The 277,386-nt window shown below is 33.7% G+C and overlaps 18 protein-coding genes and 2 long non-coding RNA genes across 59 annotated transcripts; 10 read left to right on the top strand and 10 right to left on the bottom strand.

Annotated features, from left to right (window-relative positions):
- Nucleotides 1–11,282: 11,282 nt before the first annotated feature.
- Nucleotides 11,283–15,754, top strand: LOC123707377 (methionine aminopeptidase 2). The gene is made up of 8 exons (XM_045657386.1): nucleotides 11,283–11,522; nucleotides 11,736–11,930; nucleotides 12,217–12,377; nucleotides 12,764–12,938; nucleotides 13,386–13,594; nucleotides 13,831–13,921; nucleotides 14,238–14,412; nucleotides 14,695–15,754. Exons 1-8 carry the CDS (start codon nucleotides 11,384–11,386, stop codon nucleotides 14,945–14,947), a joined length of 1,398 nt encoding a protein of 465 aa, XP_045513342.1. The 5' UTR covers nucleotides 11,283–11,383; the 3' UTR covers nucleotides 14,948–15,754.
- Nucleotides 15,755–16,837: 1,083 nt separating this feature from the next.
- Nucleotides 16,838–22,103, bottom strand: LOC123707822 (uncharacterized protein YJR142W). Its single transcript, XM_045658173.1, has 7 exons — nucleotides 21,834–22,103; nucleotides 21,668–21,765; nucleotides 21,430–21,570; nucleotides 21,050–21,227; nucleotides 20,639–20,774; nucleotides 19,886–20,115; nucleotides 16,838–18,852 (listed from the first exon to the last, which is right to left on the bottom strand). Exons 1-7 carry the CDS (start codon nucleotides 21,916–21,918, stop codon nucleotides 18,740–18,742), a joined length of 981 nt encoding a protein of 326 aa, XP_045514129.1. The 5' UTR covers nucleotides 21,919–22,103; the 3' UTR covers nucleotides 16,838–18,739.
- A 410-nt stretch (nucleotides 22,104–22,513) lies between these two features.
- LOC123707820 (BRISC and BRCA1-A complex member 2-like) lies at nucleotides 22,514–24,718 on the top strand. Of its 4 annotated transcripts, none has more exons than XM_045658169.1 (7): nucleotides 22,514–22,644; nucleotides 22,731–23,029; nucleotides 23,101–23,276; nucleotides 23,497–23,619; nucleotides 23,696–23,759; nucleotides 23,931–24,084; nucleotides 24,505–24,718. In XM_045658169.1, exons 1-7 carry the CDS (start codon nucleotides 22,560–22,562, stop codon nucleotides 24,702–24,704), a joined length of 1,101 nt encoding a protein of 366 aa, XP_045514125.1. In that variant the 5' UTR covers nucleotides 22,514–22,559; the 3' UTR covers nucleotides 24,705–24,718. The 4 variants fall into 4 exon arrangements, with proteins under 4 accessions (XP_045514125.1, XP_045514126.1, XP_045514128.1 ...); XM_045658170.1 differs by having other exon boundaries at nucleotides 24,520–24,718; XM_045658172.1 differs by lacking the exon at nucleotides 23,931–24,084 and having other exon boundaries at nucleotides 24,520–24,718.
- A 162-nt stretch (nucleotides 24,719–24,880) lies between these two features.
- LOC123707823 (holocytochrome c-type synthase) lies at nucleotides 24,881–27,316 on the bottom strand. Of its 4 annotated transcripts, none has more exons than XM_045658178.1 (5): nucleotides 27,069–27,316; nucleotides 26,699–26,915; nucleotides 26,227–26,463; nucleotides 26,022–26,146; nucleotides 24,881–25,889 (listed from the first exon to the last, which is right to left on the bottom strand). In XM_045658178.1, exons 2-5 carry the CDS (start codon nucleotides 26,867–26,869, stop codon nucleotides 25,694–25,696), a joined length of 729 nt encoding a protein of 242 aa, XP_045514134.1. In that variant the 5' UTR covers nucleotides 26,870–26,915; nucleotides 27,069–27,316; the 3' UTR covers nucleotides 24,881–25,693. The 4 variants fall into 4 exon arrangements, with proteins under 4 accessions (XP_045514134.1, XP_045514131.1, XP_045514132.1 ...); XM_045658175.1 differs by having other exon boundaries at nucleotides 24,881–25,931; nucleotides 27,069–27,175; XM_045658176.1 differs by having other exon boundaries at nucleotides 24,881–25,931; nucleotides 27,001–27,111.
- A 142-nt stretch (nucleotides 27,317–27,458) lies between these two features.
- LOC123707824 (39S ribosomal protein L55, mitochondrial) lies at nucleotides 27,459–28,306 on the bottom strand. Its single transcript, XM_045658179.1, has 3 exons — nucleotides 28,202–28,306; nucleotides 27,912–28,112; nucleotides 27,459–27,673 (listed from the first exon to the last, which is right to left on the bottom strand). Exons 2-3 carry the CDS (start codon nucleotides 28,104–28,106, stop codon nucleotides 27,527–27,529), a joined length of 342 nt encoding a protein of 113 aa, XP_045514135.1. The 5' UTR covers nucleotides 28,107–28,112; nucleotides 28,202–28,306; the 3' UTR covers nucleotides 27,459–27,526.
- A 1,421-nt stretch (nucleotides 28,307–29,727) lies between these two features.
- LOC123707044 (choline transporter-like 1) lies at nucleotides 29,728–38,813 on the top strand. 3 transcript variants are annotated; one of them, XM_045656806.1, is made up of 12 exons: nucleotides 29,728–30,341; nucleotides 30,413–30,947; nucleotides 31,097–31,269; nucleotides 31,337–31,396; nucleotides 31,712–31,879; nucleotides 32,005–32,140; nucleotides 33,838–33,985; nucleotides 34,504–34,644; nucleotides 35,740–35,902; nucleotides 35,997–36,218; nucleotides 36,928–37,074; nucleotides 37,820–38,813. In XM_045656806.1, exons 1-11 carry the CDS (start codon nucleotides 30,237–30,239, stop codon nucleotides 37,069–37,071), a joined length of 1,995 nt encoding a protein of 664 aa, XP_045512762.1. In that variant the 5' UTR covers nucleotides 29,728–30,236; the 3' UTR covers nucleotides 37,072–37,074; nucleotides 37,820–38,813. The 3 variants fall into 3 exon arrangements, with proteins under 3 accessions (XP_045512762.1, XP_045512764.1, XP_045512763.1); XM_045656808.1 differs by having other exon boundaries at nucleotides 33,850–33,985; XM_045656807.1 differs by having other exon boundaries at nucleotides 29,729–30,341; nucleotides 36,928–37,064.
- A 55-nt stretch (nucleotides 38,814–38,868) lies between these two features.
- On the bottom strand, nucleotides 38,869–41,411 carry LOC123707657 (ribosome biogenesis protein BRX1 homolog). The gene is made up of 5 exons (XM_045657916.1): nucleotides 41,197–41,411; nucleotides 40,818–41,094; nucleotides 39,693–39,976; nucleotides 39,242–39,479; nucleotides 38,869–39,106 (listed from the first exon to the last, which is right to left on the bottom strand). The coding sequence occupies exons 1-5, from the start codon at nucleotides 41,317–41,319 to the stop codon at nucleotides 38,895–38,897; spliced, it is 1,134 nt and encodes a 377-aa protein (XP_045513872.1). The 5' UTR covers nucleotides 41,320–41,411; the 3' UTR covers nucleotides 38,869–38,894.
- Nucleotides 41,412–41,938: 527 nt separating this feature from the next.
- Nucleotides 41,939–48,965, top strand: LOC123707363 (D-2-hydroxyglutarate dehydrogenase, mitochondrial). Of its 2 annotated transcripts, none has more exons than XM_045657366.1 (9): nucleotides 41,939–42,201; nucleotides 42,725–42,872; nucleotides 43,540–43,737; nucleotides 44,620–44,813; nucleotides 45,267–45,435; nucleotides 46,220–46,349; nucleotides 47,037–47,193; nucleotides 47,859–48,024; nucleotides 48,620–48,965. In XM_045657366.1, exons 1-9 carry the CDS (start codon nucleotides 42,100–42,102, stop codon nucleotides 48,838–48,840), a joined length of 1,485 nt encoding a protein of 494 aa, XP_045513322.1. In that variant the 5' UTR covers nucleotides 41,939–42,099; the 3' UTR covers nucleotides 48,841–48,965. The 2 variants fall into 2 exon arrangements, with proteins under 2 accessions (XP_045513322.1, XP_045513321.1); XM_045657365.1 differs by having other exon boundaries at nucleotides 41,940–42,201; nucleotides 48,584–48,965.
- Nucleotides 48,966–51,143: 2,178 nt separating this feature from the next.
- Nucleotides 51,144–63,915, bottom strand: LOC123706726 (polyadenylate-binding protein-interacting protein 1). Of its 2 annotated transcripts, none has more exons than XM_045656098.1 (8): nucleotides 63,643–63,915; nucleotides 63,157–63,371; nucleotides 62,624–62,776; nucleotides 61,150–61,368; nucleotides 58,818–58,922; nucleotides 55,829–56,006; nucleotides 53,782–53,905; nucleotides 51,144–52,997 (listed from the first exon to the last, which is right to left on the bottom strand). In XM_045656098.1, exons 1-8 carry the CDS (start codon nucleotides 63,752–63,754, stop codon nucleotides 52,898–52,900), a joined length of 1,206 nt encoding a protein of 401 aa, XP_045512054.1. In that variant the 5' UTR covers nucleotides 63,755–63,915; the 3' UTR covers nucleotides 51,144–52,897. The 2 variants fall into 2 exon arrangements, with proteins under 2 accessions (XP_045512054.1, XP_045512053.1); XM_045656097.1 differs by having other exon boundaries at nucleotides 63,157–63,374.
- Nucleotides 63,916–64,338: 423 nt separating this feature from the next.
- LOC123706727 (iron-sulfur cluster assembly 1 homolog, mitochondrial) lies at nucleotides 64,339–65,354 on the bottom strand. 3 transcript variants are annotated; one of them, XM_045656100.1, is made up of 3 exons: nucleotides 65,228–65,354; nucleotides 64,741–65,032; nucleotides 64,339–64,649 (listed from the first exon to the last, which is right to left on the bottom strand). In XM_045656100.1, exons 2-3 carry the CDS (start codon nucleotides 65,030–65,032, stop codon nucleotides 64,546–64,548), a joined length of 396 nt encoding a protein of 131 aa, XP_045512056.1. In that variant the 5' UTR covers nucleotides 65,228–65,354; the 3' UTR covers nucleotides 64,339–64,545. The 3 variants fall into 3 exon arrangements, with proteins under 3 accessions (XP_045512056.1, XP_045512058.1, XP_045512057.1); XM_045656102.1 differs by having other exon boundaries at nucleotides 65,153–65,238; XM_045656101.1 differs by having other exon boundaries at nucleotides 65,133–65,237.
- Nucleotides 65,355–65,666: 312 nt separating this feature from the next.
- LOC123707278 (translocation protein SEC63 homolog) lies at nucleotides 65,667–81,949 on the top strand. Its single transcript, XM_045657184.1, has 12 exons — nucleotides 65,667–65,900; nucleotides 66,123–66,454; nucleotides 66,769–66,939; nucleotides 68,238–68,444; nucleotides 70,860–71,088; nucleotides 72,301–72,594; nucleotides 73,320–73,446; nucleotides 74,088–74,305; nucleotides 75,518–75,717; nucleotides 77,045–77,210; nucleotides 77,614–77,735; nucleotides 81,815–81,949. The coding sequence occupies exons 1-12, from the start codon at nucleotides 65,777–65,779 to the stop codon at nucleotides 81,863–81,865; spliced, it is 2,241 nt and encodes a 746-aa protein (XP_045513140.1). The 5' UTR covers nucleotides 65,667–65,776; the 3' UTR covers nucleotides 81,866–81,949.
- A 1,241-nt stretch (nucleotides 81,950–83,190) lies between these two features.
- On the top strand, nucleotides 83,191–130,810 carry LOC123707002 (PDZ and LIM domain protein Zasp). Of its 11 annotated transcripts, none has more exons than XM_045656737.1 (17): nucleotides 83,191–83,381; nucleotides 97,889–97,993; nucleotides 113,993–114,144; nucleotides 116,111–116,285; nucleotides 117,000–117,130; nucleotides 117,240–117,331; nucleotides 117,498–117,639; nucleotides 118,665–118,853; nucleotides 119,678–119,768; nucleotides 121,733–121,898; nucleotides 122,256–122,279; nucleotides 122,524–122,703; nucleotides 124,174–125,146; nucleotides 126,912–127,098; nucleotides 127,453–127,573; nucleotides 128,813–128,928; nucleotides 129,935–130,810. In XM_045656737.1, the coding sequence occupies exons 2-17, from the start codon at nucleotides 97,889–97,891 to the stop codon at nucleotides 130,010–130,012; spliced, it is 2,922 nt and encodes a 973-aa protein (XP_045512693.1). In that variant the 5' UTR covers nucleotides 83,191–83,381; the 3' UTR covers nucleotides 130,013–130,810. The 11 variants fall into 11 exon arrangements, with proteins under 11 accessions (XP_045512693.1, XP_045512689.1, XP_045512695.1 ...); XM_045656733.1 differs by lacking the exon at nucleotides 117,498–117,639 and adding an exon at nucleotides 117,831–118,164; XM_045656739.1 differs by lacking the exon at nucleotides 117,498–117,639 and adding an exon at nucleotides 117,831–118,164 and having other exon boundaries at nucleotides 125,008–125,146.
- Nucleotides 130,811–134,141: 3,331 nt separating this feature from the next.
- On the bottom strand, nucleotides 134,142–134,857 carry LOC123707244. Its single transcript, XR_006753468.1, has 2 exons — nucleotides 134,501–134,857; nucleotides 134,142–134,276 (listed from the first exon to the last, which is right to left on the bottom strand). It is a non-coding gene; the product is annotated as an uncharacterized LOC123707244 (long non-coding RNA).
- An 843-nt stretch (nucleotides 134,858–135,700) lies between these two features.
- LOC123707335 (nucleolar protein dao-5) lies at nucleotides 135,701–140,470 on the top strand. Of its 3 annotated transcripts, none has more exons than XM_045657322.1 (7): nucleotides 135,701–135,925; nucleotides 136,211–136,317; nucleotides 136,793–136,853; nucleotides 137,420–138,646; nucleotides 138,728–138,826; nucleotides 139,304–139,759; nucleotides 139,941–140,078. In XM_045657322.1, the coding sequence occupies exons 1-6, from the start codon at nucleotides 135,818–135,820 to the stop codon at nucleotides 139,757–139,759; spliced, it is 2,058 nt and encodes a 685-aa protein (XP_045513278.1). In that variant the 5' UTR covers nucleotides 135,701–135,817; the 3' UTR covers nucleotides 139,941–140,078. The 3 variants fall into 3 exon arrangements, with proteins under 3 accessions (XP_045513278.1, XP_045513279.1, XP_045513276.1); XM_045657323.1 differs by lacking the exon at nucleotides 139,304–139,759 and adding an exon at nucleotides 139,017–139,145 and having other exon boundaries at nucleotides 135,702–135,925; nucleotides 136,778–136,853; nucleotides 139,941–140,470; XM_045657320.1 differs by having other exon boundaries at nucleotides 135,702–135,925; nucleotides 136,778–136,853.
- Nucleotides 140,471–141,544: 1,074 nt separating this feature from the next.
- LOC123706706 (E3 ubiquitin-protein ligase MARCHF8-like) lies at nucleotides 141,545–164,030 on the top strand. 2 transcript variants are annotated; one of them, XM_045656068.1, is made up of 8 exons: nucleotides 141,545–142,054; nucleotides 142,683–142,804; nucleotides 147,764–147,908; nucleotides 149,121–149,241; nucleotides 157,634–157,855; nucleotides 158,171–158,285; nucleotides 159,659–159,850; nucleotides 162,036–164,030. In XM_045656068.1, the coding sequence occupies exons 1-7, from the start codon at nucleotides 141,853–141,855 to the stop codon at nucleotides 159,809–159,811; spliced, it is 1,080 nt and encodes a 359-aa protein (XP_045512024.1). In that variant the 5' UTR covers nucleotides 141,545–141,852; the 3' UTR covers nucleotides 159,812–159,850; nucleotides 162,036–164,030. The 2 variants fall into 2 exon arrangements, with proteins under 2 accessions (XP_045512024.1, XP_045512023.1); XM_045656067.1 differs by lacking the exon at nucleotides 162,036–164,030 and having other exon boundaries at nucleotides 159,659–160,309.
- A 346-nt stretch (nucleotides 164,031–164,376) lies between these two features.
- LOC123706704 (PDZ and LIM domain protein 3) lies at nucleotides 164,377–188,246 on the bottom strand. Of its 7 annotated transcripts, none has more exons than XM_045656060.1 (12): nucleotides 188,091–188,246; nucleotides 187,768–187,859; nucleotides 179,314–179,462; nucleotides 177,525–177,605; nucleotides 177,065–177,142; nucleotides 176,198–176,372; nucleotides 169,560–169,706; nucleotides 168,200–168,247; nucleotides 167,743–167,831; nucleotides 166,545–166,665; nucleotides 165,505–165,561; nucleotides 164,377–164,820 (listed from the first exon to the last, which is right to left on the bottom strand). In XM_045656060.1, the coding sequence occupies exons 2-12, from the start codon at nucleotides 187,855–187,857 to the stop codon at nucleotides 164,734–164,736; spliced, it is 1,122 nt and encodes a 373-aa protein (XP_045512016.1). In that variant the 5' UTR covers nucleotides 187,858–187,859; nucleotides 188,091–188,246; the 3' UTR covers nucleotides 164,377–164,733. The 7 variants fall into 7 exon arrangements, with proteins under 7 accessions (XP_045512016.1, XP_045512017.1, XP_045512015.1 ...); XM_045656061.1 differs by having other exon boundaries at nucleotides 187,768–187,869; nucleotides 188,091–188,218; XM_045656059.1 differs by lacking the exons at nucleotides 187,768–187,859; nucleotides 188,091–188,246 and adding an exon at nucleotides 185,322–185,485.
- Nucleotides 188,247–192,900: 4,654 nt separating this feature from the next.
- Nucleotides 192,901–206,362, bottom strand: LOC123707083 (calcium uptake protein 1 homolog, mitochondrial-like). 4 transcript variants are annotated; one of them, XM_045656866.1, is made up of 11 exons: nucleotides 205,947–206,362; nucleotides 205,484–205,616; nucleotides 204,571–204,730; nucleotides 204,412–204,449; nucleotides 203,967–203,978; nucleotides 203,523–203,637; nucleotides 199,897–200,057; nucleotides 198,634–198,769; nucleotides 198,005–198,110; nucleotides 194,964–195,181; nucleotides 192,901–194,418 (listed from the first exon to the last, which is right to left on the bottom strand). In XM_045656866.1, exons 1-11 carry the CDS (start codon nucleotides 206,165–206,167, stop codon nucleotides 194,264–194,266), a joined length of 1,455 nt encoding a protein of 484 aa, XP_045512822.1. In that variant the 5' UTR covers nucleotides 206,168–206,362; the 3' UTR covers nucleotides 192,901–194,263. The 4 variants fall into 4 exon arrangements, with proteins under 4 accessions (XP_045512822.1, XP_045512821.1, XP_045512824.1 ...); XM_045656865.1 differs by lacking the exon at nucleotides 204,571–204,730 and adding an exon at nucleotides 205,219–205,378; XM_045656868.1 differs by lacking the exon at nucleotides 203,967–203,978.
- LOC123707084 (carbohydrate sulfotransferase 11-like) lies at nucleotides 201,313–203,148 on the top strand. Its single transcript, XM_045656869.1, has 3 exons — nucleotides 201,313–201,576; nucleotides 201,913–202,159; nucleotides 202,367–203,148. Exons 1-3 carry the CDS (start codon nucleotides 201,382–201,384, stop codon nucleotides 203,047–203,049), a joined length of 1,125 nt encoding a protein of 374 aa, XP_045512825.1. The 5' UTR covers nucleotides 201,313–201,381; the 3' UTR covers nucleotides 203,050–203,148.
- A 283-nt stretch (nucleotides 206,363–206,645) lies between the features above and the next one.
- Nucleotides 206,646–238,626, top strand: LOC123707522 (2-oxoglutarate dehydrogenase-like, mitochondrial). Of its 6 annotated transcripts, none has more exons than XM_045657622.1 (23): nucleotides 206,646–206,944; nucleotides 207,765–207,877; nucleotides 208,470–208,604; nucleotides 212,147–212,297; nucleotides 213,475–213,542; nucleotides 214,988–215,105; nucleotides 218,996–219,074; nucleotides 220,473–220,649; nucleotides 222,333–222,481; nucleotides 222,572–222,657; nucleotides 223,199–223,378; nucleotides 224,316–224,496; nucleotides 225,186–225,404; nucleotides 227,607–227,800; nucleotides 228,505–228,758; nucleotides 229,379–229,491; nucleotides 230,826–231,013; nucleotides 231,399–231,492; nucleotides 232,711–232,903; nucleotides 233,948–234,085; nucleotides 234,722–234,886; nucleotides 235,554–235,649; nucleotides 237,532–238,626. In XM_045657622.1, the coding sequence occupies exons 2-23, from the start codon at nucleotides 207,791–207,793 to the stop codon at nucleotides 237,629–237,631; spliced, it is 3,165 nt and encodes a 1,054-aa protein (XP_045513578.1). In that variant the 5' UTR covers nucleotides 206,646–206,944; nucleotides 207,765–207,790; the 3' UTR covers nucleotides 237,632–238,626. The 6 variants fall into 6 exon arrangements, with proteins under 6 accessions (XP_045513578.1, XP_045513576.1, XP_045513579.1 ...); XM_045657620.1 differs by lacking the exon at nucleotides 214,988–215,105 and adding an exon at nucleotides 216,944–217,076; XM_045657623.1 differs by lacking the exon at nucleotides 214,988–215,105 and adding an exon at nucleotides 218,363–218,465.
- Nucleotides 238,627–239,461: 835 nt separating this feature from the next.
- LOC123707422 lies at nucleotides 239,462–245,230 on the bottom strand. Its single transcript, XR_006753496.1, has 2 exons — nucleotides 245,136–245,230; nucleotides 239,462–239,683 (listed from the first exon to the last, which is right to left on the bottom strand). It is a non-coding gene; the product is annotated as an uncharacterized LOC123707422 (long non-coding RNA).
- Nucleotides 245,231–277,386: the final 32,156 nt, after the last annotated feature.

The raw sequence follows: 277,386 nt of genomic DNA on the forward strand, positions 1-277,386 counted from the left end.
CAGTTCACGGAATTTAAACCTTCCGTGCCGAGTTCATGTTTATTTTTAAATAAACTTAGGTCAGTACATACCAAGTTCTGCAATATAAATAGACATGAGAATACTTACCGGTTTAATAGTTTTCCTTTTTCAGTACATTTCACATATTTAAAAGCTTTTTATCCTACTTAAAACGACAGTTTTATATCACAGTTTATTTCTTTTTAAGAGTTAATATTGTTCGATATCCGCTTGGGTAAGGTATTTTCTTTTAAAAATTATCGGCGTCATGACGAAGTCCATAGGTGACCTAGGATGTCATGAACAAATTCTGGAGATACAAACAACTACTGAAGGCAGTGATACCAATATACATACATAAAGAAGAAAGTCTTTCTTACGGCAGTAAATCATGGATATATGACTCAAACACAAACAAATAAATAACAACTTGTCAACGAGGAATGGAACCTCCTGTAGTACATTTGAAACTAAAGTAAGTACAGATATAGGAAATAAAACAAAAGTTACCGATGCATTGCTAAAAACTTAAGTGGAAATCGGCAGTCTACATGCTCGTATGGACAAAGAGGGTAACAAGGTGGAAAAATCCACCAGGGAAAAGAATGAGATGTTGCACGAGCTTAGAGAAGTTAGTTGAGAGAAGATACTCAAGATAGCGAGAGAAGGAGCCAGTTAGAGGAGGTCTATACTCTTAAGAGATCCATAAGAAAAATTATTTCTGTATATAGGTGTGTGTATCTTTTTGTAAAAATATATGAATGTTTCAAGAAATAAATGAGGAATATCATTATTATTGTCAGACATCTTTAATTAATAAAATAGTGTTATAAATGCACTACACTACGTTCCATTCCTTGTTGACAAGTTAACATATTTGAATACATTTCTCTAATTTCTTCTATTGCCCTTTACTTTGCTACCGCCACCATTTCATAATTCACATAAAATAAATCATTTAATATTTATATGCTTACAATTTAGAATCTACTTGATAATTTGAAGCTTCGTAGACTTCAGCCACCTATATACCATAATTGTCATCTGGATTCCAAACCATCGCCAAGCGTCTGGACATCGCTCGAGATGATCCAGAAAATGTATCGCAATCAAACTGCTAACATAATGCTAAAACATATGTAACTGGACCAATCGTCTCATAATTTTAATTACATTTTAGTGTTATTAACGGGTCTTTGTCTTTCATCTTATATTTTTAGCGTAAGCGATTACTTGATATGTACATTCTTTGTTTAATTTTCTTTGGTGACAATGTAGCAATAGTTGAACGTGACAATGTAGCAATACTTATCTTTAGATTATAGTTTTGCTTTTAAAAAAACAGTACACTTTACAGTGTAGTATAACTAATTAAGCAACGTAGAAATAACATTATTTGTATCTAAAACTAAAAACCTTTAAAAAATATAATTTAGTAGCTAAAATATATTATTAAAAGGAGTCCCGTTCGGCAAGGTTCTGAAGATACTGGCAGCGTTCCCCCTTTGAATAGCTAGACTAATTCTTTGTCCAAAGCCAGCTCTTCGGTCTTCTGTGATGTCGACTGACCTTAAAAAGACGCCATGGACCAAGGATATGCACCGAATGGGACAAAATCATATTCGGATTATAGTTTTGTTTGTTTTACTTGCTACAACCTCTAAATATCGTAAACACCTGAATGTGTCAAATACTGAACAGTGATGCTCTAATAAAGTCCTTACGAGATAACTTCGCCTTATAATTATTATTTTTAAATGAATACGTTATCTCTTTACTGCTACAAAAACGTAGTTAATTAGATAATGACTTCCTTTTATAATAGTCAGTAAAAGCTATTAATTTACGCACTAAATATGTTGCAACTGTTGTATCGCAACATTAATAATTACATGGAACCACTTACAAATATCGCGTGCAAATTTGCATCCTACGGGTAAACATCAAATATAGCATTATTATAATATCCAGTACCTACGCCGTTAAGAATAATACAACGAGACCACAAGTATTTATGAGTCTTGGTCTCAGTTGAGTATCTCAGTCACTCCCATAAAAAATAAATCAGTACTAATTTTCAAGGGCCTCAGATTTCTGTATCTGCTTCATGATCATTTGTCAATCTAATAGGCACGTAGGTAATCAGCCCCCTGTGCCTGATACACTGCCGACTTTTTGGGTCTAAGGCCAGCTGCTCACGATGATTTCCTTCACCATTCCAGCGAATGTTAAAAGCGCATATAGAAATAAAATCCATTGGTGCACAGAGATCGTACTCACGCTGAAGCCACTAGGCCGACACTACTCTGCTCAGTAACTGTCATAGAAATCACAATTCCAATGACTAGTTTTCGATCCACGTGATGGGATCACGTGCGACATCAGCACTACGTGGTATATTGTGGGAACTTCATCGAAATTCTATACAAAATCATCAGGGTATGTATTGGTATTGTAAATTACAAAGCAAGATTTCTGCAACTGTCTCACAGAGTTTTCTTTATGACATGACGTTTTCGAATATCCTGCCAATCGCATTTGTCCATCAAACCTAGTTCGTTAATGACAAAGACAAGTTTAACTATAACTCTGTTTTGCTGTTGCTATTGACGGAGTAATTGTAATAACTATATTTAATGAGCAATTAGAAAGATGTTATAGTGGTAAAATAATAGATAATTTATTACGCTTGAAGTAAAATTTTCATATATAATATGCATAATCACGATAACATTGAAATGCAGATATATTGTGGAGGCATGACATTATAGATGTTTAATATGCTTTTCTGTTGTCTATGATCATGTAGTCACTGGTATTCAAACAACACTTATTCTTTGAAGTTCTCCAGATATTTCGGCGATCGTTAAATGTCTTAAAAATATACTCCATACGTTGTTTAGAAAGGTGATTTATTAATTCTAAATATACACGCGCAATTTATGTTTGCTTTTAAGACTGTATAATAACGCCATTGAGCAAATAACAAGAATCTGTATTTATATTTACAGATAAGATATATAATTATAGTTGAAAGGTTTGATTCAAAGGCATTATGAAATTGAGATCCAAACAAATTTCGTAAGTGATGAGATACGCAGACCAGAAAGTTTATTTCCAAAACTTTCTCAATTGAATAAAGTAATAGTAAGCTTATTACACATAAATGATTGATTATAAGTAGCAAAGTATACTTGCCCCTTGCCTCATTAAACTGTATTATATATATACCTAATAATAAAAAAAGATATATCTATATAATAAATATTTTTAAGGCATAGGAAATAAAGAGCTTTATAGGCTGAGTGGCGTGAGTGTGTGCCTTCAACCCTAAGGTCGTGCTATCAAACCCCAGCTATGTAATGGGCTCGTTCTCATTATCTGTGCTTCATTAACACTAGCTGGTACGGTGAGGAAAAACAGCATGAGAATCGGTATGACTTAGACCTAAAAAACGACGGCGTGTGTCAGACACTGAAGTCTGATTCTCACTCGTCTATTAAGAAAATACTCTAGAAACAGATATAGATATCTGAGGCCTTGTCATAGGCTGAATATGTTTTCATTTCGTCATCTATTGATGGTGTTGTTATATACTCAACAAGACGTAAAGTATTCTCTGTAATCCTGCATGAAATCCTTTATCAAATTAATTATAAACACAGAACCAAAATGAACTAAGTTTATATATTATTATATTGATCAAAATTAATTAATTAATAAGACTAAACGTTGAATATGTAATACAAACCAACACTCACACATTGATTACTTTATAAACAAACAAATAAGTAGCAATATAAAAGGGAATTAAGACTGTCAGATCCTCTGCAAATACATATAAGAGGTAGGTTTCAATATATTGGAATACGAGGTATAGTTTGTAAAGTGGCCATTCGACAGCGGAACTCCACACAATTTCCTTAAGTCGGCTCATTCCATTTGTCGAGCTTGGTTGCTTATGAATTATGCTATCTACTTGTTCTCACTTATAACTCATGTTGTAAATCTGTATTATGTATTAATATTATTATTAGAGCTTTATCAATCCATACAAAAATGTTATTATACGTTGTTAGAATTTAAGTTATTTAAATTCTTACAACTTATACAAAAAAAAATTTTTTTGCGGAGTATATTGTTGATTGATTGATTGTGGAGAATACTAGAGTATTGTATGGCCCTTTTTAGGGTTAAATCCTTCTCCAATTTTTTTTATTTCCCTTTCTTATTTCCTGTGGTCGCTTTCCCGACCGATTTTCGATTAATACATTCAAACAGTGGAATTTGGAGTTGTTAATTAGGAATTCATGGTTACTTAGAGTAGAGAATTAACTAACCGAAAAGTAAGAGAAGATTGATAAAGGTCTTTCACTATACGTTATTAACAATTCGTATTTCGTAATGGATTTTTTATAATTATATATTTATTATTATTGTTGTCAGAAAAAGTACGTTCTGAAGTAAGTAGACTTGGGCACCATGGCCTCCATTGACAAAGAGGGCAGGTCGTTATTCTCGCAACGCCACGCTCAATGACATTATACGTCGCTATCTTGCCTCCGTCAATGTTCCAGGCATTTTGGAGCCATCTCAATTATAAGTATTTCTTCTCACAATCATTCTCTTTGGAGTGAACTCTTAGGCCGTGAAGTTAATAAATAAATTATTTTTAAAAGTTAGTTAATTATTTTTATAATTACTATCTAGGTTAAGAAAATTGTAAATTCTGTAACTGATTGTTAATTAATGTAACTGATAAAATAAATAATTTTGGTGGAAATATAAACTGAACACAGTTTAACAATTCGACGTCGAATAGATTTAAAACTTTATACAAAGACCAATGATTTAGATAACTTTAAATTATAATTATTGTATTGCGTGTTTTATACGCAAACACCCCATACAAACATCGACGCTACATGCAAGAATCCTATTCTCGACAATTTTCATCCAAATACAGTCTAAGTAGGTGTACTAATTAATATAATTTATTACTATGCATAATTAATTACTATTTGGTTTATAAAAAAACGCTACAACCTTTTCAGGTCTGGGCCTCAGGTTTCGGTATCTGTTTCATGATTATTTGTTAATCTAATAGGCAAGCAGGTGATCAGCCTTCTATGCCTGACGCACGCGGATCTAAGGCAAGGAAACCGTTCCTCACGATGTATTCCTTCACCGTTCGAGCGAATTTTAAATGCGCACATAGAAAGAACCTACGACCTCAAGTTTTACAAAGTGATTTTTAATTAAAATTTATTTTTGTGAAATATCAATGAACAACAACTGAAAACCAATAAACCTATTTGTTTCTTTTATAAAGTAGAGTTAGTAACATTAAAAATCTCTAGGAAATTAATTGGTCAATAAAACATGTAGCGCAAACCGTGAATTCCTGTAATTCTCGAAATCTGATATAAAAATAACAACATGTTCAAGAAACCCTATACCATTGTTATTCGTCCATTTCCGTTATTTACGTAGGGGTTTATTTCTGTCAATCTAAAAAATATTTGGATTTATGTCATGCCTTTTATATTAACTTTGTTTTTCTATTTAATGAACCTTTTGTGAATAATTTTATATACCAAGGTATTATTTTCGTTGCATTAAATAAAGAAAAAAAATTAATTGATAAACGTTATCTAACAACAGATAACATAATCATATCACTATTAATACACTTACCAAAAAACTTTAAATGTAGACCATACTAAGAGGGCTTTCGACAGAACTAAATCGAGTCAACCACTGAAGTCTCTCGATATAACTTGAAATTTTATACACTATTCGAATCACTTAACCAAACATTCACAGTAGAAGTATGTAGCGGATACTAACCAGTAACTACGATATAGTAACAATAGCTTTGTTATTGTAAATTATAGGAGGTCACGCTACGAGTTCGTAGTTAGGTTCAACGTAGACCTGCTACGAAGCTACACATCCGTACTTCAAGACGCGACGGGAGCGACTGGCGCGGAAAATCGCGTGAAAATTCAACACCTCGTAGACAGAGGATATAGTTGTCTGATAGCTTTTTATTTGTTGAAAGAAATTTCCTCTAAGACATTAATGTTCTGTAAATTTTATTTTACTGACTAATTGAATTTATTTCAATGATAGTTTCTACATATATATATTCGTAACAGGAGCAAAGGGGCAGGAAACTGACCTGATGTTAAGTGATACCGCCGCCCATGGATACACGTTGCCAGAAGGCTCACAAGTGTGTTGCCCTAAGTCGAATTGGTTGAATATTTTATGATATTTATCTTAAAATTGTATAGTTTATTCAATAAATATTTTTTATTGATACATTCATTGAAATTTTGCATTATAGTAATGTCTTTTGTTACACGTTACACGGCTTTTACACGTTAAGAAAACACTTTTTAAACGTATTGTGCGTGGTCACGGTAATACGCTGTAAAGCACGCGGAACGTCGGAAAAAATTTAAATTTAAAATTATGTAAATAATTATGAGTTTATAATAATAATAATACATAACTTCAATCCGTTTAAAAAGTGCTTTCTTAATTTTGCATTATTAAAAAAAATTAAATATCGTTTCATTCATGTCTTTTATTGGGTTTTCCATAAAGCTTTAGTAAATCGATAGCCCTAGGGAGAACGATATGTAAGATTGCGTGATAAAGCAAGCGTGTCCGTGCGATGCGGTCATGGTTCAGACATCTTTTATACACAACCACAGAATGAATATAATAGGTTGGGGGATATAGATAATATAGAATATAATTATTTTTAGAATGAGTGTTGCCCCTAATAACCAATTTACATACAACGGTATTAAAACCAAAATAGCCTCTTAGTAACTTAGTATATATTAAGTCTGTTACATATGAATGTTCCAGTGACGATACAACCCCATAAGGGGTCTCAAAGCATCTGTGCTTTTACCTATTATAAGGCATGCGTAATACATATTTTTTTACGTCATACCCATGCACGACCTAAACACCTACAGGGGAAATTGTAACTTCGCCCATGGAAGGAAACTGCAATGATGTACGGAGTTTGATCGGTCATCGTTCGAATCACAATTCGGTATACCACAAGGTCATCCGCTGTTTTATAATAGATATTATATTTTCATTATAATACATTGCTAAAATAAAAATAAACGGCTCAAATTTAAATTGTTCCTTCAATCTTGATTTTGTTTCATTTGGACAAGAAACGTTTGGGTAATGCACAGGCGCTAATTAAAGAGTTAAGTTAGTGCCTGGTAGACAGTACCGGTGATCTCAGGTACTTTCCTCGCTCAACTTAATGCTGACAGCACTAAAGGTACATTGCCACAGGGACCAAACTTTTTAAATTTGTTTCTATTTTCTATTTATTCATTTTTAATTATTATTATTACTATGCATGTGAAGAATATTGTGAATAATGTATATTTGTGTGTTGGAAATAATTAAATAACTAACTACATACAGAAATCAAAAACCAACAATATCTACGCTCAATGACACAGCACATTAGATGAATATTAACTGATCTACAGATAATATTTGTATCAAAGACAATAGATATAATGTACCGAAGTATGTTACCATGTAACATAAACTAACCATCACAATTCCTTTTATGCAATAAACTAAAAGTTTTACTACATTTCGAGTGTAATCAATTAGTATCCGGCCGTAACCTCGCAATAAGCCGAGATAAAAGCTGAGCTTTGTTACTAAATTCCTACAGAATCCGTTTACATTGTATAAAATGTAACGGACTATAGAAATCTTTGTATAAACATAATGCCCATCACGTTATGATTTTTATTAGCCGTGAAATTATATCTCATATCAATTTGTGTATCAAGCTCAAGCAAGGTGCTCCTACAATTAAAGTATATTTAATAAATATATATTCTTTGATATTAGAACCAATAATATCTATAACAAGCATCGCTTGTAAACTCAGCCACAACTCAGAACTCAATGCACAAACAATTTTTTTTTTCAGTGGCGCCTGGCGAGCCAAATTGGAGAGTGCGTGCGGTACATCCAAAAGTTGAGACTTCCGCCTCAGCTGTAACCCGTAGACCCAGTCTCTGCATAACATCCAGATTATGGGCCCGACCTAAGTAGAAGTATCCTAAATAAGTACACTGACAAAGACAAACTCTCTTTTGTGGCGTAGCTGGTCATAACCCATTATAATGTCAGATAATTCATCATCATCCAGCATATTTCGCTATCTCAATTTATTTAGTGTTTCTTGCGTCCAACTTCGATTGTTTTGAGGTCCTTGCCAACTCCATCCCGCCAAGGCAACGTCAGTCTATCGGGTTTTTTCTTGCCACCAGGCTCTGAGTTTAGTTACAACCTGGGGTTCTGATGTCCGGTTCAGTGTACACGTCTCAAGCACATGAGCCTTTTGCATTTTATAAATTGGACGATGTCAGCGTCAGTTAATTATTATATCTTAAATGGCGATATTCAAGTTATCAATAAAAATATTGAAGTTACAACAGGATACAAAAAAAACGGGAACCATTCTGCATTTGATCTATGACTTTGTAGTCATTTCTTAAACCAAGTAAATTAGTTTGAACTTAATTTTAGTATTATTATATGATAGTCAATACAGTATCAGGCTAATAAGAAAGTTGTGAAATGAAATATTATTATTTGTTTTACTTATTCTATATAATATTCTAATTTCGATCATAGTAGGAGTCGTATGTTTACAATAACAATTAATCGGGCTTTCTCATATTAAATTGTATTGAGGCAACGATGAATTTACCTAGCTAGCAAAGCATTTGTTCAATAAAGTAAAAAAAATATTCAATAGTTGACTGGATGACTGGATTCAATCAGTTTCAAGTGCTTTTTCTGCAACTTACAGACGTGATTTAAACCGTTTCAAGAGAGGCTGTGTTACACACCAGATAATTAGAATGTACATAAAATTACATTTGTTTTCAGGAGGCTGAAACGTTTTCCAGGCTGTATGTTTTAGAATTGTGATAAGGATAGAGCACTCAGTACCTATCCAGCCCAGAAAGTGCTCGAATGTCGTTCACGATTATTCCCAGGGATATATTCCTAGCAGACCGAAAGACCGACCAGTGAATTCAGTTTTCAGTGCGATTCCGAGACATTAAGATCGTAGAGATATACATGCGAATAGTGAGGACAAGTGACCAAGTACTGTGAACGCGTTCAGCGCGCGTTAGTTAAAGTGAACAGTGATAGTGTTTTATACGTGTTTTAGTCCGTGGTATTTGTGTATTTTTAGTGCAGTTAAATTCCCTGTTGATTGATTAATAATAAACCCTTAATTTGATATATCCAAATTTCAAACTCAAAAAAATACTTATATATAGCGCTATATCATAGAAAAACACGTAGCTTACCGGAATAGTTCAAATTGAAAGATACGTTTGCTTAGAATAATCAAATGACATACATAAAGTTTTATTTACAACTGAAATAGGATTTGTCGATAAGAACGTGATACTTTAGATTATAAACTCCAATAGGGATTCAAATTCAAAATCTTTTTTTATTTTTATAAAATAGGGGGCAAACGGGCAGGAGGCTCACCTGATGTTAAGTGATACCGCCGCCCATGGACACTCTCAATGCCAGAGGGCTCGCGAGTGCGTTGCCGGCCTTTTAAGAATTTGTACGCTCTTTTCTTGAAGGACCCCAAGTCGAATTGGTTCGGAAATACTTCAGTGGGCAGCTGGTTTCACATAGCGGTGGCCCGGAGTGAAGTACCGTCTCGCCTTGCTGAGCACATCAAGCTTTTTGGAGGCTAATTCATATAGGTAACACAATGTACACTTATGAACGGCAAAAACAGAAATGTATATGAAATGGTTCTAATTTTACATTAACTGCCAGTTCTCAAATCAAGTGCGTAGAACGGAAGAGAAGAACTGGCAATAAACTCTCTGTCACTCTTAAAAGGAAAAACAAAATCGCCAAGGTTTTAGTTTTAACCTGCAATCATAATATCACGCTCCTGTGTAAGGGTTTAGAAAAATCGTTTCGAAAATTAGCTTTCGAGTGGCAAATCAAACGACATGATTGCGCACGGGCCTCTGTAGCCTGTATAAAACTAGAGAAAGTGTGTGCTTAGAGCACAAAGCACGTAGCACGCCAACAAGGTCAGGTTGTTTCAATGATCGCGTCTTTCGGCATTACAAAGGGCTATAAAAAATTATTTAAAGAAGAAAGGAAAACTTTATTATACACAATATACAGGATATTTAGATACAGTAAAGTGCACTGACCCCACACTAGGATTCTCTGTGTTGTGGGCGACTATTTGAAAGAAACAGAAAAACAATTTGTTAAAAAAATTTAGTTCCAAAACGAATATAAAGTCTTGGTCTATATTATGTAATAATGTAATATTAAAAAAATGAGAATTCGTCTTGTATTATTATTATTAGGCATGCATCGATACGCCATTTTGACGATACTCTTATAGAAATATCACCGATACCGATACCAGCGCTTATTGAATTAAAATTAAATTAAAGTAAAATTTATCAAGGTTGGTTAAAGTTTTAAATTTTAATTTAAAAATATAAACAGCCACAAACATTGAATAAAATTAAAGGTTTAGTTATTTAAATTAAGAATTAAGATTAATAATATAAATAACTGTTAATAATTAAAATTAACATTGAATTTTTTTTTGTAATTCTGTATTTTATTTAATTTAATACTAGCAGTCGCGATAGCAGTTTAAACTTTAAAGCTAACTAAAGTGTCAAGCGAAATGGAATACACGGGGCAAAGCGGGTGAGAGGGGCATAGATAGTCCGTGCCTCGTTCGCAACGAACTAGATCAAACACGAAGTATCGGCGATATATCGGTGCAAGGATCGGTATCGGATGCATCCTTAATTATTATATATAAAGCAACCACAAGGCAGCATAGGTGTATTTCACTTACAAAGTAAAACTATCAATCATATTCACAGATTCACTTGCGTTCACGTGCTCTACAAGCTCTCCAAAAATATCCATTAAAAATATTATAATTTATTGCTATTTAGAGTGCAAAAAATCTTGTCTAAGTTAACAATCTTTATTATATTATAATGCGTTAAAAGACTAATCCTTGTGTGCCGTACTCAGTATTACAATAATTGAAACACTAAAGAGGAGCGCTCAGCATTATTTCATTGTTATATTTATTGTTCCCCGTTTTTAAATAGTAATTTCAAAATTTTCTGAGCTGGTAATAATTTATGACAATTGACTCAACTAAAAGCACGAGTTTGAAACTTCAAGTAAAAAAAATCAAAAATGCACAACGCATGTGAGCTGTGAATTGTGATAAGTGATTATTATTGCTAGATTAAGTTTCTAAAATTGTAGAATCATGGCTTGCGTTAAAACTATAGAAGAAACTGAACAAGTGTTAGATAACGAGGAGGAAGAGGAAGTTGACGGTGTAGAGGAATCTGATACCAAGGACCCCGCTAAAAAAAAGAAAAAGAAAAAAAAGAAGAAGAAGACAGGTTAGGTTACAAATTTAAGTATATTACATTCAATAGAATAACAAATTCTTATTGATGCTTAAATCTTCACAAGTTGTAGTCCGAGGCTTATCGTGTAGTAGCATTTGGTTAAAACGTAATTTATGTTTACGATGATGATTTCGAGTTAATTTCAGGAACATATAAACGTATTTGGTGATTCGATATGTTTTATACATTAACTAATGCTTTCAGCTCAACCTACTGATGTAACTGGAGAAAATGGTACTGAAATAGTGTCAGAAAAAAACAATGTGGCGCCGGTTGAAAACAATGCTGGTGAAGGTGAAGACAAAAAGAAGAAAAAGAAAAATAAGAACAAAAATAAAAGTGGCATTAAGTCACAAACTAACCCACCTACAATTCCTATTGCTGAGCTCTTCCCTGACGGTAAGGTTTAATTATATTTAAAATAAAACTAGTACTTTTTTGCATGATAAACAAAATATGAAAAACGGTGCATTAAGAAACTGTAATGAGTGGTACAAAGTAACATTGAGGATGTTTCAAACTTATTGCAAATTTTGAAGTGTATTAAAAATTTTGTATCTCTATTTTTTATATTTTAAACACTGGAATGGGTAGGAAGTAAAGTTTTAAATAAATATATTACACTCCCTAGTCTGTCTTGTTTTAAACAAACTTAGGTGGTTTAAGTATTATTTATTTAACTTAGGAAACTTCCCTGAGGGCCAGATAATGGACCATGGTCCTGCTGAAGGTATCGATGAGAGAACTGCTAAAGAAAGATTCTCAAGTGAAGAGAAGAGAGCATTGGATAGGATGCATCAAGATATCTATCAAGAGATAAGACATGCTGCTGAAGCACATAGGCAGGTTTGTGCAACAAATAAAAATAAGTAATGATCACTTTAATTTGGGTTGATATTTTAAGTATTCCTTTCAGACAAAAGTTCATTTTCTCTAACTACCTCATGTGACTTCCTTTAAAATGATTTAAAACTATTGTTTTATACTATTGTATAATCTATACCAGCTAACTTATAAAAAGTGAATGTCCTGTGAAGATGTGTGATTCTTCATTTTAATTCTTCTTCTTTCAATGTTATATAATAAAAATAAATAATCAGCTTACTACTTATACTTATTAATGCATAATCTGAAAGTTTCATACATGATCTTAAAATAACAATTTTAAATATTAACAAATCGATGTTTTTCTGAAACAAACAGTCATCTTACTATTTACTTAAATATTGTAGACTCGCAAGCACATGCGTGAATGGATTAAACCAGGTATGACTATGATTGAAATATGTGAAGAGTTGGAATCATCTGCCCGACGTCTGATTGGTGAAGATGGATTGAAAGCAGGGCTGGCTTTCCCTACTGGTTGTAGCCGTAATCACTGTGCTGCTCATTACACTCCTAACACTGGTAAGAATGTATATTCAATTTAAATATTTATTCAAATAAATTTGCATATGTATATTATAAATGTTAGTTGTATTGTAAAACATTGAAACATTAAAACAATACACATATAAGTATATATTTTCTATATCCTTTATATTTTATCTTATTCTACAATCTCCGCACCATTGATCCTCAAGCTTCATTAATTATTGTAGAAATATGAGGTTCATCCAATGTTATAATAATAGAACAACTAAAATTTAAAGTAACCTCGCTATCACCTATCCACATTAAAGTAACTTTCTGTTGTAATAATTTAATAAATGTTAAGTTAAATTAAGTTGACTTATTGCTTTGCATCTGTTTAATAAATAATTTTTCCTTGTAGTATCTGGAGGTCCATTATTAAGTGTTAATAAACTTAAGGTAGGAAAATGATAGTGTTTTATGTATGTATTTGTAATTCAGGTGACACCACAGTATTAGAATATGATGATGTCGTCAAGATAGATTTTGGTACACACATCAATGGACGTATCATTGATTGTGCTTTCACGCTCCACTTCAACCCGCGTTATGATCCTTTGGTGAAGGGTGTTCAAGAAGCAACAGAGGCTGGTATTAAGGCTTCCGGGGTTGATGTCCGGTTGTGTGATGTTGGTGCTGCAGTACAAGAGGTAAATAAGTCACTTATTGTCAGAATCAAACCTTTAAATTATTTATTTGTTTCCATAAAAAATATTTTATACTCTTACTTTCATTTTTAATTTTCTCACAATTAGTTCTCAATATATTGTAAAATAGCAGTTTTATATAACTAAATCAGATTTGAAAATATTGCCTTGATTGGATATGTTTAATATGTCTGAAATGTTCCTTAATCCATATATCATGTAATTGAATTTTTGTTCAGGTCATGGAGTCCCATGAAGTGGAAATAGATGGACAGATTTACCAGGTGAAGCCAATCCGGAACCTCAATGGTCACTCTATTGGACCATACCGTAAGCCTTCTTCGATTAATTTTTTTTCCCGTTTTTTTTCTTAACTCGCTTTGCTCATGTATGTAATTTATAATAAAATAGTCTTAGTAAATATTGTTTTTCTTAAAGTGTGATGGTTAGAACACACCAGTACTAACGGAGTATTGATGCCTATCTACCCCTTAGTGATGTCAAGGGCAGTTATTTACAGTTATATACAGCCCATTTTGGACAAACAGTTACTTTTTTTTCCTATGTATTTCCTAATTGTACTTAAGTATTTGCTCTCAAAGTAGTCTTTCTACCAGATACATTCTATATTAATTAACTTTTTTAGGCATTCATGCGGGTAAAACAGTCCCAATAGTAAAGGGTGGGGAAACAACGCGTATGGAGGAAAACGAGTTCTACGCGATCGAGACGTTTGGCTCCACGGGCCGTGGTCAAGTACACGATGACATGGACTGTTCACATTATATGAAGAACTTTGACCAGCAATATGTGCCTTTACGGTATGTAAATTTTTTTTACACAAAATTTCACCTGTTTAGATTTTACTTTGCCAAATTACAGTGTTGACTGCTAATATAATTTTTTTAACTTCACATACTATAAGACTAATTAAAGATAATAATGTTTATTTCGATAAGGGACACAAGTTAGAATATCTAAATCATTCAAAACATTAGTAACCTAAAGTACGTTTATGTAGAATAAATTATTAGACGAAATTTGAATAATATTTTGACGTGATGGTGTTATGCTATTTATTTTTATTACAATTAAATTTTCAGCCTTCAATCATCGAAACAGCTACTGAACTTGATAAACAAGAATTTCAGTACATTAGCGTTCTGCAAACGGTGGCTAGAACGCGCAGGGGCCACTCGCTATGCTATGGCTCTGAAGGACTTGTGCGATAAGGGCGTAGTAGACGCCTATCCGCCCCTTTGTGACATAAAGGGCTGTTACACAGCCCAGTTTGAGCATACAATTCTTTTAAGACCAACTTGCAAGGAAGTTGTATCACGTGGAGACGATTATTAGATTCGTATTTTTAAATGTTCCAATTAAATGAACAAATCGTAAATGTTTGTCTTATTTTAGATTTTCTATGAACACCGCGTATTTTCAAACGTCAAATCGAGTTTCAAAACGTAATTTGTTTTCTTATGGCTTTACATAGTTTTGGGGTAATAATTTGTTGAGAACTGTCAAAAATGTCTAGCAATGTCATTTTAACGTTTTTAAATACTCCAAGCGTCTCGCGTGTTGAGAATGCAAAATGTGAAACTTTAAAAATGACATCCATTGAAACGAGATTTGAGCGGTTTTTTTTTTAAGTTTATTCAAATAAACTTAAACTACTTAATAACTTTTATATTTGTCGAATAACATTGCTTTTGTGTGCTTATATAAGAATTAAAATAGATATAATTCATCACAGTGTCATTTTGTAACGTCTCGAATACATATTGGGAAAAATAACTAATTTGTACGTTTTTGTAAACAATTTTACATTAAATGTTCTTCCTACAAACTTTTTCCATTACATTTGGCATTCTTTTTTCAAAAAAAATATTCTAAAATATTACTAAGCCCAAGGCTTACTTTTATATTCATTAAAAAATCAACCAATTGCATTCTTGAACTGAAGTACTCTGTCTTTTTCTGTCAAATGTTGTTCACGCTGCGATAAGGAGATGAGTATTTTCGTTGAATGATGCGACTTCGATTAGACTGTTTTTTTTGAATAAAGTTACTTTAGTATCAACTTATAGCTACTTAATATGTATGGGTTTATAGGTTTGAATGATATCTATAAAAACTAACCTTAATTAAAGTTATGTATTTTATATTGTGTTTTATTGAATATCCTTTGAAATCTTGAAGTGTGAAGGCATCTATGTAATTCATTTTTAGTCCAAAACATTTATAATATACATTAAGAACCTAGAAAAGGGATCTCTCAGAAAACATACTTGTGCAATGTTCCAACTAAAATCAATTGTTTACATTTAACTCTAGCGTCGGAATAAACTCGTATTAGAAATTACCTATTAGTATTGTCTTTGGTTAACATAGCTTTAACACATTGAAAGAATACAATTTTTTAACAGGATTAAAGCTATTTGTATTAGTTTAAACTTATAATTATTTTACATAATTTTAAAATGTGTCGACGTTTCGCGTGCTTTACAGCGTGCGTGGTCACGGTGATTACCTATTAAATTACGGGAGTAAAAGGACTTGAAATCGGATGTTGAATTTGATTATTTAAAAATTATTTTTAATCATGCATACGAGACATTTTCAATAATGTCATCACGTTAAAAGATATTTGCATTTAGTCTCTGAATTATTAATGGAACCTATTTTAACCGACTTCAAAAAAAACAGGTTATCAGTTTACCTGTAAGTGATATTGGAAATGGATCATTAATTTTAGCTAAATTTTGTAAGTTTTGTGACAAATTTCTCAAAACTAATATTAGGTATATTTGTCGCAGTAAAGTAGTTAAATCCGAGAGTTAATTGAATCTCTAGACAGTTAATAAAATGTCGATGTTGTTGTTATAGTGTTAATCAACACACTGGCTTTCGGTGAGACAGATAGTTAAACGATTTCGACGCTGCTTTATTTAAATCAAAATGCTTGATTAAATATCGACAATTGATTAACTGTCTAGAGATTCAATTAACTCTCGGATTTAACTACTTTACTGCGACATATATACCAACACAGGAAGTCAAGTTATGCCAAATCTGGTTCACTTGTTTTTGACAATATCCACGCATTTCTGAAGTGGACACGTAGAATAAGGTCAGTTTTATTGTTTTAATTACTTTAATTATTAAAGTGTTAAATACTCAATCATAATGAAATAAATTACAACCCACATAACCTCAATGTACATCGAAAAATAAAACGCAATATCGACTTATAATTTATTATCCACTTTTAGGAAAGCATACCCTAAAAATCTCAAATGTAAACGATTAACATGTAAAATTGGTAAAAAGTCTCGCCAATAACAATGGTTAATTGTAGAAATGTAAAAAACTGTAAGGCGCGACTTTGTACATTTTCTATCTGAAACTACACTGTCGACTTTATTTACGCGGACGGCAAAAAATAATTCGAAAAATTACACTCAGCGAATGAAATGTTCATCGTCCTATAAAGCGACTATTTGTAATCACGTGTATTTTATCGAATATTTTTTGCTCGTGATATCAGTATAACAGTAACGTCTACAACTAGGCTTAATACAATGGTTTTTAAACTCTTTACCCGCGTCGTGGCATGTCATCTCGATTGATACGTAAATTTTACCTTTGCCTAAATTTTAAAATATATTTGAAATAATACAAAATTGTTTTCTCATTTGAAAATAATTATTACTAAAATGTATGGTTCATTCATATGACAATTCTATTTTGACACATTATACGCTATTAAAGACAATTAACATTTCGAAACAATTTCCTTTTACTACGCCATATTAAATTAAACTATTTTTATTACTACATACCTCTTGTAACTAGACTTTGAAATATTTTAGGCGTACTAGGAATTTTATAAATCCAAAAATACAATTCAAAATTTTATAAACAAGTTTGAATACAATATGAAAACAATAAAAAATGTTTCGGTCTTTGAACATTTTACTGACTAGAGTTACATGCTCGCTATTGAATACACTAAAATAATACAATCTTCAATACAATTTAATTAGCAAATAATATACAGCATAAATCTAGGTTGCTTCTAATATTATATTTCAATTAACATACTCATTTTACAATCGCGATTCAAAGGACTTAACGTCAAATGTACTTTCACGTCAAATTTTGTTTGCTAAGTTTGCATCATGAAATCAATCCTAGTCCTACATATTTTTGTAATTAGAAATTCCAATCGCACACGTCCTATAAATTACCAACTAATATCGCTTATACCAAATCGGTAAAGTATCACAGAAATTAAATGTCCCTAGCTAAACTATCAAAACTATATTTCAATTCGGTTGCTCGATCTTACCTGTCACTGTGTGAACTGTAAACGAAATGAGTGATCATGTCGCTTGATTGTGATTGGTCTAGCTGTCATTGGTCCGTAGCGTGTTTTAACCAATTAAAAGCAATAGACATGAACAGATGTTTCATTATTTAAATGTGCATTCTAACCTCTTCCAGATGTCTTTTAACGATATTTTCAAATGGAATATATTTAGAGTCATTAGGCTCCAAAATTAGAATATAGATCTTATTGTATATGTCATGATCAAGCAAACAAATGGAAATAATCTAATGTATGTCAAAAATGTTTAACTGAACATATTAAGCATTAGTTAACCTACGAAAATGGATCAGACAAAAAACAAAATTATACAAAAAAAATCAAAGACCAAGCTATCTGTAGAAATATGACTAATTGAAGGCAAATCTATGAAAAAAATTATATATGCCAAGCAAACTGTAAAAACCCAGATTATAACTTTTTAGAATTAAGATCTTTTTAAAAACTGCATTTTCGTCATAGTGCAAACTTGTTCTAAATTATATCAAGTGGAAACTTTATCAGAAAGATAAGATTCCGCAAAATACAAAAAAGCCGATAAAACATGGAAGACGAAATAATCAGAGATAAAACGGATACGCCAAACATGAAGCCCATGTTACAAACTGTGACAAAACCCAAATCTAGTTTTGGAATCATCAAAATAATGTCTTTTGTATGTCTGCGTCATTTGATGATTCACAATACTACATCTCGATTTTTTACATCTCAGATATTATCAAAATGGGCCTGTAATACCAATTTTTGTACTAAATTTAGCGTTGTAGAGTTTCTCCATCTCCATTGGTCACAATGTCCGTTTGAGGCCATTTGTAGATTGTTTGCAAGGGGACGTGGAGTAACTCGATGATATGCCGATAATTAGGTTCTTAAAAAATCATAAATATATATATATATATAATGTGTCCAAAGAAAGTGAAATAACACCGAAATTACATTTTTTATACATAAGCAAAGAAAATTTGAACTTAATCCAGGAATTGAGGAAACCATGTTTCAAATTTTGTTATCGTTTAGTGTACTCACTGATAATATTTCGTAATGTTGTTTTATAAAGATAGTTTATGTCAAATATGCCTTCAGAAATAAATGTTATAATTTAAAAAGTCAAAAAGACCGAACAAAACTACGTAAATCACCATTTCTAATGTGTAATTTAATGACACATTTCGGAGTGACAGAGACCGATTACAAATACAGTGTGTGAGAACCAGACAACGTGCCGCTCGCTACGGACCCCATCGCGTGAATGTTTACGCATAATTTATAACTCTCGGCGCGTATGTTGCCCTAGACAAGAGGCTCTGACCGACTTATACAAGCTAAAGAAATAATTGAAGAACAAGACTTATCCATTGAAATGATCCAATTTTCAAGCTATTAGTGCAGAACAAGCTATTAGAACATCATTCAGGCAGCTAGTTGAACAGCGCTGTTTAGTAAAGAGACTAGGCTGTTAATTAAACAGCTAATAAAGCTAGCCGGCTGCGACATATACATTAAAGATGTCATGATTAATAACATAAAAATAACAATTACCTTTCCCATTGTAAGAAATAATGTATTCAATTAAAACTGCTTTAAACATTATTATTAAATATTGTCTAATAACAATAATCATCATTTATAACAAAATATGGTTGTCACAAAATTTATCTGATGCTAGTTCCCACACTACCACTGCCCTTGTTCTACAAACTGTATTTATTATTAATTAAATTGATGTTCTGGTCTGTTAAAAAGGTTTATGTCCAATGTATTAAGAAATCTACTTCTATGGATTTTAATTTTTAAATGCATTAATATGTACCTTGCACAGCGATAGATCAAAATGCATGTATTGACAGAGATTAAAAAAAATTGGCAATTATAAAATCTTCTAGAAACAAAATTGAACATACCATTTTCAGGGTTGATAAATCCCCGTCTAATGAGAAAGTCCAACAACACAGGTGCACTAGTTGTTTTGAACTGAGTTGTTAAAGCCCTTTGTACACATTCTTCAGCTGTTAACAATTCAAAGGTTTCAACCTCCCCATCAGCATTTTCAGGCTTAAAGTCTTGTGGAAGTTCCAGGTCATATACATACTCTGTGTTTGGAAACAACCCTCTCTCACTCTCAAAGTAAAAGCTGAAATATTTTATTGTTTTTATTAAGCTCACTCACCTTACCCCACACTCAAATAAATGTACAATGTAATTTGAATTCGAAAAAGTGTATTGTGTCATATGTATGGCTTCAAAACAGCCTGACCAATTTAATAAAGTTGTTTATGTATATTGCATAGGTATGAGTATTGATTGCATTATACCTTTAGGTGTTTACAAAACAATATACTTTTCCTACCTAGAATGTGTACTGGATAACTAAGTATACATTGCTGTAATGGCATACAATCTTTTACATAGAAATGTAAAAGATTTAAAACACATTTAACTTTATTTCATTAATTGGTGTTTGATACCCAAGAGTTAAGGCCACATGCAGACACTCACTTTCACACAGCATTAAATATAACATTGTTAAGTGGATATTAAATATTGTTTTTTTTTTAATTAGCACTCCCTGATCCAGCAATTATGCACATTCATTAAAAATATTACGACCATAAGAATGAATTGACACATAATTCAAGATAACATTATCAACATACCTGACACAACCAGCTGGAACTAGTTTTTTTGCTAAATCACCAACTACTGATGCTTCTTCAGCAACTTCCTTGATAGCAGTCTCCATTATACCATAACCAACTGCTAATCCACCACTCACAAAGCAGTCCCATTTGCCTACACAAATAGTCCTTACATATAAACAAGCTCAAAATGTAATTTAGATATTATTATTATGAGGTAGAAGATTTTTGATATTTTTTAATTTACCAAATTTATAGACTAATTTGAATTCAAATAAAATATAGTAGATGGAGCTTAATTGAATTTTATAATAATAAACTAAAATTCCACTACAATAATTTCCCATTGCACTTATGGAAAATTATTTAATATAATAATAATCTCCTGATTCATTCTTAGAAATATTGTGTCTAATTAAAAAGATATACCTGGCCAAGTTTGTTTGGTAAAACTTCGCTGTTGAAGCCAAATACATAGTCCTTTTATGGGGTGGAAAAGGTATCCATTTATGCTAACACCATAATTCCTAATGCCAAAAAGACATATGGCGCTTCTGTCCATCTCCATAAGACTTTCATGATAGAATGGAGTGCTCACTTCAAAACACTGAGGACAACAAAAACTTAATTGTTAGAAATAGAACAGAGAAAGAAACCTAGAGAGATTTTAATAGATGCATCACATGAAAAAGTTAATTTCAACATTTATTTTAATTAAAAAAGATGAAGGCTTTATTTGGATTAAAAAATAAGAACTCTCTCTCTCTCACACACTATTTTGGTAGCATTAATAAAAAAAATATTCTAACCTCATCTCTCCAACCCTTGAGAGCACATATTTCATCTTCCTTCTTTAAAGATTGTAACACCGCCGCAATTCTTGACGATCGTTCTTTATAATCCCTAAATGCCGGGTTTAATTCTACATACTTTCCAGTAACTCGAAAAACCTTTAATGTAACATAACACTACATACAATGAGCAAATGCTTAAAAGGTATATCTTTGCACTTTCTGTAGCGTATTTTTTTAATTTAGAATGAATTACCTCAGGAAATCTCTCCAAATGTTTTAATATATCAGGACGAATCAATCCAACTTGATGACCACCCACTAAGAATGGTTTACAAGTACCTTGATGTAGACCTATATCAAATAAAAATTAATTAATAAACTGGTGACAAAATCTTCTTAAGTTATAAAATAATACAAACCCGCTAAATAAAAACAATTAAACTTTCTTGCTAATTTTGCTATCTCAGAAATATTGCTAGCGATTGTAGAATTCATGTCTTTCATATTATTCTGTGAACCTTAGAATAATGATTATAATGTACTATTAAAAAATCTAATATTTGTTGATTGTCTCTAAAGTCTAGTTAGTGATATTTAATTTGTGATTTTAATGAATATTCTATTTATTTTGAAAGACTAAGTGAAAAAGTAATTATAAAGCTTCAACACAGTTTCAACTTTCAACTAGTGATATGAAAATTGACATAAGGATAGGCACAGATCTGGATATTTTAAATTATCTCCATTTTCCATAGTTATTGCGTATCGACGTTTATTTTGCGTATCAAGATTATAGTTCACTGGTTTACTTATCTGTGATATAGCAAGACTTGACTCACGAATCACTTAGTTGAATAATTCTACGAAAGACTAGGCGGTATGGTCGAAAGCCTACAGCCTACGCCTTGGTCAAAAAGAAAAAAAAAAAAACTTCAGTCTTCAAATAAATTCTTGTTCTTTAATTAAAGTACGAACCATATTTTTTTATTAAACGGCTTTATTGTCTTCTCATACTAGACAAATAACTGTATATATAAATTAAAATCATCATTCATCAGTTCAATGTTGTAGTCTAATATGATTTTAACGTCTAAGTTACTGTAAATTATAAATTTTTATAATTCTTTATTATTATATAAATTATAATGTCAGACAATTTTAGCATCTTAAGCGATATCTCGCCTGTTTTTCGACCATATATTCAAAGTATTTATCAGGATTTAAAGCTTGGTACCTATGTTTTACAATCAATGAATGAAACTGTCTTTCACAATTTATTAACTAGTAGATGTATCTAATGTAGAAATGCTTTTCAGGACTATGTAAGACAAAAATTGATTTAGAGAGAATATCTGGAGGTACAGATTCAGTTGAAACACAGCTTCGTTTAGTGCTACCTTATTGTTCAAAGAAATTAAAGTGGGAGGTTATATTTGATTCCTCAACTCCATGGTTTGCCCCAGATTTTAGGTTTGATGATGATAATTTTCTCTCAAATGCTGATGAAGAATTTTTAAATAAGGAGGTTCCAAGTCTTTGTCAATGGAATTCAAGTGACCCAAAAGCTTTATGTGGAGTTATATCTGAACTTATTAATTTGTATAAAATTTACCAGGTATGTTTGCTGTAGTAATTCTTCATTACTAAAATTTGATTCTCTTTATTACTTTTTCTTATATACAACAGGTTAGGAAGCTAAATGAAGATGATAGTTCTCGAGCAGCTTTTGAATACAGTGCTTTACTAGGCAATGCATTAACTACTGAAGAAGATGTGGAAGTATGGGTGGGTGCACACATTGTAGAGTTTCTAATCAAACTAAAAATTAATACAACAAAGTTACCTGAATTATTCAATGAAAGGTTGGTTGACCTTATTTAATGTTCAATGTTATTACACTATTATAAATATTATTTCTGCATTTATTATTAAGTATTTCTAATAAAAATCAATGTTGTGAACTTGGATTAACTGCTATACAACTCCTGTATGTTAAAAATTAGTTGCAATTGAAATACTAAGTCTTGACTCTAAATCTGACCTTTCATTATTTTAAATGAATAATTACTCTAAAATTTTCAGTCTAGACATAAATCCTGGTATAGATACAGCACTACTACTAGTAAGATATCCAAATTCTACAAATGCGGAGCTGATTCTTTCACCCTTTCTGTCTAAAGTTCTTGGAAACATTACATTACCCCTGTAAGTATTATAATAAATATATTTTTATATATATAGTTTAAAATTATTTACTATATAATTTCCAACATATTTTTAGGATGCATCAAAGTGGTGTGCTTATGGATTATGTACCAATGGTCACCAATCTTTTAAATAATAAGGTAATTTGATGTTATTTATTTCAGTACCTGTGCATTTGCTCATAATAAACAAAATGTTTTGTGAGAAAGAAAAATACATTGTAAATTTAGACATTATATCACACTAGGCAATCCTATGAGATGAAATAATCGAGAGAACACAATTTAAAATATTATTTTACAATTATACAGATTCAGGATATAATAAACAATGACAGAGTTAAACGTGAATTGTTAGCTCAATTAATAATTAAGTATGAAGGTGCAATATTAGAGCATGATGGGACAAGTGCGGCATTGCTGTTTCAAACAAATGATTTTCATTGGATACTGCAGATTGATATTGGTATTTTATTTTTATTTTATTTTATTAGATAAGCATAGATAATAATAATATAACTATGCTAACTTATTGTCCAGAAATGTGTCAAAGTAATTAAAACTCACCTAGTTCATCAATGGGTTTATAACATAAATTAAGCAGTATAGGTTAATATAGAATTCCAGTAACACCAATAATCTTTTATGAGCTTACATTGTTAATCACAAAACATTATTTTCAAAAAACAAAACCACTTAAATAGGTGGTACAAAACAAAGGTCAGTTGACCGAGAGGACCAGCTTGTATTCAACTCTCATGCTTACTGAACATGTTTTTAATCTTAACATGGGAGTGCCTGTGAACTGAAGCTAGTTCATACTATATTTCTTCCATATTTCTCAACATTGGAGATATTTTTGGAAAAATATGGTTATTATTTACAGATGCAAATTTTCCAGAAAAGCCTCCAGTTTTAACACTCCGCTCTGTATATCACAGCTCTAAGGGAAAGCCAAAATTTAAAGTGTTGTCAAATTGTCCACACAATAACTTTGAAGCATATATTGAACAGCAAGTTGAAATATTTAAGAATGAATGTAAGGGAGTAACTGCAAGCCATTCTGTTCTTAATATTGATAATTAAATTTATGATATTTATGCTTTATTTAAATCCTTGAATAATAAAAGCCACAACATGTTTATGACTATTTTTAAGTTTTGGAAAATATATATTACACTACAAATTACATAGCTATATATAATACTACGTAACCATGCAAGGTAAAGTAGCACTAAAAACCATTGAATAAAACAACAATCAAACCTTTACATTTTATTTATGGAAACATTTAACACTTTCCGAAATTAATTTAGTGTAACTCTCTCTAAGGTGAACCTACAAAATCACTACCTAACTTTCGGTTTATGAATTAAATACACTATGAAGGACATAAAAATGTTGTAATTAGTAGGCTAATTTTAGCAATAATTGTGGCATTTAAATTTTAGACAAATGTGCTCAATATAATCTTACTGATCAAGACATGTCAACTAGTTGATAATGGTAATGTAGTTTTTTGTCATCAAATTATTTAAGACTTAATTTTTTTAAAGGTAGGTAAAGTGTTAGAGAAGCAATAAATTACAATAAAAAATCACAAAGAGTCACTGCAGTGACAATTTTGTCGAATGAACAACTCCACATTTTATAACTTTTACCAGTTAACAATGATTATTAACCCCTTTTAGTGCCATAGATTTCAAAAATATATGGTAAAAAATGTGCATTTTTATATATAATTTATGTGAAAAAAATCATCATTTCTCTTATTATACACCAATATTCATAATTTTTCTACATTCACTTCAGAAGATATAAAAATACAGAAATTGAATACTATATGTTTACTGTTAAAAGGAGCATTATTGAGATGCTGACATTTTTCAAAACTAGTGAGAGAAGCTCAATGGCGGTCCTTGGCTCTAAAAGAGTTAATGTGTTGGGAAGAACATAATACTTTAAGCTAATAATTGTTAATTAGATGGAATTTAATTAAGTCCCAAACATATAATGCATAACAATTTTAGGTACTCAAATGCCTATTCTAATTAGTATAGTAACACTTATCAGATTCAATTAGTTAATTTAGGATTTTCTTTATTTCCCAAAAACTCAAAGCGGTATCTCATGTATGTAACCTTCATCCTATCCCACACATTCTCAAAAGAATCCATTGCTGGCCTCACATCTAACAGGGCAAACTGATACTTATTGTCTACTTCTCCACCATCATAATAATCAATAATGTATCGTACATCTTTTCCACACCTGTCGACAATCCAATCATGGCGATCAAAAGGCAATTCGTAGCTGTAAAAAATTACAATGACTTTCATATCTATCATAGATATAACTATAATCAATATTTTACTGCCATGAATGAAAAGTATAATAACTTACCCTAACAGTGACCTCATTTGGGCTCTAGGGCTATACTGAGTGGCTTTACCACCAAAACTCTTAAGTCGAGGATGCCCACACTCTTTAGCATGTAATGCTTCCCATTTTAAGACTTCTTGCCAAGCCTAAAACCAAAATGTGTTAATTAATGAACAATTATGATGAATTTCAAACAAAAATATTGCATTATTAATATTTTTATTACTTGCTCATTGTTGGCATTGTGTATTTTAATTATGTCATCCATATCTTTTGGTTTTATGTCTTCATCTTTCCAGCGCCAACCTTTTCGTAGCATTGCATTCCAAAACATCTGTTGACTGGGATATACCCAAAATTCTGTTGACCCATCAGGCATGGCACGAGGAATAGTTGATACTTGTCTTTGAGTTGGAAGTTGAAATGGTTGGTCAGGAGCAGGCTGTTGGTTTGCTGGTGGCATCTTTAATACAACAAAATAAAAAATTTGACGATCAAAATGTGTAAAGTTAGGTAATTGTGTGTATTGTTGGCAATGTTTTAAATTCTCATTGAAGTAATATGCATGCAAAGCATATTTTTACCATTTTTGTTAGAGATTCAATGAATTTTATAACTACATTCTACACCACCATATCTTAATTCTAGTATATATAAAATTGTGTAATGTGATGTAACTACATCTACATGAAACATACCATGTTATATGGATTAATGCTGTTATCATGTTGAACAGGACATTCCGATGGCCGTGCATCTGTGCTTTTTGGTTTTTCCGCCTTATTATGCATAGGGCATTCAGGTGGTGGATTTCCATTTTGAACGGGAGATGATATGTTTACAGCTTCTGCCGATACTTTATTTCCCATTTTGAATATACCTTACGTAAGGTTACAAGGTTAGCTGAACATATTTCTGAAATAAATAATTATTTTCTCCTTATTGTTGTATGTAATACTTTAAATTACCAAATAAGATATTATATATTTGATAAATATACTTGCTATAAACACTTTTCAAATTATCACGTCTAAGTAGTTTAAAATTTTAAGGGATAAGTATACTCACTATACTGTATAGACGACTAGGCGCCTGAAATATGGATAGAGAATAGACATTATACAATAGAAAAGCAAGCAAAAGCATAGAATAAAAATTCTTTGACAGTCTTCTTTTAAAATTATAACTGGTACCACAGACTAAATATAGCACCCAGCACTGTCAGCCGTCAGGCTATATTATTTCAATCGTATTTTCCTGCCTCGTACTAATGTTTTGAGGTTAATAATTATCAAATTAATTAGATCTGAAGCCCTATAAGCCATGAAACATCTTCATCTAAGTAAAGTTAATAAAAATAGACCAACATCTTTAATGATTTTGCGAAAAACCAATTTACTAAATGGTTGAATTTTTAAGTTTTTGTTTCAGTTAAGGTTCTTTTTAATTTTAGAAACGAACAGTAATACCTCTTTATTTTAAAATCTAAACACTAAATGCATACTAGTTACTTTTACATCTGTAATTTACTTCTTTTTTAAGTATTTTAAATACTTTTTAGCATTAAAATTATCTTCAATAGTTTCAGCTATTTTCACTTTTTTCTTTGGTTTCCTTCGGTCTAATCTGATCTTCTTTTCCTCATCTGATAATAATGATAAATCTAAGGGTAACTGAAAAAAAACATATATAAGTTTAAGATTAGCCACTTCCTTATTTCTTTTGAAAAACTCAGTTGGAGTAAAATAACATATTGATGATTTAATAATAGATGTACACGAAAGTCTTATGTCTTACAAATTATTAATAGCTAATGAATCTGTATTGACTTGTAAAATTATTCATGAATGATATATTAATGTGTCTTCCTCATGACCCAGTGAGAAGGTTATAAAAATACTGATTACTTACTTTAATGATTTTTCGAGGTTCATTATATCTGATATTAATAGATGCTCCATTGGGTAGTACAACTTTGGTAGGGTACATTCTAGTATATATTTCTCGGTGTATTTTAGTTACACTTGCAACATTATTGTTCAAATATCTTTTGCAGCATTGTTGAAAGAGTAACGATTTACTATTTGCAAAATAATTCATAAACATTGTGCACTGAAAAAACAGTATCGGAAATGATTACTTTGTAGATATATTACTTATATTTAAAAACAAAGTGTATTAATTACGCAAGACGGAAATACCTATTTTAGAAATTTGTTGTATTTCAACTTGGTTGATAAACTATTTATTTTTAGATTTCATGTGCAAAAATCTTTAGCCAGACAGGCACAGGATAGGAAGTAGCATTTCTACCACAGATCTCTACTTCTTCTAATATTGCAGTGACACATAAAAAATTAATGTATGCTGTCATAAGTCTGTGGTCCCCCGCCAGCCATTACAGATTGAGTATTCTAGTAGTAATAAGTAGTTTGTTATGAGTAAAAAAAATAGCATATGTAATTAACCAATATTTACTATATTTTTGTTATGTAAAAAGTATATTTTTATTTACTAAAATAAGCGGTGTTCGACCTAAAAAACATACAATTTTTTTATTCAGAGTTGTATTGAATAATCGTGATCAGCGGATACAGCGATGACTGTCTGAAGAGTGGATGGAAACAGAATCATGGATTCAGTATCACTAGCCGTAGATATAATTATTCGGTCCATCTCTTCAGCCATAAGGCCGATATTGCTTAAATATTCCTCCTCTAAATGTTCGACATATGTGCACTGATCTATCCGATCTTCCGCCGTAATAGACTCGAAGGCCTCATCAGTTAGTTTCATCATGTTATATATTTTTTCAAGACCAGACAACATTGCCGACCTGTCAAATTATTATTTTAATTATATTATTAATTATTATTTTTTCAGGGTCGGGTGTGCTTTCGAGTCAACTAACGCCTTATAACTAGTACTAGGTCTTCTCTAATTATCACCCTACTAAAAAACTACAATACTACCTAAGTTGAAATACATACTTTAAATAAAAACATACTTATTACATCTTATTCTGCAGACATTTGAAAAGTTAAAAGGACTGGAGTTAAACAATTTTAAAAAATGTCGGTTATTATTTTCTTGTTTTTTTTTTAAATCATAATTGGGAATATTTTCGATTGTTGGAAAATCTTAGGGAACTAAGTTGTAAAAGAAAAATATTTTTTTGTTTCGGGACAAATAAAAGAACTACTACATTACACATACATATTTAAAATGAAAGCTTATTTTTTCCTATGCGACGATTAAAAGATTGTTTAAAATATACATTATAGTAATTAATCTAATAAGACTGAAAAGCAAAAGCAAAGTTACGATTTACGATTGTTTCATAATTACGGACGACACAGTAACCGCACATTACGACGGCACATTTTACGAATGTTTAGAACGTAATAGCCTATTACCACTCTTTTCGGGGGCCTTGTTGAAACAGGGATATATTATTACCACTCTTTATTTGTTTTAAAATTTCACAATCACTTTTATGATTATTTGATAGAATTAAAATCTAGGCTAAAACTATATTAGTGGCGGTTGCGATAAATTTCAGGTGAAGTAAAATTACATTAACGAGTATTTTTAACATTGTGCTCAAAATAATTTCCGTAGAATAAAGACAACGTCGTGTCTTTTATAGTAAACTGTCGGCAAAAATTCTGATAAAACTTACAGTACATACCCAAGGAAGTCAGAGTGAAAAAGATTAAAACAGTCGTAATAGTGTTTTACAACTGGCCCGGGGGCTAACCCGAGGGCAGTCGTTGTAAATAATAATTTAAACAAAATAAATTAACCTTTTTTTTTGTGTGAAGTATTTTATTAGTTCAAAGCGATTTGAAAATATACGCTATATTGCCGTTGAGTCAACTCCAGAGGGCGTAAAATTAAGTTTAGCTACTAATTTTACTCGAGAGTGATCTCACTCCTCTACTATTTTATTATAATCTTTGATGTTTTTGTGCTCTTCGTCTCTTCGCCACTCATGATCACAATAGTGTAATTTATATAAATCCTTTTATACAACTTAAACAAAATAATTTATTGATTGATAAAAAGAAGATTATTTTATAGACATAAACAGTGATGCTTAACTAGATTAAGAGCCCCGCCTATAATTATTTGTGTTGGCGTATGGCTAGCGAGAATCTTTTAGTTTAAACTTAAAAGTTTATTCCGACAAACTATTATCGTATATGCACCACTGTCCATAAATTTAGATTACTAATGGGGTGTGCTCAAAGTGAAATAGCTCCTCAAAATGAACAACCAAAAAAGGGTTGCACTGATGTATTATGGCTTGTTATTTATGTAATTTTTTGGATACTAATGGTAAGAATTGTTATTGATCTTAGGAACATTTAAAAATATTTGTTATGATTTATAATTTAATTTTTTTTTAGATTATTGTTGCTGCAATTGCCTTTGTGTATGGAAATCCACAACGCCTTATAAATGGTTATGATTCATTTGGAAATACCTGTGGAGTGGCAAATAATAAGAAATTAATAAATTTTCCACTTGCGGGCATAAGCACAGTTGATAAGCCTTACTTGTTTTTTATGGATATCAAAGAGTTGCGGAAATCTCTTAAGATTTGTGTTAAGAAATGTCCAAGCAAGAAGATGGAAACTTTTACAGATATACAAACTTTTTACAAAGAAACTGGGTCAAGTTTGTGTAGATATGATATTAATTTGAACACAACAACTAATAACCACGGTTTAAACAATTACATAGGCCCTTGCCCTGTGTTACCAGTTTATGAATCATTTCCACTTCTTAACCGATGTTTTCCAAAGACAGCTAAAGAAGTAGCTCAAAAGGTTTTTACAGATTTTTATGACTTACTCAATAGTTGGGACACAATTGAGCAAATGCTGTCTGATTTATACAATTCTTGGAAAGAAATGATAATTTGTGTTATTATAGCTTTTAGTAAGTATTAACATTTTTAAATTAAATATTATAGACTGCCTGTCTGTTTTAATACGAGAAAACATGTTTTTATTGTATTAAGTTAACAATGAATTAATTTTTTTAAGTATATTCAGTAAACTTTTTAAACATAATATATTTTATTTCAGTATTCTCCTTAATAATGGTCTCAATACTGCATTTATTAGCGACACTGGTTTCTTGGATATTTATGATTGTTGTGTCTGTAGTAAGCGTAGCAGGGACAGTATTACTGTGGTACACCTATCATGAGCTTAGAACAAAACAGAGAGATTTCTCTGATAGTTCTGCATTTTTGGCGGTAAGGCTTTTCAGAACATGTGTTATTTTAAGGGTTAATTTATTTCTAAAGTTTTGTTGTTTTATAGGAATCTTTCAAGAATGAAAAGGCATTTCTATGGTACTCAATTATTGCAACAATTATAACAGTGAGTATATTTAAAGATATTTGAATTTTTGCAAAGAATTTAATTAAAATCTAAGTTTTTGACTTAAGAATTCTAGAAATTAATATAATTTCCTAATCTTTTTATATATAATAACTTACATTTACAGCCAGACTGAGTCTTGTTGACTTAAGACATCAGACTTATATTACTCACAGATAATATGTTAGTTATAGTATAACATATTGTTTCATTTATTTTTAGACAACAATGGTCATAGGCTCAACCAAACTATGTACAATAAGTTATGAGGCACAAGATGAATTCAGCTTGAAATTATGAACTCATTTATTATAGGTGATCCTGTTGCTTCTTGTTTGGGTGATGCGGTCTCGAGTATCATTTCTAGCAGCCCTGTTTAAGGAGACTGCTCACTGTCTTGGGTCCATACCAGCGCTCTTCCTTCAACCAATTATTACATTTTTCTTCCTTGTGCTGTTTTTTACATTTTGGTCATTAGTTGTTGTGAGTATAGTTTATTTAATTTGCCGTGTGGTATGAAAAGGGTGGCTGAATTTGCTATTATAAAAAAATGTTGAATAATCTATACTACTAAATGTAAAAATTATGATGTAGGTATATGTTTATAGGTGTGTCTAGCTACAGCAAATTATCCAGGGATTCCATACAAAACAAACTTCTTCATTAATGGCTCCATCTTGCCAGATCAAATTGACAATGCAGCTGTGCAGGCGCAGACATATAATGAGAGTGCTAAATTGAAAAGTAAGAAATTTTATTATTTTATTAATTATTTTGTGAAATGAGAATATTTATTTTTTATTTAAATTGTGTTTTAGGTTTATTTATGAATTTCCAAAAAAATATCCGCTTTTAAATAAATCTCGAATGCAAGCGTTACTTTTAGTTTCGGTTAAAATCGGTTATACCTTAACCTAGAAACTATATAAAATGTTAACAATGTATCTTTTGTTAGTCATAAAAACATTGTAACAGTTGACTCATTTACACAGAAGGTATTAAGTATTACGTCACCCCGATTATTAAAACCAACGCAGATTTGTCAGTTTTTAATAATATAAAAATAATTTATAAATGCGGAAAGACAACTGTCATGGCATTTACGCGAATTAATGTAATTAATTGATACGCGTCATTTTATTTATGCACAGAAATAATGTAATTTTAATGTCATATTAAGCATCAAGATAGACTATAATGACGTCAGTATTGCCAACTCCTACAGACTGGCAAGACCAAATGCCCTTAAATATCTATTAAAACCTCTAAAGTTTTTGTTGTATACTCGATTTGAGAGATAATTTCGAAATGTGCATCTAATATACATTCATGTAGTATAAAATATCAATTTTGGATTTTTTTTAATATTGTACCTCCAAAAACCCTTAGACATCTTTTCCCCTTACATTAGGAGGGGCCAAAACCCCCAAGTTGGCACTGGTTGCCAACGCATAGGTAGGTACACTGCACATTCCTTCCGCATAGACTATAAATCTAAACATGTAACTTCCGAGAATGAGAATGGTGATTCCAAGCACTATGGATATTGAATTGGTTAGAAATTGCATGATTAAATGACAAACATTTGCTGGGGATCGCAGTTATGTGCCCATTCCCGTCTATAATAATCATTAATTTCAAATATCGGGGTTTAAAGAGTAATAGAGCCGTCACAGAACAAGGAGAAGGATTAGTTATAACATTTGTTTTTGTTTGTTAATAACATGATAATGTTAAGTATTTAAATATAAAATGCATCGATTTATTACTCTTTATTAAAAGTGCTATTTTCTAAGACAAATCCCAATGCCTTGTAATATTTATTTTTTATAGGTGAAGTAGCTGCTACCCCGATCATTACTTAAAGTTTATTTTTAATATTTTTTCGTGTTTGTGGTAATCCGTTATTAGACAAAAGTAGCAGTAACAATGTACTACATGAACATTGAAAGTATATTTGACTTTTATAAAACTCGCTTGTATTGACACAGTGTTATATGACCTATGTACAAATTTATGTCGGAGCAATCGTGCTGGTATTAGCTGCCATTGTAATTATAATTTAATAACATCAAAGTCATATAAGTCCATAACCAATAGATGTAGATCTATTATAATTTGTAGAAATTAACAGACTATATGATTATTCGCTGACTAAAAAAATACGACCCAATTCCCATATTTCTAAGTAAATTGACCTTATTACAACTCGTGTCTAAAGTACATAATATGTTGTTAAATGATATCACCGCTGTGTTCAGACTTTGACATATTAAGCCGCCTTCGCCACGATCGTTGTTTTTGAGAATGTAAACAAACAGATTGAAAGCAACCTTATTTATCAAGGAATGTAGTATATTATTAAATGCTGCCACATATTAGACTTTCAATTATATTAAATCTGTTATCTGTTTCATTTACGTATATTTTGTTTATATTAGGCTATATTCTAGATCCAATAGAGTTCAATCCAATGTGGGTGAAGAGTATGTGGTGGATGTGCCTGATTTGCCTTGTATGGGGGAGCGAGTTCATTCTCGGCTGTCAACAGATGACCATCGCTGGTGCTGTCTCGCATTGGTATTTTAGGTAAGGTTTATTTAGGATGCTCTTCGGAAGTAATTACACTATATCGGCAAAATATTTTCTTTACATTCATAGCTAGTTTCAGTTCGAATTTGAGATAGGTCGCTTAATTCTTCGTTATAACTTTGTCTATGGATTCATCAGGATTATTGAAATTGAATTATAATTATCGCAAATTAAAAAAAAATTGCATTGAATACCACCATTATGGAACCCATCGACTTAAGGTCCTTCAAGAATACGTCCCAAATGAAAGGCCGGTAACTGGCGAGGCTTTAGGCAATGAGTGTCCATGGGTGGTGGTATGACTTAACATCAGGTGAGTTTTCTGCCCTTTTGCCCCCTGTAATATTAAGAAGAAAATACTTTCAATGAATACGCGTGCGAAAGTTCTAATTTCTCCTATATAATTTCTCACTATTTCATAGATCGTATTGAATCAATTGCCTTCCTCCCAGAAATCTACGGCCCTGATCGCGAGGTATTGGTCAGAAATATCTCATACTGTATTTGTTTTCCAGAGGTACGAACACGCACCCTTCACCAGTGATGTATTCGATTGGAAAGCTTTTAAAATATCACTTGGGTTCTGTGGCAAAGGGGTCGTTCCTGATTACATTGTTCAAGATACCGCGCTTGATTCTCACCTATTTACACGCTAAGTATGATTTTTTAAATGTTTATATAAGATTCACAAACTCGCGATCTTAAAATCGTCTTAAGCAACAGTCCGTTTTACAGACAGATTTTTAGATATCCGGCTTTTCTGGAGACGTTTACTATAAATAATTATTTATGTTAGAATGTACGTGGATATTGTAATAAAAATAATATTTAGTAAATACAATGAATTCTGAGACTAACCAAGAAGAAAAATTGTGAAAAAGTAGCAGTAGTAGGTAATAAAGGGACACATTCCACATTCCAACATATTCTAACTGTTTTTAATGAATAAACAAAGCAAACGAGAAGCAAACAACAAATTTAAATGTATTTACCGAGATATATATGACTGTAGTGTTTCTATCTTGGAAATGAATACAGTAGGATCCCGTTGTCGATGTATTTTCCTAAAACCGTTTTTTTTAACGATCCAAAAACTTGAAGTAATGTAAAGTATAAAGTCATTTAGTTGAATTTTGAAACAACACAATTGAAACATGACAGAAAACTAATTATGGACTTGACAATAAATTTCACATTGAGAAATCTCCGTGTTATATCGGGGACGAAAATCGCGTTATAAGAATACGTGATGAGACGTGTGACTCGAGAAGAATTCTTATATTATAATAGTAGTTTATGCAACTGTCATATAATAGAGGGTATTAAAACATGGGTGTAGTTTTTTTGACAAAAGAACCTAATTATATGCAGTTGCATACACTACTTTATTTAATCTCATGTCTATAGGTAGCTACATTAAATAAAATGCAATATAAAAGAAACAAATTATTATTATTAACCCGACCAAGGAGGTTTCAATTCAATTTCAGTACACATTATCTGTCGTGAGCGCGTTGCGCGCGCAACACGCTGGTTCTGCGTCAATAGACCAATAACCGACTTTTTCCATTTTGGCTCTATTTCGTACATACGAATTTGAACTACACTCATGTTTTAATACCCTCTATTATATGACAGTTGCTTAAAATACTATTACGCTCTATGTAAATAAGACTGTTATTTAATACTTTTTATTTTCAAAATGATAATAAGAGTTGGTTCTTATAAACCGACGTTTAATAATATTTTAGATTATCTTCGAGAGCGGAAAAGGGTTCGGATTGTGCGAAATGTGGACTGAAATGCGGTATTTGTTGCTTCTATTGTTTGGAGAAATTTATTCGCTATTTGAACCACAATGCCTATACAATTATTAGTATTGAGAGATGTCATTTCTGTAAAGCGGCTGCTAAGGTGAGTTTGTTGTTTATGGGAATTAAAAAAAAAACTTTACTGTCCATAAATTTCCAAAAAAATCTTTACTAATATATATAATGTAAAATTGTAGGCTTTCAGTACAATAGTAAACAATGCACTCCAAGTAGCGACAATAAACAGTGTGGGTGATTTCATATTATTCCTGGGAAAGTGCATCGTGACCGCATTGACTGGAATCATTGGGCTGTTGCTACTCAAAAGGAATTCGGATTTGCATTTCTTCGCTGTTCCCACTTTGGTTATTTGCATTTTTTCATTCTTCATAGCACACTGCATTTTGTCGCTGTATGAGGTAAGTTCGTATAATAGAAAATAATATTTAAAAAATGAAGTGTTATTGAAAGTAATATCGTGGATTAAAATCATTATATAATATAATAACATAAATAATAATGATTTATTAGGAAATTAATAATAATAATATTGTTTTTGATACAATAGGTAACTGTTATGTTAATAACAAAATGGTCACAGATTAGTTGAATAGACGATGATGATAGCTTGTGTGTGAATAATCCTATCACTGTCTTGAAGTTTAATTTCGTCGATGACTGTTTTCTTTTTTCCCCTTTCTTGGCCTGCACGGTTTGTGCGTCAGCCATGTAAAAAAGTTAGGAAGGGTGTTATTAGATTTATTTCAATGGTTTGGAAATTGGATCGGAATTTGAAAAGGATCAGATAAATTAGGTATATAATAAGTACATAAATGATTATAAACGATGACTGTTTAAGTTCGAAATAAAGTAAATGTTTAATTTCAAAATGACAATTTACAAATTGACAGTTAATATAGTGACAAGCATGGTACGTCGAAAGGAATGGTGCGATGCCATCTTGTCTAGAGATTAGAGAAGCGTTTTGGCGGGTTGTTGAAATTATGAATGATTGATTTGAATTATCAAAATAACAATATTATTATTATATATATTCACTAATAATCTAAAATGGTTATTAAAATATTTTCAAATAGCGTATTGTGTAAATATCTAGTTTCATTACAGATGGTAGTGGATTCTCTATTCCTCTGCGTGTGCGAAGACCGAAACATGAACGGCGATGACGGGAGATGGAAGAATTCTAGACTCGCAGAGTTGGGGGGACACAAGGCTGATACTGCCGAAATGGAGGATTTACAAAAGTACTGATTTGTGAGTTTATGCATGATTACTAACAAATACTAACACATAATTATTTGGTTTGGAGCGTACTTTCACCATATTGGCAAAATGCTTCTTTATTCTGCTCGTATTTTGGAATATATTAACATAATGCTAACAGTGGACTGAAAATTTACATCATCGCTCATAAAATCAGTTGCAAGGTTAATCAAATTAATGTCTTCTCTTTCTCTCTCTCTTTTTCTTTGTGTTTACGCTGCGATGAAAAGTACTTATAACCAAAATCGAAAACAAACTTTTTCATGATCGATCTTTGTGTTATTAAAAAAAATGTGTGCGTGTACTAGTGTACACACTGTAAGAAATGAAACTTGTTTATGACCTTATTTTTCGAAAAATGATATGCAACTTTACAAAAATTGGTTATATAAAGTTTAACAAAAGGCTTTTATTATCATAGACATCAATAGAAATAATACAATTATTTCATTTTACATTATTACTACTAAGATTATTACAGAATTTCATTAATCGTAATAGAATTACTACCGTTATTATTCTATATTATTCATTGTTATCTTTATTGTATATTTTTGTTATTAATAGCTTCGAGGTAAAGACATGAAAACGTGTATCGTAAAAAAGTGACGGTAAATTTTTTTCCAACGCCGATAAAGAAGTTTCACTTCAAAAATAACCCACTAACAATATCTAGTATAACAGTTTACAGCTCAATTAGCTCTTTGGTATTAAAAAACCATTTTTATTGTTTCAGGTAAATTTATGCAACTTGATATTGAGCAGTTAATTAAAAAAAGTTATTTAGTCGCCATCTAAACGTGCCTTACACTGCTTTATCAATACTAAACGTCATCTCCAGTTTTAACACCAATATTGCAGACAAAAAATCTGATATTATTAAATGTGTCTGACAAATGCGAGTTAGTTTATAAGCTAAACTTGTCTTTGAATTCAAAGCTAGCAGATAGTCTTCACGTTTACTCACAAAGTGACACAGAGTCGGTGCCACTCTTCCATGGCTGCTTGTTTGTAGAGTAAGCGTGTATATTTTTTTAATCAACCAACCAACGTTTACTTATTTCAGAGAAAAGCTTTCAAAAACGAAAAAAAAACTGAATCTCAATCTGAATTTCAATATAAATCATACAAGACTTTAATAGAAATGTAATTTTAACATAAAATTATTTTTTATCCATATTTTATAAAAAATGCATAATCAAGTTTTAGTACAAACGAATATTTTTATTTTTTTACTCTTTTACGTAGTTTTTAATTTATACGTAAGTTATTAATTAAATCTTCCAAGTACAGAAGTGACTTAGATTGTAGTTTTTTATTCCAAGTAATTTTTAATCTATTTTGTAAGTGAATGTCGTGTTTGGGAGTCACGCTTTTTGCACTGAGAGGTTGATCAACCGTCCATTATTTTGACAATTTGCTCTAATCTAAATCTATAATTTCTTTATTGCTATCATGAAGACTTTAATTCACAAAAAACGCTTAGGTTTTATGCATATTTTTTTATTATTATGTAATAAGTTTTAATCAAATGAATCATTCAGCATAATAATGTATTTTGATAATTTTTATATTTTCTACTCATTTTTATTGATTATTTTAATTTTTTTGATGTTCTTAAGAACAATGGCTATATATTTTAGCAATCTAATTTTTAGTATTATTAATTTTAATGTTATAATGTAAGTTTTACCTCGAGAGCACATTTCTTCCATGCATTTTTATATGTAAAAGTTGTTTGACATTTTTGAACTGTTTCCTAATTATAATAAAACAATGGAGTGTAAAATGTCTTTTATTTTTACCTAAACTTATTTTTTAGGTTTAACAGGTTTTTTCTTAAATTGCTTCCTTTTCTTTATCTGGTCAGATATTTTTTTACTTTTGGCCTTTAGTTGTTTGCGTCGAATTGCCATGTCTGGTTTAGTTTTGGGTTTCTTCAATTTCATGGATAAAGGTTTTTTAGGTGATTCATCATTTTCTTTTTCCACATCATCTTTCATTTCTGCATCTTGGGTTTCCTCTGAAATAACATATTATTATAATAACAAGTTTAGACATATGACATACATCATTAACATAAATTTCATTCATTACTTGGCAGTTAATGAAAAAGTTTAACAGATATTTACGATAAAAAACATTTATAAGAGATTACCTTTTACAACCACATGTTCTGCCTTTTTCAATGGATCACCTTTGAAGAAGGCCGCATCTTCAATATCTGGATATCCAGTTTCTGGTTTTGTTGCTTCATGAAGAACTTTCTGTTCAATTCGCTTTTCATATTTGTTGCCAGCTTTTTTAGCAAATGCTTGTCTCAATTTAGCTGGACTTATATATTTAGGATTTTCCCAAAGTGTAGCACCACCAAAAGAGCCAGAGAATATCTTTACCTAAAAATTTAGCAAAATTCATAATTCCTGTCACAATTTCATAAACAACTCACATATTAAATAGTCTGTCCAAGTAAGAATATATTAAAATGTGTTTTTTAAACTTGATGGGACATTTAACAAATGTATTTTGGCAAAATGTTCCTTTTCAATAATAGTTTCATTCTGTGAATGATACATATAAATTTTATCCGGCAATTTGGTCATACTTACAGGATTTAAAACGAATCTAGGTCCAATTTCTGCTAATGCACCATCCTCAGACAATATTTGATAATTTCTGAACCAGATTCTATTATCGAGTATCATGAAGGTATAGACATGGTCAAAGAATGGCTGACTCTTTGGATGATGTTTTGGTACACCAAATATTTGAATTAGTAATTCTTTTAATAGAGAATAATGTGGGTCCTTAGTGAACTGGGGATCAAATGATAATAGGGGCCTTGATCCTCTTAGACAATTACCAGTCATTTTTAGTTCTCCCATTGTGTAAACTGCAAGAAATTATTCACTTAACAGAATAGAGTGCAGTAGGCAAATGTTTAAGTAATAAAGTTATAAAACTATATTTAATTAACTATAAAATTATGTTTTAGCCTTTAGAGAGAGTAATACTCTCACTAGTCAATTTTTATTAGCATGTCTGGGCCTCGCATTTCATTTATCTGTTTCATGATCATCTACTAGGCATGTAGGTGATCAGCCTTCTGTGCCTGACACACACCGTCAACTTTATCTGAGGCAAGCCGGCTTCCCCACAATGTTTTGCTTCACCATTCAAGCTAATGTTAAATTCCCACATAAAATGAAAGTTCATTGGTGCAAACCCAGTGGGGATGAGAGTTGTAAGCTGAAGCCACTAGGCCAATAGGTCATCAATTAATTTAAAAGATAATATTTTGTAAAAAGGGCTGTTATTGATTACTTTTGAAATCTCAATTTATGGAAAATCAACAGCCAAGAGTTATTACTAAATATATAGAAGTTTATAATTAGTGTAAGAATTGATTGAGAATTAAAATATGGCATATTTCAACTCAGAATGTTTGGTTCAGTAGTCATTATTATTCTTCAAGAAATGTCATTGTAACAGGAATTGTCATGTGTATGTAACATGTACTGTAACAATTTCAAATTTGCATTTGTTAGAAGACTTCCTAACTAATTATTAATAACTATTATGTGAGTATCAAACATAATGCACATGTCATTATGCACGAGAACAAATACCATAGGGTCTATTAGCTATCTTTTGAGTTTCCGAGGAAACCCAGTAGAGGTGTTGCTCTAAGTCTTAGTAATAGATTGATATAAAAACATATAAGATTAACTTACTATTTTCAACTAAAAACTTAACACTGGGTCCATTGGGAATGTTAGACATCCAAAGATACAAATCTCTCATTTTTCTTCCTTCAAACAATATACATTTGTTGCAATTTTTCATTTCACTGATTTCATTAACCACATATAAGTTTTTGCTCCTTTCCATTTTGGATTCTGTTTTATGGTGAGGCATTAGTTTCTTTAAATCTTCCATTAAATGACGATGTCTGTGATTAATGCCACGCGCAGCAAATACCAAGATTCGTTGCCTGTTAATCCATTTAATCTTAAATGAAGAAACATAATATCAGATGAGTTGTACAGTAATTTCATATGACTAATTCATCAATAAAGATCCTTAATACCGGTCAATTTGTTTTAAACTAACCTGTTTAGGCGTAGGGTCATCAGACATTCGTACCGGTGGTAACACCACCATGTTATCATCCTTTTTGGGGTCTTGTAACTGAGGCACCTTTGGTTTGTTTTTCTTTACCTTAATTTTACCCATATTTTTTATTTTATACACGAGATTCGAAAAATAATAACCTCTTAACACGTGAAATGGACGTGAAGTGATTTGAAAACAAAATAATCAAATGACAATTTAAAATCACTTCCGAAATATAAATGTCAATTCTCACATCACTAATACTCTATTATCTATAGAGTTAGTATGCAAGAGAAAATGAACTTACCATATTTGCTATAGTAATGTGGTTGTATTTTAATATATTATGTTATTTGATTTTGTTCGTCATTGTTATTTCAGTTTGTTAACAAATTTCAATTATCATCATTTTGAAAATATAATATTCCGCGGGTACTTATACACGCTATTCTAGGGAGACGGTTGTATTATCTAATTACTGATACGTCTGTGGGCTAGTATCGGACTAGCAGTAAAAGAAATAAAATAATAGTTACTAGTTACTGTGTGTGCTAAATGTCGCACGGTCGTCGAGTTTATCAAAATTGTTAATGGTAATTTGAAATTATTGCATATTAGTTAGAACAAAGATCTCCAGATAGCGCTAGTGTGCAACAATGTCAAGTGTTGACTCTATATCCTATACATATGTAATCTATGACGTTATAGAGTACATAATACATATATGTATAGGATATAATAAAATTCATACCGACGGAGACCAGCGTAATGCGCATTGCGAAATTGTGTCAGAACATAGAAACATGTTATTATAGAAGTGTTCTAGATTTTTAACTTGATCAGATTTATATTTTGTTTGGTTATTTTTATATTTTTTTTAATCCACCTAATGTTAACGCGATGATTCGATCTATATCTGATCTGGTTGTTATTAATTTGTGTAAAATTAACAAAGTTAATTACGCTAAATACTCTACTAGTGCACTACCTCGCTTATCTTCGGTAAGCTAACGATTCTCTTTTTTACTTTATTTTCTTATCACAATATCTTTGAGTTTGGTGTGCGACGTGAATAAGGTCAACTATTCTGCTATTTCTGATATACTGTTACATTTGATTAATATTTCTCTTTTTGTGGAAATTATAATATCTACTATCTTCGAGTATCAGCATCTAATCACATCGTTTTCAGCCAACTTTCCAGCGACTCTAACTGACTTTTAACTTTCGTTTAATATATTTTACTAGTTATTTAATAATCTCGTGTTGTGTCGTCGTAAAAGACGTGGATTCAATACCGGCAAACAATGTTTTGTTTTCCCTTGCAATATAGGACTTAAAGACGTGTGTACAACGGAACCAAATGTCTTGGTTTACACCGCAAGAAATATTACAAGTTGCTTAGCTATGTATCTTTTTAGAAATTTACACAAAGTGTTCAAATAGAAACAGAACGCTATAATTTGTATATATAAATGTAATTATCATCAATATAATTTAGCTACATTTTATTGATAATTTTCAGGAAAAATACAATATTAAACGAAAGAATTACGGTGCTATCGAAGCACCAGATATAAATTATTTCAAATCTTTACTTAGTAATGATCGTGTTTTGACTGAGGAGTCTGACGTATTACCGTTCAACATTGATTGGATAAAAAATTGTCGAGGTAAGCTTGTAAAATACGGGAACAACCAGCTAAGTAATATGCATAAAAGAGTCCATGACCATTACATCGTGTCATCCCATGAACGTGTTTAAAGTCTCATAAGAAGAGTAGCTGTATGGACTGTGGAATAATCACGACGCGTGCCACGTAGGGAGGGTTAAGAATTAATTTCTTCGTAAATGAATCCGGTAGTCAACGCTGTTTATGACATGCGGATAATACATGGGTATGCCTTGATACGCTAAAACGACGAAATTTGGGGTTCGAAAATTTACTAAACTTATTTGGATTTCGAATTTCTGTTTTCAAAATTTCCTTACTGTGTTTCATTAACCATTTCCTAATAATTTACCCTATTTATAAACCTATAATTAAAGTTTCTAAAGTGTATGATTAATTTTATTAATATTAAAAATTATGATAATATAATATTAATGAACTGAATTCTATCATGATAAAGGCCATAAGAATATTAGACAGGCTAATGGGCATGACACCCTCTACATTTTATCCAAGTCCTCAAGTCCAGTCCACATTTAAAAAAAACCCATCCTGATATGTACTTAAATTGTTTTATTAGATACCTGAATTTGTATATATGTTATAATAAGATTTATTTTATAGACTCAACGTTGTTTATATTAAAACAGTATACTATTTTTTGTAGGCCAGTCGAAAGTCGTACTAAAACCAAAAACAACAGAGGAAGTTTCACAAATTCTGTCTTACTGCAATGACAGGAAGTTAGCTGTGTGTCCCCAAGGCGGGAACACGGGCCTCGTGGGAGGCTCTGTGCCCGTTTTTGATGAAATTATTTTAAATCTCAGCTCTATGAACAAAATCATAAGTTTAGATGAAATATCCGGTAAGAAAAATACAAAAAACATGAACACTTAACAGTAAATATTTTTTTGTAGACAAGTATTAATATTGAATTTCTATCGTGATGGAAAATAAATTTTTCTTTGTAAGAAGTGGTCTGATAAGCTAATATTTTGCATTTAACGGAAAGGTAATTGTGGTCACAAGACCCTCCTAGACTCTGGACTGGGTCTTCTTTATCACAATTTTTTTACTGTGATAGTGGATAAAAACAATGATTATTTTACATAAAAACGTACATATACGTTCTTATTTGTGGCGTCATTGTATATATATATACTAGCGGACACACAGACGTTGCCCTGCATGATATTTCAAGCGATTAGGATTTTAAACAAAGTATGAGATACTCAATGCAGCGCCATCTGCCAGTCTGATTTGAGAATCTATACCATCTAGAGTGCCACCCAAAACGCATACAAAAAATCATTCAAATCGGTCCAGCCATTAAAGAGGAGTTCAGTGACATACACACGTACAGTATAGTATTATTTATACATTATACATATGTATAAATAATACTAAGGTTTGTTGTAACCTGCAGTCAGAAATACACCAACACGCGTTTCATTCCTTCTGACTCGCTATATAATAGACAATAAAAAATTGCCTGAATATATATTGAAATATACTTTACCATAAACACGATAATTTTCGATATAGAAAGCCCGGTTATTTCAAAAAGCAAGATGATCAGCCCTCTGGAACTACACGCCGTCGACAGTTTCAGTCTAAGGCATTCCGGTTTCCTCACGATATTTTCCTTTACCACGAGCGAGTGTTAAATGGAAAGGAAGTCCATCAGTTCATAACCGGGGATTTCGGGGATGAGAGCTGCTACTCTATTCGAAATTAATGCTTCTAGGTGCACTTGTATGTGAAGCCGGGTGTATCTTAGAGAATCTAGACAATTATGTTCGTGACCGCAATTTAGTAATGCCACTCGACCTTGGAGCCAAGGGGTCATGTCATATCGGGGGAAATGTGAGCACAAACGCTGGTGGCTTACGATTGTTGAGATATGGGAATCTACATGGTTCCATACTGGGAATCGAAGCTGTACGTTGTTTTAGGTATTTTTTATGATAGCTCATGTCAACGTGAAATCGTAGAATACTTAAGATTTAGAAATTTAATAGTCTTTTTCATATTAAATTATGCTTTAGCGTTATTATTGTTATACAAATAAAGCAATTGCACCAATTTTACTTTTGGATCTCTAAGAGTGTTTTTCCTCATACTACAGTTAAAGCAATTTTGAAAAAAAAACACGTATATTTTATACGAAAAAAGTTTTTTTTATATATATAGTAGTAACAGGCAGTAGAACTGCTGATACCGGCGCCCATGGAGACTCACATTGGAAGAAAGCCCACAAGTTCGTTACCGGAAGCTACTAATAACAACGTAGTATTTTTTCTTTAACTTTACTTTAAATAAATCTTTTTGATATACATAAAAAGCCTATATTGCGGTGTGTTTTGTGTGTATAACTGAATATATTCACTTCAGGTAAAAGCAGATGGTACAGTAATAGATTGTCTACGGACCCTGAAGAAAGATAACACGGGGTACCACTTGAAGCACCTATTCATAGGTTCTGAAGGCACTCTTGGTGTGGTCACGAAGGTAGCTGTTCACTGCCCAGCGGTACCTAAGGCCGTATCCCTTGGATACTTTGGTAAGTTTATATATTTTACATTGGTGATACAATATATACATTAAATTTCGCTCCGTTAACGTAACTCGTTTTTGGTTGAGATTTAAAGTTATGTCGCCACAGAGTAAAAATTAGCGCTAGGCTGAGAGAGAAAGAAACACGGCAATAATAACTCGATACACATATTTGCGTCTCCCTCACACCCATGTCACGCATCACCCGACCTTACAAAGTTACAAGTTACGAAAAATGTAGTATTAAAAATGTTCATTTTTTTTCTTTTTCGATCTAGAAAGTTTTAAATGCGCACATGGAAGAGTCCATTGGTTCACAGTGGTGCACGCTCGGTGCAACACATTTTCAAGGCTATTTTATAGACTGTGACGTTAGCCCTTGCCTCTACAATCCAACAATTTTATTGAATTTCATTGAATTGGGTGAAATAGGGTGAAAAGAGAGAATAGGGAAATATATTTTGTGGAATTTCGCTCTTTTCACTCATATAAAGTGTAAGCAGACGTGATTACTTTGGGGGCGCACTAGCTGTTTTACTCTAGAATATGGAAGTTTGCTACTCGTCATCGGCAAATTGTTGCAGACATTTGTTGTTGACGTTGTTGACAGATTGTTGTTGTTGTTGTTCTATCTGTATCAAAAAACGGTCATGCATGCTTTTTAATTCTTATGAAGTAACAAAAAACAATTTGGTTCCCAAATGCCGCCCCAAACATCTTCCGGCCTTGGCTCCAGCCTACTCAGCCTGCTGGTAAATCCACTGTGCACCCTCAAATTTCTATGTATTCAGGTGTCAACTCCTTTGAAGATGTATTGGAGTTATATAAAAGCGCAAAGGAATCCCTTGGTGAGATATTGTCTGCGTTCGAAATGGCGGACAACGAGGCAATCAGTTCGACTGTGGAAAATTGTAAAGTTTCGTAAGTACTAAGCATATTTAAATAATTGTTAAATATATTATGTCGTAGGTATTTATCTGTTATGTGATAGTATTATCAGCATGACGACGTAAATATTGTCGTATTGTATGCAGGAGTTTATCGGCTTTAAACGAATGATATAATATTTTTAGCTTCCATTTCTTTTAGATGTAAAAATGTTTTTAAATTATTCTATTTTTTGTACATAGTAATACGTTTTTATAGACATTTATTCATTGACTCTAGACTTGACATTTCTGTTGATTCTGTAATTTCTAATAGCGATAATAAGTTTTAATTCGTTTCCGATAATGTTCAAAAAGGCCTACTGTATTTAACTGTCACTTTACGAACTCTTCAATAAGTCAAGTTAGTTTTTTGTCATTCCAGCATCGCAACCCCACTAACCCTAATTTTGTGTTAGTTATAAGATCACGTTTTAAACAATTAAAGCTAGTTGACACCCAGCTTCAAACAAAGTGTTTCATTGAAATATATTTGAACATATCCATACAACAACCGCCACCGAACATAACTCACGCTTAGAGTAACTATTTGTGTAGTTTGTTGGTTGGATTCCAATATTAATATAAACTATAGAAACATGCGTTTAAAGTACCCTCTAAGACGCCCCTAGACATCTTGATTCTCTCTTAACCATAATATTCCATGCTTTTTTTATTCCAGGAATCCTTTAGAAGATTACCCATTCTATGTGCTTATAGAAACAAGTGGTAGTGATGAAAATCATGATGACGAGAAATTGAATCGATTTTTATCTAAAGAAATGGAAAGCGGTAAAATTGTAGACGGGACTATTACTTCGGAACCCGCGAAAATGAAGGTAGGTACAAAAGTGGTTACTAAAAAATATATTAGGTATTCAAATCTACTTAATCACTAGATCATATATAGACTTAGATCACTTTAATTTAGTAAAAATGTTCTATTTACAAAAGTTTATTTATTTGATAAAACATACGGTATAAATTGTACATAGAAGAAAGCGCTGACTCCAAGTGAGAGTGGAATCGCAATTACGAGTGATACGTTAACCAAATTTTGATTAAAGTAAATTAACGAATGAAATATCAACGTGTCTATTGTCATTATTTCTTTTTTAATCAAAGTTACGGCCAGTATTGGCGTTGAAAAAAAAGAAATTCGTTTATGATGGTCACGCATTTCTATTTTTTTCACTTAGAAAAAACAAATAATGACAATTGACACGTCCTTTTTTAATTGTATTTTAAATAAGATCTCGTCTGCGTATCATTTAGAAGAAACTGTGATTCCATCCTTAGAGTGGTTCACTTCGCCATTATTTGTCCACAGGGGCTTGTTTTTGTTTTTTAAAGCGGCCTCTTGACATTCTGTATTGTCATTTCATATTTTTTAAAGTAATTAAAAATTGTAAGTTGCTCGATAATCAACGATATATATAATTTATAAATGCAAGATTTTTATTAACGTAAATATATAATCTAACTGACATAACAAATGTTTTAGAATATATGGAACATTAGAGAAAGCATACCTGGCGCGGGTTTACTTGATGGTTACGTGTTCAAATACGACATTTCTATCCCGCTAAAGAACTACTACGATATCGTGTTATTACTGCGCAAGCGCATGGGTAATAAGATCACGCGAGTGTACGGCTATGGGCACATTGGTATGTGGTTTGATGCAAACTATTTATATATATACTAGCAGAATTATATATAGACGTCCTGTACACACGTCTAAATACACAAAAATTCTCTAAATTTGAAAACACACCAAAATTTTACGAAAACCGGTCCAGCTGTTTAGACGGAGTTTAATTACATACACACGCGTAGATAGTGGATACATAGATGAAGATAATCCGCAAAAACATTAAAAGTTGTCACAGTTCGCAGTGTTGGCCCCTAAGGTCGTAGGTTCGTTCCCCGGCTATGCACTAATGGACTTTATTTCTATGTGCGCATTTAACATTTGCTCGAACGGTGAAGGAAATCATCGTGAGGAAACCGGCTTGCATTAGACCGAAAACGTCGACGGCCTGTCAGGCACAGGAGGCTATTATTTATAACAAATTTTCATGAACAGATACAGAAATCTGAGGCCTAGACCTAAAAAAAATTGTAGTGCCACTGGTTTTTTTCTGAAGTCTTTACCTGAGTATGAATATTTAATATAATTCTTAACGACGACGACGAATTTTATTTGGAAATCTAGTAACGTTTTAGGTGATGGCAACATTCATATAAATGTCTCAACTCCAGAATATTCAAAAGAAATCTGTGACATGCTGGAACCCTACATATTCGAGGAAGTAGCCAAGGTCAAGGGATCTATTAGTGCTGAACATGGTGTTGGTTTCCGTAAACCACAATTTATACATTACAGCAAAGATGAAACGGCATTGCAACTTATGAGGGAATTAAAGCAATGTATGGATCCTAATGGCATTCTTAACCCGTATAAGGTGTTGCCAGATAACTAAATTCGAGTCATTTAATAAAACTCGTGTTTTTTTGTATACGTAATAAAATCTTTTCTAATTGTTTTGTATGTAAAAATTGTTACACGTTCATTGTTGTGTTTTGGTAATAAATCACAAAATCCTTTTTTAAATTGAAGTTTTATTTTTAAATTGAACAGGGGACAACGGGCAGGAGGCACCTCTGATGTTAAGTGATACCGTCGCCCATGGACACTCAATGCCGGAGGGCTCACGAGTGCATTGCCGGCGTTTTCAGATTTGGTACGCATATTCTAGAAGGACTTTAAGTCGAATTGGTTCGGAAATACTTCAGTGGGAAACTGGTTCCACATAGTGGTTGTGAGTGGCCAAGATTACCTTAAAAAAGGCTCAGTTCTGAAACGATGGTCGTTGGTGGAATTCCGTATTCTGCCTCGACGTCCGATGAAACGTAGCAGGTATTAATCCGAACAATTCCTCTGAACATTCTCCATGGTAATTGCCAAAGATGATGCAGAAGTGCACTAAAATCAGTCGAGGTGTCACCAATGTGGAGGCAGCTGTGCGCCACCTAAAGGGAAGACCCTCGTCTAGCTATCTAAGAATATACTGGCTAAGAAAAGTGTCAGTACTAAGACGAAATGAACAAGATTCATAGTAACACGTCATCGTATTGAGATTAGCCCCGTATTGTATAAAAGGGAACTGTATTGCCCACGTCAGTATAAAAAGTATTTTAATGGCCTTAATGTTTTTAACAATTTTAATTGTAGAGCTATTTTCCATTTTGCTTTAATAACAACAATATGTCTGACAAATATTTTAAGCAAAAGTTAGTGTGTAATAATTGTCACTTATGATAAACTACAGTCAAAAAAATATGTGCTTGTACTAGTGTACTTATTTTTCGAAAAATGATCTACTATATGCAACTTTACAGAAATTGGTTATAAAGTTTAACAAAAGGCTTTTATTATTATAGAAATGCATACAAATAATACAATTATTTCATTTTACCTTATTACTACTAAGATTATCACAGAATTTCATTAATTATCGTTATTATATATTTTTGTTATTAATGGCTCCGACTCTCTTTTTTTTCCAACGCCGATAAAGAAGTTTCACTTCTAAAATTGTAGTATTAATATTAGGTCCTTACATATGAAATTGGCGTTTTGTATGGGAGGAACAAATGCACTTGCACTTTTGCCATCTCATTGATCCCTTTACTAAAAAAAACCAGTCGGACGGGAATCAATAAAATCTGTGAAGGCGATTTGGACTGCCCCATCAGAGTTAAATTTTTTCCCTTGCAAGAAGTTGTCCAGATTTCGAAAAAAATGGTAATCTGTTGGAGCAAGGTCTGAGGAGTACGGAGGATGTCTTAGACATTCCAATTAAAGCTCTTCTAATTTGGTAGCCGTCTGTTGTGCAGTGTGTGGTCTAGCGTTGTCGTGAAGTAGCAGTGGCGTGGAGCGATTGACCAGCCTAGATTGTTTAGCCGCTAGCTTTTCCATCATGGTTTGCAATTGCTGACAAAAGACATCAGCCGTAATAGTCTGGCCAGATTTGAGAAAACTGCAATGAACAATACTGGCACTAGTCCACCAAACGCTTACAAGTAACTTTTTTGGGGTTAATTTTCGCTTGAGGCAGGATTTGGCTGGCTGGCCAGGATCCAACCATTGCGCTGAGCGCCTCCGATTATCGTAAACAATCCATTTTTCATCACAGGTTTAAAATACCTTCATTATTGTGCCGGTTCAGTAATGTAACGCAGCAGTCGACGCGCGTTTGCCGGTTTGCTTCAGTCAATTCGTGAGGTACCCACCTTTCAAGCTTTTTAATATTCCCAATTTGCTTCAAGTGAATTAAAACAGTTTTATCACTAACACCGCAGCCTGCAGCTAACTCGGACGTGGTTTGCGATGGATCCGCTTCCACAATAGCCTTCAATACTTCATTATCAACTTGGGCCGTCCACGGGGCTTGTTCTGCAGGTCGAAATTTCCAGAACGAAAACGTTGGAACCAAAACAAACTCGTACTCGTAAATAATGCGATACTTTAAGTTATCCATTTTGTAAAATGAGTGACGCAAACAGAAAAAAACAAATGAATGACGGTTATCGAAGCACAAATACATGAGTAAATAGCTGTACAAATTTGAATTTGGAATTCCTTACCAAAGAGGAGAACATCGTGATTAAAGTGGCCAGTACGAAATACGCCAATTTCATATGTAAGGACCTAATATTAACTCCATATAATATAGTTATCAACTTTTTCCTCCCAATAGTGTATTTTGAAATAAAACATCAATTATTTAAATGACTTTTATTAAAATATCCATTTATTCTTATAACATTCATAATATCACTGCAACACAAATACAATGGAATATTATAAACATCTGCCTAATTGTTTAAAATAAATTATGTGTATCATAATTGTAAATGTTTTCACGGAAGGGTACGTGAGAAAATGCCATTAATTATAAAGAGTTAGAAGTGCAGAATGTTTGGGAACCAAACCGTGAATCATTCGTTATTTAAATAGAAGATAAACACAAGTCTACTGTCAAAACTGACGGAAATTTCACTAACCACACATGAAATTAGAACGAGAAATATAAGAGGGTATTTGTATTTTTTTGGTTTCGTCCCAAAAATTCTGCACTTTATCAGGCATAGACGGGCTGACTATATTATACAAAAATATTTCATAATACCAATTCCATCTAACCCAGAAATGAACAATCACACTCCTAAATAGAAATGCTGTAGAAGCTTTTTAATGCGATATGACAGCGCAAATTTCATTTAATATTGTTAAGTGTGCTACCGCATAATGTATTTAAATAGATTTTATTTGCACACGTTCGTTGATATTATCATAGATTATGCCACGGGTCTAGTGTGAGCAGTTCTTCACCCAACACTTCTTTCAATAAATGTTCATTTTTATAAAATATCTAAGGTCTATGAATTTCCATAGATTATGAATCTGGTCACTTGCGAGCAGGAAGTTTGACTTTTCCCAATTTTCTAACATTTCGTACAATATTTGTGTGAAATATTTAACTGTGGATGATAACAATTTTTTCCCATTATGCATAAATTAAGCCATTTATATATTTCTTATCAAGTAGATAAGATATTTTTTCTCACGAATTACGGAATGGCACGATTCTCGACTTTGTATATTTAAAATTTTCATTGGTGGATTAAAAAAAAAACAGTACTAACAGACGTACAGCAGATACTGTAAAGTATTTAATAAACAACTTTCGACTGAAAAGTTTCATTTTTATTACTGGCAACTCTGAAAGCACTCTCATATTGTTCGAATTTTAAAAATGCATTCGTAAAATCGGCTCTAAGCAGTGATTCAATTGTCAGACAAAATAAATGGAACAATAATGAGATCACTAAATAATTTTACGACGAAATGTAAACAAGCCAACACAAAAACCATGACATTTGTCAAATTATCGATTTTATTATTGCTAATTCATTAAAATCATTACTAAAGTTTAAATTTGCGCTAAAGATACTTGTTTACATTTAGTCACTTCAAAAAACGTAAAACAAATTAAAATTACAACAGTCAAACGAACTCTCCGGATCACCAAAACTAAATTATGGTCAGTTTAAAAGCATTAACATGCAGTTAACAACTTTAACGGTCTATTATGCATATAAAAAAATCCGTTAAAATTGTTTTAGTAAGGCAATGTATATATCGCATATAAGTTTCGTAGTCTCTGCCCAAAAGTGTATTACATTTTAAAAACACAATTCGATTTTCAAATGTGGTGAAGCTGTCAACATCAAATGCCACCGATTGACAAATCTCAAAACGGAGTCAAATGTCATAGAAGGTGACGTTTGACGTCTACACTGTTTAAAATATTCAATACACTTCCGTACAAAGGTACAATAAGCCTACTTTATTGCTATTGTATTTGCCGTTGCTATGTGCTATGACAGCGAAATATTTTTTGTGACTTTTTAGGAATTTTGTATTTTTTTGTCGATTTAATCTATGGTCTGATCCGGTTAAGCGTGTGTCGGTTATCGCTTAATCTGGTTCGAGTGCTTAAGAAACTCAAGGAAGCCTTCACGCATTTCTGCGTCCATTCCAGTGCCCCAACCGTCACCATCTAATTCCTCACTGAAATAAAAATATTTTTTGTATAATTCCTATCTATCTTTTAAATTACCAGATTTTTGATAATGCAATGAAGGCGTAGTATAAATATAGATTACTATGTGAAAATCAAATGACTAAACACTATATAAGGGAGCGTTCAAGTATTACGTCACGCAATTTTTGGAGATTCTTGACAGAAAACGTTTCGTGACGACCCCCAGTGAATATTTATACCTAAAACTTACCATTATGTGATTTAAAGTACGGGAAGGTCGAAAATAATATTAACAATAAACCGTAATTCAATCTCCAACCCGCGTCGTAACATTTTACAAGAGGGGACCCCCCCCCCCCAAATTAAATTTGTTACGTAATACTTGAACTCTCCCTAAGACAAAGATCATAAAGTAGATGGTTAAACAACAGCAGCGTGCGGATATGTTGACGGCCTTCAATAATAATCTATGGCTCGCATATTTTGTCACAAATAATAAATTATTCGTAGTGATAAAATAACTTATCATTATGTTATGACGTTATCAAATTAACATTCATTAAACGTTTCACGCAAATAATCATTAATAGACTAACAATTTTCTTTGCGTTAGCACGTGATTTTCTGGTTATATATGCATTTTTGGAGTACCACTGTGTCTATTGAAGTTATCGGTTAATCCCAAACAATTCTATTTAGGACCTTACAGAAGACCAGATATATTTTAAAAGGACCGGCAACGCATTCTTGTCTGCCTGTAAGTGTCCGTGGGTAAGCTTCCAGTTTCGTTACACATCAAATTATACTCACAGTATGTCTTCCTCCAATGCCGCCGTCTTGTTGTTGGGCAGGTTGTTCTGCATGAAGGCGCATTCCTCCGGCGTCAGGGTGTACCCATCAGCCAGATAACCGCCTTCCTGAGTCATTAAGCCGTCTGAAACAAAGTCTTTTTAACAGGGTGTATACATATATTCTAATTTATAACATTTTTTTTCTCACAGTGGTTGCCTGGAAGAGATCGCTCGAAAGCGATAAGGCCGCCATTTGCCCCCCTTTTCATTTAATTATGTTGAATTTTTTTATTGCATAAATATATTACATAGAAACTAGAGACTCATTTTGATTGGCTCCTAATTTATTTACATTTAAAATTATGAATTTGTTACTTCATAAGTATTGGTTTTCGATTTATGTCAATATTTATAATTAAATTTCAGTTAAACGCGATTACAACTCGGGCGTGGACTGCGATATTGAGGGCTACTCCATTGTAAGACCCTTGGTCACGGCATCACACGCGCGCGGCTGGACCGATTTCGCTAAATCAAAAAAAAAAATTGCGCGGAACAGAAAATTTAAGAACACTTTTGTTACGATAGCAATTTATTTTTCAGTGCATAGGCGCCTTTACAATTCAAACATTTTTCACGTCACAACCTTATGGCGTTTGATATAACATTGACAGATTGCGTGCTGCAAATATCGTCAAAGAGGATGTAAGAAAAATGAATATCGTTTAAAACAAATGCTTCGATCGGAGTTATTATATTGATAGAATACATATAAAATAATTACAGTCGCTAATTGTTTGTGGCATTCATCTTGAAACTCCTTATTTTTCACATGGCAGTTATATGTCGGAATACCAACAAAATTACAAAACAAAATATACGCGATAATGAAAACAAAGAGGGAATATTATATATCACAAGGCATTTGAATAATAAACACCTTGTTTCTGAAATATTTATTTTGTTTATTATACCAATTCGAAATTAATATTCATAGTTAAGTACAGGACAACGTCTGTCGGGTCCGCTAGTATATAAATATTATATTGTCCTCATTTTAATGTGTGATGTTTAAGAGCATTAATATTTGAATAAGCGGGAAGGCCTTGTTTGGCAGCAACAATTTAGTTTTTTCTATGAAATATTAATTGTCGTTAAACTTCAGTTTTCTTTTATTTGCTTTCTTTTTGTCTATCTACTTATGTTTACTATATGTACTTATGTTTTCTGTTCCATATATTTTGTTTATCAATTTAATCTTTTAGGCTTTGTGTATTGTCTACGTATTTTCTTTTATAATAATGGATATGTCTTATCTGTAAGATTACTAATAAATAAATAAAACCGTGTGGAATATTAATTGAAATCATCCCGAAAGAAAAAGAAACATACATAATTATTAGACTTGCAACGAATATTTGGTTACTATTCGGTATACGGCCTATTCGGCTGCTTTTATTATATTCGGCCGAATACCGAATATCTACATATTATTCGGCCAAATACCGAATACTTAAATAATATATTCTGTCATAAAGAAATAATTGGTAAAATGAAAAATTAAAATTGTTTGATTACGTATAAATTCATATTTTCATATCTGTTATAATCATTTAAGTAGTCATAGGTACATAAAACAGGTACATAATTTAATCATTTTGTGTATTAAACAAGTTAAGATTTTTTCTATGCATTTGAATTATTTTCATAAATTTAGAAGGGGAAAGTAATGGTGCGGAAAGACTAACTTTTCTGCATTTTTAGGAAGTAGTTTACATCTGTTTTTCTCGTAAACCATCCCAGCTTTAGAGAAAAGGCGCTCTGAATAAACACTACTTCCTGTCGCCGACAAATAACTTAATCAATCAACAAATTCAATTTTCCTTTCTTGCCACCATGTATACGGATTGTCATGACGTGATATATTACTAATATTTAAGAAAACATCCATAAGTTTTTGGCGCTAAAATCCAGCCGAATACTTTTACCTAATATTCGGCTATTGGGTCAGGGGCCTCGCCGAATATACTATTCGTTGCAAGTCTAATAATTATATAAATACTCACTTAGTCTCCTACGTGGATCTTCTAGAGGCGGTGTTGGATCATTTTCCGCCAATCCCCACCGAGTAGCGCGCAAAGCGAGCACGCCTCGTACACTGGGCAATTGCGCGCGTCGCTTCAAACGCTCGAAGGCCGCGTTAATTCCCCCTGGACAATCCGCGTCCAGGGCTATGCCTGATAACTGATATATAAATATGGATCAGACATGAGAACAAAATAAATGTGTGCGTGTACTAGTGTACACACGTAAGAAGTGAAACTTCTTTATGACCCTATTTTTTCGAAAATTGATCTACTTTATGCAACTTTACAGAAATTGGTTAAATAAAGTTAAATGCTTTTATTATAATAGACATGTATACAAATAATACAATTATTACATTTAACCTTATTACTACTAAGATTATTCATTAATTGTAATAGATTTATTACTATCATCGTTATCGTTATTAATGGCTTCGAATCTCTTCGCATCAGATGAAAGAAAAAGATGGCACGTAACGGAAAAATGTGACAGTAAATTTCTTTCCAACGCCGATTTTTGAAGTTTCACTTCAAAAATTTATAACAACGCACGCGTATATGTTAATAATGCTAGTTTATTTCCAATCTTTACAAGTGTTGAAAATACAATTTAGATTTGATATATAATTTTTTTTTCAAATATTTCTATTCGTGGCTTTCTTTCTCCATTCGATTCTTCTATCCATCTTATTTAGGTCGCCCTCTTCTTCTTATCCTTGCTCCTTTCCATATCAATTGTCTTTAAAACCACCTTTTATCTCTTACTGTATGCTCCTCCCATTGCCATTTCTGTTTTAGGATATAATAAGGCATCTAAAACTTTTGTTTTTCGTCTTATTTTTTTACTTTTCACTTTATTCTTCTTATGTTTAGTACGTACTTCTTTCAATTTATACAATCGCGCGTATATGTAATCAACTCATAAATAATAAAAATTATATAATTTTATATTATCACGCCTTTTTGGCGTAGGCAGAGACTACGGCTCTGTACTTGCTACAGTTCTAACACACCTTTCTTGCTTCATCCACTCTCATACCCTTCACCATGTATGCTCGTCAGTTATGGGCTTAACTTGTCCCTTCTCTAGTACCTCCTGGATTTGGTCCAGCTATGTAGAGCCTACCCAACACAATTTTAACATCCACGGATGCCTAATTGTTGACCGCATCTCATGTATCCACTCTACATGGCCAAACCACCTAACCAACTTTCACAAGATTAATGACATGACCAGAAATAACACAAAATATAACTATTGACGACATATTAAAGCCTATCAACAACGTATAGGCGATATAAATCATTTTATATAAATTATAGAATTTCGGATTGTGATTTGATACACAAATAGGTGAGCTATTTTTGTATGCATTTAGACTAAATGACCACCTTAGCTTATACACCACAAAAGCTTATATATACTATAACACGAAGGTAACATTTGGTTAATAGTGATAATATAGATGCGACGAAATTACGCTATTGAACGATTAAAATTATAATCATAATGCCAAATTTATTTTGATCTTATCTCGCAGGTCTGTTATCATGCCTAACCGACATGTCTTAGTAAACAAACCCATACAATGCTTAACATAGTTTTATAAAGTATAATAATGGAATTAGCATTTAAAAATATAAAAAACTTTTCTTTCAAATTGACGCTGTGAAGAGCGAAATCGGATCGGATCTAATAGATAAGTATACCTATTAGATTGACAAATAATCATGAAACATCAAATCTGAGACCAAGACCTAAACTTTTAACGTTTAAATTATTTTCAAGATTAATTAATTTCTCGTGAATTGCATTGATACATTGCTTGATGTATCAACGTTTTATTTTAGAAAAACAGGCCATATTAATAACAATGTAAGAATTGTAAAAGTTTTCAAAAATCAATATAACTTTTATTTTGGACAATTTAAAAATACAAAATGTGGTTTACATAAAAAAAAAACTGGACAATCATGATCCCCTGTATACAATTTTCGTAATAAGGCTATAAGTAAAGTTTAAAAAGCATTTTAACCGGTATCGAGTCGGTCAAAGATTAAACTTTCTCAATATAGAAGCAACAATATCCAATGAATAATTCATAATAATAAGGCATTGAACTGTAAGCTAACTAAATTCAATTGATATCATATCAAACACATTCCTAGTAGTAAAACAGGTTAGATTATAAGGTCTTTTAATGCAATGTATACCAGAAATAGTTGAATGATATTTTTTAAAATTGCACAAGTGACCAAACAATATATAGAATATACTATATCCAGTAGGAGGAGGCCTATAATATAGGTTCTATAAAGGCCGCTTTCTATACTCAGTCTAATTTTTACTACAAGAGATTGATATTTCAACCCATTTCTCATAATTCGACAGATCCAATTTTGACATTTATAAGTTTGCGAAAATCTGGAATAATTTTAGATTCTAGATCTAGTATAGAAAGCGGCCGCAGTGATGGCCAAGAGGCTTCAGTGTACTACTCTCATCCCGGAAGTCGTAGGTTGAATCCCCGGCTGGATCCCGGATGGGAATGGACTTTCATCTATGTGCACAATTAACATTCGATCGAACGGTGAAGGAAAACATCGTGAGGAAACAGCCTTGCCTCAAACGCAAAAAGTCGACGTCGTCTGTTATGCAGAGAAGGCTGATCAACTACTTGTCTATTAGATTGACAAAGGATCATCAAACAGATACCGACATTTGAGGCCCAGACCTAGAAAGGTTGTAGCGCCACTGTTTCAATTAAAGAGATCCTTAGAAAAAAATTCATCATATTTGTAATGTATTAAATGACGCTTAATGATTATAATAGTATATACCATTTATTATTCGTACATATACAGTTATCAGGCTCATCTGATAAATACATAATCATCAATCAAGCCAAAGATGGAATACATAATATATACAAAAGGGTTAAAAAAAACATAGCTATATATTAAATACCTTCAATAACTGGCACACAGCTTTGATATTCGTCTCTTTGTCCGTGTCCAAAAGATGTAACAACACCTTACAGAGACTTTCACCTAACGTCTTAATTCGTCCACCCTGGAAATAAATATGGTTAAGTAGGGGGTTGTCAATGTAGTCCTAAGAGTGATCTGCTGAACTGAGTGTTAAAGATTTACCGACCCCTATATCTTTAAAAAAACCTGTAAAAATTTCAATAAACTCGAAACTCGCCAGACAATTATTAATGTTATATCTTATGTGAAATTATGAAATAATCGTGTTCAACAAGGATTTTACGATTTTTTAAAAATGTGTTGAAACATTGTTTGAGATAGATCTGTTTAGCATTTTTAGTAAGGTTTTGGTATGTTAGGGATTGATGGGGTATATGATCTTGCGAATATATTATTTGAGTTTCACTATTCTAGGGGCCGTTCAAGTATTACGTAAGCAATATATAAGGAGGAGAAAGAGTTGATTTTCGATTGGTGTTTACGTCAACATCTTTTTTACACATTGTCTATGCATGAAAACGAAATGCATTTTCGAGGATTCCTACACAAAATCAATACGTTTATGTACTATTATTTTTCAGAGCTTTGCTTACTTTTGCTGACAAGAGGGGGGGGGGGTATATTTCTGTAAATCTGCTCACGTAATACTGTTACAGCATTCGTTAACAAAAGATTTTCCTATGTATGGGCAATTCAGTCATGTTAAGTTTTCGACTTTCTACAGATTAAAGAGATTTAAGTTTGCCCCTAGTGGTACAGGTGACCCCAGAGCTGATGCTTTCCTCGCCAATACGTATCGCAACACAGCGAGGAAACGCAGCCAGCATAAAGGTACACTGCCACACAGCCAAACTTTTTAAATGAATTTTAATTTTCTATTTATCAATTATTATTACGTTAAGAATAACGATAATTATTTTAATTTAAACATATTATTAAACCCTATACAACTTGCGCATATTATAACTAATAAGCCATATAAACTTTACCTATTTTTACACAATGTAAAAAAAAACAAAATGCGTACAAAACCCTCTCGTACTCTTGCTATTGGAAAAATGCCATGTCTTATTATAGTTACAGAATGCTTCATGCTTTATGGCAATTTTTCAATTATATTTAGTGTCATACGCTACTAGAATAATTGTTATTGTTAATTAATTTAAACTAAAAATATTTATAGAAAAAAAGAGTATATAAAATTTGAATCGTAGGAACGAAATACATTTCACTTGTTTATTTGACCAAAACAAGAAAATGTTCACGCCAAGTCTCGAACCATTCCACAGGTTGTATTGTAACTTTTTTCAAATGTTCTTGGTGTAATTTCTCGCAGTCGTTCAATCAACAGCCTAGTCTCTTAACTAAAGAGCTCTTATTGCGGCCTGAAAGACATTTAGCCATTTGATCAAACAGCTAGGCAAATGATTTGGATCGATGACGTTAATGCTCACCTAGCCTGTTGACTGTTAATTTACATTTGGTTCCACTTTCTGCCACTCTCGATACGAAACTTTTCAAACTGTCAATATGGCGTCGGCAAACCACAACTTTGATGGTGTTTTACAAAGTTTAATGTACAACAACAAGTACAGCGGAAAAGTGTAGTACAATAATAATGTGCATTTAGTTGTGACTGACAAGCAATGTAATTATTAAAGAAATATTTTAAATGTCAGATGTTACAACTCTTTTGTTTCTGGATACGGTCACTCTATCGTACGAATGGCCTAAACTAGCCAGTTTATTACATGTTGTTACGAACTCTACGGCTATCAGGCCGTTAGTTAAATGGCGCTATTTGGTTAAAAAGTTAGGCTGTTAATTGAAGTTGTTGTTGAAGTTGGCTTATTAAGCTACTGGCCTACCCATAGAGTCATGAAAAAACTGATTAGTTTCAATTACGTTATATATTGCCTAGACACCATAGAGTATGTAAAACTAAAAACGATACGATTGTAGGCTCCACCATCACGTTAACAGCATTTCCAACACACGCTGACGCAACATGATCACGTCCGTATCCGTTTGACAACACAAATAACATCATATTTTTCAGCCTCTTTATACATTTTGAAGGATTTTGTTCTTCTCAATATTAAATTGCAGTCATAGTGTGAAATTCGAAATATTTGGATATTTTAAATCATTATTACAACACTTAATTCATTTATTGACATTACAACCTAACACCAGGTATTTCAATTTAGTAAGTAAGTTTTATGCTAAGGGATTTCCTAATCAGATCATATCTCCAAAAATTAGTTGAGAAAAGAAATATATAAAACTAATTAGCACGAAATGCTTACCTGACTATCTTCCAGCTGTGTATAAATCTCGGCCAGGAACATGGCGAATCCCCGCATGTTCTCCTCCGAGGTTTCCACTCCGCTGATAATCTTGTTCTCTTCTGTGGAACAGCGCTCGAGAAGGCATGCTCGGAAGGTCGATTCCTCTGGTGTAGCAACCGAATCGTACATTGAACATAGTCGAGCGCCGTTGTAACGGAAGTTCGACTCGGCGATTGACTGTTAATAGAATATTAATTATGACGATATAACCGACTTCAATGGAGGAGGTATGCGACTGTTAGAATTAGCTTATGATCTATCTAGGTTTCCATGTGTGGCTACATTTAACATTACAAAAAATAAATTAATGGCGCTACAACCTTTTAGGTCTGGGCCTCAGATTTCTCTATGTGTTTCATGATCGTTTGTGAATTATATAGGTAAATAGGTGGTCAGCCTTCTGTGCCTGACACACACCGTCGACTTTTTGGGTCTAAGGCAAGCCGGTTTCCTCACGATGTTTTCCTTCACCGTTCGAGCTAATGTTAAATGCGCACATAGAAGGAAAATCCATTGTTGCACAGCCGGGGATCGAACTTACGACCTCAGGGATGAGAGTCGCACGCTGAAGCCACTAGGCCAACACTGCTCTTAACATTTAACATTAAGCCTCTTAAGACGATTTTAACAACTGGTTTTATCACAAGTATTGTCGAGTGACAACACACATTTGAGGAAACATTCTTTAAAGTGAAAACCTCTCAATTACCAACATTAATTTCTCTCAAAGTGATTAGTGACTCAAATCGGCTGGCAGCCTTACTAATATTAAAACAAAATGGACAGTTACTTGAATTCAATACAAATAGATCAGCATATAAAGCCACTAGTGTAACTACCATAATAATATTTTGAACAGACAACTACAAATCTTGAATTACTTACAGTATACTTATAATAAAAAATTATATTAAAGAGAATGATGCTGAAATTTGTTTTGGCCTATTACATTTCGGTTAAGTAAAATCAAGTTAATATTATTAGCTCCAAGTAAATGTTGTGAAGATCTTCATATATTAATCACATTTAAAATGTATGTAGGGTTTAAAAAATTGTAAGCACAATTTTTTTGACAACTCTAACACTATATTTCCAATTTTAGGAGGTACACACTATTTTTTTTTACCCTGAACATTTAATGTCTGTGATGTGTTTGAATTAAAAGTAGCATTTTTTTGACGAATTGTATAACTCTTTAAATTAACCATGGCCATGGGCACATATGTCTGGACTTATTGGTAATTTTTATGGCCTTAAAAGTGCTTATCAATATAAATAAATTTTTGTTTTACCAAAATTTTTGTGTGAATCTATTTGTATACCACATATGTTACTTACAAAGTTATGAGAAGATGGTCTTAAAATCTTTCGATTTTTAACTTTAACCATGTTAATGGTTTCAAAGATTTAACAAACATTACCAGAATATTACCTGATTCACAATAGCTTCAACAAGGGCCCTTGTGTAAGCAGCATTATGTAATGTGGACGCAAACATGTCCACTATGGAGCCGCAGAGAATGTCAAATTTACCAGGGTCAAATGTTATCTCACACATTACGGTGATTAGGTAACCAATGTGCTCCTAGAAATAATGTTATTATAAACAAAATGTATTTTATATATTACAAAGTCTGTATACTCATAAGCTGGATCTTATTTGTGTAATGTGGCAATTAATAAGACAGTAGTTTGCAATCTTATATGAATTAAGTTTTACTCAACACTACTGTATTTACTATGCAAATTAATCAAGTACAATTAATATAATCCTACCTAAGAAGGAAATTTTCTACATAATCATTTTCATACTGCCTCTATTTGAAATAATGATACAGGCTTTCATCAAAATTGTAGACCTATAGAATTTTTTTAAAGTCAAAGCGTTCACAGAGACATTTCTGAATAAGACATCAATAAACTGTTGCAATCATTGGCAAAACTTAGGAATGGTGTTAAACATACCCTTAAGTCCATATTCTCTGCTTCATCTAAATATTGCGACATTTCATTCAAGTTGTATGGGTTCTGGTCTTGTGCTTGGCGGAGTCGATTCTGCACTGAAAACTTTTGCACTCTATACTGGCTATCATCTGGTGTGTAGCTTGCAGGTGCTTGGGGTACATAGTTTGGAGGATACCATTCCTTTGCCTCTGCAGATAGAGTTGATTTCGGAGCTTCTACTGGAACGCAATACATAGTGCTTATTGGATTTTATGTTAATTCAGATAAGTACTAACCTAAAATCTTGTTGGTTGGTGATTACTACAAAAATAGTAATCAAAATGACTGGCCACACAACCGGCCGCTTTCTGTCATGCCATGTCTACGTCATCGTAATGAAAATCATCAAGACACTTTCACCTAAGTTTTGAATAAAGTTAACGAACGAAGCGCGTAATCAGGACTCAAGAGAAAGTTTGACCTCTTTTTATAACACAAATTATGTACCTTTTGTTTCATCAGGTACAGCTTTAGGACGACGCAACTCCTTTGGAGGATTATCGGGTTGCTGCCAACCGCGACCTCTTCCCCTCGAACCGACATCCTGGTTTAAGCTCATTTCCAACTATATTCGCGATTTTGATATTTTAACTGATTCGTTGGTAAAAAATTGCACAAATATGCCATAAAATATGGCAATTTGGTCACTCGCTTCAATGAATTCGTTCGACACGTAAACAAAGGCAAACACTTCGTTCAGAGTGGCACCTCCATTTGTGAATTGTGTAAGTGGAATGAAAAATCTTATTTGTCTTTGAAAGAGCGAGATAGTCTATTATTAGTACGTCACGTTTCAATACACGCAATTTTTGATCACAAAAAAGTTATTTATTATATATTACTGTAAATAAGTTTATTTTCTCAAATAGTTAATGTTTTATTATATAATGGACTATAATAACAATAAGAAATGAATAATAATATTATATTTGGTAGAGTATTCATATGATATTAACAGCAATAGTTGGTGGGTTTTAAGCAGAATTTTCTAATTTGTTCTGGTATTGTTCAAACAAATAATATTATTTTTATTTTTGACCAGTTTGTATAAATCTTTATGATTTTATGATTACCATTGTTATTTAAACTAAAATTATTAGTGGTGTGATAACTTTATTTGCAGATAACAAGAATAATCTCAAATGATTAAATAATTTAATAAATTGAACCAGCAATAATTTTTCTTTTATACTATAATTAATAAAAATTAAAATACTAACTATATATACATAGTACTATTTCCTCATTGCAATTATAAAACAAAATTTAGCAAGAGGTAACAGAAAGTAATCTTAGCTAAATTTATTACAGAACTAGTTAAACTGTCTATCATCACAAAAAAATCTAATTTTATATACTAAAAGATTCTCCACAACCGCAGGTGCCTTTGATATTTGGATTATTGAATACAAACTCTGACGATAATTTGTCTTCCACAAAATCCATTTCAGTACCTGAAACAACAAACAACAAAATTAATGTTAAAGTTTTAGTTTTTGAAATTGTGTCAATTTATAAATATTAAAAATGATAAGTATTACAAACCTAATAAAGTCAACTGTGCCTTTCTATCAATTATAATAGTCACCCCATCCTGCTTTACTTCTTCATCAAGCTTGCCCTTTTCTTTAGCATAATCTAATGTGTATGATAATCCATTGCAACCTCTTTGACGTACTCCTACTTTTAATCCTATGAAACCCTTCGCATCTTCTTTTGCCATAATTTCTCTTACTTTCTGAACAGCTGACTGAGTTAGGACTAGAGCAGCTCGTGAAGGTAGAACGCGTTTCTTTACAGCTCTGACCGTTGCACTTGCTATTGTTTTAGTGGCCATCTATAAGCAGTAATAATAACTCGTTTAAAATAGGAAAACCATATAATTTGTATATTAAGAATTAATAAGGTTTTACAACATTGGAACATTATCACATTACATTACAGTCTCAATATGTACCCTTGTAAATGCTATATTGAGGAAATGCTCAAATGCTGCACTGTCTTGACAAGTAATAATATTATGCAACTTCACCTTATTTTTCTGTAAATGTTTATTCAAATTTCAAAACACAAAATACAAGTTGACATTTTAAAAATTTAGAAATCAAATCGCAATCAAGTCGAAGTTAAATTTGACAACTTGTCATTGAAGTTGGTTCGTCGATTGAGAAAAGACTAAAGAGTATTAGAGCAAGAAAATACATGAAGAAGCAATTTTAGTTTAAAGCGTCAAATACTTATTTGTGTCTTTCTTCTCACGTTCCATGCACTTGATGAAAGACAAACGTTTTTGTTGAACTAAATACTATATATATACTGGAAATTTAATTTTATGAGCATATATTTTATTATTGAATTGTATTATTCGATCTTATAAAGCAGTCTGTCGTAGTCTAAAAGACTAGTAACTAAATATATAGTATTGTCAGTACGGGACATTTAAAAAAAAATTAAATGACACGTCAGTTTCGCTGCTTATGACACTTAATGCATGTTGTGTGATGTCAGCTGAATTTTTAAGTTTTAAAGTAATATAATAATGTACATAAATTGTAAATTGTGTTATAATATTTAATTAATAATGGGAGGACAAAAATTCGAATACGATGAGAGTGGATCTACATTCTTTTATTTTGTTTTATCATTTCTTGCATTAATTTTGGTTCCGGCGACATTTTATTACTGGCCAAGGAAACGAAAAGAAGGTAAATTCGTCTATCAACACGATGTTTTTACTCGAGAATTTAGTTTTTGCTTAAGCTTTGTAGTTAAGATAATTTCTTTCGTTCTTTGTAATAAGATTTTCAGTCATCAGTAACAAGAAATGCCTAGGCCTTCGAATGTACTGTTATATTGCAATAAATTTGGTTGTACCTACATGTCATCACATTTTTATCATACTATTAAGATACATTTTGGTTTCACAGATCCAGCAAAATTAGCTGAACAATGTCAATGTCCAAGTTGCCTTAAGAAAAGGATAATTATAGAACAATCACAACCATACAAAAACTTCAAAAATTTCCTTATCATATTGGCTATAGTATCAGGATGGGTTCTTTTAGGATTTCTTACAGTCAAAGTTTCTCAATTTGATTATGAAATGTCCAATTTTGATCCATATGATATTTTGGGTTTGCCGCCGGGTGCCACTCAAGCTGAAATTAAGAAATCCTATCGTAAACAGTCTCTTATATTGCACCCTGACAAAGAAACAGGAGATGAAAAAGCATTTATGAGGTTAACAAAGGCCTATCAAGTAAGTATTCTACGTTTCTACCATTGTTGATTTGTGTATACCTCCCCACATTTAATGAATTAATTTAAATACCTTTAGAAGTGAGAAAAAAATTAATATAAATTTTTTTTAACATTAATAATTCCTTAATATCTTCATAGCTTTAATTGATAAGTTATACTGATAACCTAGTATACAATTTGCATTTATTATCAAAATGTTTCTTTTGTAGTTAAATAATAAAAAAAGTAACTAAATTAATTTGCATGATATAATAAACTTAATATTTATATGATATAACATGTTACAATTCAAATTTTTTATGAATTTTTAAGGCATTAACAGATGACGAAGCTAGAAGAAATTGGGAGAAATATGGTAACCCTGATGGGCCAGGTGCAATGAGTTTTGGCATAGCCCTGCCGAGTTGGATAGTAGAAAAGGAAAATAGTGTGTGGGTGCTTGGCCTATATGCACTTGTTTTTATGGTGGCTCTTCCCACTGTTGTAAGTTTTATTTTTGAATAATTATATTTATAATAATGTGAACATGAATCAGCACACTGTTGTTTGTTGTTGCAACAATATAAAAATGTTCATGAAAAACTCATCAATCAGTTGAAACCGTAGGATTTAATTTGTTTTTAAGTAATTGACTTAATGTCCCCTAGATGGGGCAATGTTTATAGTGAGTCTCCATCATGTTTGGTCTTGATCCTTGTATTTACCCTGGCTGCAAGTCTTTCCGGCTCTATTTGCCTCACCTTCAACTGTACGACGCCAGGTTTTCCAGGGAAAGCGATGGTTCTGCTATACTTGCGGGTTCCAATCTAGGGTATAATTGGAATCCCTTCAGAGTTTATGGCCTATCCATTTCTACTTGATTGCGTCGTTTGATCTGCTGTCTATTGGAGTTTCCAAGCTGTCCAGAATACGGCGAAGAGAGCGGTTCACGAAGACTTGGAGTCAGTGCGAGATGTCTTTAGTGAGATTTCACACCTATAGAGCAGCAGCAAATTTGACCAGATCAGAATATTTAAATCTTGATTCGACGCGTCAACATCCGTGAGTGCCATACAGTTGTTTGAAGGTTGGTCAGACCTTGGCAATGCGTGAAGTAATGTCTTCTTATGTTTGTCCAGTTTCAGACACGATGCCCCCGCTTAAACTTGCTTATCTCGGTAGATCAAGCCAATAATGGCTTAGTTCGGTTGATGTCCTAAATTTACTATACATGATAAATGTATTAAAGTAATATTCATATTCTTTCTAAACTGGCTCCTTAAAGTACAAATCCTCACTTAGAATTGCTACGACAAACTTTTGCACTCTTCTATAACACCTATTTAATAGTGTACTGAATAAGCTCAAATTAGTAATAAGGCCGGCCGTTGCTTAATAACTTATGTAACCTGATTTTTATATGTCTTTGTACAAAAGCAGTTGGCCTATTGGCTTCAGCGTGCGATTCTCATCTCTGAGGTTGTAGGTTCGATCCCTGGACCAATGTACTTTCTTTATAGTATGTGCGCATTTAACATTCGCTCGAACGCTGAAGGAAAACATCGTGAGGAAATCGGCTTGCCTTAGACCCAAAAAGTCGACGGCGTGTGTCAGTCACAGGAGGCTGATCACCTTGTTGCCTATTAGATTGAAAAATGATCATGAAACAGATTCAGAAATCTGAGGCCCAGATTTAAAGAGGTTGTAGTTGTTTTTGTTTTTTGTATTTTTTTGTATTTGTATAGCAAAGTATAAATGAATAAATTAAAAAATAGTTAATATAACCAAATTTTAAATTGCAGGTGGGTACTTGGTGGTATCGCTCCATACGTTACTCTGGTGAACAAGTGTTGCTAGATACAACTCAGATGTATTTCTTTTTCTGTCATAAAACTCCGTCAATGCCATTGAAAAGGGCCCTTATGATACTTGCAGCTTCATGTGAGTTTGATAAACGGCATAACTCAGAAATAATTGAGAGAATAACAGATAATGAAGAAGTGCCCAGTGTAAGTATTTGTAGACTATAAGTTTTAATGTTAATGATATTCCAATATTTTTAAGCCTTTTGAAACTTATTATTATTTTACAAAATTTTAAATAAATACAGATAATACAACTTTCTCTACAGTTGTGATACTTTTTGACATTCAACACCTTTTGTCTTCAGTCACCGTGACCACGCACGCTTTAACGCGCGCGAAATGTCGGGAAAAAATTATAATTATGTAAAATAATTATAAGTTTATAATAATACATAACTTCAATCCGTTAAATAAGTGTTTTCGTTAAATGTGTAAAAGTTATGTTAGTAAAAGACAATACTATATTTCAATATACTAGGGTCATAAATTATAACCTTGGTCTAAGTGTAGTTTTATGGCTGTGCAATGTTTTATGGTATTTAACATTGCCTGTATTTTAATTGATGGCATATGTGATCTCATCACATAAAAAATTTACACACTATTGAAATTATTATTTTTTGATTTAAAAAAAACGTAATCCATATAAGTAATCCCTCATTAAATGTAAATCAATCAATAAAGCTTTTTATAAAATTTGAAATGATGCTAATCCTTGGGATTGATTTGCTCCAGTTCAAACGATTTGTATGACTCGAAACTTAGCGATTAAAAAGAGTGGCGGAAAGTTTCTTGCCAGTTCTTCTTGCCCGCTCTACGCCCTTGACTTGTGAACTGGTAGTAAATGTAAATTTACAATTAATTTAACTTCTTTTCTAACGTTCATAAGTGTACTTATTTACCTATATGAATAAAGTTTGAGTTAAGTAAACGATGTTATTATCATGTAAAAATCCAGTGAAATATTGCAACTGTTAACTTTGTAATTGATGGTGTCTGTGGCATTATTTCAGTAGACACTAATCATAATATCAAATAATTATCTGCCATATGAAAGCTAACTTGAAACTTTGAGTTTCTTTAATAATGTAATAAACCTGCACTTATATCAGCAAGCAAACCTTTTTACTTCAGAGTAAAAAGGTCTTCTATGTTACATATTAACTACAATTAAAAAAAATGTTTATTATGGAATATAAGATACAGGTATCACTTATTTTACGTCATTAAATTTGAATCAGTAGACATCCATACTCATCGGAAAAGAAGACAGAGGGTGTTAGAATTACTAACTTTAGATAGTCTAGTACGGGGAAATTGCAGCCTGCGTTTGTTCCGAGTATTAACATTAAGCGTATGTCCTATTCTAGTAACCTTATCACTATTTTTGTATATATACATAATATTTTCATAAATATATTGCGAGGAAAAGGTAAGTATATTAATTTCTTTGAATTTATCTCTCAGAGTTTTCCTACATTTTTAATTAAAGATTGCACGAATATCCCTCTTCTGCAGGATGAAAATATTTTCGACAACAGCAGCATGACCCCATAATAATAGGCCATAAGTCATTAAGCTGTGAAAGTTACTAAAATAAACAAGTCTAGCTGTATCGACATCAGTTAGTGAGCAAATCTTTTAAACCGCGTAAGCTCCATTAACTAAGTCTCTTCGCCAATCCGTTAATATGAGGGGAGCACTGAAGTTTTGAATCCAAGGTGGTTCTAAGTATTTAAAGTAGATATAGGCATATCGTAATGTCAACTGATGTCTCACTGTAGAGACAATTAGTATTTAAAAAGTGGGAACTACGCAAGGCAAAACCAAATATTTCAAGCATATTGTTAATTATATACACTTATGATAGTTAATATTTAAATAAGAGATGTATACACATACTACCAGTTGCCAAATTAAGGGTATGGAGCAGGCAATCTCTGCTACTCTTTTTAAAAGTAAAGTGGATTTCGCGTATAACGACGATCTATTGACCACTTTAATTTCGTAGTTATATCCGGAAGTCGTTACAGGCAGTTTAGATAAATACACGTCAATGTGTTTAGTTTATATTAATTTATTATTGAAAACACAGTTGTATACAGTTATTCACTGGTACATTTAAAAATAACTCAGAATATCACTTTGAAACTGTCCCATAAATGTAACTCCGAAACGTATACGCTTACCTACCTACTTAGCTGATATCTATAAACCAAAGGTAAAGGTCTCCACAGTTGATGACCATCTGTGTGAATGTAAACAAAAGATAAGAAATGTTTGTAAAGTAAATAAATGTTTGTGTCTTTGGCGGCTGACTGCGGTCGCAATATCTAAGAATTCGAATGGGATTTCTACGAATTTGTTACAAATGATGCATTAAAAACATGCGCTACACCCGAACTCGGCGTTACAACCAAAGTCGCTATAGCCACATGAATTTTGTACTAAAGTATACTTTAAATTTATGGGACTTAGATTTAGCAGCTTTATAGCCAAATAGTCGCTACAACCAAGTTCGTAATGAATGAAATCCACTAAATATAATATTCTTTTTAGTTACTACGGGATCTGCCAAACCTGGGCGAGAAGAACAAAGAGCAACCATTATGTAGACCATACAGTATTAAAGCTAGGGCTCTACTCCACGCACATTTGTCACGTATGAAGTTACCAGAGGACACATTGGAGGTGGATAGACGGTATATAGTATCACGGTGCCCGGATCTCATTGTTGAGATGGTCAACTGCGTAAACCAGCTCATTGCGTTGGCTTATGCTAGACGAAGTAAGTTTATTTTGTGCAATTATTACTAACCTTACCTGTACAGACATTCTCACTAAGATAGACCAACATAAATGGAGATGAGCTCCCATGAGCTATGTAGCTAAATATTGACAGAATGGTACCCTAGAGACGGAAAACGAAGAAGAGGCCGTCAACGCATAAGATGGGAGGACGAACTAATACTAACAGTAGGCTACAGCTGGAGAAGAGTCGCAAAGTATAGAGAACAGTGGAAAGGGTTAGAGGAGGCCTTTGCCAAGAGACACACAGACCTCCGAGATATACTGTAGTGAAATTTTTTATTTTTATTTTTAATTAAAATCCCAGACCATAAACAATCACTTATCGATAAAATAGTGTTTAACAATCATACTTTATAGATTTGACTGTAATATAATAATGTAAAATATGAACGCAGGTTCGAGATATGGCAATCTCTCCAATAAAATATCACAGAGTTTCGGAATATAAAGGCTATATTATTATTATAACGTTACCTATACACGAGATGATACGATTTTTGTCACTAAATACATATGGTTTAGTAATAGAAATTTATGTTCAATGATAATTTTTAATTTTAATTAAAATCCCAGACCATAAACAATCACTTATCGATAAAATAGTGTTTAACAATCATACTTTATAGATTTGACTGTAATATAATAATGTAAAATATGAACGCAGGTTCGAGATTTGTTGCCTCCTATCAAATTCATATATATTAAATTTTTATACAATTTTATAGAAGTTTGCTAAAATAGCGCGTTTAATTGTTAATTGTTCGTTAACAATGATTTATCCTGTCTTTTTTATGTAATATGAGACAACCTGATATATACATATATCAGGTATCACTACCCATAGACACTCACATTGCCAGAAGGCTGTTACAAGAGAATTGTTATATACATTACTAGAACGCGGAACCCTATAACGAGTTTTCGTATAACACGATTTCCATCCACAATATAACGTGTTGATTTCTCAAGTTTGTCTAAGTTCATAATCAGTTTTCCATAACTTTTTAATTGTGTTGTTATAAAATTAAACTAAATGACTTTATTAAATTCGTGTTCGTAGTTTTTGAATATTTAAAAAAAACAGTTTCCGATAACACTCCTACAACGCGTTAGAACCGGATCGCGTTATAGGGATTATCGTTACATCGATTAAAGTTTTATATAGACTTAAAATATTTAAATATTTCAGTACCTCGTCTCCCAACAATAGAAACCATAGAAAATTGTATGAAACTATCACCTATGATTGTACAAGGACTCTGGGAGTACAAGTCTCCATTATTACAACTGCCATACATAACCGAGGAACATTTAAAATACTTTACAAACAGAAAAAAACATATTAAATCACTTCTTCAATTAGCACAATTACCAGGAGATGAGAGACGACAGCTGTTAAGGTTTCTGAATGATGAACAATACGAGGATCTAGTTAAAGTGCTAGGAAATATGCCGTACATACATTTCCAGGTCAATACTGAAGGTAGGTTCAGAATCCATTTTATTTTAATGTTATTAAATGTTTTTTTTTTAAATGTTTTGTCGAAGAAAAGGAGAGTGGTTGAGACCGATTGAGAGAGAGTGAGAAAGGGAGATCGAGAAAAAATACACGCTATTGGTTGATGTATTCGTTTAGTAGTTGCATATTAGAACTTTAGATGGCGATTCTGTCGCATAACGTCTTGTGCAGTAAACGCAGATTTTTATTTATTTTTATTATCATTGGTACGTATACAGTGTGTGTATAGATATACAAATACGTGGAGTGATCATATACTGATACATGATCATCTATTTTGGCTTTTACCTTACTAATAACTAATTAACAAAGAATTTTACCTTACTAATAACTAATTAACACTTCTTACATGTGTACTTTGTACGCACGCACTTTTTTAATTAGAAGTTGTACTTATAACCATTAATATAATGAAGTTTCACATGGTCCGATTGTCAGCAGTCAAGTTTTAAAATCCTAGATTTAGATGCCTATTAATAAAATCCGCCTGACATTAATTAAAAAAAAATATCTTTCTTCAGTCATTTTAGTAATATCAGTAAAAATAAAAACTAATGAGTTTATTATATTATAATATTATTTATTTACGCCTTTTTTTCCTGACGTGGTAGACACAGAGCCTAGGACCACGTGGACCTGTATGCTGTTTATGTATGTAAAGTATTTAATATGTAAATGAATGATTTCAGTGATTGATGACGAGAACTCTACAGTGGTAACAGCGGGTGCGATTGTCACGGTCACAGTACTATTACAGAGAACGAATATGAAAGAACTATTTGGTGATAGCAGTATCAGAGAGAAAAATAAGATAAAGTAAGCTTTTTTTTATTTACCCTCAAGTGATTGTGATTTGTTTAATTGTATTTAAACTAATGACAGCATTGTTGGCCTATTTGCGTACGACTCTCATGCTTAAGGTCGTAGGTTTGATCCCCGGCTGATTGAAATTTATGGCAGAAGAGAGACCGTGTCGATCACGTATTTCGTTTACCAATGATTACTGATTTATCAATTGACGTTTGTGTCCGGCGCTGTGTACGATGCGCAAACTTTCCCCCACTCCCATTGTTTACTGCTCAAGAAGTTTGCCGGTATCTGTAATTGGCTAAATCGTAAGAATTACGTGCCAAGAGTATTGCCAGATGCAAGAACTTCTTTCAGATTTTTTTATTTTTTTCACACACTCAACGCTAGAGGGCTCGCTGCCGGCATTTCATTTCATAGCAGCCATATGTTTAGTAATTATATAGTTTAAAGCATCCCATTGACTCAGTAACCGTACAATATTTCATCTCTTACGGTCAAATTATTTTTACGCTGTGATGAAAAGAGAGATGAGTATTTTATTAAGACTGATTTTTTGTAAGTGAGACAGTCTCTAAATTAGAAATAATATTGTCTTTTAAGCGGGAAAAATATTTGTTTTTAACAATTAATGAATTTCTATAAATCAGGGAAGAAGAAGAAAATGTGGAAGGTGAAGATAAAGAAAAGGATAAGGAGAAGAATGACAAGAAAGATGTGTTCAAGCGGCCGGTTTGGATGAAACAAGGCAAGAAAATGCAGAAGAAAAGCAAAAAAGTCGTCAAACAAGTTAAGGCAGCGCCACCTACGCCTCCACCACCTGATGTTAAGAAGAAAGAAAAAGAACCAAAGAAGAAGGATGATGATGGTAGAACATTATGTTTATATATCTAATTCTAATATATGTGTGTATAGAATAATAAATGTCAGTAGTGCCACGTACTACTTACATATACGTACGTGGCCGGTTAGAGAGTCGCTGTCAGGGATATTACTATTGCCAGTAAATATAAAAATTACCCAATATATGGGGAATAATTTGAAGTCATGCAGGCTCACTTAATAATTTATTTAAGGGTCTTAATAAAACAGAAGATATTTTAGTATCCAGGAAACACAATTCTAGGCTTAAATAAATGTGACATAAACTTAGAAACAACTGATATTATAGGTTTTTTTACCTTTACTATTAATATAATATCTTTTAAGATACTTAGCAATCGGAACCGTTAATTTAAACTTTGCAAATAATGCAAGGAAAAATAGAAATACATTTTAGTTAATAAATAGTAAAATTAAATTAATATTGTACGCACACAGAAATTACAGAAAATAAAAAAAATTCAGCGTGACATTTCAAAATGGCGACGGTAGTACCAATTTCAGCGCCGGCCAAGAAAAGTATGTGTCACTGTATATATATTGGTTATCAAATATATATGCGAGCGTTCAGAAATATATCTTCTTATTAAGGAAAATATATACATCAAATGAACAAATTTTAGTCCACAGTTCTAAAGTAATACTATTTCTGTAGGAAAACTATATTCAAATTTAAAACAAATCGTTTAAAATGTTTAAATATGTTATGGCCGTATGTCGGATGATACGGATTTTTTTATAATTTCCTATATTCTGTACTAAAAGAATAGTTAGTATGAGAATATGCTTTTCTATGGATATAATTTAAAGTCATCAATTTAATAATAACGTTTCGTTTACGAATTTATTAAATATAGAACCTGGTGTGGATATGATTTTCTCTGTTTTCTTGAGAAAAAGTTAAAAGTTTGCGTATAGATAATACATCTGGTACACAGACAGGCGAGAAATAGATTACCTAATTAAAAAAAAAAACGTTACTAACCATCTTTTAATATATTCCTACTTAAAAAGTCGATTTACCAATTTTGTGTCCATTTTTTATTTCAAAAAGGTCTGATGTCGAGCCTTTTTATGGTTTAGAATGTTTATTCCTGCTACTACGACTATTAACAGTTACAAAATATATAAAAAAAGTATAAAAAATACAAATAAACACCAATGAATAATATAAGTAAATATTTTAAACGTATTTCAGGTGATGAATCAGATGCGAACAGTTCCGATGAGTCGGGCTCGCATAGCGACGCGTCGGCGAACGAATCGCGCGATAAGTCGTCCCCGGAAGATGATGATGATGACCAGTGGGAGAAGTTCCAGAAGAGACTGCAGAAGAGGGAAAGACTCGAGGGGAGATCTAAGAGTTCCCATCCTGTACACTGCCCTTACTTCCCATTGGTAAGTGTTGTCAAAGATATTGTTGTTGGGCAGACATATTTCTACGTTTTGTGTTATATGAAATTTATATTTATACTACAGTCAAAATTTGTTATAGCATCGAAGGGACTACCCATATTTGGTCGTAAAAACCTATAGTCGTAACTGCCGATGACGTTGTTATTAAGTATCTAATACAATAGAGTTCAGCCTTTGATTTAGGTCAATATAACCGGTATGTTGTTCTAAACGATGTCGTCGTAAACGCCGTCGTTGTTTAAATCAGAGAGTTAATTGAACCTCCAGACAGTTAATTAAAGATCGATATTCAATCAAGTCGCTAAAGTTCCTTCAGACAAGTGAGTGAACGAAACGTTTAACGAGTTTCCTAAACGTTCCTAGGCAATAAGACTAACATAACCTAACCTAACCATTTACAATACAGCTCTCAGTTCGCACGGTTCAGCACGATCACACCGAAATAACAATAACAAATGAAATAATCATGGCGGAGTCTTGTTTTACATTGTTAATCAACATGCTGGCTTTCGGTTAGACAGATAGTTAAACCTTTTCGACGCTGCTTTATTTAAATCAAAATGCTAGCGACTTGATTGAATATCGACATTTAATTAACTGTCTAGAGATTCAATTAACTCTCTGGTTTAACTACTTTACTGCAATATATATATATTTCGGCGAAATATCACTCCGTAGATATTGACATCGTCATGTGTGTAAAGTTTGAGCACAAAAGACACGAATAATTATCGTACAGTATTTTATTTAGATTGATTCCTTTTAACACTATAAATAACAATTTAGCTTAAAATATAAAGTGGGTTCAAGGCACCGATCTTGCTTTTAATGAAAATCTACACAACCACAAATGACATATACCCAACTCGGTCCAACGTCTCGTCAGCAATATACTCCACTGACATCAGGACTGTCCTGCGTTCCCTGAACGCACTATCCAAAGCCAAGAAGGCATTTGCTCTGCTCTGATTGGTCGTAATAATATTTGTACGAATTTTTGTAAGGTTTTCAATACTAAAAACTCAAGATAGTTCTATGTGATCGTACAAAACCTCGCTCTATTCTCGCGGAATTTTTTTATGTATTAAAATTAATTTAATATATTCTAAAAATATATACTATGTAACTATATATATGTATTATTAATAGGACAAAAGGAAACTTTATACCAAAAAAGCTTTCTTTTTCCTTTTGACCAAAATTACCCGAATCCGTAAAATAACTTTAGGACAAAGAACTGCCAAAATTAATAAAATCTTCCTGGCAGATAGTTTTCTTTAAATGTAATAATTTAAAATCATATTGACAGGAGAAACAAGAGTTCTGGTGGTGTTATATTTGCGATCGCAAATCTCACACGCTCCTAACGGCGCCGGCGCATGTGACAGCGCTCGTCGACTCGCACGAACTTCAGCTGAGATTTACAGCGCCCCGTTGGCCTGGTGTCTACACGCTGGCTTGCTGTCTTAGATCCGGTATGTTTTAAGTATTTTTAATAAAAGTATATAGGGATAACAAATCCCAGAATTTTTATGTTTTGCAAGTATTTTTATAATTTTATCTATATTAGACCTTGTAACGTATAGGAGTATAGAGAAGATATATTTCTGTTTTATTTTCCTCTTTCTAGACGAGTTTATAAGTCTGGAACTTCCAAAACGTTTTACTGGGAATCGAACCTAGAATCTCTTTTTATGTGACGCGGAAAATTGGCAGGAGGCTCATCTGATCTGATTCCGCCGCACATAGATACATTGCCAGAAAGCTCGCAAGTGTATTGTCGTCCTTTTAAGAATTGGTACGCTCTTTTCTTAAAGGACCCTAAGTAGAATTTGTGGTTTAAAGTGTATAAATGGGTAAAAATGTATTGTTTTTTAGATTCATACATCGGTATGGATCAGCAGCAGGATATGAAACTGGATGTGAAGGAGGCAGCAGCAGTTCCAGCTGAACATCCACAGTGGGACCTCACTGACTCCGACTCGGATCATAATGACCAGGTATATTCTTTTATTATTTAATTTTATATCCAGTATTTTTCACTTACTGATTTGAAACTGGTGAAGTTGAGTTGGGTAGGGCTTGTCGGACATACCTGAACCAACTCCAGGAGGTACTTGAAGCGACAGGTCAAAGTACCCATAACCAATGCATGGTAAACGTCATGAAAGTTGATGAAGAGAGAGAATGTTAGGACCGTAGCAAGTGGATATCCGTGGTCCCTGCCCACTTCGGGAGAAGGTCTTGAATATATAATATATAACTAAAAACTTAAATGAGTCAAACAACGACGGGAATGTATAATAATAGTAAAATATAAAACAGCAAAGTTGTATTGGTAATCTTTGAAATGGTCGCGTGACACGGGATTGTTCATCAAGAATCTGTAAGCAACACAACACACAAAAGAAATTTCCTATGTATGAGATGTATAGTAGTTGTTGTATAGTACTTGCACGACTTGTTTTTAAAGGCCGGCAACGCACCCACTAAAAATGATTGTCTGTGGGCTGCAATCGTTGCCCTTTTTGGGCGTCCCGTATGCTCGTTTGCCCCCGGGGCAAAAAATAAATTAATAACATTGAAAGAAAACAATTTATTTTTACCGGATTATAGCTATTTGTATTACTATAAACTATTCCGTGTCACCATGACTACGGACGTGAAACGTCGGAAAAAATAAATTTAAAATTATGTAAATAATTATAAGTTTATAATAATAAAAATAACTTTAATCCGGTTAAAAAAATTGTTTTCTTTCAATGTATAAAAGCTATTTTAACCAAAGACAATACTAAATTAATAACAGTTAAACCTGGATAAGGGCCGAGCCAAAGGGACCGAGATCGCTTTTCCCTTATAGAGGTTCCTCGCTAATCCGAGTTTCTACCTTACAGAGTTAAGGAAGGGATCTGTCTTACTTGTAGAGGTCTATAAAAATACGGCAAATATGACGTAATTATACATATGGTATAACATAAATATTTAATCATCATAAGAGCTGTTACATTGCATTCATTCGTTACATAGCAATAAATATTTCATAATTTCCCTTATTTTCTATTGGTGTACGCGAGTGCTTAATATAGAGTAAAACTGAAATCCTCTATAAAGCACTGCGACGACCCAGAAACCGTACAGTACTATTAGTTTCCGATAGGTGGTGCTTATTTATATTAGGGTTATGTCGTGGCCTTGACAGTTATGTTCGTCAAGACAGAATACAAAATACCATCTGTATTACCATCGAAGTTCCACAACTGAGCGTTTTTTAAGGCAGTTTTTCTACCACTATTTGGATCCAGCTGCCCACTGAAGTATTTCCGAACCAATTCGACTTAGGGTCCTTCAAGAAAAGAGCGTACCAATTCTCAAAATGTATCACATAATATCAGATGAGCCTCCTGCCCGTTTGCCCCCTGATATATATATTTTTTTATTATTTCTCATTTTGGAAGACGTTATCTCACTTTTACATTATTTTAAGCAAGTTTAGTTGTTATATTTGTCAGTGTTCCAAACACATTTTATTCATATTCCAATAAAAATTTTTTTATTATAATTTGAGTTCTTCTTTCATTAAGTTTCTTCTTCTCTTGAAAAGTCCTAACCGATACGTCGACAGTTGCCTCCACACCACTATCCTCTGCTTGTGTCAGTGCATTAGGGATGTTGAGACCCATAATTATCTTATTTGGTCAGAACAACGGGCAGGCGATCTATCTACCCCTACTTCTCCTGCCATCACTTCAACCTACCATCACCAGGTTGTCGAGACTGCTCGGTTCTCTCCTGGCAATTTGGCCAAAGTGGCACCCGTTTGTAAATAATAGTCGACAGTCACAAGATTGATCCCAGATGACCACAAGGTGATCTTAAGTTGTTTGATAAAGGATTTATTGGTTCCAGACCAGGACTCTGTTTCGTACGAAAATATGGAAAATACCGAAGTTCTGATGAGTCGCTCTTGCTCTTCAAAATTTTAGTAACATATACTATATTTAGTTCCAAATAATAAGTAATGCCTTGTCGTCGTTATTAAATACTAACGTGTAAAGTTGCGTGACAATCAGATACCGCGAACCGTGACTCTCATCTGTCAGAATTCATTTTTGACGACGGGAGACAGACTTAGCGCTAAGCTTCAGAACCACGGCATTTTGATTGGGGCGTTTAATCGCCCAATATTTTTATTTCGATTCAAGGGGAAACTATTTTACACGTGTCTCTTAAAGTACTGTACGTTTTGATTTTGCAAGTAAAGTCCCTTCAAATTGTGTCTTCACATTCACTTTCATACAATAAAATCTTAATGGACGATCGTTAGCGGTCATTGAAAGTAAATTATCAGGAATTTGCTAAATCATTGCGTTTACATAACTTTAATAGCGTTTAAATTCAGATCGCAATAAACTCGGTTTAATAGCCTGCATTGAAGCCCTGCATTTGGGTTCAATGCATTTCGTTAATCGGCTTAAATAAGGGCGAGATATGTTTAAGAAGTCTAAATAATATTCATGAGTAATTTCGTTTCTCTCGAATAATACTATGTGCGCTTTTAACATTCGTGCTTACAGTGAAGGAAAACATCGCGAGAAAACCGGCAAACTTTTTTAATGGCGGGCCACGAAGTTGAAGAAATTCTACGGGAAGGCTAGAATTTAAAAAAAATGCATTGTTGTTAAGCTTTTAATTATAATAACAATACAAATAGAATCTACTTTTTCTTCTCGACTGTCAAAACGTAATTATAACGGGCCACATATTATCCATGCTGATCTTCGGGCCGGATTAAATACTTTTGCGGGCCGTACTTTGCCCATCACTGCTTTAGACCATTCTTTAGGACGTAGGGCTCGCGACCCACAGGGGCCAATTTCATTGTTAAGGGGGGGCAATTCAAAAATACCTTCGACGTTTTTCATTTCATGTTTTGAGAAGTTACATACTGTTTCGTTAACAATTTCCTAGACTTCCAAAAAACCATTCGCTCGAACGCTGAAGGAAAACATCGTAAGAAAACCAGCTTGCTAAACCCAGAAAGTCGATGGCGTGTGTCAGGCACAGAAGGCTGATCACCTGCTTTCCTATAAGATTGAAAAATTATCATGAAACAGAATTCTTAGGTCTAGACCTAAAAAGGTTGTAGCGCCACTTATTTATTGACATATAAATATGTGTCTGTAGTAGGTTCAAAGGTGTCAACGTATCATTGAACAACACGTGAAGCCAATCGCGGTTACATTATTTCGTCATGTTTATTTTGGCATAAAAAACAATTGTTAAAAATGGGATGTCAATGCCCTCATTAAGCATCTTAACGGTAGCGGCCGGTAATTTATTTTCTCAAAGATGCGGAAAGGACAATGCTTTAAAAGTTCACGTGTATTGATTAAATATTTGTTTCTTTAATGGTTTAGTACAGCGTAGCTACATAAAGTGTTGAGTACTTAAAGAATGGATAATATTTTCGTACATGATTCTATGGGTTAGTCAAAATCACGTCTTAAACCGGGATCGGAACGAAATCCCATATGACATGAGACCAATGCCGGTTCTTTGGAAGTTTTTTTTATAGAACAGGGACAAACGGACCGAAGGCTCACCTGATGTTAAGTGATACCCATGAACACACTCAAAGCCAGGGTCGCGAGTGCGTTGCCGGCCTTTTAAGAATCGCTATGCTCTTTTCTTGAAGCACCCTAAGTCGAATTGGTTCGGTAGCAAAAACTAGCTTAAAAAACGCTCAGTTGTGGACGTAGGTGGATATGTTAACATTATGGTATATTTAGAGCAGTGTTTGCATAGTGGCTTCAGCGTGCGACTTTCGTCCCTAAGGTCGTAGATTCGAGCCCCGGCTGTGTCCACCAATGGACTTTCTTTCTATGTGCGCATTTAACATAAGCTCGAACGGTGAAGGACGACATCGTGAGGAAACCGGCTTGCTGAACACCTACTTGCCTATAAGATTAGCAAACGATCATGATACAGATACATAAATCTGAGGCCCAGACCTAAAAAGGTTGTAGCGCCATTGATGTCTTTTTAAATGTATTTTTCATGATAATGTTTGTTACAGGGGGACAATGAAAGTGAGTTTACTACTGACGATGAAGTGGAGGAAGAGTAAATTACATATATATTTAATTTTTATAGAGTTTTTAATGTACGTATTGTATGGTTTGAGAGAATGAATATAGTATCTTTTATATTATAAGGATTTTATTATGGACATGCATTTAATAAAATACAAGTAATTTCTTTATTTTTCTCATTTATTAACTGAAAATTTTGACTCAAGGACAGCCCAAACTACGAAAACATTTAACAGCTGAAAATCTTTCACTCTAACAAAAGTACTGTTTCGTTCGTCACTCTCTTTCAAATTGTGTTTACGATGTAATGAGAAGAGACAGCTCAGTCAGTTAAATTTTACAATTAATTTCATGTGTTCGTTACCAAGGGATATATGTTTCAAGGCGGTAGGACAACTGATTGTATGCCTTAATGGGCATACACAAAAAAAACTGCCTCCATGTTATATAACACTGATTTTTATGTATTTATATCTAAAATTATCGATTATGTCATCAATAAAAATCGGTATATGTTCCTGGTAAACACTTTTAATTTAAGTTAAAAGTTAAATTTATATTAGTACTAATATTTTGAAAGCTTGCGTGAGCTTTAAGCTTCACAAGTAGCAAGGGAATCGTCCTCGGGGCTGGTGGTTGGTATTAAATACCTAAGTTTTACAACTAATCTTTTTAGTACATTTAGAGTAAAAGACAATTAGTTTCCTTTTATAATAATTTGTTTCGATAATTCTATGTACTTTTATTGTATCTGTGAGCAGCTTTTTTAAGCAGATATTTTGATAATTTGCTTATTTTATGGTATAACGAATATTCCAAAATGCCTGCTGTAAAAACAGTGAAGGAAAGGATATTTTTTTTTAAATTACGCCTTGTTGCAACGATGCACGGTGTTCATAGTAGGTATTATACAGAAGATGCTCGCCGTAAGGCTTAACTTACAGTATAAAAAAGCGCTTTATGCGCTGACTACGCGGCGATGTTGATTGATTATCAAAACATGTAATTCAATGTCTTACTTGAATAGAAGATAGGATCTCTCTCAACCACCAATAAAGTGAAATAATGTAGCGTATGAATGTATGAGTTTTCAAGTATATAAGTAAAAATCCAGATTCATACTTCTATTTTGCGACTGCATTTTCTAAATACTGACCAGAATTACTGTCTTTTTAAAATTTAGATCAAACTAAGAAAACTTTAATTTGTTAACGAGTGAAGTGAAGGTGACATATTTGGTCCGATTTCACAATAATACATATATTTTTTGTTGCGTTATCTGGCAAATAAGCAATAAATAAGGTACTTTCTGAAGCGCTGCTATCGCTGCGTGGGTTCAATCTAGTCTGTGGTAGGTTGCCGCGCAGTCGACACTCGCGCGCCGAATCTCGCAACAACCCCACGACCGAACGACCGACACACGCTCCCGGTGTCGTATTACACTCTAAATATATCTCGCGAGCGCGAACGCCTATTAGGAAACGCGCCGTGTTTTGAACCAGTGATTGACAGTGCCGAGTAAAGAATTTGCTGATCAAGGAATCTGCCAATGTAAGTATTATCTCGCTTAAACAGCTGTTTCACAGTTTATAATTTGGGTGGTCGAGATGAGTAATCTGAGACCGTTGTGTATTTTGAATATCAAATAAAGTTTTGTTTATCAGTGATTTTTAGTTGTTTGATTAGAGCGCATTAATTTTCGGTAATATTTGGATTACGAATATCATTTTGATGCATATACAAATATCATAATATTCTAATTTCGGTAACCTGGTCTTAGTGCATTGCATAAGATCATGTTTTGTCCGAGTTGCGGACAATGAGTCAGAAAATTGTGTGGTTTACTGATTTGCGATAGTTCGTGCTGGCACCCACAATATGAAGCTAATTGGAAATTACGAAATGTAATTAGAAATATTACAATAATAATTAATATAGTTATTAATGTAACTAATAGATAAGTCGATTACATCGTGTACCAACTTGTATGAATATTGATTAGTCAAGTTTATGTTTGCCAAAGGTAAAAACATCTTGCTACAAATATGTATGTAGTTATCGTAACATATGACCTAGAACTAGTTATTTTGCAATATCGAATTAGTTGGTCGTACATATCTTATATCAAGGTTTATTGTGTAGTAGCTTCGGTCCGCGTCTCGTCTGCGTGGAATTTAGAATTAGGTTGCCGAAATTTTCATAAAATGTGACAAAATCAGTATAAAGGATGGAATGATTCTGTAATAGATGATGATATTAATATATCCCTAATGGGAAATGCAAAGGACTTTAGTCCATACAGCCAGCATTCTGTAAAAGCATTTACATGACATATTTTTTTATGATTATGATCGAAAAGTGCACTGGATTCTTTAATCTTTGTTTATGTACTATTTTAAATTGGTATGTCAAATTGAGAGCTGCCTTATAATCGCTGACATGTCGTATTATATTACCACAGGGTTATACGTACACTACGAAGTAAGTACGTATAAGCTGTAAGATATTTTAATACCAGACAATATTTAAGAAAAAAAACATATTTAGTTTCGGTAACTTTTTAGATTTTTGACGTTTCTGACAGTAGAAGGGGTTTTCTTTCTACATTATACAGACATTAGTCTCTATAATTATAGTGTTATTGTCTATGCTGATCAGGATTTATGCTGGCTTCACGGTTTGAATATAGCCTCCAGTTACGATTGGTGATATCCCGAAGCGGGCATGGTTGCGATGAATCGAACTACGGACTGATAAAGGCCGGTTATACGAGTCCCAGAGTGCAATGGCCCAAACTAAAGGGAATTTTAAAACGTTCACTTGTCCCTTTGATCTTGCATTTTGTTGCACTATGGATGTTCCAATAAACAGCTTAAGACGTCTTAACTTAATATGACGAGCGTGAAGTTTCTTATTGATGTAGATTCCATTCTAAACTAGTTACAGTGCAAAAATATTAATAGAAAAAAAAGAATTGCTAATTTAAATTTTATTCTAATACGAGAAGAATATGTGTCGTGTATTTTTTTGCTTTGCACTTTTCTATTTTGTCTAGATGTACTAAACCTAGGTCATCGCTGTTATGGTTACGATAAATGTATACATTGCAGGTATATCTACGCTGTAGTCATCACGATAATAACAACTTGATGACATTAATTAGTCCTTTGTCATAATATTTAAACAAAGGACCATACGGAAATGGGAAATGCAAATTGATGATACTCGTTTGTATATAATATATACCGGGTTCCTTAGAAAATCTCATATCTATATGGTAATTACCTCACAGAAATGTTACTGCGCAGTTATTTTAATGTGCCATCACATTATGCATTTTCTATAGTGCATTCTTATCGGAGTGTTAACTTTGGAATATGATAATGAACTCTATGTTTAAAGTACCACTTAGATATGTGAGTCGAAAAGTGCGAAGTCACAAACAAATCAAAGAGTCGAAGATGAAATCATTGACGATTCGAGCAATCATTAAACCGGTCGTTAACCTAAATTTTAATGTGCATTTATGGAAATCAAATGTGATCTTTTAATTACTTATATCTATTAAACTATTTTGAAAAAATGTAGAAAGTTATTTATTGACATATTAAATATATGTTGGTAACAATATATTCCGTATTTATTTCACCTACTTCATGTCTAATTGTTAAAGGTTTCAGGGACAGGGACTATCATTTTACAAATGTTAAAATTGACAGTGACATTTAGAGTCAATTTTGTTTATGACACTTCTAAACGTTATTCTACAATGATGATCTGAAGTGGCTATTTAAATAAAGTTTTTTTTTCTTTTTTTGATTATTTAGACAATTTCTATCTTATGTGACTCATAGACTTAAATATATGGATATTGAATAAATAGAGATTGTTTATCAGGTATGTAAACGTGATTTCTACTTAAGGAATAGTTGCCGCGTGCGTTAGATCAAAGGCTTCTAAGAATTAATAAATAGCTCGTTTGATAACAAAAATCTCTTAGAATTCTTAACTTAATTTTCCTGTTTGTTTTGTTGGATGTTTTGTTGATGGTTCATCTTGATTGATTAATAATAGCAGTTGTAGTTTATTCGCGCCATTTTCGTGAACACAGATAATAATAATTAAAAATAGCCCCAAGTGTTCTCTACTGGTGAAAGAATTTCCAGAATTTCAGTGTTATGTAATTACTTTTATTTATTTATTTACAAAAGCTTGCCAACGCTTGGCAGTCAGATGCATTGGTACATAAAGAATAATAAAATACAAGCTTTAAACTAAAGAAAAATTGATTTCAAAGTCAGAAAGCAACTACGCGTGTCCAGACCTAGCTCGATTATCAGAATGCTCAATCTGGATATTGGTGAGTTATGGCCAAAATTCGTTCTTCAAAAGGAGGGACAATGGCATACATACCCACATTAGATACTCTAGAGACCCCAGGCAGTACACGAAATTTAAATTTATTTAAAATCTTGGGACAATCAACCTGATTCCGTAATAACTTAAACGCAAACGATATATCAATTAATTTTCTACAATTCTTCAATGACAACATCTTTAACTGGTTTCGTATGTTAGCATAAAACATATAGTATGTTATAAAAAACTCACATTATTTTTTCAACACTTTTACACCCTAAATTAAATTACATCATTTTATACTTAACATTGCAATTATTTATAAAAAAATAATATAACATTGTTATCTTACTTCATAAAAACAAAGTCCAATAAATTCTATAAATTTTTTATCTTACTTCCAAAAAAACCTCCTTCGTCGTCCTGGCGACCCAAAATGTGTCTTAGCGAACACAAATTCAATTTTTTAAATATTTTCGCATCAACTTTTTTATGTTTTTAATATTAAAATGTAAGAGAACTTATGCGTTAATAATACTTGTAAAAAGATTAATTAAATACAACTAAAAATTGAAACCATTTACAATTTATTAAAATTAGTATATTTTACCTTGTGACCTTGTTTCCTTATTTAGACGTCCATTTGATCCACTTTAATATTATTGAACATAGTCCACAATTTAGATGTCCATACAAAAATAAATTGCAATGTCGCGTTTTGTGTAGCATTGGCTTGAAAGTTTCACCTTAAGGTGTCTCGCGAGTCTAACAAAGGGAGCGGTTTTTATTTATTTTTCGTCTCCAGGAGCAGATGACTCACAGGTCGCTTGGTCAGAGTTTATTTGGATTAGTCATAACTGTATTAGAGGCTATATGTATAATAAATATCCTTTACTGCTTGATAGCGTTTGAACAAAGGATGGCTTTTTTATAGATAACACTAATATGTGGTCTGTTTATTTTATATGGTATTTTTTTATTTTCTAACCTTGAGCTTTATTTTTAACACTGAGGTCGTAGGTTCGATCCTCGGCTGTGGACCAATGAACTTTCTTTCTACGTATTTAACATTCACTCAAACGGCGAAGAAAACATCGCGTGGAAACCGGCTTGTCTTAAACCCGAAAAATCAACGGCGTATGTGATCACCTACTTGCCTATTAGATTGTCCAATTGGTTAATTATTATAATCAGTCGCATAAATCTGAGGCCCAAACCTAAAAGGGTTGTAGCGCCACTGATTTGTTTATGGAAAATAAATAATCATGCCTTAAATATATTTTATCTTTATACCGTTATTTGTTAACGTATTGTACAATTTGTTAGATGCGAAACTTATTTAAATAGAACGCTTGAATAAGCAAATCACCATTCATAAACATGCCAATGAGGCATCGGGATCAATAGCGAACATCCGTTTTGCTCATTCTTAGGTCACAACGTCGGGAACGATGTACGTTAATAAAAACCGTGTGTTATAGCTGAAAGTATAAAAATCTGTTTTTACTATGACAGAAATACAGTATTTGAACAAACTTATAAAGCCCTTGCCAATTCTAAATCCCCCATATGTGTTAAGATATACAACTCGTATATTTCGAATTCTTTAAAATATTAACATTTAATTTTGTATCCATTAATGTACTTCATTGACTTATGTTTTCTGTTTCGTATATTTTATTTATCAATGTCTATCTATCTAATAATCTGTTTTGACTTTGTATATTGTCTGAGTGTTTTCTTTTATAATATGGATATGTATAGCTGTAAGATTACTTATAAATAAATCAATTAAAATATTTAAATTTTAGGGACTCGATGAAAAATATTTATTTTTGATAGTCCATTAATCAATCAAGGTTACAACTACAACTCCAATGCAGGTGACAGCTAAAATTAAATATTGAATGTGGATTTATTTATAATACAAGATAATAATATCATCATCAGATATTTGAAACAAAATAAAAACCGAGATCGCTTAATTATTACAAATTACAATTATACAGCGACGCTATATAGGTCTGCCGCAGATATAAATCTTGTATATTTTCCATACCCAGTTTTGTGGTAATTTGAGTCTAATAGACAAGTAGACTCTGTGCCTGATACACCCTTTTTTGCGTCTAAGGCTCGCCGGTTTTCTCACGATGTTTTCCTTCAGCGAGTGTTAAATGCGCACAAAGAAAGTCCATTAGTGCATAACCGGGGATCGGACCAACGACTTAATTAAAACAGATAAACACTTATATATTTTGCATGGTGTCAGGAATGTGGATGAAGCATGGTATGTCAGGGCCGTAGCAAGTGGAGATCCGTGATCTCATCCTTCGGGAAAAAAGCGTGAAGATATAATTAAATTTGTGTAAGAAATTCTTAATTAACTGTCAGTTCTGTCGTTATCGTATACACTATCTATTTTTTATATATTATATACAACTTTACGAATGACATAAGGATACGTGAACTTATTTTAAAATTATATAAAATGTTAATTTTGATTGATTTTTAGACTCACTAATTCCTTGTTGTTTTTAAAAATCAATAGAGCTCTACAACCTTCTTAGGTCAGCGCCTCATTTCTGTATCTCTTTTATGATAATTTGTGCCTGATACACGCCGTTGGAGCGAATGTTAAATGCTTACGTAGAAAGAAAGTCAATTGGTGCAAAGCCAGGTATCGAACCTACGATCTTAAGGATGAGAGTCGCACGCTGAAGACATTAGTATATATTACGTATGTTGCTGGAACAATGACATCACTGTATACAAGGAAAATATTTTCAGTGTTTCAGAAACATTATATAAGTGTAATGGCTGTACACCAATAACTTTTCTTCGCATGCGCGCATATTACAAATATACTTAAAACAGAAAACACCAATAAAACACAAAAGAGTTCTACCTTGGTGTCTGAAGGAAAACCACATAACAAATTTTAAATTCCTTATAAACTAAAGAGTTAACACTTGTCCTTACCAAACGAAGAGAACGCGATAATAACGACATGTATTACCAAAAATCGACGACATTCGTTAAGCACAGAAGGCTGATCTACCTACTGGTACCTCAAAGCAGGATGCGGCTAGGTTATATAGACTTGTAGCGATACTTGACTATTATTACTACTTATGTAGGTTACTAAAAACTGTGGAGAAGGTAAAGTCAAAGACTAATGCGTTTCGTTTGTTTTTGATTGGTCAACGAGGACCAATGACCAATCAAACGCAATGCGCTGTCTTTTGTTTCACACAAACGCAGACTTCAGCAATACATATGATTATAATTTACGAGACTCTGAGATGTTAGCGTCGGTATGACGCTTAATAATCATGAATATCATCTGTAAATAAATGTCTTAAGCAATGATTTTAAACTATTACAAGAAAATTTAAATTTTACATAAGAACAAGTTTAGGAATTCAAATTATGATTTTGTGGATTTTTTGGTTTGTTGCCAACGTTCTCTTGTTGCTAACCGATGTTCAAAACCTACGCATGTGTAAAATTTTATAAAAGTAAATAAAACCCGCCATTTTGTGAAAGTCTAGTCAAATGTTCTGTTAAACTTTGTGTCCTATATATTTCATATTCATACGTTTAGTAGTTTTTTAGTTTGACGTACATAAATACGCGGCCCGGAAACTTAATTTCGTAATGTACTAGCCGTACGGTTACCGCAGTAATTTAGTAGTAAGCACGATATTCTATAGCTAAAAGCTTTCTTCGACTTTAGAAGCAAAGTTATATTTTAATTAGACATGGTATCACGGACTTGTATAGATGATGTCTTCTATAAAACTGTAGTACATCACTTTGCATTGTTGTCAATAGTTTCCGCGGCGTATAGATACTGGCAAACATCTTGAACAAATGTCCTTGGCTGCGCAGAAGCGATTTTTAGGTATCACTTCTTCGGTGGAGCGCGGCGGTGGGAGAGTGACGTGTCGACGGCGTGATTGGTAAATCAGGCGACGTTTGTGTCCCGCGCTGTGTACGATGCGCAAACTTTCCCCCACTCCCTTGTTTAATGCTCAAGAAGTTTGCCGGTATCTGTATTTTTTATTGTTTGGATTGGGTTGCACTATCGTAACAGAACTTTAAAAAAATATTCTAAAGCTTTAAGTTCATCGGGGTCAAAAAACATTAAAATATATCCCATTTTAGTGTAGATAAGGTTCATAACTAAACCTTTATATGTTATCGTTCATACGTGTATTTCATTTAAATTATAACACAGCTTAATATAATTCTTTCAACAACCTACTCGTCTTAAGGGTAAAGAATTTTTCACAAAAATTCCGTTAATACATTTAATGTTCTGACGTAGTTACATAGACGAAACCGTGTTCATTCACTAGTTGTCCAAAATAAACTCATTCACAAGACATTTCTCGTGGATTTGTTTGTTGAATGAATTTAGATCAAGTCGCGTTGTTACGATTTTATTACGTGTATATATTTATATAACTGGTTTTTCTCTCTGGTTTTTCTTGACGCTTAGGCCATGATCACGGACACTGGGGCTCGGATTTCTGTATCTGTTTCGTGATCATTTGTCAATCTAATAGGCAAGTAGATGACTAGCCTGTGGCTGACACACGCCGTTGATTTTTTGGGTTTAAGGCAAGCCGGTTTCCTCACGTTGTTTTCCTTCACCGTTTGAGCGAATGTTAAATGCGCACATAGTAAGACCATTGCTGCCGGGGAACGAACTTCAGGGATGAGAGTCGCACGCTGAAGTCACTCTTAACGTGTCTTCATTCTGCTTCGAATTACAAAACTTGTACGAGTTAATAAACAAAATATCCTTTGCGTTAAAAAGTTTATATTTGCGACTGAAATTTTGCTTATCAGTTTGTTTACTTAATCGATAAAAATCCCAGTTATCGCATAACGATAAATAATATTTAGATTTGTTGCTTTACGCATCAAATGGATGTCGGCCAAACGTTTCCCAACTGCCCTATTTAATATCAAGGCTTTTGCATTGAATTTCGTGGGTTATTGACATTTCAATTACCTAACGCTTAGCTAATACTGAAAATTCACGGAATGTCTGTATGTGGCGGACGCTGGGAAGTGCCAAGTGTACGTCGACGCCCACGGGTACAGAAATATCACGAGGTCGTGATAATGTTCGCTGTGAAAATATATTAACTGGCTAGGATACGTTTTTTACGAAATCCGCACCAAAAATTCCCGAATTTAAAGTATCTATTACTCGTGATATGCGACTCCTATATATGTCTAGAAATATCTACTACTTAATATACTACTACTACTTAAAGGCAGGAGGCTCATCTGTAGATTTGGTTAGGAAATAATATGATTATTATTATTATTTTTTTGACGTTCATAAGTGTACATTGTGTTACCTATATGAATAAATGATTTTGACTTGACTTGATAGTGGGAAACTGGTTCGACATCCACCACTTTGTTATACTATAATCTAAGTACTAATTAATAACATAAGAGAGTGACAATTACGAAATAATAAAGAAGTGGCGGAGAGTTTATTGCCAGTTCTTCTCGTCCGTTTTACGCCCTGGATTTTGAAAAACTGGCAGCAAATGTAAAATTAGAAGGATTTAATATGTATTTCTTTATTGACTTTCATAAGTGTACACTGTGTTAACTAAATGAATAAATGATTTTGAATTTGTTTAAAAACAAACATTCTACATTTATTATTAATTAGGTTAATAAATTAGTAAAATCGTTAAATAAATAATATTTAGCGAAATTTTTTGAATTGTTCGTTCATCAAATCAAATTTCGTCAAACATATATGTATATATTACTCAAATCTATTTCGTAAATATATATATTTCTTGTTACCTTGCGATAAACACAGTGTAATTTTGATGGCGCCATGTCGCCAGTATCTTTGAATGCAGCTGACGCCAGATTGCGACACCTCGGCCGGACTCTGGCATTCAATATAATGCGTCTCATACGCAACCATTCTCTAGTGAAAGCAATTCCGTTTGTCTCAAAATCATTTTAATACCAGAGACAATAGAACGACCTCAGAAGGCCACAGCTGGACAAATAAACACGTCACGCAATCAAAGGAGAAGCAATGACATCAGCTCTAAAGCAGCAAGGCGAGGAATCTTTATTCTTTTTTTTATATAATTAGGGGGCAAATGGCAGGCTCATCTGATGTCAAGTAATACTATGGACACCCAATGCCAGGCTCGCGAGTGCATGGCGATATTTCAAGAATTGGTACCATCTTTTCTGGAAGGAATACGAATTCCTTTGGAAATACTTCAGCCCATTGAAGTATTTTTTAGAAGCCGATAGAAGGGTGATTCATTGAAGAAGTGCATCATCCAGACTCAGGGTATGATAGTATGAAATGACAGAAATAATATGTATTCTTTCACCTTCAGAACATAAACTCCCTGAACATAGCTATTTTTTTTTATTAAAAAGGGCCAGAGATAGAAGGTATACGATAATCAAATAAAGATAGATAGTAGATAAGAAATACTACTATGTACTTTGAACTACTAATGTATTACACATATTATCATCCCTTCTTTGCCTCTCCATTACTGGAGGTTGGCCGTCAGTCTCGTGAAGCGAGTCTTGTCCTGTGACAGATTCAGCAACTCTTACGCTCGTATCCGTCCACTCTCTAACGTTCCGAAACCCAAACTTTGCCCTTCTGTTGCCTCTCCATTACTGGAGGTTATCCACCAGTCTCGTGAAGCGTGTCTTGTCCTGAGCCAGATGCAACAACTCTTACGCTGGTACCCGTCGACGTTACAAAGCCATGATTTTTAGCTGGTCACGCCGCCAAAATTATCAAATCTTCTATATATGTTATCCCCAGGTGCATTTCTCGATATACTGGTTGGTTAAATCTGGAACTGCCTACTCGTTTGACGTTTGCCAAAAAATCTATTTTTAATAAAGCATTCACTTTGAAATGTTTTGCCAATGTCACAGTCATAAAACAATTGAATTTATTGCAGAAGTACCGAATGGCCAATATATTGAAAAGCTTAGTTATTTATAAATATATATATGTGTGTGTAAAAGCCCTTTAACTTGTATTTGTATTACGTTGTATTTAATGTCTTACGGCGTGCGACTCATCCTTGAGGTCGTAGTTTCGATCTCCAGCTGTGTACCAATGGACTTTCTATGTGCGCATTTAACATTCGCTCGAACGGTGAAGGAAAACGTCTTGCCAAGACCCAAAAAGTCGACAGCGTGTGTCAGGCAGAGGAGGCTGATCAGCTACATGGCTATTAGATCTGGGCCTCAGATTTCTGTATAAGTGTCATTCATTTGTTGTATTCCATTTTATGTCTTATATATAAAAAAATATTTTTACGAAATTTTTGTATGTATAAAAATACCTATCATCATTTATTCATATAGGTCGTTGAGTATAAATACTGTTATTTTATTTATTCAAGGAGACGTCTCTCACCGGGGAAAAAATACTTTTGACTTTTATTAATTTATCTAGTCACAATGACAATCTACGAATAAAAACCCGTTGTTCCTACATTCAGTTCTCTATATTGTATCAAACGATTAAATATTCGTTATTTAAATTTCGTATCTGCGTACGCACCGACTCATATGTGACGTCATCAAATGACTAACAAACCGGTAAACAGCCGATATGTGGACATCGATGGTTCACGGAAGTTATGAATCCAAGAAATCACAACTCATCGGTTTCGGTACATTTCGTCACTACTTGACCCGAGGGCCGTTCCTGTACTTTCGCTGTGAGAGGAGGTTAGATTTTTAATATTTATTGTATGTTACCGTTCAGTGGTAAGTGGATAAAAAATAGAACACAAGAACAGAGTGTCTTCCCCTTAATGGAGACTAGAAGTGTTTTTCGACACCTTCCTAAATATCCTTTTTGAGTAAATTAGGTTAGATATAAATTACTTATTAGTCTTAAGTTAGGCTCTCAATTTAACGATCTACGTTACGTTAAATTGCCTCAGTGCAGACAATATATTTAAAAAATGTTAACGTTCGTCTTCGATATTCTATATATCTTATTGTCTTTGGTTAAAACGGGAGATTTGAATGTGTTTGTACGAAGAAGACTTATACACGGCTAAAGATTACAGCACAGTATTTACCGATAGTAAAGTTATATATTAATTTTTGTTTGTTATTTTTTTAATTGTTTATTAATGATTATTGGTCTTGGTTTCGCTGGTCATGTCCGCGTGCTGTAGGGACGACACAGCTTATCATATTTTTATACTACGTTAAATTGTTTGATGTATCCTGTATGTGCTAATGCTAAATTATAATGAATAGACTTCGCCTTGATATATTTTTACATAGACTAATTTTAAAGTAGCTACATACCAACATATAGAACATTAGCTACCTTGCGTTACAAATGACATAAATTTTTTAACAGTTTTTTAGGTTTTTCCGTGTAAAAAAGTAAGGTCCGTCTTTGGGTTTTGCGCTTAGTAATATATTAGTTAGCGAGTCATCAAGTATGATGACGGACTAACGAAGAAAATTGAGCAAAATTTCCATTCGAACACTTAAAGAGGTAACAAACGTAAATAATAGCGGAAAGCATTTTCTATTTACTTTAGTATAGGTAAATAGATAAGATGACATAGTTAATGCGCTGTAATATAGTTTACATTCCTAAGATAAAATGGCGGTCAATCACGAGCGAAGGTCGGAAAACAATAGTATATAACAATAGAGATAGGAAAATGGCGCTAAAACCTAGAAAATCACTTAGGGCCTAATATTAGTCTGTCCCAACGGAAAAGTAATATAAACAACAAGTTTCTATATGTTTTTGTCTCTAATATTATGACGCCCTGAATCTAAGGCCAAAAACAAAGGCAGAAAAAAGGGCCCTCTTCGTTTGCTCCATCTCATAAAAAAGGTATAGTAGTCCTGTGGGTTTATTATAGAATAACAAAATGTGAACACAAATGCTACAATAATGTATGTGCAGTTTTTCATTATTTTGGATTATAAGTCGCGATTTTAAACATATAAGTCCTCATGATTGTAATCTATGGGTTCAAATTCAAATTATCTATGGTTAAAAGAAATTAATTGCCCGCGTTCTTTTTTCAAATGTCAATGTCGCAGAATTTTCTATACACTAACGAACGCGTGTCAAATGAACGCAGCGCGATACACATCTATTATAACATTATTTCATTGCAGTGAAAAGAAATTTATTTATAACCTTGTTACTTTTATTATATGTCCTTTATAGCCTTTTGTGACGACTGAATATCTCATTAGTGCGAAACTTGAACTAGAACTTATTTTTATTGTATTGATGGAGATGTCGACTGAAGAGTGCCACGACCTTTTGATTTGCAGTGTAGGCCTAGGAATGTACTATCAGACGTTTTTACTTTTATAGCGGCCAGTGTTAGCAAAAAGTTTTCTCTGAAGCGGTTATATATAAATTTTGTTGTATAGTTATTAAGTAATCTAAAAATAATCGTAAAATATCTAGTGTTCCATTTAATTGTGTTTTAAGATACTTTATTTTTATACATTAATGAAGTCTTATTTATTAACTTATTATTTTAACTACAATTTCATAGATACTATTGTGAATTAAGTTGGTTTACGTTCTTTATGAAAGATAATTTTTATAACTCCTATTTTAAAATCGAAACAAATAATAAGAAATACAGTTAGTATAACGACTTTATTATAAAAAAAATGCAACAATTAAAAGCACTATTCGTGATTGATGGTGAAAAATGCACTTGATTCCCGACGCTTGCGCAACCTGTACTGCGTCCTGTTTTTCGTATGCTAATTATGTTCCCGGGTTCGTCTTAGATAATGTATGTAGGGTAATATTCCTGTAAGCTATTGAAAAAGATTGTGATTACAAAAATATACATTAATCATTAATTATAATGTTGCCAATAATTGTCGAGGTACATAGTAATAATAATAATTAAAAAATGATAAATAGAAAATTGAAACAAATTTGAAAGAGTTTGGTCCCTGTGCCTGCGTTTCTTTCGGCAGCATTTCTTCGATGCATTGCGATACTTATTCGTTGAGCGACGAAAGCACCAGCTCTGGGGTCACCTGTATCTACCAGACGCCAACTTAAATCTTTAATTAGTGTACTTCAGGCCCAAGACTCCAAAGAAAACATAATCAAAGCTGGAGAAAAGACTAATTTATTTCCAACATATACAGTATCTACTATGTAATTTTTTTATTTGAAAAATAAATGTATTGTTATTTATTAATAATTTTAACCACGATGATAATAACATATAATTTTAATGATTTATTTATTGTAAAATACTGAAAACAATGAAATAAAAATTCGGTTGCATATTACATATAAGATTTATAATTTATAAAGGTAATCGTAAGTTTTTTGTTGTTATATGTATAATAAGTTCATGTATATATATAAATATATTGACGTTTATAGTTTTAAGAAAATACACCGCAATACAATACAACACACATACGTATATCTCACTTTTATACACATATATTTGAGGCGTTTAATTTCCGCCTGGAAAAGCGGAATTAGCGGATATTATGTCATTCCTAGCTTGGAGTTAAATAATATCCCGTCAAATATTGCGTGTCCCACTTTTCCAATACGCCATTAACAAAAGATCCACTTATCATTGGAGAAATCATCAAAAACTGATAAATGATTAGCTTATTGTTTACTCCCTGCGTAAAACGAAAGTTTGCCTTTCTCTAATATCTTTTGACTTAGATATTCCGCGAGATAAAATAGATCGCATTGGCCGAACAGTGAAGCGGTCAGCGAAGCTACGTCTGAGTGAAAATAAATCTTCAATTGGGTCAATCAAATGCCACGCCCGCGGGAAATATTAACTTTTTAATTGCAGCAAAATTTCCTACCGCTGTAGCGTATCTTATGCGATTGTATTAGGTCAAAGCAATGGCCTCATTCAAAATCTGAATCTAATGTTCGTGTATGTAATCATAAACGATTGGACTAATTTTAATGTTTTTTTTTGTGTTTAAGACGTGTATCGTCTGTCTTGTCTCCTAGTGTTTAAATATAATTTAAATTATTATCAACAGTGCTCTAGTCTCTTAAAAATGTTTATGGAAGATAATTGTGCCTGGCAATACAATTACAAAACTTGTGGTATGAGTTGTAACAACGCAGAAACAGAGAGGGAGAGAGAGACGAAGATGGGAGCCATTTTCGTAAATTCACACACATCCATTAATATCATGCACACTTTTGATTATGTATGTTATTTTTCTAATACTGTATATTTTAAGTATAAGTTTATGTTTCTTGCCCCGAAGAAGAGTCTGATTATCTAAGAATATCCTAGTGGGACCAGCGTATGAATGCAACAAAAGAATATGGTACAGCCCGATTTCGCGTAATTCGGCAAGTTTTTGCAGCATCATTAATAATCGTTATTTTAATTAATTTACACAAAATCATAATGAATTGTATACCTGAACCTTCCCAGAGAATCACACTATATATTGGTCCAAAAATAGGCCACGAGAATTCATTTTATGAAGATTATTCTATTATAAACACGCGTAAATTCATGTAAATGTATTTTAATTTACTTGCGTCGCAATAGGAACTGATTTTCCTCACCTCACTTGAGTTATATGAAAATTATTAATACATGTATAAGGATAAATATATTGTTTTATTCCAGATGGCACAGTTAATCACTGTGCGACTGAACAAGTCGGAACAACAACCACTCGGCTTCAGGCTGCAAGGCGGGAAGGACTTTGGCACACCGCTCGTTGTTCAGAAGGTAGGTTTTTATATAGACGACATATATTTTAAAACTGTTAAACTTCATTTTACCTAACTTCATATAGAGCAGTCTTGGCCTAGTTCAGTGTACTTGGGTAGAATGCCTGGCGAACCCCTCGGGTCCATCTTAAGGGCGTGTGAAGGGCTGAGGTGTTTTTAGTGGATGGGGTCTCGCTACCCCTTTGAATAGCAGAGGGATTTGAGTGTAGACCCAGCCCCACAGTCCCAGCGTCAAGCTATCACGATATCATTGGCGCGGGCCTGCATTAAATAAAAAAGAAGGGCAACTGGCGGCCTTATCGCTTTCCAGCGATAAGGCCTACAGTCAGTACAGCTCTAGGCAACCAATATGAGAATAAAATAAATAATAAAAAAATAATGCAAGCGCAAGAGGTGTATACATAAGACAGACAAAACGAATGAATCCAAACAAAGCAACTGATACATATGTAAGTAGCGATCAGGACAATATTAAAAAATATTATAATAAAATTATTATATTTATTAATATATTATTTTTCAGACATTCTTAATTTTAGTAGAACTTTTTTGTTGCCATATATAAACATTCTATTTAGTCCATATTGGATCGAGACTTAAGTAGTCTATTTACTAATGTAGACACTAAGTAGGCGGGACAAATATTTGGTTATTCGGTAAATGGTAATTCAAACAAGTTCTGTTGCTTGTCTAAACACAATGAAAGTGTTTGACAATACTTTACAAATTTTTAATCTGTAATTCATATATGGGATATTTTTGAAGTGAAACTTCTTTATCGGCGTTGGAAAAAAAATTACCGTCACATTTTTCCGAAATTTTAAATCTGTAATTCATATATGGGATATTTTTGAAGTGAAACTTCTTTATCGGCGTTGGAAAAAAAAATACCGTCACATTTTTCCGTTACGAGCCATGTTTTACTTGACCCTACCACAGTTGATTCGAAGAGATTTGAGTGTAGGCCCAGCCATTAATAACAAAAATAAATAATAACGATAACAGTGATAGTAATAATTCTATTACAATTAATGAAATTCTGTAATAATCTTAGTTGTAATAAGGTAAAATGAAATAATTGTATTATTTGTATTCATGTCTATGATTAAAAAAGCCTTTTGTTAAACTTTATCTAATTTAACTTTAACCAATTTCAATTGTCATATATAGATGCCTTCATATGTGTGCTTCATAGCTCTCTAGTAGTCTTTTTGGTCTATTTAAAAAAAACGTATTAAGTTTTGACATAAATATTTTTTTATTTATATTGATAAGTATTCTAATACTATGGACAACGCAAAAGTTGTGCGGATTATATAGAAGGTCAATCAACTATTAAGAATAATAAATAATAGACGCGGGTCTGGGCTTTCTTTCAACGTTACCGCCCAGCAAGCAAACGATTCCATACACCATAGCCAATAGATCGATGTCCGTCTAGACAGACTATAAAAAGAATTGTAGATGTATGCACCATGAAACAAGCAGAAAATCAATACGCGCTAGATTCTATTATTAATAATTAGTCATATACACTGACAACAGGAAAAGAAATAGAGAAAGAGAATTATAATTCGTTATTAATAATACCTATACTAACTATAGCGTACTTTTTTTTAATGTAAATAATACCTCCGTTACTCAGAGATAATGTACTTAACCAAACCATTTGGAGTGTACTAAATTTATAAGCCGGAAACGTATTCGCGAGCCGTCTGCATTGTTAGGGTTTATCGCGGATTTGACACCAGGCCTCTGCCTGTTTGATCCTATTCTATATTACAAAAATGTATTTTATTTATTCGTTACAAATATACAAATCTTTCCTATTTATAATATTATTCACCGAACCATTATTAGTGTACCGAATCTCAAGGCCGGCAACGCACTCGCGAGCCGTGCGCATAGTTAGTGTTCATGGCGGTTTTAACATCAAGCCTCTGCCGTTTCATGCGTTTGTTCTATATTTGTAAAAGTTTTATATTATTCGTTTCAATATAATAATAATAGCCTTTCAATTCAAATACTTTTACACTTGAACACGGTTTTTTGACAAAGACCTCCCCCAAATCCGGCCATTCCTATCTGCTCTGTGCCACACTCCATTGTGCTGCTTTCTTAATTTGGTATATCTACCATTTATCTTCTACTTTTTCGTATATGTTGTGGCACCAGTTTAATACTTTCTTGCTCCAATTTTCTGTTCCTCTTGCCATGTACCCCGCCCATTTCTATCCTTTTTATCCCGAAACAATACATTGTATATATCTAGAAATATATTTTACACTATTGTATTCATTCCAAATGTATACAAAGATTAACATAGTAATATTAACGACCCGTTACGCGCGATAGCAAACAATTGTTTTTTGTTTGTTAAAGACAAACGGTTGTTTTACATTTGTCACGTTTTATCAATTTCCAGTTAGTATTTAAGTGGGTGATTAGTTATAAGGAGCTTTTACCTCTTATTAACTGTTAAATGACCTCGATACCACCATCACATTATTCAATATTAGTAATTTAAATTGGAACATTCATTCTTTTTTAAATCCACTAAGACACAAAAGACGACGAAATTTAAACCTCCTTGGTACTGGTCACATATTTCTGTATTTGTTTTCTTTATAACCTTCCTTAATAGGCTTTAAGCCTAGATCAGCCTTGTGAACACACTTCATTATTTCAGGATGTTTTGGCCGTATGTGTATTAAATAGAAAAAATATTGATAAACAAAAAACAAACACTTAGTTCCTTAGGCATTCTTTCGTATTAAAAGTAAAGCTTTACGCCCAAACGCGTCAAACACGTAGTTTTCCATACTAATTTTTAAACATATAAACCAAAAAGAACATCAGTTACATAAGAAATACAAAAGGGAATAATTTAGTAGAGTCCTTCAAGAAAAGAGCGTACCAATTCTTAAAAGGCAACGAGTGAGCCTTCTGGGAATGTGAATGCTATGTATTTCACTTAACAGGAGAGCCTCCATTCGCCCCCTTTTATATGAAAAAAAAATTAAACTTAAAAGTGTAATATTTATACTTTTTAATTATTTGTAACATATACCGTAGATATCCTTATGATGTTAACTTTTATAAATAAATAAAATAAATCAATGGCGCTAAAACCTTTTTAGGTCGGGGCCGGATTTCTGTATCTGTTTCATGATCATATTTTAATCGAATAGGCAAGTAGGTGATCAGCCTTCTATGTCTGACGCACGCTGACTTTTTGGATCTAAGGCAAGCCGGTCTCCTCACAATGTTTACCTTCACCGTTCGAGCTAATGTTAAATGCGCACAAAGAAAGAAAATCCATTGGTGCACAGCCGGGGATCGAACCTACGACCTCAGGGATTAGAGTCACACGCTGAAGCCACTAGGCCAGCGTGTGACAGCCACAACTTTAAGAAATAAATACTATTACATTTGGAATACATCACATTATTTGCCTCCGAACCTAGATAATAATTAACTTAGGTAGACGTGACAGACATTAATAAATCGTAGTCCAATTAAATTCATATTGCTCGGTCAGCTAATAAATTGTTTATCGTCTATCTTATTTCATTAGTAACGGCCTATTTGGCTCATGGCAACTAGATCTTACTTGTTTGTATACGACGGTTATTAAGATAAATATTTGCGTGTTCATAGCATAGGTGTAATATAAATCAATGTACTCGCCTATACGTGTTGTAATATTTTATGATCTCTACAGAGATGTGCCAAATGGCTTTGGCTGGAAGTCGTAATATTAATCCCTAAATCCTTTCGTATATTGTGTACCTTTTTATATATTATGTATTCCATCTTTGGCTATATCATTAGTATAATTTCGCTACACGTTCCTTGAATCCGAAACCGTTGGATATTTCTATGTACCCAATAAAAAACTCGAATGAAAGACGAATTATTGAAAAGTTTAACGATGTATTTGGCCATGTTTGTTGTACGGACCTGGGCATTGACAGAACAACTGGGAAATAGAATAATTTTTCATAACACTATGGAAAGAAGTACAACAAGAGTAAAAAGTAAAGACAAAATTAAGCGATATTAAAAAACAAGATTTAAACAGTGAGAATCTAAAGTGGAGATGGATGGGATGGTTGAGAGAAAACAAGCAATCGAACAGAATCGGTACGGAGTGGTACAATGGGAAACGTAAGAGAGGAAGAAAAGAAGATGAGAGGACGGTACGAACTGCCAAAGATGAAATACATAATATATTCAAACATTTACGAACCGTATGTGCAATGTGCTCGTGATGCAGGATTTTTGCCGCGCACCACTGCTATGTGGAACCAGCTGCCCACTGAAGTATTTCCGAACCAATTCGACTTAGGGTCCTTCAAGAAAAGAGCGTACCAATTATTAAAAGGCCGGCAACGCACTCGCGATCCTTCTGGCATTGAGAGTGACCATTTTCCCCGTTTTAAAAAAAAAGGTGATTTAGCGCTATTCATAATACTCTTTAACCATATTCCGCGATAGCTTAGATATTAGGGACTAAATTTTATATTACTTTAGAAACATTAAATTTATTTAGAATGTAAGCAGCCGTAAATTATTATTATTTTATTTAAATGATAAAAAAAAGTTTTGGGCACTTCTCACTAAACTAATGCGTGACTAACTGAGTTAGGTTAACGGAACAATAGCTTTATAAACCAATGTAAATGATAAATAAGTTCATGAGAATGAAAATAAATTACTTTCTTATCACGATCTGTCTTCCCACACCCACGATTATGAGGATTCAGAAAAATGTATTACCATAATACACGAATAGTGATTTATAGATGTGATGTATTGATTTAATAGTGTAAATAAGAGTATTAGCATATATTTTAAAAGCGATTCGGAGTTTTTGTAACATTATGAGTAGTGAGTTTGCGTGCGACAACTGAGCGTGTTTTAAGGCAGTTTTTGGCGCCACTATGTGGAACCAGCTGCTCATTGGTATTTCCGAATTCAAGAAAAAAGCCAGCAACACACTCGCGATCCGCCCCATTTGCCCCTTGTTCTTTAAAAAATTTCGTGTCATAAAATCGAATACTATCTATTAGAAAAGTAACGCGTGGCAAAGCCCTCTGGTATTGAAATTGTCCATGGGCGGCGGTATCACTTTACATCTGGTGAGCCTCCTGCCCGTTTGCAGGTTCCCAGGTGTTCTATAAAAAAAATTTTTTTTCAATCAATTTCAATTTAAATAAAAATATATAAAAAATGTCCCGGACACCGGTAGACATAGTGGCCAGATGTTATCATTAGTACCATTTATAAATCAAACATATAACGTTTACAGCTTATCGGGACCTAATTCTTAGAAATCACAAATCATTTATGTCGATCGCAATGTTAAGAATGTTTGAATCGTCATGATGAGCACAAACGGTACTTAAAAACATTTCGCTTAACCTGTGATCGTTATGAACTTCGTACATATGTGTTGTATTTTATTTATTATATGCAAGTGTGGTATCTCGGACACGCGAACATATTATCAAAACATTATAAAACATTAAGAAATGAACCTTAGTTTAAGTTATTCACTAGTATTTGAAAATTAAGTAAATATATTATTAGCCATAATTTTTGTAAAGATTCATGCATTTCGCACTCTCTTGTGAACTGTATTGTAAGAAAAAAAATAACACGCACAGAAGACAACAAAGCTGAAATAGGTTTTTTTATGTAATAGGAATAGAAGGCTCGCAAGTGCGTTGCCGGCTTTTCAAGAAATGGTACGGTCTTTTCTTGAAGGACCCTAAGTCAAATTGGTTCAGAAATACTTCAGTGGGCAGCTGGTGGTTACATAGCGGCAAAACTTTTATCTTTTTTAGAATTTATCTATATTTTTTCCTTTCGTTTGTATTTGAACATTTTTGTATATCTTTAGCTTTATATTATCTGGAGGATTACGAAATAGATATGACATATTTTACCTTAAATAAAAAAATTGAATCGTGTCACGCACTTAAGGTTGATCAAGGTCTTGCCTTATGTAAATACTAATTTTAATTATAATTATTTTTGAAGTTAGTTATCAAAAATCAAAGGTTCCATTGTGTGCCTTTGGGCAACTAGTATTATCCAGATGGTTTAATTCTAGACTTTCCTACTAATTATCTCTGCTTCCGTACAATTTTAAATATTTTGTTTATGGGTCATCGCCCTCCTAATTCCCGGATCTGCTAATCAATGCAAAAACGCTTTGTTAGCTAAAAGGCTAAATGGAACATTGGTGTCTGATGTATTGTTCAGATAAATATACGTGGGCGATGGCAAAAAATTGCGAAAGATTTAATCCTGCGTAAACATCATATCAATTAATCGATCAGATTCGATTGATTTTAAAGATTTTATTGTTTTAGTGATTTTTACAGAGGCATTTATGATTTAGTTTCCTCTTTGTTGTCTGCATCTTGTACAGGCCTTCCTACGTAACATTTTGGTCTTAGGTCAGCATAATATAACTTATTAGCCGTAATTATTGTATAGAAATTGTAATTACACTATTTTGTGGACTTTACTTAGAAGATAAAAAGGTTGGGAAAAATGGCTAAGATTAGGAAACTTCTTTGCAATTAGTAGTAGTTCTTTGCAAATATTACAAGTAATACGTAAGACTTGTGTTTTCTGAATATTTTTACGCGCAAAAGTATATAATTTTGCGCGTACAAATATTTCCTGTACTTTTAATTCGGATAATGGAATAACCCGTGATTACACATTATCAATATGTTTATATTTACATAATATCATTTAAATACATACAAGTGATAAAGCACGAATATTATAACAATGACGCATAGACAATCTTGTACACACTTAAATTAGGAAGTGTGTAATTGATAAAGAACGTAATAAATAAGTTTCATAAAAGTATTATGCGAAAATCATACGCACAAATTTCGGCTGGAGCTGGAGACCATAAATATCCACCAACTCCACCAACACGAGAATGTCGAGGCTATTCAACTCCTTGACACTACGGGCCTAGTGAGAAGACTGAAAGGAATTGGTTTGGCCATTTGAATTAGTGTTAGTGAACGTTAGTATTATGAGCTAAACAAAAAATAAAATCAATGGCGCTACAACCTTTTTAGGTCTGGGCCTCAGATTTCTGTATCTGATCATTTGTTAATCGAATAGGCAAGTAGATGATAGGCCTTCTGTGCCTGACGCACACCGTCAACTTTTTGGGTCTAAGGCAAGCCGATTTCTTCACGAATTTTTCCTTCACCGTTCGAGCTAATGTTAAATGCGCACTTAGAAAGGAAATCCATTGGTGCATAGTCGGGGATCGAACCTACAACCTCAGGGATGAGAGTCGCATGCTGAAGCCAATAGGCCAACACAGCTCTATGCTAAACAATGAGTGAAAAAATAGAACACAAGAACATAATATTGTTACGAGCTAGGGGATCGGATAGAAAATGCCGTAGATTTCTTCAAGGGTTTATTTCTTGAAAAATCAATGAGGAATTTATGAGCACAAATTAATTGCAGAAATGCACTTATAACACACAAAAACACAGTCACTAATCACTTCACTTATGCACACTTCACACAGTACTTTATCACTTGTATTCACTTTATCGCTTCGGTGTTTCTCTCTTGTTATCGCATTCCAAACTAAAGGCGACTAGTCGCGTTTCGGCTCGCTTATATATCCCTGGGAATAATTCTAAATAATATTCGAGAACTTTCTAGGCGGGCTTGCTACTGAGTAGCGATTGCACAATTCTAAAACGTCCGCACTCTTTGTCTCTTTCGCACGTTGCTCCGTCCTTGTCGTACGGCGTTCTAGAGTGCTCAGTCTAGTTTCGAGAAAGTTCTGATCTTCTCTCTCTCTCTCTCTCTCGTATCATTTCGTCCTTGTCTCACACCTAGAAAGTTCGGTCTAGAATATTCCTTCATCAAAGGGGTATACCTAGGCCTGAAAACGCCTAAAAACGGGTCTCCTGAAAACTGCACCAATCGACTACACATGTTCTGAAACTGACTGAAAAAAGGTTTCAGCTTCCTGAAAACTAGGGTAACATTATGAAAATTACAATTTTCTAATATGTGATTGACCCTCTCCTGAAACGGTCAGAAATCATATTACAGCCTGCTGAAAAGTTCTCTAACTAGTGGAAAAATCTAGAAACATGCAGTCTACCCGTCTTCGTAACAATATCTTCCATTTAATAGAGAATAAAAGTAAGTATTAATGGACACTTTCTTGAGTTAAAAATCCTTTTAAGTAAATTAGGTGATACTTAAATTACATATTAGTCTTACGTTATGTTAGATCGTAATGTTTCATGATGTCTTAGTGAAGACATATCTACAAAAAATTTAAAAAGTCGGCTAGCGGGCTTTAATTAATGAATGAAACATTTTTGTCCACGTATTCGTTGTTTTATTTCTTACAATCTCATAATAAAGAACATTATTTTATCTCTTAAGTCTGTGAACATGTTTTTGGTGAATATTTTACTCAATTTTTATTCCGCTCCATAGACGGCTATATCTTACCTAATAAGGTAGATATGAAGTTCATACATGGCGTATTGTGTTATTAATACTGTAGATGTAATCATTTTCACTTAAAAGGAGAAACAGTTACTATGTATGTATAGTAAATCGCATAGTTAAAAATTTGTCCATTTCTGTACTATAAAGAAAAACACACACACAACAATACATACGATTAAAATATTTACAAAAGGACTATTTCTTGTCAGTATCACTGCTCGTTGGTGACTTACGAAAATTGTATTTTACGTGATTTAACTTGCTTGGACAAAATCAAGGTTCAAGCAGCGGTTTATAAGGTATCTCCTAGACAGATGTGCCAATGCCACTTAACATCAGGTGGGATTGTGGCCTAACGTCTGTCCAGCTCTGTATAACTTCGAAAGTTTTAATATTATTTTCTGAAACAATAACGACCAAATAAGGTAACTAAATACACACTATAATTTACGTTGAATAAGGTAACAGACCGGAAGTCAGGGATTTAAAAGGTTAAAGGAAAAACCCACTGTGTACAGTAATTACTAATTACCATTCATGTATAAACGAATTGTGGATTATTGTTATATTGTTTCTGTCTAATAGTTCTATTTAGGTACATTTTGAAACATATTTAAATAATCATTATATTTGCCGTATTCTACCTACTAATAATATTAATTAAAATGTATAAATAGAAAATTTAATTTAAAAAGTTGGATCACTGTGGCAGTGTACCTATCGGCAGCTCATATTCGCTGTATTGCGATAAATATCCGTTGAGCGAGAAAAGCACCTTAAATCTTTAATTAGCGCCTATTTCTATATTAACTTTTATTTATTTATTTGCATTAGCTATAAATAAACACAAAGCGCGAAAAATACGCAAATTCTAATGGTTTGATATGTTAGTTTTTTTTAATAACGAGGCAAACGTGCTGCAGGATCATCTGATGTTGAGCAATTAAAGAGAAAAATAATAACGATTTTTCTTACAAGTAAATTTACAAAACTAGACTTTATATGAATTAAAATCTAGCCTATACGATAATTATGGTTTATAAGTAATATTATGTTGGCTTTATTTTCTACAATAACAGTTTCAGTGTTCTGTTTTGACACCATGCTCGTGTGTCCGAGATGTACTTGCACTTTTATTCACTACACTAGTTTAACTAGCTCAAAAGGTCTACTCTTAGGCGTCTTGTTCCTGTTGTAGCAAGAAGTTAGTAAGTAACGTCGTGAATAGTTGACGTATACATAATACACAGAGTTCATTTAATTACTTAAGTTATATATTAAATTAAGTTCTAACGGATTAATTGGCTTGCGCTGTAGATCTATTATTTGCATGAGATGTGTGCCGCCATGGGAGGTCTGTAATGACTAGCTGAGACACTTTTTATACGAACGACATTATTTAAGTACTACCAATATAAAGTACTCAAATCGGACATGTCTTATAGACAGAGAACCCAGATCATATTATGTACTCCAATTCCCATAGCTCAATAGACGATCAGCACGACCGGAGTATCGTGGCTCCAGGTCAGATTAGAACCAATTTGACTTGGGTCTTTCAAGAAGAGAGCCTACCAATTCTAAAAAGGCCGGCAACACATTCACGAGCCCTCTGGTTTTTTGCCACCTGTTCTATAACATCGAGATATTGTTAAAAATAATTATTTGTATTGGGCAATACTTTATCTAGTACAGTCCCTAGAAAAATACTCGATAGATTGAATAAAATCAAATAATACAAAACCTCCGTAATTTGAAGTTAAGGAATAATATCTTGCTCGCCTGTTGGCGATAATTTAGTGTCGATGTTGATGTTCGATGACATCATGACAACGATAGACTGAATTCACTGACTTAAAAACAGACTTACGTACGTTCTTTTCGAAATATAAAGTTGTGAATAATTTTATTTTATCGTTATACATAATACTATATCGTTCCATTGATGAATGATAGTGAATAAAACATAGACAAAATAGAGAACACTTACTACAAGAAAAACAACTAAGGTAACAGATGTTACAATAGAAATAAATAAACTAAACATACATGGCAAGTGGGACAAACAAATGGATCAAATAAACTGGTGCCAATGAACGAAAAAGACGAAGACAACTGAGAAGGTGGATAGACCAAGTTAAAGAAATAGCATTTGGTACATAGCAGAGAGGAATGGCAGGATTTGGAGGAGGCCTGTCTTAAAGGGCATACATATACCTAAAAGAAGACTGAAATAGAAACGTGTTTAAATAAAAGAGTATCCTAACCTATAAATTTAAAGGCAATTATTATTATTATTTCATTTTGATCAACAACAACATTGACGCCAACTTCGTCCAATTCATAAAGTGCAACAACGAATGACGAACAACGTAACCTTACTGAACTCACAACCCGGTGGCAAGAGGAAACCCGGTAGACCGAAGCTGCGTTGGTGGGATGGAGTTGTGAAGGACCTCGAAACATGGATAGATTGCGATGGCGAAGTGTACTTGAGGAGGCTAAGGCCCACGAGGGGCTGTATAACTATTGATGATGATGATGATTATTTATTTGTGTCCCCCCAGCCCTCGTATTTAGACGCTTGTTATTTTGAACTCTTGGTAATGAGCTTTATATCTGGTATCTTGAGTTTCAAGTTATCGACGGTAGGCTCTATATTCATTAATAACGGTCGAACATTAACGATCGACTCTTTAATAAAAGTTACGGGTTACTTAAGCTGCATTACAGATTTTAAAGTTAAAAAGGTTTCTTGAATAAAATTAAAATTATTTAGTAGACTCGATATTTAGATTAATTATAATAGGCGACTTAATACGGCAGATTGTGTTAAATCTATGATTTTATATTTACAATAATGCTTATACATATTTATACTTATCAATTATAATAATTATTGTTTAACGACAATGGTGTCATCGCGTGACAGTTAGTAATTGTTTTTGAATAATTATAACTAACACGATTCGTTGGGAGAAATGAAAAACTTATGAAGCTGAACTGAAAGTATTCTTGTGACCCTGATACTATGCGATTCTCATCCATGAGGTCGTATTTCTTTCTTTTTCGAGCGTTAAATGCGAGCATAGACACAAAGTCCATTGGTAAACAGTTGCACGCTAAAACTGCGTGAAAATAAATAATGCGTTGTAAATTTTAGGGTAAATAAAAACCCCCATTAAACGGTCCAGATAGGTTTATTCCCAGAAAGTTAAAAAAAAGTTAAGCGCATACTCTTAATTATGGTCTAAATGTTCAAATATTTTAAAGTATAAAATATTGTACTGTAAAAGTTACAGAAGAATTTACATTACCAAGAACTTTAACGCCAGTAACTTTACAATTTAAATTCCATCAGAACCTGTCTATAGAACAGCTGTTTAATTTTGTAAGAAAAATGACGCGTGCGCAGACGCTATTAAAAGTAAACAATAAAAATATAAGTGACCTCGCCCGACGGGACTGCATTAATCTCCAGTTCTTGTATTTCTACCTTATACGGCCTGCGCGTGCGCTAAGGGCATTGCCATAGAATAACATATGAAATATAACCCAAGATCAAACTAAAAAGGTCTGCAAGGACAAACAAATAATTTTAGCCATGAAATAACAAGATTTATTACATTGGTTCGTCTAATGTCTTTAAACGGTTTCTTCAAATGACATTGAAGTATTTTGGCCTTTTAAACAGGTAGAGTGTGTATGTACTTTTCAAAAGTCCTTTAACCCCTAGATTCACAGTGAGTCTCTATCGCGTTCAGTCTTGGTGCTCTTATTTCATCTCGCTCCAAGTCGGCTTACGGCTTTCTTTGCCTCATCTGCAACTGTACGGCGTCAGGTTTGCCTAGGCTACACTTCCGCTTATCTTGCGGGTTCCCATCAATAGCCGGGTTGGGGATATAATTGAAATATAGTTGGATTGTATATAACACGCGGAAATCGGAAGGATTCGGAGTCACAAAAATAGATGTAGAAAAGTGTATTTATAGGGATCATAACATATATATAATGGGCATGTATATGCTATGTTTATAGAACACATTGATCCTTTGGTGATGTCATATAGGTGTATATTTCTATGAAAAGTTAAAATAAAATAAAGCTGTAAAATACAAAGCAAGGACAAACTTATTGAAAGCATTTAAATCTGTTATTAATTGTACGAAGCGTAAACGTTATCAAGATCACGACTCGTGTGAGTCATCGAAGAATCTGTTCGCTCGCCTAGGTCATTTCAATGATTTTTAACCTGAGAAACATGACCAAAATGTAATTAAATTCTCTCAAACATGTTAGTAACTGTATGAATGCTTTAAGATTTAGCTGGAGTCCATGTAAATATATGCGGAAATTTCGTACCAGCCGTAGTTTTTGCAGCAAAATGTATGCAGCTGGGAATCTATTTATATACTCAAAAATCAATGTCGTGGTCAAATCAGGCGTGAACTCCGATAAGAGACAATTTCCACTTCATCATCATTTTTTTATATATACATGTGTCTTTACTACGACATCATGGAACATTACGATATAGCCTAACTTAAGACTAATAAGTAATTTAAGTCTAACCTAATTTACTAAAAAGGATTGTTATCATAAGTGTCCAATAACACTACTTATAGTCTCTATTAAAGGGAAGACACTCTGATCTTGTGTTAAATTTTTTTTATTCACTGTTTAGCACTTAATATTAAAGTACACTTACACTAATTCACTACTTCAAATGGTTTTGTCCTTTTCAATCTTCTCACTAGGCCCGTGGTGTTAAGGAGTTGAATAGCCTCAACATTCACGTGATGGTGGAGCCTATGTTCGTGTGCTCCAGCAGTCTATCATCATTTAAGTTTATATTATTTAAAAATGTTTTGCAAGGCTTAATAAATTATATCAAAGGATTTGTGTTAACATGAACAAGAGAGGGAATGGCAAGCTAGTGAAATATAAGGTTTTTTATTATCAAAATTACCTTTAACTTTATCGTAATCATTATAAAGATTATAAATTTAAGTGACTTAAGACACGTTTATTAATAAGTTATGTGGACAATAAGAAAAAGCTGGTCAACGCAATGACCTCAATTGGGGAGGGGAAAGAATAAAAGTATGACGCGTATGCCTTTAACTTGAGTTCGCCATTTTGTGTTCGTTTCGTTGTGTTCTGTGATAGTAAATAAAAAAGTGAGAGTGTCCCAAAACCCGTTTAATGCGAAGCCTTAAGGTTTAAGTGCTTAATTCTTATTAGGTTTGCGTTTTAATTGTCCGTGTAATTTTATACTTATTCGTTTAGGAAACAGGTGTTGTTTGCTAATAAGAATTTCGCAGTTGAAGTCCCTTCTGTAAGTAAATTGTACATAAACAGTTGTGTCTAGTATACATATATTTCTATAAATTCACGACGTTCACCGTTTAAGAACTTCAGGCAATTGTTACTAGGTACCCAATATGCAAATGCTGAGAATTTATGTTAATATATATTTTATATGCAAATATTTCCTGTTTTTTTTTTTTAGTTTTTTTCATCCCAATCAATGTAAAATTCAAATGAATTTAAATTTCTGTGTTTTTTACAGTAGGTTACGGCTGCAATAAAATGTTATATTGATTTTCCACACATATGCAAACAAATATGCAGTATTTACAATATTATTAACCTACATAGTATTTCCGTGTTATCAACTGTATTCTGCGCAGAATATTACCAACTAAAGAGTTTTTAACTAAACAGATTATTGGACTGTAGTAAAAATCTTCTAGAATACATTTTCTTTAAAGATATTACAAAAATCATAAAATTTAAAGTCTGGACAAACTGTGATCGCACGTGCATTAAGCAGACGGTTAATGTGACGTCATAGTCGTTTCCTTCCGCCCCTCCCCACATTCCAGACTTCGATGCATTCCTGGCAAAAAATACTTGTTTAGCCTAGAATACAAGACCGGTCCGGTAACCTAGACTTGGGCAAAGGTTTAATTTTAAACTGATTACGCTTACCTCCGTAATATCAGGTAATATTTTTGACTGGAACACTGGTTTTATATACTGTAAACATGAAAACTTATTACGACGCATATTTCTATCTTAAACAATATTATTATTAACGTTACGTTATTAATAATGCCATATTATTTATTACAATGCCCATAGCGCTGTTTCGACTATGGAAAAGATTTTTATTATTCTCAATTCTACTTATTTATGTTCCTTTACTTATGTGAATCAAGTTTACACTTTACAGTTTGTATTGTATTGCTGAGCATTAACTAATATTTTGATAACACGAATACATAACTACAAATAAAATTAAATAAATCAGTGGAGCTACAACCTTAGGTCTGCGCCTCAGATTTCGGAATCAGTTACATGTCAATCTAATAGGCAAGTAGGTGATCAGCCTCCTGATACACATCAGGAGGCTGATCCCCTACTTCTTACTGCCGTCGACTTTTTTTGTTTAAGGCAAGCCGGTTTCTCACGATGTTGTCCTTCGCTGCTCAAGCGAATGTTAAGTGCGCACATAAAAATAAAGTCCATTGGTGCACAGCCAGGGATCGAACCTACGACCCCAGGGCTGAGAGTCATACCCTGAGGCCACTAGGCCAACACTGCCCAGTAACTAATAGCTCAATCCATTCATTCAACACTCCACCTGTATGTACAAAACTAACCAACCTTAAATTTTCTCACTAAGGGATTCTTTAAGAAATAAAATATCTTTGAATTGAAATCTAATAGTGAAGTCGCTATGTAAAAGAAAAGTCTTGTTTTCTTATAAGAATGCGGTGTTTACACATAGCTATTTCTAACGAAACCGAGGTTAGTTTTTGTGTAACCTTGATTCATCAATATTTAAGGTGTAGGTAATGATTGTATGTAGTAATAATACGGAATGTATTCTAGATATGGTTTCTACTTTCGGAAGCCGTGTCAAGACTCTTTGGGACATCTTTTTATTTCATAATTTCCACTTACGAATCCTCTTACACTTATAAATACGTCTCAAACATCGGTGATGAACACTATCAAAAATAAACCTTTTTTTTCTTTGGAAGTAAATTAAGAATTATATGTGCATACGTATGCAGAAATACTAGTAAATACCAATAACAGTTTCTCATAGGCCTGTATGCCTGCATTTTTAAATGTCAATCGTATTAACTTACATACATAATCCAGTGGCGCCACAAGCCTTTTAGTTTTAGCTTGACATCGCGTTTCTTTGTATAGACAAGTAGTTCAGTCTTCTGTCAGACTCATGTTCATCTTTGGGTCTTAGACATGTCGGTTTCCTCACGATTTCTATTTTATAGCCATTGGATACGCAAATAGAAATAAAGATTAGTGCAAAGCCGTGGTTCGATGTACGTCCTCAGGATTGATAGTCAAGAGGTTTCTATTTTATTATTGAACAACTCAACCCCCTTGCTCTTCAAAAACTTATCTAAAATCCGTCCGTTTTCAGGTGAATGGTGGCAGCGCAGCTGAAAGGGCGGGTTTGCAAGCCGGTGACGCGCTAATACGAGTGAATAATACTGAAGTGTATACGTTGCGACACCAAGAGGCGCAAGATACCATCCGGGCAGCGGGGGCTGCTCTTGAACTAACCGTGCAGCGGTAAGTGGTAGAAGTAAGAGACTCACCTGATGTTAGGGCTCGCAAGTGCGTTGCCATCCGTTTAGGAATTGGGACGCTATTTTCTGGAAGGACCATAAGTCGTACTGATTGGGTAATACTTGGGCAGCTGATTACACGTAGTGGTGATTCACGAAAAAACTTTTTCTAACAATTAATTGGACAATATATGTTTCAAATGACTATACATAAAAATAGCCTGTATTTGAATACTACATAATCAGGATTACATTAAATCCATATCGTTATGTATGACAATAGTACACGACCTCCTAATTCTAACATTTGTCTCTCATCCTCGCCATCATTTTTAAAACCTTCCCTGCTGCCCCTTTTAATCCATCTTCCCAGGTATCTGGTGGGAGGTCCTCTCTTTTTTCTCCCCACTGGGCCATTCCATATAAGGGTCTTTTTGGCCCTTCTGTCATCTTAAAGTGGGCAATATTACTGGCCAATTTCCATTTGTATGTTAAGCCAAAATTGACTATGACGGAGGAATAATAAAAACATAGAAACATACTGAAATTTAATCTGTCAATCTCAAAAGGCTATTGTGGTTTTGCCATCTTCCGTACACAAGACGTTCAGCTTCCGCCGATGCATTAATAATATTATTATTGTCATTCAAGATGCATTCAAGTTTATTTACTTCGATGTCTTATATGGTAGTCAGCCGCTTATCTACATTATGCAAGCCATTTGCGTAATGTCTTGAAAAGGCTTCGAAACAACAAATATAGAAATACAATAGGACACTTTTTTACGATTTTTAACTTAGAACTAAAGAATAAACGTGTTTTTTTAAATAGCCTTTATTTGAGTACTAAACTACACTTAGTCCATGTCGTTTAAGTTTTACTCTAGTACCTGACCTCCGACGGACTGAAGGGCTCCTCCAAATTCTTCACTTGTCTCTATTCCTCACGACAATTTTCCAATTCTGCCTCGCTATCCCTTTCATTATCGGACATCAAGGCAAAATACAAAATACCATCCGTATGACCTCGACGTCCGTCCTTCCACAACTGAGCGTTTTCTAAGGCAGTTTTTGCCACGCACCACCACTATGTGGAACCAGCTGCCCACTGAAGTATTTCCGAAGCAATTCGACTTAGGGTCCTTCAAGAAAAGAGCGTACCAATTCTTGAAAGGCCGGCAACGCACTTGCGAGCCTTCTGGCAATGTGAGGGTCCATGGCCGGCGGTATCGCTTAACATCAGGTGAGCCTCTTGCCCGTTTGCCTGCTATTACATTAAAATTCCATCTTCTCTTCTTGACCCATCTGCCATCACAAATGCGGGAAATGTGACCGGCCCATTTCTACTTTGAATCTTTTGTGTATGTTACGTCTTGTATGTTAGTACGGCTTTGTATCACACCGCTTTTATCTTCGTCTTCAAGTTTTAATCGAAAAATCGAACGCTTCATTGCCTTTGGCATCCATATGACAGACATGGAAGTATGTACGTGGCCATGACTGTTCGTTTTATACAAGGCGTGTTGGTAGGAGGAAAAAATCATGGCTTTATAACGTTAGGGAGTGGATAGTTGCGAGTGGAATGGTTACTCCATCTAGCATAGGACAAGACACGCTTCACGAGACTGACGGCAAAGCTCCAGAAATCGAGAGAAGTGAGTAACCAAAAGAAGAAGAAATATTGCTATACGGTATAAGGCGGCCGAGTCCTGCGGTTTTATCCGCATGAGTGCGGTATAGCATCCTTCGATGAACGGAATTTTTCAATTTTAATTCCTGAGATTCCACCAAACAAACTCTTAATAATATTGGTATAGATTTAGGTGATATTCTCCCTATGAAGAGGACTACTTAACGTTCATAAAATGTCCTAAAGGGACAGCCTATTTCTTGGAGTTACTTAATTTGTCATAACAATAAAAAATTTGATAAAGAAGAGAATTTTAACAACCTAAAATTAATTAATTCCAGTGGCGGTGGAACCTGGAGGCCATCAGTGACTCCCACAGGCAGTCTTCCAAGACCTGGCTCCAGGCCTCTTGGTACATCTCCGGCTCCCGTCACCAACACTTCACTGAAGGCGACACCTCAAGCGTCACGGGCGTTTGGTTCTGGCCACAACAGTGTTGCTAAACCATTTGGTTACGTAAGTATTGCATGCATTTTTCCAAATTATTATTATTATAAATTTTATTAATATAAAGAAATAGGTCCCCACAATAGGGGGAGTAACTAGATAACAAATATTCCGTAGCACATGGTACATTTTTAAAACAGTGTTTTTAAGAAATAAAAACTAGTTTTAGTGTTACAACTAATCAAACCAAGTCGAATAAGACATTTAGTATGCGTGATTGTGTGAGTGTGTGAATGGGTGTGTGTGTATGTATTTAAGAGTGTAGCTGAGACTTGTAGATACGATAGCTAAATAAGCTAGCATAATTTTTATGTAATTTGTGAGATTGTATCTGGATACTTTAATTACCTCAGACTCCATGGACTGGGAGATTTTATTATAAACAAAGAATCGTTGGCCAAACACAGTCATTAATTGAAATATTTTGTTAGTATTTTTTTCTCAGTTATACCGGAAACTTACAGGGATAAAGAAAGGCAGGCATTAAATTTATAAACTTTAGGGAACCTTTTTGTTTACAACTCTCAAATAAAGGCCGACAACGCACTTGCAAGTCTAAAATTATCAAGTATAAAAGTCTTCGGTTTTGTCTTATGTTAAAAATCTCTTATCCTAGTTGCTTCTATTTATTGCGCGAACAAAATTGGACGAAATTAATGCTATGGTCAAACACCGACTAGCTTAAGCGAAGGGAAAATTATTGGACATGTTCATAAATTCCAGATGAACGGTACGGATTCTATGAAGGGTATCGTGAACAAGCAGTACAATACGCCTGTCAACATGTACAGTGACAAGACCATCGCTGAGACGCTCTCTGCGCAAACTGAAGTTCTTGCAGGCGGAGTCCTAGGGTACGTATTCCGGGGCTATCTCAACGGCTGTTGAAGTGATTGATAGCATTTATAAATACTAAAAAAAAATCGTCTAAGATCAGTAGTACGTATTGATTTTTTATTGCAGAGTGAATTTTAAGAAGAACGAAAAAACATACGATTCTGAGAAGAGCGCAGTTTTCAAAGTGTTACAAGAGGAGCAAAATGATCCGGAACCAGGTAAATCTTTAGTCTAACTCACTTGATGTTTAAAGATTAATTATATAAAAAAAATCCTCCTAAAATCATAATTGTATGTGCCATTGGTAAATCTCATTTCCTGTTTATCTATCTACCCTCTTAATTACTTTCAAAATTGTTGATCTTGGTAATTGTCTAAATAAAGCCGAAGCGCCATCCGCTCCGACAACGCCAGTGAGCGGTCTGAGGCATGTCCCGGCGCCGGTCGCCAAACCCGAGGTACCTGTTAACACGGGAGGACTTCCCGTAGGACAGAATATCTGTGAAGATTGCGAGCGCCTCATTACGTAAGTCGAACGTCACGTTCGACACGGTTGCAAACGGCTATTTTGGCATTTCAAATCAAATTTCATTTCGATTAGGCACATCCCACCCGAATTTAACACGATCGATGGAGCGGAACTAATCCTTTCTTGCATGAAATGTCAGTCATGTAGCAGTAATGTTTAGTTAATAATGATATTGAGGGCTTCGGCAGAGCCGCCACATACTTTTTACTCGCGGGCAAGCGTGACGCGTGCCGCGGCACCGAGCGCTCGATCACTTCATTCGCATTCGCGCACCCAAAGTGCGCCCCCACCCCATCTACCAAAGCCTCAAAGTCGTCGGGTGCAATCCTTGTCCCGCGAGGGACAGTCCTCCGACCGGCTCGTGCCGGAAGCGCCTCACCGGCCAAGCATCCCGGTGGGCTGCCACCAAGTGTTACCGGACGGCCGGATCGCTCTCGGAGTGCCGGCTCACCCTCAGCCGTCGAACCACTCGCCGGTCGTCAGCGACACGCCATTTTGCTCCGACTGTGACAGCCACATCGTGTAAGATAAGCTCGAAATGCCTGATTTTGCAACCGTGTCGTAAATGTAGTAGTCTAGTTAACACGCGCATATATATGTGCACATGATAATTTTAATGTTAGCGGTATACAAATGATACTGTCGCTGAACACTGTATATTTTGATGTTACGATATGTAAACAGTATATCGTTCATGACAAGTCACAAATAACCCATTGTTCATAATAGCGCACACTATCATATCATCTACGTAATCAGTCATTTGGCATGTTGTCAATAGGTCAGCGTTGTATCTAGATTTAATTTGCCTTGTAGAATAAAGCACGTAGTACAAGAAAGCATGTCATATTCGTATACATAAGTGTCGAATTCATTAGGGTACATAACATCAAATAAACGCTAATACAATCAATCTCGACAAATAGCTCTTCAAATATCAATGAATCAATACCACGCCAAACGATAGAAAATATTCTTCTCATACATCGATAAACTCAAAGTCAAAATAACTCACTCCACAGTGGTGTATTCGTGCGCATAAAGGACAAGAACTTGCACGTCGAGTGTTTCAAATGCTCGACATGTGGATCGTCGCTAAAGAACCAGGGTTATTACAACCTGAATGGCAAACTCTACTGCGACATTCACGCCAAACTCGTGGCTCGCCAAAACCCACCAGCCCCGAACTTGGAGCCGGTTACCGTAGCACCGTAAGTATTCTAGGTTATCTCTTCTCCGAAAGGAGAAAAGATGCCGTAAGCTAGATGTCATGCTCACTTTCTAGACACATTTTAGTTATTTACTTTACGTTACTTCTTCCCTTCATAGTCGCTTACCTCAATACCAGAGATTTGTTTCATTATCGGACGTCGAGGCAGAATTTCGTCGACAAATTACGACGCCCATCTTTCCAGAACTGAACAAGGCAGTTCTCGCGGCGTATCACCACTATGTGGAACCAGTAGCTCACTGAAGTATTTCCGAACCAATCCGATCTACGGTCTTTTAAGGAAAAAGCGTACTAAAGGCTGGCAACGCACACAAGCCCTCTGGCATTGAGAGTTTCCATGGGCGGTATCACTTAGCATCAGATGAGCCTCCTGCCCGTTTGCCTCCTGTTCTATAAGTAACAATATTGCTGTGGAATATGTGGATTGCAGGAAACATTCAGTATCTCTTCAAATATATTTATTGTAATAAAGCTCTGAAAGAGGTCCATTATCGATTTTCGCTTTTAGTCGAAGAGTAATTAACCACAACAGACCAGCGGCGCTACAACCGTTTAAGTCTGGGCCTTACTGTTTCATGATCAATGTTTTCTATTGAGGTGCACAGCTAGGGATCGAACCACGACCTTCAGGAATGAGAGTCGCACGTTGAAGCCAACACGGTTCCTGCTGTCACTGAAGAGTAATTGAGAATGCAATTATGAAAATATCTTTCTAGTACAGATTTCTATGGATCACTTATGTATTAAACTACAGACTATATATAATGTAGTTTGTCGATTTTCTATATATATTTGGTTTAACAGTGGCGGACGCATCCCAACAAACCCGTACACAACGCCATTGCCTCCGCTCTCCACGGGCAACTACACCAATGGGTCTTCATCATTATTTAGCGTAAGTAACAGACAATATTTATTAATTCTTATTTATAGGTATTGTGGTTATATACGCGAACCCAAAGGCGGTCGTGACCCACCCTGAGGCAGGCCTTTTATATGTATACAAATAAATCTTTTTAACAGAACATTATAAACAGCAAAGACATTATTCATAAACTAGGTGCGAGATCTAGAGACTAGCGGGACTATTCTTTTTGGGCGGCCCCCAAAAAGAATAGTTATCGGACCCATTTTAGTGGGTGCGTTGTTGGCCTTTAAAGAAAATTTAATGATTTGGCAATAAATATAGCCTAAATTAGCATTAACTAGTAGATAGAATTCATGGGAAAATATTTTTTTAATGTATAAAGTTTTAAATAAGAACACCATTTATTCATGTAACTTACTTATGAAAGTCAGAAATGCCAGCTCTCAAATGAAAGCCGTAAAACGGACGAAACTGACAACACTCTCCGTCATATTTTTAAATCGCCAAGGTTTTTTTTTACAAAATGTTTACCTAAACTTAGATATAGTTACGTTACTATCAAAACATTGGTTGTGAATAATTGTTTATTAATAGAGTATTATTTGGACTCTAAAGTCCATCGCTATTTCGATTGATAATTATAATATTTATTAATAGGGTCTATAACGTCAGAATGGTGACACTTTTGGCAACGATATGCGACCGTATCGAGAATTTCACCTTGATATCGAGTTTAAAATAATATGTGATTGATGAAGCTGGTAGTTATTGGACAACTAGCGAGTGATAAACAAGGAGAATGGCGCTGTTTCAAGTAATTACTTATATTGACTTCATTCAATTTATGCCTATGATGTGTCATTTACATTGAACTTTGTGATAGAACAGAATATTCGGGAAAACCGTTCATCTTCTTCTTCGTATTCATAGAAAGTCGTGCCTGTTTTGAAAAGCTATAACCGATAGGTCGACTCAGCTTGTCTCAGTACATTAGTTGCATCCCATGTTGAGTCCCATAATTGTCTTAATTTGATCAGACCAACCTGTATCGTCCCCGGATTCTTCTACTATTACCAGTTTGTCGAGACTGTTCGGTTCTCTCCTGGCAATATGTTCTAAGTAAGCACCCGTTTGTAAATTGTAGTTGACAGTCTTATGATCTACGGTGATCATTAGTTGGTTGAGAATGGATTTATTGGTCCTTCTCTAATACATCTCCAATGCCTCTATCTTTTATCCGCACGAATTGAGTAGGACTCTGACAAGCCTGGTGTTAGTATTCGACACATCTGTTTTGCCATATTCTTATCAGTTTTCTCATTTCTGCTATAGTCATCTGTGTTCGCCTACGGATTTCTCCGTCACACAATGTTCTCATAAACTATAACGTTGAAGATTTAATTTTGCTGTTATAATGCAGCTTTATGATTTTAAGTAATTAATAAGGAAAACGCATGAAAATAGTCCAAGTGACAAAATAAATCTTAGCCATCTTTGAACATTTATCATTGATCAACGATAAAGTTTAACTGTAATTATTAATTTGGCCTAAATAGTTATGTTTAGTCACTTTATATGTAGGTAAAAATATTCTCGTTTATTTGTTTTTATATACAATAAAGTTTATAAAAGAGAGTGTGACTTTATGAGTTAAAATCTAGCTTATACAATAATTATGGCTAATAAGAAATATTATGTTGACTTAATTTTCTACAATATATATCATAAATTAAGGAAATGTTCACAACAGTCTTATTGCTCTATAATGTCTTGACACAATGTTCGTGTCTCCTAGATACCGCACTTACATTCACTAAACTAGTTTAAATAACTCATAAGGTTTAGTTCTCGTTCGGCGTCTCATTTCTGTTGTATCAATAAGTTGGAGTGCCTCAGCATTCACATGGCTATGTAGCCTGTTTGAGTGAGCTACGGCAAACTATTAATATCTATTAATATTTTTTTATAATCCTTATTTTATTATATTTCAGCCGTCAAGTAACCTGTCTGGTCCGAAGCCATTCGGTTCATCAATCGGGTCGGCATATTCGCCATCTCTTTCCCCCCGATCGGCCCCGATGTCTCCCGCGCGTCCCGTGGTTGCGCCCGCGCATACGCCGGCGCCGGCCGCACCACTCTCTGCTCCCTTCGCACCGAGTAAGAGAGTCACATTTGCTGCATAGACTAAATTATAAAGCTAAATATTTAAGTTCATATCCAGTGTTGCGCGTTTATTTTTGATATTGATATAATTTACAAAACATTGTAAGAAAAATATATTTTGTTAAAATTGCCTTAATCGCGGATTCGATAATTTGCTGGATTATTATTTACGTTGCTTATATATTTTAGGTGTATACATAATTGTAACAGCTTCGTCGTTAAAATATACTACAGATTATTTTCTTAAACATGTAAATTAAGTCGCTCTTGTAGCTGTGTTATAGTAATAAAGAAGTTTATTTATTTCACATCATGTATCAGTTGTTCTAAATTTCAATGTATCTTTGACAGAGGCACCTGTTTCATTATATAAAGGTAATTTATATATAGGCAATAAATCACAGCACAGCTTCATTCAGCTACAAGCAGTGTAAATATTATTTCGGAATGCGCTAAGCTGTATTGGTATAAATATCATAAAATTCACAGACTCGTAATTAAAGCAGTAACAGATCATCTTTTAATTTAATTTAATCTATATTCAGTTAATTAATATATTTCGTTATTTTTTTGTCCCTCCCTCCATTTCTAACATTTGTTTCCGATAACACGCTAACAGACAAAAACGTTAAAAGCATTGTGTGGCCCCCACCGAACCCCCCAGAAGACGATACACCTTTACAAACTTCTTCAGAATATGCTCCCAGTGATCCTACTGGAGATCCTGCTTCTTTTACAACAGGCACATTGTTAAAGAAAGCTACTGAATCTAAAGTAGAGAAAGATCAAATTGTATCAGGTGACCAATTTCTATCAACATCACAAGAAACTGCATTTTCTTCTTCTGTCTCATTTTCATCCGCTTCAATGTCTACCGCCACAGCAGATTCATCATTTACCAAATCATCTGTCCAAAGTGAACAATCACAAGTAGCGAAAGAAGTTTCTACGTGCACCGTTCAATCATTTTCGGAACAAGCGTCATCTGAAGGACGGACCTACATGACATATCAGACCCAACCATCGGAATTTCAATCAATTAGCACCAATGAAACCAAACTCATGGAAAAGTCAACGCATGAAACGAAGGGATACAGTTCAAATGAGATATCGACTATCAAGGCATTCCCATCAAACATGGATGCAGCAGTCCATTCTAGCAATTCATATTCCAACGAGACCGAACCACAAATTTCACAAAACAGAGGGCAATTCAATTTTAACAACACTGAAACACAGCATACTTTAACAAACCCCGGCGATAACATATCACATACAAAACCGCAGAACATATCTACATCAAGTCACGGAAATCAAGGTAAGAGTGGTACGTTGCAATCTACAGGCAATACTTCGAAAGTATCGCAAAATGATACGTTTTCTGAAAGTTTTCATACTCCTAAACCAGGTCCAGTAAAGCCTTCTATGTCTAGCCCTACCAATAAAAAAACTAAAACAGCAACTTCAACCTCTGAAAAGAAGTCCGATATATCCCCGATGGTGGAGGCTCTGACCACTATGCCTGATAGACCTTTTACGCCTGTTAGTAATATATGTAAAGTCGACAATACTTTGTTAAATGATACTGATGTTACTTCTTCTCTTTCTATGTATGATAGTAATACGAGAGATTTTCATTCAATTTCTTCCCAACAATTTCTTCCACAATCAGGTCATAATGATTTCGAAACGAAAGATATAGAACATTTTAATACAAGTACGAATAATACTTGTAACAATTTGCAGACAAGTTCTCAAGTTTCTGCTTTTCGACCTGTTGGTCAATATTCATCACAGCAATTGAATTTTACGTCTGTAAATGATAGAAGCATTAACACTCAATCTATGTCATCCAATTCACAATCTGCTACAACTTGTGTATCATCTGGCTCAACGCACACAACCCAAAGCTATTTTGAACAATTAGACCAAAAACAATCCTCATTAGCTACCACAGTCTCATTAAAACAATCGTCACTTCCAAGTGATATACCAGGAAATAAAACCAATATTATAAGCAAGCCTCAATTAAAACAGGATGTACCTTACTCTCCAAATGCTTTCGGCGTTTCCCAAGAAACGTTTATTCCTGTAGTCAATCCCGCAAACAGAAATACGTCTCAACAAAATAACTCCCCTACTATTGTAGCTCCTGCGCCATTACACCCCTTGAAAAGAGAACAAGATATTAAGATGTTAGTTAGCGAATCGCCCCAAACATTTAAAAGTAAGATCAAACCTATTTCTATGGTTTCTCAACCTGTTTCAGATAAAAATACCATAAGAACATCACCACCTCGAAGTCGACCTTCGACTCCAAGCCTTATAAATAAACCTGCACCAATAATACCTCGGTATCAGATGAACTTAGTTACTATGGAACATTTTGCACCAGAAAGTCATACATATCAGCCGCCTGGAGGAGAAGGCAGTCGTACACCTACTCCTAAGCCAAGATCGCGAACACCGGCTCAAGGGCCTTCTTCCAAAGCTCAAGCCCCTCGTATTAAAGATTATTCTCAAACTAATTTCAGCCATAGTGAAACTTTCTCACACCAACTACCATCTACTTTTCAAAGAGATCTTTACCAAGTTCAGTCACAACCAAGGTTTTATGAAAATAAGCCTCCATTGGTTCAGGAAGAAAATCGATCAACCTTTGAAAGACAGTCTGAAAATTATAACAAAGGAGACATGTCCATTAAGCAGGATACTATGATGAATCAAAATTATGGACAGAGACAGATGGAGTCACAGAATGTGGCAGAATATGGACATACGACGGTGCAGACCACTAGAAAAACCTTTGAAGAATACGAAAGCGCTCAATCTGCTAAAATGATAGAAATAAAAAAAGGTGGCTTCGCGTCTTCTGATTCATCTCAACCAATAGAGGCTTTTGATCGTCCATCTGCTATTAACTTTAAGCAATCGTTACCTTCACCTGCCATGAGTTTTTCGCCTTCTACACAAAATTTCTCCTCTAATATTACTAATGAAAATGTGGATACCACTAGACAAACTCATACAAGTACGTTTGAAATGAGTCCTTCAATTTCTGGTGCTAACCGAGGTCCAGTGTGTGATCCTACCCCATCAACAGGTTCCAGTGTAGGGGCTGCCGCTCGTGGCAAAACTTTTGGCGTGTCATCGGCTCCAAAAAGGGGGAGAGGAGTTTTGAACAAAGCTGTGCTACCAGGATCTCGCGTTCCTCTTTGCGGTTCATGCAACGGAAATGTTAGGTGACTAAGTGTTGAAGCGTGTGAAACTGTTACTGCCAGCTGCATGTAGAGTAGGATTTACTTTAGTGTTAAATTAATTAGATTTAAGAGCATGCTATACCTAGATGCTAAGAAACTTTTCTTCTATAATGAATTTAATTTTATTGAAATTATATAAGAAAAGTTAATAAACTTAACAAGCTTTTAGTGTGTGTTGTTTTCATAGATGTTTTGTTTTTTCTAACAGTTAATGAAACACAAAACACATCAAGTCCTCACAAAATGGAATTTAAAAGTCCAGCTGAAGAGCGCCTGATAAGAAAAATGGCCAAAATGGCATTAAATGGATATGAAATTGGCATACAAAGAAAAATAAAGCCCGCCGATCACATTCAATCAATGGCTGATCGAATACAAGATACAATTGTAACAAAACATCCTCTTAATAATTCTGACAATTTAACTTCTGGTGAAAGCAGTCGAGACAACACACTTACACGACCTTCAAAGAAAGTGCTAGAAAGGGGATTTAAGCATGAAATCAGTCCAGTACATAACAATTTGTCCGCCAAGTTCATGAATAACAGTGATGATGCTCCTATTCCACCACCACTTCCGACCACACCTATTCCAATATTTCATAATCATAACTCTACAATAATCGATGATCCAATTATAAAACCGACTTTTAATCACTCTGAAAAAATTCAAAATGGTAACGGATATTTAAGTGCCGATGAAAATAAACAGAACAAAATGGAAAATAACTCCATTAAAACTTTAAAACAGAAGACTGGATTTAATAAATCATATGAGAGCACACCCAATTACGAAAACAATAAGAATGACACAAGACTTGATAATACGTATTCTAATACAATGTCGAAAAGGAAATTATTTGAAAGAAGCGATGCTATCAACGATACATTTAGTTCTCTAGATTACAATACAATAAACAAAGGCTCCGATGCCAACAAAATTTCAGAAAGAAACGGCTCTTCAAATTTGATAACTAATAAAAATAACATCAACAAGCCGTTGGGTAATGTAGAGAACGGAAAAGATTTTATAAAAAATCAGGGAGGCAGACAGACAGACAATACACGAATACTTAACAATAGCTTGCATGATAATTCACTGTACACTTATTCTAAATCCCCTAAAAACGAAAATAACCATAAGAATGTACACGAAACAAACGGACACGAGCACCTAGATTCCAATACTACCAAAAACGATACAGAAGAAGTCGTTGTTAGAAGACGTGAAAAGAAAAACATTAAGAAAGACGATGGCAGGAGGGACTCTCATATAATCGCGAGGCCTTTAAGTAAAATGACTTCAGTGGATGTTTCTGATGGACAATACATATGCCATGTATGTGACAAAGCCATAACAAGGTAGGTTACCTAACATACTCAGATTAATAAACCGATTTACCAGCGACCAAATATGTGATTGAATCATTGATTTTGAATTTCTCTTCCCATTTCTTTTTAAAGTTTTTCTAACAAATTTAGAAACAATCGCGATAATTATAAATTACTTATAAAATTACACCTACCATACGCACTTTTATTGCTCAATTACATATTTGTTGTGAAACATCAGCCTCTCTATCTAATAAAGTATTCTGTGATACGATAATAACTTGTGTGCATAATTTAGCATGGTTTTTGTGGCATGTGCTACAATTTGCAGTAACATAAACATTAAATAAATTATTCTATATTGAACAACTGAGAATTTTTAATCATTAAGTAACACTAAATGATATTTTTATCAGGGGCCCATTCATAACGGCCTTGGGTCGCATCTGGTGTCCCGAACACTTCATCTGCGTGAACGCGACATGTCGCCGTCCCTTGCAGGACATTGGGTTTGTCGAAGAAAACGGTCAATTATACTGCGAGTTCTGTTTCGAACAATATATAGCCCCGGCTTGCGACAAGTGCCACGCTAAGATTAAGGAGGTAAGTGAATTTTAAAATTGTTTTGAAATAAGCTCGAAGAACGAGCTCTTCGTAATATTACATCCACATCTGGGTTATACAATATATATATATTCTGATGCTGAAATTTATAAAGCTTATTTAACTTTTCACTCAGTAAGAACTGGGTACGTGTTTTTGTGATTGATCAACGTTTCTATTTATAACATATTTCTGTATGATCCAGGTGTGTCTATGATAGACTAATCAATTCCTTCTGGCTTTTTCAGTCCATGAGTAGTGGTGTCACCTAAAACAATCTCTGTAGTGATATCACTAATGTTATTTTCTCTTATTATATTATTTAGAGTGTTTATAATTCCTATTGATTTTCAGGATTGCCTCAATGCTATTGGAAAACATTTCCATCCCGAGTGCTTCAGCTGTGTGTACTGCGGGAAGCTTTTCGGGAACAATCCATTCTTCTTAGAAGACGGTTTACCTTACTGTGAGGCAGGCAAGTGGTCAAGAGAATAATGCTCTTTAGTTTCGCGAGTATTACACATATTAAATCTAGTTTAACTGTTATTTAAATTATATAATAAGTGCCTGTATATATCCGTTTGGAAAGGATTTAATTTTGTTATAATCAGTGTAACTTTACAGATATTTTATTTAATTTATCTATAATTAATAGAACAGTAACAGTGTTGGTTTCAACGTGGGACTCTCATCCTTGAGGTCGTAGGTTCGATCCCCGGCTTAGCAGTAATTAACTTTCTTTCTAGTCCGCATGTAACATTCGCTCGATCGGTGGAGGGAAACATCGTAAGGAAACCGCCTTTCCTTAGACACACGTGTGCCAAGTATAAAAGACCAACCACATGCCTATTAGATTGACAAATGCTCATGAAATAGAAATCTGAGGCGAAGACCTAAAAAAGTTGTACTTAGGTACTTCATACTTATCTTTCAATATAATATAGACGTTCAGAAAGACAACGTGGCTGTTATGGAAACTATATATATAACACTAACTATATGATCCTCATTTACAACGCGTCAATTCATTTATTCACAAAAAACTATATTAAGTATAGTAATCTTGATACTGTCTACGACCTGCACGACCTCAAATCCGACGTTTGCCTTTTCGCACTGACTCCAGTTATTTCCAAAAAACTTGGCGCCCAGAGACGCGGACACGCTATGTAATTCGTAGCAATTAAAAAGTCTCGTGGCTTCTAAAGCAAACTATTTCTATATATTTAGTTTTTGATTAAATATTTTATTTACCGTTAATTCCCGATAAAGATATCTGAGAAGACATTTATTTAAATGCATTCAAGTTGGCAAAAAAAGTATAACTGACTGTTCTGAATGAACTATAACCTGAATTATTAATTCTGAAAGAATACCTTAATATTTTGCGTATTCGATAATGTAGTTTAAAGTGCGATGTTCTTAGTATTCTGTTTTATTATAATTCATGAACTGTTATTACGTACTGTTTTTAACTTATTTTAGAATAGGTTTGTTATTGTATAATTTTTTATTGTTACTTGTTATTTTATTTTGCGCCACCCGCGTCCCTAATAATAATTTATCTTATTTGTTTATAATGTAACATTGGAGACAGCAAGATACAAACAAATATTTGATGAAAACATTGGCGAAAGCAATAAAAACGAAATGCCAATTCACGATAATAATTACATTAGTAGAGGCTGTATCTAATATTATTTGTTATTTATAGACTGGAATGAGTTGTTCACGACGAAATGTTTCGCGTGCGGTTTCCCAGTGGAGGCCGGCGACAGGTGGGTGGAGGCGCTCAACAATAACTACCACAGTCAGTGCTTCAACTGCACGGTGCGTATGATGAGAGGAAAACACGACACTTACAATATATTTAAACCAAAAATTTATGGCAATTGTGAAACATCGATGTTTTAAAAGCAAAAGTTACGGTGAAATTGTTTAAATCTCTTCTGAACATTGGTTAAGCCTTCCAAACAGTGGTAACTACAGAACACATATAGAAATGTTTAAAACAGAGTAATTTTAATTTAAAAAAAAGAAACTGATTATTTTAAAATAATGTGTGTTTTGCATTATGTAAGATTTTAAAATACACTTTTTAAAGTTACGGCCAAATTGTTCTGGAAACTGGATCCTAATAGTAGTACGTAACAACAAAACGAAATTTTGAAAACAGACTTTTTCATTTCCTTAATAAAAATACTTTTTTTAATAATGTCTGCTGTGTTCTATTGATATTGCCATATCTGTTACACCGATATGCCACTCGCCGTTCTTAAGATGTTTCACAAACATATAATAGTCAAAACAATTTCCAACCTACACAATCCCCCTTTGTGATACCATGAATGTTCTGTGTCCGCGACATTGTGTTAATCATTTGTTAACAGAACACTATCCGATAGGTTGAAGTAGGTATTCACACACAACCTCGTCATACGCTGCCATTCAGTGCTATGTCCCCAGGAACTAATCGTGTGTTATATTAAATATACGAGCCTTTAGTGAGTAACAAAGGATCTTGTCTAAAGGCTCACTATTAACATTGTTTTGTAAAAATCTCACACCTTCTAAAGAGTTTAGAAGGAAGTAGACGTACCTAGTAGATATGAGTGTGATGCCTGGGATTGCTAGTGTATGTAGATGACCTGTACATATTTGTTTTGTGACAGTACAACGTTTTGGCTATTATATGTATTGTAGCATAATTATGTATTTTATGTTTGGTTGAAATGTTTATATCTCCAGAAATTAACACAGAATCCCAACAAGATATATCTAAAATTAACTAATGTATGTAGTTATGTGTGCCTTAACTCAGTTTTATTTGTTAAAGGTGTGCAAAAAGAATCTCGAAGGACAGAGTTTCTTCGCCAGGGGAGGAAGACCTTTCTGCAGGGTTCACGCCCGCTAGAAGCCCACCAAAAATTGTATACAACTCCGACACTGTTTATTCAACCGTCACTTTTCGCCCTGTCTCTGTGTCTCCATCTGTTACTCCTTTCGGTCCACCACAACGCACCAGGAAATTGGAAACGCCCCTCCACTTCGATGGAGAGCTGTTTTCCGACATAAGGAGTACTGAGGGGAAGTTACTCAGCAAAGTAACTATAGACCACATACAAAGCTCTACGAAACACGACGTTACAGATTCACCTAATGTGTCTGAAGGCTTTGGACTCAACGGTAAAGCGTTTGTCGACGATATTGTCAAAACAGAAACCATAACCAATGAAGACGTCATCAAAGTTAAATTCACACCGGTTCAGCCGGAAATGGATTCACTCACAACACAATTTATAAAAAGATCGGTCACTCCTGTCAATTATCTGAAAAATGATTTTGACGACCTTACCAGTTATAAAATTGTAAATTCATTATGTAAGGAACAGTTACTTCAACGGAACGGAGCGATTGACAAACTCGAGGATATGAGAATTGAGCGGGAACACAGTCCATTAGCCAATAACTTGATTTCGGAGAAGCTAATCAAAATAGACAGTTACTTACAAGAAAGTTTGAATAGATGTTCCGAAGCTAAAGACACAGTCCCTCACGAGGCGACAACAGAGACAGATGTGATTAAAGATGTAATGGAGACACAAAAGGATGACATCTTAATAGACAATCAAGTTAAATTCAGCGAGACTAATCCTAAATACGACGCCGAAGACTCAAGTAAATCTCTCCAAACTCCTAAAGAAAATAAAAAGTCTAAAAACAGTGTCGATAAAAAGAAGTTAGGAGTATTAGGCACTATATACAAATTGCCAATGCATTATCATGCGGCAATCATATGTTTTTTACTAATTGTATATAACCTTATATACCAATACATAAAACAAAATTGCTACGGCAATGGTGCCACAGTGTAGAATCTTTTTGTGAGTTGGTAATGTATACTAGTCAAAAATTGAAATCATAAAAATCAACAAAAATCCAATTTCTATTTAAACTGTAAATAATTCTTATATCTTTTAATATTTGCCAATAATTATTAATTAATTATGTATTTCATCCAAATTGTGGAACACAAGATAAAATCAAACAAATTGTTATATGACAAATCCTTGGTGTATTTCACAATTTTATTGTCCTCCTTCAACTAACCTTCCGTGCTTATAGTATATTAAAATCTGCTCGCAATATTGTGATAAATATTTTGACATAATTTTTCTTAAGGCTTTGTACACAGCTTTCGGAATGTTTTTAATCAACTAACATTAACAGGATTAATTGGATTTTAATGGTGCACCAATCGAATTTTATCATTATATTTTATACTTGATAAATTTAAGATGACTAAATGATACGATTCAGTTAAGTTAATTTGTTTACTAGTGTTTACACTACTTATCTAGCTTATGATACCATATTAGTTAGTATAAAAGCATACAAATTTTATAATGTGAGCTTAAATAAAGTATTTTATCAAAAAAATGTGTTTTATTTCTCTATACTACCTAGTTGTCTAGAAATAGAATAAGGCTTGTCAAATTATGTTCTATAATTCTGTAATAAGAAATTTAAAAAATTTAACAAAAAAATTAGTGGCGCTACAACCCTAATTGAGTCCGTTTCATGGTCATTTATCAATCTAATAGGCAAGCCTGATCAGCATGTCTGACACACGTGGTCGACTTTTTGGGTCTAAGGCAAGCCGGTGACGGACTACTGAAGATAACATCAGTGCTGTGCGACGCATAATAGAGGAAGATAAGAGAGTGATATCAGCAGTTACGGGCAATCCTAGGTATTGGTATGAGTCAAGTTCAAAAAATATTACACGAACATTTAGGCGTCAGGAAGCTTTGTACCAGATGGTTTACTTTGACCGACGACCAGAAATACCTTCGCATGGACTGGTGTCGCCAAATGTTAGATAAGTTCTACGGCGGTGACTTCCGAAACCAAACGAAGCAGGATCCTTCTTCACCACGACAATGCTTAGTGCATTCCGCAAAACGGACTGTTTGATATTTGGGTATGGCAGCTGTCGAGATAATGAGTCAACCGCCATACAGACCTGACCTGGCGCCCTGCGACTTTCATTTATTCCCAAGAACTAAAGATGAAATTCGAAGTATTCACTGTACGAGCCCTGAATACGCAGTGAAAGCGTACTAAAAAGGCATAGAAGAAACCCCTTAGGAAGAATGGGCCCATTGCTTTTCTCTGTAGAGAAGAACAGAGATTACTTCGAAAAACAACAAAAGTATTGGCAACTTTCTAAATTAGGCTGTTTTTCATTTTCTGAACATTTTCATTGTTACCTAGGTATAGCTATTTATTACAGTATAAAGGGATTATGATAAATCTCTGACATTGCGATATTTTTTTTTTCTATGTTATTTGGCAATCTTTGAAAGAATTATTTTTCTTGTTGTAACATAGAGATAGATCCTTTCCCTCCTGATGGAAGACACTCACCACCGTCCCGTGGTTTCCATTGAATAATTGTAGCTTACGGATGCATGTCACTTTTATGCACAAGTTCTAGAATCATCAACTCATATTTTATTGCAATGACACACGTGAACTAAAGTTAACTAAGTGTACAGGAAATAGTTCTCAGTTTGCTTTATTTTTTCCTGACTACTGTTATTTATTCTAGCAAATCATTCTCATATATGTTAAACCTCATTAAAATATGTACAAAATGCATGTTTTTTTCAGCGGATCTTCGAGAAGTGATAAAAAAGAGGATGCTTGGAACGTTTTTAAAATGTATAATCATAAAGTTTCCAAGCGAAGAAATAAAATTGGGTCATATTTTTAAGAGCATTGAGTTTTAATAACATATGAATGAATTAATAAAAATTTAAAGAACAAAAATTTATGTATGTGAATTATTTTGAACTATTTATATTATTGTGTTTCAAAATGGTAATTTACAATAAAAACGTTAGAAATAGCTTATAAACTTAATTAATTTAAAAAATAGAAAAATGCTAGAGGTAGGATGTGATCTCTCGAACCTTGTCACGTAGCTGAAACGTGTTTTCGGTTTGCAAGGCGTATGCGCGCATCTACACAGCGCGGCTGCCACACTCTAGACAAATTCTGCATCAGCGGCACAGACGTAACAGAAAACAGGTATATATATAATTGAAGTAAATTTGCATTGCAATTCTCTCTGCTGGGTTTTTGTTGAACAGTTTCATTATTTTCCATGAGATCAATAATATAATCTAGTCAATACCTGCTGTAAGGATATAAGGATGATGAGGACATCATCATCATAGAATTCTCCTCCAAAAATGGTACTAAGTTCATCTTAGCTTCTTCAGCAGTCTATATAAAGTTAAAGATTTTGTTGTTATGGAAATCAAGGCGCTGTAAAGGCCTTCTAACAAAATGCCCATTATGCCTTAGACATACCACAAATATTTAAAAAAAAATTAATGGCCCATTAATTTTTGAAATTCTCTGCAAAATAAGATCTAGGCTTGTAGCATTATGACAAACGTAAGAACATATCAGAAGTTTATAGTGCTCTGAATAAAACCTGTTGTTTATCCATATTCTCACAGATACTTAATGATTCCATGATAATAAAATCACAATATACACCCAACACTTCTCATTTAACTAAATACAGTACCAATATTTTGGAACAAAAAAAAAAGAAAGAATTGGTAGTATAGAACTCAAACCAAATTGTAATTATAATAGGAACCATACTGAATAGGAATCTTTTAAGGAAACAAAATAAAGAATCAGAACCTTAAGTTGTACCAGTATTCAAACCTTGCATATTAGTTAATATCCTTGCTGAATCAACCATTAAATATTAAGGTATTTTCTAAACCAGCTTTTATATACTTAAATTAGATTTATTTATTTAGGAAATACATAAAAGACTATACATGTACAAATTAAAGGCAGTTTTATTAGCACAAAGACTTGGTACAGGATATTTTAGGATGGAAAAAGATATATAGATGGAGTAGGAAGGACCCTTAAAATTGTTTAGTATGTAGAATTGGGGTTGTATGGAGGTAATTAAATACATATTTATTTTTCACAAGAAAGACACTAAGTAAATAATTTATTCATATATTTACAATATTATTTAGACAACTAAATATTGATTGACCTACCTAATTACAAATATCTATTCTAAATCTGTGAGTGAACTCCTTTCAGGTTCTTCATCAAAGAAAAATCGATACATTCTGAAACCATAAATTGAAAACAATTTTTAAACATCAAATCATAAAATGAAGGGTAAAACATTTTTTTTTTAATATATCAATTCAGTAGTCTCGTCCAGCAAAAACTTGTTATTTGTGAGATATAAATGATAACTGATGTTATATAAAATTTTCGACATGTAATTAGTGTCTGATAATATAATAATCATGTAACTAAACATAAATAACAAGAATAAATATACTACCGTTTCCATTCAATCCCCATGCCAATAAAGGAAAATGTAAGAAATCCATGCCACAATACTGTAAACAATGGTTCAGGTTCCCTTTTATGACCAAAATTTTTATATGTCCGTTTATCCAGACGGTACACTTCTCTTAATTTACGGAACATTATCAGATTAAGTTTTATTTAGAAATTAGAATATCGGTAATTTATGAAAAAATTCTAAAAACTTTAATTTTATTATTGTAATAAAAATAATCTGTGATTGAAAATTGGAACAGAAGAATTATAGTAAAACTTGTCTGTGACACGCTGTATTCTGTAACTGTGCCTCTAATGTAACATAGACCAAGGAAAAAAGAGGACTGGAAATAGCAACAAAAAATACATGCTATAAAATGGCTACTATTTTCTAGGGTTGTCACTACTATAAGTTGTAATCAATATAAGTAATGCTCTCGCATGTAACATTTTTAGTAAAACCTGTAGGTGTATGATTTCTTTTACATTTGTATGCAATTATATTGAATTTTTACCAGGTTGTCTATGTTTTTAATCAACTCGAGCCATATTCATATAGAATAGATGCATATTCCTTACATAGATTTTCCTACTATTGATTTTTGCTAAGAAGGGTTTCCATATTGGTTGCTTTCTTCATATACCAATAATATTGTGAAACCATCAAATTTATTATTTCTGAATAACATTTTGGTTAAAAATCCCGATATTTAATTAAAATCTAGTAATTAAAATCTCAGCATTAGAGTTGGAACTTAGGGCTAAGATTAATTCCCGTAGGGGAACTTATAACGAATTAGGGATTTTTTCATTCCAGTTTTATTTGTTTTAGAGCATTATTATCATTGTATAATACACTGCATGCACATTCGATACAGAAGATACTAGAGAATCATAATCTTAAGTACCAACGTACCTTTCTTACTTTTGCACATGGCATCTCAGATTATTAAATGTCAATGTCGACTTGGGGGTTTTTAGAAGAATTTTTCTTAAAAATTTCAATTTATATGATACCTACCACCTCCAAGCGTATCAATAACTGAAATATCAAAAAGCTATAATACTTTAAGATCAAAATTTCATACTACCTGAGTGTCTTTTAGATGCATATTTAAAATTGCCTCCCAAAAAAAATGTTTAGGGGTATTTGAAGTTGATTGAAGTGAAAACATTTTGTAGGAGTTGGTATTACTGCCAGATCCGATGGCGAATTCTTTCAATCTGTCACCTAGCGCTAAAGCGAGTGTAGCGCGTGGCCGGCGTTCCATTTTATTTTTTTTAAATTTAACATTACAGTGTAATTTAATTAAATATGAATTTACCGGGAGATATACAGGCAGAAGTGCTTGGAATTGTTTACGAGTTCCTTTTATCCATTAATAAACCGCTGGCGCAGAAGTTTCAAGCTAAGACACAAGCGGTAAGCTAACCACATTTTTGTACACCACGTGTGAATTTTTATTAGACCACGCGGAAAAAACTAATTTCTAATTTTACTTTAAAAATGTAACCACAAATAATACAAATTAATTGAATTGCGTATTAATGTAGTGCAGTGATTTGTATTATAATTATAAATTTTCAATTTTCAATAATTAATTTTCAGATATTCATAACTAAATTTTCTACGATTGTACGATATCCTTGTTTGGTTCATTATGATTTAAATTATATTTCTAATTATTTTATGTTTTTATCATTTTAGAAAGCGAATCCTGGTTTACCATCACTGACAGATATAGTAGCTCAATACAAGAAACTCAACAAAAACGACACTTCAGCAAAACAAATAAATAAAAAACAAGCTGAAAGGTTAGTGCATTGGTTTTATGTATATTATCGATCTTATACTGTAAGCCCACAGTAATTCAATTTTTTATTTTTCCGTCAATTCTATCAACTTGGTATATTCAAAACATGTGTTCAAGCTTGGTGTGGCTTATGAAGGAATATCAAAAATTTATAATATATCTGCACTGTTAAAAGTTCCTTACTCATTTTAAAATAATTTCCAGGCTTTAAGGTTAAAAATAACCTCTACCAAGAAATGTTTTATTCAGATGTAGATTATTTAGATGTAATTTTATAACACCACAATATACATTATTAATGAGGTAGTAGATATTCTTCATTTAAAAATAAATATTAATTAAAATTATTAATAAATGTTAGGTGAATTTGGTAAGTTTATTAACTTAAGACATACAATATGTTCTTAAACCTATAAATTGTTGTAAACTATATTAATTTTATGAATTGTTAATAATTATAGCTCGGATGATTCTAGTGATGAAGAGGAACATCCACAAAAGAAAACACCACAAGTTAATGGAAAAACACCATCCAAGGTGAGACAAGTAATATAGGTTATATTATTAGACTTGCAACTGGTATTTAGTTAGTTTTTTATGTTTTATGTGTAAATCTTTTTTAATATTTGGTCATAAGTGGTGCTTTTGCTGTAGGAAATATATAAATTTGTTTTGATATTTTTTTTAACTCAACTGTTAAATAACATCAAATAGTTAACCTAACACACTCTACTTCACTGTCAATAAGTGCAAAACTGCCCATTATTTACATAGAGAAGAATGTTCCTAAATACTGAATTTGCCTTATTTTAAATAATTTTAAAACTAACCAAAGCTGCATTGAATTATTTTTAAACTTTCTACACCTGACATTAGTTGATGGATGGTGTCTGTCCATGGATTAGGAGTCAGATATTTTTTAAAACTTGTTGCAAGTGTAATAATAATCTTACTTGTTATGTAAATTATTTTTTAAAATGATGTAAAATTTATATTGATTAACAATGATATTTCTATATCTCGTCACTACCTCTGATTTCTTATAAATATTTTTTAAAGTATTGAATTTGAGACATCATTTTACAACACTATCAAAATTTCAGACAACTGTTCCACCTTCAAAAAAGAAGCAAGAATCTTCAGATGACTCTGAGAGTGAAGATAATGCAACACAACAACCTAAAAAACAGCCTGTGAAGCCACAAGTTGCAAATTCCATACCAAAAGCTGTGAAAAAACAGGAGTCATCTGATGACAGCTCAGACTCTGAGGATGAAAAACCTAAGCAAGCACAGAAGCCAGTACCTAAAACTACTCCAGCCAAACAAACCCCTGTACAAAATAACAAAGCAGCAAAAAAATCATCTTCTGAAGATAGTGATGACAGTAGTGATGAAGAACCGAAGGCCACACAAAAACAGCCTACAAAAGCTACACCAGCAAAAGTCACTATGGTTACACCTAAAGCAAAACCTAAACAGTCATCTTCAGATGATAGTGATGACAGTGAAGATGAAAAACCTCAACAAAAACCACAATCTAAAGCTCCTGTTAAAGCCACACCAGTTAAACCTGCTGCAAAACAATCATCATCTGATGACAGTGATGATTCTGAAGATGAAAAGCCAAAAACAGCTCAGAAACAGACACCAAAAGTTAAGCAGACTCCAGTCAAACCTACTCCCAAAAAGGAATCATCAGATGACAGTGACAGCAGTGAAGATGAAAAACCTAAACCTAATCAGAAACAAGCAGCAAAACCTCCAACTAAACCTGCTGCCACACCAGCAAAGACTAAGGAATCATCAGATGATAGTAGCGATGATGAGCCTAAAAAAGTTCAAAAACCAACTGCAGCTAAACCTACCCAAACTGTAAAGGCAAAACAAGCTTCATCAGATAGTGACGATAGTAGCGATGAGGAGCCGCCAAAAGATAAAAAACCAGTAACAAAACCAACACCAGTCAAGAAACCTTCAAAGTCATCATCATCTGATGACAGCAGTGAAGATGATAAAAAAAAACCAGCTCCTAAACAGGCAGCTAAGGTAACACCTAAACCTAAGGCTAAGGAATCTTCATCAGATGATAGTGACAGTGAAGATGAAAAGCCAAAACCAACACCAGCACCAGTAAAAGCAAAAAAGGAATCGTCAGATGATAGCGATGACAGTAGTGATGATGATAAACCCAAGGCTGCCAAAGTGCCAAAACTATCGGCGACTCCAGCAAAGTCACTTAATACACCAGCTAAGAAAAAGGACTCAGATTCTTCTGATGACAGTGATGAAGCTCCATCTGCAACTAAGATTGTTAAGAAAGCTCCTAAGGTTTGTAATAAATTTCAATTTGTTTCTTTACAATATTATCATGTTTAATGAAACTTCAATTGTTATTATGTAACTTTTCAGGAAACTGAGGAGACTCCACAAGGAGGAGGCAAGAAAAGAAAAGCGTCTGAAATGGACGACGCAACACCTGCTAAAAAACCATACAGCAACTTTGTAAAGGTTTGTATAACTTTTAAATTTTACTAGAACACTATAATATCTTCCAAGTAAATCCGTGTAGTCTCAATAAATATTATCCATTGTCAAATTTCTCCATTTGTCACATAAAATAGGTAAAAGTGACAAATCATTCACATATTAATTGTGTGGGTTATTCTTGAAATTTAATGAATACTTATCATAATTTTAGGGCACTGGTGTAGTGTCAACACCCAATGAAACTGAAAAGGTTAATAATAAACCAGTTCCATTTAGAAGAGTTGTATCAGAGAAAGTTGAAGTGGATCCTAGACTTACGGACAATTCATTTGAAGCCAAGGTAAATGCCCTAAAATTTTAAAAAGCCAAGGCAACTCTATGTATTATTTTCATTATTTAAAATTTGAAACATGGCTAATTTTGGGCATTTACTTTGTATTATAACTCATAGAAATACATAGGGTTGTCTCGGTCTTTAAATTATTTTCTCTCAAACAGGAAGGGGAAAATGGTGAAGAAGAAAATGGTGAAGATGAAGCTGATGGACAATCGAATGTATGGCAGAATAAGGGCAGAGGTGGATTTAATCGCGGTGGTTTTAGTGACAGAGGGGATCGAGGAGGAAGGGGCGGTTTTAGGGGTCGTGGGGGATTTAATGATAGGGGAGGTAGAGGAGGTCGTGGTGGTTTTGACCGCGGAGGCCGGGGAGGACGTGGTGGTTTCGACCGCGGAGGCAGGGGAGGTAGGGGTGGAGACAGAGGCGGGTGGGGAGGCAGAGGAGGGGATAGGGGAGGACGAGGAGGCAGGGGAGGTGATAGGGGCGGCAGGGGAGGACGCGGTGATAGGCACTCTTGGGGAGGTGGAGATAGGGGGGGTTTCAACAAAAACTTCAATGACAGAAAGAGCTTTGATAGTGGAGAAAAACAGAACAAAAAAATTGTTTTTGATAATTAGGTAAGAATTAAGTGTTGTAACCATATCAACCTTCATATGTAAGAAATTTTGAATCATTGAAGGAGAAATTCATAACGCGCATTATAAATTAATTAACATATGTATAAGCTAGAATTCTTATTAAAAAATAATTTAAAATCTGTATAGAAATATTCCTTAATGTTATTATATTTATTTACAGAAAGGAGCGCGTGGCTCATGGGGTGAGCGTGCAAGCATGGATTTGAAGCATACACGCGGCAAGTCATTCAAACATGAAAAAACTAAGAAGAAAAGAGGGTCATATCGAGGTGGTGTTATCGATATGGGGGTGCATTCTATTAAATTTGAAGATTAATTACCTTAGCTGTAAAAAATATACCCATCTAAACACCAGTGTTTCAGGACTTATAGCATTTAATGTAGTATTAAAATATCTATAATTGATTAGTCTTTAAGCTTTTAGGTGTTATTTACCTAATAATTGACATTTATTGTTATAGTTACTATGTGTACACGAAAGTAATTATAAAAAAAACTTTTAGATTTATAATTGTAAATATTTTAACTTAAGCATAATTTCAATTTGTAAATAGGTAGTTAGGTCCTAGTGAGAAAATTTTATGCTTGTCTTATTTCTTAATTCATACGCTAATAATTTTTGGTAAGGACCGCCTCTTGATAAAAAAGTGCAAATGGTTTTATTTTAATAAAATGTTCTGAATATAAATACTTGTTTGTTTTTTGTTAAATTAATTGTCGTACGTAAAAGAGCTACCTACGTCTACGTCTTTTTCTCATAACAAATCCTCATTTGACGTCTGGCTCAAATGGTAATATTTTTTTTAAATATATTTTCTAGATAATTTCCCGATTATCTTGTCGTTGGCGGTGTTAATAACTTAACGTTAATAGTATGGTAATCCGCATGATTAAACACTACTATCTATTTCCTTTTTTGTACGACATTTACAGATGCCTCAGCCTAATGTTGAACATTATTTCCTTTAAATTCGTCTTTGTTACTTTTATTCCCATAGCTTGTTGCGTTTTATACCTGTCGTATCCATACATTAGACAGTCGGTCAGAACATGTACCAACGTCTCTTCAGCTGTTTTGCTACACGGACAGGCAGCGCTTTGTCTAAACCTGAACCCGTAAAGATACGGCAAAAATCCACCGAGACCTGTCAAAATCTGGGTAATCAATACCGTTGGGTTTTATTTGTTTAATTATCATAAGGTTCATTTTTAGACAGTTTTTCAAATGCGAATAGTGATATTTTTTTGACAAAATGTTTGGTTACTTATCCTACAGTTATAGATATATAAATATCCACACCATATAAAACAAGACGTTTCACATAATTTCAATATCTTATATATTTAAGTAAACGATAAATGGAATTAAACGCGAATTCATTAGACTATTTCAGCTCAATATTTTCCGTGTTTTTCAGCAATCAGGGCCAATTCACTTTGTATTCGTTAAAATTTTAAATTTTAGAATTCCATTTTTGTAATAAAGCTTATCTATTTCTTTTAGCATCCAAAAGAATATTTTACCAAATCCACAGGCTAGTATTTTTTTTTTTTTAAATAATTTTATGGCCTGGTAACGAGACCTTTAAGCCAAGTCTTATTACAGGCTAGTATTATATTAAGTCAATAGAGAGTATAGACGGAACTACCGTTCACATTCAGCGGATAAACTTCACAGGTTTTCCGTTCTATAGCTCTCACATCTTAATAGTCAATAATCACTTCTTAATGCGAGTTTCCATTCCACTATGTCAAACACTCCACAGATTTTAACATTCGTTATGAATAGAATTCCGTGTGATTCCTTGCAGACTGCAAGTACCTAAATACCTATCAGCTATTCTACCTATTGTAGTTTGCAGATTTGCAGTGTAAACATTGTAATAAAATTGTAGGCGTAAAGTATTCTCTAAACGCTTTAAAATGAGAAAAGGTTTATTTTATTGTTCGTGTTTAGTTCTTGGTTATAAAATAAATGTCATGTTTCTTACATTTTGCTTTGTCGATATTATGTGTTGTTAAATTGAAACTGAAAATTCAAAGTGGAATAGTGTGAATTATTGAGTGTAATAATGCCTGTTCAACAAATAAACGTCAAAAATTCGAGTGAAATTGAAAGTTGGGAATGGGGTGGTGGATGTGGCAAAGAGACGATACGTGCTGGGTCTGGAAGCAGCCAGACTTCTTGTAGTAATTCTAGTGGTGATATCTGCAGAATTTGTCATTGTGAAAGCGAGATCCACAACCCGCTGCTAGCACCCTGCTATTGTTCTGGCAAGTCTTGTCTTTGTTATACATATAAGGTGTAAATAAAATTATTAATATCATAAGATAATTCTTTATATATTTTATCTATTTTATTATGGTTACAAAGAATATCAATTCAAGAAGTTGTATTAAGAAGATTTTTTTTTAAAGATCAAATATTTAAATAATTATGTTTTATGTGATGTGTAGATCTGAATGACTAGTCAGGTCATTGTATTATAAAATTACCATGAAATTTATATAAAGGTGATTTGTTTAGATCTTGTTTTTCACATTAGTTGTTTGAATGTGTTGTGATGTAAAGCATAAATGTATTCAAAATTTCTTTATAATTTAATTATATTAAGTATATTAAACATAGAGTGAGCTTACATGAGGTAATAGTTAATTGATGCTGATTGTATGTTTTGTTTATAACTGTTTTGACACTAGAGCTAATGTAGTCTAATGATTTGAAATGGAAAGGAACCACTATTTTTTTCCTTTTGTGCTTTCAGTGCATATTGTTGGTTGTATATTTTAAAAACTATATTTAAGAAATATATATACCCATTTGAGTTTGATTGACCTTGAATTGTAAGGCTTATTTATATTTCTTAAGTCTATTTCATTTAATTTTTTAATTTTATTGCAGGTAGCTTAAAGTTTGTCCACCAAAGCTGTTTACAACAATGGTTGACTGCCTCTGAAACAAGATCATGTGAACTCTGCAAATTTAATTTCATAATGCATACAAAGATAAAACCATTTAATGAGGTAAGATATAAAAAAATAATAATAACAACATTTTTCTTGAGACTTCCTAAAATATGATATGTGAAAATTAAACATTTAAAATTGCCGTTATGAGTTAGATAATGTTAAAATGAGGAATTCCTGTTTGATTCATGTAATAATTGTAATTGATTTGAAACACAAAGCAGTAAACAATTAGATATATCTGTTATACTGAATGTTACATTTGACATGGGAATTAAAAATTTTAGAGCTATTTTTAAATATTATGTGTAAAATATAATATAATATAGCCTATAGCTATATTTATCAGTCGGAAGCATGTGATAACAACATCTTTATCCTGGTAATGAACCTGAGGTGAATAAAGTTGTAGTTATTTATAGTAATAAACATGAGATTTATGAGGAAAATTTTATAATATCTATGGCATTAATTAATTGCTGCAATGTATTTATTTGCTTTGTTAAGTAATAAAAGATTCAATGTTAGTACATGTGTTCAGTTCTATAATTCCACTAAGAAGATATTTCTGTGTCTTTTGAGTCTTGTAGGCATGTGATCAGATTTTTGGCTCAACTAGAAACAATTAATCTCTAAAACATAAATGCATGACCTCTCAGTTATATGTGTTGGCAATTAGCATTGTCTTTGGCCTCAGTTGAGAGTCCTGAAACATACACATCACTTCTCAAGTTCACAGCTTTGGTTCACCTCTATATCTCCTTTTATACTCTTTCGTTTACAGACGCTCAGACACAATTCTGTCTTGAAGTCTCATAACTTTACGTTTCTTCATTTGTTTCAATAATAATTAGTTATGAGTTTTCTGTCTACCCGAATATGAATAGCCTTCGAGAATCGATGCTAGGAGCTTTGGTCTATGCGTTACCTTGACATTCATCTATTTATATATATGATAAGTGTATCATAAGATTATGCACAAATATACAAATCATTATTAATCTCCAACGCGGTCGTTAATCTTTCGCTAACTTTAATATTTATAAACGTTTTGAAGTTACCTAAATACGTTCTTATGTGCGATCATATTATTTCAGTATTATGTGTGTATAAAACTGTGTAGTGTATAAACGACAAAAACAACAGCTTAGTGGAAGGCATCATAAATAAAAAATATGCTTAAAAATATTGATAGTAAATGAGAAGTAATGTAATTAAATCTATATATAAAATTCTCGTGCTCACAATGTTCCTTACCTTACTCCTCCGAAACGGCTCGACCGATGTTTATGAAATTTTTTATGCATATTCAGTAGTCGAATCGGCAACTATATATATTTCAAACCCCTAAGTGATAAGGGATTTGACCCCAAATTTATTTTTTAGACAGAATGATTTGTTTTAATTGTCAACCCTCTACGATCGACCCCTATTTTTTATTGGACTAAAAAAATGTGTCCTATAAATAATATACATGGCAAAACGACGTTTGCCGTGTCAGCTTGTTTATAATAAACATATTTTGATTTTATAACGAACATATTATAGCGTACTCTACAATGATGACAGCAAAAGTGTAAGATTAATGTTAGTGCAGATTAATTTACCAAAATACATATAAATTCAAATGTAATTGATTCACGCTTAATTTCAAAGGTTAAACTCATATTCGTGTTTTATTCATTAGAACGGTCAATGTGTTCTTGTCTACCAACGGTACTTCAATACTTCATTGGAATATTTAAGACATACAATAACAATGCAAACTTATAGGATTAGACAGGAAAAAAATCTAAACATAGCCAATTTTCGACACCTCGAATTCATTTTATGACGAAAATGTATACAGAACATGATTTTGAAGTTTACACGATATATTGTATCGCAAGCCAAGTAATTCATTTCAGATTTTTTTTAGTAAAATTGCATTAATTTAATGTTTTACATAACTAATTGTTATTACGGGCCGGCGCGCCTCAGCGCTCCAGCTCTCCATTGCGTACCGCAATCCACACCGAGACACTGTCACAGCAATTCGTGCTGGAATAGGGCCTTAAGGGGACACTATGTCGTGTGGTAAAAAAAGGACTTAGAAGGATAGACTAGAATAGTGAATAATTTATCGCGATTTTCGGACAGACGTCACTCAAACCTTTGTTATTTATAATTGTAATGTTTGGCTAATACATATTTAATGGGCGAATTCCGAAAGTTGTATAATCATAACGTAATATAGCTTTTGATTTCCCACTTTAAAATATAAGGCTCAATTTGTATAACACAAATATATTATGCAATATTGGTGAATAGTTTTGGTTTTATCTATGTTTCATTAGTCAAATAACTTCTGTATACTAAAGACGGTTAGGGTATGATTTAGAATCTAAACTTATTAAGTAATACTCCTGTATTTTAAAAATATATTGGATTTGACGTGGCGAAGTCACACTTAGGCTGAGATTCACATTCTCGAGTTGGTACTATAAGTAGTTATACAATACTTCCACGTGCCACTCCAGAACTAATTAAATGGCCTTCTATCTACTTAGACTTAGGGGGTGGTGAGCAACCCAAGTGTTCTCCATGAATTCGGGTTCTTTAAATACGTTGTTGGATACAAAGAGCAAGAACTAGTCCATTCCACACATTGCGCTTACTGAATGCCTCCGACACTCGACATCTTTATATACATATATATCATCTTTATATCTTTATATATCTTCGCAGAGTAACTCACTCTGCAAAGATATACACAGTAAGGATATTGTACATCATATGTATTTAATATTATATATCTCTTCTCTTCTATATATATATATATATAAAATTCTCGAAACGGCTCGACCGATTCTTATGAAATTTTTTATGCATATTCAGTTAATTTGAGTATCGGCTACTATCTATATTTCAAATAATTTTTATTTTTTTATGATATATTGTTACTTAATTTTCATCCCTCTACTATAAACCCCTATATTTTATTTGTTAGTTAAAAACATATGACTTGAACTCTGAGGTTTATATAGAGAAATATTACTGAAAAACCTAAAAAAATTGATTTCGGAAAATCGAACATTCTCTGGGGTAGCATATCAAACTGTTCCATATTGGTACACACAAGGTAGGCTAAGTAATATCACATTAAGGCGAAACGAAGTTCGCTAGTTTTATATATAATTTTGACATTATCGTATTGGTTTAGTACTGTAAAGATAGTGTTTTTAAAAATTTCTCTGGAATTACAAAAAACGATTCTAGTGTACCCAAAGCGTTCCTAATAACCACAGCGTGGTTTAAATAAGATGGCGTAAAGTGTGAGCGAGACAGTTGTCCTTCAAGCAGTTAATGCAGCACAGGTGTGCCCAAAAGTACAGCTCACCGAATACTACAAAAAAATGAGTTCCATCCATTTCATGTACAGCTAGTACAATCCTTATTACCTCGAGATTATGAACCTCGGGTTGCTTTTTGCCAAACAATAATTCAAAAACACCGAGAAGACCCACAATTCTTAGAAATTTTTTTATGGTCGGATGAATCAACTTTTAAAAAAGACGGCTACATGAACCTACACAATCTGCACGAGTGGCACGTCGAAAATCCACGATTGATGAGACCAGACAGATCACAGTACCGTTTCAATGTTAACATGTGGACTGGAATTCTGAACGGAAAAGTCATAGGGCCTTTTGAGTTACCAGAAGTTTGAAATGCTGAAATTTATTTAGATTTCTTACAAAATCATTTGCCCAATTTGCTGGAGGACGTGCCGCTTACTATTTTACGAGATATGTGGTTCCAGCAAGATGGTTGTCCAGCGCATTACAGCCGCTTAGTTCGAAACCACCTTAACCAGGAGTATCCAGACAGATGGATAGGGCGGGGTGGTACAATCTCGTGGCCCGCCCGCTCACCCGATTTAAATCCTCTTGATATTTTTTACTGGGGAGCAGTATAGGAAAAAGTCTATTCCAAGTCGATTCAAAATGTAGAAGAGCTTAGACAGAGAATAGCGGAAGCAGAAGAATTTGTGAATAATGGACATCTTCATTTCATGATCTTTTTTAAGGAGATGTCGAGCCTGTATTGCAGCTGAAGGATGCCGTCCTTTATTATTTATTCGTCTATATTCGTAAATATTACGTCCGTTATTTGAACATCTTTTATAAAAAAAGTAATAAATCTAATCATAAAAAAGAAACTGTCTATTTTACTTATTTACGTCCGTATGTCATAAGCGTCACTATCTGTCTCGCTCACATTTTATGGAATGTCTCTCTCCATCTTATTTAAACCAGGCTGTGGTCATTAGGAACGTTTTGGGTGCGCTAGAATCATTTGTTGTAATTTCAAAGAGATTGTTAAAAAACAGACTTTGTTTAACAAAAAAAATTCTTATGGCCGATCTAAGAAATAATGGACTCAGTGTTATACCACTGTAGAATCCTTATTAAATGCGCTAACTTTTAAAGCTATTTGCCAAACTGGAGTAATACATTTTTTTTCAGGACGATCAGTTGAAGTAGTGCGAAAATTAATTTTGAAAACTTGGTACGGTATAAAATGACATTTTCCTAAAAGTTGGAGTGATCAGCACAGAGTTTAGGATCATAGGTTACATAAAACACTATTTGGGATGACGTAAGAGAAAAAAAATTGGCAAAAAGTAAATATTTGTAACAACAGGAATGAAAAAACTGCCACATGGTGTGCATTTTCTGGAATAACAAAAAAATATCCATAACTTCAAAAATACATGACTTATTTTTTTTTTAATTTTTCTGATAACTGGTGTGGCATTACCTATGAGAAAATTTCGACTTGACGTCGACTTTTGGGACAGCCTGTATATATAAACTTCGCTATAGCTATTTTATGACAGTTAAAAAAGAGCCCAAGGCCAATTCGCCTCAGCATGCGCACTTAGCAACCGAGTACCCATTAACATAATTTTTTTTACAGCTGTGTAGCAACGGTCAACGTGATAAAGGAATTAATATAAAATATTTGTTTTAGTGGCGTCTCCTGGAGATGTCGGGCGTTGAAAGGCGGCGCTTATGCTGCGCTGTGCTGTTTCACTGCGTAGCTGCACTCTGTGTTATGTGGTCACTGTTCGTACTTATAGAGAGAGCCGTCGAGGAGGTTAACAAGGGACAGATTGGTAAGTCCCTTTATGGGCAGAGAATTGCTCTTGATGTGGTCATATATACTAGGTGTGGTGGCTGCGTTATGTTGAAATAAGATTGGCTTGTGAGTTGACATAGTTGTACACGTTAGTGTACCGTTCGTATTTTTTCTGATATTTTATTTTAAATTTTGTCTCGATTTAATTAAGTAACTTAAAACCAAATTTACAATTAATTTAAATAAATTTAATTGTAAATTTAGCTTTAAGTTACGTTTATGCATGCCTAGATTTTTTTACTTTAGTAACTCAGTAGTACTCTTATAAGTAATTATTACAGACTTAGAGAATTGATAGCTGCTTATAGATCTCTCTTTTAATTAAACTATGGTTTTGCTTCTTTCCGTTAAATGGTGTTTATGTGTGGGGGCTGTAATTAAAGCTGTTATCATCTAGACGCACGCTGGAGTTTCACCCCTCTGTTGTTAACATGTCCAGGTGTTGCACTGCACGATTTATATCGCCATTTCTTGTAAAACAGCAAAGGAGTGAAACTCCTTACTTCAATCTCTAGACAGTTCAATATGTGTTCATTTAAGCGTGGCGATTAAAAAGGTATAACCTGGACAGGCGTTCCCTCCAATAGGCCACATCGCACTTCAGGTGGAATAGTGGCCAAATTGTCTATCCAGTTCTGTATAAAGAAATAAGTTTGTTTAGAAAATCACGCGTAAAAGTAATTTCTATATAATTGTAGTTTTACCTGTTAAGCGGGATTGGTCAGCAAGTCTTGCTTTCAGTGACTTATATAAAATTTAATGGTTTGTAAAGAGTGACAGATTTAATTGAAAAGAGTTTATAATCAAAGTATTGTTTTGATAACATTCTCCAGGGCGAATTGGGCGATGTCTGTTGAGTCTTGCCATGTATACAGGTGGTAGCGAGCCTCCTGGCAATGTTAGTGTCCAAGGACGGTGGTATCACTTAACATCAGGTGATCAGACTGTCCGTTTGCCTCCAATTCCTTTTAAAAGAAGTCTCCATAACCTTACTATGATGCCTGAAAGGCAATACGATGAAGATACGGCAAGAAAGCGCAGAGCCCATTGGCATACGTCGTCGTGGTCCTGTACCGCCAAATGTTTACTGTTTACATTATCATCCTTCTGTAATTGAACCTGAGACCTTATGATCTGCAGACAACATCCAAGAAATGAATAACTTTGATAGTAGTGACTGTGATTTCAGCTTGGCCGTTTTGGACGAAACTGGTGGTTGTGGCGGTCGGTTTCACGGGTGGAGCTGTGTTTATGTACATCCAGTGTCGACAGTACTTACACTTGTGCAATCGCTGGCGAGCCCACAATAGGTGAGTTTTAATGCTAGAAGAATTGTGCGAATTGTGTAGTTTCTAATGCTGACGTATGTAATTATGTAGTTCTCTGAATGTCCCAGCGCTGTCGCAAACTTGGTATCGTGTGGTTTGTTAAGAAGCTTAAAATTTTATCCTTTAACTGTATGTATATTCTAGAAATTACTAAATTTTTTTACTTGGGTAAATGCATTTCGCTTGGTGCGGGATTATGTGGAACTCGTTATTGTGCACCGACTAAATCCCCTAGGCGCCACCAACCATCGCCTTAGGATGCGGTAACAGCAGAGCCTGAGCGCTTGGGAAAAGACAACTGCGGAAGTAGACATGGGGAGAAATTGGTTAACCGAAAAATTAGATTAATTATTAACTCTAGGAGTAGTCACATCTATTAAAAACGACTTAATACAACTTTTTGAAAAAATATTATTCTATCATTCGAGTGAAACATTATAAGCAATATTAATTTGATAACGTAATAATATATTTCAATTATGTGATCATGTAGTGATAAAATAATATAAGAATTAACCTTGATTGATAAAGTAATGTTATATGTAACTTCTATGTAAAATTCTACCTTTTAATTATGTAAATTTGGCACGCCATTAGGTATGGCAGAATTTGCGAAGATTACATTGTATCACCATAATATTTTTGTATCATATTCTTGCAAATACATTATTATTATTACTTAACTCAACACAACCACTATGTGAAACCAGCTGTCCACCAATGTATTTCCGACCAGGATTTTCCAAGAAAACGTACCAATTCTTAAAAGTCCGGCCACATGCGTGCCCTCCGGCAATGTGAGTGTCTATGGGCGGCGGTATCACTTAACATCTGGTGAGCCTCTTGTCCGTTTGCCTCTTTGATATAAAAAAAACTTAAGTAGATTTATATGCTGGAAGTTAGTTGATTTAAATATTAATCGTCAAACTGTATTTTAAAAAAAATGGGGGATTGAACCTTCGACGAAAATCTTTATGAAGATTATGCTTGCAATGGGAAAAGTTCATATTCTGATAACACATAAATAAGATTATTGTATTGTAGGCATGACTATTTTTTTTTCTAGTTCGTTTATATTTTCAATCTATGCGGTAAAAACACGCAACCTAGCAACAACTGACTGATACAATTTTTTATGATGCATATTTTTATATATTTATTTCGTACAGCTAATATTATACTAAACATATAGCCAAGGTTGTGATACATAATATTTGCAAATAGCTTCAAATATTAAGGAAAGAAAAAAAAACAAATACAAATTATAAAATACTACATAATTCGGCTGTGCTGTGATGGTGTGAATTTTTGTTTTTGTAATATATTTAGATTTATGTTCGAATATTTAAAATTCTGAAACAATTTATAGTTTATGTAATACTTTAGCTAAAGATCTAAGTATTTTATTCTCTCATTAATGAATTTCATTTTGTTTTGAGCAGTGTTGAGCTGGAAGAGGCCTATGTGTCTCAGGACACGCTGATTACTTAAGGGTCATATTATGTATTTGATTAAGATTTATTATGTTACTTAAATAAGTGTTAATATATACTGGGTATCAGCAATAAAAGCTTAATAATAATAATGAGCAGTGTTGATTTAGCCTTTGTGCGACGTCTACGTCTTTTATCCCTGAAGTTAGAAAGAATCCTGGCTATGCATATTGGACTATAAATGTGAGCATTTAACATTCACCCGTGAAGGAAAACATCGTGAGGAAACCGTGAAAAGGCACAGACGACTCATCTACTTGCCTATTAGAAAATCAAATAAAGTATAACTCAGGCATCAAAACGACTGTAGCGCCACTGGTTTTTAAAATGAAAAATAAATCAATTAATATATACAAACTTACCATTTTGATATCGGCCACGGAAAGATTAGCCTATTACAAAGCTGTCATGTATAATGTAGGTTAGGTATGTATGACGTAACATGTCATGTACGGGCACATTTTTTGTACGCGCGTAATTATTTTCGACAGAATACAAGGAGGTCATTCGATCCATTATACTTGAATCTTGTAAGATCAAGGCTGGTTGACGTAACCAATATTTGTAGCAGTTTCGTGAATTCTATTGTTTTTGGGAAAATTAGCCCATGTTGAAGACGGAATGTGCGAATGAGACGGATACAAAACTTATTTAGTAAACAAAAATTGGCATGTGTTTGATTAGTTATCGTATCGTAAAATGAATTAATATGGAAGCATTAATTACAGTATTAACAGCTTTGTGCTTTTTTTGTTTTTTAAAGATTTCAACTGTTTTCCATTATTTTATTATTGTTTAGTGATTCGTTCGGATTACTGCAGCTAAGTGTAACTATCGGACGTCGAGGTAGAATACGAAATTCGACCCGTATAACCTCGAAGTCCGTCTACAACTGAGGGTTTTTTGAGGCAGTTTTTGCCGTGCACCATCACTATGTGGAACCAGCTTACATACCCTCTGACAATGAGAGTAAGCGCCGGTATCACTCAACAACAGATGATCCTCCTGCTCGTTTGCCTCCTGTTAGATAAAAAAAAGAAAGAGTAGATTCCGTGGTAGTACTCTTCTAGTCCATAGATGTGTAATTTCTTCTCGAAACTGGTTAGTCTGAAAGAAATCACTATAGATTGTACTGCGGTGTTAAAAATAGTTGTCGTCCAGCTTGTATAGCTCTACATAAACTAAGAAAATAAAAAAAAACCTATTCATTTGTCGACGACAAAGTATCATTTACCGAAATCTCAAGCTTTAGTGAGACTGTTTGTTTTGTTTACAATGTGTTAAAACTCATCTCATTAGATATTAGGAAACTGGAATAGTGCCAACATTGACGGCTTTATGTTTTAATTTATTTTATTTTTGCACTCAAACATCATACATGTTACAATGAGGACAATCAGACTTATGAAAATATATTATAGAAAGGATATACATATGTAAAATGACACGAGAACTTAAGGAGTCGCGGCGCCAACAAGATCCATGCAATGTCCTCAAATCAAATAGCTGTATCGCAGAACACAATTCAGAGAACTCTACTGAAGAATGGCCGCATGGGTCCGCCAAGCATTCGCGAATATACACTGTAAATAATAATAACAGCAAATGTAGTCTATGGAGTTGCTAAAAATGTCCACTTAGTGATCTCAGTTTTATTGTACACAGTCTGATAACAGGACCATTAAATGATAAGCTTTATGGCAACATTGATCATTAGGGAAATCCAATATGATTGTTTTTTGTATACAATGTTCGAATCATAAGAGCTGTGCACCAATAGAGTTTTCTTTATGAAATTTTAACAATCGCTCGTACGGTTAAGGTAATTATGAGGAAATTTGCATGCCTACACTGTATGAGAATCGTATGTCAAAAACTAAATGGATTTTGACGTATGGGTTACTCAGCGGAGTTTCTAGGAAAAAGTTTAATTTAGAATTGGAAAGCTCAGTCGAGACTTAGTACAAGTATTATTCACATATGTCAAAAACGTGTTTTTTGTTGATATACGGATGTCTTAACTCGACGTATATCACACCTAGAGATTTTAAAAATGAAACTGACGCTTCTTTGGCGTTTAATTACACATGCGTTGTTTTAAAAATATATACGAGCTTTCAAAAATATTATGAGTTTTGTTTAACCAAGGTTTTGTTTGATTATTACGTCAATAATTTTTTCTCGTGTAATGTGTAATTTTACACGGAATTAAAGATCTCATTACGACGTCTGATGGTTTTGTGTTTACCGTACTGTTTAACGCGAAAAAACGTTATTACGTAATGTTACGTGGAACTCGGTCACTCCAATATCCTTGTCTTTCGACGGGACGGGGCAAGCGCGGTCTTTTCGCCCCACATAAAAATAAGAATTTTGCGCTCTTAACAATAAATATTTTTAATTGTGTCCTCTGGGTAGAGTCGCTCAGTTAACTAGGCAACTATACGAGAGACGAGATTTTAAAAATATTAAAAAACCCGCCAAAACGCTTCTCAAGCCAAGATGGCGTCGCCGTCTCTACGACTGTATTATTTTTATGTGTTAATAATTAAATACAATTATTCACAATGTTTAATTTCGAAAAGATGTCCGTTATCAGTTTTTCAGTGAGTGACTTCAGTCTATCATTGCCCAAAGAAATTTAAAAAACAATTGACAGGTCTGTGCCTGAGAAACAGTTAAAATTATAGAGAGTTGACTGTATTATTATATTTCGATCTAAAACAGTCTGCGACGAAAATAACTCCGAGAGTATTAGGATTAGATAAAGACCACGTTTGCTACGACACCGTTTATTCGACTAATTTGTGACCATATTGTGTCACGTGACTGAAATATAAAATCAGAATTTGTTATTATGTTTTTATAAGTTTAATCCACAATGTTTTTATAGTTAGTAATTCTTTGCTTTAACAATACGTAATATATTACTAGTAAAATCTAAAATGTGATGTGTAGTTTTTGAAGTTATACTTATTTTGGCGCATTAGGGAAATGTGATGAGAGTAAATTTTACGATGCGCTTGCACACCGACACAAAAAACCGACACCCCGAAGTTAACATTATAAAATAAAAAATTAACATTTCTTTAATTATATAGAAATATTTTTTTGTTATATTAACATAAACATTGTATAACTAGATAATGCGTTGTAATAAAACTTTATTCTATTGTTAGTGTCGTTTTTTCTACAAACGTATAATAAGGCGAAAGATTACGTTTTTAAAAAAGATTTTAAGATTATCTTGTTACGCCAAAGAAGTATAAGGTCTTTATATATTTTAGAAAAAAATAGCTTGTAAATATAGCATTTTATATGAACTTTAATAAAAAAAATAATGTCCATCTTTTATACGGATTACTAAAGAACACTTTGTATATTATACAGTCAAATGGCCCATTATTGTGATTTGTTCTTGATATGTTTTTCGTTTTACGTTTTAATAGATTTTAACAATATGATTGGCGTCATAGTAGTTAATTATTATTCATTATTTAAATACGTTTGTTTGGTTATCATGTAATGACGATTTTCAATTAAGCTAAGGAAATTATTTTTTTTATTGCATAGGTTTTTATATCCTGTATACAGTATGTTAGGATTTTTCATCACAGATACCCAATAATTTTTAATATAAAAAGTAGAATTTTTCACTTGAGAAACTTTAATGTTAGATTTTACTTTGAAATTGTTAATACGTAATGAAAATCGCCGAGTCCATTTGTGAATTGCTCAAAAGGCCCCCTGTGGGACGTGGACGTTGAGTAACACTGAACATTGCCTAGCAATAGAATTGCTTTGTAAAACTAAATTGAAATATATATGTATGTATTTCATTAATGTAACTTTTCACTCTTATAATGTCAAAAATCAAATATCTCTAAATGTATGCCACTGCCAGTTGTCAAACGGTAGAGCCGTAAACCGGTAACAAAAAGGATTGGCAACTTCGTCATTACTTTTTATCGTCAAGTATTTGTCCTTTCAAATTTGGAACATAGATAAGCATAGTATTTACTGCTTTTTTATATAAAACTATAATTCTACTAGGAAGTAGAAATTATCAATTTAAGCACGTTTTACAAACAAGGTATATTACGTGCCATTATCGTTGTATGTAATAAATAACAATAGGTATTTAAGTTATATGAAACTACCGTGATTGCGATACGTGATAAAATCTAGCAGACGTCGTGATAAAATTTTATAATACTGTTATGAAAATATTGTGGTATATAATTATTTCTATATACAGTGTAAACTCGATTTAACGAACAACTCCATTAAGCGTCGAAATCGGCTCGTCGGTCGACTTTGGTTGGTTTAGCTTGTCTTCCATACAATGATACACTCTACATATCATTACACCCACTCTTAATAACGACAACAATTGAGTAATAAACTCTTTTAGTTGTACTTCGTAGTTCGTACTTTTTTAGTTGCTAAAATAAGTAAAAACTGCGCAGCTGTTTTTTTGTCGCTTTATTATCCTAGCCCGTAATAATTTCGACTCTCGGTATCATACATACGAACTTTCTAAGAAATTATTTCTTGTTTACAAATTGGGATTGCACTTGAAGACTGTATTTAGGAAAACAAAACATTGGAATTTTATATGATTCACTTTTTAAGTCGTTTAAAAAAAAATTTTTTTTTTTATTTATTTATATCATTTCTCAATTTGCACAGAGGCGATGAGAACTCGGAGAAACTGATCGTGGTTGGTAACACAGAAGATAAGAGATCGTCCTCAAAACTGTACTTGCTACCCACGACGCTTAGACATAAGAGATATTATTCCGCATTCAGTACATTCAACTTGTTCCTTCTCTAGTAACTCCTGGATTTGGTCCAGGTCCAGGCCCGACGACGCTGACCCTACTGTGTGGCTGTGACTACTTCAACATCCACGGTTGCCATCGCTTCTCATTCATCCGTTCTACATGGCCAAACCACCTAAGGATTCCCTATCGTATCCCTGTCTTGTTTTTACGTAATAGAAGGCAAACGGGCTGGAGGCTTGCCTGATGTTAAGTGCTACCGCCGCCCCTGGACAGTCACATTGCCAGAAAGCTCGCAAGTTCGTTACCGGCCTTTTAAGAATTGGTACGCTCTTTTCTTGAAGGACCCTAAGTGGAATTGCTTAGGAAATACTTCAGTGGACAGCTACGTTCCCTTTTAACCCGCATTGCTCACGTATGTCACTATTTATTTCGAAATCCTACTATATATATATATATATAATAACAAACAATTACACCAAAAATATAGCCATACATGGAATACATAATATTTACATACAAAAACGTTCAAACATTTACAAACGGGAAAAAATATTCAATACATTTATCTAAGTAATATCTAATTTGGCTGTGTTGTGTTATGTGAGGATGTATATGGGGTATACTTCTGATGCAGGTGATTTTGCGCTATGGATATTCTTAGTACTCCTTTTAACCATATTACGCGAAAGCTTAAACAAGTCAAGGCTACTTACTATTACTTAACGTATCCCGCAATGTTACACCACATATACTTAGCGCTCAAATTTCATTCATTCATTGTACTTTCATTCTTGCTCAACCCAACATTCACTCACCTACGTACGGCCAGTCGAGTCACATTTGAGATCTCGGCTACCGATAAAGGAATGCAACTCTTCTGTTACTCTATTCCCGGCATTCACTTGTTTTTCTATTTCGTCGTCATACGTTCCATACGGAGTAGACACAATTTTTCTACCTCTATCGAAATAACGCATACAGTCCTATTACACCAGAGAGGCGTTTAAACTTGTTCGTTGTTAGAGGAATCACTCTACCTGTTGGTAAAATTGTTAGGTAAGTTTATCGCGTTCATATAGAGACGCGCCGTATTATATGTATGTTTACATATACATTCGGTATCATATAAAGATACAAATGGAAAGGCATTACATAGTCTTATGCTATAAGAATTGCTTAATAAGGAAAGCTAGGTCATCAACACACGGTGACACTTATGTTACATACTAAACCATATAATCATGGTTAGTGTCGTAGTTGTGATCCCCGGCTATGCATGAACGGACATTTTTCTTTGCGCGCATTTAACATTCGCTTGAACGGTGAAGGAAAACATGAGGAAACCGGCTTGACTTAGATCCAAACAGCGGACGTGTGTCAAGTACAAGAGGTTGATCACCTATTAGGTTGACATACGATCATGAAAGAGAATCCGAAATCTGAGACCAGCCTAGACATAAAAAGGTTGTATCTCCACTGATTTATTTATGTAACATAATCAGATACATTATACCTTATTCTTGACCTAAAAATAAACTCGTCTTTGATATGGTAGTTGACAGTTTACATCATACAAAAAATCGATAATAAATTGCAGATATGGACAACGCTACGAAACCATACAGTTTATCAATATATTTAAAAATAATAATAATAAAAGCCTTTTATTTCAGTGACTTTTAAATTTAATACATTTAAATTTCTATCATCTCATTCTTGTTTATCTATATGCCCTTTTTTGCAAAGGCCTCCTCCAAATCCTGCCATTCCTGTTTGTACTGTCCCACTCTTTCATGTACAGCCTGCTGTTTCTTTAATTTGGTCTATCCACCTTCTCAATTGTCTTTTTCGTTTATTGTAACTTGGGCACCAGTTTAGTACTTTCTTGTCTTCTGTCTTTCTTTTCTGTTCCTCTCTTGCCATTTCTATTTTTTTATTTATTTTTATTGTATACCTTACATAATGTATTATTTATTTTATCTATTCTTTTCTTTTCTATCATACATAGTTCCATTGATATTTGACATATCGCAATGACGTATCGTACGTTAACTGTGTACATTATTCGTAAAACCATAAAAAATATTTTTTCAGAATATTGCTCATACAAAACGCGCCAGAAAAGGTGCCGATTAGTTTGTCACCGCCTTTGCGTAGTAAGAGACGGGAGAGGAGTGCGAGGGGGCAGGTGGTAGCCAATATTGAGCCTTTGCCCCCTCCGGCTGCGTATCACGAGGAGGATGAAAGTGGGGGCTTCGAGACTTATAGGGGTAATCCACATCGGCGGCTTTCTGCGCTTAATGAAGACCGGTTGAGGTGAGTGATCTCAAAAATTTATATATCTTTTTCCCGATAAAGAATAAAAATTAAAAATTAAATTGATAATGTAAATACTTCTCCGATTTAAGCTTTTATTTTTTTAATATAATCTGTATTTATAATGTAGATTAAGCACTGTTGTCCTAGTGGCTTCAGTCGACTCGTCTCTGAAGTTGAAACTTCGATTCACAGCTGTGAACTGTGGCTGTCTGAGTGTGTGTTAAAAGTTAAATTCTGTATAAAACATTTCCAATAGAAAGCATGACATTCTTACTTCGTAAATGTACATGTGTTCCAAAAAAATGTTTTTAGTACGGACAACCCCAGACTGAGAACTGAACCTGAAGAGGTACGGCGTTACTCGGACACTCGTCTATCACAGCCGGTTACAGTTGCCGTTGAAGAGGTTGTCACACAACCCGCTGAGGTAAATTAAAAGTTAAATCGTTAATCGTTAAACAGAATTTGTTAACATGATAAATTTATGTTTTGTATTTGAGATATATGAAAATTAATTAATCCATAGCGTTATTAGAAATAACTTTTTTTACTTTTCCTCGTATAAAGTTGCGTTATCAGCGAGAGTGTTGCATCACTTTAGAAATAACACCGTTAAAACATCAGGGCACAGCTAGTCTTATCGTGTAATGACGTTACTATAGTTCTGTGAGGCTTTGTGAACAAATGTCTATGGAAAGGAAACATGAATGGCGTTTGACATCTCCCGACTACTACATTTAAAGACGTCATCTTTGTCGGCCATCTTGTGATAAGCAATCGCTCAAAATGTTTTGTTTTTAATGTTATTCGTTGGTTATAATAATTATTAAAGTCTATAAATATCGAAGATCCTTGTTTTTTGCCATCATTTATTTTCACTACATTAAATACAGAAATACAAAATGCGTCAGTATTTCTTTGTTTCAGTTTTTTCATAATATTATGTTATAATGGCTTAATAATGATACAAGCAATTATGACAGGTGTACATAAAGTATGTACGCTTTTATAAGGAGGAATTAGTAATAACAGAATTCATCTAAAACGATTCATCGGATCGAGGATGTTAGTCTGGCTGTAATTTAATAAATGTTAAATTGTGTTTTTTTACTTAATTCTTGTAGTAAATACATACTATTTTACTTAACTCCTAATGACTATAAATCATCCATCAGACAGCAGCCATCTAACTTAATTAGCCGTTCAATTAACAGCCTAGCCTATTAACCAAACAGCGCCGTTTAACTGGCGGCCTGAAAGATATTCAGCCGTAGCGTTTGTAACAACATATAATAAACTGCCTGGCTAATCTTAGGCCAATCCTCCTTGAAAAACACCATCAAAATTGTGGTTTGCCGACGCCATATTGACAGTTTGAAGAGTTCCGTTTCGAGTTTGAGAGGGCAGAAAGTGGAACTAAATTTATCTTAACAGTCAACAGGCTAGGCAAGTAATGGAACGTCGTCGAGCCAAGACATGCTTAGCATCTTTCAGGCCGATAGTTAAACGGCGCCAGTCAAAAACCTAGGGCTTTTAACTAACCAAGTTGAAGGGCTAGACAAGCTGGTTGGCTGCGACATCAATACAAATAATTTATTTCTTTCACAAAAGAGGTTATATAAGACTAATCTGACAAAGAAACTGAGTACCGACTCGCGTAGGCCGACAATATCAAAACCTTATTACCAGAGGTTTAGTTGCCTACCGGCTCGCTTCATTAGAAGGGTTTTTAGGAGCTTGCCGAGCAACTAACTTGTCGATACAAAAATGCATTTGGCCTAATTTATAAATTATGTACAGGGAGGCGTATACCACATCGCGGTAGACCCCCTTGAAGCCGATATACGCTCGCTTCTCGCACTCGAAGCACGTCGCGAGGCGCGCGCGGCCCGATCGCTTCCGAATTTGCGCGCGAGTCGCGAGTCCCTCTTAAACCCTAATCATCCTTCCTGAGGTAACCTCACCCTCTACCTGGACGATAACATCTATTAGGTAAGTGCTAATTGACAGTGTTTGAACCCCCATTCGTTATTAGTCGATACGCTTGTCGTTTAGTGGCTTAGTGATCGCTAAACGGATGCGGTGAGTCCTCGAGTTCAGTGTTAGATAAGTGACTGTTGAGTAAGTTATATTCGTGCTTAGTAATAAGTGTGTAATCGGAATTATGTCACTTTTTTGGAAATTAATTTGTAGCATGTCAGCTGTCAAGTCGGTGACAGTTGAGTTTGGCAGCTGACAGATGATATGTGTATAAAACTTGTGAATTGCTGAATCCGGAAGCGTTTTATTTTCGCATTACTTAAAACGTTAAACTACGCTTCTTAAATTATGAAATTCAACACTAGTTATATGAAATTAAAAATATTTAAATTGCCAAATCCGTGAGTATAAATTCACAATGCTATGAGATTAAATCGCAATTAAGTTATGAAAATGTTTTTTTTTTGTGTACCATACCAGCCAGTAATTATTAACGTCTATGAGTATTGTGTTTTTGGCGCTAAATATGAAACCTTTTGTGAATTAGATGTGTCAATTGTCAATTGAAGTTGAAGAGGTCAAGCTTCAAGTTAATTGTCAATATTTTTTGTGCAACAAATATGTTTATGTATTAAACATTTTTGTTAACGTAACTATTCTTTTTGCATAAGGTCATATATGTAATGTTAATCTGACCCCTATGTACTATTCGTTCCTTTAGTTATATTATCAAATTAATAGGAAAAGCTACTTAATTGGTTGGTGTGGTGTAACTTATATCGGCTTAGTTTTTTTTATATAAGTGCCATTTTTAATCCTTGAAACTTCCAATTGGCGGAACATTCACTGTAGTCAAGCGCTTAGTGTAAATAAATAGGTCATTTTTATGAATTTATTTCGTCTTTCATTTGACGAGTTGCAGACTAACTTTTGGCTTTAAAAATACAATTGCTTATTTATATTAATTTTCTAATAAAAAGGGTTAAACTGAAACCACGTAAAAAAATAGATTTAATAGTCGACAGTCATTTAAACTTCGTTTAAAAAAGTAATTATATCGTCCCATAAAGAGTAGACTACAGATAATCTACGTGTAAATGTTACAGACTAGCTTGTCAAAGTTGCCTTGTAAAACACCAGAAAATAGCAGTAGATTTGATGCAAAACGAAAATGAATTCATCCCCAATAGCACCCGTCCACAACTCATTCATTCTAAGGATGTGTAAAACGTTAATAAAGTCAAATATGTCAATATTAGCTTTTTAATAATTAATTAAAAATTACTACATCGTAATGAAACATTTCTTGTCCCAATCTGGAATGACTACTATTTTTACGTGGTATTTAGTTTAACGCTTTGTTTAGGATTTTCATGTTCCTGTTACGATAGTCCGTCCTCAATTAATATTTTCTAATACTAGCTACTATAATGCTCACAATGGTATTGCCATATTACAAAATTCTGAAAAAGAAATTTTTTCACGAAGTGAAAGAAGTTTTTCTATATGTTATTTGGAAGGCAAATATAGTATAAACGCAGAAGTGTGTTTATCCCATCTGAAGCCGGAACCTTTATACTGGTGTGTCTAAATTTTGTATTGATAGACAAATTTATCAAATAGGCTTTCTGGGACACCTGCTTAATAGGGATCTCAAGGCAGCTACATTTCAGACCATTTAAATTGTCTGTCTTAATCTGATAGAAGCTGCATTTGTACACTCTTATTATCCTATTTATAGATCAAAACTTGTGATTGTACTATCAAACGAATCCCAATCTGATAATTGTTCTCATCTATACAAGGAATTGAGCTACAGTGCACAGCCAATTGCAGACTAAACTTGAAACATTTCCTGGATTCAAATTGATCCCATGTCCCATTAGCAGAGGTTTCCATTAGAGGAGATTCGATGATACCGGACCTCCTTTCAATTCCCAATAAGAGTGTTCTCAATTATCCAGGTCCAACTTAAAGAGATTTCACTATATATGAATGTTTATTGTAGCATGGCAATATAATTTTTGATTATTATAGTAACTTGGGAACGCTCGTCATGTTTCTTTGCCTTGTGCAGTTTATACGCTTTGACTCTAATGTAGAGTACAAATTAGATAAGTTGGAGCTATTTTCTTTAGATTGCATATTACATTTACAGCAGAATCTCATTTTATCCAATCATCGCTCTCTTTAACAGATTAAACGTGCAGAGTTATTTTGCTTTGATGACTCAGTAAGTTCCGTTTTGGTTCATTGTTTCATGTTCAGGCATTTTTGTATGTTCATTATTGTTTGCGACATTTTTCTCTAAAATATCTTTATTTACATAAAACTCAAATGAATTTAAACGCGAATTATAATAACAATTAGTTTTTATGAATAAGGGCAAGGTTTTCGCTGACCATGACTGCAAATCGAGTTAAGTATAATCGCGTTAAAGAGTTTTATTTGAACAATTAAAAGCCAGTTTCCTTATGTTTTATGTAAATAAGTTAACATCACATATGTGTAAAGTGTAAAATATATGTATGTAATACGTATCTCATTATATGGGCGAATATAGTATATAACTCCTGGTAGATTTAGTATTGCAATACAACTTCGGCATTTTCATTTTGCGGCCATTTTGTGTGATTGTTGTGAATATCAATGAGATGCGTACACGTCTACGTATGCGCACGTTAGACGTACTTGTCCCACACATCTTTTTGTAATGTATTATTATATAAACTTAAGAGCAGGTTCAAATAATAGCTATCCTTTTCCTTGTCTAATAAATAAAAGAGGATATGTTTAGTTTTTACCCTACATTAATTTTCTGCAAGTTTATGTATACTACAAAAAGAGATCAGAATCTTTGGATTCAAATCGCCCTGTGTTTGTATATGTGTGAATTCGACCAAATGTTATATGTATTACTAAGAATTATTGGAAATTTGTTAAGTATTAATCTGTTCGATTCCACCCATCGTGTGTACATTCGAATGTTATAGAATGAGTACGTAAACTACAGCTGAGAATCATCCGCGATTCTGATTGGGCAATGTAATATGACGTGTTAGGTCACGTGGCTATGTTGCTGATAGAACTTGCAGTCGTATCGTCTTTTTTACATTCTCCCAAATGATAGAGCATCTCCTGGACAGGCGTGCCCAACAGGCCGCATGTAACATCTCATCAGATGGGATTGAAGCCAAACGTCTGTCCAGTTAAAAATAATACTCAAAATTTGGTACTCAGCTTTAGAAAATGTTCTAATACTACTGGTATAAAGTGATGAATAAGGAATGTTTCTTTAATCAGCATGTTACTAAGACACAGTTTATGGTTTTTTTTTATATAACGCAGTGTTTCCCATTGTTGCCCATACATAATTTTTAATATTAAAAATATTATTTGTTCGCTTAGAAAACTTGAATTTACCAGGAAATTGATATCAAAACAGTTAGTTTCAAATAATAGATACATGTAATAAAAAAATTAAACTCCGTATTTGTTTATACTTTCGAATAATCAAATTCCATGTGAGGCTTGGGCTCTAAGTTGGGAAACACTGATAAAACGCCTATTTAACAGCGTATTCGTTGAACGTACACATGATGGAGCATATGTTACCTGTAGATAGGATAGTTATGACATTTGGTGCTAAAGCATGAAAGCTCTTTCCGCAACCTTGTACTATAATCTAATCAAGTGCAGATTCATTTGCAATGCCATAATGTAACTCTATGTCTTGAGTATAAGGGCAATGTATTATAAGGCTGAACTGTCAAAATTCTAAATTTATTGCACAATTAAATGAAATTCAATTGTTTCAGAATGCCAAGTGTAAATAATTTCAGGTTTAAGTTATCCTAAAACCGTTAAGTTTATTGGTTGTAACTAAATTAGTGCCTTGTTTTGATGAAATTGGTCCTATGGAGAATGGATTGAGCGATCCAGATACGAGGGGATGTTTTGTCCTTGTCTTGGTTAATCTATGAAAGAGAGACAGTAACCTAGTCTCGATGGCTCAGTCTATTCGTTGTACATTTTATTCTCCTTTGATGTAATATGGCTTTTACGCCTGTGATAGTATCGTAAGCGATTTCTTTTTGCTCAAAATTTGATTTCTCCTTACGATCCGTACTTATAGTTGATGAAATTTGTAAGACTGTATTTTTTGTTATGTAAATTGTTAACTCCAGATTATAAATATAAGTTATTTTGAGATATTTGTTTTTTATTCCAATTCCAGAACGGTACTCTGTAACTTTAAATACGACTTTAATATTGAGTTTTTGTACCCAATTTAGATGTAATAATAATAATAATTTATCGGAAAAAATATAAAAATGTGTGAGGTGGTACAATCGTAAGTTTGCATATTCTGCCACACACAATGGCACAAATTTGTCTTTAAAGGAATTTTACATTATTAGTAAATTCTTATATTATTTGTGTTTTTCAAATGTCCATGTCACATATTTGAGATTACGTACAATATTAGAGTTGAAAGTAGTGTCAGCTATTAGACAAGATTATAAATGAAACGCAAGTTAAATAAAAATAAATAATTTAATAAAATATTTCGAAACTTATCCTCTCGACCAGAGCTCGGGTCATCTGACTAGATAGTACACTCATAACATGTAATATAGTCTGTATAAACAGATTTAACATTTACCTACTTACAATGTAAGACCTAATACTCGAGTATTAGAATAATTAATCCACCGAAAATAACATTACACACCGGAGATTATCTCCTACATTAATTTGTTAGTCTTTAAATTTCTAAATATGGCGCCCTTCCATCAGTCGATGTCAAACTAACCGACTAAAAACTCTTTGAATCATAGATTATCACAATTCTGAGGAACGCAAAATGACAGTTGACTTAAAGTTGTCTATGGCTAGAATTCCGTTTCCCCGAGAACATTGTACATGAGACGTTTGAACGCGTTCGATTGTATGATGTGCTCTTCATGTAATGAGTTCACCTGAAAAATAAGTTATTTAATTGTTTTTTTTATATTTTATTTCGCAAACGTGCAATACAAACACAGCATGCTTTATACTTAATAAATTACTAACAGGACTGTAACAAAATATATTAAAAAAAAGAAACAATAAATGAGAAATATAAAAATGATTGCAAAATTTTAGAAAAGATAGCTTTGCAAACTGCGAATAAGTTACTGGAGACTAACCCGCCTATGGGCTTAATAAAATAAGCAATCAGTTACAGAAATGTGTCTACACACTAAGAAGTAACTTTTATGCTCATAAAACAATTAAACCAATACCTGTCTACTTTTAATTAATTAAGGTACTATACGTCTGTAGACGACAGAAACGCGAAAAACTATATCTTAATAATTACTGAAGCGATTTTATTTAAACTGGGACTGTTTATTAAATAATTTAATTGAATCAAATAGAGAAATTTGTGGCCAATACATCAACATAATATAACACAAATAACTTGAAAGCCAATTCCAACAATATAATATTCAATATTCATAATCTTTTTGAAGTCGCTTTAAACAACGCACCATCAAAGTTAATTAACATTTTAATACTTAAAAGAAGTCGCATTAATTACGTTAAGATGTACATAAACAATGCAATGTATGGGGTCAAAACATTCATTTCTTAATAATAATTGGCGTTTAAATACTTACGAAGGTCGTTTGTTTTCCCTGTGATGCCTCTTTCGAAATTTTTGGTGGCACCGGTTGCTGTGTGAATAATATTATTAATAAAAACATTATAGTGTTTTATGGATAAATAGGGATACGGTTCTAATTATATCAAATAAAAGTAATTGCACAATACAACCTATCATGGAATGACACACCACAAATTACACTTTTAAAGTATTTTTTTAATATAAGAGAGACTTTAACTTAAACAAAAAAACTTAAAAATATATATTTGTTTTAATGGAATCTCGCTGTTGGCTTTAAGGGCCCTTACAGCTCAGCTGAGGCCAGAATGGCGTTTTATCCCGAGGCAGCGCAAGGGCATCTCCTGTGGGATGTTCAATCGCCTGAAGGGCACGAGGGAAACTCACTACAGCGAGCGAAGTGCGAAGTAAAGGTCCTCGCCTTCCCCGGTGAAGGCGGTTATTTACCCTAATCTGTGATTGGCTATTAAAAATAAATTTGTCAAACCCCAAATACTATATAAATCTTAGTTGTCATTATGCCATCGCGTTTCTTCACATGCACAACGCTATCTATCGCTTAAACAATTAATTAGATTGTGAATTTAGACAGTAATAAAAAACGAATCTTTAAATTTTGTCCGTCTAGGTTGCCTAGAGTCGATTCTAAAACAATTTTAGTTTACAAATGAATGAATGCTTGAAAAAATAAATAATTGCCCCTTACGTTACTCATATTTCTTTTACTTAACTTACTTATTCAGAAAAGAGACTGTCAGAATCCTTTTTTAACGTACGGGAATCAGGCTTAGCACTAAACCTGTCCTGAATCTTAGTGTAAGTCTGTACGGAGAGAGTACGGGCGAGCCAGTTATAGAGTTATATACAAACAAACGTAATTCTTATGTTTTCATACTAAGTATCAAGAAGATTAAATTATAATGACTTTACAGTGTTGGTTACGTCAACATAATAAAAAAGGCAATGTGGCACTTGGCTGATCTTAAATCCCACGATTCAATTACCGTAGACAAAAAACATGCTTACGATCCGTACCTTAGTGGCTGGTGCCGTGAAGACCTTAGTCTGCGGTGTTGGGACTTCGTGCGCGTCCCCCAGACCTTGTTCCTGCAGTACTCGGTACGTGTCCGACTTGGCCGGGTCGTAGGGCTTCGAGCTAACGCCCACAAGTTAGTTTTTAGTCGGTTAGAGGCGCAACAGGTGACTAGTTAGTCGACTAAAGAAAGGGTAATGTTGCCAGTAAAAATACAGTAGATTGTAAGTAAAGGTTTTTAGTGTGGTTCTAAAAGTTTTATATATAATCTACTGTATTTTTTGAAATAACAATAATCTACACAACAGTGAGACTGGAAACACTGTATTTTATTAATAGCGATGCAATCAGAGACAACATTTATAGCGTAAGGCGAAATATTTAGGTCAATGTCAATTGTTACCGATTACATCGCTGAAGAGTAATTAAATTCGCGTTTAACGCAGTTAACATGTCGACTTGGCCGCCATGGTTGAAGGAGACGAAAAATAGAAGTAAAAATAAGCATTAATGCGTCATTAGAATGGGGCGTCGACAGCTTTTTTGGCTTCGTTTCTAGTAAAACACTTGCCTCTTGACAACGTGAGGGCGGCCGTAGCCGTTAGAGCTATTGAAACAAATAACTCGATTAAAATGTTGAAATTACATTTGCAGCTGCTCGAAAATCGTTTCAGTTGGCTAATGACTGGTTTCCAAAATCAATTTAAAGTATATTGTTGAAATAGTCTAGCGCTATGGCGGTCATATTTCTCTCATACAGAAATGTCTACTGTATGAAAATTCCTGTCCACAGACACTATGGTAAGATATATTACAGATGTAATATTTTGTTTAATTTATCTGAGGTATCAGTATAATAATACTGTCTTGTAGTCTGTGCATAAAATATTTAAAACTCTAAAATATCTCATAAATATTACGCCTACGTAGGAATATTTTCGAGTGTTGACTATTAATACAATTTATAAGAAATTAACTTTCCATCTAAATTAGATTACGCATAAGACCTAAACCTAGAAACTAGACTAACAATATGAGAATGTCAGATATTTTCGTTTGGCAAATAGCCATGCTCTTGAAAATCAGTTCAAAGATAAACGTGACTCAGGTAATTATGGCCTTTGAGGAATGCGTATTATTTTTAGTTGAAGGGTGGTCACCACGTAATAATTTAATATTTATAGTAAGCAATATACTCACGGCAAAGGAGATGTTTGTTGTCTGATAGAGTTTGCTATGTTCTGTTCTGAGTACAAGTTGATTGGAGAGTTGAATTGCTTGTGAACAACCTGTAATATTACATTCACTCTTTGACCTAAATCAGTTTGATCAAAAATGACATTTCTAAAACCACGCAACTTGTGAACGAAATGAATAGAAAATTATGTTCGAGTATGATGGTTAATTTTAACCCAAGATTATTAAATAGCATCTATAATTGCTACTTTGTATGATATAAAATGGTGTATAGCAAAATTAGTTGTAAATAAGACAATAATTGTTTGCTGGTCTTGCGAATTCCGTGCTAAAACATCAAAAGGAACGTATTGAAAATTTGTTATCTGTACAATTTAAGTTGACAACTTATTTTGCTAATATTATTAAATGTATATCGACAAATGAGTAATGTGAATCCTGCATGCGTTATGTTATCCACCTTATTCGCGTCTTCACCAACAACTCGCTGTAGCACCGATTCTGCCACCTGAGTTTTCCCAAAAATATTTATATATAACTACACAATTTTGATATTTTTAAGTGTGAACGTAATCCAGTTTCAAATGAATATAATTAGAATTACCAATAGAATAAAATATTCGGTGTAAAAAAAGTAATTTTAAAGAAAGTTTCTTTATAGGATGGGCGGGGGGGGGTCCAATGGGACACCCAAAAAAGGCAGTCATAGCAGACCACACCTTTTGTGGGTCCATTTACCGACATTCGAGAGTACCTGAAGTATATAATATATCTTTTCTGTCTCATAGAAATGCGGAGAATTAAGTTCGTTACCCCCAGTGAAACTTTCCTACGAATTCAAAACGATTTCTAATCGAATTAAGAATTCTTTTTTATACTTAAGGTTATTGTAAGAATGTAGTGTTGTGCTTTAAGCCAAAGCTGTGTGAGTGTGCTTTCGTGCGTGGACAACCTACAGAATTATTTATGTATTGCAAAATATAAAATAACTGCCAAATCATATGTTATGTCATAAAATGTGTGTCACTCGTAGGATGGTGATTAAGAAATTTGAAGTCATCTATAACTGGAGAAATCGGTTTGAACTTTAGTATGTTTTGAGATTTACAAATCTTTTATAAAAAGGAGTGTACCTCTACGAGGGTTCGATTCTAGGATGGTAACTACATGTGTCCATTGAATTGCTTTGTTACTTCCAAGAGCTTCTGAATGTTTGTGAACAACTTCAAGATACATTGGGTTTTGGCTATGGGTAAAAAGCTGGTCTTTGCAGCAGCTGTTATATGCGGTGTATTTTCTAGACAAAAGATTTATGTGGCGTGCTGATGTCTAACGGCGTAAATGGGCTGGACTCGCCTGATGTTAAGTAAAGCGGCAGCCCATAGGCACTCCGCATCAATACCAGAAGGCTCCCGACTGCGTTGCCGGTATTTCAAGAGTTATGCTCTTTTATTGCAGGGCCCTCATAGTGATTGTGTGTGGCACAAAATGCCTTAGGTACGTGAGGAATTTAGAGCTTTCCTATATATGCTACATAACTTGTCTATGTCTTTTCTACATTATCTGTGATTAGGTAATTTATTGGTACACCAAAATGTGGAACCCACTGAAGCATTCCCGAACCAATTCGACTTAAGGCCAGGTGAGTGACCATGGGCGGTATCTCTTAACATCAGATGAGCCTCCTGTCCGTTTACCATGTTATATTAAAATAAATAGTTTAATTCGCCACATTGACTTTGATGCCGTAAACTGACGTTCCTGAGACATCCTTGGAATTGAGTGATGTGCTGTGTCAGTGGGCAAAACTATTTTTTTACCTTCTGCCTCATGAGTGTGTCGCGGTAATCGTGGTGCGGTGGTGCCCTCATGGCTGGGTTGGGATGGTGTCGCAAATAGCTTTCTGTGGGTCCAGGTTCACGGCGGACCTTCGCGCCTGGCAATACCAGGGGCGTGGTCCTGTATGGCTGTAATAATTCAATTATGAATGAATTATTTAAAAAAATGTTTAGTATAAACTATGAATAATTAAGTGTTATTCTTAAGGTAACTTCCCAATTAGTTCTTAATTAAATAGTCACCGCTTAGCACTTACATGTACCTTATACACCAACAGTCTTATTACTAATGGAATAAAACATTATTAATAAAAAAAGGAGCAAAAAATAATAGCAATAAATTAATACAGATGAGCTTAATAATGTATTTTTTGTCTAGTGTTGTGTAAGTTTTTTGTATCATAAATCAGTTTTATATACGAGAGACCGTGAAATTCCACTAAAATATTTCTGTAAAATTAGTCAACCATCGTCGTCTGTAGTTTCGTGACGAAATATTATTTATAAAACAGACACGTACACGCACGCTACAAAGTTCATACGTTTCAAAAGTTTTATTAAAATAATTAATTTTTCCAAAGAAATTGCCGATAAAATATACCTCATTTATTGAAACCCTCTCAGCTGAACCGCAAATTAATGTTCACATTTTGTCATATGACGTACCGTGGGCCCGTTAAATCTAGCATAAATAGAAAATTCGTGTCAGATACGCATTTAGACAGATATCCAATTATTACATTAAAATCTTAAAAATAAAATATTTCAACAAATAATACAAAACAGCTGATCGTAAACATCCGCCATCTTGTCTGTCAATAGGTACGAGGTCAAATTCTGATATTATTTGTGTAAACCCCTGTTAACGATGAATTTGAAAATAAAATAATGTGAGCTGTTTATGATTTAGTTAAGTATCTATTACGTAACACACGAAATACTCTACGAATTTTTGCAATTTACAAAAACACGAACCCAGTTTTAACCTCTGGATTTTTTGGAAAATTAAAAATCGATAAAATTAGCTAGCTTCAACCAGAAGAGAAAGCAGTTCAAAGTACCTAAACAAGCTTTATTATATACAGATAAAATAAAAGCGGATATAACTTGTTTACATTATCAAGCGTTTATTTAGGTAATATGTCGATAGAGTGCTGAAATATATTGTATTTACAAGAATGAAGCTTAGCGGATATAATTTAACACTGAGAATTGTGCCAATGTGCAAACTAAATTCGACATTTATTTCCGTTCATTTGAAATTACGAAGCACTGACGCATGGCTTACTTTGGATCCTTCATAAAACGTTATCGTGTTTTTCGTGGCGCCATTTCGTTTTAGTAAGCGCTAAAATGTTTGTTTTCACAATAAGTACTTATTGGAGTAGAGTACAATTATTTTCTAGGGAAAGCATGGGTGAGACCTCTTAGATATCCAACCTAAAATTTCTAATTATAACCCGACATTTTGGGGTGTCCACGGACAACACTTTTTTTAAATTCTTCTTATTGGATAGGAGGCAAAAGGGGACGCTCAAAAACGGTAGTCATCGCAGCCCATGGAACCCATTTTAGTGGGTGCATTGCCGGCCTTACTCTATATAGGAGGAGGAGTATACTCTTTTAAACAATTGGAGGTCGTATCTTCCAAGGAAGACCTAATAAACCAAAAAAAGGATTGTTTATAATATGGAAGTAAGCCTAAATTGCCATTAGCAAATCCAGTGTGGGCCTAATTATCTCCCGGGAATCAAATAAACGAGGTACGGAGGCGGTTGTTATTTTCATGTTATAACATCATATTTTAAAAGTCAGCGACATACGATTTTTTTTATAAATAAAAATAATAATAATGGCGCTACAACCTTTTTTTTTAGGTCTGGGCCTCAGATTTTGTATCTGTTTCATGATCATTTGTTAATCTAATAGGCAAGTGGGTGATCAGCCTTCTGTGCCTGACGCATGCCGTCGACTTTTTTGGGTCTAAGACAAGCCGGTTTCCTCACGATGTTCTCCTTCACCGTTCGAGCTAATGCTAAATGCGCACATAGAAAGAAAATCCATTGGTGCACAGCCGGGTCTCGAACCTACGCCCTCAGGGATGAGAGTCGCATGCTGTAGTCACTAGGCCAACACTGCTCTTTTTTATAAATATGTTACAATATTCTAGAACATTCTCCGTGGCAAGGGTCACGTGTTTTTTATGTAAATAACCATTTGGGCTAACATGGAAATGATAAACACCTAATCTACCTTCTATTTATTAAATCTTTTCCGTGTACAAATTATATAAAAATCTAATCCTCTTCAATTTCTTTAATCGATTGAGAGTAATGGATACTAACATGTTTCATAATAGTTGAAGTACAGTCCGACATTGAAACATAAATAGAAATAACAGCCGGTGTTTACAATTCAACTAAATGATTATGTACTGTAAAATAAAATTTATATTTATCCTTTTGAACTAATTTCACGTTTTTTGTTTTAGTTTGTATATAAATTTCAAATTTAAATTTCTTTCTTTCTATGTGCGCAATTAACATTCGCTCGAACAGTGAAGGCAAATGTCGCGAAAAAACCGACGTGCCTTAGACCCAAAAAGTTGACGGCGTCCAAGGCACAAGAGGCTGATCACTATTCTTCTATTAGATTAAAAAATTATCTTGATACAGAAATCTGAGGCCCAGACCTAAAGAGGTTGTAGCGCCACTGATTCATTCATTTACATTTAAGTTTATTAGTATGGTTGCAAATTTATGGTTTGGGGAAGGATAAAAATATCTTCATTATTACACAGAAATTATGATTCAGTTAAATCACTTAATATCAAACTTTCCAGCGTCCGTGGTTCCGGTTAACGCATGTTGTAAATAACGGAAAATCAATAAATAAATACCGGAGACGGTACCAAATTGAATTGAAATAAGACAACTAAAATGGACTTGTCAGACACGATTTACAGAATAAATAAATTAGACGCAGAAATGTGTGTGCGTGGTTTTGAGACCGCAAACCTCGTAAGCGCATCAATAGCTTGTCTGTTTCCCTCCGAGAATTTCGCGATCATAAATAATGACGCTGTTATTACATCACATAATGTAACATAAGACGTATTTCGAGTGCGCCAAAATTAGTTTGAACATTCGAGATAACGATACTTTAAGCTTCATGAACACGGTTATTTCGATTCTGATATCGACGTTATTCGACGATAAATATAAATTTTAATAAAAATATATACGACCTTAAGCGTATTATCATTAATAATATAAGTCACAATAATGATAGATCAGCAATACGAATAACGGAATAACAGCGAAACACATCACCTAAAAAACTTATCATAAATATGCATGACTGAGCGAATGAAACGAACTTAGTAACATAACCTTTAAAATTAATTAAACTTTCTCAATTCCCGATTGTCACTTAGAACTAATAATTGCACATCACAACGCACCCAATTTGAGACGACTTCTTCGTCGGGATGTTTGGGATCCTGGTACCCATTGGGAAAGAAGTTTGGGTTGACAGCCATTGTTACGGACGTATTGCCGGGCGTACGATCGCGAACTGCGTCTCCAGTCGTTCCCTAAACATTTTCTATGCATCTATTTTGGAAATATGACGAGAAAAACGCGTAGGCGACGTACACCCTTGATCCGTTATTTATTGCTAATTGTAAAGATTTTAGACGTGAAATGGTAATGGCCTGAATTGTAGTAATTCCCTGTAGTTTTATCCAGAATATTGCAATTATTTTTATAAAACGGGGGGCAAACGGGCAGGAGGCTCACATGATATTGAGTGATACCGCCGCCCATAGACACTCACATTGCCAGAGAGCTCGCAAGATGGCGCCCTTTTAAGAATTGCTTCTTTTTTCTTGATAGATCCTAAGTCAAATTGGTTTGGAAATACTTTAGCTGGTTCCACACAGTGGTGGCAAAAAGTACCTTAAAAATATACGACATGACATTTATAAAAAAAAAGTCCTCCGCCGTTATGAAAGCAATAAAAACTGTGTCCAGTTTATTTTTCTATTACACTATTGTAAACTTCCTTTTTCCGATTATGTATACAATTAGTAAAAGTAATTTAACAAATAAGACAAAGTGCATTTAACAAACGTTAAAGTCATAAGATTAAAAAAAAACTTTGTTTAAGACTAATGGATTTACTTTTAATGTCACATTGTAGCTTCTAGAGAAGCGTTAATCATCAAACAAATTCTTCAACACAACAATCTTTAATCATAAGATATAAAATAGTCGACAGGTTCCATTATATCTTCAAAATAATTTTATAGAACCCAACGAACGAAGTTTAGGTAACATAATTGCATTACCTTTAGAATGATTAATTTCTTTATGAATAAGGGAATAATATATTATTTACTATATTTTTGATTATAATTTAAAAAAGTATAGCCAAAACGAGTTATATACTCAGTAGTAATAGTCTTAATAATATCCGTGTTCAACACTAAATTAGACTTTGACCTTAAAGCAAAAAATCTATATTTCAGGTTGTAATTAGAGGAAAAAAATATGACATAAAAACGTTTGCTTTTGTATCCGGAGATTGATTGAATGATATTTTTCAAAATCTGTGGTTTTAATTTTCAACTGAAGATCAAACCATTTAAATTAATTTGTTTATTTACACCTGAAGCTTGTTTATGACTCGAGTGCCATCTCGGCTCTATGCGTAAATCCCCTCTCAATAGCGCGGTAATTTTGAATGTATTCAAAAATTAGTATTATTACTATAACTAGCAGAAAAGCAAACTTTATACTACAAAAGGCATCGTTCTTTTTTGTACAAAATTAACCGAAAAATCATAAAATTAACATTAGGACAAAGGGGCCGTTCAAGTATTATAGGTAAGCAGATATACTGCAATTTATCCCCCCCCCCCCAGCCTTCCTCTTGTCAGCATAAGTAAACAAAGCCCTCAAAAATAATACTTAAACGTATTAGTTTTTTGTACGAATTCTCGAAAATGCATTTCGTTTTCAAACCTAGACAATAAATAGAAAGAACGAAAGTTAAGTTGGTTTTTGAAAAAAAAATCGTTTTGTTTATATACATATATATACAGGCTATTATTTTTTATAAGACCCTCTAACTCATGGCATTCATTGAATAAATCATTTATGGACTACTTATATGCAAAGACGCGGCTAATATGTTATCGGCTTTTAATTAATATCACAGCATAAGAGCACTGGCATCGGTCCAGATAACGCTCTCTTTTTAGAAGTTGGGTAACCTGTTTTGCGAGGAAAACATTATGACGAAAAAAGAAAACTCGATGGCAGGTTATTAAGCTAAAAGTATGTCAGACAGAAGTTATTTTCGAATTTAAATTAATGTGTTTTTCAGACCAAATTTTCATGAAAATAAGTTTAATTTTGTTTTAATTAAAATTAAGTAGTCCAGCTTTATGTGTCTGGACGATCACACATGTTTATATGCTGGTTTCCTCGTGATGTCTTCCTTTACGATGCAATTGTCAATTGCATATAGAAACACTGTTGCGAATAGCAAGAAGGCCAACACTTGGAACGTAATGCAAGTCAAATTTGCAAGACGGGCGAAAGGACTTGTATCCATGGTGATGTAATAAATAATTTATTGATAAAGAATATCTGTATTTTTTTTGTAAAAACAGTGCTTTAGAATCATATTTTTATGTTCGTATACCATATTAGAACAAGGGTGTAATATTAATTAGCTTCCAAATATGTTGTCAAATAAACTTTGGCGATTTAAGATTTGGGGATTTGGGGAGTTTATTGCCAATTCTTCTAGTCTGTTCTACGCTCTTGATTTGAGGACTGGCAAATGTAAAATTAGAACCATTAATCTTTGTGTATAAGTGCACATTATGATACCTATATGAATAAATGATGTTTTGATTGAGATTTTGAAACACTTTTAATCATTTCCCGATATTCTTGGTATATTCAATTTTGATAGCAAAATGTTGAAAATACACTTGATGTGTTACGAGTTACGCTATAGGCCACCTTGGCATTACCAATTGCCCATGAAGTGACATAGGACTTGGCAATTGTTTTGGCAGCAATATGGATTTTCAGACTGGAAAACTATATAATATTATAATATATACTATATAATATTAGTTTCGGCAAGTGCTGCTTCAATGAAATACGATTATTAACTTTTGTAAACCAATCTAAAGTTATTTCTTTAGCGTAATTACTTTACATGTAATGTTTGGTGTTGTCTTGATTTAGAAAAGTATGTTATTCATTTTTATAATACGTTTATATATATAAACGTATTATTATATATATTAGTATATATATATATACATATATATAGACAAGTTTGTTTTTTATTTAAAGCCCTGTAATACTGTCCCATTGTTAATTAAGGGCCGCTTTGGTCTAAAGTGAAAAACATTTTCGATTGCAGATGAGGATGAGGATTACCAATGTGGGAATGTCATCGCAATTAAACACTACTAGAGGACTCGCAAGCGTGATGCCGGCCGTTTTAGAATTGGTACGCTCTTTTATTGATGGACCTAACTAATAACTTAAAAGAAGATTTACGTTTATTTCGTTTAATTCAAATTAACTCACCTGGCTTGTAATAGACTCATCAACAACATCCTCATTCCTGGCGGAGTCGGGAGATAACATGACAGTTCTGTACTCTCCCTCTTGCTGCAACGAATACTGGGGCTGTAGGAGTGGTGTACTGCGAGGAAGAGACTCTGGTCCGCGCCATGCGTTACCAGGCTTTGGGCTGGGTGTCCTAAATAAAATACCATATTATGTGTTATGTGTATAACAGAGACGGGATCTTTCCCGTTTAGGGCTTGAAGAAGTCTTTGCCAATATAAGATACTGATGATATAGTGCTTTTTTTGCAGATGAATAAAACAGCTACAATCTTTTTTAGGTCTGGGCCTCAGATCACTGTATCTGTTTCATGATCATTTGTCAATCTAATAGGCACTTATGTGATCAGCCTCCTGAGCCTGAAACACGCCCACGACTTTTTCGGTCTAAGGCAAGCCGGTTTCCTAACGACGTTTTCCTTCACCGTTCGAGGGAATGTTATATGCGAACCCACGACTTCAGGGATTAGAGTCACACGCTGAAGCCACTAGGAAGTCACATCACAAATAAGAATACTAATACTTATCAACAAAATACAGATAGGGTTGCAAAAATAATTCTGTATTCGGGACTGAGACAAATACAACAAATCAAAATCAATAAAAATCAGTCCGTACTCGAGTTATAATTAACTAACCGAAGTTGTTTTATATATATAATAGAGAATCATTAGATCGTGTTCCCACCAGATCTTGGGACACATGGACACAGTTTATATAAAACGAATTATTTTTGCCCTGCTGCTAGAAAAGTATTACTGCCAGGGTCTAGTAGGGGACACAGCACATTCTTAATGAGTGTTTATAAGTGGCCTTGGGGACTTACCTAAACGGTGGTGGGACAGAGTTCTGTATCGGAGAACGATGCGTAGGCGCGCCTCTTGGCCCTTCACGCTCCGAGTCCCTAAGGGAGGTACAGATTAGTATTAAGGACACAAGGAGGGTTAAGCTCAAGTCCAAGTGCCCAAGTTTATTCAGGGAACATAATGCGCTTACAAGATCACATAAGCATTTCTATATATATACGCATGCTAATTAATCAGTACATTTATTTCTAACTACATAATAATTTAATATATAAATATATCATTAAGTCCTTAAGCGGAATATCAGTTTATTATTATCGAAGATACGTCTACACCGCGTGTCAGACTGCATTACCGTTAATTTTTTTGTTGGATATATATGTATTGTTAGAGTATTTTATGACGTGCTCTACGCTCACGCTCTAACTGTTTTTGTATTAAACATAAAAAGCTTTGTATGCCGACGACATCAAGTCTTACTCATAAGTGTAATAGAAGGAAGGTGTGACTCTGCCCATGTAACTTGGTGATGGACTGTAGTACTGAGGACTTGAACTGCTCCTGAATACACTTCTTATGTGAGCTTTCATATGGAATAATGAAACATAAATACTGTGAAATGCACTGAAGAAGATTGCTTGAAACAGACCCAGAAATGTTTCTAGGATATTTAAATACTGGAACATATGAATTTAAGCTAAAAATTATAAATATTGTTCACTGAGTATGATGAAATGGAAGTTTTAGGAGATTTCCAATCATTCATGATTATTTAATGTTTTGTCCTTATCACTTTTTTAAATTTTGATAGAAACAAACGAGAATGCTATGGTTCGTGAACATCTATTTAACATTGAGTTTAATACAACGACACAAACAAAATAGATAATTAAAGAAAAACCTTAATGTATAAATGTTTTTATTATTCTAAAATTTTCTAGAAGATTATTTTCATTAAGAACTAATTTTGATCATCTATTTAGTTTAAGTTTGAAATGTTTAATAAAATTATGTACGAAATTAAAATTCTCTATAGTGGGGTAATAGATGTAATGAGAGACTATATTATAATTAAACTCCTGGTCTTCGAAGTTCCGAAATGAGTAATAGCGTAATTCTATTTGAATCTAGGACATGAATAAAACAGTAATTAGTTCAAGGATTGTGTTTACACGACATCCGTTCATGCGAATTTCGTTACAAACGTTGAGGACATGTTTATTAATTATAACTTCATTTAGCACAGTGAATAGTTTTAGTAACAAATATTCTTATTTTTTATTATTATTATTACATTTAATTTTTATTTTTTTTGCATCTGAGGCGCAAACTAACTGTTGGGGTGTGTATGAAACACGTCTGCTCCACAGTATAATGCTGAGCCAGGACTAGTTACTACCACAGCACGCACACATTACACACTTATTCCTTATTATTTTTCTGTGTGTGATATACAGAAAAACATATAATAATCGTTTGTTATATATGTTATGTATATTTATTTAAAATACTACCAACCTGTGCGTTCTATTCATAGACAACTGTTACAAAATACCGCCTATTTTACAACTAATGTCAAACAGAAATGTCTACACATGAACTATGAAATACCTTAAGGTTTTAGCCTAACTTTTTAATATATTTTAAGATCTCACAAGAACGTTTCGCGCGTTTCATTCACCTCACGTTGTTGTTTTTTTATTCTGATTCGAACATGGGACTTAGTTTCATAAAACAGTGCGTGCTAAATTAGTTCTGTACATAACAATGTAGGAACAAAACTATGTAGGAATATTATAGGACCTTATAACTAATATCTTATAACTTGATATCTCTCTGGGTCGGTAACTCATGTCTGAGTATCGTGGTCAGAACAGTGAGATCAGGCGCGAATAATTTTACTCCACCAATTTCAGTCCTGCGGTTTTACAACGATATAATTTTGACTTGATTGTTCCGTTGGCAAGCGTCCACGCGATCCAGCCTTCAGTGTTGCAAATCACGATCAGCTTCTCTAGGTTCTCGTCGCCCGTACGCATTGTGGGACCAAAGTACGAAATGATGCGTTGTCGGAATATATTTCATAAACTGCTTTAAATATAGAGCTGGATAAAGATCGATGCATTGGTGCGTTTACTGCCCACGGTATTCTTAACATCCCCCTCCAGGATCGTATATCAAAAGAATTTGACATCAAAGTAATTAATAGAATTAGAAATCTTTCATAAGTGTTTTCGCCTGTATTAACGTATGTATCTGAAATAATTACCTTTGAACAACAAGTTTTATTTGATTTTTGGCGTTTTTGAAAAGGTTCTGCGCGTCTTCATGTCGTAAGTCCCTCGCATCGTAGTCATCAACCTTCGCGATTATATCACCTCTAGTTAAATCGCGGCCAGCTGGTGTGCCAGGAGTCACCTGGAATTATTATGAATTGGTCAACTATTTTGATACAAAACAGGTGGATGACGTCTCAAACAGTTACATAATTAAGGTTATAATAATATATTGGAATTTAGGTTTTTGTGAATAAATAACTTGATTGTATGGTTCGGTACTGTGTATAAGATTATTTTGCTTATTTTTAAAACCCTCATACACACGCGTTTGAACCAAAAGTGTAACAAAGGATTTTTTTATGTTTTTAAAGTATCGTGGATCAGGAATATGAGTCTGAACACCTACTTGTCTATAAAGAATTAATATGATAAGCTTCACTGGATTTTATTTAATGAGTCAAATTCAAATTCATTTATTCATATACAGGTAACACTTATGAACAAAAACAGAAATGTATAAAAATGCTTCTAATTTTACATTTAGTGCCAGTTCTCAAATCAAGGGCGTAGAACGGAAGAGAAGAACTGGCAATAAACTTTCCGCTGCAACCATTACACCATCTTCCACATGACATGTTAAGTAATTAATAAACATCTTAAGTAATGGAAATATCAACATATCCAAACGGAAAGTTCCGGAGAAGGCCTTTACCTAAAAGTGGTCCATTTTGCAGAACACAAAAACCGGAAATAACAATAACTAACGTAGATTAAAAAACTCACACCCATTTGATATGAAATTTTTAATAGTATGGAAATAAAGTGGCTTTATAGGAAATATAGCAAATGATGTCGCATCTAAGTTTTGCAATGAACAAATTCGTATATATTTAAAATACTCGCTGACGCTTAAGATACTAAAAATACATGTATGAGCAATGTTATGTCATAATTTTCACCTGTGAGGTTGAAAAACCGTAGTCCATGACATTACTAATAATGAGCTAGGTCAAGATATTTTAGTTATTTGTTTAACGTACTTCAGAATATAGCCAAAATCTATACTTATATTGAAATTGTGAATTGTTTGGTTGCAAACCATCTAATCAAAAGAAATAAACAAAACTGTGGTATCGAGAACGGTAGTAATAATTCTAATTTTTTCAATATTTCGATGAAAATAATGTAAGCTATATAATATTTTAGACAAATTTACGTATTCAAACACATCTTCCATTGAATCTTCATTCACATGATCAGGCTAGATCCGTGTTTCCTATACCATTTTGTGCTCTACGTTTACCTTTCTAAAATTATTATGCTCTACCTATGTAACTTAGATAATTTTTAATATTAAACTAACTTATATGATAGGGTTTAGAAAAAAATTACTACTAAAAACATATTCTAATGAAAAATGTATATTAACAATCAAATTGCCGGGATTTGGAAAACCCCGAAAAAATTATAAATTTAAGCCAAAAATGATTAAATAAAATTACAATAAAAATTTAGCCATTCCAATACAACCCAAAATGGGTTGCAATAACATATACAATAATGTAATTAAATTCCGGCAATGAAACGTAAATATGTAACGTGTAATTCACGGATAAATTGAAAAAGATACGTACTTTTCAATAGTGCCTCATAACACAGTACATATAACGAACGAGTCATGAGTTTGATAATAATAATTATTAATATTCACTGTATTAAAAAGTTATGCTAAAAGAGCACCCTTAAAGTACTTCATGTGTAGACATTTCTGTTTGACGTTAGTTGTAAAATAGGCGGTATTTTGTGACAGTTGTCTATGAATAGCAGGCACGGATAAGTAGTATTTAAAATAAATACAACTAGACATAACATATTATTCTTTATTTTATTCCCTTTGATAGAAACGACTTCTAACCTTGTAACAAAATAGATTGATGAAAAGGGTTCAATCCATAACTGTAATGACCTTGTTATTCGTTTGGGGAGATTTGTATAATATGCACTAAGTTGGCGATTGGCCAAGCTAAATGCGGCCGCCTACGTTGTCGTGCCAACCGTCACTGACACTTTTATTGAAAACATCGACCTGATAAAGGCCGACAAATTGACTGGTGATTTGTGCAAATCCATCATGACTCAATGCCGAGGACAGGTGTACTGTGGAAAAGTTTCATGACGAATTATTTTTAATAAAACAAAATAAAGAAAGTGTATTTTTAAATATTAATTATACGTATGTTGTTCTTATATAATACCATAAATATTCCATTATTGGAATTTTAATATGTGTAAGAGTAATATATAGAACAGCCTGGCCTAGTTGTTTCAGCGTGCGTCTCTCATCCCCGAGGTAGGTTCGAACTCCGGCTTGCGTATTGGGCTTTCTTACTATGTGCGCATTTAACATTCGCTCGAATGGTGAAGGAAAATATCGTGATGAAACCGGCTTCCCTTAGACCCACAAATTCGGCGTGTGTCAAGCACAGGAGGTTGATCACCTACTTCCCTATTATATTGACAGATTATCGTGAAATAGTTACAAAAATATGATTTTTTAAGAGTAATAAATCAATAAATAAATACACATTGGAAAAGTGAGCGTAAATTGTATAAATACCGTATACAATAATAATAAAACTTTTTCAACGCAAATATATGCGTTTTCGTCTATAACCACGACTTCTGTAAAGTATTGAATAGTGTTTAAGTTATAAACTCGTGTTCATCCCGTTAAAAAGCTTTTATTTAAATGTAGATATGAGTTTCACTATGTATTGTATATGTTCAAATCCAGGATAAACTGCGTGTTGGTAGAAGGATAAAACCACGTTTTCGTAACGTTAGGGAGTGGAAGGGACGAGCCGAAGAGTTGCTGAGTCTGGCCCAGGACATGCTTCACGAGACTGACGGCCAACCTCCAGTAATGGAGAGGCACTATAAGATGTTCATTTAACGGTCATATGATCGATGATGATTATCAAGAACTCACTTTTAATCTCGATATTACGCGTTTCTATAATTTTTCAGTAGATTCTATTTTCTGTATCGGATAAGAAATCAGTCTACAGCGTTCTAGAAGGATATCGTGTGCGTATATTTTTACGTCAGTTTGTCATATAGTGAAATAATGATGCCAATGTTACTCCATTACTACACACACACTAATAATTAAGGTCATAATAAACGTCTTTCATTCTATTTATTAATTAATTTGAATTTATAGTATTTTTTATAATATATAATACTTACATCTGGTCTGATGATGGTGACGCGTATAATAACTTCTCATACAAATATTATATATATATATATATATATATATATTATAATATAAATACTATAGTATATATATGTAGACATGAAACTCATATACAAGATGTCACATCGAATATATAATTGAATATTAAAGTGTATATTTTACATCCTATTTGAAACGAAACAAAAATATAATAATAAAATTCGTGGATTTCTTTACAAATAGAAAATCTTATACCGTATCTAATTTAATTATTTTTCTAAGAGATCGCTCGAATAAGGCGGCCAGCCTTTATCTGTACTACTAGATAATAAAATCTATATATTCAAAATTAAAATCATTATCAAGTACGTGACCAAACTATCAAGAGTTCTGGTTAGTGTTTGTTAAATTGTATTTATAATCCCAAGCAATATACGCAAGTTATTCGTTTATAATATCGATTAATATTATGAGTATTGCACTTATCTACTGGCCTTCGTTCCCATATTGGTGGACCTTGGTCTATTTTTTGGTTCTCATCATACATCCTCCATCTGTTAGTCAACGCATCTTGACCTAATTGTTATCTAGATTAAAAATCTAGGCTCAATAAACAACAATTAACTTAATTAACACTGCTATTAAATGTCGGAATAGTGTATAAATTTTTCTAAACGATCTTAATTAGCGGACACTTACGTATTGGTAATCAGATGCAAACGTAGAAAGCCCAGTTTCTATTTGTTAATAACTGAAGAATTTTTAAAGCTCATTCGATTGAAATTTATGTATAGTTTACAAATACTCAGTTAAACATTAAACAGTACACATTACAAATTAAAAATATACTTTGTTAAGGATTTATTTATGGCAAAATAACTTCCAGTAAAAATGGACGCGCATTTTGTTTACATGAATTGGTATAAAGCTTTTGGAAGATGTCAGCAACATGCAGTCTTTCTGAAATCATCCTTTACTATCTTGCGTCATATATGTATTATATCTAAATGTAGCCGGATGGTGTGATAAAAATTTATTAGTTCTTTATTAGTATACACATGAAGATTTTAAAATGCAATCATACAAGTTTAGTAGTACAAAATCGAAAGTCTAATTAAAATAATTTCGTCTTAATTACAGAATAATATCTTTGTTTCTAGAATATAGATTACGCCGCTAACGAACCAAGAAAATTAAGACAAAATCTTAAATTGCTACAACGCAATAGGGATTTTTTTTAGAATAGAGCAGAATAAAAATTTTGATTTTGTTTATAGCATAGCAGTGTTGGTAGAGTGGCTTCAGGGTGCGACTCTCACCCCTGAGGTTGTAGGTTCGATCCCCGGCTGTGCACCAATAAACTTTCTTTATATGTGCCCATTTAATATTCGCTCAAACGGCGAAGGAAAATATCGTGACGAAACCGGCTTTCCTAAGACCCTAAAAGTCGACGGTGTGTACACAGAAGGCTGACTTGTCTATTAGATTGACAAATGATCATGAAACCGATACAATCAGAGGCCTAGATCTAAAAAGGTTAATTTGATGATCTTATTAGTATCTATTTTTTTGCTTGGGTGTAAGATTGCTTCTTAGTGAAAGAGCCGCTGCCTCCCTAATCATCAATGTTACCCATTACTGTGTAATAAATAATTCAACAGTGAAAATAATTGAATAGAAAAATAATTTGCGAATATTAATCTAGTTGTACGGACCTAGTATTGCTCTAAATCTAGCCTAGGAGTATAAATAAACGAGCCGTTCGACATACTACTTACACGGTGATTCATGTTTCTGAAAACCAATTTATTGCTTTCCTTTGATATTTCAAGGCTTAATATCAATAGATTTAAGTGTTTTTTTCTGTATTATAGTAGTCCATGTAGGACATGCATTTGTAACATTGGCAATTATTTTGTAGGAGACATTTTCTCTGATTGATGCCGACTGCAATATTTTCTTTTCAGTACGTAGAATATAAAATAAAAGCTGGAACTCGCTTGGGCTAACACTACGTTTTAACAATTAACAGTAGATTATATATTATTTATTATAATAATCTTTAATTTGCACGATATTCTGATGGTACAATCTAAACTTGGCATATTCTGCCGCACACTGCCAAACTGTACGATAAGGTACATGATTAAAAGGTAGAACTTTACATAGTAGTTACATATTACTCCATATCCAGGTTAAATCTTTACCAATAAGCTAGTTTTTCTAGAAACATCTCGAAAACTAATTGTTATAATTGTATAGCGACCGCCGGAAGCTCATTGCTATTTGGGTCACGAGAATTCGGTGACAAGTATCGTATTGACTGATTTAGTTTATGATTAACAACGCTTTTATTTTTAACCAAAGGTGCAATTATTAAACTTAAAACAAATTAAAATAATATAATAACTACATTTAAATGAAATTATTTTGAAATATAATTAATATTCGACTAATAAGTTGAATAAAATTTAGAGACAACTATTTGAGCATATGATATTTGTGTGGACCTTATTTCAGACTTCAGAGATCTAATTAAGAACAAACATATGGATATATAGGAATAGAAATATAGATATATATATATATATAATTTGGAAATTTCTTAACAAAATATGTCTATAAAATCCCGCACCACAAGAGCCGGGAGAAAAGGAAATTTATGAAAAAAAAATGCGAACCTAAAGCCTCTACTACTTCTGTTCAGAGAAATGAGAAAACACAGTATGTTACCAACTGTTTGTTTACATCGATTCGTACCCGAGTAACGATGAGTGGTGTTGCCAGATCGGATCCACCCACGAGTCGAAGACCCCAGTTCGTCTCCCGGGTCTCTCGCCTCAATGTCACAACGAATGTATGCAGACGCCCCATGGTTAAGGGTTATGCGCGGGCGCAATAGCGCTGACCAGCGAGCACGACGGTGTAAAACGTTGTGTGGGCAAAATTAGCTCCACCACATATCACACCCTCCCCTCCCCGCGTAACCCTCTATCGACCCAATTGGATACGGAAGTTCTTTTTCCCGTGATGCAATTCTGACAGACAATCAACAGTGATTACATAGAGTATAAATATTTAGTCTTCTGCTTACGGGAATTTCGTAAAGGCCGCTGAACTGTTACAAAAAAACTTGCAATGGATTTCCAGAAAAATGGTATAAGCTTTCTATGGAATCCAAACGTTGGTTGACTAAGACGAGCACACGAATATCTATTACTTATTTTTAGGTTATTTGTTGAATTTTATCACTACATACATCATGCTACATCTACAGTATATTTTCTAAAATATATAACAACTTTGGTAAACATAAATGTTACAAAATATTAAAAATACATATAAAATAAAAATACTACAAAAATTATTTTCTTTACGTAAAAAAACAAATCAGCGGACAATGAATGAGATAGGCACTTAACAATGCTTTCTTTGAAATAACTTATTAAAATTAAATCAAACATAAAATTTACAAGACAAAAAAAACGTTTAACTATAAGAACTTATTTCGAAGTAAAACTATTGAATTATACCAACGTTCCGTGTGTAGCTATAGTCGTTGGTTGAAATCAATTTGAATAATGTTAATAAATGGTTTTATTTACAATTAAATCTTTAATTAAGATCACATACATAAAAGCTTCTACATCTCCGACGTATTTGTCTCTTAAAATACGGAAAGTCCCATATCTCGGAAACGTTTTGCGTCATCATCGATACGACTTGTTACAGCTATTAAGACTAGCACAAGATAACCGGCAATTTAAGTTTTGCAACAAAATGACACTTAAAGAAGAGATTATTTAGCAAATATTTTTCAGCAGGTTAACTGTAGTATTTGTATCTATTTCTTAATATTTATTTTAACTCATTTAATTCAAGCACCCTTTCGTTTCTTATTCAAATTGTACTTACGCTGTAATGAAAAGAGACGGATGAGGACTTTAGTTGAAGCAGTGCATTTAAAACGGGGAAATAGTATTTTAGTATTTTTGACATTCATTTCCTAAGAAATATCAATCAGCATGTTATTGCGTTTAACGTTGATTGATTCATGAGCTGCGTTTATTATTGCGTTATAAATAGTTCATTAATCATTTTGAAGGTGGAGACGCATAATTTGGCTGGCATCATCACCTTGCTTATTTTTAGCGAGGTCTGTTATAGATATTTTCACTCTATATGGAATAAAACCAAATATTTATCTTAAGTAATAATATTATGCTGTAGTTCTACTGAGAGAGAGAGGAAACAAATGACGTAATATTAGGTATATATTTTCATTTTCTAAAAGATACACATAAGGAATATTTCTTTTAAAGAGTCGAAGAATTATGGAATATATTAAAATGCGTTTTAATACTAAGAATTTGGCGTGGCGGTTAGTTTTGTTTGAAACATAGTTTTAGTTTCGTAGGCTGATTACTTTTCTTAAAAAGCAAGGAAACACAGAAATGCCACTTTCTCCAACGAAATACACATTTCGTGTCATTTCATTACTGATGTTATGCCTTGTTGTATGTAAAAAACAAATATAAATGATTTTAAAACAAATGGTATACTCGAAACAGAACCAATTTGAGTGTACGACCAACCAGGCTCCAGAAGATAAACCATTCTTTATATGGAAATTGTATTCGTTTTTGCAACAAACTCCCAAGCGAAATTAGATAATTATCACTAAATAAATTTATAGCCCTCGTTAAACGTAAATTAATCAATAAAGCTTTTTATATATTTAAATTATCCTAATCCTGGATCCCTAATAATCTTGGGATTTATTTTCGCCAGTTCAAACAATTTGTATGACTCAAAACTTAGCGATTAAAAAGAGTGGCGGAAAGTTTCTTGCCAGTTCTTCTTGACCGCTCTACGCCCTTGACTAACGAACTAGTAGTAAATGTAAATTTACAATTAATTTAACTTCTTCATAAGTGTACTTGTTTACCTATATGAATAAAGTTATTTTGAGTTTGAGTTTAAAAGTGCTGTAATGTGTCCGCACTGACACGACAGTCTTTCGTACGTTCAATTAATAACATGTCTATCTGTTAAATATATATTTCCGCACCGCCACGGAATAGGTTGTAAGTTATAAAATATTTTTTTATAATTTATCAGTTTAAACGAAACAGTCTCACACGCTTACCACTCGGCTAACCTTGCTCTAATAAACTGAGTCTGGTATAAGATCAAAGAAACTCACTTTCTTCCGGGCATAGTTACTGGCATCGTCTTCAGGGTCGCGTCGCTGGTGAGGCACACGCCAGAACGGAGGCCGTTGATACATAGGCATTGCTAAAAACAACTGTAATTAATTTATTTGCAAATTGCACATCGCATCGCAAGGCAGTGCCGCTCAAGACGGGAATTAAATTATTGATTTAATACGAATAGAAATGTAATAAAAATAAACATATAGATATATAATGCCTTAATAAATTAATAAGCGAATTAAATTAAAAACGCCGGTGATTATGCCATTTTAAACCTCTAACAATACTCTTTTATTAAGACACGTGTACTCACCAGAGGGCGTGCTATCTCGTCGTAAGCCGGTTGAACAGTGTAAGCTCAATCCCGGGATCAAAACAATGTCTATTTTTCGCGTCGAACGCGTGAGACGTGTGGCGTGATTAAAAGCGAACTGTTTCTGGGCCAAAATCGCAATTCTTTCGATCGGTTCAATGGACGGATCTAAGATAAATCGATTGGAACTTAAACACAATGTATATATAGACGGATGTACTCTGTGCCTGAAGTTAGCTACGAGTACTGAAATGCGAAATGGTAAACAATATTTATATAATTAGTCTAGAAATTTAATAAAAATGGGTCAAATTTTTTATTAACTGAATGGAATCAGAGATTTTTTATATACCAAATAGATACATTTGTAGAGGAAGTATATATAATAAACAAGATTTGGTTGTAAGTCTGGGCTGCGCGTGAAAAGTATTATCTTATGTTACTGCTTCAGAATGCTGTCTCCGATAAGATCGACATCTTTATACGTTAATCGAAGGGACTTACGATTAATTGGACGTAAAAACCGGTAGACGTAACAGCTGATGACGGTGTTATTAAGTACTTTGATTGATGATTTTGGTCAATATAACCGGTAAGTTGTCTAAACGATGTCGTCGTAAACGGTTTTAACTGTATTATGTATTTAATATTATATAGATATGGTAGATACGACCGGTGACTCCAGTGATTTCCTGGCTCAACGAATAAGTATCGCAATACAGTGAGGAAATGCTGCCGGCGTTATAGGTACACTGCGACAAGGACCAAACTTTTTAAATTTGTTTTAATTTTCTTCTTACTCATTCTATCTAGGTTAATAAGAGTACTATGAGGATATTGTATGTGTTTTTGTAAATAAATAAATGTTGCATTCAGAATAAATTTACACGGTTTTTAGACCAATGGTTTATGATACTTATCCTTTCTACTCTTTATCGTTGTTGGAACTTTTAATTTGCAAACTCAGTTCTTGCAAAACACTAATAATCCTAGTGTTTTGCAAGAACTGAGTTTCTTTGAGACTTGCTTTGAACGGCTATTTGAGACCGCGGACACGGAGGATTTGCAATTCCTAGGGAGCATAATACCTCTTTTTTATAGGAGAAGAAAACGAGCCTACAAGTCGACCAGGCAGTCATCGCAGTCCACGGACTTTTATTTTTGAGGGTGTTGCCGACGTTTGAGGGAGGAGTATACTCTTTTTGTAAACAATTGGAAGTCGTATCTTCCAGGGAAGATCCCCACCGGGAGTCGATTCCACATTTCGCAAAAAAAAAATCGAGTAAAGCGGACCATGGAAGACTTCCAGCCATCAAGGTTATACGGATTAAATTTTGAGTTAAAACGAATTTAAACTAGATAGGAGAGAACAACACCAACTCTTCAGAGGACACTCTACAGTATACTTAACTAAAGGATTGGAAGTGCTTAATACGATCTCCGACATAGACGTTAAATGTTCTATCAGTTAATAATAATTACATAATTTATAGTTTTAATATGTTAAATGAAGCGTTGTTAGCATTGCTACTGCACGTAGCACCTTATACAGATAGTCTTTAACAGTAACCGAAAGAGCTGGTCCAAAAGGTAAAAGGTCTGCCCATGTACAGACCAATATAGAAATGTGCCAACGGGATTGGAAAAAATTGGACAGTGACGGCAAATATAAACAGATGACGGAAACAGTTGTAGGCCTTCTCCCAGACAGCGGCCGCTTATCATGATTCCATTCGTTTATTTAACTTTTATTTAGTGAAAATAGTTATACCCTATAGTTTTACTGATTCGATTCTTTTTGAAATCGATTTTATCGATTTATTTTTGGGCGCTTTTATTTATTATGTATGATGTAGATTCTATATTAATAATTTCGTCCAGGGGTACAGTAGACTCGATTGAAACCTTATATGAATAACAACGCAAAAAAAAAATATTGATTTTGAGTCGACAACATATATCCGCAAAATTCGAATTATGGAGAATTTCGTTAAATTCCCTGACCTGTGGCACTGACAAGACAAACATAAACAAACCGCTGTCGCCATCTTTGGTAAACATTCAGTGAATCATAGAAAACATAATACCTACTCATCGTCAGTCTTGGACGTTTCGCAAAAATATTGATTTTGGATATTGAAACTTATTTAATTATTTTTTTCTAAGAAAAAAGTTATTTTTACAATTTAATAGTAATTCAAGTAAATTAAATAAACTAATATTGATATTGATATTGAGATTGGCCGATTACGATAACAACCATAGAAAAAAGAATACTAACCATAACCATAAAAGTTGAAGTTTTAGTTCAAATCTTGCTTGCTACATATATAGTTGTCTGTGGTTCAAATGTCATTTAGTTTCGCATGCCGATTTGTTGTCATCGCAACAAGACGCCCGTGTTAATCACTGCATTTTTCGTTCGCTTATAGTATTTATATTCCTTAGTATTGATTTACTTGTGAATTCCTAAGTTTGGTTGAGTTGAGCTTTTCATTCCTCCCTTCATTACTGTAAAAATGCCAAAAGGAAAGGTGCTTAAAGGACAAACAAGAGAGTTTGTGTTGCGACTTCGTGGTTACTTTGAAAAGGAGAGTCGTAATGGCGGACCTCTTTTACCAGTGACTCAAGTTCGAGACCGCGTTGCAGCAGCATTGGGTATTAGTGCTCCAACAGTGGCAAAAATAACAAAAGAAGCCTTCGGCAGCAGTGGCTTGGAACAGAACAAGCCGTCTACACCTAAGAAAAAACGTCAGCCTTTTAAAGTGACAGCAGTTGACAGTTTTGACGCTGATGCTATTCGTCGTCATATTTACGACTATTACCACAGAAAAGAGATTCCAACTTTGAAAAAACTAGTACAATCTTTACGAAACAGTGGTTTGTTCCGTGGTAAAAAATCTTCTTTGGCAAAGCTATTGAAAAAGATTGGATTCTTATACAAAAAATGTGACAAAAGAAAAATTTTAATGGAACGCAATGATATTGCTTTGAATCGATGCGACTTTTTAAGAAAAGCGAAAAAAATTGAAGACTGGTCGAATGTTGGTTTTACTGATAAAACTTGGCTCAATGCGAATCATACGGTGACAAAAACTTGGACTGACGACACTGCTGGCTCCACTTCCGCAGTGCCAATAGGAAAAGGCGAACGACTCATTATTTGCCATGCAGGAACCCTAAAAGGATTTGTGCCAGATGCTCTTTTAGCTTTCAAATCCCAGAAAACAGGAGACTACCACGAGGAGATGAATTCAGAAGTGTACGAAAAGTGGTTCAGAGAAATGCTTACATCACTCGAAGAGCCATCAATAATATTTATTAACAATGCACCTTATCACTCTCGTCAAATTAATAAAACGCCAACGCAGGCTAACAGAAAACACGAAATAATAAACTGGCTCCGTGACAATGGCGAAGAGGTGGACACTCGTCCACTTCTTCGTCACTACTAAAAGTAGAGTTACTAAAAATATTAAAAAGAAAGAAGCAGCCAAACGATACGTAATAGACGAAATGGCTGCAGAGCATGGGCATACCGTTGTCAGAATTCCCCCATATCACTGCCAATATAATGCAGTAGAACTCATCTGGGCACAAGTTAAAGGACATGCTGCGAGGAACAACCCAAGTCCCCCTTTCACCGCAACAAAAATGCTGGATTTATTAATAAAAGCGTGCGAAAGTGTGACGCCTGAAAACTGGGCGAGTGTAGTGGAGAAAACAAAAAACCTGATAATGTCGGATTGGGATCGAGATGTTGCATTTGACAATATAACTATACAGGAATTAGTCATTAATGTCACTGAGAACTCGAGCGATGATGATTCGAGTTCAGATGGAGAAGAATCAGACGATGTTTAAAAAATAAATTGTGAACACAGTACCTATTTTAGTTGTTTTACTTATTTCAGTTTTGTAGTATTACCCTTAAAATTCATGTGGATGTGTTCATTAGTTCATGTTTTATTTACCCTCAAACGATTGAGAATGAAATCAAAGGCACCCTGTAGTATAAAGGCTTCAACTGAACCAACTTCTGTAAGTTTAAACCATTATTTTAGATTTATAAACAGCGAAAAACTTTGATTCCATCACTAGGTACGGTAGATTACAACGTAATTATTTCATTGCATAAACAAAATAATTTATGAAATCGAATTATTTCGAACGATTTCTATAGTCTATGGTCATTCCTTACGAATGGCACATCACTAAGTGGGCGGTGACCGTCCATGAAGTAGGTTTTCATGAAAGTCCAGGTTTTCTCTGTAGTACATTTTACAGAATATTATTGTGAAACTTCATGTGCATGACCTGTCAAAAGTTAAATAAACGAATCATTATAGAGCTCTATTAATATATTTTTTTATGTCAATAACATGTGGATGTATAAAGCTTATTATTATTATAGCATAACTTTAACTTTTCAAACTCAATTACGTACACTTATGAACGTCAACAGAAAATATATTAAATTGATTCTAAATTTACATTTACTCAAGTCAAGGACGTAAAGCGGGCAAGGAGAACTGACAAAAAACTCTCCGCCACTCTTTTAAATCGCCAAGTTTTGAGTCATACAAAATGTAAGGCTGAGCCATAAATATTTGAATTGGAGCAAATCAATCCCAAGGATTAGAATCAGTTAAGTAATCGTAAAATTTATAAAAATCTTCATTGATTAATTTACGTTTAACGAGAGTTTGTTGTAACGACTACAATTTTCATATGAGAAGTGGTTTTTCCTGGTTGTTCTTACGCTTAGATTTGTTCTGTTTTGAGTATGATACTGGCTTCAAAGAGTACATCAATTAAATATTATTTATTAATAAATAAATGTTTAACAATTCTTTAATAAACGCAACATCACAATAAGCTTAAATTATTTAAACAATGTAGGAAACAAAATTATAATAAGTATAAGCTAAACAAACACAATACATACGCGAAACCTATACTGAACGCGCTAACAAATTATTCCGACGGCTAAGGATGGAGTCAGTGGGTAGATTGGTCATGGATCATTAACGATGGAGGAACGCCTTTATGGAGTATCAATAAACACCTTCACTTTGAACATAGTATCAATAATATCATTACCGATAAAATCATACCGTTCAGTCTAAAAATTACATTACATTATCAGCTGTAACCTTAAAATAAAAGTAATTTGAATTTTACAAATAATACTAAACAGCTGATATCATCCGCCATCTTGTCAACAAGTTTATTTTTAAATTTTGATATTTGACATCAGTAAAAACTTTTCGTTTATCGATAAGTTTGATGGTACATGGATGTATTTAGTTTAGAACAGCAGAAATAATATATCAAAGAAGAGTGTCAAATTTTTGACACTCGCAATTTGCGTTTCTCGTGATGGGCGTATATCTTAAATTAATGACCAGAAATAAACATCTAATAAAAGTTCTTAAAATAATATTTTTTTAAACACTATACAAATTAAATCTTATAACTAACTTTAGCAGAGAGCTTCTAACATTCCGATACATTTAAGATATATACATATGTATATATTTGTTGTGCTGATCTTGAAAAATTTTATAATATTGAAAACGATTTTAAAATATAAAACGAAAGACAAAATGCCGCGTTGGTCTGTCACCCATACTTCGACCTTACCAGGCACCATCTTGCATGTTCCAGCATACGTTATCAGAGCGCGCCTGCATTGCATGGATTGGAAACAAGATTGCTGTTACAAATTTTGGCCAATCACAGATACTCGATACGATGCGTCGTGTAGTTTGACGAATTACTACGAACGAAAGCAAAATTTTCTCTTTCGTTTTAGATTCTCTCTCATTATGTAAATATAAGAAATAGGTGCAGATAACAATATTTCATCAATTATATTTTTTAAAAGTACATAAATACATTACTATTATTTAAAATATGGCATACAGTTAAATGTTTAATAACACTTATATTATTACTTATTTTAGAACAACATACTTGATTTCTATATAAAATATATAATACATAGTAAATATGAAAACTTATCTCAAACACCATACGGACCATATTTGGAGCTCGAGACCAATCCAGTATGTATGGAAAAGCTATTGTTATGAGGGTACAATCAAATTTATCAAGCAATAAAAAAAATGCATAAAATTGTTGACATACATTTTTAATTCAATTGGGTATTAAAAATCGAGTAATGCCGGTTTTGTGTCTCTCGCGCATTTTATCAGCGAATGCATAAGTTTGACGAATCCAGTGTCCTTCGGCTTCTCAAGACCTCGGAGCAACCTATTCTTCATCACGGCCACAAACTCTCGGTTGCTTAGTTGTCCGTCCACTGTTATATATCAGTTTCGTTAGAACTAAATATAAAAATTGCATAATTGTGCTCCTGTGTAATTGTGTATTTAACATTTATTTATTTAAGCAATAAACAAATAACATAAATTATTAGGGATGCAACGAGCGGCCTTATCGCTGACAAGCGATATTATCAATTCAGGCAAAGAGAAACTAAAGAAGTAGACAAAGTAAGGATAAAGAGCAAAAAGTGAGAAAAAGTAAGAATGAAGATCAAAAAGTGAGAAAATTAAGAATAAAGATCAAAAAGTGAGAAAATTAAGAATAAAGATCAAAAAGTGAGAAAATTAAGAATAAAGATCAAAAAGTGAGAAAATTAGGAATAAAGATCAAAAAGTGAGAAAATTAAGGAAAAAGTAGAGATGCCATGCCGTTTCTCCTCCCGATGTTTTCGTGCACGAGCGAGTCTTAAATGTGCGCAGAAAGTTAATTGGTTCCGGGGTTCGAACCTCAGGCATAAGAGTAGCACGCTGTCAGTAAAAGAAAACATTCTAGAGGAAGAAAAAGCTTAATTAAACTCACTATTCTCATCAAAGATGGTGAAGACCACATTAATGACGTGAGGGTCTAAGTCCACGTGAGCCACGGTGTTGGCGACATGTCGGAGCGTCGGCTGATCGATGGACGCGCCCGCTATGTGATAGAACGTAAGTGCTGTGTCCACGTCGTTGATGTTGTTCAGGAGGTGGAAGAACTTTAAGTAGTCGTCCTTTGTTATTCCGACGCCGTGGTCGCGGAAGCTGAGATTATATAGGTTATGAATAATATTCAAAAGGAGACTGTAACTACCACGAAACAGAAAATTACAGATATGTCAAATATTTATGGAATGATGAACGAAAGGGAAGAGTAGAACAGATAAAATAAAGAACATTAAGAAGTATAACTAATGTAGCAGATATCGGAAGGAAAATAAATTTATTTTGAGTTTAAAGTGGAAATGGGCGGAGCACATGGTAACAAAAAAATGGAAAAGAAAAAAGAAGACAATTTAGAAAGTGGATAAATTAAGGAAACAGCGGGAATGCAGGCAAAATTGCCGGAATTTGGAAGAGGTCTTGCTAAAAAAGGGCAGAGATACCAAGGAATGAACAGCGTTACATAGACCATAGTTTCATTCCCACAAACATGGTTGAGTACGATGGTTGGCTCACACGTCATGCCATGACAACAGGAGTCGCGTCCGGAGACTGGACTGCGAGGTTTCCGTTCAGTTTTGTAATTTTATACAAATAAAGAGCGGACCGTATCTCCCTCGTTTCTGGTTTCTTTTATCTATATTTGCCATCACATTTTGTATGATGATTTTTTTACTCTGTCTTCTTTGCCGATGAGTAGGGATGTCTACCTATACAAATTTAATAACGTTGAATCAGTGATACCTGTATCTTATATCTCTTATATTCCATAATTGACAATTTGTTTTAAATATTAGGTCCTTACATATGAAATTGGCGTTTTGTATGGAACGAACAAAAAGTCGAATATTTTTAAATATAATATATTTAATTAATTAAAGTATGAACCATTGTTTTCTATGCACTTTTGCCATCTCATAGGTAGTTCATTGATCCCTTTATTAAAAAAGCCAGTCGGACGGGAATCAATAAAATCTGTGAAGGCGATTTGGACTGCCCCATCAGAGTTAAATTTTTTCCCTTGCAAGAAGAAGAAGAAGTCCAAATTACGAAAAAAATGGTAATCTGTTGGAGCAAGGTCCGGGGAGTATGGAGGATATTTTAGACATTCCAATTAAAGCTCCTCTAATTTGGTAGCCGTCTGTTGTGCAGTGTGTGGTCTAGCGTTGTCGTGAAGTAGCAGTGGCGTGGAGCGATTGACCAGCCTAGGCTGTTTAGCCGCTAGCTTTTCCATCATGGTTTGCAATTGCTGATAATAAACATCAGCCGTAATAGTCTGGCCAGATTTGAGAAAACTGCAATGAACAATACCGGCACTAGTCCACCAAACGCTTACAAGTAACTTTTTTGGGGTTAATTTTCGCTTGGGGCAGGATTTGGCTGGCTGGCCAGGATCCAACAATTGCGCTGAGCGCTTCCGATTATCGTAAAGAATCCATTTTTAATCACAGGTAATGATTCGGTTTAAAATACCTTCATTATTGTGCCGGTTCAGTAATGTAATGCAGCAGTCGACGCGCGTTTGCCGGTTTGCTTCAGTCAATTCGTAAGGTACCCACTTTTCAAGCTTTTTAATCTTCCCAATTTGCTTCAAGTGAATTAAATCAGTTTTATCACTAATACCGCAGCCTGCAGCTAACTCGGACGTGGTTTGCGATGGTCCACTTCCACAATAGCCTTCAATACTTCATTATCAACTTGTGTCTCAGGCCGTCCACGGGGCTTGTTCTGCAGGTCGAAATTTCCAGAACGAAAACTTTGGATACAAAAACGAACTGTGTTTTCTTTTGCAACATGACCGCCATACACATCATTCACCCTTCGAGTCGTTTCCGCAGCACTAGTGCCGCGGCGGAACTCGTACTCGTAAATAATGCGATACTTTAAGTTTTCCATTTTGTAAAATGAGTGACGCAAACAGAAAAAAACAAATGAATGACGGTTATCGAAGCACAAATACACGAGTAAATAGCTGTACAAATTTGAATTTGAAATTCCTAACCAAAGAGGAGGTATTTGAGGTCAAAGTCAAAGTACGACAAAACGCCAATTTCATATGTATAAGGACCTAATAAATGTATTAAAATGTACACTTTCATCATTATGGCGCATCTGAATACTGTGATGTGCTATAAGTACGAGCCAAAAGTCCCTTAACAAGTATAATCTAAGTAAAAGCATAAAAACTTTATTTATTTATACTATTTATTCACACTTCGTTAAAATTATAGAATATCAAAATATTACAAAATATTTTCGATTTTCCTTGATTTAGTGTAAACACGAATTGCACTCTAAATAAAGCTTCTATATCTTTTAGAAGTTTCAATTTTGATGTCAGCCAGTGAGTGAGAAATTTGATAAGTTATAATTGAAACAAAACACTTTTTTACCGGATTGAAGCTATGTATTATTATAAATCCGTCATCTTTTAGTCGATACCAAATCCGGGGAAATAAATACAGATAATATAACTTTCTCTACAGCTGTGATACTTTTGATATTCAACACCTTTTGTCTTCAGTCACCGTGACCACGCCCGCTGTAAAGCACGCGAAACGTCGGAAAAATTTAAAATTAAAATTATGTAAATAATTATAAGTTTATAATAATAATACATAGCTTCAATCCGTTTAAAAAGTGTTTTCTTTCAATGTGTAAAAGCTGTGTTAACAAAAGTTATAATTCTTAAAACTACTGGTTAAAATTGAATGAAATTTAAAGATACCGTGTTTATACAATCCCTGCTTACAATACGAAGTTGTAGGAGGTCGCAAATGGCTTGAAGGGCTTCGATAAAAGGATTTTAAGATTAAATTGAATAAAAAGTAACAATTTTCTACTTGGGCTTATATTAGTCTAATAAAACAATCACCGACGAATCTTCAAAATCGATATTTTTACAAAAATAATTTGTAAACTTACGCTTTCTTAACACGTTTCAGCATCCTGGCTTTCTTCTTAGCGGGATATCCGGCATAGGCCAGCAACAGCTCCGCGAAATCTGCTTCCGTTATGCGGCCGTTTTCATCTGTAACATATTTGGGTTCACCTAATGAAACTGTCATTTATTACACATGCCACAAAGTCCTGGATATCTCAAAATATATTGAACCGATTTCTATGAAACTTGTACTGTTTCCTAAGCTGGGTTTCCTTATCCAAAATCTCGATATGATATTTGCTTTTCGACAAATTTGTGAACAAACATACACTAACTTTGGAAGCCTAATGATATTAAAATATCCAATTCTAACAATATCGCATCCAGGTCAACCTCCTTTATGACGTTGGTTAAAATAGATAGTTTGCGATAGAAATGAAAGTGAAAAAAAATGTGTCCGTGTACTAGTGTACACACATAAGAAGTGAAACTTCTTTTTGACCTTACTTTTCGACAAATGTTCTACTATATGCAACTGTACAGAAATTAGATAAAGTTTAACAAAAAGCTTTTATTATCCTACATGAATACAAATAATACAATTATTTCATTTTACCTTATTACTACTAAGATTATTACAGAATTTCAGAAGTTTCACTTCAAATAATACCTGGTTGCTTCCTTTGAAACTCCAGAGAGAGTATTTCCTTTTGCAACTGATGTTGGAAGTCCAAAAACTTTTCAATCGTCAATTTCTCATTGAGCTTCGGTCCAAAAAAGTAGGTGGTTAATGCTGAATTTATACCCTGAAATTTGTGATGGTAGTGGGTAGAGCGGTATTAGACGAACGACGTGACACAGTATTTTACAAAAGTATTACAGATAAAAAGCCATCTTGAAAAGGTAGTGTTGCGAACTTAATTTATATTACATTGTCTATTACAGACCAACTCAACACACAAGAACGTGAAGTTTATATAAAAAATAAGATAAAATCCCCCTTTTAAGTACCCCTCTATAATTATTAATCAATCCTGAGCTAAAGTAAACAGACAAATTAATAAATAAATCAGTGGCGCTACAACCTTCTTTAGGTCTAGGCCTCATCTGTTTTATGATCATTTGTCAATGTAATAGGCAAGTATTTGATCAACCTTCTCTGCCTGACACACGCCGTCGACTTTTTCTTCACCGAGTGAATGTCAAATGCGCACATAGAAAGTCCATTAGTGCACAGCTGGGCATCGAACCAACAACCTCAGCGATATCAGTCGCACGCAAGCCACTATGCCAACACTGCTCAGTTACCTAACATTATAACATTGTTTTATAATTAATACGATACAACACAGTAAGTTATCAAATAAATGTTGTGTTAATATTTATATGGACCCACGGGAAAAGCCTTCCGAGGCTATAATTTGTTAAAACTCCCCCAAGTAAATATTTACGATTGAAATCGTATACATGTCTTTTTATAATGTAGTAAGCTGTTTTAACCCAGTGCTTTTAACGTGCGACTCTCAACCCTGAGATCGTAGGTAGAAACTTTCCCGCTTTGCACAATAGACTTTCTATGAGCGAGTTTTAAATCGAAAGGTGAAGGATAACATCGTATGGAAATCGAAATGCCTTAGACACAGAAGTCGCCAGCGTGTGTCGGGCTGATCGCCTACTGGACTATTAAGAACTAAAAGGTTGTACATCTGCTAGCTTTTACCTTAACTAATTTGGATTCAGAATTTGTAAATATCCACTAACAAACACAATTTTATAACAATATCAAGGTAAATAAGTCTTCCTCCCAGGCAGGAGTCATAATCCTATTGTATATACGCCCTTGCCCTGCTATATAACAATAATAAATATGTACTGAAATAATAACAAAAATCACCTATTCGCGTGACTTGAGAGTTCTTATTTTAAAGCTCACCTTAAAAGTGTTGCCAGTATTTGCATGGTCGCGATGCCGTGATCCAATGCTGCTCTGCTGTCGAATGAGGGCAGCCACCTTCTCAAACTCCTCGCAGTCTACATCGCCATCACCGTTTAGATCAAACATACGAAATGCGATTTCAAAATGGCGGCGGGACGCTGAAAATTTCAATTTCGTCTTTTGAAGTATTGAAAAAAATACTTATGAAGTTTAGTTATGTGGCTGACCATTTTCCATAACTTGCCCCGCAATGAGACAACCATGTCTCAGATTCAGCCCAGTCTATAAAGAAAGATCCCAAAGGATGCAGCTTCAGAAGTCTGCAAGGGTTGTAAGGCCCTTATTTTCTAAATGAATTAAATCGCCCTATAATTTAAAAATAATAGCACAGATAAAAAATAAACTTTTGTTATAAAATATGACAATTAGACAGGTGAATTTAGTTAGAGACTACTAGATGATAAATTGTGCTTCCCAGAAGATATAGATAACATAATAGAAGAAGTATATGACAACTTGGCTTCGTCAAATATCTATGCAATTCTTTCAATAATATAAATTCCATAAAATGCCTATCGTTGTTGTAGCACACTAGAATATGCTTGCACTGTCCGCAATAAACATGAAATATCTTGAAGTATTAGATAACATTAAAAAGTTCTTTTCTTTCGGAAAGTATGGCAGCCATATAGATTCCTGCAAGTACTCTGGTATTGAATATTTGACCTCAAATATTTTTTCTTTGGTTAGGAATATCTAGTTAAAATTTTACAGCTATTTACTGCGTGCGTACTTACGTGCATTTGTTTTTCGGAAACTGTATTTCGATTTATTTTCCCGTTTTAATTTTTTTCTTTATGTCATTCTATTTTGAAAATTGACTCTTAAAGTTACTTGTAAGGTTGGGTGGACTTGTGCTGGGATAACTTTCTTATGCCCGTTTGGTTAGTTTTTTTTATTAAAGGGATCAAAATGCATACACAGCCATGGTATATACTTTCATTAATTAAATATATTCTATTTTAAAAAATCTACTTCTTGTTCTTACCATACAAAATGCCAATTTCATATGACCCAATATATAATTACGAATTATCTTACGATTATTGTTTTGTTTTGTACTTATAAGTTACTTATAATTTAACAGAAAAATTGGTAATAAAGAGTTTAGTAATGTTTTATAGCGCTTGCAAAAAGTAAATACACACAAATTTTGTAAACATTTCTTATATACGAAAGTTTATACAATTACCCTTTTTTACAATTATCTTAAAATAATCATTCTTAGTAACAACATTATATTCAATTTAAATAGAACTTGTGATGCAAAATGACGTTGATACAGACAAAATCATTAATTTCGCTCATGCTCCGTACGCAGCATCCCGATCCCAACAAACGCCGATCATGCGTTCACAGAATTAACAACATAAAAGTGTTTTCATATAATTTGTAAAAATAAATTCCATATGACGCGACAATATGTTCTCGATAAAACGACTCCGTTCGCGGATGAATACAAAAGTGTATTATGGTTTGAGGTGTGGAGCGAAAACTGTGACCTTTCTGTTTTGGGCAACGTTATACGTCGTTGTAATGAAAATGACTCTATTGAAGAGCAATACAAGCCCTCCAGTGAAGGATTCATTGATACTTGACAATTATACTAAGTGGCTAGTAAGTATTTTACGAAATAAGCACAATAAACACAATTGTTGACACAGCCACAGGCACCAAACATTTTAAATTTGTAAAAATTCTCTATTTACCAATTTTTTATTATTATTACTATGTAGGTTAAGAATATTGCAGTATAGTACTTATATATGAATATGTACAACAACTCGTATCACGTATCTATATATTGTTTGGCGAGAAATTACGCAAATTAAATATTGATACTTAAAAGGTATATTTCTTTTTTATAAAAATAGCAATTAGATTTTAAGATGCAATTTTTCTTCAAGTAAACATAACGGCGAATTGACACGATATAAAATAACATTATTTTAGTTACAGGGACCAGTTTTGGGTGACGACGTGGAAGGGGATACCTCCGAGTGGAAAGATCCAGATAACGCAACGCTTATTGAATTAGAAAATAGATCTCTAAGGGTCCAAGAAGCTTGCCGGAAATATTCACTTCAGTCACAGCCTATAAATAGTAAGGAATTCTTCGTGGATCACGCACACAACCTTGTTTGGTGCAATATATTTAAGGCTGCAAGCTCTTCTTGGTTGTACAAGTTTAATATTTTAGGTAAGAGAATATTTCCTTATAAATTTACTCAAAACTTTTGTTAAGTTCAGTGGCGGATGTTGCAGGGATGGATTTGTTTATAACTAACACAAAATTATGGGGTTGCGACGCTGGACTAAAGACTTATTTAAGGATTCTAAAATCTAAGGGACACTTCTGTCACATTTAAAGAATATTCGATAAAATAAGTATTCTATATGTTTTTAGGTGGTTATGAAAAGAAATTTTTATCGCGTAGTCGATATACACCTCTAACATTGGCGCGACGAAAGTTTCCGAGACCCAGTGAAGACGAATTGAGGGACGCAATAAACACGCCTGGCGTAATATCGTTATTAGTAGTGCGAGAACCATTCGTGAGACTTCTCTCCGCCTACAGAGACAAACTGGAGAACATCTCACCGCCATTTTATAGGAAGCTGGCTAGAACAATCGTCACAGAGCATAGAGACGCAGCGTCAAAAATTTTGGGAAACATCAAAAGTTTCGGACCAACATTCTACGAGTTCATCGCTTATTTGATCTCTAAACAGAAGTCAAAAACCATAACCTTCGACGAACATTGGGCGCCTTATTATCAATTCTGCTCTCCTTGCGCTATAAACTTCACTGTCATATCTAAAGTCGAAACACTGTCAATGGACTCTTCGTATGTCATCCAACAACTCGGTCTGGGACACTTATTAAGCCCGCGAGTGAAAGACAGACGCACACGACTTCGCACAGTTATGAATAAATCACGGGATGGAAAAAACACATCTGCACTACTTAGATATTATTTCGGGCAAATTAATAAACAGATGCTCAAAGATTTATTAGACATTTACGGTATTGACTTTTATATGTTCGGTTATGATTCAGATGTTTATAATAAGTATGTAAGAAAATAAACTATATAAATAACTTTTTTTCTTATAAAGCCCGGATCCGGTTCGAAGGACCAAAACAGTTTCTGGCGTTTGAGTCGATAGAAAGACGTACTATAACTAATTAAAAATACTAATAAGTTCCGAATGTGATTAGCCTGTATAAATAATATAGTTGATTGTTAAAGTATTGTTGGGTTATGAAGCCTACTAAATAATTATGCAGGTAAACATTTTCTTTGAAGATAATTTTTGTTATTATCGTCTTTTTATTTAAAAAAAAATCATCACTGAGGTCGTAGGTTTAGAACACCAGCTGTGAACCAATTTACTTTCAACGTATATAGTACTCGCTCGTATGGCAAAGAAACAAATCGTTAGGAGCCTCCCAAAGTCTTCACGTGTGTCAAACCCAAAATGTTGATCACCTACTTGCATATTTGAAAACATATAATCACGAAATAAAGCACTTATTTTTAAATGTGAAGAAAACTTACTTGAAAGCACGGTCAACAGGAAAATGTAGTCACTAAACGTAATTAATCCAGAGGATCCAAGCTTGTAAAATATAGAATCTTCATCAAGGTCCAAGTTCAAACGTTGGCTTATAGTCTGTAAAAGTTTAAACCTATGAATTTCCAAAAAAAAATAATTATATTAAGCCGTCAATACTACGAATTCTGCCATTCATAAAGAGCAAACTACTTCTAATCAGATCAGAAAGTAAAAAGCTTCAGTTTCGCTACCTAAAAAGGCTAAGTGGTGTATTAAGAGAAGCGTTAATTTAAATTCATTTTACTGTAAGTGCATGCTACATTTTTCTAAAGGGACGTTTGACTAGAAGCTTTACAAGGGTTTGGTCCTAGTTCTACGCCTATGGGGAATTGTGCGTAATTGAATAAAAATGAGTAGAAACTGAAGAGGAGGCGATAGAACAGTACCTCACTGATGTTCTGAAAAGACAAGAAATAGGTGAGCTTAAAAGATTGCAGGTGCAATTGGAACTCGTACATCGGTTTACTGTTAACTAAAAAGTGGTTAATAACATTTAATACAACGTGTTGATTTGAGGGTGTAGTGTTTAAATGGCAGGAACAGTGTTTATGTTCTCAAACTTAAGATCGCACGTTCAAATCCTGGACACATACAATTCTTTTTATAAAAGGAGAAGGAACCTGGTGCGAAATATATTACTAGGTCAGTGTTATGTAAGGCACAATGCTGATCACCTTGTCTATAAAGACAATCAACGAATTATATTCTATTCTTCAGCAGGTCGAGTAGTTAATGGTTATTAAGAGTTTACATTGGTTCAATGTTAACTTTCCGTTTTGAGTAGGTGCATCTGTTATATACAATTAATTATCTTAAATACGCGTTGCTTACCTTTGGATCATATCTTCTGTATTGATCAAGACCCAAACCTGTTAAAATATTGTATTATTTTTTAGTTTATGTGATATTGAATTTTATGCCTTAAATAAACTTTACTAGGAAATACAAATTTATCATGCACTTGTGAGCTCATAAGATCACGTTTATTACCATCAGGTTGTTTAACTCCAGGCGTCATAGAACGTAGAAAATCATCCGGTGTCATGAAGACCTCATGTTGATCATGATGTTGAGCTTGGAGAGTGGCAAAATAACGAAATACCTTGTCCGGAGTGGAATAGTGACGCATACGATTCTCGTATTCAATTATCTTTAAGAGCAGCGTCCAGAAAGTAAAATTTACTAAATTAACTTAACCATAAAGATTTAATAATTTTCAGTGTTGTCATTGATCTAACCATTTTCACTTATTTCTCATTTCACAATTGAAGTACTTCACGAATTGTAATTTTTAGGACATCACAAAAAAATATTTTAACACCTGAATCACTCAGATATTTACAATGTAAGATATTAATCAAAACCGTTTACGACGGAACAACTTAGAACAACTTACCGGTTATATTGACCAAAATCAAAGGTCCCGGCTGAGTTCTAATGTATTAGGCATTTTATAACAACGTCATCAGCTGTTACGAGTATCGATTTTACGACCAAATATGAGTAGTCCCTTCCACCTCATTATAACAGATTTTAAGAGTTTTATAATTAGAATGTCTGTTACTTTTTTTTAAACATAACCAGAAAAAGAAATAATTAAATATATAAACATAAAAAACAAACAAAAATAAAAGATACCATCAGGTTGTTTCATTCCAGGAGTTATAGCTCTCAGGAAGTCGTCAGGTGTCATGTACACTTCTGTGTTATCGCCATATGTAAGTTTAACAGTTGCAAAATATCGAAATATTTTGTCAGGCGTTGAGTAGGACCTCATTCTGTTTTCATATTCAATAATCTTTGAAATAAAACAAAAACATAAGAATTGAATTAGGGAACAAACGAATCTCACAAATAAAAAAAAAAGCTTCTAAAAAAATTAGGGTTGCTTTCATTATAATACCTTTCTGTCTCTAAATCCAATTTTTTCTTTCCTAAATCGCTTTTTCCTTGTCTCCATCTCACTTTCTGATTCACCCTCAGACTCTGCTACTTGTTCAGCAGCAATAATTGATGGAAAAATATTATATTGTGACCTACAAAATAAAACATTTTTCTAAGAGTGCAAAGTGGTGGCTCATCTGATGTTAATTGACACAGCCCATGGACACTCAAACAGTGCCAAAAGGCTCAAATTGGTAAACCTTCAGTGATTATCAATAAGGAACCCAGGTTGCAGGTTCTGACATCCAGCATGTTGTATATACATTATAATGAGAAATGTATGTTTATGCTACATTATTACATCTATGTCAACCATCAGCCATATAAAAATTTGAACTTCAGTTACTAATCTCTTGATTGCTAGACAGTAAGACTTTAAATATATGTGCATTTTTACTTAATTTTACATAAAAATAACTTACCATGTTTTATAAATTGTAAAAGTACTGACTCCAAATAATAAAGAAAATAATAAAAACTTATTTTTCTTAATTTGATCTTCGTGGGTCTTACATTCGGACCTTGTTGTACCAAGCCCTTGTTGATTATAAATATTTCTTACTAACGGAAGTATTATTCCTCTTGATGTGTTATTAAAGGATTTCAACGGTCCCATAGGAATTTTCAAAAATATTGAATACATTTTGTGAAAAATGTGGATGTATTTTTAGAATTAAGTTTAACGTCTTCCCTTGTCCCTCGTATTCTAAATATAACGATATTTTCATAACATTTTTGCTTTAAATTTATGTAAAGTAAAACAATAACGTTACTAATAAAAAAATATGAAATCACGTATTATTGTTAGGAAATTTACACTGTAACACTGAATTTAACACTGTAGGACATCTGTCAAAAAGACGGAAGTCAATAATAGATGACAGCTAATTAAAATGTAAAGATAAATATGATGATTCTACGGAGAATGTATAGTAATTTACTCATTTTCATATTATGTCGTTAATTTTTTTCAGTTTTTATTGATATGTAATTTTTTATCTGAGCTTACTATTTTAGTTAAAATTAACGTATTATAGTTGAAAGACACAGTGTCACGATACAAACCGTCAAACTTGTCATTTTGATTTAATCTGTTAATTCAGTTTTGCTTATGTCATCTGTACCCTCGCTCACTCAGTCCATCTGTGGGAGAGGAAAAGCTAGAATTTATTGGAAAAAGTATGATTGAGAATTAATTTGAAGTTATTTAAAATTTACTGTGGTATTACTATTAATTAGATTATTTAGGGTAACCGTATAAATAAAAGAATCTCGAAAATTCCATTTTCCGCTTACTGATAATTTTGCCAATGTGTAAGTGTTAACATTTCATTTTATACGTAATAGAAAGGTGCGTGTTATGTAACCTTGAATCACGGGACCCTGTGTATTGATCCTGATATTTAAAGATATATTTGAGGTATGTATTCAATCTTCTACCTATCAAATGTCAATAGTTTCGCGTAATTTCTACGAGTGCAGTGTTAAATGCACTTAACATCGGCGACAATATGATTAAGGGTTTTATCTATGTTATCAGCACCAAAATAATAATTATTACAGTTTAAATGCAATGCAATTTTGATAAGCCTTTAAGGAAAATGGCTATAGTGATAGCACTACTATTCAATTTTTTTTAGAATAACATAACCTTGAAAATTTGAAAAAATTGTGTAATGGTATTAGGAAAACTCACAACTAGCGTAATGAACTTATGGAATTTTTTTTTTTGACACAAATTATATAATAGTCAGATAAGGATAAGTGTCAATTTCTAAATAGCTTTATTATTTAAAGTATCATGAATATTAAGCTAAGACTTGCACTTTCACACTTGCATTTTCAGAAAAAATGCAATAACATAATTATCCATTAAGATATGTACTTTTGTAACAATTAAGTGAAATATATTAATAATGAACATCTTTATTCTGAAAAATAAATTCAATTTAAATATATGTTTCATTGCAATGTTGCCAAAACTATTATGTGTTTACCCTACATTATCCATTAAAAAAAATTGTTTTTATTATGTCCAGATAAAAATGGTATGAACTTGAATGTAGGCATATTTTATTTATCTTGTCAAGGTGCCAGATTCTATGACATTGTAACCAATGTTTTGGCCCACTTACGCCTATTTCGTTTGTAACTATATTATTTGCTGAATTGAGAGATTTTACTTTACACCATATAATGTATATGCATTAATTTTTAATATTTGTTTATGCACATTTAAGACCTAAAGTACGATCACACTGTCAAAATGCATCGAGCAAGAGTAATTCTTCAAGCTTCAAGTAAAATCGGCAACTCTGAAAGATTTGCATCATGGCTTATCAAAAAACCACAGGTAATTAAATTAAATTTTATATATTTTAATTTTACAATATTTGCTCTTACAGCCTATGAGCCAAATCATGCAAATAAAGAAAAAAGCATCATTAGAGGCTAACAATGTTTTTAAACATGTATATACATAAATCTATATTAAAGCTGGTTAATATTATTAGTCAGAAATCAATTTTTATTATATTATATAATAAAGATTGGTTTTGAGTGGGCCTGTAGATGCTTTTAATCTAATGAACATGAAAAATACACTTAAAACGCAAAATTGAGTGTAACACATCAAAAGCTCATTCAGCTTTAATTATTACTTTAAGTGTAATTTTAAGATTATTAGAAATCTTTAACACAACAAGACTGCTTGCTTACTGTCCTCATGACATTGTTGTTAGTGATAAGAGATATCTGATAAAAAATTAACATTGACCCATCATGGCAAATTTTTGTATGAATTTTTTCTGTTATTACTTATGCCTTGTTGTATAGGCAAGAAGTTTCCCCTTGTTCAAATGAATAAGTATATTCATTAAATCTTGTAGCACTTTTAACATATACTTTTAATAATACCAAATCTTAAAATTTGTTAATTTAAACAGGCTGCAGCTATGACAGTAAATGCCACCAGGCTAAAAAGTTCAACTGCAGCGGAGCCTTTCCTCAATGGATCCAGTTCGGCATATGTAGAGACTATGTACAACAACTGGCTTACGGATCCTAATTCTGTACACGCTGTAAGTATTTATTTTGAATTTGCATTGCATAGAATAATTATTTATGTATTTTGTATTTTTCTATATTGTGACAGCGATTGTGAACTAAATTTCAGTTTGGGTTTGAAGCTATTGGGCTAGACACATAAGGTTTTCTGTCTTGCAAGAGATAACAAATGTTTAATCTGTTTTTAAATAGTATAAATTGTGACTATAGTTAGTACACATATGAGGAAGGTTCAAGACCCAGTAGCTCACGGCAGGGTATGCGTAAAAGATAACATTAAAATCAATATTGCGCAATGGCGCTTATTGTGTAACACTGCCGTCGCCTGTGGCACGCCTCCTATTTTTATCTACGATGCGAAGTGTTACGATAATTTGCAAAGGCTTTTGAAATGGATCTGTGAAGTTCGTGAATGTCAATAAACAATAATATGAAGTGAGTTTGTGGACTCACGGTCCACTTTCAATGGTAGAGAGCTTATGTATGGATGAAATACTAAAATTACGTAAAAGACCATTCAGATTAAATTTGTTGGAGACGCAATACACTGCAGCATTTGATAAGTTCAGATTGGCCCACTGAACCTCGGAATACAGAGGACCTCCCCTTACGGGTCTTGCACAAGTCTTAGGTTAAGCCTTTATATAATAGTAAACCATTGTTTTGATAATAAAGAACGAGTACGTAACGTAATACGCAAATAATTTACAAAAAATATATTTTGTCGGTTCAGTTTTTGTTCAAGGTTAAGAAATTTTATTTTACATACATACCTACAATTTATATCATTTTAAAAATTAGGAAAACCTAGCAAAGAAAAACCTCAAGATTCTTAAAGAATCTATCTGTGCCAGGCTCATAAAACTTATCTATAAAGAAATCCGCTACGGAACATAAGGTTTGATGTCAAAGGATTATTTTATTATAAAATCACATGGTTTCAATGTCAAAGAAGATCATGAATTGTTAATTTACAAGCAAGTTCTATCCGGCTTAATCTTGTAACAATTCAGCGTAATCTGTATACATCTGTAATTTGCTAAACGATAACACAAACTGAGCAGTCACGATAAATGAAAATTCCTACTAGAATTGAGCAATCATTCATACAAGTTAATGAACTTTGGCTATACAATTTTAAAATTATAATTGTCCTATCTATGTCTTTAGTCGAGCATCGTGGTCAGCTAGGAAATATCTGGAATGGCCAATCTGTTTCCACCGGTTTCCGTCCAGTGCCACTCATATGACAGCGTATAGTTTTGAGGACGATAAGTTGACACTTGCTCGGTAAATGTGGTTGGTGAACGGCCACGTGGTCTTTCGCCTTCTGTGTTACCAATCGCGATCAGTTTCTCCAAGTTCTAATATGATGTAATAACCTGTCGGTATATGGTAGACAGGCGAATCTCTATGCGGATGTTTAAATAAAAAGGACCTACTAAATAAATAGTTATTATTTACTAAGAAATAGTTTCCCCCTGAACCATGAGGTTGTAAATATATTTTTTAATATTCATGGTTACCCATAAACTACAGGAATAAGATGAGTCTAATTATTACGATTAATAGTCAATGTATATGGGGGTTTGACGTTCCTTATAATCTGACAGATGAATTAGAATGTCAAAATTTTATTGGATTTGTCATACATCATACGTAGGGCTAAGTCTCGACATAGTCTTTCCAGTGGAGTATGCCAAGGCTATTTGTTGGCAGTAAAATTTATTTTGGGGGGAGGTGAGAGATATAAAGAAATAATTGTATTTCATAGAGTAGATTCTTTAGATTATTGATCTATTATGTGTTAACTGATGATTTATTTAATTTGTTCGTTAGTCTGTGGAAAAGACTCTAGTATTGGCTTTTGTTAGAAAATTTTGCATTGTAAATGAAATAGGATAAAATGATAGTTTTCAAGTGAAATAACAATCTCTAAATTTTGTTACTTAAAATACATATTTCAGCAAGACATTTGAGTTTAATTCGTCATATGTGCCTATATAGAGATTTTTTACCGTTCATAGGACTAGATATATAAATTAATAAATATGTTTAGATTGATCACGATTTTAGAATCAATTATATATCTAACGTAACAACTAATTATATAAACATTATACATGGCGTCAGATGGATTTAGAGTAATATGTTTACTATAGTACATATTATGTTTATTGACTTCTTGATACGTCAAAATAAACAAAAAATTACTGTTATTTGTACAAAACGTGTTTCAAATAAACTGTAGGCCGCGTATGCTTGATCGCGCTACACTCAAAAATCACTAAACGTAGTTTTGTACGGTTTCACCAATAGATATAGATTTCTGAGGAAGCCATCATCATCAGCCTCTTCATTTGGCCCATTTCTGGACGTAGGCCTGCTTCTTTTTCTCCAGCAAGCACCTGGTTTCCCGTATGGGAGCCAACTTCCTTGACGATGCCATCAGTCCACCTAATAGGTGGGCAGCCGCGTGGTATTATGTTCTGCAGAGCTCCATTCAAGAAGCTTGCCTGACCGCTATTTGGCCTGCCCACCGACACATAGATGTTACGACTCGTTTCGTACGAGATCGCGAAGGGAGATGCCAAGGATTTAACTCTCCATCGCCCTCTGTGCTACTCTCAGGCTGTCCGCTGTGTGGTGTGAGCGTTATAGTTTCGGCTCCATAAATAAGACAGGCATGATGCAGAATAAGAGGAAGTATGAGGATGACAAACGATTATTGTTGCTGAGGTCGCAGAAAATCTCCACGCGGGCGTGCGAAGCTAGTATGTAATGTCAAAGGTTATCAATTTATAGGGATTAAAGTCCACAAGCCTATCATATTATTATCATCATCGATGAGGGCTTTCCTATGTCTAGGAGTCTAATGTGACCTTTGGACTCGTGTTATCGAAATATCGTTGGGTCGTGTATTACGACGTGTTATGTCTAGTTGCTGCTATCCGAGTCCAATGCATCATAAAGCCGCTATCTTATAATAAAGTCGTCAAAATGTATGCAGTTTAGTGATATTGTTTAATATGTTTGTCTTTTACATATAAACATATGTAATGTTTTAAATTTTAAATTTTTTAAAATGTATTTTTTATTTAATTATATATTAACCAAGTAATAGTATCTGGTCACTTACAACATATCGATGTCCCTGTGGGGACTGACATCTGAATGAATTAATTAGTCACCGTGACCACGCACGCTGTAAAGCACGCGGAACGTCGGAAGAAATTTAAAATTATGTAAAATAATTATAAGTTTATAATTACTTAGCTTCAATCCGGTAAAAAAGTGTTTTCTTTAAATGTGTAAAAGCTATGTTAACAAAAGACAAATACTATGTGAATGATTAGTTCTCTAAGTTTGAAATTTTTGAATAAATTAAAATAAACAATGTCTTGGTTTATATTTTTTTCTCTTGGTCGAATTAGATGAAAAAGAGTATAGACAAAAAAAACAGGTTTACTTATATCAAAAAAATACTATACTTAAGTAATAACCTACATTTATTTTTGATATAAATGGTTATAATAATTGTCAATCTAATCACTAGTCATGGGACGCATTCTTCCGCAACGCGACAAATGGTGCCCAACCTGGCGTCGCCTATACACCGCCGCCAAATCTCGCGCCTTATACGAAAAACGAAGTGCCGCTGACGTCGCTCGTCCCAGCTGCCGGTGGGATGCCTTCCATTGCTTCCGGTAAGATACAGACATCTCATTTTACTACTTAATGACATTGTACAGTCCAACCTATAAGTGACAATAAGCGAGAATACTCTATTATTGAGAGTATTTATTTATTAAAGTTAAACACATAGTACTAAATCTACGGTTTATGTTACAAACTCTTTTATCTAAAATGTATGAGAATTTAGGTAAAGATTATATATAAAAAATAAATCAATGGCGCTACAACCTTTTTAGGTCTGGGCCTCAGATTTCTGTATCTGTTTCATGATCATTTGTGAATCGATTGTCGACTTTTTGGGTCTTAAGGCAAGCCGGTTTCCTCTTGATGTTTTCTTTCACCGTTCGAGCTAATGTTTAATGCGCACATAGAAAGAAAATCCATTGGTGCACACCCGGGGATCGAACCTACGACCTCGGGGATGAGAGTCGCACTTTGAAGCCACTAGGCCAACACTGCTTTAAAGATTATGTATATTATTATTGTAAGTTTAGGTTACAATAAACATATAATAAAAAATATCTGAAATTTTTGTTAAGCAGAAAAAATATTACCACCAAAACAGCGGAATTAGGTATCGAGATAAGCACTTAACAATGCTTTCCTTAAAACCGATCAGCCCACTACCCGTCGTTTTGCCCCCCCTAAAACCTCCATAAGTGAGAAACATCCAGTCCAGGTACCTGGACACTCACTCATCAGTTAGCGCGTACGTAATACTTGAACGGCTCCCTTCTGCCTTTCATATTAAAACTGATTTCGCTATATCAGTTGCCTAGACCGGCGATTTTATTATTTATTTACACTTCGTTGCAGCGTCACGCAATTTTTGGAGATTCTTGAAACCCCCTCCATGAAACGCACCGTAACGTTTTCTGTATCCAATAGTAAAACGTTTCGTGACCACCTCCAGTGACTCTTTTTACCTAAAACTTTCCATTATGTGGTGTAAAGTACTGGAAGGTCGAAATTCTGCCCCGCATCGTAACGTTTTACAAGAGGAAAAAATTCGTTACGTAATACTCAAACGCTACCTAATACAGTACAATTAAAATAATTAAATATAACGGCTCTTAACGCTTTCGAGCGTTCTCTCGATCTTTTTCAGGCGGTTGCTTGGTGAGAGAAAAAATAAATTAGACGTCGACATGTCAAGTTACAAATGTCAAACATCGTATTTTGTTTTAGGCTCCCCCATCAACGAAAAGATCATTGATGACCATTTAGCAGTTCAAGCCATCATTAGAAGTTACCAGGTGAAGAATGTTTTTTTATTGTGTTTATTATAATTTGCATACCTCGCCCTTTTAGCGTTATACACTTCTTTCTTTATAACGTCTTTATAACGAAAATATATTGCTTTAATTGTAATGTATTGAGACTCAAATCTACGTTTATTGTTGATGAACTCAATTGCCAAAGAGCAACACAAATTAGCCAATAATACAGCTATAAATAGTCTAAAACAAAATTAATAAAAAATACATTTCAAAGTTTGCTCCCTGTAACACACTGCATACATGTGAGCAAATTAAAATGACGTGTCTAATGTATTGAAAGACATTTAATATTTTTTTGGATCAGTTGTAATTCATAAATCGTAATATCGCGATTTTATTTCATTAACGAATGTAAACGCCAACTGATTACATTTACACTTGACGTTGACGTTTCTAGTATCAGAACGTCGTCCGTAGTAGTTGTAATTTATTCGAGTTTATGTTAAATAATTACAGATTAGTTTAGATAAATTACTAGTTATTGTGGTTTTCTTTGCATTTTTTTCGTTATAAAGACTATTTTTTACAAAGCCTTTAACACTTAAACGTGAATACACTAGCAACAGGGGTATGTGGTTCTGTAGGTTTCTGGATGTAAACAAACTGGTCTTCAATGATATAAGACGTGATATATGTGGTATTTATTGGCACAGAACGCCCAATTTGATTGACACGATCTTTTGACGAGTGCTATTTTGAGTGAAAGTTTTGAAATTACAATGAAAATAATTACTTGTTTTTGATGGTTCTGAGAGGCTTTCGTAGACTTTATAAAATTTCCCTTTTCATCACAGTATAAACGCAATAAGATAGAAAGAGACGAATGGGTCATCACACTCGATTTGAATGAAGTATTTTTCCATTATCATATGAGGTCATTTACGAGTTTAATAGAAACGAGTTTCTTTCAGATGTCAAATTAAGTAGAGTTCTATAAAAAACCCCGATTTTATCAAACCAAGTATTATTTTATCAATTGTTTCTTTACTAAGGATTCGTCTAAATTAAAGTTACCTAGAACCTAGTGTGATCGTGTAATTTGGTCGTGTCATGAGAGGAGCATGATTCTTGTGTTAGCAGCTATTACGTTATTATTGAAAAACTAGAATTTTGTTATGGACCTAAAATTTGACAAAGACTGCTACTCTTATTGAGGTTGATATTACATTCATAAGAACAGACGTGTGCGTTCCACTTTTGAATTCATCTTTGTTTAGTAATGTTTCTTGTATGTCCAAATGTTTAACCTATCTGTTAATTCTGGGATCCCTAGTTACTAAAGAACTCTACCCTCCCTTTAATTGACGTTTATCACCCACCCAACCTCTTAAAAGTTGTCAGAACATTGATCTTGTCCAAACTTTGTGAGTCACGTTGGCATCAGAATCATGCTCAGGGCTAATTTAAATGGGGGGTGACAGGCTCGCGGCCACCTAGCTGCCGATCTGGACCCGCTGGGCATCACCTCGGCTAACCTGCCCCAACTGGGCATGCGCGCGTCGAGTTCGGAGCTCATCATGAGGAAATATTTCAATTTTGGTAGGATTTGCGGTTGGAAGCAATCACTTGTATCTTACTACAATACTCAGAGAAGGCATGCGCTTATGGTACTTTAAAAAAATGACATGCAATGTTAAATCATCTTAACTTTATTGGCTTAAAAATTAAATGCATTTGTATTTTTTCTAAATACTTTAGAATCGAACAAGGGAAAACAAATTGGTACTAGAATTTATTCACATCGATTTTCAGATTCAAAATTTAAATGTAGTTCTCTCGTGCTAAAGCGTTTTATATTGCCTCTATGGATATTTTAGTATGTTGGTCGTGTCGCTTTCGTTATTCGTGCTGATATTATTACATACATATCGGAGTTTGTAACTGATAAGACATGCCCGAGAATCGTTACATCTCGATTTGTTCTTGTTCTCGTTGTTCTTTAATCTTTCATATTTATACCGATGGACCTTGAATGGTGTGGTATGAAAACAATATTTTATCAATTGTTGGATATTTTATGTCCGGCTTCTCAATAAAGAAATATATTTTTATATTGTACTTTGTACTTGTCAGATTTATCACCAGCTTTCAATGTATCATTTCCGTCTGGAATCTTCTGTCCACATTCATATCAGAGTATTTGATAAAATTCTCAATTATTGTTCGGTCATAGAATTATCTGATAAATTTGGTTAATTTTATTATTCAGTTACAAATGCCGATTTTTCAAAATGTCTTTTTATTGAGTGATTGGTTTCAATCAATATTAAGCTATTTATAAGCTTTCACGCAACAGCTTGTAAAACGTTTTGCATGTATGTGATAATATTAGCATTTTGTTGAAGCATTTCTTTTGCTGTAGCTTCGTTTTGAATGTCTACTATGTAGCGAATTTGAGATTTAGAATGTTAGGCGACTTAATTTTTTGGTGGGTAGTTCAACTATGACGGTACAAAACAAGAGAGAATAATTTATTTTATTTTTTTGCTTAAATTACTCGTTTATGGTAATATATTCAGTATATAACTTATTGAGGTATGGAAGACAATTAGGCATTTGACACGCTAAGGGTGACAAAGTTGACACGTTTTGTTACTAATCATCTATTGACGTTGTATGTCTGTGTTTAATCATCTTTCTTTGATAATCATTGGTGGTTAGCCTAATTTAATTAGAACTATTTTGTTACAATTTAACTTAAAAAAATAAACGTAAATAATTTTTCTAGATTAATACAGATTAGGGATTAATATTTTCCATGCATTTTCTCTAGGTTATCCTTGTTTTGTACCTCATGGTGATCCAAACTAAAATCAAGACGGAAGGCTTAAAGCGTTTTTGCACTTGAACTTGAAATCTTTGGTTTTATTTACTTGATTTGAAACGTAATTATTTTGACCGCCATTGGTGACGACGATTTGGTCACCAACGGCCATTTGCGGACGCGATCCAGTTGACCAATCAAAATGCGACAACGTTGAGAATTGTTTTCCAATACAGTTTCTGTGCAATAACGCCGTTTAGTCTCCCACTGATAGGACCATAACATTCGTTTCATCATCAGTTAACTTGGTTTGTTTAACTAACTTACATGCATCCATAGACCGAACCTAAGAATTGCTAGTCTCAACGAAAAACTAAATTAAAAGTTATTTATTTATGCTAATTCGAAAAGAAAAATACTAATGGTTTCTTGGCTAAATTGGGCGACTTTAATCTGCGAAGTGACATAAGTGTATAGAAGGATGATTCTGAAGGTTCTAGAAAGCTCTCCTCTCATATGAGCTTTCATGAAGCTGGGTAATATATGTTAAGTGCGCAAAGCTACAGTGAAAAGTTTACGGAGTTCGATGTGTTTAACGAGTGAATTCCGCTAGTCGCGTGGTCACCTCGTCGCGCATCTTGACCCGTTGGGAATCTCCACCGGTGATCCGGTGTCAAGTGGAGATTGGCACGGCGGCCTGCGTGCCTTCGCTAACGAAGCAGTCATTAGGCAGCACGTACGATTCGGTATGACATAGCGGTTGAGGCTTGGACAGGCCAAAGTTCATGAATTCATGTTTCGTTCATGTCAAAGGAGTAATTTTTACTACCAATATTGTTCGGGATATCACGATAGGGCAGGAATATTGTTGGCTTAAAACAGGTTACTGTACGTTAATACTTGACGGCGTGACCATGTGAACATTTACGTATATCCACCGTCCTGTCGCAGAGTATTTTCACTATATCTGTAGGTACAGTACATTGTATAGCTAGTAAAGTATAGGCTCTGTTTATGTATTCTTTATCAAGATTATCCGTAATTTTTTTATCTGTTACAAATTAATTTCCGAAAACTGTTATCATTTGACGCAGAGGCAATATCTTATTGTCATGATAACAACGTATTCCCGATTGTTCTCAAACTAACGATAATGATAACAAACGCAATCAAACGAATGCTCTGGATTTATCAGAGTTTTAACTTTAAATTTATTTTAGTTGTGTAGACAGGACATTTAAAAATAATTTTTGCTTGTTAACGCGACGTTCATGGACTTTGATTATGGCCTGTTTATGCTTCAATTCGCACTTAATTGGGGTTATGGAGAAAAGCTTTGCAGTAGATAGTTGCTTCTTTAGGCTTATATTTTCGTATTGGTGCCGGGTTTTCTATTCGAAGTCGTGACTATGGGTGACCTTGCAGTGCATGAATAGGTATTGAGATACCGCCTGGCGTAACATTTAAAATACAGGCATATTTGAGACTAGCTTTTTTATCGGTCCTATCATTCGAAATTAAAACCCATATTCTGTGACTGTAATTTAGATTGTTAATTTTTAAACTATACGTTGTATAATCATATTCCTTTACTTGGGGTTAGATGGTTCGTAAAGTTAAATTACCCCAGTGTATAATATTACTAAAATAGATAAAGTATTTAGAAGTGAATTCAAAGGTTCATACAAAATGTAGTGTAAGCGTTTACGCGAGTATTACACAATAAAACGTCATTAATAGAAAGATATTAACGCGAGTTAATAACATTAAATGTAATTAATTCGCGTTAAATAGTTATATTTAAAATTACGTCTCTACAGCTCCTTAATATCTAGGTGAGACTTAGTTAAGTGGATCTAGTTGTTAGCGGAATTTCTTGTGTTCGTTAGACCATATGACAGGTACACAAGAAAAAGCATGTTTTTGAAAACTGCAAGCTGCACACACAAAGGCTTATTTTATTTATTTCCATTTGCTTCTTATAACCTAACCAAAGGTCGCAGTTTTTTTACTAAACAATAACGAAAAACAGATTCGGGGCCATCATATAGCGAAATTGGATCCGTTGGAAATTGCGAACTTCAATACGGCGGGAAAAAATCCACGCGAAGTGATTCACAGCAGCTACAGGTTTGGTAAGGAGACGGGGTGGCAGATGGAACCTTGTCGGCCTAAAATGTGGACTAGAGCTGTTGTCATGGTTACCGATTTCTACACGAAAACTGTCTTTAGCCCATGTTTTACGGTCGTATGGTTGGAATTTGTCGCCTTAACATGGGCACGATACACGCATGCACGGCTAGTACGCATGGATTGCATGAATATTTATTATATGCACATGTATATAACGATATTATAAACATCGTATGTCTAAATGGCAGGGATTTGTGACCTTGAATGTTAAATATAGGCGCGTCGCTTCTGGATATCATCCAACATCTCAAGGTGGAGTATGAAAGTGAAAATAAAATCATTTGTATGGGAAATTGTCATGGTATTTTGTACTGTCCAATACGGGATTTTGCTATGTAGGAATTTGTCCTGATAGAGGATTTTTTTGAAGCTAGTAAAGGGATATGATTATTCAATGTATGCTTTTTGTGTGCTTTTATCGCATTTAATTGTTTTAATGATGTTCCTACTCTTATAAGACATTGTATTTTAGATGAAGCCGATATGGATAGGGTTTTTAAACTGCCCTCGACCACCTTTATTGGCGAGAAGGAAAAAGCCTTGCCGCTAAGGTAAGGTTTATATTATTTGATTAAGATAAGATGTAAATTTTCCTAACGATGACGCCTTAGTATGCGTCACTAAGCTTTGTAAAATGATCCTTATACAGAGTTCCATTCCCGAAGACTGTCTTAAAATTATTAACGACATTAAAATGATACTATGTAAAAAAAATTTCAATATAATTAAGGGGCAGGAGCCTCACCCGATGTTAAATGATACCGCCGCCCATAGACACTCACATTGCCAGAAAGCTCGCAAGTGCGTTGCCAGCGATTCAATAATTGGTAGGCTCTTTTCTTGATGGACCCTAAGTCGAATTGGTTCGGAAACACTTCAGTGGGTAGCTTTCACATAGCGGTGGTACGCGGCAAAAACTGCCGCGATAAATGCTAGTTATTTCCAATGATTTGATTCATCTGTATAATTCCTAATTGTGATTAAAGTCCTTAGTATGTCCTTGTTTGGACGCACGTCCTTTAGGTTGAGAATCGTACTGAATACATCATATTACCGAGACAAATAGATGATATCGTCAAATCTGTATAATATATTGGGCAATGTGGCTATGATTGAAAAAATCTTTTCTTTTAATAGTTAACACACAGTGGACATAAACAAATTACACTACCAAAAAATAATTAATTACCAACTAACCCATACATTGATTTACACTACATGGAAGGTGAAGTCGGGTTGGATAGGCTTTGTCGTACATACCAAACATACTAATGTCGAAACAACAATTTAAGCTTCTTAAACCGACAAGCATGTATGGTGAATGATATGAAAGTGGATGCCTAGTGTGAACATTGTTGGCCTAGTTGGCTTCAGCGTGCGACTCTCATCCCTGAGGTCGTAGGTTCGATTCCCGGCTGTGCACCAATGGATTTTCTTTCTATGTCGCATTTAACAGGTGAAAGATGAAGGAAAACGTCGTCAGGAAACCGGCTTGCCTTAGACCTAAAAAGTCGATGGCGTACGACAGGCACAGAAGGCTGATCACCTATTTGCCTATTCGATAAAAAGATTATCATGAAACAGATACAGAAATCTGAGGCCCAGACCTAAAAAGGTTGTAGCGCCATTGATTTATTTATTTATGAAATAGGATGAAGCAAGAGAGTCATGTTAGGACCGTTGCAAGTGGAGATCCGTTGTCTCTGTCTACCTGCGCGGAAAAGGCGTGTATATAAAAAATAATAAACAAAATCTATTTTTGTTAATCATTATTTATCATGAAATACTGTAGGTTGTATAACGACCAATACGGCCGTAGCAATGATTCCTTATTGATTCAAAAGTTTTGTGTTTTTTCCTTATTAAGTGAAATAAATTTTTCGATTTTCCTTATTGAGTGAAATATTTTTTCTATTTTCCTTATTAAGTGAAATATTTTGGGGTTTCAGAGAAATCCTAAACCGCTTGGAAGAGGCGTATTGTAACAACATTGGTATAGAGTTTATGTTCATAAACTCGTTGGAGCAATGCAACTGGATCAGACAGCGGATGGAGCCACCGAACGTCACCAAGATGAGCAATGATCAGAAGAGATTGATTCTGGCGCGTCTCACGAGGAGTGCTGGGTAAGTAATAAAGATTGAAGAAAACTTAACAGATCAAAATATTAATACCTAAAGTAATATTTTTCTAACATACATAAATGATCCCATGGCGTATCCCTGATGCCTATACACCAGAACTGCACACTCTTTGCTGATGACACTACACTTATAATAGAAACTAAAAATGAACAAGATTTAAAAAATAGGGTAATAAAATTTCGAGACGACGCCATAAAATATGAATCTGCAATTGTATAGGAAAAACATTGGAAGGTCTTCCTACTAGACTTAAATTCATGACTTGTGTAAATAATGTATTACTCTTTTAATGATTATTTACGTGAAACATTAATAAACATTAATTTGAAACGTAATATTTAATTTTAATAATGTGATAACAAATATAAACATTGATTATAATGATGTGACTCATACTTTATGTGACTTTTATGTAAAATTCCTTTTCCCGCCAATATGTGTGACAGAATATGCGCACTTTACATTGTACCACCATAACAGTTTTGTACCATATTCTTGCAAATAAATTATTATTATATTATACCCTCGTGTGCTAAAAATTCACAAAAGTAAGATGGAAACTATACATTGACACAAAATTAATGAACATTAACCATTTGTTTATATCATCATGCATTTTAGTTTGAAAAAAATACGTAACCAAATGTACATGAGCGTTAAATTTAACTTAAATCCCGCTCGTAGCCGGCAAAACTAATCATATACATCTAACTAAAATTAGAATCGAACACTTTCGCAAAGATATAACTTCTTTCCGACCGAGTCACTTGCCTCCGGGAAAAAGTAACACTGGACCGGTTTCGAATACGTCTGCAATGTTTCTTCGTAGACTCTCATGCAATAACTGTACGACGGTAGCGTGATATATTTTACATTTTTTGTTTTTATTATTTGTATTATTTTTCTCAGCTAAGTTACATGTTTTAATGAGAATTCTTTCAACCTAAAAACCGCTAGATTCTAAGCTATAGTTTAAAATATGTCGTTAAAGTCAGCTGTTTAAATAAATACTAAAATTCTTTATTAATGATCTATTCGCTTCTGTCGATTTTTTTCCAAGACAACGGGCAAACAGCGATTGACATACCAGTCTGCAGTAACTGTCCTTCCATTTTCTAGCACAACTGTCGCGAAATGACGTTTCCGACCAAAGCATGTGACAATCATCTTTTTTCCTTGACTTTCCATTCTTTACCTTAGTTGGCCGATCCTCGAAAGGAAACAACACTTTTGGTTTGGTTCGTAGCAATATATCCGGCTTTCATTACCTGTGACGATGTCAAATACAGCATTTAAGTCACCACCGTTGAACTTATCTAACATTTGGCGACACCAGTCCATGTGAAGGTGTTTCTGGTCGTTTAAAGTCAGCTGTTTAAATAGATAATTGATAAACAATTTTATTATTTCCTAATTAATTTTTCCTTTCTTAAATGTTTCAATCTATTTGTATATATGTATACCATCTTTGGCTATATCTTAAGTATAATTGTTATTTGTTTTTTGTAATTAAAGTAAGGATGACGAAATAAACAAACATTATTTTGGTTAATCCATAGAAATGTTGAATTAAAATCATCAAGAATAATGGGTTATATCACAAAATACAAGAAGTTATTTAGAATTTTTAAATTAATTTTAAAAGTCTTGTTTCGTTAACTTCAGGTTTGAAAACTTCTTGGCGAAGAAATGGTCGTCGGAGAAGCGTTTCGGTCTCGAAGGATGTGAGATCCTCATCCCGGCTATGAAGCAGGTCATCGACATGTCGACTAAACTTGGAGTCGAATCTATCATCATGGGAATGCCTCATAGGGGTACTTATATTTTATTCTTTTAACAGTCTTATGATTATCTACAGCTTTTTGTAAAGCAAACTAATATATCGATATATTTTTTGTCCGCAGGTCGTCTTAATGTATTGGCTAATGTTTGCCGTAAACCGCTTCATCAGCTGTTCACACAGTTTGCGGGATTGGAGGCTGAAGATGACGTAAGTTTGATAATGTTATTACAGATCACGCTAATGATTATTTAAAAGTAAAATATATCAGTATAAAACATTTTTATTAAGAATAAATCATTGAATATTAAAAATAGTTTGTTGTCTGTGATAAAAATGATAAAACATCTTTGAATTTCAATTTGTTTTGTATATAAAAATGCTATAAAAGTTTTATTTAATAAATCAAATATATACAACGGGTAACATTGAACATTAGTAAAGTAAAAAAAAAATGCTTCTAAATGTTCATTTACTGTCAGTTGTCAAATCTGTGTATCTCCGTATTGTCAAATTGATTAGTCAAATGTCAGTTGTCAAATCTGTCTTTCTCCGTATTGCCAAATAGATAGATTAGTAAATTTTTATACGATTATTTTATAGTGACGTCACATCAATATTTTTTATATGTATATTGTTGACAAACTTAAATTAATTGTGACCTCAATCAAACAAGGCTCTTATATGTTTAACTACACAATATATGTTCTTTAAATCTGTTGCAATACTAAATCTAGTAAATATATTCCAGGGCTCCGGTGATGTAAAATACCATTTGGGTACATACATCGAGCGCCTGAACCGCGTCACCAACAAGAACATTCGTTTGGCAGTGTGTGCTAACCCCAGCCACTTGGAAGCAGTCGACCCCGTAGTGCAGGGCAAGACTCGGGCCGAGCAGTTCTATAGAGGAGACAATGAAGGCAAGAAAGTAAGTTTTTTTTATAAATTACGAATTACGACGAAGTATTTTATATTTATATAATTCAAAGAACAATAAAATGATACACATTAAAAGAAAGAGTATTCTTCTTCCTCCAAGGCCGGCAACGCTGGGTGCGTTGCTAAAATGGTTGTCAATGGGCAGCGATGGGCGTCCCATGGCCTGGTTGACCCTCCTATCCAATAAAAAAATATTTTTTGTAATTATTCAAAATATATATATATATATATGAGAAATTTCTTTGGTGTGCATTTGTCATGTCGACTCAGAATTTCTTTTTTTATGAAGCGCTTTTGGGTAACTTGTTTCTACAAGTAATTTTAGTTATAGTTGACACGTTGGTTTTACTAATTTGTAAACTTTATACGTAATAAACAATCGACCTCAATAAAGATAAAATACATAATTTATTCAAAAAATTAACCCTTTTATTTAAAAAAATACCTAAAGTATACATTAAAATAAACCCTTTTTATTTAAAAAAAATACTTTAAGTATTCATTAAAATATAGTTTGGAAATGAACACTTCTTCAGCATCGTAAAGTCGTCGTCGTCGTCGTCGTGTAAAGTTTATACACTGTATAATGCTTGCTATCTCATTTACTGTTATGAATTTATGTGTCTGTCTCGTTTTACTATTGCTTTTTCGATTCAGCGATTTTCAAATTTGAAATATTTAACTTATACGATAACAAACTTTAAAATTAAAATAAAAAAGTAATTAAAAAAAAGTTTAATTTACATATTATAAATAAATTTTTTTTCAAAATTAATACTTTAAATTACATTGGTCTATCATTTTGAAACCAACATTTTTGAAGTTTTCACATCTACACATGTTTTTTAATTTTTAAAGTAGGTTTTATTTGTCTGAAAATTCTCGAACATTATGTCGATCCTTGGTATATGTTGGTCCTTTCACAGGTCATGTCGATCCTTCTCCACGGAGATGCTGCCTTTGCCGGTCAAGGCGTAGTCTTCGAGACTATGCATTTGTCAGACCTGCCCGAATACACCACCCACGGAACTATTCACATTGTGGCCAACAACCAGATCGGGTTCACCACGGACCCTAGGCATTCCAGGTCGTCTGCTTATTGTACAGGTATGTCCTGAAAATTTTGACATTTAAGAAAATATATATTAAATTGTTTATAATATTTTTATAATGTGTCGATGTAAAAAACTGTTTTCAGCAGAAAGACTTTCCATTTATATCAAATACAGAACAGTAACCTCTTAGAATAATAACAATGATAATAATAATAGTGATAATAATGATGAATATGATAATAATAATAATGATGGTGATAATAATAATAATAGTGATAATAATAATAAAGCCACTTTATTTAAGACTGCTATGTTTTCATTTATACAAATCACAGCGGATTTCTTATTGTTTTCATATAAAAAAAAGTTATATATCTCTGGTCAACGTGACGCAGTATTTGAAAAAGTATTAGAGTGAATATAGACATCTTGAAAATCAGTGTTGCCAACTTAATTTATATTATATTGTCTATTATATACTATATAACCAACACTAATGTAAAAGATTATGATTTTATTATATTATAAATTTGTTTTTTTTAAATCAATATCAAATGGGTGTTAGTTTTGTACATACATATAGTTGACGTTGGCTATTGGTATTTCTGTTTTCCAAATTTTATCAGCGTCGGGACGGTTCCGTGGTTCCCTCTTCGTCCCCATTGCCATGAAAAAAATGAAATGCATTTAGTTTTAGCAAAAATGACCGAAATATTGATTAAATTTATATATATTTTACAGACGTAGCTCGCGTGGTGAACGCCCCAATATTCCACGTGAACAGCGACAACCCTGAAGCCGTGATGCACGTGTGCAACGTGGCAGCCGAGTGGAGAGCCACCTTCCACAAGGACGTGGTCATCGACATCGTGTCCTACCGCCGCAACGGTCACAACGAAGTGGACGAGCCCATGTTCACGCAGCCGCTCATGTACCAGAAGATTCGGAAGACCAAACCTGGTATGATATTAGCTTGTAGAAACTAGAACATTTTTATATTTTTTTTTTGGAAAATACATGATCATAACTTTAATTTATCGGATACGTTTGATACGTTACGTTCGTACGTTATCATATTGCACTTTCGATGTCAACCGGCAGTACAATCGAGGTCTTTATCGTGATATAGTAATAAAAGTTAATAATTATTCGTTTACATTTCGTTAGCTTATACAAAAACATACATATCAAACGTAGGTTCCATAAGTTATTAGGCAACGGGTGGCCTTATCGCTGCCAAGCGATTTACGGGCAACCCTAATATGGAAAATAAAAAAAAAACACCTACAGAGAGTACACAAGTGCATTAATTTTAACAGAAAACACGAAATAACATGTTACACTAACAATAACTAAAGAAAAAATGATGTACTAGTGTTCACATGTAAGAAGTGAAACTTCTTTATGACCTTATTTTTCGAAAAATGATCTACTATATGCAACTTTACAGAAATTGGTTAAATAAAGTTTAACAAAAGGCTTTTATTATCATAGACAACACAATCATTTTAGTTTATCGCTCAAATTCCATGACTTTATAGCTTCGCACACAGTTAACGCACAAGCTTCGCTTGTCCCACGTTGTTAAATTTTGGAACGGCGAGTTGATCAATTGCATATCCTGATACCAAAGTTAGCAGCCGATCTATCGTTTTGTGTCCAGTAATATCTTTTATAAGTTTACCGTCCCAATTAATGACAAATTAGGTTGAAACTCGCTTTTTAGCGGCTCTGCGACATCTTTGCAATTTTTTATATGCTGCCGGCGAATAGTAGTGTTGATCTATTGACATTACATTCTGAGAGATCACAGCCTGCACTTTTCAAAGTAGATGTCACGACCACAATTGCTTGTCTGTCACTTAATTTAGAGACATAAGACCGGAAGCTAATTGACTGTTAACAATGCAAAAGCTTATTTTATTTCTAAAAAATTTGACCTCTATTTAACGTATTTCATATTTAGAGTTATAATTAAATGAGAAAGGGCCCCGAGGATAATTCAAAAGTCTAAAAATAAGGACCACCCTGATAGATAGCTAATTACAATATGCAATTATATGTAAATGCTCAAAAGAAGATTTTTAAATATATGTGAAGTCTGATATCAAGAGGTAAGGAGTTCCAAAGCTGGATACTTTGCACAGTAAAGTAGGAGTCATAGAATAATTAGTTTTCCAATATAGGAATACACTCACATCACTAAATACTTTAATTACGCGCACTTCACTCAGTAATTTATCACTTGTCTTCACTATTCGCACTTTATCACTTAAATATTAATAGGAAACCCAATCGAAACTAAATTAATATCCCTGGGAATAATCTTGAACGATATTCGAGAACCGTCTAGGCATGATTTGTCTACACAATTCTAGAACGTACGTACTCTTTATCTCTTTCGCACATTGCTTCGTCGGTACCACTTGACAAAGTAAACATGTTCTAAAACTATATGAAAAATGTTTAAGCCTCCTGAAAACGAGGTAACATTATGCAAATTACAATTTTCTATTATGTGATACAGCCTCTACTGAAACGGCCATAAATCACATTACAGCCTACTGAAATCGTCTCTAGATTGTGGAAAACGTCGAGAAATATAGTTTATAATAAGTTTCAAACAGAACTGACTTCAGAAAGTCGATTTAGAAGACAGGGGCGACCAAAAGTATTCGTATTCGCCAAAGAAATTCGTATGAGAATGACGTTCACGTGTCACGTGACCGCATACCATTTCGTTTGGCGTTAGTGGGTCACGCTTGTACGATAGTGATTATCTCAAATCCCCTGAACATCGGCCCTCCTGTATTCATTCACATTCTACGTAATATTGTATCAAAAGTTTACTGCCACTGCTGAACAAAATGGCGTACACCTAGGCGTACACCATCTAAATATTAAGTATTTATATGTAAATATTGGCGTTCTGGGCCTCAGATTTTTGTAACTGTTTCATGATCATTTGGCAATCTAATAAGGCAAGCCGGTTTCCTCACGATGTTTTCCTTCACTCCTCGAGTGATTGTTAAATGCGCACGTAAACAAAGTCTATTGTTGCATAGCCGGGGCTTGAATCTACGACCTTAGAGATGAGAGTCAGCTCTATATAATTTAGTTATAGGTTGTAAATCTCCTTACAAAATAAATAAAATATTGCAGTACTCGAAATCTACGCGGACCGTCTCATAACGGAAGGCGTTGTCACGGCCGAAGAGGTCAAAGACGTGAAAGATAAATATGAAAAGATCTGTGAAGATGCATACAACCAGGCCAAACAGGAGACACATATCAAGTACAAGGACTGGCTCGACTCGCCCTGGTCCGGCTTCTTCGAGGGCAAGGACCCGCTCAAGGTGAGAACATTATTTATGGTCTTTGCAACTTCTGAAAGGTAATTCAATGAAGAATTGCTTTAATAAAAATATTTATTGGATTACGGTTTTGGAAAGATTCGATAGTCTTGGTCGAGTCATTGTTAGTGATATTGGCACGTTAAGCGCTCGAAACTCGACATCATATAGATAACATATCGATAGATAACATTACGTTTAGCTGTCAGTTGCGTTTTGTTATACCATTTTTTTCGTAGTTGTATTTCCGTTTCCTGGTTCTAAGCTAACTCCCCACAAATTTTCAGCCAAATCGGTTCAGTCGTTCTTGAGTTATAAATAGTGTAACTAACACGAATTTCTTTTATAAATACAACCGAAATTTTCGGAATTGATTTAATTTTAAACTATGACATAGCCTAAGTGGAATTAATAGTTGTGTTTTGTCTTTGGTTTTTGACAGATGAGAGAGTAAGCACTTAAACTTGTCTTTGAATCTTATGTTCATCCAATAGATGTTTAGATTATTCATATAAATGACTTAAATATACTTTTAATAGCAAAATATATTTAGATTTGGTTGAAAATGCTTGAACAATGATTTTTTTTGTTACCAAGGTATTCAAACATTAAATTCATATATATTTTTGGAGTCCTAAACCTAATTGATGAATTTTGTCATAAAATTAGTGAATTCGTTAACTAAATTGTTTGTATATTACCATCAGATGTCGCCAACCGGAGTGGTAGAAGAAACCCTAGTCCATATTGGAAAGCGTTTCTCCAGCCCTCCCCCCAACGCAGCCGAGTTCGAGATCCACAAAGGTCTGCTGCGTATCCTCAAAGCCCGCATGGAGATGGTCGAAAAACGTACCGTGGACTGGGCGTTGGCCGAGGCCATGGCTTTTGGCTCTCTGTTGAAGGAAGGCATCCACGTTCGACTCTCGGGAGAAGACGTGGAGAGAGGAACTTTCTCGCACAGGTATATTTTTATCGCAATAGTTTGTGATACAGATTTTAAAGGCCGGCAATGCACTTGTGAAATCTCTGGCCATGTGCCCTGTTCTATAAAAAAATGTGCGCGTATACTAGTGTAAACACGTAAGAAGTGAAAATTCTTTATGACCTTATTTTTCGAAAAATTATCTACTATTTGCAACTTTACAGAAATTGGTTAAATAAAGGCTTTTATTACCATAGACATGAATACAAATAATACAATTATTTCATTTCTTATTACTACTAAGATTATTATAGAATTTCATTAATTCTAATATAATTATTACTATTGTTATCGTTACCGTGGTAGGGACAAGTAAAAGATGGCTCGTAACGAAAAAAATGTGCGCCGTAACCGAAAAATGTGACGTTTTTTTTTTCAACGCCACTAAAGAAGTTTCACTTCAAAAATATTCAAAGGTTTATCCCGACAGGATAGGTTTTTAGTTTCAGGAATGTCTTAGGAAAAGGAATAATGTCTTATTTTTTCAAAGTAATAATTAAAATTATTTTAATAAACTTCATTGGATAGGCTTGAATCTCGGATCAGTCACGTGATGGAAAGGGTTATAAAGATAGTTAATATACGTATTTATTCCACAGACACCATGTATTGCACCACCAGAAAGTGGACAAGGCAACTTACTGTGCGCTGGCGCATCTTTACCCCGACCAGGCGCCTTACACTGTCTGCAACAGCTCCCTATCAGAGTATGGTAAGTGAATTGCTTTCTTGAAATAAACGATTACGACGATAAATAGTATCGTTAAAATTGATTGTTGGCGGTTGTTAGATGTTCAAATGTATGGTTAAATTTAACTCTTTTTTTGAAGCTGGGTTTCTCTAATCGTTTAAAACATGGCTTTATAAACTAACACATAATTAGGGTTTGACACGCTGGATTAACAAAAAATCTAACTAGACTTATTGAAGGGTTCTTAAATCTTAGTGACTCTTCTGTCACCTTTAATCATGATACGATTAGCTGCTTATCATGTATATGTTTCATCTATTTACATATGGAAATAGTTTGGGAAAATCAGTCGAAGTAAATAGGGATTATTTGTGGAGCAATCTATCTTGATTGTTGCGTACCTTTGTTTAAGAAGCTTAAAATTTTATCTTAGAAATGTCCTTATTCGTTCACAGACATAAATATTTTTAAGTCAATGGGAATGGACATGTCGAAGTTGATGGGGAGGGAGATGGGGGAAATTGCCTGTGCCAAAAATTCGAAAAAAAAATTATACGAAAAACAACTTATTATAATTTATCAAAAATATTCAACTTTTGGAAATTTTTATTTTCGTGAAACATTAATAAATATTAATTGGAAACATAGTATATTTTAATAATGTGGTAACAAATATAAGCATTGATTATAATGATGTGACTCATACTGTATGTAACTACTATGTAAAATTCCTTTTCCTGCCAATATGTGTGGCAGAATATGCGAACTTTACATTGTACCATATTCTTGAAAACAAATTATTATTATTCTCAAAGAATGTAAGTGTATTCGACCGAGACATTATCGGAAACGAGAATGTTATATTACAATTTGTGAGTGTGAGAAAAACTCATTTTGGCTTCAAGTATGCGATCATTGCTAACATTTGGATTGCGGTTCTAATTATTAACTAATGTTTAAAGAACTTTATTTCTCATTACAAATTTATATTTTATTTACATGAGAAACTAAATATTATGAGCGAGATACACGTCCCAATTTTAGTTCACTACATTCACTTTGACATGCACTTTTACTGCCCCCTTGAATGAGAGATTCAAACACGCTAATATTGCGAATTTTAGATGGCAACCGATTAAACAGTTGCACACCTTCATATCCAATCGACCTCTTCAAATAATTTGTGCTCAGCTTCGGCAAGATAGGCAAACTCGCTCGACGAGTGTTGCGTGTGGTTGTGTCCTTGTTTTTTTTATGATAAGCCACTATGGAGGGACCCATTTAAATTAACTAATATATATATATATATAACTTAACTAACGTTATTAGGTTAACTCTTTTATTTATTTTTTCAGGTGTACTTGGCTTTGAAGTAGGTTACTCTGTAACCAATCCAAATGCTCTCGTGCTATGGGAAGCTCAGTTCGGAGACTTCAACAACGTTGCCCAGTGCATCATTGATCAGTTCATCTCCAGCGGTCAGGCCAAGTGGGTGCGACAGTCCGGTATTGTCCTGCTGCAGCCTCACGGTATGGAGGGCATGGTAAGTAAACATTCATTATCAAAAGTGTTTTAATTGAAAATATTCGAATGATATGGACTATCACCACTTTAATTGCTAGAAGGCAAGTGTGTTGTCGGCCTCTAAATGGGTACGCTCTCTTGAAAGAGCCCAAGTCGAATTGGTTCGGAAATACTTCAGTTTAATGATTCATGCTAAAGTTTGCAAAGACACGCACATTGTTTCATTATAATTCACAAATATATACGCATATTTTTCCTTTTAATTTCATATTAAGTATCAAGTATACGAACTATAATGACGTCACGGTTTTGTGATCACGGTTATTTCCATATTCCTAGAACTGTGGTTAGGACACATGAGCTGTATATTCAATAGAGTATTAAGAAAATAATTCTAATTGTAGGGCCCAGAGCACTCCTCCGCCCGCCTTGAGCGTTTCCTGCAAATGAGCTCCGACGACCCTGACTACATGCCGCCGGAGAGCCATGATTATGAAGGTGAGTGAAAATATATTTTAACTAAACGATTTATTTTCGCAAGTTGTGTTGGTGAAGAATAGTAATTAAATTTAAATCGAGTAATTCAAGTAATTTTCATTAAAATTTGTATCTCACGAGTATATAACGCTTGAAACTCTATAAAGCGCAAATTCGGCCCCACATGGAATACTGTTCTCACCTCTGGGCGGGGTTCCCCAGTACCAGCTCCTTTCACTTGACCGTATTCAACGTTGCGTAGAGGTGTTGGGTCTCTCTGCATCTTCTACCGCATTTACCATGGGGAGTGTTCAGAAGAGTTGTTGGGTCTAATACCGGCAGCTGAGTTTCATTATCGGACGTCAAGGCAAAATACAAAATACCATCCGTATCACCTCGACGTCCGTCGTTCCACAATTGAGCGTTTCCTAAGGCAGCATTTGCCACGCACCACCACTTTGTGGAACCAGCTGCCCACTGAAGTAATTCCGAACCAATTCGACTTAGCGTCCTTCAAGAAAAGAGCGTACCAATTCTTGAAGGGCCGGCAACGCACTTGCGAGCCTTCTGGCAATTTGAGTGTCGCATCGGCGGCGGTATCGCTTAACATCAGGTGAGCCTCTTGCCCGTTTGCCTGCTATTACATAAAATAATAATTTAAAAATGTTGGTCTGGTAATAGGTGGTTTGGTAATAATTAGTTGATAATATTACAGTAGGTCAGCTCCACGTCTGCAATTATTGAAGGATCGATCTAACGACGATTATAAAACTACAAAACATTTGTACATATTTATGTTTTTTAGGAGTTTGAGGACATTGGTTTTTCAAATTAATAAACTGTTTATTGGGTACTTGTGATTGGTGTGATAATAATGAGTTGGTAATATTACAGTAGGTCAGCTTCACATATTTTACTGGGTTAAATAATCTATCATTATTATAAATTAATTATAAAACTACAAAACATTTTTTTAAATCTTTTATACGTCTTTTAGGATACATTGTTTCTTCTAATTTGTTAACTGGTGATAGTTGATTCGGTAATGAGTGGTAATAATGATTTGGTAATTATTATCTATTAATAGTATAAATTAATTATATAAAGCCTACAAAAAAATCTATATATTAAATTATTTTTATATTTTATATGACTTAAAACATATTGTTTCTTATAATTAGTTTACTGATAATAGTTGATTTGGTAATAATTGTTAATAATGAGTTGGTAATATTACAGTACGTCAGCTCCACGACTGCAACTGGATAGTGGCCAACTGTTCCACTCCTGCATCGCTGTTCCATATCCTAAGGCGTCAAATCGCGTTGCCCTTCCGCAAACCTCTCATCCTGATGACACCCAAGTCGCTCTTGAGACACCCCGAGTGCAAATCCTCCTTCGAGGATATGGCCGAAGGCACTACGTTTAAGAGGTAGGTTTAACGAATTAGTTAAATTTATGCGAAAACATGGAAAACATTTTCCTTTGAGAGTTTCCCGCAGTTGGTTTAGTGAGCTATTTTGTTATTGATTTCTGGGGTTTTCGAACCTCCTAATTTTTTGAGGCGTTAAGACGAGTGAAGGCCTTTTGGTAGAATTCAAACACGACCCCAAATTTTCCAAAGCTGTTGTAGCGAGATCAAGCTGTGCGAAAATGCGTTCCCTCCAGTAAAACGAGTTACGGGACAAGAAAAGAACGTACCAATTCTTAAAAGGTCTGCAACGTATTCGGCCCCTCCGGCATGGTGTCCATGAAGTATCATTTAACATAAGGCGAGCCTCCCGACCGATGTTCTATAAAAAGGCGGACAGTTAATCATATGAATATATCTATATATTATGATATAAAATATATGAGATTCTTTTATAAAATACACATTTGATTAGATTATGATAGATAATAGAAAACGATTGCGTTTGAAACGATTATGTCAAATTAGCATATAAAATGTTAAAAGTTAATAACAAAGTATTTCTTAGTACAGAAATTCTCATAACGCATCCTCTTTAAGGGGCTGTTCAAGTATTACGTAAGCACTAATGGGGAGGGGGGGGGGATCTATGCTTGAAAACGAAATGCTTTTTCGAGGATTCCTATTTAAGTTAATAGGTTTATGTACTATTATTTTTGAGAGCTTTGCTTACTTTTGCCGAAGAAGGGGGGGGGGGGGATTGCAGTAAATCTGATTACGTAATACTTGAACGGGACCTAACGCGTTTTAGTATAGCGGCGAGATTTCTCAAGTTGGATTTCTGTAGTCTAAAACTTATACTGATTTGTCACAATTACTTTTGCGTACCTTTGTACCTGTTTCAATTGTGTTATTAAACAAAATGACTTTATTAAATTCGTGTTTCTAGTTTTTGAATTGATCCAAAAACGGTATTACGAGAAAACTCATAAAATTTTTACTCTTACCTTGGGGAAGTGGGATCACTATGGACTATATATTTTATACATATATTGTTTCTTAAAGAGTGCTGCCAGAGGAAGGCGCGGCTTGTGAGAGTCCTGAGAAAGTCCGGAAAGTAGCTTTCTGCTCTGGACGCGTTTACTACGACCTCCTCAAGGAACGACGTGACAGAGGGTTGGAGAAGGACATCGCTATTGTTCGGTGAGACTTTTTTTATTATTATTTCAATAGAAAAAGGTAGTAATAATAAATTCGAATTTATTACATTATTAAAATAACGTGAGAGCGTTGTTGGTCTAGTGTCTTCAGTGTGCCACTCTCATTCCTGACGTCGTAGGTTCAATCCCCGGCTTAGATTTTCTTTCTATGTGCGCATTTAACATTCGCTCGAACGGTGAAAGAAAACATCGTGAGGAAACCGGCTTGCCTTAGACCCAAAAAGTTAGAGACATATGTCAGGCACATACTTGCCTATTAGATTGACAAATGATCATGAAACAGATACAGAAAATCTGAGGCCAAGACCTAAAATGTGTCGAGTATAGCAATCGTGGTCGACCTAAGAGACATATCGTTAATAGTTTTGAGTAATTCATATTCATTAGAAGTGATGTTTTTTACTTGACTTATGAAATAATGTAACAAATTAAAATTTATAATTTTCTACCTTATTTAAATTAGCTACTTGTTTCTTATAGATATATTAAATAAATAATTAAGTCAATTTTCACACTGTTCTAGTACTCTTCTGTCTCTTTACATTACAGCGTTAACAAAATTAGGGAGAAAGAGACGAAATACTTGTGTAAATTAAAGAGGTTATTTATAAAATTCCAGTTTGGAGCAAATATCTCCGTTCCCATACGATCAGCTGAAGAGTGAGATCGCGAAGTACCCCAACGCTCAGCTCGTCTGGAGCCAGGAGGAGCACAAGAACATGGGTTCGTGGAGCTACGTCGAACCCAGATTCCGTACCCTGTTGAGGAACCAGAAACAAATTAGGTAATTATTTTGTATATATACTCAATTTTGTATATAAAAACATTATTTTTGACAATGAAAACAAATATTATCAAAATCCTATGCCTTAGACAAGTTGAAAAACCTGCCATTTTGATATGTTTATGAATAAAATTCAATAGCTAAATATACGCACGATAAAACAACGAAATGACGTAATTTTTTTTGGTACAGGAAACTATTTTTTTAAAGCCCTAAATACACAATGTTTGTTTTTAACCCATTCCAAATGGGTCAGTATATAGTTCAACATATACTTATGTTTATTTATTTAAATTTAACAGGCCTTTAACCAATCCTGACATCTTTAAGGGAATTTCAGTATTTTATTATCTTTGTGGACTCGGCATGCCTCGCTTAATCTAAAATAATTTGTGGTGTATTTATTCATTTACACTTCGTCACGTGACCATTTTCATACAATATCTTTTGTCGCTGTTTTAAATGTAAATCGTAGCTTGCAGTTATGTAAAACTTTTCCATAGTTCGGTCAAATGTCGGTATACGTTTCAATTCTGACGATACAAACGCGTTCGTTACGTTTGACGTGAGAAAGCGTCGTACAACGTAAATTTTTCGTAAGACCATACGTATACGTGGTTAGGGTGTATTGACGCATATGAAGACGCCGTAACGTACTTGGTTACAGGCGTAGGTCTGAAGGGGGCGGGTGGTTTAGCCAACTCTTGGGCCGCAGTGAGACACAGACAGACACACAAACCGAGATCATTCCGCGCACCATTAGGTGAGAATAGACGCATTATGCTGCTTGATTCCGATTCTACGGGTTTTGTTGCTTTTGTGGCGATTATTTTTTACATTTCCCAAGTGGGTACCTGAGAGTGACGTGTGGGTAGCCCAATATTTTGTACTTTATTTTAAGATTTCATTCGCAATCTATCCATTACGAGTTGTCGTCTTGTTGTCTACATTCACTACCAGTTCGCAAGTCAAAAGGGCGTAAAGCGGGCGAGAGGAACTGGCAAGAAACTCCGCCACTCTTTTTAATCGCTAAGTTTTGTGTCATACAAATTGTTTCATCTGGATCAAATCAATCCCAAGGATTAGGATCACTTAAATAATAGTCATAGTAATTTTTGAAGCTTTTTAAAAATTCGACTATTATTTATTAATTATATTACGTTTATTGATTAATTAACGTTTATCGAGGGCTTTGAATTTATTTAGTGATAATTCTCTAATCTCGCTCGGGAGATTTTTGTAAAAACGAATACAATTTCCATTGGAATGGTTTATCTCCTGGAACTGGTTGGTCACATGCTTAGATTATTTCCGTTTTGAGTATGATACTGTTGAAAGTCAACAGTATCTCATTTGTTGTAAATCGTTTATATTTTTTTGAAAATAAGACATGGCTTCAAGAATATATTGACCAGATAGTGTCTGTTACTATACGCTTCTAAAGAATGCGTTTTTGTTTCTCGAAATAATATAGTATTAATTGTTGTTAATTAATGTTGACTAACGTTATCTTATTAGACTTGACTGCTATTAGGATTTATTTATTTACGTCATAAAAAGGCCAAATTCAGCTAAAAATATAACACATACAATTAAAACTAATACCGAAAAACCGTTTGCTATACATTAATCTTTTCTAACCACGTTTTTATATACGATATTACTCTATATGAAAGATATATCCTTGAATCTTGTGCGTTTTTTTAGTTTTCGGTAACTATTGGACTTAGGATTTTCGGAAAAGGAATTAACTTCAAATACCTGTCAATATAATTTACTTAGGGAAGATATTCTGGAAAAAACTCAAAAGTTACAGAACATATATTGATAATACTTTAAAAAAAATCGCCACTAACTCATGCCGATACAGCTAGACTTATTTTAGTTACTTTCACAGCTTAATGACTTATGGCTTATTATTGTGGGGTCATGCTGCTGATGTCAAAACTATTTTCTAAAGCAGTATTTCCCAAGCCCCAAATTAATTTAAATTTTATTTGGAGTTTTAATTAAGTTTTATGTTATGTTTTATAATTTGTGTTTGGTTACCTAGTGATTTCTTCATTTAAGTTCTTTAAGTGAACAATAAAGTTTCGTTTTTATAAATTATGTACACATGTTAAATGTATGGGGCATAGGAATTTTAGAAAGTCTACGGTGGGGTATCTTACAAAAGGGTTGGGTAACACGCAAAACTAATTATGGACTGGACAATAAATTTCAAACTAAATAGATAATACTTGAAAAATCTCCGCGTTATTGGGGTACCGCACTTGCAGTGTTTCAGCGTGACTCTCATCCCTGAGGTCGTAGGTTCGATCCCCGGCTGTGCACTAATGGACCTTATTTCTGTGTACATTTAACATTTGCTCGAACGGTGAAGGAAAACATCGCGAAGCTTGCGTTAGACACAAAAAATCGACGGAGTGTGTCAGGCACAGGAGGCTGATCACCTACTTACTTAGATTGACAAATTATTAAAAAAAAGATACAGAAATCTGAGCACCAGACCTAGAATTATTGGAGCGCCACTGATTTTTTATACGTACCGCGTTATAGGAGATATATACAGCTCGTAACTAGACTTAGTTTACATTTTTTTTTATATAGTTCGTAACTATACATAAATTAATTTTCGTTTGCAGCTACAATGGCCGAGCGACCGCCGCGTCTCCGGCCACAGGCTCCAAAGCCGCCCACAACAAGGAGCTGAAGAACTTGCTCGACGAATTTTGCGTTTTATAAATATTTTCAAACTAAAATTTTCTCCCACAGAAGGCAATAGTTTTTCGAAATTGTATCTCGGAATTTCGTTTCAGTATTTTTTTTATTACTTAGAGTACTTAGGTAAATTCTTATTTATTTTTCCTAGTTTTACTTATTGACGTTTCGATGTAAATAAAATGTAGTGTAAATTTGTAGTTGCCGTTGAGTCAAAGCCCTTTGTTAGTCGGAGCTGCGTATGTTGAGGCACGTACAAAATCATTTTCAGATTAATTATAATGTAAAATCTGCAATTTTTATGATATTGTTTAAAATATTTTTAAACTTTAAATATTTAATGGCCACTGACACTTATAACTAAAGCTCGGTCTGTCTCTCTCGGATATTTAAAAAAAAAGAGATGCCCGACAGGAGTGTAATTAGGCCGATTTAGTTATAAGTGGAGTTAATTTCCTGTTATACATTGTATAATTATCTATAAACAAGTAGAATTTTGAATTAAGAATTAATCTAAATCGAGTTTGAAATAAACTATGGTAGTACGGATTTAAAAATCGGTGAAATAGTTCGTATTTTAAATTAAGAACGAAAAGATTTCGAGTTTTCAATTAAGAACGACGATAATTCGAAATTTTGAATTACATACGCATATAGATACAAATTTGAATTGTGAACAAAGATAGTTCGAATTTTGAATTAAGACCGAAGATGTATCAATAAAAGTTCTTGTATACTTCAACGATATTTCAAGATATTACTTAGATGTAGCAAGGTAGGCTTTTTGCCGTAATTTCAATAGTTACCGCGGCACGGCTGTCTGTAAGGGTAAACACCAAATCATTTTGAATTTAGCAATTTGGACGTATAATATTGTCCAACACACGCTTTGTTTTGTGCACATTTTTTTGAAATCGGCTCAGAGTGAATGTATGAACGGTTATGAATGAATGTTTGAAAGGTCTGAGCTATTTACGTTACATTGTCTAGATTTACAAATATACATATTCGAATGCTAACGTTGTTTTATTTAACCTTATTTTTTTTGAACCCCAAAACTAGAACTATAACTAACTAACTAACTATAGACGGTAGAGCAGTGTTGGCCTAGTGGCTTCAGCGTGCTACTCTCATCTCTGAGATCATAGGTTCGATCCCCGGCTGTGCACCAATGGAGTTACTTCCTATTTCGCGCATTTAATATTCGTTAGAACCGTGAAGGATAACATAGTGAGGAAACCGGCTTGCCTTAGACCCAAAAAATTACAGCGTTTATACAAGCAATTATCCTATCAGGCTGATCACCTATTTTTCTATTAAGAAATATAAAGGATTATAAAACTGACACAGAAATCTGAGGCCCAGACCTATAAAGGTAGCGTGGTATTTTAAAATAGGTGAACACGAGAAACAAATTGACGTATATAGAGAAGCAGTGCCGTCTCTACAACATGCGGACACGACCAGCGAAATCAAGTAGGTACAGTCAACACTAAATGATAGAGAAAAAGTTTAAAAAGTAAATTTATGTGAAAAATATTTCCAAATTACCAGCAAATAGATATATTTAATGTGACTAAAGAATGCTTAAAAAACTCTGGTATCTTTTATTAATAATGGCTTTGTTATTCTTCCGTTATATTAAATATTTATTATAATGATCAATGAATCTTAGAACTTATAATCTAGAATTTAGTATGAATTTGTATTTTTTGTATAAATAGTGTGTATAAACTGTGCTTTATGTTTATGTTTGAATGTGTATTCCGTTTTTGGCTTTTGTTTATAATGTAATTGTTTGAATATTGTTTAATGAGTAGCTGTAGGAATACTTGAATAAAATAAAAGAAAAAATAAAATAATAATTTTTTTATGTATGAAACGGTAGTTACTACGGCAAACTTTTGATATATTTTTTTAATTTAACATTTATAATCATTGTCTCTATGGCTGGCAATGGATCGTACTCCTGGAGTGGATTAAGGGAATCCTACCGTGCCTCCTGTCCATAGCGAGAAGATGGGGCTGTTGGGTTTAAGTTACTTCAAAGTTGGCCCTGCGCGGGTGACGCTAGTCCTGTAAATACGTTTGTGTATTCATTATTTTCTGTCTTATTCACGTGTTGTTCCCACAGCAATGTAAATTGTCTTACTTTTTACTTTTTAACTGATTAATATTACTGATATTAATTAACTGCTTTAATATGTGATGAGGGCCGAGATGTAATGGTTGCAGGTGCGGCATATTAATCTTTAGAAACTAGTTTAGTTTGAGGAAAAAATACGATTTAATTTTTTTTTCAATATTCCTATCAATTCCTATTCCGACTAATAATTGCGTGTTGTTCCCACGAGAATGTAAGTGCGTGCTCTTATTTCACCATGCCACCTGCTGATGTCATGTGGAACATGGTGTAATGGTTGCAGCACTTTTCAAACATTGTGTAATACAATAAAAAACTTGGCGAGTAAAAAGAGTGGCGGAGAGTTTATTGCCAGTTCTCCTCTTCTGTTCTACGGCCTTTATTTGAGAACTGGCAGTAAATGTAAAATTAGAAGCATTTCATGTATATTCCATTTTTTCTGACGTTCACACAAGTGTACATTGTGTTACCTATATGAATAAATGATTATTGACTTTGATTATTAGTATAGCTAATATACACAAAAGCTTTATATATACAATGCTTGAAGGAGAACATCGCAAGCAAGATTAAAATCCGAAGAATCGACCGCGTATGTGTTGCAGGTTGATCACAGGCCTCTAATGAAAAATGAACAGAAAACGACATAAATCTGAGGTTGGAAATCTTGATCTAACAGCAAACGTTGCAACGCCGTAATAGTACTTGATTATGTGTTGATTACAGTAACATAACTATTTCGATTGCTTCGGCAATTGTTCACTGGAGGCCATTGAAAAGTTGGGAATACAGTAGAGCACTAATTCATAGCATACCTATTAGATTTGCTTATTCACACTATTGAATATTCAGGAATGAATAATAATAACCTGAGAAAAGATTAAATGATGCAAAGCGATCTTTTTGCAGGAAACCATATAAAAGAATTGCGTAGAAGTGCAGGAGTGCGAAAATAATAGGTTGGGAAACAAGTTCCTTCGCTTTTTTAAGAAAATTCACAACATTTTTTAATCTAGTTTATTCACATTTAACTAAAGTATGTAGGTACAATTTTGTTCGATAACTTTTTGCCATCTTGTAGGTAGGGACATGATCCCATTGCTATAGAAATTTTAGGGGGCTTCATCAGAAGGATGGATTTTGATCACTAAATAACGCGACTATTGGTTTTGGCAGTCCTCTCGTAATGTTAAGCTGACACTGCTTAAAGAATTCTGAAGAGACCGAAACAGGTAGAAATCTGAAGGTGCAAGGTCAGGACTATACGGCGGATGCATTAATACCTCCCAGCCAAGCTTTCTTAATTTTTGTTGAGTGGCTAAAGATGTGTGAGGTTATCATGATGAAAAACCACACCCCTTCTGTTGATTATTTCCGGCTGCTTTCTCTCAAGTTCTCGCTTTAATCTCAGCAGTTCTTCGCAGTAGAGTATAGAATCGATGGTCCTGCCTGGTGGTGACAGCTCATAATGAATAATGCCCTTCCAATCCCACCACAGACACAGCATCACTTTCGTTGCGAGTTAACCCAGGTTTCGTCACAGTCTGTGAATCCTGACCGGCCTCTGACCACGACCTTTTTCGGACGTTCTTGACGTACGTGATCCACTTTTCAGAACCAGTTATCAGCTTCTTCAAAAATTGTTCGGTTTCATTAAGTCGTAATAAGGAATCACATTACGTTTCTATTAGTGAGCTCGTGAGGTACCCAAATATCGAGCTTTTTTGTGTACCCAGTTTTTTTCAAATACTCCAAAACTGTTTTGTGGTCAGTACTGATACGCCGATCTTGCTCCACTTTAAAAATGGCATCCATTTTATCCGTAATAGGGCGACCCGAGCGACATGCATCTTTGACATCAAAACTTGCGTTGCATTAGTATCTTTTTTGTAGTAAGATTTTAAAATGTATCGAATTTCTTCATTAGATTCTCTCATTTTGACAGTACGAAAAATAAATAAAAAATAAAAAAATAACACATTTTCCCAATATGAATTTGGAATTATCTTCTTTAAAATTTAAACTTTTAAGGGTACCAAAACCAGCCAGTTACAAATACTATAGCCAAAAAGATTTAATTACAAGTTTGAAAAGAAGGAAAAAAAAGCGAAAAGACTTTTTCCCCAACCTAAAACGTAATAATCAATCTATATTTAATATTTTTACAGACAACCGGTATAGAATATTTCATTTAGAACGTATTTGTAAGGACCACTTTTATATGATGTATATGTTAAAATTTAAAACAAAATTCTACAAAAAATAACCTGTGAATAAACCAGCTCCATCGAATATTATCGATGCTTTTATTGTCCAAATGATAGGATACAGGACTAATACATTGTATGTGTTCATGGTAAGACCTCATAGACAATAAAAAAGGTCCGTAACATAACATATGTGCACTTTTCAGTAGGTTAGTCGTAGCTGTGGGCTCATGAAGTAATGGCGGACGATGTCACCTTCTGACGTACCCATCAGGCTTTTGATTAGCTTTTCGGTATATTTAGAGCGAGAATTAGTTTGAATATTTAAAGGCAACGACAAATAAGTCGGTTTAATGAACAACATAGTTGTGTATGTGAACAGCTTGTGACAAATTAATCCCGATATAAGTTTATTACATAAAGGTCCATAACATATTTGAAAGAAAAGAAGCTTTCAAATAATTAACCCGCTTTTAAGACTTTCAAGCGAATCTGATACGACTAGACATTTATTTTACAAGCTACGACCGTTGAATGGTTGGAATGACGTGCAAAACGCACTCTGCCAGATACGATCTGTAATCTTGACGCCTTTCCGCGTGGCCCGGCCATTTTATCAGCTTTATAAATAGCGTGAAGATCGCTTTGTGCGCTGAAATGAGACTACCGCCAGATAAGAATCTTGAAAGTGCTCGAACGTGCGGCTAGCCTCGTGCCAGCGGAGATGTATTGTGCTCATTATGTACGAGTTACTTTGTTTTTATTATGTCACCGAGCGACCACAATGCGGTTATTGGGACTGAATAAATTAGGGTTTAAAAGTAGTTCATCGTTGTTTGATGGATTAGAAATAGTTCTGTGGATTTATGATCTCTTGATACATAGTTTATTTATTTATAAAAATACATACATTACCCATACAGTACTAACTAAGCCAATACTTTAATGTCGAAAAAAATATAATAAAGTATATAATATTAAATACACAATATTATTACTGTGTACTCACCCTCCGAACTAATTTACCTTATATTTGTACATAGTTGTATTACAGCTTCACTTTGGAACAGCTTAAAAAAATTTTTCTATATATTTTCATCACTCGGCAATGGTGAACCATGCAATAATGTGGTGGCGCATGCTATTTAGCCCCAAAGAAATTAATGAACACATCATGTTCTGTTATAAGTAAAATGAATCCAAGAAGGAACAAATTATCGGCTTTAACCTAAGCTTCTTTTCCATCTTTCTTTACGACTTGTATGTCGTACCCCAACTAATATTAAGAAGGCGCATGGCTTTCGACCCCTTAAAAAAAAAGAAAAAATATAATAATACATCCAAGATATAAATGATATCGTCTCACTTCCCAGTAAATTATATCAAGTTAATATTACTTGAGTTACCTACTACATAAAAGTCTATACGAAGTGATAAAAAAAATGTCTGTGGAGCCGCGATTCAAATTTACCATTTTTTTCAATTTCATGTCGACTGCCGACTACGTCCAAAAAACATTCTTAAGTATAATTAGTAGAAGAAGTATTTTTAGTGGTAAAGGTATCTTTATAGTACAGGAGCTTTGTAAACAAGGTTATTTCTAAATATTAAACGCAGTAAACCCATAGTAAAGTTTTATCCTTAAAGGTAAACTTAAGTAAATTAAATAAAACTGTTAGTACAAAGAAAAGAAATAAAAAAGCGGAAGAATCGTTTACAAAAGCACTTATCGTCTGACTTTGACGATCTTGAAGTACACAGAACTTAAACCGCTATTACGAAATATTATATTAGAAAACAAAGGAGGGACAAAGTTGTTAACTCGTTTTACGAACAAGTATTATTTCAATCCATGTAGCTCACTGGTTATAAATTTATTTGATTCCGGTGGAAATATGTACGCTAGGAAATTTGGACATGGGTTTTTGATTTCACCGCTTTGAACTCAAACTTAAAATAATTTTATTCATATAGGGAAATAAGCACACTAATGAACGTCAAGAAATATGTTAAATTAATTGTAAATATACATGTACTAGTAGTTCGCAAGTCAACGGCGTAGAGCGGGCAAGAAGAACTGGCAAGAGACTTTCCGCCACTCTTTTTAATCGCTAAGTTTTGAGTTACACAAATTGTTTGAACTGGAGCAAATCAATCCCAAGGATTAGGATCATTTAAGTATTCGTCAAATTTATAAAAAGCTTTATTGATTAATTTACGTTTATCGAAACTTTTGAATTTAATCAGTGATAATTCTTTAATTTCGTTTGTGGAGTTTATTGTAAATGAATATAATTTCCAAATAAGGAGTGGTTTATCTTCTGGAGCCTGGGTGGTCGTCCACTCAAATTGGTTCTGTATCGAGTATTATACTGGTGAAATTCACCATTTAAAATAGTTTATATTTTTTGTACATACAACAAGGCTTCAAGAAAATATTGACTAGAGAAGTTGGAAAGACAGAATTAAGGAAACTTCAGATGGATGGATGGATACCTACATGACAGAGAGTGACACAGTGCGGACAGTAATGACGGGATTTGGAGGAGGCGTTTTCCAAAAAAGGAGACAGATAGCGGAAAAGGATGAGATAGAAATATAAATGTGTTAAAGTGTAAAAGTATCTGAAATAAAAGGTTTTTATTATTATTATGTACATAAACACACTAGCAGCTTAATAAAATGATGCGAGCGTATTTGGAGATTTGGAGAAACTATCCAACCTATTTTTAAAAGAGTTCAAAGGTTATTCTCTTATTGTTATTATTAAAAAGACCGGAGAAAGGTTATGAAATAGATTTTTTGTGTTTTCCGTCGTCCGAGGACTGTATGTATCAATATGTCAATCTAATAGCAAGTAGGTGATCAGCCTCCTATCCCTGACAAACGCTCTCCACTTTTTGAATCTCAGCCAAACCGGATTCCTGCATCGTTCGAGCGAATGTTAAATACGCACATAGAAAGAAAGTCCATGATGCACAGCCGGGGATCGACCTCAGGGATGAGAGCTGAAACCACTATTCCAACACTGCGGAAAAGTATAAAATACATAGGATACAAACACAAAGACACAATTTTGTACAATTAAATTATTAGTGTTTTAGTATAATTAATCTGGTTCCAGTTGATTAGTTACTATAATAATCAATGGATCTAAAGTAAAAGTACTTAAAGTTACCTTTAGAATTTCACTCATTATCGCTTGTATGTGACCTACTTAGACGTTGAATTTCCTGTATGAGCTATACAGTAACCTTTATTATTCATGCTTCGTATTCAAAGACTAGTGTTTGCATTAGCGAAGTCATTCTCTTAAAAAGCGTGTCGTAAGATCTACGTTGTCGACTCATTTGCTCGGTAAAAATCATTAGGCGCTTAAAATACGCAATTTTAATGTTTTGGTTACAATTTAACATATAGGCAGTTTAAAATGTAAGATTAATTAGACTAATGTAACAATTTTTATTTATGTGCTTATTTTAAAACCATATAAAACTATAATGCATAATATGCATATAGTAGTTAATTTTGTTTTTCGTACGTAATTTTTTATGTTTTTGTTTTGTGTGTCAAGGTTTGCATTAATTACCAGTGTTTCCCTAGTGGCTTTAGCGAGCAACTCTCATCCTTGAGGTCGTAGTTTCAATCCTCGGCTGTGCACCATAGGACTTTCTTTCTATGTGAGCATTTAAAATTCGCTCGAACGGTGAAGGAAAACGTCGTGAGGAAACCGGCTTGCCTTAGATCCAAAAAAACTGTGCGACTTCGTGCGTCAGGCACAGAAGGCTGATCACCTATTAGATTGACAAATGATCATGACACAGATATAGAAATCTGAGGCCCACACCTAAAACGGTTCATCTTGTCGATTAAGGGTCATCTATAACAGGATTGTTTTATTTATAAATTAATAAATACAATATTAACGTCAATAAAACAAATTTCAATACTTATAAATTTAGAGCTACTTCACATCACCAGTCAAGGGTGGAAAATTAATGAGAAGAACTGGTAAAAGACTCCCCGTTATTCTCTTGTGTTAAAATATTTATATAGAGCTGCCACCATAACAACAGTAGCATACTACTTACTACCAAGTCTTAGCCTAGCTTACTTAGGTAGAATTATTGAATCTGCCTCTGAATCTTTACAGGCATTTGAACGAAATAAATTAATTATAGGACAAGGAGACGTGCACAAACATCATCATCATTGTTTTGCCTTCACATGCATCACACGAATCAAGCAAAAACCTTTGATCTTTATATAACCCGGCATATCGAGTACTCTGTAGCTCCTGGTTCGTAATACTTCCAGTTATGTAAATAACGAAATTGCGTTTATATTAAAATGTTTAGAATCAGGTCGATTGCCTCAACCTTTTAAATAAATTTATATTTCGTATACCCTCTAAGTACTATATAGAATTCCCATAGTCACATTTGTCCCTTTCAGAACGCGTTTTGGTCAAAACTCAGCGAAATCCAGATTGAGAATTCTGATAAACGAGCTATATCCATCCCCTTTGAAATCGAGTGTCTTTTAGTTTTTATAATTTTATTTTTTTATATGTTCTTGTGTATGCTGGCCTGTAAGTGCTTATCACATTCAATATTGTATTTTGTTTTTCTTGATCGACACGCTGATACAATGTATGTGTGTGTGCTTTATTTATTTATTAGTAATCTTATAGCTTACATACTAATTACGAATTCGACAGCCCGGACTCCCAAAAAAAAACCAATAATTATATAACTACTTTATTAATTAACTTATAATTAGGTTACAAAAACTACATCCGTTATCGATGCTAGATACGAATATAATGCTAACATATTTTATTGAATTATAATTTATAAAATGCGGTAAATGTTGAAACAGCAGAATGATTCCTCGAAGCCGGCACATTGATCATACACGTACCGCGACGTCAGCGATCTTCTTTAGGGTACCGTATGTAATTCCTCCATCCTCAGAACAGCAACTATTTGAGCACTTTGAGGGAAAAAGTTGCTGGTACTCCAGGGTTTTCAGAACAATCAGGAACAGCATATATAGGGTTGCTTCTTGGTTCTCCTTCTGTCGTAGTAAGGTTCTTTCGTAGGTATCGTCGGAGAATATAGACAAGGAAAATATAACTATACCAGATACAAGTGCATAGAGAGGCAACGTTGTATGGTATAGTGAAGAATCAAAGCGGGCAAGACGTATGGGATTCTGTAGCATAATTCTATTTTCCAGGTGATGTAATTTATCGAGATTTAAAGAATTTAGAGTAATATGTGGAATCTCATCATTTTGAATTTCAGTGAAATTACTTTGTATCTCGGTAATCTTCAGCGGCTGTCCCTTGACTTCATCTTCACTATTGGTTATCTTAAAGATATCTGTTCGTAGTGAACATTCATCGGGAATGGTTGCTAGGTAGCTGCCTGATAAAGATACATATTCGCGCCGTTCACATCGAAGTTCGACTTTCGTAGGCTTTGGGAAGACAATAGTATAGTGTCTATCATCTAGTTGTTCCATAGCTTGTCTTGTGATGGAGACTTCAGTGGGGCTACATGATTTATCTAAAGATTGATGAATGATGATACTCTGGATACAATCTGCGTGCTCTCGTGGCTGATAATAATTTGAACTTTCCTCACAGAGAAGGTATTCGCCAATCTTCAGGCATTCGGTTTGCAAGTACATGAAAAATAAAGGTCTGGTGGAATTTATTAGGAACAATGGAAAGCCTAAATAAGTCGTAACTTATCTTTAGATATTATAGGAATTCTTAAAATTATAACAATTCTCTTATCTATAAAATAACTACCTGGTTTTATAAGATTATAATATTCTCTCAAATCAATATCTAAAATTTCATTATTACTATATATTTCTCTTAATCTACTAATCATATATTCTAAGTTATCTATGCTTATCATACTATGATGCGTGCTCGCTGCACGTATAAATCCTAAGATATTCTCTATTCTGATTAACTCTTAATATAAATCATCTGTATTTTCAGTAATAATATCTAATAATTGAGCGAATTTAGCAAACTTAGCTTCCAAAAAAATAATGCTTATCCACAACTAATCGCAATGTTTCATTAATTTTAATTTGGTTTTCAGCTAAATTACTAATAAGTTGCGAATATTGGCTCGTCCAATTTTATTAATACTGATATGGTTATTTAACTCCGAATTTAATTTATTTTAATTTGCTTCTAACAACTGTATAGCTTTATTAAATCTTTCAGCATCTGCATGATCCAAGTTTCCTGTAAGATCTTTAATTAGTGATCCTAATCCATTAATAAGTCCTCTTTTTACCCTAGAAGGTTCCAAAGTTTTTAATTGAGAATCTATTTTTGACAATTTAGTATAAAGATAATCAATCTGAATTCCATATATAGGCAAAGTAGTATTGTCTAGTTGAATTTTAAAATAGTCTAACTGTTCATTTATAGAATTAATATGATTTTCTAGTTCCGAAAGTTCTAAATATTGTATAAAGGTATGATAATGGGATATTAACTTAGCTTGACCAAGTTTAAAAGGTAAAAGTCCAGGTCCATTGTCAAGAGTCTCAAGTTTTATGTCTGCTGCCTTCGTCATTGTCAGTATCAGTATTAGTCGGTACCTGTAACAATTTCGATGTCTTTGGTACTCGTTTCAAACGACATTTAGCAACAGGTCCCTTTTTCTTCGAAGTGTAAATGTGTATGGGAAGGTCTGCAAGGATTGTGTCGTGAGTGTACCGCGGTGCTAATTTTTGTCTACTAGCTAGGGGGTTCTTAATAAAAACTTGCTGATAATATGTACCCGACATATTCAGTTTCTGGCTCGCGATTTTTATTTCTATTAGTCATTAAATTCGTACGGTCAGTATTTGTAGCTTCACTAATTATTTCATATACTGTCTTCATTTGGTCTCTATGCGTTATAATGTACATGTGTTGCATAAGGTGTTCGGCTAAATTAAGATCTAAAGGGTCTCTAGGATCAAAATGACCTCTAATTATATCGTGTGGTCTACATTTGGTGAAACTATGTACTGAACTGTTATAAGCTAGGATTGCATAAGGTATTTGATTTATTGCAGGTTCATCTTTATTTTTCAGGTGAAGGATACGAAGGTGTTCTAGTAAGGAGGAATGGAATCTTTCAATAATTCCGTTGTCATTAGGCGAATGAGCTAGTGTTCTATGATGATTAATTTTATGTAGCCTAACAAATTCTGCAAAGAGTTGATTAGTGAACTCAGTCCCGTTATCTGTCACAATAATCAAAGGTAGTCCATGATGAGTGCTGAAATTTAATAGACCTTGGATGATACTTATAGCTGTACCATCTCGTAAGTGGTATGCTTGGCCGTATTTTGAGAAGGAATCTACAAAGGTAAGGTATTTTTCAGCTTGCGCTGTGAATAGGTCCATATGAACTATCTCAAAGGGCTTTGTTGCAGGTGGTACTATGTTAAACTGTGGTCTAATTGGGTTTCTGTCATATTTAGTATGTCCGCAAATTGTACATTCATTTATGTATTTAGTAATTTCTTCCCTCATTTTAGGCCAGTAATAACGACGTGACAAGGCTACGTAACATTCATTGATGCCTCTATGGTTAGTTTTTCCTTCATGATAGTGTTTAATTATTTCTTGCTGCCATAATTAATTGCTGGAGTACTTACTCCTTAACATCTTCTAGCTCGGTTTTCACTAAAACCAGATGCATAGAATTACATTTAAAGTTATTTTGTAAAATTGGAATTATCGAATACATACCTAATGGTGGAGTTATTTTAATGGCAGTCTTTATTTTAGGATTGATGAATTCTTTTACTGCATTTATAACGTCTTGTTCTAATGAAGATTCTGAAACTTGTATATGTGTACGTGTGTGAGTATCAAAAGGTTTGGTTACATGTGGTCTTCTTTGAATGTCACCTACTATAGTCAAGCAAACCTGTCTATGGAACTTGTTAAGAGGTTCATCTGTGATGGGTATTTCAAGAATAGGATTTTCAGCGGATGTATGTGCTGTTGCAGTAGTAGATCCTGGTAGTTCAGGTCTTATAGACACATCTATACCACATTCTTTGAGAAGTGATTCTATTTCCTCGTTATTAATTTGTACACGGGATAAAGCGTCAGCGTTAGCATTAAACTTTCCTTTTTTATAAATCACAGTATAGTCAAATTCACTCAATTTTAGTCGCCATCGTGTCAGTCTCGAGTTCGGTTCCTTCAAATTCATAATCCACTGGAGTGGTTTATGGTCAGTTATAATTTTGAATTTCCTACCAAACAAATAGGGTCTAAAATACTTAGTTGCCCATACTATTGCCAAAAGTTCTTTCTCGATTGTACTGTAATTTGATTCACTATCACTTAATATTCTAGAAGCATAGCAGATCGGTTTGTCAGAGCCTACTGTGCCTTGTGAGAGTACTGCTCCTAAAGCTACGTTGGAGGCGTCTGTTGTCAGAATGAACTCTTTACTGAAGTCGGGATATTGTAGTATAGGATCGTTAGTTAATAAGGATTTGCACTTCTCAAAACATTTTATATATTCAGAATCTAAAGTTATTTTGTTAGTCTTTTTAAGACATTTTGTCATTGGTTTCGCCAGTCGTGCAAAATCAGGTATGAATTTCCTATTCACCTAGTCCTAAAAATTGTTTAATTTCTTTTGTTGTTTTAGGTAAAGGATTATTTTCTATGGCTCTAATTTTATCAGGATTCGGTTTAATACCTTCATTACTGATAATATGAGCAAGGTAAGCTGTTTCAAGTTTCAAAAATTCAGATTTGTCCATCTGGATCTTGAAATTGGACTCTCTCAATCTATCAAATACTTTTTCTAAATTAATTATGTGTTCTTGCAAAGATGTACTAAAGACTATGATGTCATCAAGATACACTAGACATATCTCATTTTGTAAACCCTTAAGGATGTTATCCATTACACGCTGAAATGTCGAAGGTGAATTCTTAAGTCCCATTGGCATGCGTAGAAATTCAAAATGACCGTGTTCTACGTTAAATGCGGTCTTCGATATGTCTTTAGGATTCATTTCGACTTGGTAAAAGCCAGATGCAAGGTCAAGAGTCGTGAAATACTGACATCTACCTAATTTATCTAAAACGTCCGTGATATTTGGTATTGGGTATTTATCGTCAATAGTCTTCTCATTTAACTTTCTAAAGTCCACTAAAAGTCGCCATTTCTGTCTACCAGAAGCATCAGCTTTCTTTGGGACTACCCAAATGGGTGAGCTCCAAGCAGAGTCAGAGGGTCGTATGATGCCTTGTTCAAACATTTTACTTATCTGTTCCCTAACTTCTTGACGGTGTACAAAAGGATACCGATAACTTTTGGTGTATACTGGGATTTCGTCATAAGTCCTAATGCTATGTTTGATTTTATTAGTGAAAGTTAGTGGTTCACCTTCAATGTAAAATATGTCAGCGTAGCGCTTGCAAAGAGTTTCTAAATTTACTCGTTCTTCGCTATTCAAATGGTCAGTTCTAAGTCTGTCTAAAACTTGGTTTACTCTGTCTGAGTCTGGTTCACTGTAAGAACTTTTAAAGTTAAATAAATCAAGTTGTAATGGTCTGTCAATTGGAATAACTGTGTCTTCGTCCGTCATGTTTTCGACTTCTACTATACCAGTCTGATCAGTCACATTAGTAATACATTCATGGATAATACAATGGCTTATTAATTGTTCTGGTATAAATACGTCACCATCGTCATTATGTATCGGAATACCAACTAAACGAGATGATTTTGCTGGTATTATTTGATCTTTGTATTTCTTACATTGATAACGTAATAAAGGAATTTTTGCATTCTCAGTAATTAATACATCATCTCTGAAATCAATTCTAAAATTTTCTAACAAATCTAATCTTATTAAACCATCAAAATAATTATGAAATTTATAGATAAATAGTTTAATATTTTTACAATCATTAAATTCAGAAAAACTAGGAATAGATATTGAATGTTGATGAATGCTTGTTACTCTAGAATTAGTCACTTCAAAAGGATCATGAGTTTTCGGAATATTATGAAAATACTTATCCACTGCTTCAGGGCTTATAAATGATTGATTTACTCCTGTATCAATAAGAAATTTTAATGGTTGATTATTAATTTTAATGTAAGGTAATTCTTTTTTTGACTGTATATTTAACTCTATTCTGGTGCGGATTTTTGTTGGCTCTGTTGAAAATCCTGACCTTTTCTACCATTGGAATGTTTCGGTCGAATATCTCTACTGGCTTTACTAGTACTAGGTATATCATAGCGAACATCCTCTACTGGTGGTAAGTCTCGATGTTCATAGTACTCATTATAGTCATAGTCACAATTAACGTATTGTCCATTATAGTCATTATAGTCATAATCAGTATTACAATAATTATAGTCAACATAATTATTATCGTATTCATAGTCATCATAATCATAAAATTCATTAAAATTAATTTCTATGGACTTAAAGTAATTTGATGGAGGAGGATTGCCAAATTTCTGCCAATCATGACCAGTAATTTTAGGTGGTAATGGTTTTGTCACAAAATGACTCACCCCACTCATAGGCTTAGGGCCAGAATTATTTTGTGAAGGATATCTGTAAGGTATCCTAAAACCACTGTTATGGTTAGGCAACGGTGCTCGGAAAATTTGCTGAGTACGTGTTGGATGCATAGGCATGCGCTGATGATTATTAAATTGAGGATTAAAATTAGGTTTTTGCCAACTTGGTCCTGGTAAAAATTTAGAAGGATTAAAATTATTATTTATAGGAGGAAATCTAGGCTGTGTAAGTGGTTGGTGTGAGTTGTGTGGTGTCAATGATGATGATGGTTTTCTTAGATCTGTTGCTAAATTATTTCGCTGTTGCAAATACATGACATTAAGTTCATTTTGAACAAACTCCAAAGCCTTCTCAATTGTTTCAGGTCTCATACACCTTATACGGGACCCGAGAGGATCTTTTAAACCTCTTACAAATGCTTGTAAAGTTAACTTACTATATAAAACTCTTTTGGCTTCTATAGTTGTCTCTAACGTCTCGTGTAACGATACATAAGACATTATAGTACTAAAAAGATTTTGGCATTTGTCATAAAATTCCTGCGGAGTCTCGTTAGATTGTGTCGCTAATGCTAAGTCATTGTAAAGAGCGGTCTCATCCCTTTGGTCAGAAAAATTATTAATTAAAGTATTCCTAATTCCTAACCAATTTTCAGGAATTCCGTTTGAGTTTATTGTACGAGCTGCTGGACCAGTAATTTTATTTAAGATGCCATTAATGACACATAAATTCGATAATTCGTATCCTAACTCGTCTTTCACGCATTGAATTACGATCTGATCACAAATCCTAATAAATCTAGGAAGAATATGTGGGTTCCCATCAAATTCAGGAACTGGGTGAAGGGCCTTATACACTGTATCAGGATCCATTTTATATACTAAATTACTTAAATTTAACTTTAAACTTTGAGGGCAATTCAAGCTCTCAGGAAAATTATTTAAACCTACTGAAGGGCGATTCGAGCCTTCACTTAATTGACGATTCAAGCCTTCACTTAATTGACGATTCAAGTCTACTAAACTACCCCTACGAATTTTATGCCTGGAGGACACAGGACTATTTTTCATAAGATGGAAAAATGTGACGAGGAGAAAGCAACACTGATGGAAAAATAATTCAATGTACTCACATAACTCGTCGACTTCCCTAGTTTTCTTTGAGTTGCACTGAAGTTTGAGTACGCCCCGGCTGCTTCTTAGAGATCTTTGATGCTTCGGTGAACGCTTGAGAGCGACAGCTAGAACGACCGCGCGCGGTGTCGAATCTAGACCCCGGGTATCTTCTTTATAACGATCGTAGTAGCCCCGAAACTATCCTACCGACTGCGCCAATTACGAATTCGACAGCCCGGACTCCCAAAAAAAACCAATAATTATATAACTACTTTATCGAAGCCGGCACATTGATCATACACGTGCCGCGACGTCAGCGATCTTCTTTAGGGTACCGTATGTAATTTACTTGTTATAAAACAAAACACTTAGAAAATACACAAAGCCATAACAGATTACATTGATAAACAACATATATGAAAAAGAAATCAATATATAAATAATAATAAAAGAAAACTGAAATTTAACGTAAAACAAACGACAATTCATATTTCAAAGAAAAAACTAAATTGTTTCTGCTAAACAATCTTTCTTCCCGCCTCTTCAAATATCTTTGGTGAGGTGGAAAATATTAAGATCTTCATAATTAGTCTTCGTACGAGACACCAATTAGTTTTATAAATAAATAAAGAATTATTCAGGCATGCTTAAAGAAAACATTGATTAATACCGTAATACAAACGATAACGTTCATAGTTTTTAATAAGGCCCTGTACTGAATAATTCACAGTGAGTAATGTACCGTGAAGATGGCTTTTTTATTATTTACCACATTGCGGTTGAAATCACAATACAATGGTGTGCTTTCAAAGCTTTATAAAAAGACTACGCCTTTGTGAACGCATCCAGCCATGGCCATTAATCCTCCGCGGTGAAAATATTATGCTACCAGCGTCATACATGTGTAAATAATGCGTTATTTTTTTATATTATTCTTGATTGCAATATTTACGTATACACAAGTATGCTATAGCTTAATTTAGAAACAATTGGTTTTATCATAAAATTTTAAGGGTTGCGAAGCTGGACTAATAAAAAACTGTTATTTGAGTTCACCGAGTTCTTTAAACTAAGTGACTGTTACCTATAAAGAATATAAGTGTACCTACTGTACATTATCGGAAACGAGAATGTTATGCAATTTATGAATGTATGAAAAACTAAAGGGCCCATTTATCACTATCAAAATTGACGTTTTACAATTTATTGCCTACAAGTGAAACACAACCTCTTCTTTTGAGGTCTGCTCATCATTTGTCAATCTAATTGGCAGTAGGTGATCAGCATTCTGTGCCTGACACGCTATATAAATTTTGTGGCTTCTGATTCAAATACCGCGACAATTGGTTTTGGCAGTCCTCTCATGATGTTAACCTGACTGTTAGCCTAAAGAATTCAAAAGAGACCAAAACAGGTGGATATCTGAAGGTGCAAATACCAAAAACTTTCAGATACAAATAGTATAGCCAAAGCGATTTTATTACAAGTTCATACTTACTATAATGCGAAAAGACTTTTTCACCAACCTAATATATATATTTTCGGGTTTATGTAATTTAGGTACATAACGACAATTTTGCATTGAACAACCTGTCTAGCAAATTGTTAATAAACGTATATTTTTGAAACTCATTCTTACATATTAATATAATGATATATAGACATATAAAGCCTTTATAAAGCAAATCCATCTTTGTCTGTGACTGTTGCCATATTACGTATACACTACCTATCACACTATGATAAAAGCAAACAATCCGAGATTCGCTTCACAGAGCTCAGATTATTTGCTGAGTCAACTCTGAAATCCTTACAGGTTTTCTTACGCAAACAATTATTCTTTTACTCAAACATGTAGCATGCATTTGTTTTTTTTCATCCCAACAATTATTCCTGTATCAAGTTTTTTTAATATTTCTCTTTATATTGTGTCTTAGTATTTTTAGGAGTGTTTTAGAAAATAAAAATTGTCAAGGCAAGTAGGCCGCCTCCAATCGACACTGGTCCTTAGTATAACACAACCGATTTTCTCAAAATCCACTTTATCATAGTTCGAGCGTGCTCGAAATTAAAAATTAATAAAAACAATTAAATATGTTTATTATGGAACATAAGAGGGATCATTTTAACATTTATTGGTTTTATTCCCGGATTCAACGCTTTAACCAAAGTAATAGTAGAACAATGAACTTATAACACAGACAATATTCGGCTATCAACAAAAACAAAATCAAGAAAAACGTTAGTATTGCCTCTAAAATTGGGGAAAGTGCCTTGGGGCACACGGAAATTCACTATTTACGCTCCAAACGAAAAGCTTGTTAGTGACATTTATCCATAGTCTCAGTACAAAGGAGTTGAAACTTACAGCGTTATAATGTCGAGGAATATAAAGGGCACCCATTGTTCTGTTTGTAACGAGTGACAACGTGTATGGGGGCCTTTGAATAATTCTTATGTTTTAACTCATGTTAACCTAGTTACGTAATGTGGGACGTCAAGGGCTATAACTCCTTAAACCCTCATATTTTTAATTCCTAACGCGAGAATGTGTACAGTTAGTTATATGTGACTTTGTAATTAACAAATATAACTAAACGAAATTATATATATGTAGCCATTCACGAAATAAATTAATGATATTTGTTCACGCCACCCAAGTACCTATAGTCCTCTCTGTTCTCATCAACACCACCTCTCTTCCCATACCCATGTTTTTTATGAGTGAACTTAATGCTCCCGCTCTGCAAAGAAATTTACCACCGCCGACGCGAGGTCACGGTTCATGTGCTTACACTTTTATTTGAGGTCTTCTCCCACGGTGACAGGTGAAGAGACGAAGAACTATCTATATCTTTTTCGTTTGAATAGTGCTCTTCCTAAAAGGAGGTCTACTACCAATCTAACTGACTGGTTAGGTCTATGGCCCTAGTGGCTAATGTCGGGAGTAGATTGTATGTAGGTCTTCATTCGTTTAATGAAGGCCTATCGGCTATTGAAAGTTACGTCATTTACACAATGTAAAACATAAACAATAAAACATAAATAGCTCTAAATTTTAACAGAAACATAAATGAACGTAAGTGTAAAGAAACGTAAACAAAATACACACAAAAATATCATATAGAGTTTATGTGTGTATTCTAAGGAATTATGTATTTTAGCTATTTCATTCGCATACAGTACGGATATTAGGTCGGTGAGAAATACAACTTAAGTTCACATTAAACAATTATAATTGATGCAACCGGTGCACCTATCGCTAACAAGCGATCTCTTCTAGGCAACCCTAGTAAGGCAAAATACAAAAAAAATGATGGGTAAAACAAAAACTGCATAACCAAATCTTATAGAAAATAATAGAATTACCAACCTTAGTCTAAAATAATATCTAATTATCAAGTTTTGATATTAATCTCTTTCAAAGATAATTGCTTTCTAGTAAAATTTAATTAAATAAAAATCTCTTTGCATTAACGTCATTATCTATAGACATGGCACTGCCAGCATTAAACCTGCTAGTGGCAAAGCGAGTTCTAAGCCTCAACAAAAATTATTTTAAAATAATGATAGGGACAGTTACACTGTGTTCCTAATAAATATCTCTTTGTCTTAGGCGCAACAGACCGTACCTTGCGCAGAGGATTTTTCAGCGAAGGGGAATCAGTCACCCATCTAGTGCTGGAATGCGTGATTCTGGCTTCCCAATGAACAGATATCCTTGGAGCGACGAGACCGCTCCGTGATGTCTACGAAGTGCCCAGAATAATCTGAGCTTCTGAAAGGAGTTAGACTGGCTTAATTAGCCAGGACTTTACGTACAACGGACAAAATGAGCATCTAAGTGCGGAAATTAAGTCCACAATACTACTACTACTAATGTATTTAGATTAATAAGTGATCGAGTCTTATTATGCCTTAGCCTGACACGTGTTACATATGTTTAGGTATACGATACACCGGTTATATAAAGATATTTTTCTTCACCTCTAAAGCTAGTGTTAATTGTGCAGATAGTTGGAAAACCGGCTTGTAGTGCCTGTGTGTACAGTGTGTTGACATTTTACACTTTTAAACATATATTCGAAATACATATAACTTATTAAAGAGGCGATGTAATATTTACAACAATCATATAACATACATTTTGAAAAAACCAAAACCACTTCTTCTCGTCCGTTCTATGCTCTTGATATAAGAACTGGCAGTACATGGAAAATTAGAAACATCTAATATGTATTTCGTCATTGACGCTAATAAGTGTACATTGTGTTACCTAAATGAATGATTTTGAATTTGAGTCCGTTCTACTTTTCTCGATTTGACAGCAGTAAATGTCAATTTATAAACATTCAATTAATACATTATATTGCATATATGAAATATATTTTGGTTCTATTGGATAGTTCAGACATAAGCCGAGTAAAAACAATATTTTTAATATTCGTCTGTCATAAATTATGTGCACTCTTTTGTTCGAAAGCATTTATTGGCGAGCGGCTTTATAGCGGTTTCCTGAATTATATGTACCGGAACTGTGTTACTGTTAAAAAGTCGTACATATTTTCAGTATATTATAACCATCAGTATCATCAAATCAGTATATTAAATAGTTTACAAGGCGCAGACTGTATTCGACCCAAAGACACTTATTTAGTATTTTTCTGAACTCAAGGAACTTTGGTATCATAAGTTTTCATCACTATTTTTAAGGCTGTTCATAATGTTCGATTGTTGAATATGTTGGCGATGTTAAGAGTGAAACAATCAATTAATGTTATTATTTATAATTAGTGTGGGCAGCTGGTTCCACATAACCACTGAAGTATTTCTAAACCAATTTGACTTAGGGTAATTCAAGAAAAGAGCGATCAACTTCTTAAAAGGATGGCAAGGCGCTTTCGAGCTCTCTGGCATTAAGAGTGTCCATGGGCGGCGGTATCAATTAACATCAGATGAGCGTCCTGCCCGTTTGCCCTCTATTTTATATAATAAAGCGCAAAATAAAATTTATTCAGATAGGTAAAATGTGAAACTATGCACCTAAATAAATGAGTCTAAAAGACCTTGGACTAGGGATTCCCAACGTGGGCCCCATGCCCCACAGGCTAGCTAATTTGTTTGTTAAGCTATTCGAAAATTATTTGGAATTCAAACTTAGGTTTTTCATTGTTTCGAAAATTGACTTACTGTGTTAAAACCTATCATTACAGTTTTAAGTGACCAATTCAATTTTATTAATAATATTAATAATTATGTCTGTAACATAAGGACACGTAACAAGATTATAAAAAGGGTAGTTGGGGCAGGGCATAACAAAGGTGGAGAAACACCAACCTAGACCTCAATAAGTGTTAGTACAAAAGTAATTTTAAATTTAAAGCGTTCTAAGAGATTCCTTTTCAGAGCCATCAAATATTCACTTAGTTAGATCTTCCGTCGAATTTGTATCATTTCAAAGTATTTGAATTCTTGATGTTTTATTAGACACTAAGTTGTATTACCATAAATTTTCTTTGGAGATATTGTGCTTCAAGATCGTCGTCAATAATTCAAGGTTTGAATTATTCAGTAGTCGATTTAGGATAATTCCCAAATTGAAGGCTCCATCGTTACCCCTGGACTATAATGAAGTAAAGTTTTTACTATTTACGGGTTCTATCGTGCGCAATATAATGGTTTTTCATGTTGATTTTCAAAGAGAAAAGTGAATGCGAATCATTTTTAACAATTCAACCGTTCTGCTCTTGCTTTCCGACTAATTTTGGAAAAAGAAAATGAGACCAAACATTTCCTCAAGTAAATATATATATAGAAAACAAATAATATTATATTTAACAATTATAAGGGATGCAACGGGCGCACTTATTGCTAATAATAAGCAAATCTTATAAAAGTAATAAAATTACCAACCTTAATCTAAAATAATCTTGCATTAACGTCATTGTTTATTATCTATAGAAATTGCACTGCCAGCTGTAAACCCGCTAGTGGCAAAGCGAGTTCTAAGCCTCAACAAAAATTATCTTAAAATAATGATAGGGATAGTTACGCTGTGTTAATAATAAATATCTCTTTGTCCTAGGCGCGACAGACAGTAACAGTAATATATATATATATATATGAATTTTTAAATGTCGTTTTGTTATTAATACAATTTTCTCAATAATAATAATATAAAAGCTCGATACATTTCAAATCATTATAGGTTTGTTACAGTTTTTTTCATATTAGTATACCAATATCCTAGCTTCCTCCAATACGGTTGGTCTGAACCCAAGGCTTCAGCTCTTTTCAAATATTTGAAAAAAATAATAATTTTGTTACTAATTTTTAAAATGTAAAAAAAAAATTAGTTAAATGTATATAAAACGAGAGTTTAGTTTATGTTTGCTCTTCGATTTAAGTTGTATTAAGTTACAAAAAAATGGTTAAATTATCATAAGACGTATATGGGCTGTATATGCGAAGTTAAGATTGTACCAGCATTACATTTTTATACCTATTCTTGCAAATATATATCTTTATTATATCACTGTAGCGCTCTTCTGATATTTTAACGATCAATGTTATTTAAGATGGATAATGATGGAAGGATAATGTAGAAACTGCCCGCAACGCACTTGCGAGTCTTCTGGCAATGTGAGCTTCCATGGGCGGCGGTAACACTTAATAGTTAACGATCAGCAAACGGGCAGGAGGCCCGTTTGCACCCTGTTGTATAAAAAAGCGTGCTGAATGATTAAGCAATTGTACTTTAAAGAGAATATATAGTTTTTAAAACAAAATTCGACTAAATAATTTATATAAACAATTTTTTTTTAATAAGTTTATATAAAGTAAAACTGATCAGGTTATTTTTATCTTCTTTTGGTCCATTAATGGAAGTTGGCCGCCAGTCTTGTAAAGCGTATCTTGTCCTCTGTCCAATTCAATGTACAAATTCATCTGCAGTCGCAATATCCGTCCATTACCTAACGTAATGCCATGATTTTCACCTTCAACCAACATATTTTATATATTAAAAATATTTGTTTTAATTATTTCTATCTAGTAAAATATCATCGTTATATTAATGTATTACGAAATCTTAGTATCTCAGATACATTAAGATTATCTTTTATAATCGTTTCTTAAAAATTAATTAATTCAAATACAATAAGACTAACCATGATCCATGTGGTATCGAATTATTTCAGTATAGTTACTATTATTATTATTGTCTTATGTAGTTCACATTTCAAGGATTTTCGTCATTGCTTGTGGCGGCGACCATGCGTCAGGTTGTCTCTCTCCCTAATATGGTAACGGTTGCAGCTCCTAACAAACGTTGTGTAAAACAAAAACTTGGCGATTAAAAAGAGTGGCGGAGAGTTTTAATGCCAGTTCTTTTCGTCCGTTCTACGCCCTTGATTTGAGAACTGGCAGTTAATGTAAAATTAGAAGCGTTTTATATACATTTCTGCTTTTGACGTTCATAAGTATACATTGTATTACCTAAATGAATAAATTATTTTAAATTTTTACCAAAAAGAGATACAAAGATAGAAAAACGTAAGCACTTAACCCATTTCTTGTTAGTAGATACGTAGCTATACTGCTGAGTTTCTATACGATTTTTTAATTATTATTTCATAATACGATTTTCAATGCATAACGTAAGATATCAAAAATCTTTCGTATTTGTTAAAATTAGAAGTCAAATCTGAACAATCTTCACTCCCTGAACAATCTTAATTCCCTTATAATAAAGTGTTATCGCTAACGTGAGACTGCAATGACGAATGAAAATATAAGCAATCATGAATTGTTATAAAAGCAGAATTTTTCCATTCAATAAGTTCATAAGCCATCATTAGTAGGATGATTTCTATATATAATTCAGCGAACAGAAATGTTGCCGACATTTTTAACGACCACACGTTCACGTGTCTGAGAAGCAGCTTTGTACCTCTACAGGTAATAATGCTTCTAAGTCTTCACTCGAGGGAAATATCAAGCGTTTTGTACGTTTTATATCACTTGCAAATAGCGTATGATGCTTCATATTTTTATTCCGATGGTATATAGCTCTTAAACGATGCCCCCCCGCATTCAACTTAACAATTTTATCTACTTGCTATAATTTTAGTAGTAGTTTGTAGTACATAGCATATACGTAACACAATGTACACTTATGAACGTCAAAAAAAGAAATATACATTAATTGCTTCTAATTTTACATTAACTGCCAGTTCTCAAATCAATGACGTACAACGGAAGAGGAAAACTGGCAATAAACTCTCCGCCACTCTTTTTAATCGCCAAGTTTTTTGTTTTACACAACGTTTGTAAGAAGCTGCGACCATTACAACATTTACAGATGGATATTAAATAGAATAGAAGGAATCAGCCGGAAAAATAAGAATGGGCAGGCCAAAAGGAAAAATGCTAATAGAAATAGCAGAAAAATACTGGAAAGGGTTGGAGGAGGCCTTCAGCCAAGAGGACAAGAGGGGTCCATATCCACAGACAAGTAACATACTATTTTTTTTATTATTATTATTAAGCCTTTATTGCTGATACCCAGTATAATAAACGTTTGTTTTAAAGTTACATAGTTAGTTACATAAGCTGACTAGCTTCCATTATTTTCGAATGTTAGCTTTTCTTGTGCAAGTTACTATCATTAACTTAAGCTAATGGAAATAAAAAAATGCTTTATTAAGCAACAACACTTGTAGCGAGGTAAATGTGAAGACCGAATGCGAGTGTGACTTACTGTCTCACCTTTGGGACATTAAGCCAAAAAATTCAACCAATTAGTATTGGTTATTTGATTGAACATAAAATTATATTTCCCCTCTAATTAATCAGTTGCTAGGCAACGTCCATCCGGCCAATTCTTATTATGAAAGATACAAAGAATTGATGTGTGAATTATTTGCTGTGTTCTTTCAATTATTTACTATTATTATTATCTTTATACCTAAATAATTATGTATCTACATTGTATATTCAGGGATGCTTGGCGAAACTATATCTTCAAGAGAAAGTGTATGTATGTGGTTCCCATTGAGCCTTCATAAGATTTCATGTCATTGTCACACGTGTATATCCTTTCTGTAACAGATTTTCATAACTATCTGATTGTCCTCATCATGTGTGATGTTTGTGACAAAAATAAAAAAGCACCGAGGTTAGTGCGCGTGGATTTTATTCGATACAATAAAATGTTTGAACTACAAAACTATTTTTATTTAAATAACCTTACACTATAAATTTCTGTCTTAGAAAAGTATTACACATTCAATGGGAACACTCGAAATAAATCGTTATACTTTCTTGTATCTGCGCACTTAAAACTTGGAACGTAGCACTATATTTTATCGGCTGTGCCATAAATAGTGAACTTGCAAGTGGATTGCAACTAATCTAGATCGTCCATGAAGCGTGGCGCTTAATTAGGTTATAGAAATACTACAGTATTTATATTGTATTAAATATTATATTATTTATATAACGAGTTTCTCTATAAAGACTATAAAAAACTCGCCACCAAGTCTTCAGCAACCGCCGGTTTCGCTGCATTCTGGGCATCTACTGGCCCGAAAAGATCTCTAACGAGTACCTTTAGGAGTGCTGCCAAGAAAACCCGATTAGCCAAGCAGATCAAGCGACGCAAATGGAAATGGCTAGGCCATGGGTAGGATAAACAGAACTCCGAAGGGATTACAATTATATCCCCAAGCAGATTGGGACCCGCAAGGAAAGCGGAAGCGTGGCCGTTCCAAGTAAACCTGGCGTCGTACAGTTGCAGATGAGGCAAAGAGACCCGGGAATACTTGGAGGTGAAATACGAGGATCAAGACCGCTATAAAGACATAGCATGGACCGTTTCTGCCCTTTCTAGGGGTTATTGGATATCAAGTCAAGTGAGTTCGTGGAAAGGCTTTTTACTTAACCTTTTATCCTTTTCCTGATCATACAAATATCGCTAGCATTCTCCATAGATGGTTTTTGGAAGTGATAAATAGTTATCATACACACATTAACACAACAACTATCTTCTCAGTCATATTCATCATTGATGAAGGTCATGTCATTGTAAGATGCCTGCTGCCCCGCTAATCATCTTCACTTTGTTCAGTCTATAGTTTCCCTTAGCGCAGCTATTTTGAGGAGACCCATGAGAATCGTGGTCACGTCTGCGGGTTGGCGGTTGACGATAACCAGCTTGTCCAGGTTATCTGGTTCGCTACGGGAGATATGACTCATACTGTTGAGAACCTCGTACGAACTCTGAGTTGATCCAAGATTGATTGATTAGTTAATTGTTCATGGTATGCGAAGCCGTCCATAGGTAGTGGTTTTGTTGTTTGTATTAACGCTGATTTAATGAGATTTTAGCTGTTTTACTTTTATCTGTATTTACATGTTGGTATCTTAGGTGCGAAGCTAAATTTATTTAAATTTATCATTTTTATTTTTTTAATTGTCTCTGCATGAAGGTCACATTTAACAGTGAGATCAAGTCCAACATAAGACTAATAATTAATTTAACATTTACCTTATTTACTAAAAATGGTATTTAACATAAAAAGTGTCCAATAATCTTTTAAGGAGAACACTCTCTTCTTGTGTACAATTTTTTTCCAAATTTACCAATCATAAACAACAAAACTAGCCATCTTCCGTACTGTAATAAATACCTACTACTACTAATAATACTTGTTAACTGTTCGATATCAAGCTGTTATTAGGAACAATTCAGAATGCACCACAAAATTAGTTTCCTATTTGTGTGCCATCAACTGAACTAATTACAAAATTTTCGCCTGTAGGCCCAAACTAGGCTATTTTAAGTGACCCAGAAAGTACTAACTTAATCCAAAACTCCGTCCGAATGTTAACGACATTGTATAGCTGTAAAAATCAGATTTCGTCCCAATTTTAATACACAATAAGTTAATCCCGCCTAGGGCTATTGTTGGTGGAGCCTTGTGGGTTTACTGGCTATGCAAAATAGCGAGCCCCACATAGCCCTCCCGCACTAAGCAGTCGTGGAAGGTATGCTCAATGAAAAGTAAAAAAAAATTGTGGCTCCAGCGTGTGACTCACATCACCGAAGTCGTAGGTTCGATCCCCGGCTGTGCACCAATGGACATTATTTCTATGTTAGTATATTTTTATAAAAACAGATATAAAAATCTGAGGCTCAGACCTAAAAAGTTTTAGTGCCGCCGATTTTGTAGCCTCTTAAGGAACCCAAATGTAGTAAATATGTATGTACCTTAGTTGTGTAATATACTAACGTGCTAAAGAGTATATGAATAACCACATCATATGTAAATCTACAGTATATGTTATAAGGTTATTTAAAATAGATGACAATTTTTGGTGAACAAAAATTTAAAATACATTAATAATACTAGTGATGCTAATTGTTAAGAAAAAAATTCCTTTTCCAGTAACACAGATGTGATTAGATATACACTTTACAATGCTTTCTATAACCACTACCAAATATTCATACATTCAAGATATATAGTAAATCAAATGATCAGTACACACAGCTTTTAGCATTATTCAAGTGTACTTATTTTTTATTTTTTTTATCTAATAGCACCGAGTTGACTCCCCCCAGAATACGGAGCGCAGCCACGTCACCACCGAGTGATGAGAGTCCCAGTAAAGGAGGACTCCTCTAATTCGTAAATGTATTAATAATGTTCTAAAAAAACGTGCAAATTGTCGAGCGACAAGTCAAATGTACGATTTGTAATGTTTCATTCGGCGATAACCCTTCGGTATTAAATTTTCAGGCAGAACAAAGGAGTTCTGGATGGGAGCGATAAAGAACACAAAATGTGTCCACTACACGAGTTTACATTTTGTACCAACACCGCACCTGTTCCGATCTTTAACAAATAATGCAAAGCTTCAATAAAAAGCTTAACCAATGTAAAGTGCAGTCTGAGATACGCCATTTCAGCTTAAATTTATGTGTCTATCTTTAACTTATAAATATTAAATTGGACCTGTACATAAAGTGCTTTACAGATGGGACATAATACAGACATATTTATACATCTGATAATAAGTCCCAAGTTTTGGTGATTGATTTCAGTACAATTAAAGTCTAGTATGTGTATATTTTTATTTAATTATTTATACGTATTAAATGTATTAAAGAAAAGGACGGAATTATCGCTTACAAGAGATCTTTTCCAGGCAACCCTATTAAGGAAAAAAAAAGAAAAAAATATTAAGGGTAAACTGCAATAACTAATCAACGAAATTACAAGTAACATTAAAAAATGTTCGAATTACCAAACATAATTTAAAATAAAACAAACATTATTAAAATAACCCAAAACCTAAAAGCTAATCTCTATATTTTTCTACTATTTGAGTGTTTTTCTCTCTATAATGCGAGTGATTGCTACTATATCGCCATGCCTACCACTGGTACAGGCTAAATGTTTATCTTTTTCCTTTAAATCATAATTAATTCCATGACTTGTGGGCTAAGGGATTAATGCAACCCCCATAATATATCATTTAATAATATATTGACAATTAGACTGAGTGGTGGGGAGTTTATTGACAATTCTTGTCCGAGCTTCACCCCAGATTTGCTGGCAGTAAATTTGCTGATAATCGTTTCTTTTTGACGTTTACACGAAAGACATTTTTTGTATTATATGCTAACCACAAAAATTCTAAATCTCAACTCCAGAGCCTTGACCATCGCAGTTCAATTTTCTGTATTTCTTCTATAGTTTGCACTCCGGATAATACTACACGGTCTGATTCCGTTATCCCCGTTCAAAGAGCGTGCATCCAGAAGCATGCTGGAGTATCACCCCTTCCTTGCCAACATCCGTAGGTATCGTACAACAAGATTTACTTCGTCGTTATTTGTAATTACGGCAAAGAATTGTAACTCCCTTCTCCCTTCCATATTCCCTAGACAGTTTAATATGGGTTCATTTAAGCGGCAGTCAAACACGCATCTCGTGGACAGGCGTGCCCTACAATAGGCGACATCTTACTTATCATCAGGTGGGATTTCGGTAGTTCTGTATTAAACAAAATAGATATATTATATAATATAAACACTTAAAATACTTAATCGAAAAAACAAGAAACATGTCGTTAAACTTGTTACAAATTACTTTCTAAGTCTAGGTTATCTAAGTTTATCTTGAAGGTAAACCCTTAAGGCTTTAACACACGGCACGAACTTCCTATAAAATCAACGCAGCCTTAACCACCTCGCTACGAAGTTTACATCGACTTAAGAATAAGTTTTTTATTCAGAAAAGGTGTTATGAGCGTTAAACACAACGCTTCGCTAAGATTATCAACGTTTTTAGTACTTAGTAAAAAATACAAAGACTAACAAAACAGTTGTCTTTTACATCACAGTGTAAAGACAATTTGACAGAAGATGTATTGAGACAAACAGGTCAGTCATTTTTGTCTGTTTTAACTACAGCTTTCAGTTGTCTCCTTTCATCCCAGTATAATTTCACAGAAAAGTTTTTATGAATATCTGCAATTGTACATCTAATGCAGATATTCATAATTCATAAATTTTGGCAATGGGCAATCAATGACAGAGAGCTCGCGAGTGCGTTGCCAGCCTTTTAAACATTGATACTTGGCGGGTTGGTGAATATTTATGTATTACCAAATTATTTAAAAAAATTGTCTGCAAAAATGTTTTTATTTGTCGTGGACCACATTTATCACTTAGAAGTTTTCAGACGAGTTTCCTTACAAACATTCACCCGATGGTGAAATTAATTTTATTTATATAGCATATTGATCCTAACATAAACACAATAAGCATGCAAAACGTCGGAAAAATTTATATTTAAAATTATGTAAATAATTATAAGTTTATAATAATACAAATAGCATTAATCCGGTTAAAAAATTGTTTCCTTTCAATGTGTAAAACCTAAATTAACCAAAGACAATACTATATAAACACAATATGTAACATACAGTAACAGTAACTAAATAAGAGTAAAAAGAGTTAATAACAAGATAAACAACCGTTAAAAATACAGCAGCGCGACCGTTAATAATTTATTTTAATTAACCGCTAGCGAGCGATTCCATTTTTTGGTTAGCCGATGTCGCTCTTAACTGAGACATTCAAAAAGTTTGAAATCAAATTAAAATCGCCCTTTAACAAAACTCAATTTTCTTTCACGACTTCATTAAGCGAAGCTATTTCGGTGAGCCTCAGTAATGACCTCAAAGGCGTTAAATCAAGATCGAAAGGAAAGATAAAAAGTAACTGAAATATAAAACTTATCATTTCTATATTTGGAGTTCAATTAACTTTGAATCTTCGGTACCCATTGTCTTTAATAAAAGGTATTTAAGGTTACTTTGGAGACTTTTTTAAAGGTCTATACTAAATTACGCGTATAATAATTTCCAATTACTAGAAATAATTATTACGCGTGTAATAATCATTTCTAGTAATTGTTAGTACATTTATACAAATGTGGCATACATATAATACATGGCTCTGCGATTCTTCTTTGTAAGCAACCTGGTTAAAAGTTAAAACGCTTCAATTACTATTTACCTCAATTAATAGTTATAATCAATATAATAAGTGGTCTTTTTAACTATGTTTGTAAGAAAACAACCTAACGTACGGAGAGTTACAGACATATTGCATTGACCTACACCAACTTCTTGATTACTTCTTACCTGAACATTATATGTTTCTAGGACTGATCTGTTGTTTAATAAATAAATTAAATGATAACCTGAAACAATGTTTAAAACTAAATTAAGCCTATGGTAAGGCCCCGTCTCTGCTTAGAATTATTTAATATACACTATAAATTATGAAGCTTTCCATTTCGCACGTTAGGCATTGTCACCAGTTGTATTGCAGTAATTGTTTTAGCTATGTGAATCCTATTACATATATACTTATAGAAATATGCAATACTTACTAAATAAGGGGATAGATTTACGTCAGTCTTACTACACTGTTAAACCTTTTTCTGACGTGATGTGTCTCTACAAACGTGACAGAATTATACGTTATATATATTTTGTATATAAGATACATATGGTATGTTCGCTCTCGTTAACCATTTTAATGCTTTCAAAACGGGATCAATCAACGCAAGTTCTCGGATAACGATCACTAAGTCATCGTGCATTTATTAAACAATCCATAGACTGCAGTGCAGAGAGGCTTGGCACGATTTATAGGCAAGTGCTGAGCAGACTGATCGTCGACTAACCTGGACCGTAATAAATAACTGCGCCTTCTATGTCCACCTTTTTGTATGCCAATGTTAAAAACAGACTTGACTGAAGCGATATTTAGTGCTTTGGTTATATAAATAATAAAAAAAAATATTATTCTAGTTATTATTGATGATTATGAAAAAAAATATCTGCTAGTATCTGCCAGTTATCAAATCAAAAACATCGGCATCGAAGTTGAGCGGCTAACACGACTTTCAGAAATGTAGAACGCGACAGAAGAAGAAAAAACTATACCTATACTATAACTATACGGGAAAAACCACACAGATAAAAAACAAATGTGTAAATATTATACTTTCTGTTTAACTCTATCGATACGATTTATTTTAAGTAAATATCGACGTCGCTAAACTATCCGAAGCAAAAGTTTTATCCGCATTTATTTGTTTATAAACTGGCAACATCGAGTGCATAGACCTATACAAGTATTGTTAGGTCGCTATGAATGAAACGAACTTTCGAATTGTAAATGGAATTTGAAATTTAGTCTCGAAATCCTGAATGTTGTCAACTGAAATAAATATAGTTAGGTTTCCTTATTTTATTTTCAAGTGTGATATCTATATCCACATGCAACGCCGTAGCACGTAGTAGTAGCGTAGCACATCGATGTAGTAAATAATTTTGTGCAATTAAAGGGATATGAATAGTTTTTTTTTTATAATTTATCAATGTATGTACCCCTTTCTTTGCATAGAAACGATTTATTTATGTTATAATGTTACTGCTGTGTTACTTTTTTCCACAAAATGCTGACTGTATAGGGTTTGAAGCACGATCCGAGGACATTACACTAAATTTAAAAATATACAAAAATTTATATAAAACAAATAAACATTAGCTGAATAATAAATACAGTGACAAAAGCCGTCGGATGGCAGGTTTTTACATTTGATTATATTGCCTGGGCGTAACTAAAAAAACATATAAGTAAAAATATTTACATATATGTTACATATCCATTGCATCCGCTCCTCCACTTGCCCTACTCGCTAGTGCGAACCTGGATTCGCCAGAGATCCGCTGAACTCCAGCATCAACGATGGTCGCGAAGTGTAGATTGCAAACAGTCCAAAATGGCTCTGCCGGCTGTGAACCCGCAACTTACTTAACGACTTCTAAACCTAAACAGAACCAATCTTAAAACAATGATAGGGACAATCACGGGCAATTGTCTCCTTACATCTTTTTGTCCTAGGCGCGACAGACAGCACCTTGTGCAGAGGCTATTTCAGCGCAGAAGAATCAGTCACCCACGTAGGCCTGGAATGTGAGGCTGTGGCTAATCAACGCACAAAAATCCTCGGAACAGTGAGGTCGCTCCGCGAAGCCTGTGAAGTGCCCGGGAGACTTCTGTGCTTTTGGAAGGAGGTAGGCTGGCTAAATTAGCCAGGGCTTTTACGCACAACGGACCAACTACGCGTCTAAGTGCCGAAATTGAGTCCACCATACCTACCTACCTGCCATAACCATTGCACTCCCTTTGCCCTGCATAAGGAATACCTGTACCCCTCTGACGCAACACCATTATAAAAGGAAGCCTACAACAGACACCAACAGTTTTTGGTCGAATACCTCACATCGGACCGGTCAATTCACAATTAGTAATAATATAGATTATTGAGTGTGCACCTTGTATCGGATCGATTAAATAGTCATATTTAGTTAGGTTTCAATTATTGTTGTAATTAATTAGCGTAATTTTTAAAAAAATGGGATTCACCGCTGGCCCTCTCTAAATTTAGAAATGTTGTTTGTGGTCGGACTCTGCCGCAACGGCCTTACTGACTTTATAAAACATTTACGCTTAGTTGCTTCTAGTTCCTTCTTCAGTCGCACACTTCATTTCTGCGGGTCATGTTAGTGGGCCGCATAACTTCCTCCCATCTGCTGCTCTGTCTTTAGCAAGCATCTGCGCTTGGGTAAAACCTGTAGGAGCCTTAACTTAATCGGTCCAGGAGGAGATTTGTTTCGAGGTCTGGTGCCTAACACTCTGCCAGTCACGATGAGTGTTACATATCCAAAAAAACAAAGGTTGCGTTATTAACAAAGTGTCCAAAAATGATTTTTCACCTGGTACCATCTTAGTATGGACACGTTTGTGTATAAGGTCCCTAGCCCCATCCTAATGTTAAATTGTTTTGAATCGGTTAAAGCTGGTGCAGAGATTACCATAAAATTATCATGGCATTTTACCCACATTTCACAAGACAGAATTAATGGAAACAATCAAAGAGGAAGTCCGGAGATTGGCAGCTAAATACAAACAGGGGTTAGTCTTTCATACGAACGAATTTGCTCGCCAACTAGTCGCTCGACTAGTCGTCTCCATATTCTAGAGGTAGAAGACCTCCAGCAGATCTAGGCAGTAGATGAGTAGATGCTTCCAATGGAAAGCCACTCCACATGACAGCACCAGGTCACAGATTCGCTCATATGATGAAGAAAAAAATTATTGGAATAGTTCTATTGCCCTTTAGGCATTTGTAACTCATTTTATCACGTTCGGAAATTCAATACAAACTCAATTCTTACTCAACTGACCGTGTGTGAAACAGACGAAGCCGAATAAACCACAGAGATAACAAGATAATCGCGTTCGGAGTTACCCATTGTAAGTCGGGTGATACAATTTAATCTTGTGTATGGCTATCGTTGTTTTTAAACGGTTGGTGATCTTTGAAGTTGACTGGGGCTGTAGCAACTCAATTGTTAACATTTCTTAATATGATTATTACTTGTTTGTTTAAAAATTCAGTTTGTTTCTTTTTTTGTGGTCTAGTATTGTATGGGGAAATAACCCTCCATATTTGTCCATTTCTCTGTATTTATTTTCTGTCTCATTTTTCTATTTGTCTTGATGATATCTTTCGTTGAAAGTAAATAATTTAATTGTTTTGTCGTAGTTTTATTTTTATTATAGTCCCGTGCTTCGTGTTTAAAATTTAATTGAGGTTTGGTCCCTTTCACCACAATTAATTATTATAAACCCTATTAATTAAATAATTTTTTTTTCTAATTTTTATTTTATTATTTTAAACATATTTTTTAAAACTAAAAGATAGTGCTGAAACAAAATACTAGTATTTACCGTAGTAGTTTAAGTGTGTGGTTTTATTTTTGGTGACAAATTTGTTACGTATAAGTTAGACTCACCTGATTTGATTTTAGTAAATTTTAAGAAAAATTCGTTTTAAATTCCTGGCTTTCTTGTAGTAATTTTCCTAAGTTTTATGTCATACTATGCGGTAACTATGCATCTTTATTCTACGCCTTTGAAGATCTTGGAGTTCAAGTGCACAGGCGCTAATGAAAGATATAAGTTGGCGCCTGGTAGATAGTACTGGTGACCCCAGAGGTGGTGCTTTCCTCGCTCAACGAATAGGTATCGCAATACAGCGATGAAATGCTGCCAGGGTTACAGGGACCAAACTTTTTTATTCACATTCTTCATGTTATTATTAGTATGCAGGTTAAGAAAATTGTAAGTACTGTATATTTGATTGTTATGTTTAGGTTTTAATACACGATACAATGCTCATATCTGATCTATATTTTTGTATAACAGTGGAGCAAACTGGCTGGGGGCTCAACATATTAAGTGATATCTCAGATAGACAGACATTGCCAGAGAGCTGGGTAGTCCGTTGCCGGCCTTTTTTGAATTGGTACGCACTTTTTAAAGGAATAGCAAGGATTTCTTTGTTTTTATAACTTTTTGTGTGTTTCTTTGTAATAAATACAAAAAATATATATAGAGATACAAAGACAAACATTTGAACGATAAGAACAAATCTGTAAAAATAGAAGACGACTTACAATCAATGCATCGGTACAATAAGCAGCTTAAACGATTGTGGTACGTTCTCTATGCCATATTTTTGTATAGACAATTTTTGCTTACATGGTGTGTTGAGTCATATTATAGAAGTGAAACTTCTTTATCGGCGGTAGAAAAAAATTACCGTCACATTTTTCGGTTACGCGTCACATTTTCCCGTTAGGCGCCATCTTTTTCTTGCCCCTACCACGAATTTTGATGTTGCTTCGAAGAGACTCGAAGCCATTCATAACAAAATTATATAATAACGATAACAATGATAGTAATAATTCTATAACAATGAATGAAATTCTGTAATAATCTTAGTAGTAATAAGGTAAAATGAAATAATTGTATTATTGGTATATGACAATAAAAGTCTTTTGTTAAACTTAATCTAATTTAACTTTATTTAACCAATTTTTGTAAAGTTGTATATAGATAATTTTTCGAAAAATAAGGTCATAAAGAAGTTTCTTCTTTTATATAGGTTTTTGCTTAAACTTACTATCGTCGTTTTTGTACATAACGGTTACGTTTGGTATTCTATCGACGTAATAATGTATGTTTAGAGTTTAAAGGAAACTAGAAGCTAGCATTCCTGCTTCATTCATTAGGATCCCGAGATGTATTTACGTTTGGCTGTGTCGCTTAATTTATGTTATCGATCTACTGAAACCTACCACGTTTGCTCTGGTAAGAGCAAGAGCAATGCAGAGGGACTAATTTGTATCATCTCAATCGTACATTATTAAAAAAAAAATCTTTCTGTTTCTACAGTACAGTAGTTTTGGCTCTAAAGCATCTCACGGTGTTCTAACACCGTGGGGCTAAAACGTTCATTCGAAAAATGTTATTTTTGTTGTTATTTTATATAAAGATTTATTATTTATTGATCTAGTAAAACCTACCTCGATTGCTCTGAGCAAGAGCAATACAGAGAGCCTAATTTTTATCATCACCATCGTTAATTACTTTAAAACAATATTTATGTGCCTCTAAAGCATACCATCTTCCTAAGTTCCAAACACTGCGTAAAAATTTCGATCTTCAACTGTTAATTTTGTTTTGTTCATATAAAATGCTCTGAGAGAGAGATGGAGTAAGTTCGCCTATACTGTAACCTTCTATAAGAGGTCCTTGAGATAATATAATTATAAGTTATTTAAGTGTGTGTATATTTTGTGAATAAAGATGAATGTTTCAAGGAATAAAGGATACTTTATTATTATTATTATTGACAAAATTATCTAATCAAAATTAACCATAATTAATTGAGCAATTGTCTTTTATATATATATATATATTTTTAGACGATAAGTTTTACTTGAATATAGTGGAAAAGAACTCAAGAAAGTCTATTAAGTAGAGTACCGGCTCTTGGTTCGGAATTAAATTTAGATTGAAGCTATTCGTTAGATGGACAAGCCGGCGTGGCCCTGGTTTTACAATGCTTGATTGCATTCAGAAATGTTTTGAATCCAGCTTTTTAATGGTCAATCGTCAAAGACTGTTATAGTTTGACCTAATTATATATATATAATTAGGTCAAACTTTAAGTATCCTATAAAAGTTAAGTAGTAACGTTCTTGTTTACGTCCTAAAACGTTTGCAAATACTAAAGAAAACCGCTGCAATGTTCTCTTCATATTGAAGAGAAATACATAGAATAATGTACTTTATCCAAGTGACTTATATACTAAAATTAAACAACCATTTATGGGTATTGGTACAGTAAAACAGATGACTTCATGTGTGTCATGTACTGAAAATATTTGTGCGTTGATATTTCTTATTAAATTATATTGTTGGGTGCTTCTGCAGTTCAATCCATGTTTGTGCTGCAGAAGCGGGCTGATGCTGCTGTTCAGGGGGTTTGTTGTGTTTTCCCAAAGGAGTCGGTACGGAATAAGTTTAAGGAATTAAATATTATGACACTATCTGGTCCATATATTCTTGGAGCCTTGTTGTGCGTACAAACAATATAAACGATTTTAAAATAAATAGCTACTTTCACCAGTATAATACTCGAAACAGAACTAATCTAAGCATACGACCAACCAGGCTCCAGAATATAAACCACTTCTTATATGAAATTGTATTCGTTTTGACAACAAACTCCCAAGCGAAATTAAAGAATTATCACTAAATAAATATAAAACTCTCGGTTAACGTAAATAAATCAATATAATAATTTCTAATTCTAATCTGATCTGATTAGTCTTTTTGTAAATATCTTTATTTGTTGCTGTTTAATGTTATGTTAAATTTTTAATAAGTATTGTTGTATATGATGAAAAGCAACAGTATTGGAGTAATATGTATAAGTAGCTTTACAACTTTATTAGTAATAAAAATGTATGCGCCCTTTGACAACATTTTAATATACGTTACTTGAATTAATAATTACTAATTATAACATTCAAATATACAGTATCTACAATTTCTTTAACCTATATAGTAATAATTCAAAAAAAAAATTTAGTCGCTGTGGCATCTTTAACACTGGCAGCAATTCCTCACTGTATTGCGATACCAATTCGTTGAGCGAGAAAAGCAACAGTTCTTGGTTCACCGGTACTATCTACCAGGTGCCAACTTAAATCTACAATTACCGCCTGTGCACTTGAACCCCACGGCCCAAGGGTATCTACTCCAAATGGAACAAAATATGAAGTTGAAGGAAATATTTATGAGGCGTATATTTTATGAAATAAATAAACTTCAATATACCCTTAGTAGATGCGACAAACTTATCCCCATATTACACAAGTTAGCGTGATTATTTCGAAGAAATAAAGAAAATTCATTAAGTTAACATCAAAGGTTCTATTGCCTGGTCAAGTTTCAGGAATCTTATTAACTTGCCTTCATTTTAAATTACAAAGCTTAAGATTCTGTTCATGCCCTGGCGCGTGTGTTCTATTGTGTAATTAATTAGTGGCTTGCAAATTCTGTTCTATGAGGGACTTCCAAACTTTGTTTGGTATATATTGTATGGCAATATTATTACACTTCGTTGCAGTAAATTCAATTTAAAATATTAAATTAAAAGATGGGCAACTGGCCATTGAATCACTGTTAGAAAAAAATTAGATAAAAATACAGTAAGTAAGTTGTTTTTAGAATCAAAATTGAATTTGATTCGATTTGATGTGTTAGTATTTAATTGCTTCATAATATAGAAGCTTAACGAATAAAAGTACGAATATTGCTACGACCAAACAGAGCCGAGAAAATGCCTCAAGTGGGGTCATTTTGACTACGTTTTGGGAACGCAGGACAGTACTGATTGAGTATTCAGTGGAGCATCGAGGCGATGAAAAGTTGGACCGTATATGTATGGGATATATGGGTAGATTGTGCTTAAAAGTGAGATCAATGCCATCAACTCGATGCTCGTTGTAATTTAAGCTAAAAGTGTTATTTAGTTTTAAAATATTGTACCCAAATTTCGCCTACTAAACCTGCTAATGACGATGTCAATATCGATGGAGTGGCGATATTTTTTTATTTTTTATGTAATAGGAGGCAAACGGGCAGGAGGCTCACCTGATGTTAAGTGATACCGCCGCCCATGAACACTCTCAATGCCAGAAGACTCGCGAGTGCGTTGCCGACCTTTTAATAATTGGTACGCTCTTTTCTTGAAGGACCCTAAGTCGAATTGGTTCGGAAATACCTCAGTGGGCAGCTGGTCCCACATAGCGGTAGTGCGAGGCAAAAATTGCCTCGAAAAACGCTCAGTCGAGGTGATACGGGTGGAATTTTGCCATTTCTGCCTCGACGTCCGATGATGAAACTCAGCTGCAGGTATTAATCCGAACAACTCCTCTGAACACTCTCCATGGTAAATGCGGTAGAAGATGCAGAGTTTTTTCATCGTTGTTTATAATAATAAAAAATATCACCATTTTTGGATATCAAAAGTAATTCCATTTAATACAGAAAGGACAGTGTAACCGAATAAAAATTTTAGTTCATTATCGGCAGTAGGCTTGCTCTCCAACCACTCGTTACGGAGACATGGCTTCATGAATAATTTACGAATAAATGCAAATACCGCGAATCACCTGTATGTTTTAAATGGTAGGAATTTTCTCCTAGCTTCCTATCCTTGAATATTTAAGTTTTATATAAAGCCTTATATACGGCTTGTACTGAATAATTCTACGACAATTACATGGAAATTAGACCTTTTCAGAGTTTGTCTCATTTACATTAAGATACGTGTAATTGTTTAATGAGTTGTTTTCTTAAGTGGTTCGGTTTCGTATATATTAATAATAAGGCTCTATTTATCCAAATCTTATTTACATACATTATACAAAAATTTATATACATAATTTTATTACTCTAAGGTGGACCCTTGTCCGAAAGGACTCTTCAAATTTTTTCTACCCTATGTTAGTTTTCCCCGTCATCATCAAATCTTTGCCAGCTTTTTAGTTCTGTGTGTGTTTTTGTGCCAGTCTATTTGGTTGCCGTTTTTGACCATCTGTCATCTGAATGGCTACGTGTCCTGTCCATATATAATACGCCTAGTATATATATATTACTAGCCGTTGGGTTTATTTGTATAAATATTGTAAACA

Source organism: Pieris brassicae, chromosome 3 (assembly GCF_905147105.1).
Source record: "Pieris brassicae chromosome 3, ilPieBrab1.1, whole genome shotgun sequence".
Classification (NCBI taxonomy): domain Eukaryota; kingdom Metazoa; phylum Arthropoda; class Insecta; order Lepidoptera; family Pieridae; genus Pieris; species Pieris brassicae.

What these genes read in the sequence shown, in the direction of transcription:
- LOC123707377 (XM_045657386.1), top strand. Translation starts at nt 11,384, where the DNA reads ATGGCTTGCGTTAAAACTATAGAAGAAACTGAACAAGTGTTAGATAAC. An exon ending in AAAAAAGAAGAAGAAGACAG is followed by an intron (nt 11,523 to 11,735) that starts GTTAGGTTACAA and finishes TAATGCTTTCAG; the next exon opens with CTCAACCTACTGATGTAACT. An exon ending in CAGCAATATGTGCCTTTACG is followed by an intron (nt 14,413 to 14,694) that starts GTATGTAAATTT and finishes TTAAATTTTCAG; the next exon opens with CCTTCAATCATCGAAACAGC.
- LOC123707822 (XM_045658173.1), bottom strand. Translation starts at nt 21,918, where the DNA reads ATGAAAGACATGAATTCTACAATCGCTAGCAATATTTCTGAGATAGCA. An exon ending in ATTTGGAGAGATTTCCTGAG is followed by an intron (nt 21,571 to 21,667) that starts GTAATTCATTCT and finishes GTTACATTAAAG; the next exon opens with GTTTTTCGAGTTACTGGAAA. An exon ending in ATTTATCAACCCTGAAAATG is followed by an intron (nt 18,853 to 19,885) that starts GTATGTTCAATT and finishes TGATTTTTTAAG; the next exon opens with AACCTAATTATCGGCATATC.
- LOC123707820 (XM_045658169.1), top strand. Translation starts at nt 22,560, where the DNA reads ATGTCAGACAATTTTAGCATCTTAAGCGATATCTCGCCTGTTTTTCGA. An exon ending in TTATCAGGATTTAAAGCTTG is followed by an intron (nt 22,645 to 22,730) that starts GTACCTATGTTT and finishes AATGCTTTTCAG; the next exon opens with GACTATGTAAGACAAAAATT. An exon ending in CCAATCTTTTAAATAATAAG is followed by an intron (nt 23,760 to 23,930) that starts GTAATTTGATGT and finishes ACAATTATACAG; the next exon opens with ATTCAGGATATAATAAACAA.
- LOC123707823 (XM_045658175.1), bottom strand. Translation starts at nt 26,869, where the DNA reads ATGGGAAATAAAGTATCGGCAGAAGCTGTAAACATATCATCTCCCGTT. An exon ending in GCATTAATCCATATAACATG is followed by an intron (nt 26,464 to 26,698) that starts GTATGTTTCATG and finishes GTTGTATTAAAG; the next exon opens with ATGCCACCAGCAAACCAACA. An exon ending in CAAATGAGGTCACTGTTAGG is followed by an intron (nt 25,932 to 26,021) that starts GTAAGTTATTAT and finishes AATTTTTTACAG; the next exon opens with CTACGAATTGCCTTTTGATC.
- LOC123707824 (XM_045658179.1), bottom strand. Translation starts at nt 28,106, where the DNA reads ATGTTTATGAATTATTTTGCAAATAGTAAATCGTTACTCTTTCAACAA. An exon ending in AACCTCGAAAAATCATTAAA is followed by an intron (nt 27,674 to 27,911) that starts GTAAGTAATCAG and finishes GTTTTTTTTCAG; the next exon opens with TTACCCTTAGATTTATCATT.
- LOC123707044 (XM_045656806.1), top strand. Translation starts at nt 30,237, where the DNA reads ATGGGGTGTGCTCAAAGTGAAATAGCTCCTCAAAATGAACAACCAAAA. An exon ending in ATAGTTCTGCATTTTTGGCG is followed by an intron (nt 31,270 to 31,336) that starts GTAAGGCTTTTC and finishes GTTGTTTTATAG; the next exon opens with GAATCTTTCAAGAATGAAAA. An exon ending in TCTGTAAAGCGGCTGCTAAG is followed by an intron (nt 35,903 to 35,996) that starts GTGAGTTTGTTG and finishes GTAAAATTGTAG; the next exon opens with GCTTTCAGTACAATAGTAAA.
- LOC123707657 (XM_045657916.1), bottom strand. Translation starts at nt 41,319, where the DNA reads ATGGGTAAAATTAAGGTAAAGAAAAACAAACCAAAGGTGCCTCAGTTA. An exon ending in ATGACCCTACGCCTAAACAG is followed by an intron (nt 41,095 to 41,196) that starts GTTAGTTTAAAA and finishes TCTTCATTTAAG; the next exon opens with ATTAAATGGATTAACAGGCA. An exon ending in CTAGATTCGTTTTAAATCCT is followed by an intron (nt 39,480 to 39,692) that starts GTAAGTATGACC and finishes CTAAATTTTTAG; the next exon opens with GTAAAGATATTCTCTGGCTC.
- LOC123707363 (XM_045657365.1), top strand. Translation starts at nt 42,100, where the DNA reads ATGATTCGATCTATATCTGATCTGGTTGTTATTAATTTGTGTAAAATT. An exon ending in CCATACTGGGAATCGAAGCT is followed by an intron (nt 44,814 to 45,266) that starts GTACGTTGTTTT and finishes TATTCACTTCAG; the next exon opens with GTAAAAGCAGATGGTACAGT. An exon ending in CGTATCCCTTGGATACTTTG is followed by an intron (nt 45,436 to 46,219) that starts GTAAGTTTATAT and finishes CTATGTATTCAG; the next exon opens with GTGTCAACTCCTTTGAAGAT.
- LOC123706726 (XM_045656097.1), bottom strand. Translation starts at nt 63,754, where the DNA reads ATGAGCTTAAACCAGGATGTCGGTTCGAGGGGAAGAGGTCGCGGTTGG. An exon ending in TTGAAGCTATTGTGAATCAG is followed by an intron (nt 61,369 to 62,623) that starts GTAATATTCTGG and finishes TTCTATTAACAG; the next exon opens with TCAATCGCCGAGTCGAACTT. An exon ending in AGATCCACGTAGGAGACTAA is followed by an intron (nt 53,906 to 55,828) that starts GTGAGTATTTAT and finishes ACTTTGTTTCAG; the next exon opens with ACGGCTTAATGACTCAGGAA.
- LOC123706727 (XM_045656100.1), bottom strand. Translation starts at nt 65,032, where the DNA reads ATGGCCACTAAAACAATAGCAAGTGCAACGGTCAGAGCTGTAAAGAAA. An exon ending in GGCACAGTTGACTTTATTAG is followed by an intron (nt 64,650 to 64,740) that starts GTTTGTAATACT and finishes TTGTTGTTTCAG; the next exon opens with GTACTGAAATGGATTTTGTG.
- LOC123707278 (XM_045657184.1), top strand. Translation starts at nt 65,777, where the DNA reads ATGGGAGGACAAAAATTCGAATACGATGAGAGTGGATCTACATTCTTT. An exon ending in ATAATGAAGAAGTGCCCAGT is followed by an intron (nt 68,445 to 70,859) that starts GTAAGTATTTGT and finishes TATTCTTTTTAG; the next exon opens with TTACTACGGGATCTGCCAAA. An exon ending in ACTCGGATCATAATGACCAG is followed by an intron (nt 77,736 to 81,814) that starts GTATATTCTTTT and finishes TGTTTGTTACAG; the next exon opens with GGGGACAATGAAAGTGAGTT.
- LOC123707002 (XM_045656733.1), top strand. Translation starts at nt 97,889, where the DNA reads ATGGCACAGTTAATCACTGTGCGACTGAACAAGTCGGAACAACAACCA. An exon ending in ACCTGTTTCATTATATAAAG is followed by an intron (nt 122,280 to 122,523) that starts GTAATTTATATA and finishes ACACGCTAACAG; the next exon opens with ACAAAAACGTTAAAAGCATT. An exon ending in GAAAGATCAAATTGTATCAG is followed by an intron (nt 122,704 to 124,173) that starts GTGACCAATTTC and finishes AACCTGTTTCAG; the next exon opens with ATAAAAATACCATAAGAACA.
- LOC123707335 (XM_045657320.1), top strand. Translation starts at nt 135,818, where the DNA reads ATGAATTTACCGGGAGATATACAGGCAGAAGTGCTTGGAATTGTTTAC. An exon ending in ATGGAAAAACACCATCCAAG is followed by an intron (nt 136,854 to 137,419) that starts GTGAGACAAGTA and finishes TCAAAATTTCAG; the next exon opens with ACAACTGTTCCACCTTCAAA. An exon ending in CATACAGCAACTTTGTAAAG is followed by an intron (nt 138,827 to 139,303) that starts GTTTGTATAACT and finishes TCTCTCAAACAG; the next exon opens with GAAGGGGAAAATGGTGAAGA.
- LOC123706706 (XM_045656068.1), top strand. Translation starts at nt 141,853, where the DNA reads ATGCCTGTTCAACAAATAAACGTCAAAAATTCGAGTGAAATTGAAAGT. An exon ending in CTTAATGAAGACCGGTTGAG is followed by an intron (nt 157,856 to 158,170) that starts GTGAGTGATCTC and finishes AAATGTTTTTAG; the next exon opens with TACGGACAACCCCAGACTGA. An exon ending in TTGTCACACAACCCGCTGAG is followed by an intron (nt 158,286 to 159,658) that starts GTAAATTAAAAG and finishes AATTATGTACAG; the next exon opens with GGAGGCGTATACCACATCGC.
- LOC123706704 (XM_045656059.1), bottom strand. Translation starts at nt 185,435, where the DNA reads ATGGGGCGTCTGCATACATTCGTTGTGACATTGAGGCGAGAGACCCGG. An exon ending in TCCTTCTATTACACTTATGA is followed by an intron (nt 177,143 to 177,524) that starts GTAAGACTTGAT and finishes TACCTCCCTTAG; the next exon opens with GGACTCGGAGCGTGAAGGGC. An exon ending in CAACAAACATCTCCTTTGCC is followed by an intron (nt 166,666 to 167,742) that starts GTGAGTATATTG and finishes TGTGGGCGTTAG; the next exon opens with CTCGAAGCCCTACGACCCGG.
- LOC123707084 (XM_045656869.1), top strand. Translation starts at nt 201,382, where the DNA reads ATGTTCTCGATAAAACGACTCCGTTCGCGGATGAATACAAAAGTGTAT. An exon ending in ACAATTATACTAAGTGGCTA is followed by an intron (nt 201,577 to 201,912) that starts GTAAGTATTTTA and finishes ACATTATTTTAG; the next exon opens with TTACAGGGACCAGTTTTGGG. An exon ending in GTACAAGTTTAATATTTTAG is followed by an intron (nt 202,160 to 202,366) that starts GTAAGAGAATAT and finishes ATATGTTTTTAG; the next exon opens with GTGGTTATGAAAAGAAATTT.
- LOC123707083 (XM_045656866.1), bottom strand. Translation starts at nt 206,167, where the DNA reads ATGTATTCAATATTTTTGAAAATTCCTATGGGACCGTTGAAATCCTTT. An exon ending in CTGAAACGTGTTAAGAAAGC is followed by an intron (nt 195,182 to 198,004) that starts GTAAGTTTACAA and finishes ATATAATCTCAG; the next exon opens with CTTCCGCGACCACGGCGTCG. An exon ending in CACCATCTTTGATGAGAATA is followed by an intron (nt 194,419 to 194,963) that starts GTGAGTTTAATT and finishes GATATATAACAG; the next exon opens with TGGACGGACAACTAAGCAAC.
- LOC123707522 (XM_045657620.1), top strand. Translation starts at nt 207,791, where the DNA reads ATGCATCGAGCAAGAGTAATTCTTCAAGCTTCAAGTAAAATCGGCAAC. An exon ending in CTCACGGTATGGAGGGCATG is followed by an intron (nt 231,014 to 231,398) that starts GTAAGTAAACAT and finishes TTCTAATTGTAG; the next exon opens with GGCCCAGAGCACTCCTCCGC. An exon ending in AAGGACATCGCTATTGTTCG is followed by an intron (nt 234,086 to 234,721) that starts GTGAGACTTTTT and finishes ATAAAATTCCAG; the next exon opens with TTTGGAGCAAATATCTCCGT.